Raw genomic sequence first — 243,793 nt, 5'->3', positions numbered from 1 at the left:
TCATTGCATCCTCACATGAGGAAGGGGGAGACGCTCTCTGGGGTCTCTTTTATAAGAGCACTAATCCCATTCACAACCTAATCACCTCTCAAAGGCTTCCCCTCACATCCCTTCACCTTGGGGGGTAGGACTTTAAAATATGAATATGTGGGGGGACACAAACTTTGTCTCTAACCTTGGTGATAAATAACTTTTCCTGGAAATAGATTAGCTGTGCTTGTTTTTACTATAACGGGTCTGCGTTAGGGAAGTCCCCAGGAGACAGACCCCTGTACCTGCTCACCTGTGCCGCAGGAGCAAGCCCTGCGCAGACATGTGTAACGTGCAGGAAGATGTTAATTCACATACGTATAAAGCAGCATGCTTATTAGAGAGCTCCTGACAGTGACTCTCCAGTTTTGTTGTTTGGACAGAAACAGCTCCAAAAGGGGTCTGTGTATGGGGGCGGGTGCTGAATATGTAGCAAGCTTCCCATTGCTAGAACCCCCTTCTCCATCCTCCTGGGACCCCAGGGACCACTTCTGGGAGAGATGTGGACTGTTTTCTCTTAGTGCTCATTAGATGTTTCTGAGCATCTATCTAATTATCATCGCAAAAGGAACATTCTTATCATCTCAGAAGGAAACCCTGGTGCCCATTATCTGCATTGAGTCACCACTTTCTGGTGATTTCTGGCCTTTTCCATCTGCCATCTGGGGTTTTGGGGAGGTGGGGACTGGGAGGAATCAAGACTCCTGAGAGAGCTAGGACTTCTAAGGGAGGAAAGCCAGGGCAGGGGGAAGGGCAGCTGGCAGTCAGGGAACAGAGGTAAATGTGATTGCTAATTTCTAATGAGTCTTTGAGTTGAAACCTTCCAAGAAAATGGGTGCAAGAAGGCCATTCCCCCCCCCAAAAAAAAACACACTCTGTAAAAGCCTGTTATAATAAATATATTCCAGAAATTCTACCACATTGGAATTCACAGTAACCCCTAACATACTCTCTCTTCCTCCAGTTGGCACAAACTGTCAACAGGCGAAGCCACGGGTTCTTTGTGCCCTGAGAGCCATAGCAGCACTGTGTCCCTGGCCCAACGTTCTGCAGCTGTCAGGAGCTTTCGTGAAGGGCATGAGCCCACCTGCTCACTGCCCGCATCTTGAGAGGTGGGCAGGGCAGAGAGTGTGTTGTTCCTATCTTCTAGATAAGACCAAATGCCAGTAGGCTGAGTGCCCTGCACAAGGCTGCTCAGTGAGGGGTGGGGCCAGGACTCAAAGCCACAAATTCCAACTCCCCTCCTGCCAAGGGGGGCAGTGGGAGTGGTGTGAGAGGTTGAGGAGAGGTGGAGCACCAGGGCTGGAATCCCTGCCCTAAGAGTTAGGACAGAGTGGCCCAGGGGTATGGGAATGAACCAGATCGAAAAGGTTTTATGCCTCCATTAGTAATAATTCTGATTCCCACATGGTTACATTGTTAAAGCACTTTCACCCATATCCTTTTTTTCTTAAGTATGGTAAAATATACAAAACATAAATTTTACCATTAACGTCATTAAATACACTCACAGTGTTGTACAGATTATCACCCTTATCTAGTTCCAGAACATTCTCATCATCCCCGAAGGAAACCCTGGTGCCCATTACTGCCTTGAGAGTCAGCATTATATCCTGAGGACCTGGCCAGACCCCAACACATTGCTATATGCAAGATGTGCCTGAACGTAAGACAACCTCAACTTCCCAATAAGGAAGTTTTCTTTTTAAAGCACTAATTTGAATATGTAAATTTTTAGGATAATAGATAATATATTTTCTAGTGATATGTTTTAAATTACATGCTACATAAAATAACACATTAACTTTCCCTGTTTTTGAAACATTCAAATACTTCACTCACGTCTTTGACATCAGCATCCTCCTCATAACTAGAATCATTTTCGAATCGGCCACCTGTGATTTGGTTTATATTATCATCTCCATAGTCTAAAGGGACTTGGCTACTTTTTATAATTCCAGAAGATGTTTATTTATTTTTTAATAACATCTTTTTTGAGATATAATTTACATAGCATAAAATTCACGCATTTAAAGTATACGATTTAGCGAATTTTAGTATATTCATAGAGTTGTGCAACCATCACTGCTATGCATTTTAGAACATTTTCATCACCCCAAAAGAAACCTGCACCATTTACAGTCCCTCTCTTTTCTCCTCATTCCCCAGCCCCAGCAGTCACTAATCTGCTTTTGTCTCCATAGATTTATCTATTCTGGATATTTCATGTGTCATATAATGTACTACTTTGTGTCTGGTGTCTTTCATTTTGCATAATGTGTTCAAGGTTCACCCATGCTGTAGCAGGTGTCAGCACTTTAATCCTTTTCATGACTGCATAGTATTCCACTGTACAGATGTACCATGTTTTGTTAATTAATTCATTAACTGATTGACATTTGGGTGCCTCCACCTTTTGGCTATGTCATAATAGCACTCAGATTCTTCTTTTGGCCATTTTTTTTCCAGTATGTTTATCCTCATTTAACACATGCAACACTAAAGTCAGAAAACTGGGGACTTTGGTCTCATCTTGTGCCCTCCTCTGCCCAGTGGGTCAGGGCTCATCTCAGGGTAGGGTAGCTGGTTGACCCTGCGAAAGAGAAAGATGCTGGTTCCCTAAGCCGAGAAGAGCCCAAGAGCCCTTCCCTCCTGGGAGGCCTGGTCGCTCACCTTTCTCACCTGTGCAGAATGTGAGGCACAAAGGCACATCGGTACTCAGGATGCATGGCCCTAAGTCCCTGTCCTGGGCTTGCTCAGGTTTGGCGGTGAGAGGGAGCTGCCCGGAATCCAGTGGGAACTCTGCCACGTTGGCGACTTGAAGAGCTGCTGGGGACACCGTCCGAGGTTCAACCCACAGCAGAACCCTGGCCTGCTCTCTTTCTGATGTCCCGGGCCAGCCAGACCTCTCCTCTGAAGCCATGGGCCCCTTCCACCCTGCACTCCTACCCATGACAAAGGTTGGCCTGTGGTGGCTCTTTATGATCCCAGCAGGTGAGTGAGCATCATCACTGGAACATCATGTCACACCTGTAAGCTCACATACTGTGGAAGAGACTCCTGCAGATGGACTCATGGCGACTTCCACAGCTGCAGGGGACTTCGAATAGCTCATTACACAGTGAGAAGGGGGCGGGGCGCTCCCAGCTCTGACATTGGCACCTGCATCACCTTGAACCTCGCCTAGCTTCAGTGCTCCTCGTCTGTAAATGCCAATCGTCCTGTGAACCTCCCAGATCTGTTGTGAAGAGCACATGAAATGAGAGTGTGTGACTGGCACCTGGAATGCAGTAAGCACTCGATACATGGCACCTGTCACTATTGATGTGCTTTCTGGCATTTTAGCGCGGTAGTCTCCACCGGCTCAGGCGGCAAAGCCCTAGGCCGTGAAGCTGTTCGCAGAACAGACGTGAGAGGTTCCATCAGACAATTTTGGGTCACTTTGTACTAGCTCCTCAGTTCTAGGCTGAATCTCGTCTCTAGGTCTGACATCTCCCCACTCCTCTGCCTTGGCACCCCTCCCCAACACTTATTTCCATGCCTTCTTTGCAAATAGTCACCAGGCAACTGGCATTTCTTAAGCTTCAACCATGTGCTGGTTGCTTTGTAAGTTCTGATGTATATTATTAAATTTAATTCTCAACAGTATTGTGAGATAGGTTCTGGAGAGCATCTCCACTTTACAGATGAGGAAACTGAGGCTCAGTGAGGTTGAGTGGCTCTGATTTGATGGGAGAGGGAGTTGAGCACCTACCACCGCGGACTTCTGGAGAGACCCTACTCTTCCTTCCTGTCCCACAGTGTCGGCACAGCGAGCTACCCCCACCCAAGCTGAGGATCGCCTCTTCAAACACCTCTTTAGGGGCTACAACCGCTGGGCACGGCCAGTGCCCAACACCTCGGACGTGGTCATCGTGCGCTTCGGGCTGTCCATCGCCCAGCTCATTGATGTGGTATGCCTGTTCCTCCCCACTTTGAGCCCTTGGAATCAGCCACCAGACCACGGGCCCCTTTCCCATGGCCCTCCCTCCCTCCCCAGCTCCAGCCTTCCTCCTTCCATCTCCCACCCTGCCCACCTCAATCAGAGCTTTCCTCCCTCCCAGCCCTGGAGCCCTTCCTAGGAGGACACCAATTTAGCAGTGGGTTTTCTAGATGCTTTGCTTCTACCCCCGGACACAAGCCCAGAGGACCCAGGTGGCCTGAATGATCCTGAGTAAGGGTAAAATGTCAGGAGGGATGTTGCTGAGCTGGGCTCGTTGTGTCCTATAAGAGGTTCTTCTGGTGAGTGGGGGGCCTGAATGAGCTTGTCCCGGGTCACCCTGTCTTCTGGGGCTGGTTCCGTCATTCTGACTGCTCTGATCCTCTCTCCCGCTGCCTACTGGCCAGGATGAGAAGAACCAGATGATGACCACCAACGTCTGGCTGAAGCAGGTGAGGGCCCTCCCCTTGTGAAGGCAGGAGCAGGGGCAACGCCTCTCCTTCTGCATGTCTGCTTCCTCTTTTTCCGGGACCCTTGCCCAGGTTGATGCATTTGTGTAAATGACACAAGACTATTCCTGGGGGGGGGGGAGGCATCATGCATGGGGCCTGTTTACAGGTGCAGCACTGCCCTGCTTTAGTGCAAATAAACAGAAGCTAAATGACCCCTGGACTTAGGGCAGGCCTGGAGTCAGAGGCAGCAGTTCGAGCCCCAGTGCTGCCACTCACTGGCAGTGTACCCTCTGCCTCACTTTCCTCACCTTAACTTGTTGGATTGTCATGAAGATTAGAAAGAATGATCTAAAGGACCCCCAACAAAGTTGACTTCATAAGTGGTAGTGGTTATTATTTTCATTATTATAAGCCCCTGTGAGGCAAAGGACAGGCTTGTGTGTCCATATCAGTCATTTTCTGTTGGGGGTAGTTATTCCCTTTAGGTCCAGAAGGGACATGGAAAACCCTCCTAGAAACAGGGCCATAGAACTTTGGAGTGTTCTCATTGCTGGGATACTTATTTACATATTAAGCACAAAGGCCCTGGTGCTAGCAATGTAGATGTTGTCCTTGACTTCATCGACCTTACAGAGGCATCAGATCAATAAAAATGCACATCCACATGTAATCATTTGTGGTAATGCCATAGAGGAAACTTCAGAGAGTGAATAATACCAACCTGGTTTGGGGGAGAGAACAGATTCACTTGGACCTGCTGGTGTAAACCCAGTTGGGACTCCTAGGGGGCGCCCTGGAGCACAGTTTGAAAGTCACTGGTTGATTCACCTTTCTCAGCTGTACATTATGGCAGATTTTTACCTCTCTGGTCCTCAGTTTCCTTATCTGTTAAATAAAGAAATATCTTCACCTGCTTGGCATTCCCTGCCAGGCTCTCCCATTGAGAGTTCAAAATATTTTGTAAATTGTGATGCATTAAAAAAAATGTTACTACAAACGAAGGAGGTGGCTCTTCAAAGCCGTCCAGCTAGGGAGTGGCAAAATGAGGGCTAGAGGTGGCACTGGAGTGACATTGACTAAGTGTGCCCAGGACTCCGAGTACTGGAGCTGGTGCAAAGCAAAAGGGTTGGCCACGCTAGCCCAGACTCCTAATTCCCAGCTCAGAGCCCTTTCTACTCCATGGGGCTAGAAGAGGATTGCTGAGGTGCTCTTGACTCCAGCCATGGGGGTGTCCTAGGCTGTCTGTGCTTGCCCAGACCCCTCCCCGGGCTGCACCTGGTGACCTGACTCCCCTCCCACGCACAGGAGTGGAGTGACCACAAGCTGCGTTGGAACCCAGCCGAGTTCAGCAATATCACATCCCTCCGAGTCCCTTCGGAGATGATCTGGATCCCTGACATTGTCCTCTATAACAAGTAGGAAGCCGTTGGGGTCCTAGGAGGCCCCCTGGGAGGGGTTTCCAGGTGGGACTTGGGAAGTGCTCCCCCTTGTGTCTCACCTTTGTTGCCCCCTCTCAAGTCTTGCTTTTCTACCACTACCCTAGCCCGACCTTTTCTCTTGATTCCTTTATTTCCTTCATTTTTGTTCTCTTACTCATACACCCCAATCCATTGAGCACCTACTATATATCAGTGCCTGGTGCTGTGCGAGTGGGACACAGATCTGCCAGTTCTATTATGTGAAACACATGATTGGTGCAGGCTGTGAGAGCAGTGCCTGAGGGCTGGAGTTTTGGAGGGCGGCGGTGCTGCTAGAACCGGTAAGCAGTGTCTGGGTACCATCCTCGAAAGGAGCAAGCTCACTTGGTATGAGTATTTTTAAAAATCATATTCCTTACAGCTGCCTTGTATTCTGGACCAAAAAGGACTAGTCTTTGAGCATAATGACTAGAAGCCAATAAAAGGCAGAGGAGTCCAAAGAGACCCCCCAAGGGGAATGGGGGAGAGAAATGTTTTTGTTTATTTGCTTGCTTGTTTGTTTGTTTTTTATTCAGTGAGAGGGGAGGCAGAGAGACAGGCTCTCACATGCACTCAGACTGTGATCCACCCAGCAAGCCCCCTAAGGACGATGCTCAGCAACCGAGTTCTTCTTAGTGCCTGAGGCGGAGGCCATGGAGTCATCCTCAGCACTCAGGGCCAACTCACTCCAGTCGAGCCATGGCTGCAGGAGGAGGAGGAAGAGAGAGAGAGAGAAGCGAGAGGGGGAAGGGTAGAGAAGCAGATGGGCACTTCTTCTGTGTGTCCTGACCAGGAATCAAACCCAGGACATCCACATGCCAGGCTGACACTCTACCACTGAGCCAACCAGCCAGGGCCTGTTTTTTGTTGTTGTTGCTATAGTTTTTTGATAGAAGAAATAAAGATCTGTAATTTTATTTATGGTGTTTGGTAGCAGGTAACCAATAAGGCTTCTGTCAGTGTTACTTGAATATACATGTAATTCTTACAATAGAACAAAAGTCCAAACCAAATTCTTACACTTAAAGAAGTCTTCTTCACGCAGACACTCCACTTCAAGTTTACCGGAAGATCAAAGAAATCGTGCTTTCCTTCCCAAAACAGGGCACATGTTGTCCTCTAGTGGTGATTATTTGTATTAACAAAAACACTTATAAAAATTTTTTTTAAACTTTTGCCCTGATCTGTTACTCTTCTTGCAAAGTTTCAGTTTCCAACCTTTTCTTTAAAAGGTTCCTGCTTTCCCATCTCTACCTGTAACTACCCCACGGGAAAGAACTCTCTTCCTCTGTATTCTTCTGGTTCTCCTTCCTTTAGCATTGACCTTGAGAATTGGAAAGGGAGGGGTAGCTTGGTAAAGAGTAGGGCATGGAACACTGCGTCCCCTCCTGGCGAGGTCAGGGCTCAGGCTCCCAGGAGGCCCTGACTGACAGGTCACTGTTACTCCAGCGGCCCAAGAACCTCGACAGGCTTTTGGACGCCTAGCTCTATGAAGCGGCAGGCCCTGCCCCTCTGACCTAGGCGCACCCTGTGAATCTTGTCCTTCCCCTCCTCTGTTTCTTGTTCTTGAGGATGTTCTGCTGGTACCTTTCCCACCTCATCTCTCTACCAAATCTTACCGTTGGCCAAGGCCTTGCTCAAATGGCAACTTTCATGGTGAGCTTGGTCACTCCAGCCCGAAGCCAGGTGCCCTGGCCTCGAAGTGCATTGAGGAATGATCTCCCTTTTCGAGCAAAGATGTTGGGTCTCTTCTCAGCAAGGTGCTGAGGACCCCAGATGGGAAGGACATGACCCCCAGCTGAGGGCCTCGCCATTTGCTAGGGGGAGAAAATATACTAATAAATAATCACTCTAAAATACTAAATGAATACAAACGAACAAATCAAACTATATATATCCCATGATTATTAATATGTATATTAATATGTATAATCTATAGCAGTGGTTTACAAGCTTCCATCCATGGACCAGTGCCTGTCCACCAAATTTTGTACCAGTCCACAAAAGAGTTAAACACCCTGATGTTGTGCGAAAATTATAGACCCAATGGTTGTAGACTCTATAACTCTTTCACAGACCAGCACAAAATTTATGGCGGATTGGAAACCACTGATCTATAGGACAGTGAAATATATATATAACATATATATATAAAACATCAGAATGTTAATAGTGGCTGTTTTTGACACTCTTAGAAGTTTTTTTATAGTCTTCAAAATTCCTACTTTTGAAATTAAAAAGATAGTGTGCTCTGGTAGCTATAAATGCCTGTGTGCTGGGAAAGTCACATACTGGCTTTTAACCTCCAGCTACTTGGCCAGGCCTGGCTTTGTTATTGGGGTACCCCTGCTGCAGCCTGTTTTGGGCAGATGGGGTGCCAGGCCCTTTAAGTCCTCTCCTCTCCTCTCCCTAGTGCAGATGGGGAGTTTGCAGTGAACCACATGACCAAGGCCCACCTCTTCTCCACGGGCACCGTGCACTGGGTACCCCCGGCCATCTACAAGAGCTCCTGCAGCATCGACGTCACCTTCTTCCCCTTCGACCAGCAGAACTGCAAGATGAAGTTTGGCTCCTGGTCCTATGACAAGGCCAAGATCGACTTGGAGCAGATGGAGCAGACAGTGGACCTGAAGGACTACTGGGAGAGTGGCGAGTGGGCCATCATCAACGCCACAGGCACTTACAACACCAAGAAGTATGACTGCTGCACCGAGATCTACCCTGACGTCACATACTACTTCGTCATCCGGCGCCTGCCCCTGTTCTACACCATCAACCTCATCATCCCCTGCCTGCTCATCTCCTGCCTGACCGTGCTCGTCTTCTACCTGCCCTCCGACTGCGGGGAAAAGATCACCCTGTGCATCTCCGTGCTGCTCTCGCTCACCGTCTTCCTCCTGCTCATCACCGAGATCATCCCCTCCACCTCCCTGGTCATCCCGCTCATCGGCGAATACCTGCTCTTCACCATGATCTTCGTCACCCTGTCCATCGTCATCACGGTCTTCGTCCTCAATGTCCACCACCGCTCCCCCAGCACCCACAATATGCCCCACTGGGTGCGGGTGGCCTTTCTGGGCTCTGTGCCCCGGTGGCTTCTGATGAGACGGCCTCTGCCACCCTTGGAGCTCCACGGCTCCCCAGATCTGAAGCTCAGCCCCTCCTATCACTGGCTGGAGACCAGTGTGGATGCGCAAGAGGGGAAGGAGGAAGAGGAGGAGGAAGACAGATGGGTGTCGTCCCCCTCCATGGGTGTCCTCGACAGCCACGGTGGTCTGCACCAAGGGGCCTCAGGTCCCCAGGGGGAGGCCGAGCTGCAGAAGGGAGGGTTCCTGCTGTCACTTCGCATGCAGAAGGCGCTGGAGGGCGTGCACTATATTGCCGATCACCTGCGATCTGAAGATGCTGACTCTTCGGTGAGTTGGGGCTGGGCTCCTCCCCTCAGTGACTCTATCAGCCTAGCAGGGAATCACCTCGCCCCAGGGTGCTGGCTGGGCTAACACAGCCTCCTTCATAGGAGGAGACCCATCTCCCTCAGTCACGGCCCCTGAGAGTCTGAAACAAATAGTGATGGAGAACGTCTAGCTGGCAACTCTCAAGACATGAATCGGCAGGTGGCAGACCAGCATCAGGAATGCCCCAGCTAAGCACTGCACAGTTCACTCACAAGCCCTGAGAAAGCTTGTTTGTACCAGGTGGGCTTCCCGCCCCGTCCGGCATTAATATGTGTGTGAGCCAGCCACTGCCCAGGATCACGGAATTCTTAACCTAAGGAAGGGTGAAAGGCCAGGAGGCTGTTACTGGGTGGCCCTGTTGAGTAGATAAGAAACATTAATCATTATCTAAACTGGGAGCAGCTGGGAGTTCAGACCCGCTTATGTGGGCTGTGAGCCCAAATTCCACAAAGTAGCCCCCACAACTCCTCCAACCTCCCCTGGGCCACACCTACCCCCACCCCCCACCCCTCCACCTCCTGAGTGAGTGGGTGGGTGAATGTTAGGCAACATGAAGGCTACAAAGTCTTCACCATTTTGTAAATACTGTGTGGTATGTTTAAACGACTGTAAGCCCCTGGGTGGTTCTAGAACCTTCTTGTGTCCCTCCAGCCTCTCTTACTTGGAACTTGAGAGTGCTGGGAAAGGCTCTGGACTGTGTCAAAGGCAGGAGTCACTTTAGGAAAACATTGTTTGAGACTCGAGACTTCCCCATTCTCTATCCACCCACAACCCACTTGAGCTTCTCAAGGTCTCAGTGGGGCCTCCACTGCCCCTGTGCCATTTTTACAGGGGCTGGGCATGGGTGGGGCCCTTCTCCTTTCCCAAGGCCTGACCCCTGTCACTGTGAGCCCCCTTCCACCTGCAGGTGAGGGAGGACTGGAAGTACGTGGCCATGGTCATCGACAGGGTATTCCTCTGGCTGTTCGTCATCGTCTGCGTCCTGGGGACCGTGGGGCTCTTCCTCCCTCCGTTTCTGGCTGGAATGATCTGACTTCGCATCCCTGGCTCTGGCCCAATGATGGCACTGCTGACCATCTCTGCTGCTGCCTCTCGAGTCACCTTTGCGGTCAACACTATGGGACCACAGGTTCTTCTGCATGGAACTCCTACCCTGGCCTAGACATGCAGGACTTCCTGACCCCATCCACTTGGCAATATTGTACTGGGTGCTGAGAATATGCTGAGGAGCAGGAAGAGGAGGCACTTGCTCCGCAGAAGGTCATGATACGGTGGTGACAATGCGAAGCGTATGAGAGTCTCTTGAAGGAGCGCCACAGACACTGAGTGACAGGAGGGTCAGGCCGGGGGAGCAGAGGGGGCTGGGGCCAGGTGACGAGGAACAGAACACAGACCTCAAAGGAGGGGTGTGTGGGGAAAAGGAGAGAGGGCGCCACCGTGGGCAGAAGGGCTATGAGCACCATTTTGGACTCAGGAATGAGCTTGAGGTGGCAGAACAGCCGGGCTGAGCTGGGCTCCAGAGCGGATGCAGCGGCTGGCGGCTGGGAAGGCAGGTTGTGGGTCTGTAAACCAGGTAGAGAAAGAAGTTAAGAGCCTGAGCCCACTGGTCTAACAGTAGGGCAGTAAAGGCTTTCTGGAAGGGGAGGAGGGGGGAGGCAGGCCACAGGAGGAGTGGCACTGCAGGGCAGACCCTCGGGAAGAGGGAGGAGGGGGCATGGCCGGCCACTGGCGAGCCCCAAGACAGGCACTCACCTCTAGCAAACCCTCCTAATGCCCCCCTTCCTTCTGCAAACTGGCTCAGCACCAGCCTGCCCCAAGGGGTTTGGCAGCGTCGAGAGTCTCTGCCTACAGGGACACCCGCGTGCCCTTCGACTCACGCGGACAAACCACGAGGCCGTCCTGGGCCACTCCCAATCCGGCTCAAGCTCGCAGTGTGCTCCTTCCAGGCTGCCACAGGGCAAGTGGTGGTCGGCACACAGGGTCTGGTTCTGAGTGCCTGAGTGCAGTGAGTGAATTGCTTTGGACCCCGAGACTGCTGTGTGAATGGAAACACCACAGGACCCAGGACCACTTCCACTCCCAACCTGCTGTCCCTGTCCTTCCCAAAGCCCCACTATGTGTCTGACCTGCTCTGTACTGCCCTGTGCAGTCTGCTCTCAAACCTTGGGATTTAGCAATCCACAACCCTCAGCTGCAGTGGGAGCCGAGAGGAATCCCAGCTGCAGTCCAGGCCTCACCCCTGCCCTGTCTAGTCCCACTTCCCCAGGATGGGACTCCAGCAGCTAAAAGATGTGGGCACTGGGTTCTTGGGTCAGTGTGGGGTCCCAGACAGGGAGCCAAGCAGGGCGAGCTTCCAGTTTCCTTTGGTCTTTGGGGTCCTCCCCTTCCTCCACTTGCCTCTCCCTGACAGCCCAGCCCCAGCCTCTGCTCCTCAGTTCTCTCCCAAGACCCCCAACTCAGTGGGTCATTCTGGCTTCTATGCACACAGTCCCCAGCCTCCCTCCTGGATCTCCCAGCATGGACCTCCTGGTGCAGCGATATTCCCTTATGTTAGTCCATCTCCCACCATTTTGCATGTGAGTAAAGAGGTTAAATAAAATTAAAATGGAAGCTATTGTTCATTTAACTGCGGGACCCCTTGGAACATCCCCAGGACCACCGAGCTTCCCCTAGAGCCCTGGTCGTTTGGATGCCAGCCAGGAGAGGGCCATCCCACTGACATCCTTCCTGTGGCTGTGTAGGGAGCTGCCCTAAGTCCCCACTGGAAAATGTCCTTTTAGTCAGGTGCAGGGGCAAAGGGTGTAGGGCTCATATCTGACCCCACTGCCTGGGCATCACTGGGCACCCCTGGAGTGAGCCCAAGCATCAGCCCTTGATCTATGCCCAACTGAGCACAGCAAATTCTTCCAGAATTGGGCTTGAGGTCAATGTCTCCCCACTAACAGCAGATCAAATAAACAAAGCAACCAAACCACAAAGCAAATAGTACAATTTTAATTCATCCACAAGTCCAACAGAAAGAATGTAAAGAGAGTTCATCACAAACACAAGAGAGAAGGAGGGAGGAACTGATGAGAAAGGGGGAAAGAAAGAGAGGAGGAGTGAGAAAAGGGGAAAGAAGGAGGAGGGGGAAAAATAAGGAAAGAAGGAGAAAAGTGGGCAAGAGGAAGAAAGCGATTGTGGCCCAAGCACTTGCTTGGCCTGGACTCCCCTCCTCCTCGACATTTGGCGTGTTGACAACACAGCGTCCTGTGCCCAGTCTCCCAATAGCTTGTTGCTGGACTGTGTCCCAGGTCCCCTCTCCATGGGGCACATGGCTGTCAGTCCAGACCAAACTCACATTAAATAAATTTCAATATACACTGTACAAGAAAGCCAGGTCCATCCCTCATCTCCCCAACCATCCACCCTGCAAAAGAAAGCCCCTCTCCCGCCCCTCTGCAGCGGGGGACTTCCATGGACAGAAGAGGAAGAGGAAATAGCTTGGTTCCCAAACGGCCTGCTATGTCCATGCACAAAGCCAACATGGCCACGAGGCTCATCAGTGTGACCCCTCCAACGAGCCAGGCAGGCCCGAGGAGGGAGTAGCAGCTGTGCTCCCTCTGAGCCCTCTTGGTCACCCCCTGGATTCTACAGCCCTGGGTCCCCTCTGTCCAGCTGCAGCCTGAGCAGCACAGTCTGGGGGGTCCGGGTGGGGAGAGAGGTCGTGCAAAGTGGCAAGAGAAGGACTCCCCTCGGCCTTCCCCCTGAGAAGACCCACATGACTGAAGGCAAGGCAGGGCCGGGAACAAGGGAGGCACACAACAGGCAGGGGCAGAAGACACAGGCAGGTGGCGCCCACCCTCCGTCACTCTGCAGGTGGGTGAGCCAGGTTGGCCAGAACCTTGGCCTGGTCCACGGCGTCAAGCAGGTTCTTGGCGTCCACGGCCAGAGTGTGGGAGGCCGTGAGCATCTGCCGCTTGCACTCCTCGCTTAGAGAGGTCACGGCGTTTTGCTGAGCCAGCCGCATCTTATTGATGAGCTCGGCCAGGTCCTTGTTGAGCAGTTTCTGGGTGCCTTCAATCTGTAGGAAGAGTGCACAGGAAAGATCGGGAGCCTAAGCCACCAAGTGTCCAGTTCAGTGTTGGCTGAGGTAGTCAGAAGTTCTCTGGGGGGGCAAGTCAGACCCAAGCCGGGTTGAGTCCAAGATCCTGTACAGGCTGGAGCCAAGTCACCAAGGACAGACATTGTTGACATCCCAGCCCCCAGCCCCCGCTGTGCCAGCCCAGCCTGATCTAACCCACAGGCCTCCCTTTTTCATGACATCTTGTGCTGGCTCAACTTTTGAGTGGGTAGTCGGGGATCAAGTGCATTAATTCATTTGTTAGCTGTCCGCCATCAAATCAAGAGCCTGGGACTGTGGTGCGAGCTGTAGGGTTTTGTTTACTGCCATAGGCCTGGTGCTTAGCACACGTTGAGCACACACTTGGTGCTCAAGTATTGATCAGGTGAAATGAATGATCGGACCACCATGACCAGGGCGAGATGCTCTCCTGTCAGACAGGACAGCCCGACCGGGGGCTCCTCTGTTGGCTGCTGCCGCCACCCAGAAGGAGGCTGGGAACCCCCGTCTCCCGTGCACTGCCCTCTTGAGTAGTCACAGACTGGGGATTTGGGGGGTACCTGTGCCCCGTCACCGATCACAGGGAGATGCCACATCAAACTGCGGCCGGGAGGGGCTCTGGGGCTCTGCAGGGGCTACATCTGGTTTCCAGCCAGACAACCAGCAAATGTGCAGAGGCTTTAGACGAGTTTCCTACCACTGCGGTGACAGACTACCACACATGCAGTGGCTTAAAACACCACAGTTCTACCCTCTTGCGGTTCTGGAGGTCAGAAGTCTGGAATGGGCCCGATGGGGTTAAAGTCAAGGTGACGGCTGGGCTGGGCTCTGCCTGCAGACTCTAGGGAAAGTCTGTCCCTGCTATTTTCAGCTTCTAAAGGTGACTGCCTTCCTTGGCTTGTGGCTCCCTCCAGCCCAATTTGAAATTATTTCAACCTCTGTTTCTCTGAATCTTACAAGAACTCTGCTTCTGCCCGCCACTTATAAGGACCCCTGTGATTACATTGGACCCACTGGGGTAATCCAGTGCAATCTCCCCATCCCAAGATCCTCAATCACATCAGCCAGGATCCTTTTGCCACATAAGGTAACACAGTCACAGTTCTGGGGACTCGCACAAGGACCTCTCTGAGGAGCCGGTATTCTGCCCGACACAGGCACCAGCTCAAGAGACAGCATGAAGACTCCTATTTTAGTTTTCGGTGATTGTTTGTTTCTCACTTCAATAAAGAGCATTAGATTGAATGGTCAACGAAAGAAACCTCAACTTCTAGTTCCATAACACACTCACCTTAACTTTAGAATGGAGGGTAGCTAAAGGGTCCCAGGAGGGGCAAAAGGGAAGGTACATCCTCCTCTGCATATTCTCACACACCTCACGGCCAGTGTCTGAGACCTAACCTGGGAAACTGGCCCTAGGAAGCTAGTCAGCTACTTAGGAGCCAACACAGTCCCCTTGTGATGCCTGCTCAGACATGATGTGTAGGACCACCTGCTGCAGGCTCAGCAGGCAGAAATGAGACCTCCCAGGTGACCCTCACGAGCCTCCTGTGGGAAACACAGCGCGCAGGTGCAGGTGAAGGGGAGCCAGCAACACTGTCTGAGATGAGGCCACTCACCTCTGTCCGTGAAGACAATGGCAAGGAAGGCAGGATACTGTCCACGCTCCCGATGAGCTTCCGCAGGGTCAGGCCCACATTCTGGGAGAGAAAGGGCAGGATGACTGTCCCCTTTTGCTTCCTGAGAAAGCTATGTTTCCCTCGGAAAGAGCGTGCCTGGTCGGTGTCTGCCTTCTGAGGCTCCCCAGGGCTGAATGCCCTTCGCCCACTTTGCTCTCCTGGGCGCCTTCCTAGGAAAGGCAGCTGCTGGGCAGACTGGGAGCTCAGCCCCGCCCCTCTCACTCAGGGCGGGGAGGAGCAGCCACCAGCTCCCCTGTCCCGGTGCCGCTCCCCGCTCACCTTCACCACCACCACGTAGGCCTCGGGGGGCAGCTGGCACAGCTCGTTCTTTAGGTCCAGCACAGCCTTCACAAGCTCCATGACATTGAGGTACACCATGTCGTCCGTCCGATCCAGGTTGGCTGTGGGCTGGATGGACTGGTGGGGAGTGTCTCAAGTCAGAGGAACGCCACCACTCTTTCCCGGGTAGGCACTAGACATGCCAACATGGCCACCAGCCCATTGGAGAAGACTCTCCTCCAAAATAACTCTTCCCTGTCCTGGGGGTGCACCCCTCCCTTCCCTCCCAGGGCAGTGTCTCTCACATGAGAATCTTCCAGGAGCCTTAAAGAATATTAGTGGCTAGTCTGACCAGGAGGTGGCGGAGTAGATAGAGCATCATATTGAGATGCAGAGGACTCAGGTTCAATACCCTGAGGTCACCAGCTTGAGCATGGGATCATCCATCCGGCTTGAGCATGGGCTCACCAGCTTGAGTGTGGGATCATAGACATGATCCCATGCTCACTGGCTTGAGCCCAAAGGTCACTGGTACGAAGCCTAAGGTTGCTGGCTTGAGCCCAAGGTCGCTGGCTTGAGCAAGGGGTCGTTTGCTCTGCTGTAGCCCCATGGTCAAGGCACATATGAAAAAGCAATCAAAGAACAACTAAGATGCCGCAACGAAGAATTGATGCTTCTCGTCTCTCTCCCTTCCTGTCTGTCTGTCCCTATCTGTCCCTCTCTCTGACTCTCTCTGTCATAAAAAAAAAAAGAGAAAATAAAAAAAAAGAATATTAGTGGCTGGTTTCACACCAGACCAGCTGGACCATCACCTGGCCATGGAGGCCAGGCAGTGTTCAAAGCTCCATGGGTGATTCAAATGGACAATCAAGGCTGAGAACCACTGCTCCAGAGTGAGGAACACAGCACTCTCCAGGCTGCCACAGGGACCTGGTGGGTGCTGAAGGCAGAGGGGCACACTCAAGAGAGGGAGGCTCCTTCCTCTTGCTCCTAGGGCAGGACCAATGAGCTTTCCTTCAGGTTGGGGAGGAGGCACGGGAGACAAGAGACCAGTCTTCCCGTTGCTTTTCCATGGATTAGCTGTATGGCCTTAGACTAGGCACTAACCTTCTCTGGGCCTCGGCTCTATCATGAGGAGACTGGACGAGATTATTTCTGAGGGCCTCTAAAATGAGAACTTGAGACTATCAGGTGAAATGAAGTCCATAGTCTTCAGTCTCATGGACCCCTGATTCGAATTCATTACCAGCTTCGGCAGAGCCAACACATACCTGTGCACCCAGCCGCGGCGGCTTCTGCGGTGGGCCCGTGAACTCTGCTGCGAAAGGGGGGAGAGGGAGTGAGAGAAGCTCCCAGCACCCTGGTCCTTCCCTTTGTACTTGCTGATAACCAAGCAAATCCGCGGTACTAGTACCAGGAGACCCGGAGAAATGAAACCTATTTCCAGAAGATGGCAGAGAAAATAACTACCTTGGCCCTCCCAGAGTCAGAAGTGCTGCTGCCCACTGTATAGAAAGAAAAAGCCAAAGTCACAGAACAGATGGATGGAGTGAGGGCAGAGGGTGTTCCAGCCCCTGCAAGCCTGTGCGAGCCCCGAGGAATAGCACACACTCTGGCCTTCACAATCACAAGGAACAAGCTTCACTGTGAAAGCAGCAGGTGCTGCAGAGTCCCCAGCCTGGTGCTGCAGCAGCTACAGGGTAGACTTGTGAGAATTCCCCAGTGGTCTGCTTTGAACATTCAGGGAGTCGAGGAAGTGAAACAGCAGAGGAGCCACACTATTCATACCCCACTTTGATAAGCAAAGACACACTCAGCCCCAGGGAGCTGCTAGAAGAAGGCTCAGCCCCCAGTGGAAGCCACAAGACCTGGTTCCACTCTCACCTCTGTCACCAAAAGACTGTGTGACCCAGGACAGCCCACTTACACTCTCTGTGCCTTAATTTTCATCTGTCAAATAAGGGAGTTAGTTGCTCAGAAGGGTCCTTGGAGCCAGACTGCCTGGGCTCAAATCTGAGCTCTGCTAGTTACCTGCTGTGTGACTTTGGATAATTTACTTAATTTTCCTGTGCCTTGGTTTCATGACCTTTGTAAGATGGGCGTAAAAATAAATTGTCTTATCTCATCGAGTTGCTGTGAGATTAAATAAGTTGACATCAGTAAGCAACTTAGACCTGTGTTTGGCTTGTGTTAAGTTCCCTGTGACTGTTGTCATCATCATAACTGTCACTGTCATCCTACCGCCATAGGCCCCACACATCTAGGATGATGAGGATGAGCCTGTGTACTGCTGGCTCTCCCCCCTCCTTCAGAAGAGGCCTTTGGAGGGACCCTGAGGGTTTGACATACTGCTGGCTCTCCCCCCTCCTTCAGAAGAGGCCTTTGGAGGGACCCTGAGGGTTTGACATACTGCTGGCTCTCCCCCCTCCTTCAGAAGAGGCCTTTGGAGGGACCCTGAGGGTTTGACATACTGCTGGCTCTCCCCCTTCCTTCAGAAGAGGCCTTTGGAGGGACCCTGAGGGTATGGCCACTGGCTTCCTCCATTCCACCCCTCAGGCCGCGAGAAGATGAGCATCAGCGGGAGAGGCCAGTGGAACTACCCTATCTTCCTCCACAGGGAGCCTCCAGCAGAGTGGAGGGGGAAGGAAAAGAGTATCACCACCTCCTCACAATCAATGCAAGAGGGCCATCAAGTGGGAAGAGCACAGAGGACCCTGGGACAGAGATAGAGACCGAGAAAAGGCACCGAGCAGGAAGCGCATGGGGCAACAGACGGAGTGGAAGAGCAGAGGCGAATTCCAAGACCAAACCTCTCTAACACAAGTAAAAACTAGGCAGACATTTCTTATAGCTCCAAGTGCACTCCACTGTGCTCTGCAGTGGGCAATGAGCAAGGACGATGGCTCAACACAGATGCCCAGTGGAAACTCCCACCAGGAGGATGGGCATGAATACTTACTGTAGCCAGCCTCCTTCTCTGGGGTCTGGAAGGAAGGAAAGAGAACACATCACTAATGTGGCTCTGGAGACAACCCACTTCCCCTCTGACCTGTTCCCCACCCCCTCCATGATGCATTTAGATGTTTAGAGTTGATAGGTATGGTGCGGAGGGGTCTCTGGGGAGCTCCTGCACAAAAGCTCAAAAGCTACCTGTTACTTCATTCTTCCTTTCTAAGAATCTGAGGGGAATGGGCAGAAGAAGGAAGTGCTATGGTGTAGAGTGAGAACTCAAGCAAGGGGCCCCTGGCTTGCTCCCACAGAGGAAGCAGAAAGGAAGAGATGTGCGGGCCTAGGGGCTAGAGCTGGGTCCTGCTGTCTGTGAGGACTTCCCAGGCCTTCCCTCTAAGGCAGAGACATCTACTGGTGACTTACCAGTGGGGACTTGTCATTCATGTAAACCATGGGGTCCTGCAGACGAAGAAACCAAGGCAACAGACTTAGAATTCCAGAACTAGAAACCCCAAGAATGAATGGAGAACATTCATTTTGGTCACTTGGGGAGGCAGAGGAGGACACAAAATGGCATGATGGCATGCACATAGCTCCCACGCAAGTACTTTTATCAAACTGCCTGCAGCAGCATGGCTGAGAATGGTGGCCCGTCCTGCCCATGGCTCAGCAGCTGCTCACCAAGGATTTCTCCTCCTGCCTCAGCCACTGGTAATCTTCCACCATCTGCTTTTGCTGCTTGTCCAGGATCTGCCGCATCTTGACCCTCTCAGCCTCCCATAGCTGCTGGGCCTCTTCTCGGCTGCTGGGTTGGATGAAATCCTCTTCCTGGGAGGACAGCAGGGAGAGAGGAGAGGACACAATGAGCCTAGTTCCCAGACACCAAGGAGGAATAGCCCTCTGAAGAGCCTTGTGGCAACCACAAGACTTAGCCTCGCCAGCTGCTTTGGTTCTTGTTGGTTTATTTGTTTGTTTGTTTGTTTTGTAACATTGTTCTTAAATCCACAGCCATATATACAGACAGTTATTATTGGGTCCATCAGCCCCAAGCACATGCCTGTGTTGCAATGGAATGCCAAACCCAGAACACGGTGTTTAACATGCATTGTATTCAAGTGATTACATGATCTGTTAACACAATTTTATTTTCAAATCACTGCCCTAATGTTATTTTCTCAGCTGGTATTTGTCATGGTTGCTGTCACTTAATAAACTTCGAAGTGCCGAGCCAGCCCTCTGGAAAGCAGTGGCCACTTCTCTCCACCTCAGCACCAGGGTGGCAGGTCTGGGATCGAGGAGCCTGGTGCTGCCTGTGGCCCCACAGTGGGCGGGGCCTGAGAGAGGGAGCAGGAGTGTGCACCCACTGATGGTGCCTTTTTATTAAAACATACTCTTTATCAAGATAGTAACTTGGGTTGTTTACCCAAAGTTTAAAAGGAATGCATAAGAGATAAAATGAAGAACAAAATTTAAAGAAACATACATGTATACACATGCAATACATGCTCCCTCTCCTAGCTTATTAATCCCACCCTTGTTTTGATTCATTTTGGTGACTTTGGACCTATTCATAGTTTTAGCTGCTGTTCCCCAAGCAGAAGGTATTGCGTGTTTTCTTATTCTTTGCTTTACTCTCGATCTTCCCCAGGGTTCATTTATACAATTATCTGCTCAATCTCTTCAAATGTTTTGCTTTCTTTTTCTTCTGCTGCACACCTGTACCTGGACTCCTGGACTCGTTTGTGTTGCTGGGATTTTGTTGTGTTTTTTTTGAACTGTGTAAAGGCCAGGATGGCCTTTGCTAGGGGCAGGACCTCCCCATGACATCCAGGCCACCAGGCCCTTCAGATTCTTTTCTTTGAAGTGGCCAGTTTACAAACAAGTTAATTGCATAAAATGCTAAAAATCGTTCTGTCTACTTTAGCAAGCCATAATCTCTGTCAAACCTCAGAAAATATTTTCTCCACTTAAAATCTCTAAAATAGTGGTTTTCGAGCTTTTTACACTTGGGGCCCAGTGAAAATAGGAGAATTATTTTGGGGACCGCCAAGGCAGAAATCACCCTGAGCATAAGCAAATTCAACTAAGATCATTGGGTCTGTAACCTTCATACAACATCAGGGTGGAACTCTTTTGTGGACCCGCACGAAATTTCTGGCGAACTGATCTGTGAGCCAGTAGTTGAAAAACACTGCTCTAAATAAAACATCCCAATACAACACGGATCATTCTATTGGGACATTTCTCCTAGTGCTCATTCCGCTCCAACGACTGCTCTAAATTTTTAACTATTTTTCTTCCCTCGACTTAGGTTTCTTGGTGAAATACTCTTTGTTCATTACTCTCTCTATTCAACAACTACTGAGTAAGAAACTACTGTGTGTCAAGCATAGGGTTCGGTGCTGGGGGGCAGCGATGGTATAGTAAGCAATGCCTCTGTTCTCGTGGGGCTGTGTAAGCAATAGCTAGACCAGATTTCTCAGGCTTAACATTATTTACATTTGGAGCCAGATAATTCTTTACTGGGGGAACATTTCCTGTATGTGGTAGGATGTGTAGCTGCAACTATACCTACTAGCTGCCTACAGCACCTCCCTGGCTGTAACAAAAACAGGCCTCCAGGCATCACCAAATATGGCAAAATCAGCCTCAGTTAAGAGCTACTCAGTTAGATCTTATTAAAAAAAATACATTTTAGAACATAAGAGTATTTTATAATCATAGAGTTAACAAAAATAAATGCAAATTTATTTCACAGGTGACAATGTTCCAAAATGGAAGAATTTTAAGGTTATTTATACCCCAGTCAACACCTGCAAACACAATGGTGCGGCTGCCCAGGCTACTGACAAGTAGTGACAAGCAGGACCCAAGTGTCAGACATTTTGAATATAAAGTTAGGAATCTTCAGGTATAAAAAAAATGTGTGAGGAAGGCTAGATTTAAAAGTGGAAGGAGGAATTACCAGAGTCAAGAAAATATGATGTAATTTTTTAAGTGCTAAAAGAAGATTCCTACCACTCAAATGTCTGTTATGCCCCAGGCCTCATCAGCATCTTACAGAATATTTTAAGGTGCATTTGAAGACTTATTCTTATGTCTTTCAATTTTACAATCAAATTCAAGGAGAAAATAAAATTTTTAAAAATTGAATTTCTTTAGGGCTCACTTGTCTGAAATGTAGCTCAGACATTCTTATCAGGTAATAAATACTTTATTGGTCACTCTTAAAAGGGATCAGGTCTTTGTGGTATTTTAAAATGACTCCGCAAGCTGTGACCAGTCCAGAATTTGTCTACCCACCCCCTCAGCCTTATTTCCACACTTACATGCAACCTTGGGCTTCAAGCCAGATACCTTTGGGATCAAGTCAGCGATCATGGGATTATTTCCATGATCTCATGCTCAAGCCAGCGACCCTGTGTTCAAGCCAGATGAGCCCCCGTGCTCAAGCCGGAGACCTCAGGGTTTTCGAACCTGGGATCTCAGCATCCCAGATTGACTATCTACTGAGCCACCACCTGGGCATGCTCTTCCTGTCCAGATCTTACACATTCTTCCAGGTCCAGCTGACGAAAGGAAGCTGGAAGGAGTTGTTCTCCTCTCTGAACTTTCACTGCACTCTGGCTGTACCTCTGTGTGCCACTCACAGCTTTCTGGCTGGCATTACAACTAGGTGTGCACTTGGCCTGTTTCATCAGGCCAACTGTAAGCTCACTGAAGGTGGAAGCGCCAGGCTCTCCCTTCAGCACCCAGGACAGCTCCAAGCAAAGCAGTCCTGCCAACGGTACGGTTTATTGAATCTTACTATTATTTTAAACCTTGGTTGTGAGATTGCTGCCCTCCTGACTCAGCCATGGCATCCCACGGGTTCTCAGATGAGTCAGTCCGGAAGAAAATTGTTTTTACGGAAAAACCATCTCCTGTTTTTGTTCAATGCTTTCAAATGCTTTGCAGGGAGCCTATTATACCTTTTCAGCCTGCTACCTGGAAGAGGCTTTATCCATGTTTCTGAGGTAAAACATAAAATGGAGTTTATATTTTTAACCTTTTTTGGTTTATTTTAAGAAATGTTCATTATGTTCTTTTAGGCAGACTTTCCTTATGAAAAGTACCTCTAAACCCCTGAAACAAAAGGTCTTTTTTCCTACTGCACAGCCTGTCTTTGTGGAATTGAACAGAGTCCTTACAATGAAGCAGGGATTAGACAAAGGCAATGCCACCCTTCACACATGCAAAATAGCTTCTTTCTAAAAAGGTCACATTGTAAAACAAAACTCACTAAAACTCAATCACGAATAAAGAGTCAAGGGCAGGAGGGTGGAGGAACTGAACGTTGCCTAAATTATAGTGCTTGCTTCAAAATGTTGTTTTATTATTGCTAAGTGTATGCTAAGATATAAATTGTTTAAATTATTAACCGGGAAATTTATTCCACAATACATCTTGATGCCTAGAATGCTAAGCTATATTACTCATTTTAAAACTTCAAAAAATTAAGAATAATGGCACAGATTATATTAACATAAGCACTTTCCTACCTTTTTCTAAATCTATTGGAATAATTAGGCCGATTTTCCAAAACTCTTTACAGTCCTATATACTGATCATGAGATACATGCATGTATACAGAGTCAGAGCTAAAATAATAAGGGCTTTAGTCTCCTTTGTCACATAGTAAGACTCAGATTAGTAAAATATATTAAATGTTCATGAACCACAGGGGCTATTTGTACTGAAGGATAAAATGGGTGGGGACAAGTGACAAGTAGGCAAACAAAGGTGCTATTATTTCTTTTACAAGACTTGATAGTCAGCTGCTAATCCATCTCATCTTGGCAGTCACAACAAAGAGGTGACTGGAAAAGTTGTCTTAGCCCCGTACTAGTCCCCAAGTGCCTTCCCAAACAGCAGTAACCTGTACAAAAGCAGCTGGAACAGAAGCCACAAGGAAGCCTTTTCTTTGACTGAAGAGAGATTAAGTAACAAAAACAAACAGGCAGAAGAGGCAGAGCAAAAACAGATCCTCCAGGCTCATTTATTCTTTGGTACCAACAGGCTTGGTCATCCTCTGCCCACAAGACTCCTCCTGACTACACCCAGGGCTCAAGCAAGGGGTGCGGAATTTGGCATTCTTCGCCACGGCACCAGAGTGTAGACGGGGCGGGTCAGGTCCAGCTGGCGTCCTCAGGACCAGAGCCTGACTAGGTCCCCAGCCTCTGATGTATTCACAAAGGAGGGTCACAGACCCTCTCAGTGGCCTGACTGGTACATGGACGCATAGAAGTTACCTCCTGAGTCTATAGCGGGGGTTTGCAATGTCCCAGGTACCCCCCTCCATCAGCCTTCTCGGTCCGGGCCGCGACCCAGCATGCAGAGCCCTCTTACCCGCATGCTGTGGCGCTTGAAGACATTGTGCCGGTGGAGAGGCGGGGTGTGCAGCGAGTTTACGGGAGATGGGTACTCCATAGGGCTGGTGAGCGTAGGGGAGCTGGCACACAGACCCTCGGGGACCTATTCAGGAGAAGCAAAAAAGCACCAGGCACAGGGACAAGGCAAGAAGGTAGACAATTAGCTGCTACAAACTAAGCACAAACAAACGATACATGAGCACCAGGAGGAGAAACAGAACTTGCTTTTCAGGATCGAATAAAAACAAAATGTAATATGGGCATTTCACTGGCCCTGTTGGAAAGACATGGCAGAGCAAGACACACAGCTCTGGGCAAGGAGTCGGCACTGCCACTGTGACCTCTCATTCATCTGATGGCCCTCCCTTGATGTTCTATGAATGATGGGTCTACTATTACTGACCTATTGAGTATACCAGGGGTCCCCAAACTATGGCCCGCGGGCTGCATGCGGCCCCCAGAGGCCATTTATCTGGCCCCCACCGCACTTCCGGAAGGGGCACCTCTTTCATTGGTGGTCAGTGAGAGCACATTGACCATCTCATTAGCCAAAAGTAGGCCCATAGTTCCCATTGAAATACTGGTCAGTTTGTTGATTTAAATTTACTTGTTCTTTATTTTAAATATTGTATTTGTTCCCGGTTTTTTGTTTTGTTTTGTTTTTTACTTTAAAATAAGATATGCGGTGTGCATAGGGATTTGTTCATAGTTTTTTTTATAGTCCGGCCCTCCAACGGTCTGAAGGACAGTGAACTGACCCCATGTGTAAAAAGTTTGGGGACCCCTGGAGTATACGCTTCCTCCATCAGGACTCTTCAGAAAAGAGTTATAGCTCATAATCATGTTACAAACTGACAGAATTAGCACACAGATGTGTATGTGTGTATTTAACCACCATCTTAAGCATCACAAAAGGTATGTTTCCTTTCAGTGACATTACTTCTATCTTCTGTCTCAAGATATTTTCTTCAAATGAAGAGGATATATGTTCATTTCTGTTGGGCTTGTTTTGGCCCTGGGTAGTGACTCTGAGCTGAGGGACGTAAGAGAAGAAGAAAGAGAGGTCCGGGCTCCCTGTGACTGGGACGCAAGAGAGAGACACAGGACAGAGACACTGTGAAGACCCCCAGTTGGTAATGACAAAGGTGAGAGGGAAGCTCAGACAGAACCCTTCTCTCTCTTCTCAGCCACCTACGTCCAGGGAGCCACTCTTTCGGGGGGGGGGGGGGTGGGGATAAACTGTCTCCAAATGCCTGAGATTCCTTCTCAGAAGGCTCTGCTCAGGGTAGGAGGCCACGGAGATTTTGGACATGAAGAGGTAGCTGTGGGCAGACACACGCAGCAGCGAACACCATGGATAGACGGGCTGGGCTTAAGGCACATCTTAGCTGAGCACAGCCTAGTGAGTTGCATTTTGATTCTTTTGATCTCTGAGTTCAAATTCTTTTCTTGGTACCAAAGTAGGCCGTCTCCTATACCTGAGCAGCTGATTGCTGCTCCTCAAAGGCATGAGAATGGCCCTGAACTTTCCCAGCCCCTGGTTTTGTTTACCTGGAATTGCAGCTTGGGAGCCAGGAGGTTGGTCTGCGGAGGAGGCGGTCTGTACTTGGGTCGGCTGGGCTAGAGAGGGAACACAGGGGTAAGTCAGTTCCCGTCTCTCTCAGGTCAGAGAGAGGGCAGGCTTGTTCGGAATGAAAAAGATGAGGGATGAAGTCATCACTGCATCCCCTTATTGAGTACCCATTACAGGCTGAGGGCTGGGAAGGTACAAAGAGGCCAGCCTCTCTGTCCTCCTCGGGGCCATCACTAATCAGAAGGGTTGCTGGTCCGCATGTGTATCTTCTTTGGATGTGGTAGCACCTCCTAAACAGCAGTCTAGAACCACAGACACCGAGAGGTAGGTCACAGAGGGCTCAGGCACTTACAGAAGACTGAGGAGAGCCCTGACTCAGGGGAGGGGCAAGACACACCAGGCAGGGTGGACACTGACCACAACCCTGGACCAGAAGGGCTTTGTTAAGGACTGAATATTTGTGTCCGCACCAAATCCATATGTTGAAATCCTATCCCCCAGTGTGATGGTATTTGAAGGCTTGACCTCTGGGAGGTAAGGGTTAGATGAGGTCATGAGGGTAGGGCCCCTGTGGTGGGATTAGCATCCTTATAATACTAAGAAGAGACAACAGAGCTGTCACTTTCTCCACACTGTGAAGATACAGTGAGAATATGGCTGCCTGCAAGACAGGAAGAGTCCTCACCAGATACTGGATCGGCCGGAAATTTGATCTTGCACTTCCCAGCCTCCACAAAATGCCTGTTGTTTAAGCTGCCTGGTCCATGGCATTTTGTTATAGCAGCCCGAGCTGACGGCCACAGGCACTGTCCTTCACAACCCACCCACCTAACAGCATGGCGGCAGGGCACCGGCTCCTCAGCCCCGAGATGTCACGGAGGATACGGACATGAAGCTTGGGCCTAAGGGGTCCAGGGACACTCCTCATTCATGAAGACCTAATTTGTCCCTAAGAAACACCAGAAAGAAAAGTGCTGGAGCCTCTGGAGGAGAGTGTGTCCAGGTGACTCCCTGCCCAGCTGCCGCACAGGCACAGGCCTCGCTGCTGTCGCAGAATCTCCCTGCCACGGCACCAGGGGGCAAGGGCGGGGCTCAGGGCTGAAGGGCAGCTGGGTTCAGGGGCTGAGAGAATTGTAGGGGTACACCCTGTCTGTGCTGTGAAGGAGGAGTTATATAGTCAGGCCAGGAGTAGGCCAGACCAGGGCCCAGCTCTGCTGTGACTCAGGGGACCAATGAGACCAGGGCTTGGCTTACCTTGGGTGGGGGTTCCTGGTAGGTTACAGGCTCCAAGATTTTGGGAGGTCGATAGCGAGCATTCCTCTCCTGCTCTATAGTGATGTCCTTCTCCATCTGATAAATGTCACTGCCAAGAGGTCAGGTGAAATAAGGAGAGAGAAACAAGGTCAAAATGCTGCTAGGGACTCCTTTCTGCACTCCACCGAAGCCTGGAGAGGCCTGGAGGATGACCACCTGGTCCCGTTTCCATCTCCTCTGCAGAGGGTGCTGGCAAGATCCCTCTGAGACAGGCTGGAGACGGACCCTGAGGTTGCTTCCATGCTAGGGTTGGGAGCATTACAGGAACAGATCCACAGTGGGAAAAAATCCTTGGAGAGACAGTACCAGCCCAACTGAGCAGTGGTGTGTCTCCAGCCCACCTCCTCATGCCTCCTGCCCTCCTGTGCCTGCTATTGCCACTGACCCTCTATGTAGATTTCTGATGTCCCAGCCAATGTCAGGACCAAGGCCTGGGTTCAACATCTCCCATTTTTCATTAGACATTCCATCAGCACATCCTTGGTGTTTGCTAATGAGAAAGAGCTGTAGATCACTCCCACATTAGCTATGTGAATGCTTCTTGCCTTCCACCTCATCCAGTGGTTTCCAACCTGGAAATCACAGACCCTAGAGGATTCTGGGATAATCACAGGGGTCCATGAATCCATCTCTTTACCTGTGCACCATGCATTTTCTTCTTGGTCTACAAAAAATGTATCATGTATGATTGAAATGAATTTCTAGGCTCAAGATGGAGTCGCTCTGGGGTGCCACACCAACAAACAAAAGCTTAGCTAGCTTTTGTGTCTCTCTAAATCAGTGGTAGTCAACCTAGTCCCTACCGCCTACTAGTGGGCATTCCGGTTTTCATGGTGGGCAGTAGCGGAGCAATCAAAGTATAAATAAAAAGATAGATTTAACTATAGTAAGTTGTTTTATAAAGAATTTATTTTGCCAAACAGCGAAAATCCGACATAAAGTACTTGGTAAGTAATTATTATTATATGCTTTAACTTGCTGTAACTCTGCTTTATAAATTTTATAAAGTAAAGTTACTTCCCTACTTTATAAATCACCATTACTGTGGAACCGGTGGGCGGTTAGAAAATTTTACTACTAACAGAGATACAAAAGTGGGCAGTAGGTATAAAAAGGTTGACTATCCCTGTTCTAAATGTTCTGGCTAAACAGAAATGCAGTCTATTGTATTAGTCAGTCCCTAGATGCTAAGGCAACTTTGAGCTCTATACTTACTCCCCTGTTCTTTATTCATTTGCTGCTTTTCTCTTTCTTACTCCTTATCCTTTATCTTATTAAAGCTTCCTGTTTCCATCCCCACTTTGCAATTCTCTGACTCTTGGGAATAGAGACTGCCTGCTTCATGGAGTGTTAAATAACTTTGTATCAACTATATTGTCTTCTTTAATCATTTTTAACAGCACTACTAAATATATAATAGCTGATACTGTGTTTACAGATTTATATGAATTACATTATGTGTCATAAAAAATTCATCATACAGTTTATTACATTTTGTCAATCAACAGATTCTAAAAGAATTACATGGAGAAATTCTCAACCTTTGATATTAAAAGGACCCCTCTCTTATCCCAAAAGATTGGGAAACACTCATTAAATCCTCTTCTAATTCTAATGGAGGACTGCCAGGCTGCAGCTGCAGGGAGGTATCCTGGGGTCATTGACTTCTGTGCGTATCCTTCAGATCACACCAGAATCGGCTCCGAACTCCACCCATGAGCAGGGGCTGGCCCAATGCCTCTGAGGCCGTGCTTCTCAGCCCAGGAGAGACTCCCTGTCACAGTTCCCCATGGTCCTCAAGCCCCAGAATTGATGAAGACCCCACCACCTCGTCACCCCAGAGCTTTCACTCTCTCAAGTCACATCTTTCAAATACTTTTCTCCTGGAACTCTTTGAGTTCCCCAATCTCCCTCATAAGGGACCAACAGATGAGGCTAGAATTGGAAGTGGCAATGAAGGGATAAACAGGGACAGAGCAGCCTTTTAAGCGGGGGGTCTACAAACAGCCTCATTAAACAGCCTTATCGAAACCCAGTGCCTTGGCCTGGCCTTCCCAGCATCCCACAGGTAGTTTCCAGGGGCTATTTTCTTGCCCTAAAGATATGCCAACATGTTGACTACAAGGTTTAAAGTTGCACTATTCAACATTAACTAAGCACTAGATACCCTAAAGGGGTCAGCCAACACCACTCACAGGCCAAGTTTGGCTACCACCTATAATTTTTTTTTAATTTTATTTATTCATTTTTAGAGAGGAGAGAGAGAGAGAGAGAGAGAGAGAGAGAGAGAGAGAGAGAGAAACAGAGAGAGAGAAGGGGGGAGGAGCTGGAAGCATCAACTCCCATATGTGCCTTGACCAGGCAAGCCCAGGGTTTCGAACCGACGACCTGAGCATTTCCAAGTCGACACTTTAGCCACTGTGCCACCACATACCACCTATAATTTGAATGGCCCCAAACTAAGAATGGTTTTTAAATATTTTAATGATTGAAAAAAATTAAAGAAAAAACTATTTTATGACATGTGACGTTTATATGAAATTCACATTTTAGTGTCCACAAATAAAGTTTTATTGAAACCCAGCTACAGCCATTGGTTATATATTGTCCACAGTTTCTTTAGGCTACAAAGCAGGGCTGAGTAGTTTCAGCAGAGACTGCACAGCCTAAAAACTCCAAAACATTTACTCTCTGGTCCTTTGCAGGAAAAGTCTGCTTTAAAAGATGCAAAAAGAAGTCAGACACCCAAGGAGGAGAATGTCAGGCGGCCCACCAAGGAAACAGGGGACCCTCTAAAACAGGGGTCCTCAAACTACAGCCTGCGGGCCGCATGCGGCCCCGAGGCCATTTATCTGGCTCCCGCTGCACTTCTGGAAGGTGCACCTCTTTCATTGGTGGTCAGCGAGAGGAGCATAGTTCCCATTGAAATACTGGTCAGTTTGTTGATTTAAATTTACTTGTTCTTTATTTTAAATATTGTATTTGTTCCCCTTTTGTTTTTTTACTTTAAAATAAGATATGTGCAGTGTGCATAGGGATTTGTTCATAGTTTTTTTTATAGTCTGGCCCTTCAACGGTCTGAGGGACAGTGAACTGGCCCCCTGTGAAAAAAGTTTGGGGACCACTGCTCTAAAATGTACTCCAACAGCACCTTCACCAGGGACCTCCCAGTGCCCGGGGAATGATGGCTCTTGGGCACTGAGAAGGATCCAACCCTCAGGCCACCAATGTTCCATTCAGAAAGTACTGGTGATCCCTGGGTCACTGTCTTCACAGTCAGAACTGACTCTCTTTCCTGCAGTCAAAGGTTCTGTGCTTCTGCTGGGAGGACCGGATAATTCCACTTGGACACATGGCTCTGTGTAGGTCAGAAGGGAGGTCCCAGTGCAAGTCCCAGCCCCCATTGTCACTGCCCTGGGTGAGTCACCGCTCTGAAGCTGATTCTCTCATTCACGAGGTGAGAACAAGGACACCGTGCATCTTGTTTAGGGATGTACATTATAAAGTGCTGTTACAGAGAAGCCCGGCTCCCTCGGGCCCTGGGCCCGCAACCCCACCCTGCTCCATGCTCACCTGAGGCTGCACACAAGCTCGGTGAAGCGGGGCCGCTCACTGGGGTCGTAGTCCCAGCATCGGGTCATCAGGGTGTAGAGAATGGGCGGGCAGAGGTTGGGCTTGGGCAGCCGGTCGCCCTTCTCGAGCACCCCGATGACATCCTTGTTCTCCAGCCAGAAGAAGGGCTGCTTGCCAAAGCTCAGGATCTCCCACATGCACACAGCTGGGAGCAGGAGGACAGGGTTCAGGAGCTGAGAGGGGAGGGTAAGGAATCGCCCCGGGAGAGGCCAGCCCACCCTCTCCAGGAACAACCATAGTGATCTGCTCTTGGTTCCTGCCAGGAGTTCCCGTGTTCCCTCGCCTCCCCTGAGCATCCCTGAGGTCTTGTCCACCATGGTGGTTGCCAAGGGACCAGTCACCTGCATCTGTAAGTGAACTCAGGTCCCTTTCTCTATGTCCCCTCCACATGCAGCTATTAGTGTTCCATGGGGTGGGGTGGGGCAGTCAAAGGCACGTCATTGGGACCACTGGGGCCTTCTCTCAGGAAGGGGTGAAGCCTCCATCAAAAGCTGGGGTTGGAGGCCCATACCTGCTACCTATGTGATCGCAGGGGAAGCCCCTGACTTGCCTGAGCCTCAGCTTCCTTATCTGAAAACGGGGAATTATAATAATGAGATTTTACTGGCCAGCTGTGGAGAATTGAGAGGGGTAATCTCTGGGTTGTGTGCTCTGTAAGAGGCTATCACCTGGTTTCAGCCTTACCCGTTCTTGAACCTCGTTCTCAGAACAAACCCCAGAATCTGCCTCTGAGGATGCCCTCCCCGGTGTCCTCACACTGGTTCTCGGGGCTGGTTGGTGAGTACACACTCATCTCCCGAGCCTCTTCCAGGGAGATGAACCCGCAGTGCCCGGGCCGGTCCTTAGCCCGTATCACCCCAGCTCACCACTTGGCCTCTTGCTTGTGATACTTTTCAGTGGTCACAACAAACTGAACCCGGCAACCCACCAATGGGGGTCCAGACCCATGCTCTCGGCACTTCCTCTCACCTGGTCGTGGAGGCAAGAATTGAAACCCTCATCCACACCCTCCCAAAATTCAACTCACCAAACATCCAGACGTCGCTGGCCGTGGTGAAGCGGCGGAAGTTAATGGACTCAGGCGACATCCATTTGATGGGTAGACGAGTCACAGAGGCTTTGGGTGGGCATAGAGGTTTACAGGAGATATTTAGGGAAGAAAGATCCAGAATTATTAAAAAATATAGCCTATTTTCTGGAAACCCAAGAATGTACAGTCTTTTTGTTTTCCGGGGCCTTGGCTTCAGCGACCCCCCTGGTGCAAAGCCGAGACCGGCTGGCCCCCTCACCTTTGTAATACTCCTCATCCTCAATGTATCGGGAAAGGCCGAAGTCCCCCAGCTTCACACACTCAGGGGAGGCCACCAGGATGTTTCGGACGGCGATGTCCCTGGAAGAAAAATATGAAGACAAGGGTAAGGTGGTTCAGAAGGCTCCAGACAGACAGATGGACAGACGGACAGATGAACAGGGAGACAAAAGAGAGTGCTGGCCAGGGAGCAGGCCTTCAGAGCAGTCAGGCAGTTTCTAGCGGTCAGCCCTTCCCTGACCCACCGAGCCATCTAGTCGAAACCCAGCTCCGGTGAGAGCCGGGGTGGCCCTCCAATTCCCGCCACACGCCAGGCGCTGTGTCACCTCTTCTCACGTCACCCTGGAGCGTTCACTCCCATCATCCTTTCTCACGTTTCTCCAGCGGGAAGCCTGTTTCAGGTTCCCAGGACCTGTTCCCTATGCTCCCCTGCCCTGCTGCCTGAATTGTCCCAGGACCTGTTCCCTATGCTCCCCTGCCCTGCTGCCTGAATTGTCCCAGGACCTGTTCCCTATGCTCCCCTGATGCCTGAATTGTCCCAGGACCTGTTCCCTATGCTCCCCTGCCCTGATGCCTGAATTGTCCCAGGACCTGTTCCCTATGCTCCCCTGCCCTGATGCCTGAATTGTCCCAGGACCTGTTCCCTATGCTCCCCTCCCCTGATGCCTGAATTGTCCCAGGACCTGTTCCCTATGCTCCCCTGATGCCTGAATTGTCCCAGGACCTGTTCCCTATGCTCCCCTGATGCCTGAATTGTCCCAGGACCTGTTCCCTATGCTCCCCTGATGCCTGAATTGTCCCAGGACCTGTTCCCTATGCTCCCCTGCCCTGATGCCTGAATTGTCCCAGGACCTGTTCCCTATGCTCCCCTCCCCTGATGCCTGAATTGTCCCAGGACTTGTTCCCTATGCTCCCCTGATGCCTGAATTGTCCCAGGACCTGTTCCCTATGCTCCCCTGATGCCTGAATTGTCCCAGGACCTGTTCCCTATGCTCCCCTGCCCTGATGCCTGAATTGTCCCAGGACCTGTTCCCTATGCTCCCCTGCCCTGATGCCTGAATTGTCCCAGGACCTGTTCCCTATGCTCCCCTGCCCTGATGCCTGAATTGTCCCTTCTGCCAGGGATGCTGTCACCCTGCTGCTTCTCTAAGAAAGAACCCCAACAGCTTTCCTGGTCACGATTATTCTCTCCTTGTTCTGCAATCCCACGGGATGGTGCAGGCTTTGTCATGGCTCAGAGCAGCAGCGGCTCGGAGCTAACTTCCTCGGAGTGCTAGGACAGTCAGGATCAGCCTCGTGCTCTATGCACCCAGGTCAGGATACAGAGACCCCCAGAGCCCCCCAGCCCCCTGGGCGCACAGGATGAGAACAGCACAGACAGCTGGAAGGACTCGGCCGGCGGGTTGCTGGCAGGAGAGGAGTCAGCCTAACTCCAGAGCTGGGCTCTCACCTCCCAGGGAGCACTCACTGACTCCGACACCATTTACCTTGTGTTCCCGCATCACTTCTAACCCCAAGCTGATTGGTCTGCTTCCCTCTCCCAGGCAGGCTCCCTCCTTGTCATTTGTCTTTATTGAAAAGATGTCACACAAACAAAGGAAACAAATCTATTATCTCACCATCTTCACCCCATGATTATTTCTGTCTCCCATTTCACCCTCCTGCTGGAAGGAAAGCGCCACAAGAAGGGTTTTTGTCTGTTTTGATTATGACTTTGTCCCAGAGCCTAAGACAGCACTTGGAGGCACAGGGCGAGAGTTTCATCACATCCGGTGAGTGAGTGAGTGAGTGAGTGAGTGAGTGAGTGAAGGTGTCTGTCCCCCAACACTGCTTTGCATAATATCACTCACAAGGCCACAGAGTTTGATAGAAAAATTCACCCATACACCTTAGTGCTTTGAGAGCACCTGTTCTGTTTCCTAGGGGACCGTGTCCCCTGTGATAAACCTCCTTTCAAGGAGGGGGAACAAAGCCAGGAAAAGGGGCTGGCTTCACAGACAGAGGGAGGACTGGACTTGGCAGCCCGGGGTGCTGGGCAGTGCCCGCCACTCTGGCTGGAAGGGCCCACACCCCAGGATCTTCCCAGCATTGCCCTAGCTCAGTCCCGCCTGCCTGGGTCTCATGCCACCAAGTGGTCCAGAGGGAGGAGACGAAGTGGGAAGTAACTTTCTAGAATCCACAGAGAAGCAGGTTGGAAAGCACTGAGTTAAAAATCAGATACTCAGGACTTATATCACCCTGAATAACAATGCTGTGAAGTACATGTTCCTATTTCCATTTATCAGATGAAGAAACAGGTTCATAGAAGGTGACCAGGTTGTCACGTTAAACAGGACTGGGGTTTTGACACTGGGCTGTGTGTCAAAACCAACACCCTGCTGTACTCCAGACTCTCCAGGATCAGATTGCAGGAGGGACATCAGCCTATTTATGTACCTGTGGACACAGTTGATGCTCTCCAGGTAGGCCATGGCCTTACAAATCTGCAGCGAGTACAGGACGAGAGTGAGCACCTTCAGGGAGTTCTTGTTTCGCTCCAGGTAGTGGCCCAGCTGCCGGAAGAGGGAAGGTGTCATCAAGACCCAGGAACGGGCTCAGCGTGAGCCAGGGAATCAGAGAGCCAGGTCTCAGGCAGGGGTGGTGCAGAGAGGAGGGCAAACCCAGGTCCCAACAACTTCCCCTGGCAGTGGTGGGATTCAGCTGGTTCACCCGGGTTCAGCAGATCAATACCTAATATTTTGTTGAGTTTGGCGAACAGGTTGTTAAAATGTCACTTGTAATCAGGGTTCTCTCTAAGATGGGCATCTGAGCAGCCACACAATGTGGAAATCACAAATTTACATTCCTTACTCTTTTTTAACGTTTATCTGCACAACAGCATATTCTAAGCACCTGTAATAAGGTTGATTCCACCCACAGGTGAAAAAGAATTGCAAGTGAAGATACCAATCAAGAAGCAACATTTAGCCCTCGCCAGTTGGCTCAGTGGTAGAGCGTTGGCCTGCCATGCAGGAGTCCTGGGTTCAATTCCCGGCCAGGGCACACAGGAGAAGCGCCCATCTGCTTCTCTACCCCTCCCCCTCTCCTTCCTCTCTGTCTCTCTCTTCCCCTCCCACAGCCAAGGCTCCATTGGAGCAAAGTTGGCCCGGGCGCTGAGGATGGCTCCTTGGCCTCTGCCTCAGGCGCTAGAATGGCTCTGGTTGCAACAGAGCAACGCCCCAGATGGGCAGAGCATTGCCCCTGGTGGGCGTGCCGGGTGGATCCCTGTCAGGCGCATGCGGGAGCCTGTCTGACTGCCTCCCCATTTCCAACTTCAGAAAAATACAAGGAAAAAAAAAAAAGAAGCAACATTTAAGGAAATACCTTAAATAACAGTTTTATTTATTTATTTGTCAGGTATTATTGAATATTTTTAATTAATACTTTAAAACTCTTTCTTATAACATAATCTAGTTTTGTGTACCTCTTTTATTGTTCTTAAGTAGTAAATGCATGAAATAATAAACTGCCTTTTGGTATATCTTTTTTTATACTTAAAACAGTCATTAGGGCAGAGAACCAGTTCTTAAATTATTTGAATCCCACCACTGGTCTCTGGGTTGTTTCAGCTGAATGCAGAAGGCAGGAAGCGGGAGTTAAGGGCCCCTTGGAAACGCATGCCACCCTGCTCCGCTGTGGCCAGCTGTCATCACAGGGTTCCTCTATTGCTACCTCCAGCTCACCTCCCCGTAGGAATACAACTCCATTATGATCCAGGTGGGCTCCTCTTCGATGATGCCTATCAGCTTCACAATGTGCGGGTGGTCCAGATTCCTCATGATCACTGAAATTGGAGGTGAGAGGGGTCGGCCGGAGTGGCTCTAAGGGCCAATGTGAGACACAGGCTTTTCCTTCCCAACTGGGAGAAACGAGGAGGGACACCCCTCCTCCCAGGTGGGTCCCAGCTCTGCTCACACTACTTGAATGAATTTTCAAATTCACCCTTGCTGAATTTCATCCCCTCTCTCGTGCTGGAGTTCTGTGTCACCTCGGGGGGTCTTCTCCATCACATGGGGGATATGTCCCTCCTCAGGGGACACCCACCTGCCTCACTCATGAACTTCTCCTTGTTGTCCAGAGTGCAGTCTTTCTTGCAAGTCTTCACAGCTACATTGATTTTCTCCCCTTTCTGCAATGAGAGTGAGGTCAGGGCCCCTCAGTCCAGCCAGTGCCCAAACGAAAGTGTCCCGTCCGGTGTCACCATCGTCTTCCCATCGGCTTCACTGCCAGCCAAGGGGAGGCAGGCACAGCACTCTTCCCCCCGCCTCCTCGCCTCACCCCCTCTCCTCTCTTCTCTGCCTTTTCTCTCCTCCCTGCTCCTTTTCTTTCCAATCAGGCTGTGTTAGGCCTGCAAAGGACTTTCAAGGTCAGATAACTTGAGTCCTGGCTGTGAGGTGAGGAAAGAGAGGCTGGGGGTCCGGGGACCAGTCCAAGGTTAGAGGCATGAGTGCACCCATGTAAGGCCATCCTCAGACACAGCGTCCGGGGTTCCTTCTCTCTTTATTGTTAGCGTTCCCGTTTTTCCTGCCCTCTCCCTCTGCTCTGCCTTCTCCCCAGGCCTGGTGGAAGCACAGCCACAAACTTTGCCCAGCCCCATGGGGCCTCCACACTACATCTTGCCTCTGACCCGCCCTTCCTTTTCTCAGGACTGCACACTCAGGACATGCTCCCATCAAGTGTCAGTCACCCCTCTCCTGGTGCTGCCTCTGTTTTGATCCTTGGCACCCCTACCCTTCTTGGAAATGACTCTTGTTTCCATCACTCCCTGGGTATTTCATAAATACTGCAAATGCCAGGTGTGTGGAGACCCATACAGCGTGGCTGCCGCCCCCCAGCCCTGGAAGACTCACGCTCCCCCTCACCCTGCAGAAAGTGGAAGGGGACTGTCCGGGAAGAGTTGGAACTCACGTGATTCGTGTAGACACCTTCGTAGACCTCTCCAAAAAAGCCTTCCCCAAGAATACAGTTCAGAACCACATCTTCCCGCGCGATGCCATAATGTGGGCCTTTGAATGCAGAGAGAGAGCCCCAGAGCTCAGCAGCTGGCTGACACCCCAGGAATCTGAGTCCACAGGCTGCCATGCCAAGCTCTGCTCCCCCTGCTCAGATGTAACCAGACCTCCAGCAATACCTCAGTCAAGAACCAGGGGCTAGGCTGGGAAAGGGGCTCTAGAATGTTCTGTTGTCTCAGACCTGGGGAAGAGTCACCACCCTCTTCCCTCTAAAAGCTGGTCCCACACTCCCAGGATTCCCATGACAAGGCAACAGTGTGGGGATAAAAGAACGAGCTCGGCTTTCAAATCAAAGGTGCCTTGCTCAGGTTGTCTCTGTCTGAATCACACAAGGGAGAAGAGAAAGAAAGTCCCCCTGCGGTGTCACATGTGTCCCCGCAATGTCACTTCTCAGTTGGCCCTGGTTGTGGGCAACGTGGTGGGGTCAGGAATCTACCTCCTGGCCTTCGCAGAGTCTCGTCAGGAATCTCGGCATAGATGTCTGATTCTGCAATGACAGGAAAAGAACATCCCATGGGCAAGACGCCCTCCGAGGGCTCCACCAGGAACCAGGTGCATGACTGCCGTGTCAGGCCAGTGGAACCAAGGCTGACATCACTGTCAGGGGAGAAGGAAGGAGCCAGGTGAGAATGGGGCTTTGGGTGCAGATGTTAGAATGGCCATGGAGCCTAGAGCACCTCACTGGAGTCTGCTTGCTACTGCCTGGTTGTGTTATTCAGGACAAGCTGGTTAGTCTTCCTTAATCTCAGTTTCCTGTTCTGTAAAATGAATGCTTCTTGGGAATGTCTTAAAGATCAAATAAAAAAGTACCTGTTATGTATTTATCACTGTTATAGATTGAATGTTTGTGACCCCTCCTCCCCCCAATTCATATGTTGATGCTCTGACCCTGTGTTTGGAGTTAGGCTCTTTGGGGGGTGATCAGGATTAGATGAAATCATGAGGATGGAACCCCCATGAGAAAAATAGTGCCCTTATAAAAAGAGAAAAAGACCAGAATTCTCCATCTGTCCCCCAAGTGAGAACACAGAGAGAAGGCAGCTATCTGCAAACCAGGAGAGCGCTCACCAGGACCTGACTATGCTGGCACCTGGATCTTAGACTTCCAGCCTCTACAAGTGTAAGAAATAAATGTCTTTTGTTTAAGCCACCCAGTCTGTGATGTTTTATTATGGCAATCTGAGCTAAGACAGACACAGTGCCACATACTAACTACTCAAAACATGTTATCTTTTATGACTGATGATAGTTTAGCTGTCATTGAGACATCATAGGGGAAGTTCATTTTTCTGTAATTTTGAGGGAATACTTGACAACCTCACAAGAGCAGGCAGAAGGGAGGCTCTGGGCACAGGAAGTGGACAGCAGACAGATAGGCTTACCTATGCTGCAGCTTTCTGAGAGGTAGGGCCGCTGAGCCTCCAGGTTTCTGTAGGAGAAGATGAGAGGGCAGGAGCCAAGTGAGCTCAAGGAATGGCAATGCTCCCCGGGCAGTCTGGGCCCACCCTCCCATCGTCCCGCCTGGAGGACCAGCTGCACTATGCCACTGCCTGCCTGGAGAACCAGCCTGTCCTGATGATAATAACCTGCTGCCAGGGGCCAGGAGGGAAGGGACAGCAGCAATATCCCTTAGGATTAGATGCCAGGTAGCATTAGAACATAGGAATATCCCTTGCAAGAATTTACTGGGAGAAATTTACTGGCAAAAAAATAATTGCCACTTGTGAAATTCTGGGGTCCCAGCATTCTCCCCTGGGGCCCGGAAACTGTGGGGCTGGAAGCTCCCTGTTTGCTCTGCCTTCTCCTGGGAAGACAGGCTGAGTGCAGGGCCTGACCCCTGCCGTCTGGTTGTACTCACAGCATGGGGATCTGGGGCAGGCTGTTCCGCTTCTCACCATCTGGGAAGAGGGGAAGACGAAAAGGAGTTGGAGCCAAGAACAAAGGGTCCTGGATGGATGGCTGATCTCACTGCTTCCATGAGCCAACACAAGGGAGACCCCTCAGCACCATTCTGCGCTCTCTGACAGTCTGAGTGGGAGCTGGCTGGCTTTTGGCATGAATTTAAATCATCTTTGTAGAAGAAATTATTAGGCTTCTTCCTACCATCATCCACAAGTTTCAGCCCAGACCCCTGCTTCCTGACCCCATTCCAAAGCAGAGACATAGCCAGGCAAGAGGGACCAGCAGGTTCTAGCAATAGACTTGGTGCTCCTGGGCCCACCAACACCTTTCCTCTGGAAGCTGGCTTCCAGGTGCCACTGACCAGTGGGGCCGGGGCCTGTGGCTTAGGACCCGGATGGGACCACAGGGAATGCCCTGCTTGGCTGAGTGAGCACCTGCACACACTATCAAAGCCACTTCATTCACATATTGGTCAATGGCTTGGCTTCCCTGGCTCTGTGGGGATGGGAGGGTGGGAGTGGGGAGGCAGCTTGGCTCAACTGTGCCACCATCTGCCCATTGGACCAGTTTACCTGTAAGTGGAAACGCACCTTTCTTGGGATTAATGATGAGAGAGCCTTTGTGCTCCCCCTGCAGCCGGCAGTAACCATCTATGAGGTCAGCCATGTTTTCGGCCTCTGCCAGAGAGGAGGTTTTGATGGACAAGGACTGCAGAGAAGAGACCAGCCAAGCATGAGACCTCAGGGCCTTGGCTGGAGTCTACCCCACAGGAAAGGAGAAAAAACTGCATATTCCTGCCATCCACCCAACCCCCCACCCTCCCCAGCCAGAATCTAGCTGCACCTCTCCTGGGGCTTGGCTTTCATTCCTCATAGCCACCAGGGGGCGCTCTTGTCATCCTTCCTAATCGACTGACAATCTCTAGGAAGGTCAGTCTCAGCTCTGCCTTATTTTGGTTTCAGAATGCCTTGTACCTAGCAGGAACAAAATATGCACGAGCAGAAACAGAAGTGGAGCAGGGGATAGGTGAATGAAAGGAGAGACAGAAATCTGTTTTCAGTCTGAGGTCTCTCGGAGTCACCCACTCACAACAAACCCTGGGACCTTGAGGTCTTCTTGATTTTCTGAGCCATTGTTCACTTGTTCAAAGTTAAGCCTCTGATTACTATCTTGATTTCTGATCACCCTTACCCCTCCCCCCAAAAAAACCTTCCCCAACTTCTTTCTTGACACTTTTTACAACAGCTTTGCTTCGTGAGATATCTTCCTTATAATGTTTCATCATCCCGGTACTTTGTCTAAGAACTAGGTTTTTGTTTTGTTTTGTTTTGTTTTGTTTTTTGTATTTTTCTGAAGCTGGAAACAGGGAGAGACAGTCAGACAGACTCCCGCATGCGCCCAACCAGGATCCACCCGGCACGCCCACCAGGGGGCGACGCTCTGCCCACCAGGGGGCGATGCTCTGCCCCTCCGGAGTGTCGCTCTGTTGCGACCAGAGCCACTCTAGCGCCTGGGGCAGAGGCCCAGGAGCCATCCCCAGCGCCCGGGCCATCTTTGCTCCAATGGAGCCTCGGCTGCGGGAGGGGAAGAGAGAGAGAGGAAGGAGAAGGGGAGGGGTGGAGAAGCAGATGGGAACTTCTCCTGTGTGCCCTGGCCGGGAATTGAACCCGGGACTTCTACACGCCAGGCCGACGCTCTACCACTGAGCCAAACGGCCAGGGCTAGGTTTGGTTTTTTTTTAACAAGATCTCAGAAGCCAGAGAATCCCTGGCTTCTCACTACCTGCACAAGAACGCCCAACTTGCAGTTGCTCCCCCTTGTTTCAGAGTTTCCAGATTCCCCAAGATACTCACCTGGGGGGCGCCCTCGATGCCCAGCTGCAGTACCGCCTGGCCCTCCTCCAGCAGGAGGCACCTGATGGACTGGATCTGCTTAAACTCGGCCAGGCAGGTGGGCTGTAAGAAAGGATGAGGGTGCTTCAGACCATCCCACCCCCGGATCAGGCCATGGAAACTGGTCAGGACAGGGTGGCATGAGGAAGCAGTGGGAGCTGGGAGTCTCTCAAGGGGATGAAGAAAGAATCAAGGACTATTAACTGGAAGAAACATCTAGTCCAAGCCCCTGACTTTGCAGAAAAGAACATGAATCTGGAGAGAGCCAAGACTTGCCCAAGCTGTTCTGATTCCCAGGGGAGTAATGGCCCCATCTTGCCACTGAAAGAACAACTCTCTTTTCTGAGCCAGAAGAGCAGTAATAGTGTCCTTCCCTCTGCTGTGCACCCTCAAATCATCCCTGCCCCCCAGACTCTGTGCCAGGGATAGTCACAGGAGAATAAAGAGCCATCAGCCCCATGCTGTTATGCCAAACACCCTCTCTACAGCTGTTCATACTAATACCCTCTCTGCAGTCAGCAGCTGGGGCGGGAAGAACAGATGGGGCAGGCCAGGGTAGGAGGCAGCAGACAGGGAAGACAGCGCGGTGTGGGGCCCAGTGGGGCATGCCCCCAGTCTCTTTCTACCTTTGCATCTTGACTTGTCAGCTGGCGGATGCCTTTAGGACCGATGACCAGGTCCACAGTGATGTTCCATCCTTGCTGGAATAAAAGGAAAGAGGGAACTGCTGTCCAAGGCCTGCCTTCCCCATATTTCAGAATCCTGAAAAGAGCCCACTAAGCTAGACCCAGCCTACTGTCTCCTGGGCCCTCCAGTTCCTTATACTCTGAACCCCTGCCATACAGACTATCACCCTCCCCAAACCCTGCCCACGTCTCAGAGTTGGAGCCAAGATTTCAGTTTCCTTCCTGAGGCAAGTAGATTTATGTTAGCTTCAGTTTAGGGTAGGTCAGTAGAAGCCAGCAAAGCCCCTTCCTGGCCCCCCATCATGGCATTCTGGCTCCCTTCCCCAAGAGTCCTGGAATCCATGCGAGGAGCAAATTACAATGAGTTCACAGCGATAAGTCTCCTGGTCGATGCTGGCGAAGCCAGAGAGCGTGTTGAAGAACTTCATGACGCACTCCTCCTCCCGGAGCAAGGCATACTGCTGGAATGTCTGCTGGATCATCTTCCGGAACTGCTTGGGCTGGGGGAGATGGGCAGGGGTGAGTAGGCTTCTCCAAGCTCTGGTTCTTTCCCTTAGGATCTCACCCAGAGTCTGCTTGCTGCTGTCAGACGGTCCTCAGGCCTCTGCCATGAGAGCAGTGGTGTCTCTTACTTAGAGCACACGCCTACTGTCTCAGAGGAGGCTCCCCCTAGCCCTGGAAGGGAGCAGGGAGGAGTGTCCCAGGTGCTCCCAGTGCTCAGGCCACATGGCTCACTGGCCTCTGGTGTGGAATTGGAGCTGGATTTCCTGATCCCCAGTCATGGATGGGGTGCATTTTGTGGTCCCATGTCCAGATAGCCCAAGGTGGCGTGGACACCCTGGCTATATCGCTGGGTATCCCCAGCCCAGTACCTTCAGCTCTAGTCCTGGGGACCATCCAACAGCAGCAAAGGGGGTCTTTCCAGGCCGCTTGCCCATTTACCTTTAAGTTCTCCTGCATTTGCTTTGGGAAAAACAGGTCAAGCCCTACTTCCTTCCTGAAAGAAGAAGAAAAGCATCATTTGACTCCCCTTCTCCCCCAACCCAGGACTTCTGGCCAATTGGGGAGAGATGGGAGGTGGGCCCCACCTGGCTCTGTTCTGGGGGTAAGTGGAGCAGGGGTGAGTACAAAAAGCAGGGCAGCAGGAAGGGGGGGAGCGGCAGGGGCCAGTCTCAGAACTTACTCCAGGAGCTCGAAGTTGGACTTTTTGTCAAGTGCATTGTGGGGCATGTCCTTGAAGAACCGCCTGGAGAGAGAGAAGGCATGGAGAGGCTGATGTCTGGAGAACAAAGCCATCGGAGCCAGGTCACCCAATGGCCATATATTGGCCTAGAAGGCTCCTTCCCCTGCCACATGTGGGAACCACTGAGAGGGAGAAAGTCAGGACAGTAAAAAGAATTGATACTTTGAAAACCATGAAGGAAAGAAAAATCCACAAATCTCATCCTAGAAAAGACTCGAGTCTTGTGCTCTGGGAAGCCCAGCTCTAAGCAGAGGAGGAAGATAGTGGTTCTATCTGTGGCCTCTAAAAACAAATAACCCAAGGAGTCATTTTGAAACACCCACTTCCACCCTCAGAATTTGGGTACCCTTTGCAATTTCTTTTTTCTGCTTTGCTAACTTTGAAATATTATATGTGTGTGTGTGTTGGTGTGTTCATTTAAATAATTATTAAATGTCATACATATGAAAAATTTAAAACTTATGGAACAGAAGGAGAAAAATAAAAATAATTCATAATCCTCTGACCAAGGGTGATATTTATTAATATTCAATATATATTCTTTAAGTCCCATTAAGTGTATGTCTTGATAGATGGAGATTTTTATGTATTATTTATTTATAGCAGGGGTCCCCAAACTACGGCCCGCAGGCTGTATGTGGCCCCCTGAGGCCATTTATCCGGTCCCCGCTGCACTTCTGGAAGGGGCACCTCTTTCACTGGTGGTCAGTGAGAGGAGCACAGGATGCATCTTGTGCTCCTGGAGTACTGTATGTGGTGGCGCAGCAAAGCGCTGCATCACTCACTACAGTACTACTTCCGGTGACGCGGGACGCACGTGTCACGGCTCCGGAAGTGCATCATATCACTTGTTACGGCTAGCAGTGACAAATATGGAACCGGACATTGACCATCTCATTAGCCAAAAGCAGGCCCATAGTTCCCATTGAAATACTGCCAGTTTGTTGATTTAAATTTACTTGTTCTTTATTTTAAATATTGTATTTATTCCTGTTTTGTTTTGTTTTTTTACTTTAAAATAAGATATATGCAGTGTGCATAGGGATTTGTTCATAGTTTTTTTATAATCTGGCCCTCCAATGGTCTGAGGGCCCCCTGTGTAAAAAGTTTGGGGACCCCTGACTTATGGCAATTGTTATTTAAGGAGAAACCAAATAACCAATGTCCTCACTTGTATCTCCTTCCTTCTCTGCCTGAGTCACTATGTCCAGGAATTTCTTCAACTGTTGCAGACATTGTCACACTTTTAATCTTACATTAGAGTGACTCAGCGTTCCTTTAACCCAGCTGTCTTTAGTCTGAGAACAGTTTGTGCTGATACTATAAGCAGAGAAAGAGGTAAGTAACTTATGATTTAAAAGATATGAATTTAAATAATTCACTATAATTAGAAAATAGTAAGATTATATCACCATCTCACTTTTTTTTTTTTCTTAAGTAAGAACAGAGGAGGCAGAGACAGATTTCTACCGGTCAATGCTCTGCCCATCTGGGGCATTGCTTCATTGTTCAGCAACTGAGCTATTTTAGTTCCTGAGGTGAGGCCGTGGAGCCATCCTCAGTGCCCAGGGCCAACTTGCTCCAATGGAGCCATGGCTGAGAGAGAGAAAGAGAGAGATAGAGAGAAAGAAAGGAGAGGGAAGGGTGGAGAAGCAGATGGTCTCTTCTCCTGTGTGCCCTGACCAGGAATCGAACCTGGGACATCCACACACAAGGCCAATGCTCTACCATTGAGCCAACCAGCCAGGGCCCCATCTCACGCTTTATTCTAAATGTTTATTCTAAATGAAGTAAAGGGATAAATGTAATAATAAAATCATTTTCAAACTCTAAGAAAATATTTCCACATCATGGGATTGGGAAGAATATCTAAAGCATGAAATCATAGAAGAAATGCTAGATTAAAACACCTAATTTTATATCCTTACCAATTTTTGTTGTTTTTTTGTTTTGTTTTGTTTTTGTTTTCTTTTTTTTTTCTTTTTCTTTTTTTTTGTATTTTTCTGAAGTTGGAAACGAGGAGGCAGTCAGAGAGACTCCCACATGTGCCCGACCAGGATCTACCCGGCATGCCCACCAAGGGGTAATGCTCTGCCCATCTGGGGTGTTGCTCTGTTGCAACCAGAGCCATTCTAGCGCCTGAGGCAGAGGCCATAGAGCCATCCTCAGCGCCCAGGCCAACTTTGCTCCAATGGAGCCTTGGCTGTGGGAAGGGAAGAGAGAGACAGAGATAAAGGAGAGGGGGAGAGGCAGAGAAGCAGATGGACGCTTCTCCTGTGTGCCCTGGCCAGGAATCAAACCTGGGACTCCTGTATGCCAGGCCGACGCTCTACCACTGAGCCAACTGGCCAGGGCCTCCTTACCAATTTTTAATAAATGGTGCTTGTTTTATTTCTTTTATTCTTTTTTTTATTTAAGTATAGTTGGTATACAATCTTTATACTAGTTATATTAGTTTCAAATGTACAATATAGTCACTTGACATTTTTACATTTTACAATATGATCACCCCACTAATTCTACTAATCATCTGTCACTGTGTAAACTTCTCACAATATTATTAACTCTATTCCCCTTCATATTTTTACCTTCTCCTCCACCCCTTTCCTTCTGATAACCATTCCTTTAGTCTCTATTTCTATGAGTCTGTTTTTGTTTTATTTATTTGTTTTGTTTTTAGATTTCACATATAAGTGAAACCATACTAGTTTGTCTTACTCTTCCTGACTTATTTCACTTAGCATAATATATGCTAGGTCCATTCATGTTGGTGCAATTGGCAACATTTTATTCTTTTTTTATTGCTATGTAATATTTTATTTAAAAATTTTTTTTTTTTTTACATAGAGAGAGAGTCAGAGAGAGGGATAGATAGAGACAGACAGGAACAGAGAGAAATGAGAAGCATCAATCATTAGTTTTTTGTTGCAACACCTTAGTTGTTCATTGATTGCTTTCTCATATGTGCCTTGACCAGGGGGCTACAGCAGACCGAGTAACCCCTTGCTCAAGTCAGCGACCTTGGGTCCAAGCTGGTGAGCCTCACTCAAACCAGATGAGCCTGCGCTCAAGCTGACGACCTCAGGGTCTCGAACCTGAGTCCTCTGCATCCCGGTCCGACGCTCTATCCACCGCACCACCGCCTGGTCAGGCTATTTTACAATTTTTAATAAATGATTTTTTGTTGTTGTTGCATTTTTCAATCACCATTTACATTCAATACTATTCCGCACCAGTTTCAGATACACAGCAGAGTGGCTGAAAAACCATTCATTCTAGTTCACCCCCTCAACACTGCCCCCAGGCACCCACGTGGCCCCAAACTGTGTTATATCAGCATTACTGCCTATACTCTCTTCACTGCAATCTGCATCTGTGGCTATTTGCAACTATCAGTTTGTACTGCTAATCCCTTCATCTTAATACAGGGTGGTTTTGAACAGATTGCCAAGCAAGATAAGTAGAAAAGAGAATGTGTTGGAAAATATCAGACTGGATCTACGTTGTTAACGAAAGTTAGTTCTGGTTAATGAAATTGCAGGTGACTTTAGTCAGTTTTTCTCCTTTTTCTCCATGCTCCAAATATTCCTTCCACATTGAACATATATTAATTACCCCTTTTTCTTGAAAAAAAATATAAGAGAGTGAGGTTATTCAATCCATCATAATGCAAGTTGTCTGGGCTCACTACCTGCTGAGGTGGCTACCTCCATAGTAACACATCTACTTAGTAAAAGGTCCTTTTTTCTTTTTCCTCTTTCTTGGCCCTTGGAGCTATAAATACTAAGTTTAATTCCTTTCTTAGATATCAGGTTTGTTCTTTTTAATTCAGTGAGAGGAGGGGAGGCAGACAGACTCCCACATGCACCCAACCAGGATCCACCTGGCAAACCCACTAGAGGGTGATGCTCTGCCCATCTGGGGTGTTGCTCCGTTGCTCAGCAACCGAGCTCTTTAGTGCCTGAGGCAGAGGCCATGGAGCCATCCTCAGTGCCTGGGGCGAACTCACTCCAACTGAGCCATGGCTGCAGGAGGGGAAGAGAGAGAGAAAAAGAAGCGAGATGGGGAGGAGTGAAGAAGCAGATGGTTGCTTCTCCTGTGTGCCCTGACCAGGAATCTAACCTAGGACATCCACATGTTGGGCCAATGCTCTACCACTGAGCCAACCGGATAGGGCCAGATATCAGATATTTGATAGCAATTATTTTATCCGACCTCTGTTCTCATTATGGTCCCCTCTCTTCTCCCAGCCCCCAACACACCTATACACCAGGTCATCATCCTCAATTACTTCAATTGCCTCCCTCAGATGAGAAAAATTGATGTGAAATACAAATAAGAAAGAATAGAATGGCTCTGTGGTGATAAAGGCACAATGACACAAGAAGTTCTTTCTAGCTGGAACAAACTGAGTTGTTTCAAATGCCAGTAGTTGGAATGAAGAGAGAGCCAAAGATCAAGTCTTTGATATAAAATTTCTCTTCTTGAATCAAAAATGGGTACATGAAAATAAGTATTAAGTAGTAATACTATTTAATGATGGCTCAGAAAATATTGATAAATTATGTTACAATATTGAAATGCATTTCTAGCCTGTACCCCTCTAAGAAAAGATGCAAGATACAAAGTTCACATATTAAATAAAATAGACCTACAATGAAACCAGACAATGAGATAAATGAGCTAAAGAATATGGCAAACCTGTGGTTTGGGGTTTAGTTGTCCTGGAAGCCAGGATATTGGATAGAAGACTTTATTAAGTGCATAATTTACCAAGAAAAAAACATTTACCATAAAAAGGTATTTCATTCTTAAAATAAAAAAGTTTAAAAAATCATTTATTGAAAGAAAACTACTATTCTCAATGTTCATTTTACCAAAAAATAAAAAATGAGAAGCCAATTTTATGTTTGTTTCTCCTGTTGCAATTTAACACCAATCATATAACACTAAAGCACAATTCAAATATGTGCTTGACAGAGGGCCTCACCTTTAGTGGTGCAGGCAGATGACCTCCCAATGAGCTAATTCAGTGGCTCTCAATAGGAGGCAATTGTGCACCTGCCTCCCAAGCCTGAAAACATTTGGCAATGTCTAGAGATCCTTTTGATCGTCACACCTTGTTAGAAGGAGGGGAGGTCTTAACAGCATCTAGTGTGTACAGGCCAGGGATGCTGTAAGTGTGCAGGATGGTCCCTATGACAAAAGACGATACAGCTCAAAATGTCCTTATTGCTGAGGTTGAGAAACCCTGGCAGCTTGATCCAAGGAGAAAGTGTAGGGAACTAGAAGCATGACTCTTCCCCACTCCTTCTATCAGGTATTTGATAGAGCAAGACAGCAGATGCTGGAGGAGTACTCCAGCTGATTAGGGCGAGTCTGACCTATGGAAACCAAACAACAGGCGTGCAGGAAAGACGTTCAGTTATAGAACATAAGAACCCTGTATACACCCATAGGTTTCTTGCAGCATTATTTACACCAGCAACCTAAGTGTTCATCACTAGATGAATGGATAAAGAAGATGTGATGCACATATACAAAAGAATATGAGTCAGTCATAAAAAATACTAAAATCTTGCCATCTGCAACAACATGGATGGACCTAGAGGGTACTATGCTAAATGAAATAAGTCAGACAGAGAAAGACAAATGCCAACGATTTCACTTACACGTGGAATTTAAAAAACAAAATAAATGAACAAGCAGAACAGAAACGACTCATAGATTCAGAGAAGATTTTGGCAGTTGCCAGATGGAGGAAAGGTTGGCAGACTAGGTAAAAAAAGTAGAGGTTTAGAAGTTCAAATAAGTAGTTACAGGCTAGTCACAGAGATGTAAAGTACAGCATAGGTAAAAAGTCAATAATATTGTAATAACTCTGTATGGTGTCAGATGAGTACTAGATTGATTAGAGTGATCACTTCATAAGTTACACAAATGTCTAATCACAGGGTTGTCTAATATAATATTGTATATCAACTATCATTTAAAAACAAACAAACAAACAAACCGAAGAACCCTATCCAGAATTCTCCCCAGGATGGAAAATTATTCCATCCTGCTTCTACTTGAGGTGCTTATGGTTGAGATCCCAAATTTTCAGAGTCAATCACAGCAGCTTTAGAAAGTATTCTAAGCCCGTGTTCCCTGCCCTCCACTTCCATAGGAAACCTCAGCGCACGCCTGCAAAGTGTGGGCTCCAGGCAGCATGGCCATCCACAGTTCCTGCTGGCTTCAATGAGCCGCAAGTGTACTTCTAGGTAACCAACAAATCAGCTTGCTGTCTGCTATTATTTATTCTAACAGAATAAATGTTGGCAAATGGGTACCAGAGAAGAGGAATTTAGATCTTTTAGAGTCACCCATTCATTCAGACATAAACTGTGCCCTCATTATGTGCCAGGTAAAGAGGAGAGCCAACCCCGACTTCAAGGATTTGACAAGATTCGCAATCTAGTGCATGTAAGCCAACCGGTGCCTAGGGTGAGGTAGGTGGGGTGGGTATGGGGAAGGGAAGGTTTCAAGATGGAGAAACCTTTGAACTGGCTTTACAGGAAGAGCCTATTTCCACCATATTGCTTATTATTGACATTTCACAGGTGTCCTCTGAGGTTTTCTGTGAATGCAGAGGGCTAGCAGGCAACACTGGCATAGTGAATTTTCTAAAGCCTTCAGAATAAAGAATGGCTTACCAGGCCCAAAAGGGGAATGACCAGAGTATGCTAGACAGAGGGGATGCATTACTCACTAAGATGGTGGGAGCTGCTTCCGAGTCCCAGACACAGTGGTCCCTTAATGTCATTGGTTTATGATACTGGTTGAATGAATGAATAAGCACCGAGACTAGGGATGGATAAAAAGAGTCTTGAAGACTAGAGTATTTAAATAAGCCTTAATAAAACACAAGTTTGGCTAAATGGTAGGGTAAACAAATTTTGAAATGAACATTGCGGCATTAAAATATATGAAAATAATAGCAGTTCTAGAATGACTTAAGGAGATGGCAAATGGAGAAACATTTAATTAGAGAAAAGATAACTCAGGTAACATACCTAGGTCATCCCAATCTCTTGAAATCCAGCACACTCGCTATATCATTGATTGTCTTTCTCTCATGTACTGAAGATCAGTTATTGTGTTATTTTTGACAAAGGTACCCAATCACTAAAGTGTGCCATGATGAGCTACATCTCAGCTGCTGTCGGTGGACACCCAGTGATCCTCAACCTGCCCCATCTGCCTTCATTGAATGAGAACGTACCTTCCAGGAGTGTTCTCCTGTGCTTGGCTGGTTCTCCCCAGAGGCTAACTGCATCCAAATTGTCTGGGGCAAATCCTAAAGTCCCACCCAACTCTATTACACCAGAATATCCAAGGATGGGTTAGAGTTTTCTAGTTTAATAAGCTTCCAGATGATTATGATTTATAACCAGCTTTTAGAAGGAGACAGATGAGGGGAACAGAAAAAGCAATGGAAGGTAGAATGGTGATGGACAGTGAACCGAATGGTCCTGCTTTGAAGAAGAATGTGCTAGAACACAGGTTTAACCACATTTCCCTCCTTGACTTGACAGCCAAGAATAAGATTTGTTTCTTAGACTGTCATTCCATGTCTTCTACCATCAGCCCAACTTACCTCCCTCAACTCATCTCTCACTATTCTTCAGTCTGTTCTTTTCCTTCCACTGGTCACTGGGCCCAGAATGCATACTCCCCTGTCCCCAAGCCTCTATAATCTACTAATGGAAATATTTCCCCTCCTTCTTGGGGTGGTTCAAATCCCTTCCTTTCTGGTGTCCTAAGGCAGGATTAATGGCTCTTCTATGTATATCTGTTTTGCATATATTTCATGATGCCTCATATTATGGTCAACTGTAGACACACCTGTCACTTCCCAAACACTGTAAATTTGAGGGCCTCTCTGGATGACTCATGCATATTTATTAGTGCCTACAGGAGCTGGAGACATCGCAGTGAACAACACAGATGGAAGCCCTAGCGTTTGAGTATCTCTTAGGATCTCACCTAAGGCTCAGAGAAACATTTACTGAATCACTTGGATGGCAGATAGATGGAAGAAGCAGACATCCTGGAGGCAAGATCCCTGGCAGCTAGTAGAAGGTGGGGCACCAGCCAGAGAGGACTCCTATCCCAGGGTCCAAACAGCAAGCGCCTCAGGACCTGATTCTCTATCGGCCACCACTTGTCCCCTCCCGGCTCTACACATCCACTTTTGCTTCCCACCCTGGAGCAAAGTCAAGCTGGCTAGGAGCCCAGCCCAGGAAAGGACTCAAGGGCACATACCTGAGCTCCAGACAACCCAGCTGCAAGGCCATGCCTTCGCTGACCTTGCTGGCGTAGCGTTGCATGTAGTCACTCCGGAGCTGGTGGAGAGAAAGACCAAGGTTGAGACTCCTGTCCTCATTCTCTGTTCTCCTGAGCAGAGGCCCCAAGAGCTGGTGGGTGCCTTGAACACATTCTTGCCACCCTGAGCTGTCTCTCACATGCCGTGCACAATCATGTAGCAGGAGGTGAAGAGCAGAGGAAGGGGCTCATCTTCGGCTCTGCCTCCCTCCAGAACTTGGGCATGCTGACCAAGCCTCCACAGGCCAAGGCCTTCGAGTTTTTGAAGTGCTTTACACATGTTCCCCCTGGCTCCACGAGGGAGGAGTTCAGATTCCCCTTCCCTGCTTCATATTTTGGAGATAAGAAAACTGGGATTTGGGGAAGGAGTCAGTAATTTATTCAAAGCCTTATTGATAAGTAGTGACAGGTGTCATCCATTAACAAGAAAAGCCTGGCTTGGTCTCCAGCAAGCCCGGAGAGAGGTATAGGAGGGCACTAAGATCAGACAGAATACAGCAATGACAACCCATGTTTACTTGGCATTCTTTCTGGGCCAGGTCCTGTGTTAGCACTTTACATGCACTAGAGTTGGTGTGCTGGAGCAGCTCCAAACATCTCATGAAAGCCAGTTATTATACTTTTTGAAAATTTCCAAGTTGGCTGATATCACATAGGTAGCTTGAAACAGCCCTATTTACACTATGGTAATTGGCAAGTTCTACAAATCAGGTGTTTTATTATTTTTTTTCTTCACAGAGCTGGTTTACCAGAACATTGCTAATGATGTCATTTGGTCTTTATAACAACCCTATAAATTAGGTATTATTTTTATTATCATCTCCATTTTGTCAGAGAGGAAACTGCTTCATGCAGCTAAGTCTCTGGGAAAACCAGGTTAGTAAGTGGCAGAGCTGGACAAGAAACCAGGGCGTCAGGCAGCAGAGCCTGTGTGTCTAAAGCCTCCTCCTTGGACCTGCTTTGCCTGAGACACCAGCCAGGTCTCCTGGGCAACAAATAGTCACCAGGAAAGTCCAAGAGGAACCATGAATATATGGGGCGGAGGTAGCTGGTACTTAACTAGCTGTGAGACAGGCAGAGTTGTACAGCTGACCAGGGTTCCACGGAAGGTCCTCAAGAGGAGTTTCCAGGACTAGGACCTCCAAAGCTTTGTCATTTCATCTCTTAGGAGAGCATGGATAATACTTGGCATTTAATGTAATGGAACCCTGGACACAGGAACTATCTCTCACCTGTTGGTAAAAATAAAGCAGCGTGGTTCTGTCTTCTTTCAGGCTCTCCATGAAGTCCTCTGGCAAGTAGCGGATTTGAAGGTCATATCTGGGACAGGAAATTAAGACCCTCTTGTATGTAAAGGAGTAGGACCAGCCAAGGGCAGGAGCAACCTCATCTACCACATGCAAGGGGCTTCCCATGCGGTTCCTGGCCACCCTTTCAGGACTTTTGGTTGGGTGGAGGACCACAGAAGGGTCTAGAGATAATGGGCAGTGTTAGCGCTGACACCTCTCATTTCTTCTTCGTGGTAACTGCCTTTCTTGGACCAGCCAGGGCCTGGCTCACCTTCCTCCTGGCATTACTTCTTTATAACTGTTACTTCTCTTTCAGAGCACCAACAGCATCCTGTCTGGGGATGCTTCTAGATATCTGCCCTGGATGGGGATGTGCTGTGAGCCCGTGTTAGCCTTGGCAAATACATGCATTGGATGCTGCAGGAAAACTAAGCCTAAAGTGTCACTCATGTTCTAGAATACTTTCAGAAATTGGAAAGTGCTCCAAGGAAGAACTCCCCCCCCCCCAGGGCATTCCCACTCCACACTCATCTCCCCCCACCCTCCCAACCTTGTTAGAGCGCCCAGGGCTCTCTCCTACCTCCACTCGGCTTCCACGTGTAGACACTCGTACTTGTCCTGCGCCTCACCCACTGTCATCTGCGGGTGCAGCCAGTGGATCTCATCCGACTTCATGTGCTTCAGCCTCAGCCCATAGCACTCAGCCAGCTGGATGTTGGGCCCGATCCGCCCGCTCAGCAGGATGGAGGCAATGACCTCCTACAGAGGAGAAGACAGGGACACGACTCAGAGGTGCCTCCTTCTAGGCTCCCACAGTCCTCTTGCAGCTCTGGACATGCACTTCTCTAGGGTGAGCATTCATCTTCATGTTTCATTCATCTATAATTCTCTAGCACTTAGTGCAAGGCCTGGTACACGGTGGGTTCTATCTGATGAATGAACAAACTAGCAGAATGAGGCAGAGGAACTGAGAAGAGAAAGCAGAAGTAGAGGAAAAACTGCAGCAAGGCAAAGAGCAGAGTTCATGCTTCTGCACTTCATTCCAACCAAACCAAGTAACAACTGCTGAGAATCCACCATGTAAAAAGCACCCTCTGAGTGGTTTCCAGTTTAGTCAGTGTTACTCAGGGTCTGCAGTAGGCACTGCTGGGCACTTTGCAAACATTATTTCCTTAAATCCACAAGAAACTAGGCGTTACATTCCCATTTGGCTGATGCAGAAACTAATGGAGGTCACACAGCTCATGGAATTAAGCTGGGATTTTGAACTCTGGTCCACTGGACTCTGAGGATTTCTACTAGATCAAGCTGTTGTGTGGGATGAATGGTGGGGCTAGGCAAGACAGAGGACAGGACTTGCATTAAGGGATGTAGTGGCACAGTCCCCACACAAGAATCATAACCACAGGAAATAAAGTGTTGATAAGAAATTAGGACCCTGACTGGTAGCTTAATGGATAGAGCATCAGCTGGGCATATGGACATCCTGGGTCAGGACATACAAGAGCAGTGATGATCTGCTTCTTTCCCCCTTCCCCTCCCCCTTCTTTCCTCTTCCCCTCCTGCAGCCAGTGGCTTGATTGGTTCAAGCTTGGCCCCAGGCACTGAAGATAGCTCCCTTGGAGCGCATCAGCCTCAGGTGCTAAAAATAGCTCAGTACTGGAGCACTGGCCCCAGATGGGTTCCTGGGTGTATCCCAGTCGGGATGCATGCAGGAGTTTGTTTCACAATCTCTCCTCCTCTCACCTAAAAAAATAAATTAAAAAAGGAAAGAAAGAAAGAAAGAAAGAAAGAAAGAAAGAAAGAAAGAAAGAAAAAATTAGGTGCCCTCCTTATGACTTCTTCCTTGACCAGAAGGCAGCCTGCCTGACATCTTGATGCCAAAGCTTCCTGGCCTAGAGCTAGAGTTGGATTAAGAGGAGGACAGTCAGGCAGCGGCCTGGATCCCATCTACAAGGCTGTGCCTAGTGATGAATCACATTGGTTCCAGTTTAATTCAAGTTTCTCATGCGGTTCCATACATAACTGGTGAATCAAGCACTCCTGGTAGAACAGAGAGGACCCACAGAGGCAAAGTTTAAAACTCTCAGGCACTGACCAATCTCTGCTGAGTATCTTTGTACTGTGCATGCCACCAAGCATCTACAACATGGAGAAAATAATAGCACCTATTTTGAATGGTTTTATGAGGATTCAATGAGATAAAGCTCCTTAGGGACAGAATTTTAACCAGCAATCCAGTGTCGATTCGGGTGTTATTGGAAAAAAAAAAAAAAAAGTCTAGTTTCTTCTTCTTCTTCACCCTTTTTATCTCTTTTTTTTTTTTTTATCCTTCTCTTGGAGGTGGTGGGATGGCCACAGGTCAGAGTAGTGAGGCCGAGGGGGTGGCTGTGGCTGCAAAGCCAGCATCAGATTGGAGGAGGAGGGGGCTGAGCGCAGCTGGTGGGTCACATCCAGGGGGGGCTGAGAAAAAGAGTAAATACATTGAGGATAATGGGACATGGGTTTCTTACTGTTTGAGAAAGTACTCGAAATATAGAGAGGAGAAGGCTAGAGAGAAGCTTTGGTGAGAGATTAGAATTGGAAGTATTGGTGAGAGCTCATGGGGAGAACACACCAGCACTTTGCTCTTTGCTTACTGAAAGAGCCTAGGATCAGTGCTGCCCTGGTTTTCATTTGCATACCAAACACTGAGTCTTCATTTCCAAATATTCTTCTCTACTAAAAGGATCCAGGGCTGGAAGAAATGGCTGATTCCAGGGCAGGGGCAAATAAAATACAAAATGAGTCTGGAATATCTTTTTGTGCTAGGAAAAAAAAAAAAAAGGAAGAGTTTGGAGAACTAAGGTACATGCAGAATGAATGGAAATAGATAATCACCGTTTGGCAACAAACAGCATTGGTTGGTTCGGGCATGACTCATCAATGGATGAGACAGTGACACGTTCTTAGCGTTATCTTCCCTGAGTCTAATCATAGACCCTGGCAGGCACAAATGACCAAGTCATCAACGTTTTAACACCGTCATCAGTAGACTAGGCAGAGTCTTGTCTCTCACCTTGATTGACCAAAAGAATGCAGCACTATTTCTTAGCTATTTCTGCCCAAAGTTCATGGCTGAGTCTAGTCATGACACCTAGGGTGAAGGGTCTTCGCAGAGATCGATAGAATAAAAGGCCTGCACTTTTTCAGATTGGAGGAGACCAAAGAGATAGGACAACCAAAAGCATTGCGTATTTCTAAACCCGAGGGACTAGCTGGAACCTTTAAGTTTGTAGCCAATTAGAAGTATGGGCAGCCTGGGAAGCCCCGAGTTTGAGACTGGGGCCTGAGGAGGGCTGTCTGGGAGGAGGGAAGGACTGTGCCCCAACCTGTTGAGCTTGTGCCAGCTGAAGAGCTGGACTGTGAAGTCCACCGACCCTTCGGGCGCACCTGGGGACCAACAAGGCTGACCATCACAGGTGACGAGAAAGAGCGCTCACTTAGGAGTCACACAAACCCAGGGTCTGACCCCAGTTCTGACACATACTTCTAGCAGGATGGCCTACTCCTTGAGCCACAGGCTCCTTCCTGCTGCCTCCACCCTTGTCATGTGAAGCTGTAGAATGTCTCCTTCATTCAGTGGCAGTCTATGACGCACTCACTCCGCAAAGCATTGCTGGGAACCTCGGTGCACACACAGCCCTCACCTCAAGGAGCTCCTATTCTGTGGTGGGCAGAAGAAAGTAACGTAGATGAGGGGATCCCAGAGCGGGGCTGGCCATCACTTTAAGTGAAGAAGAACAAATTTGAGGTTTGACATGACCTTACTGTGGAGGCTTTGGGTCAGGCTTGCCTCCTTCACCCTTTCCCACTGCTTCCCAAATATTCATACGGCTCCTTGAGCAAATGGTGGGAGCGGCAAGACCAGCCCTCTGCCCACGGCTCATAGATTGTTGCTGATGAGTCAATATTTCCTTCTCTATTAATAAATCGCTTTTTAAAAACAATAGTATAAGATGCCTACCTACTCACTAAATTGCCATATGTAACATGATAAGAAAAAAGAAAAAGCTGTCTTATTTTATCAGCTGTTATTTAAATAAGACCAGGATTCCTTTTTTTTTTTTTTTTGCTACAGAAAACCCTTCACTTCCACTCATCTGATGGTTCCTGAAAAGCAGATTGTCCGTGGCTCACAGCTCTGGCGCTCTATTGCAAACAGTGGGATTTCCATGGCTTTTCTTCCTGCTTGGTTCACACTGATTTATTCTCTTTGAACAATCGCGTGAAGACCCCAAACTGCCTTTGCCTCTCTCTCTCTCCTCCGGTATTTCCTCCTATAGGCCAGACACAAAGAAGGACAGGAAGCCTGTCCCCGGGCCCAGGGTCATTTCTTTCCAAAAAGAAAAAGGTCACCCAAGCAATTAATTACTCAGTTCACTTCTCCTCCATTATTGGTACTCATCAACATTTTTTCCCCATCAGAAATTGATTTTTGTATATAGCATGAGAGATGGTTTAAAATTAATCTGTTTTTACAAGGATGTCTTAACATTAGGGGTCTGTGTGGGGGGGGCTGTTTCTCATCTGCTTTTCTGTTCCTTTGATCTAATAGTTTATCCTTGCACCTCAGCCACATTTTATAACTTCTTTAGTAATTGCTGTAGTCTCACGATTTTCTTAGGTCCACTGTTTGGTTTTTTTCTAATAAATTAACTAATATTTTTGGGTTTTTTATTCGTGAGCTCATAAGCTATATTTTATGTTAGTAGCTGGGTTTTTAGAAACATCATGATAACTGAGACCCCATCACCACCACCTCCCATTAGAATTGGCCCCACTCTTCCTAAGGTCACACCTCTTACTGGGGCAGCCTGCATCCAGTGACTGGCCACTTCAGGGGCATAAAGGCCCTGTCCTTTTATCCCAGTTTGGGAGGGCTCTGCTGGGTCATCCAGCTTCAGAGCTCCCTGAGTTACAACAGCATCAGAGCCCAGCTTCCGCCTCTGCCCATCCTGCATTCCTCACTCCCCCCAGGTGAGTTTCATGAGAGTATTCACAACATGCTTCATGCAGACAAGCCTCCTTCTCGGGGTCTGCCATCTTGGGACCCAGCCTTCAGATTGCTTTCAAGCTCGATGTAACTCACTGTCCTTACTTTTTTTAAATTATTATTCATTTTAGCGAGGAGAAAAGGGCAGGGAGGAGCAGGAAGCATCAACTCCCATAGAGGCCTTGACCAGGCAAGCCCAGGGTTTTGAACCGGCGACCTCAGCATTCCAGGTCAATGCTTTATCCACTGCACCACCACAGGTCAGAACACACTTCTTACATTTTGCTCTATGAAGTAAAAATGCTCCTTTTTAGAAATGATTTAATTTAAATTTTTTAATAAATCAAAGCCTTCATTCCAGAAAATCTTGACTGAATTCTATTTAAAAATGTGTCACATTGAGATTGAGGGCATTTTCAAGCAGGTAGGTTTTTGTTGAAAATCCTCATTGCTCCTTCATTTTCTACACGCTAGGATAAGAGCCAAGCTCTTTAGCATGAGGCACAAAAGGCCCATTGGAATCTTCCTCCATGTGTTCTTTCCAGTCTCCACTCCTACTCCCGTCCACGCTGTGCTGTAAGCTCCAGCCTCCCAGAATGACTCTTGTTCTTCTCCGAGCACAGCATGCTCTTCTTGCCTGGAGGACCCCTAGATCTCCTCTCCCTCCTGTCCTCTTGTACCAGTGAGCTTCCAGTTATTCCTTAAAACCCAATCAGCACTGTGAGGGCCCCTGGGAGGCCCTCCTGGCTCTTCTTGAAGTGTTTGCTTCCTCTTCTGCATTCTCAAAGACCTTTACACACATCTAGTAAGCTTCTATTATGGGTTAAATTGTGTCCCTCCAAAAAAGATATGTTGGAGTCCTGATGGCCAGTACCTTACAATGTGACCTTATTTGGAAATATAGTCTTTACAAACTAACCAAATTACAATGAGGTCACTGGAGTGGTCCCAATCTACTATGACTGGTGTCCTTAGAAAAAGGGGGAAATTGAACACAGAGACATGCACACAGGGATGATGTCATGTGAAGATGTAGGACTGAGTACTGCATCCAAAAGCCAAGGAATGCGGAAGATCGCAAGTTTGCTGGCAGCTAGTAAAAGGTAAGGAAGCATCCTTCTCTAACGGGTTTCAGAGGGCGCATAGCCTTACGGATACCTTGATCTTGGACTTCTGGCCTCCAGAACTGCAAGAGAATGAGTTTCTGTTGTTTTGAGTCATTCCATTTGTGGTACTTCATAGATAACTAATATAGACGTTTACCAATTAGAACTAAGACAATTGTCCATGTTTCCCTTCCTGACCTGTCAAAGCAGGGTCAGAAGCCAAACCTCACATACAATATCGCCCTCAATTCCAAGCCTAGTGCCTGGCACAGAGAAGGTCCTTAACTTTTTGAGGAAATGAATAGTGGCTCCCTCGATAACAAGTTGGGGTTATGAAGGATAATGACCTACCATCAAAAATTTTCACAAGAGTGCCCTAGCCAGTTAGATCAGTTGGTGAGAGCATCATCCTGATATGCCAAGGTTGTGGGTTTGATCCCCAGTCAGGGCACATATAAGAATGAACCAATAAATGTGTGGATAAGTGGAACAAGCAATCAATGTTTCTCTCTCTCCTGCTCCCTCCCAATCAATGTTTCTCTCTCTCCTGCTCCCTCCCTCTATAAAAAATCAATTTAAAAATATATATATTTTAATGTTCATAAGATCAGAACTGTGGTGATTAACACCACCACAAGTTTTGGCATCTGCAGGATCTGGGCACCTAATCTTCATTTCCTCAACTGTAAAATGGGAGAAACGCCTTTTCAGTTATAGGAGTTTGGGTGGGATTAGATCACACATGGTATAAATTTAAAAATGTAGATATTAAATTACAAGCACATGACACTGGCTCCCTTCCACCTTCTAAAAGTGTCTCCATGCGTCACTCAACTCTTGGAACTCTTGTTTGCATTATAATAAATGGGATCTATAGGTTAGGAAATCATACACAAAATATGACAGTGATAGAAGCAGATGCAAACAAATTCGGAATGAAATACATCAAAATGTGAATGGTGTTGCCTTGGGTTTGTGCACTATACACAGGTAGATTTTATTCTCCTGGGTTTCCTGGGTTTGAACCTTTGCACATAACGTAGTAGTTAAGAGAAAGACCTCAGAGTCAGAAACTGTTTGTGTCTGATGTACTTTGCAACTTTTAACTTCTCTGATTGGTCATCTGTAAAATGTAAACATATTCTTCTTCTGTAGTATTCGTTTGGTGATTAAATGAGATGATACAAGTAAGGAGTTCAACATATGGCTTTGTCTAAATTAGTGCTAAAGAAAATGCATTATTATTATTATTATTATTATTGAATGAACATGTATTCATTTTTAATTGAATTTACTGGGGTGACATTGGTTAATAAAACAATATAGGCTTCAGGTGTACAATTCTATATCATCTGTATATTGTATTGTGTGTTCACCATCCCAAGTCAAGTCTCCATTAATTACCATTTGTCCCCCTGTCGGGTAAACAAGTGTGTTTAGGTTTGCTGGTAGTATTTTGCATTGATGTGGGGCAGCGCAGGGCAGCAGATTGCAAATTGCTGTTGTTTGCCGGAGAGTGGGTATTTCTGCCCAGGCTGTTTTGGCTTGGGAGTCTGGGTTGTGACTCCAGAGTGCTGAGGGGCTTGGGAGCTCTGCTGGACTGGCCTGTTGGCTGGGGAGCACTGAGGCTGGGGGTGGAGGTGGCTGTGAGTCTGGAAGAGTCCAGAGAGAGGGAGGGAAGCAGTCTTCCCTGCCTGTTGGCCCATCCACCCTTATGAGACTTTAATAAACAGAACAGCCCACCATTTTCTGGCTCCACAGTGCCTTTACCATCTGCCCAATGGGAACCTGCATGGCCACAATGGCAGCCACTGGCTTTATATCCCTCTCACCCTCTCCTACCTCCTCCATGCCCCTTTCCCTCTGGTAATCACCACACTGTTATTTGTGTCTGTGAGGGCTATTTCTTCCTAAAATGAAATCATTTTATATATTGTTGGATTTGATTTGCTAATATTTTGTTAAGGATTTTTGCATGTACATTCATGCGCACTATTGGTCTGTACTGTATGCCATTGATATATTCATTTTATAATTTAAAAAATCTCTTCAAAAATAAACGTTTAAGTTTAGCTTGGTTTTGCAGATTATGTATAAAAAATTCATAGTGAAATAAGAGTAGCAGATATTATCTTCCAACTCTAGACAAATGCTATAGCTTGTGCCTACATGCTTGGCTCATGTGCTACCAAGTGGGGATCTCACATCCTCTGATAAGCTCAGCTTTTAAGAAGTGAAAAAATTCCTTGTAAAATATACAGCTTTGAAATGAAAATGCTGACTAGACAATAAATGTCACAGGGCCAGAGAGCAAAAGAACAGCCAAAACTCCCTTGGGTCTTGAAAACTAAGTTGTACAGATATTTTGCCTTCCAGAGCCTAGAAGCTCAGCTATGGAAGCAGATCTTCCTGGCATAACCATAAAAATAAATCTAGAATACTATAGTTACTCAAATATTCAAATGTTTATTAAGTTCATAGAACTTACTCTGGAATTTTAGAGCCTTAAGTAAATTTAGAGATCACTTAAATTGACTCTGTTTTTAAACAAAGAAATTGAAACCTAGGCAGATCAGGTGACTTGTTCAAGGATATAGAGGGAATTCTATTTTAAACCAGCTAAAATTCAATTAACCCTCCTACACTTTTATCATTTATGAATGCTAATCTTCCCTCTAGTCAACTTCCTATTTGGTCTTTATATCAAGTGGTCTAGGAGGTTACTGGTCTCATTTGAGTACTCTCTAGGCATCAGTTCATTCATTCATTCTACCAACATCTATGAGCAAGACATGGACCCCACTCTCCAGGAAGCCACATCTGCTTAGAGACTGACATACGCTAGAATAGCAAAAATGGGAACACCATGACACCAGCTCCAAACAACAAAATGCCCATCTACAGACTCTCTCTTCCCTCTATTCCACCCAGCCCTCTTTTGTAGCCTTTCATAGACCCTTTCAGACTCAGTACCCTGTGAGTTCTCAGACTCTGAAACAATGAGCTCATCCCCGGGGCCTCCCACCATCCCCAGACTGCTGATAATCCTTTCCCAGAGAGTGTGAGCTAGCTGATGCCCTGCAGGCAGAAGTGGGCCTTTGAGGCAGTGATGGGTCCCAGCACCTCTGAGACTCTGATTCAGTGAATTTGGGATGGGACTTGGAAACCCAGTATTCTAAACACTCTCTGGCAAGTCAGATCATCTGCCTCATCTGGGAACATCAATGTGGTGTTTACTCCATTAACCCGTCTGCCTTCCCTTAGTCACAGCACCTCTTGGGCATTTGCTGCCACAGACCTAAGATTCCACCCCGCACACACACACCAGGTCGATCAGAAACTCTTTTCCCCTCCACTGGAATCTAAAATTGAGATATGGAATTCTAGCCAGCCTCTGTTGGCTTTATAACTAAAATCCATCCATTCATCCACCATTAAACAGTCACTCATTAATGAATTCCACAGATTGGAGAAACAAAAGTAAAGGCCTCCTCTCGTGGAGCTTATTTTCTGTTGGGGCAGTTGGTTAAACCGGAAACAAATAAGCATAATAATATCTCAGGTTCTGAGAAGTGCTAAGAAGACACACAAAACAGGTCAAGGCACCGGATTGACAGGAGCTGCTATTTTACATGAGGTGGCCAACAAAGTCCTCTCTGATAAGAGACATGTGCCTAGATCCCCCAAGTAAGTAAAGGGGAGAGGGGTGGCATTGTGGGGAAAGAGTCTTCCAGGCAAAGGGACCAGAGAGCACAGCAGCCGCAAGGTAGGCGCCTGGGAGGCCCAGTGCGCCTGGCGCCCGCCCTCGAGCAACCGTGGCGAGGCAGTGGAGCTGGGAAGGAGAGGACGGGAGGGGAAGCTAGGCCAGGCTTGTTTCTGTAAAGGGCCAGGTAGAAAGTATTTCAGGTTTTGTGGGCCATATGGCTTCTGTCACAACTTCCCAGCTCTGCTGCTGTAGCTCGAAAGCAGGTGTAGACAACATGTACACAAGTGAGTACGGCTACGTTCCAGTCAAAGCCTATTTACAGCAATGGGTGGTGGGCCGTATTTGGCCTGCACTGCTTGCTGACCCCAGTTGTAGGCCAGGGCAAGGACTTTGGCTGTTATTTTGAGGGAGACAAGACCATTGGAGAGTTTAAAGTAGAGCAGTGATATGATCTAAGCTCTACCTCAAATATATTTCCTCTAGCTGACCTGTGTTTTGAAAATTCACCATGGCTGCTCCCTGTAGAATGAATCATATGGGGTAAGGGCAGAAGCAGGAGGCGATAGGTAAGAGACATTGATGGCCTGGACCAGGGTAGAGGCAGTGGAGATGGTGAGACGGAAGTGGTCAGAATCCGGCTATATTTTGATGGTAGAGTTGACAGGATTTTCTGATAAATTAAACACAGAGTAGGAGAGAAAATGAATCCCAGAATGACTCTGAGATCCATAGCCTGAGACACAATTAAGTGAGAGAACAGAGCTGCAATAGATGGAGCTAGGGGAGACTGCAAGAGAAGTAGAAGTTTGGGAGAGGATTATGGTTTAAGTCTTCACATGGAAGTCAGACATCTCATGATGATAGCAAGGAGGCAGGAAGATATGTGAGGTGGGGTTGTGGGAGGATATTGGAGCCACCATTACAAATCTGGGCACCACTGGTTAAAAATAGAAGTTCCAGCTACGTGACTAGATGAGATCACCTGAGAAGTGCAAGAGAGCAGCCTATGGCATCACATTAGCCTGACAGCATCACAAAAAACATCATGCCAGGGTACAAGCAGACCACAGACTGCCTGGCAACTGAGAATCCTGGGCAGCAATGGGGAAATGAGAATTTCATCAGCCTGTTCTGTGGTTATTTCCTGACACTTAGCCTTGAGCTTCAGCGTTGGTGTGCATGTGTGTGCAATTGCTCACACTCACCTGCATCTTACATACACAGAGCTATATACAGCTGAATGGGGGTACCAGCGACAGACACATCCTAATTGATGGCTAGAGTTGGCTGAATGGTGGCCCCCAAAAGGTATGTCCATGCCCTAACTGCTAGAACCTGTCATGTGACCTCATTTGACAAAAAGGTCTTTGTAAATATAATTAAGTTAAGGATCTCAAGATGAGATCATTCTGGACTATCTGGGTGACTCCTAACTCTAATGACGTGTCCTTAGGGAGAAGAGAAGGGGATGTGAAGACAGAGGCCGAGACTGGAGTTATGCAGCCACAAGCCAAGGAGGCCTGGAGCCAGCAGCTGCCGGCGGAGGCAAGCAGACAGCACCCCCACCCCGCCACCACCCGCCCCGTGCATTTGGAAGGAGCACAGACTTCCCACCTCTCACTATGGGACTTCCAGCCCCCAGAACTGTGGGAGAATACGTTTCCTTAGTTTCGAGCCACCACTTTTTTGGTAATTTGTTTCAACAACCAGAGGAACCAAGTACAAAAGCTCACATGGTTCCAAGTTCTCAACACACCTAAGAGATAATTTTTGAAGACACTGATTGATGAACAAAACAATAGAAGTTAGCATAACGTATCCCACTCTGAGAGCATTCATTTTGCTGTGATAAAAGCCTCTATCTAACCAAGACATTCAGCAATGCAACTACCAGATTAAAAATAGAAATGTAACTACAGGCACCTGGCTGCTAATTTGTTGATATAATGAATGCAGTCACAGATAAATGGGGGGCGGCCCGGGCTTTGGTGTGCTTGCCTCGAGCCCGCTCTGCGGCCGGCCCTCTGTGGGTAGGTGCGCGCCCGGTGAGCACACACAGGAAATGGGGAGGAGAAAAGAGAAGGCCCTGGTGAATATACTCTTTTTATATCATTGTGAGCGTCTCTGCGGCATCAGTTTGTGGTTTCCTGGCTGAACCCTTGGCTTTCAGGTTTTTAGGGACTGTTCTCACACATGGGGGCTGGCCTGGTCTGGTTCTGCTTGCTCTCTTTAGGGTAACCTTTCTTTTAGAAACAGCAACTTCCCAGGACAGACACTCATGCCTTCCTCCTCTTGCGCCTCCACCTTGTGGTCTTGCACCTCACAGCATCCAAAGGGGGGAAGCAGGGATTGTTCTGGAGACAAAGAACCTGATCGGAGGGACTGTGGTCTGGAGACTGCTCTGCTGACCACACGGAGCGGCTGGCCCTGTGTCTCAGCTCGGGCTGCTGTCACAGAATACCAGAGGCTGGGTGGCCTATAAGACAAACATTTCTTTCTCACAGTTCTAAAGGCTGTGGAGTCCTGGATCAAGGTGCCAGCAGCACTGGTTTTCGGTGAGGGCCCCCTTCCTCGTTTGCAGATGGCTGCCTTCTTGCTGTGCCCTACCGTGGCGGGGAGAGGGCTCTGGTCTTGTCGCCTTCTTACAAGGACACTAATCCCATCATGGGAGCCCTTGTGACCTCATCTAAACTTAATCATCTTCCAAAGGACCCCCTCTTCCTAATACCATCACACCGGGGGCTAGGGCTTCAATGTGTGGATATGATTCCAGACCATAACACCCTGTGTTCGGCTAAGTGATAGGCTTAAACACTAAACTCACAGGGATAATTCTCTGAAGACTATAGGGTAGGATGGGCCACACTATCTGAGATCTACTTCTCTGAACATGCCAGAATGTATTGTGTGACCACTGAATTGACTGGGGAAGTCAGTGAGGGCCAGCGTGTGCAGATCAGGCTGCATCTGGGACTGGACGCTGTCCTCCTTACACATCAGGCAAGCGGCACCCACTGGCCACCCCTAAAGCCTGGGAGCCTTGATCTGAGGGGAGGACACACATCCTGGCAGGGAGGACACAGGATGCCACAGTCTCTGTGCCTCCTGGGGATGTAAATGTGCATTCTGAGTGGGGTGATGCTTTGAGACAAAACAAAAATGGATCTTGAACATGGCTTTTCAGCATAATTGTAGCTGGCCAAGGGAGAGAGTCTTAGATGTGCCCCCCCCCCTGCATGCTGGGAACCACACCATATCACAGACAAGTGCCTGCTTCTCTGCCTAATATCCTCCCTGTGACCCTGACCTGTGGTGGCGCAGTGGATCAAGTGTCGACCTGGAACACTGAGGTTGCAGGTTTGAAACCCTGGGCTTGCCTGGTCAAGAAACATATAGGAGTTGATGCTTCCTGCTCCTCCCCCCCTTCTCTCTCTCTCTCTTCTCTAAAATGAATAAATAAATAAAAATAATTAAAGGAAATAAGATCAGAGCAGAAATAAACGACAGATAGACTAAAAAATATTAAAAATACATATATATCCTCCCTGTGAGACACAGGGTCTGATGGTGGGCAGAGAGGGGCCCATGCAGACAGTGGCTCAGCTGAAATTAGCCGAAGAGAGAAAACATCATGAGCAAGCAAGTCAGTGCGAGGGAGAGAGAGGAGCAAATACAGCACTAAAAGTAGGTGACTGTATAATTTACCCCCAGAATAATGATGCTCTTGACATTGTCAGGGGCACTGTTACTAGTCATCCGGGAATAATGTGTGTGAACTAGGACTGTCAGAGACAAACCAGGAGATATGGTCAGCCTGTCCAACCTACCCAATAAGAAAATGAGTGAAGAGGAGAAAGAGAAAGGAGAAGGGGGAAAGAAGTATGAAAGAGAGGAGAGAATATGAAAGAGAGTCTGAGAGACGCCCTGTGTGGGCACGTCTGGGTGGCTCTTTGCTGCTTGTTTACAAAGTGTTATCTTAACCCCTTTCCCAGACAAGCAAATTAGCATGTTAGAGAAATATATAATGATATAAGCCTCCACTTGCTACAGAGGTTCAGAGCTCCCAAACAAGCACAATTTCCAACGAATATCAAACAAAAGGAAAATGGAAAATCAAGAGCAAGATTTTGCTCAGTTCTCTTCAACGCCTGTTTAATGTCTGGTGGGTCCTAAGCACAAGGGCCAGCCCTTATTCACACAGCTTTTAACAGCACAGACAAAGCTCGCGAGGCTATTATATTCACCTAGAAAGAAGTGGGGAATAAAAAGAAACACACGAATTCAGCAAGAGAGCATGGAGTACCTGTGATTTGGAAATGTGCTACCAATGGACTCGCCAAGGTGATTCTTGATTGCTTCTACTTGATCAGACACAGCTAGATAGGGGTGCTGGAACTTCAGGAGTGTTCTTATGTAAGGACAAGTATTTGGCAAGCTTGAAAGGGCTGGCAGCATTTTGAGCATGGGAAGGTTGGTGAAAGAAGATATGGAGCTAGAAGTAGAAAAATCCCATCAAAGGACAAAGCCCAGCTAGGGAAGGAAAGCGCAAGAGTGAGTCGGGAAGTAGAAGGTGGGAGGGGCTTTTCTGAGTCTCAGGCAGGAAAGCTGGGTCTGGATCTACAAGACTGGATGCAGGGTCCACAAACAGGCCCTGACAGCAAAGCTGTTCCTTGATGTTTGAGGCAGGCTCTTTTGTACTCTATACTCTCACAGAACCTCTTTCTTCCTATCAGAGTACTTGCCTCTACTTGTAAAGGTTCATTCATTAGTGTGAGTCCATGTCAGGCTTGCCCTTGGCCTGCAAGCTCTATGAAAACGGGGTACATCTGTGTTTGGGGTATGATGATATTCCACAGGTCATAACATGCATAGAGCAGATGCATGGGGGCACTCAACAAATATTTGTGGAATGGGTGATGAAATTATGTAGGATTCTTTTATTAATTATCTCACCCACAGCCATGGCTTCAACCACCCCGCAGAGGCTGACAACACTCAAATGTCTATCTCCATCCAGCCCAGTTTTCTCCTCCATAATCGTGTACCAAACAGTCTACTCAACATTTTCACATGAAAATGTTAGAGCATCTCAACTGCCCTCGACAGGTCCAAAACTGAACTTGTGAACCCCACACTCCCCAGTTAGTCTCTCCTCGAGTGTTCTTCATTTTAGGGAGTGGGACCCTGTCCACCAGAATCAGGGCTTCCAGTCTTGACACCTCCTTCTTTGTTCCTGCATCTTCTGTCTATCAGCAAAACCTTCCATTTCCATCTCCTAAAATTCTCAGCATTGCAATTACTTTTCTCCAAACATCATGGTGGTTAAGAGTGCAGGCTCTGGAGGTGGGCTGACTGGGTTTGAAAATAGGCTCCGTTTACTAGCAATTTGCTTAACTCCTCTGGACTTTATTCCCTTATATACAAAATGGAGATAACAACAGTATTGCTTCATAGGGTTTTTTTTTTAAGTCTGTAGGATAATGCATATGCGTGCTTTCAAAAGTGCTAGCTGCTGTCATCACCACTATCACCTTGACCTTCAGCAGCAGTATTGCCATTGTCCTCATTATCATCATCATCATCATCACCATCATCATCACTATCGCCATCATGATCATTATTACCACCATTAGTACCACCATCACCATCACCACCATCCTCCTCAACACCACCATCACCATTACAAGCATCATTATGACCACGCCATCATTACCATCAACACAGTCGTCACCATGACTACAATCCTAGTCTCAGCTACCATCATCCTCTCTCATCTGGATTACTGCAATAGCCAACTAATGCCTCCCCATACCCATTCTTACCTTCTTCCAATCTTTTTTCCACTATGTAACCCAAGAGATCTTTTAAAATTGCAATCTTGTGGAATTTATATGCTTAAACTCTTATCAGTGACTTCCCACAAGAGATGGGGTAAAATACATCGTTAATGTGGTTGACATAGCCAACCTTGGCCATTCTTCAGCTTCAAACCTTCCCTGTGCCTGCTCACTTCAGGACCTTCACATATGCTTTTCCTTCTGCAGGTAACACTGTTCCTCTTGCCCTCTCTTTCCTTCCTGCCATGATAATAACCTCTCTGAAATGTTGCTTATACCCATTGTCTCCACTCTCTAATTGACTGCACAGCGCCTTCTGCTCCATCTCTCCAATGAAACTGTCCAGCAAAAAGTCATTATAGCACCTGGTGCTGAAGCCAATGAACCTATTTTTAGCCTTATCTGACTTGACCTTTCTGGGTGTCTGACACAGTTAACCACTCTTTCCTCAAAGTTTCATCTGCCTTTGTCTCTCGCCTGCCTGGTTTTTGTTTCTTTTTATCTTTCTCTGGATGATTCATCATTTTCCTTCACTTGTTCCCCTTTCACTACCAGCCCCTAAAAGTCAATTTCCCAAGGTTTCCTAATTGGAACTCCTGTTCTCTTGCTCTGCTCCTTCTCTGCAAGTACGTCTATTCATTCCCATGGTATCCATTGTGTAATAACTCCTAAATCCTCATCTCCAGGTCCTTTCTCCTTCCTGAACTCCGGGCCCACGTTCCTCCATGGGGCGCTTCATAAACACAACACGTGTAAAGCTGAAATCTTGAAAGGCCCTTTCTTTCTTTGTTAGCTCACTGAATGAGACCAACACCCATTCAGTCGCCCAAGCAAAAACTTGAATAATCCTGTCTCCTACCTTTCTCTCCACGCCTACGTCTAGTTAATCATCAAATGCTGTTGATTCTGCCTCCTGGGGTGCACTGAGATCTATTGACTTGTCTTTGTTCCCAATGCCACTCCCTTGGTTCAGGCCCTCATATTCCCTGCCCGCACTTGGGCCACAGCTCCCTAATCCATCCCCCTTCCACAAGCCTTTCCTCCCCTCTGCCCTTCGTGCACTGCTGTCAGAGCTCAGGGAAAAGAGATCCCCAAATGCTTTTCCAGAGGTCCAACTTTTAAAGAAGGATTTCTGGGGCAATTAAGAAATGGTTTACTTACAAAAACACTCCCTCTGTGGCCCTTTCTTAGTGATTCACCCGGCATATCAGCATATTTAAAGTTCTGATAAGACTTGTCACAAAGAAATCTATTCAGAACTGTTTAATCACGCATTTCTGAAACTTCTTTAACCATAAAACCCCCGTCTCCAGGACACACATCTTAACATCTTGCAGGATACTATCTGCTGCTTTGGAACACAAATCTGATCATCTTCTCCATTTGGAAATATGACAGATAAGTAGATAAACAATAAAAGAAGACAAGCTGAACATTATTCTATGGGCAATTAGAAACCCTTGCAGGTTCCTGAGCAGGGCAATGACCTAATATCCACACAATCAATAGCTTTCAATGATTGCACTCCTGCGACCTGTAGGTGCTTCTCATCTACCATCTCTAACCCTTACAACGAGGCTACATGTGGGTATGACCCTCTGGTGAGGGGACTGAAGCAAAGTTGGTTAAGTGTTGGGTCTAAGGCTATATAACAAATAAGTAGAAAGCAGTATTTGGCTCAAGATGTTGGTGGCTTTAAGCCATGGCTGTTTGCAATAAACAGGTGATATTTTGCCTGCAGGGTTGGAAACAGGAAAAACCAGAAGGCTTGGGCATGAATTCTTAGAAGGCCCGCACATCTTCCTTTGTTCTCCTTCTCTGTTCTCACACCCCTCCAGATGATACCTCTTAAACTTGGGTCACCTTACCCTTTCTGTAGCCTATTGTATTTTTTCCCCTTACGCACCTAGCAAGACATCAGACAACTCTAGAAAAGCCTCTCCCCTGCTTACGAACTGTGTGTATCTCCCTTATGCTTGAACAAGTCCAAAGTCCTCAACCCAGTATTCCAGGCCCTCCCTACCTGCCTTCAACTAAACCTTTCTAATCTCGACTTTAGACACTTTTCTAAATATAAGCCATGCTCCAGCCTAACCAACCACTCACTGTTCTGCCGCCTCCCTGCCTTTGTCCTTGCCATTCCCTCCTCGCAGAAAGCCCTCTGTTCTCAGAGCTGCCACTTCAAATCTGCCTGCCCTTCAGGTCCCTGTTCACTAACTCCACAGAACACATCCTGATCTGGACCATCTGGACCAGGGGTCCCCAAACTTTTTACACAGGGGTCCAGTTCACTGTCCCTCAGACCGTTGGAGGGCCGGACTATAAAAAAACTATGAACAAATCCCTGTGCACACTGCACATATCTTATTTTAAAGTAAAAAAACAAAACGGGAATAAATACAATATTTAAAATAAAGAACAAGTAAATTTAAATCAGCAAACTGACCAGTATTTCAATGGGAACTATGCTCCTCTCACTGACCACCAATGAAAGAGGTGCCCCTTCCGGAAGTGCGGCGGGGGCGGATAAATGGCCTCAGGGGGCCGCATGCGGCCCATGGGCCATAGTTTGGGGACCCCTGATCTGGACACTCATTGGTTTTCAGCAAAAAGGCAGGGAGGCACCCTCAAACTTGGAGGTCAGGCTAACTTCTGAACGTTACACCAGTAAAACCCACAGTGGATGGCATCAGCTCTCTGTAAAGACGATACACCCAAAGGAAGCCTCAAAAAAAAGTAGAGCATTAAGAAGATGTGAAAACACCTCCTGGAAGAAGGTCCTGAGGGCTCACTCTTAGGACACAATTGCACTTACATACCCTGAACCATGAGATGAGCACATAAGGGACTAATCAAATCAGTTACAGGAAACAGAGGGAGTAACCAAACCGTAATCAACTGTGACAACTGGCCATGGCAGAGACCTAATCAATTACATCCTGCTCTGCTGTGTTGAAGCCTAGCGTGTGCCGCAGCCGACGGAAAGCAGCCAGGCAGACAGAACCGCAGACGGTGCCGCCGGCACCGACCAGAACAGAGGCTCTTTGAGTTTTTTTGAGTTTGGGGGATGCTGACTTTGAGGATAAGGGAAGGACTGGCAGTGAGAGGATTGGAGGTCATTTATCCAGCTTCCTCTGACTTGGTTTTCCCAAAAGTCCCCTGCTTCCTTTGTTCAAATTACCATCCCACCAAACAACCCTTTGAGAACCAATCTGGCCTTCTTTGGCATCATCAGAAAGGAATACTCTGGGCAGTAGGAAGGATTGTCCTCACTGTATCTACCTCATGGGGTCATTGGGAAGACTCAGTGAGATAAGGTAGGTAGAGGAATGGACCCAGGCTGTACACCCAAAATCTTCAATACGTGCAGGCCTTCAAATCAATCAGTCACTGTATTAGAACTGTTTCTGGGACAAGTGTTCATACGTTTGGTTAAGCTGAACTGGCTTCCTGGTGGCCTGATGACAGTGAGCAGCTGGACTTGCAAAACAGATCGCGTGACCCTGAGCCAGTTGAAGTATTGCCCCAGAAAGGGCGTGCCAACCATTCCCCTGTTCTAGGGCATCTCTAGTTCATCACCACCCTCTAAATGTCCCCCACCAGCTCTGGTATCTAAGCACCTAGCACATCTTATACCATTTTTGTTCTATTTTCAATTCCATCACTTGTGTATCTCTCTAATTCCAATTCCATTGGAGTGTAAACTCTTTGCTGCTAGGGGCTCTTACGTTTCTTGCAGAGATTCAAATGTCATATATGTTTAATGAGTTGAAATAAGTTGAATCAAAGACAAAGCAAATGATCTGGGGTTTCATAACAAAAGCTATGAAATCTGTGCCCCGGGCTAGCGAAGTGGGCTGCAGACCCCTTGAGTGAAGGCCTGGCTCTGCAGGCTGAGAACTTTCCCCTGGGTGCCCTCAGCCCAGGGGTGGCTAAGGGGACCCTGCTAGGCTGAAGGAAGACCACTCAGCTTCCCAAGAAGGAAGACAGACAGACAGACAGAGCAGGCACCGCCAGCCACACTCACCCGGATCTCAGTCTGCACAGTGCATTTAACCAGTTTGAAGTTCTTCCCGGGGTTGAAGCTGTTGCTGTAGAAGCAGACCTTGAGGATCCGCACATCTTCCTTTTCCACATCTGCTGGCACCACCACGGGCTCTGGAGGGCCTTCCGGCCCACGCAACGTGCCCACCTTCACTCGGCTCAGGGGCTCGGACACCCCAGACATCCTCTCAGGCAGCAACTAGGACCGGCACATTGCAGTCCTGCAGAGACAGCAGAGGGACATGTGAGACGCAGGCTGGCTCACATGCCTCACCCCCAGGACGGCACCCACCAAGCTGAGACCCACGCAAGCAACGCCTGCTCCCGTTCCCAGAAACCTCCCTTAAAGACGTTTGGGTTTATTGACAGGGGAACTGAAGCACAAAGGCTCAGTTTGCATAAACATCCGGGTATGAGACCCAGACCTCAAACCCCGGCTGTGAGCACTCTCTCCTAGAAGCCCCCTCTCTCCAGGCCGTTTCTCCTCCCACACTGGCTCCCAGGAAAGTGGCCCAAACTCTGTAGATGAAGCTGTGAGAGGAGGCGGCTGCAGCATGGTTCCCAGGCACAGCTGAGCAGAAAAAGCAGAGGGGACAGTGAGAAACAGCAGGAGAGAAGTAGGGCCAAAGGGGAAACTGAGAGGAAGCAGAACTGGAGAATGGGTGACCTGAAGGCACTGGAACAGAGAGGCAGGCAAAGGCCCAGGTTGGGGAGCAGTCTGCTCCCACCCAAAGATGCAGGCCGAACTTTCTGGGCAGAAGGCCTCAGTTCCACAGGAACTCATCACACAGCCATCTTTCTCTGCTGCAGAAGAATTCAAGAGGAATGACACTCCTGCTGCCCAATCTGGGAGGTGTTCTTGGCGGTGCAGTTCTGATGACAGTTTTGTTGACACTCATATGGACTATAAGAATTCTAGGAATCTTTAGGTCACCCTGAATCTCAGCAAAATTGGTCATTTTTTAAAATCTGAATTCATTGGGGTGACACTGGTTAACCAAATTATACAGGTCTCAGATGCACAATTTTACAACACCTCTACTGTACACTGCATTGTGTGTTCACCCCCAAGTCAAGTCTCTGTCCATCCCCATCCCCCCACCCCGCAATCACCACATTGGGGATTTTTTTGTTTTTTTATTATTATTATTATTTTTATTTTACAGGGACAGAGAGAGGGATAGATAGGGACAGACAGACAGGAACGGAGAGAGATGAGAAGTATCAATCATCAGTTTTTCATTGGGACTCCTTAGTTGTTCATTGATTGCTTTCTCACATGTGCCTTGACTGCGGGCCTTCAGCAGACCAAGTAACCCCTTGCTCGAGCCAGCGACCTTGGGTCCAAGCTGGTGAGCTTTTTTTTTTTTTTTGGCTCAAGCCAGATGAGCCCACGCTCAAGCTGGCAACCTCGGGGTCTTGAACCTGGGTCCTTCCGCATCCCAGTCCGATGCTCTATTCACTGCACCACCACTGGTCAGGCACCACATTGTTTTCTGTGTCTATGAGTTGTTTATTTTTTTGTCCTTTTTTGCTCAATCTCTCCACCCCTTCTAGTGAGTCCCCCATCCCTTCCTGACAGCTGTCATTCTGCTCTCTATCCATGAGTCCTTTTGATCCCACAGAACACTGTTGGCTTTACCCCCACCAGTCTAAAGCAGGAATACCTGATGGGAGCAATGGAAGTCCTATCTCCAGTTCAGTGGTGTCAGCCTTAGTTCCACATTAAGATCCCCTGGGAAGGCTTTAAGAAAGCCTAAATCCAGGCCCTATGCTCAGAGATGCCACTTAGTTGGTCTGTGGGAGGCCTGGAATGGGCATTTTTGAGTTTCTAAGGATTTCTCTAACATTCAGCCTGGGTTGAGAACCACTGTTTTAGACTGAGCTTTGCTCTCATTCTGAGACCATACTCACAGAAAGATATCTATCTCCCTTCTAACAAAAGATTTGGGGGGGGGGGACATTTAAGAGGACATTCTGAGACAAGAAATTGGGGACAAAAGGATAGAGTTGGCAATGTTAAAATATATATGCGAAGTCAAATATTTTTAAATGGAAGCAAAGTCTGTGTTCATTTCTTCACACTGTGCTAGGCGGTAGAACGGAAGATGCATGCACACAGTCTATAGCTTCAAAGAGTCATCCCTTTGAAAAAAAAACAAGTATCAGGAGACAGGAAAGAGATGCTATGAGGACAAGGGAAGGAGCAGGGTACGTCCCTTTGTCAGGGAACAGGCTACCATGGGCAGAGCACAAGCCCAAATCCACAGGACAGCCAGAATTTGGGACAAGACCAATGGAGAAAAGAATATCCAGCCTGTTTCATCTAAGAGACTAATAAGAATATTTTAGAAGGATCCATGCATTTTTCAACAAATATCTTCTAAGCATGTCCTGTGTGCCACTGCTCTGCTATGTAATGGGCAGGTGCCTAAATTTCCCAAGACCCTCCATAAGGACTCCAGAGGAAGCAGCTTGAGAGGAAACCCCCTAGAAGAGTGGGGAGTGTGTGACATGGAGAGAAAGACAGCCAAAGGAGGGGTTATTGAATATCATCACTTGAGCAACTGCAGAGTAATTCCATAGAGCTAGCTACACCTCCCAGGAAAGGAGGACCAGGGCATTCACACACCACTTCCTACAGTCATCATTGCCAGCACTTCAGTCAGTTCTGCGCAAGGCAGAGTGGACTCAGGGGCCAGAGTCTCGGCACAAAGGTGCAGATGCTGGCATGTGGAAGTAAGCAGGAGAATACAGAAATGGCCAGGCTATCAGAGGGAGCAATGACAGATCTGCGACAAGCTGTGAAAATGAGGCAAGGGCATCTTGCCCCTGAAGAGCATACACTCCAGTCATAGAGATAAACAGGCACAATATGCACACAGGTTAAGTAAATAACACACCCAAATTCAGGATCTGCTATGTCTACATGACCCCCAGCTTCTGTTTGTATAAACTAATTTTCAGGCGAGGGCTTCATGAGGCAGTTTTGTGAAACAAGTACGTGGGATAGGAAAAAATGGAGTGACATATGGCATCTGTCCCCAGGGACTTGATCCTTCTGATGGAAGTGTGAGTGCTGGCATCCCAAAGGTTACTTGGATACCAGGAGCATAATCAGTGCTATCACACTGGTTGGTGGGAATGTGAACTCAGAGCAGGATGTCTGCAGGTGTACCACGTGGCTCTGGGCAACCACAATGAAGGGGATGGAGGTGCCATTCAGTACGTGTCCCCCTGACCCTGGCAGCATTTTCAACCAAACAGTGCTAGTGCCTATAAGCCAACAGGAGACCCTCCAGGGACTTCCTGAAACACCAGGTAAGAGTGTAAGAGAGAACAGTTGAGTAGAAATAAGATGTCAGTAAAATTCAAGCGATCCGGCTGGTGCACTCTAAGAAACTCCATGTGCACGTAATAGGTGCATCATTTCCTGAAGAGGAGAGTGAAGGCAATAAGCCCTCTCTGAAAGGCAGAGCCCAGGAGCAGAGAGAGAGGAGGGGATTAGAAACCATGGTCTGAGGTCAGATCAAAGTCTTGGGTGGGGAGAAGATAGAAAGGGATTAGCCCGCCAGAGTGCTTTTAAAGCTGTGCAGCTACAGCGAACAGTACAATGAAATGTGGCTCGTTTGAACTTGAGGGGCCAAGAGGATGTAAACACTTAACGAGGATGTGAGGCAACAGGAACACTGTTCATTCTAGTGCAAACTCTGGGAGACAGTTGTGTAGTTTCTTACAAAACTAAACATACTCTGACCATGCACTCCAGCAATCGTGCTTCTTGGTATTTGCCCAAAGAAGTTGAAAACTATGTCCCCATAAAAATTTGCACATGGATGTTTAGAGCAGCTTTATTCATAATAGTTGCAATAATTGCTCAAACTTAGAAGCAGCCAAGATGTCCTTCAGTGGGTGAATCGATAAACTGTGGTACATCCAGACAATGGAATATTACTCCGTGCTTAAATATATGCTCTTTAAGCCATGAAAAGACATGGAAGAACCTTATACATATATTACTAAGTAAAAGAAGCCAAACTGAAAAGGCCAGATATTCTGTGATTCTAACTACCAGTATATGACATTCTGGAAAAGGCAAAACTATGGCTACAATAGAAAGATCAGTGATTGCCAGGGTCTGAGGGAAGGAGGGATGCGAGAGGAAGCACAGGATTTTTAGGGCAATGAAAATACTCCTGTATGATATGATAATGGTGGCTACATGTCATCACGTAATTCTCCAAACTCACAGAATGTACAACACCAAGAGTATAACCCTATTGTAAACTGTGGACTTGGGTGATTATGCTGTTAATGTAGGTAGGTTCCTATTGTAACAAACGTACCAGGTTCCTATTGTAACAAATGTGCCACTCTGGTGGGGACGTCAACAGAGGGGAATCTGTGTAGGTGTGGGGGCAAGGCGTATGTAGGAAATCTCTGTAACTTCCTTTCGATTTTACTGCGTCTCTAGAACTATTTTTTTTTAAGTTTATTAAGAAGATATAATCATGTGAAACCACAGCCCGATAGTTGACCCCCTGCACAGCCTGACTGGGCAGTGCCTAGCCCATCGGGAGTCAGCACCCTCCTCTTGCCCTGGCCAAAAAGAAATACTCGTATTGCGTATCTGACCGAGCACAACCCACCCAGACTGATGTGTTGGCCATAACCAACGTGCCTGAAGGACACTGGTTTCTCATCCTCATCGGTTCAGAAGCCATCAATCACAGTGGTCAACACAGGTCAGGCTGAAATATTTCAACCATGTCGTATCAGTCACCCAGGATCTATCTTGACCTTCAGCCTGAAGTGAGCTACTCAGGTCTGCCCTTAGTTCTGTGCAGCAGCAACCTGGGGCTAATTCTTTCCAAAATAATTATAATTTCCAAAATAATTACAATTATAACAATACAATTTAATTCCAAAATAATTTCAATTATTTCCAAATAATTACAAAATTTTAAAGGAACATAAGTGCTTTGCACAGCAGTCCAAGGGGACTGGCAAGGCTGATGGTGCCCATCTACATATGAGAAAGCACACTCGAGAATGTGTAAGCCATCTGGTCCGGGATTCACACCTCCTGAACAGCAAACTTGGATCCCAAAGCAGATTAGAATCCAAGTTCAAAGTTTTTCTCACTTTCTTATCTGTCTTTGAAGAAAGTATTACCTCTTCATACTGCTGAGGTTGGCACAAATTCTATGCAAGAAGAAACTGATCACCCCAGCACCAAACATCCCCAGTCCATGAAGAATCCTGAAGTCCTCTTGGCTTAGAGAATGTTAATCCTTCCCAAACTAGGACTTTTTTTTTTCCCCTGTGTGTGAGAGACAGAGAGAGTCAGAGAGAGGGACAGATAGGGACAGACAGGAAGGGAGAGAGATGAGATGAGAAACATCAATTCTTCATTGCAGTTCCTTAGTTGTTCATTGATTGATTTCTCATATGTGCCTTGACCAGGGGACTACAGCAGACCCAGTGACCCCTTGCTCAAGCCAGCGACCCTGGGCTCAAGCTGGTGAGCCTTGCTCAAACCAGATGAGCTCGCGCTCAAGCTGGTGACCTCGGGGTCTCAAGCCTGGGTCTTCCATATCCCAGTCCAGTGCTCTATCCACTGCACCACTGCCTGGTCAGGCCCAAGCTAGGACTTAGTCGTGTGATCACAAAACCCTCTTACAACTTGTGAGCCAAAAGCCCTGCCCCTTTCTCTAGTCCAGACCTGGACTCCCAACTTGACAATCCCTGCATCCTCGCCTGCCCCAGACCGTCTGAGCAATGTCAATGAGAGTGTCTTACACCACACTAGCAGAAGCCCTGGCTATGAGCCATCATGGGCTCCACCAACCCCCAGATCTACCTAAGTCAAAGTCAAAGAATAACAAACACAAGGAAATGGGCTCAAATTAAAACAGGAAAAGTTTTGATTGGCTATAAGAACGTCTTGGCCCAGGCCTGCAAAGGGTTCTATGAAAGGCGGTACAATCTCTGAAGTCTTCAGGAAGAAAATAAATGACACTCTTCCTGAATGGCAAGGCACTCACCTGCCTGAAGGAGGAGGGACTGAAGCAGAATTTAAGTCTCTTCAGAGTCTTGGTTTGTCATTGTACCCAGGGCTATATTTTCAGCATAGGAAGATGTCAGGGTCACAGGGGTCAATATCCCCCCAAAAAGTTCAATCTTGCACTTGAAGGCATTGTAGGGAGGTGTTACATCTTCCTGATGTAAGGAAATGTGTGCCAGGAAATGTACATAAGTAACCCCTAATCTCTAGAAAACTGCTGTGGGATTAACATTGCTAATGTTATTAGCCTCAGACCTTAAGAGAGAAGCTAGCAAGGTGACTCTCCAGGTCACACCACTAGCAAGTGGCAGAGATTTAGAGCCACTAAGTCGCCTAACTCTGAAGACCTTCATGAGTAACATCACAAACTGACATGGCACTGCGGCCCTGAGGACACGACTTTTAAACCCGAGTTCGATGAGTCAGAGGTGTGTGCACCTTCTCCCATGACATCATGCCACCTTTTTCACTAATTGTCCCCTTTTCGTGCTCTCTTAAATCTGGGGCATAACCTTCAATCCTCAAGACGATTGCTCAGGACTCTCAGCACCTGCTCTCACATCTGGTTTCCCGAGAGGCCAAGTCTCCATGTCAATTGCCAAAGACCAGAGGTCTTGTGTCATGGCTCTCCGGCCACCGTGCTTTGGAGTAGGTGCCCAGCTTTGCCACTGATTGAGTCTCATTGAACTTAGGCCAGATGGGTCAGAGTTCCCAAAGAGAAGTTGGTAGGTGGATGATGGCCTTTGGTGGTATTTTCCATGTCCATGGCAAAAGGGAAACAATAAGGACACGGCAGAAAATTCATCTAAAGCTCAGTGTAGCCCATTTAAACGGCAGTCTTTTATTCTAACATTATGTCTTTCCACCTTTTAGGGGGATTTCAAATCCTCATTAGCTAATGAAATGATGACAACAGGTTTTTGAAATTGACAGCGAAGCTTGGCCTCTCAGGGAACCGGACATGAGGGCAGACACGGAGCCGGAAGCTAAAATGCATCATCTCCAAAGTTGAAAGTTCTGCCACTTACCAGTTCTACGATCTGGACAAGGTCACCTTGCAAGGCCTCGGTTTCCTCTCCTGAGGTATGATGCTAACATTACCCATCCTATAAAATTTTCTGGAGAATCAGAGATTATTTATGTCAACTCCCTGGCACATGTATATTTTAAATGCCTGTGACTTGGCAGAAGAAAGAATCAAAAACCCAATACTCATCCCCACTTGTAAAAACTTAAGCTGGCCTGGCAGATCCAGGATCTGGTGGTGGCAGCAGCCCCGTCTGTCTCCTGTTTCTGAGGCTGCCTTTCCATCCACCCCTACCCTTTTCCATCCACCTGCCCTCCTAAAAGGACCACCCTGACCTCCTGTCTTTGTTCACACATAGGGCCATAGGCTGCCCTGAGAACATTGCAGAAGCGTGGAAGGAAGCCTCATGGTAACTTTGAAACACCAGCCCTTTGGGTCTCGCAGAAGCCAGAATGTCACAAGACACTTTATTTCCACCGTCTCTGAGTCACTTCCTCTTGCCATTTCCACATCAACAAAATGGGGAACGCATGCCTTTCCTCTGCAAAGGCCTGCTGAGAATTGCCACTTAACTACTTGGCAGCGACCTTGCAGTCTTGGGGAACCAGGCCTGAGTTTCTGGGCACGCTGGGCCCTGCTGGTTCCATGCAGCGCCCTCTACCCAGCTCAAGCCCCTGGGACCAGCGGCCTGCCGGTTCCAGGATCACCCATCCCATCATTTGATTAATCCTTTCCCCTACGTATTAAGCATCCCTCCACACTACCTTGCAGAGGAAAGAACCAGAAGAGTTGTGATTATTCACCAGCTATAATTCAATGTCATTCAAAAAACCTTTCCTGAGACTCTAGCACACTTTCAGCCCTCCACCCCCGTACCACGACCCACTTAGGATCATTCTCATGCCAATACCTGCCAACCTGAGGTCAGCTGACTTGGAGCAGGCTTTCAGGGGGCAGGAGGGGAGAAACTGAGATGTATTACTCGTCCTTCTTTATTAATGAAGCTTCTATTCTCCTCACTGGTTCAAGGATTGTGATCCCTGCCGCTGGGCAGGTATTTCTTACTTTCTCTGTGACCTCTGGCCTCCACCGCTTCTCCAGCCCTTCACAAAGTCGCTCACCTCACTCCTTATTCACCAGTTCCAGAGTGATTTTGGCTGACCTGTTTTTCTCCCTTATTTCTTCTTTCTCCTCCCTCAGACAGTCCCCTTCCCTTTCTTTCTTCCCTTCTCCTTCCCTCTTTCTCTCCTTCCTTCCTTCTTTTCTTGCTTTTATTCTTCCCCCTTCCCCTCTTTCCACCTTCCTCCTTCGCTCTTTTCCTCCTTTCCACCCCTGCCTCCACCTTCTATGTCTGGGGGCAGGGCATGCCAGGCTCTGAACATACAAAGATCAGCAGAAGAGGGAAAGGACTTCCTGTGGTCCAGAGACTCTCAATCCAGTGAAGAGGAAAAGATGAAAACCAAACAGCCAGAGTATGATGTGGGCTGACAGGGGTCTAAGCTCAGTGCCAGGGAAGCACAGAAGAGAACTTGCAGGGGCCCCGGGAACTCAGAAAAGGGTGACACAGCGAGACGGGGAAGCCACATGACCCGATGGAGGGCGGCTGAGGAGAGTGGGAGGGGTTATTGGGAAATGAGACTAGATGGTGGCAACATGCTAAAGAATTTGAACTTTACCCTGTGGAGAAGCAGATTTTCATTTAAAATATATAATTCTGGCCATAGGTAGAAGCACAAGTGTGAGGTAGGAGTTAGCAGGAGCAATCTGAGTGAGGCCGAGGTATTTTCTACAACTGATAATCCAGGAAAATTGTGACTTGATTTTGTAGCATTTGCCAATTTGTCTGGTGTAAATGCTCCCATTATCCCTAATTTCGGGTTGAGCTCCCTGAAACAGACTTGGAGAGAAATAGGTTCCGGCACACCACTGCCTGAACAGTGAGAGAGCCCAGGGGAGGACGGCAATTTCAGAGTCACTTGCCTCAAACTTGCCTCTGATCCTGATGTCACCTGGTCCCCACAGTGGTATTGTCACCCCCGCATTTCAAGACAGCAAGATACAAGGTGCACAAAAGCAAAGATGTTCTCCTCCCTCCAAGGAGCTTCTGTTACTCTATAGTCTCCTAAAATTGCAGATTGTAATTTTTAAAACCATACTTTTTGTCCTTTCTAACCCCAAACTAAATTCATCTCCAATCTCTCCACTTCAAGTCATGGTCTCAACCTTTTCCTTCTCTCCCAGTCTTCAGCTCCAGTGAATTTCATTTCCCTCTCTGTGTGCATTACAGGGTTGGCAGGGAAATCTGGCATTATGAAGAATCAATACTTCAGCTAGGTGTTTGACTGAGTTCTTCCCCAATTTCCTGGGTGGTTAATGGAGGCTAAATGACAAGGAGATGCATGTCTAACTGGTCAAATGGTGTCTCCCCATGGCTGCACACCCATGTCCGTAGTAAGCCGAGGAATGACTGCTGTTTTAATTGGACCTAGTTCACACTTTTTAATTTGGCATTAAGGAGTTTGTGGTCATCAGACTGGAAGCACCAAGTTGAGTACAGGATTAGCAGAGACTGTGACTTTCACTGCAGGCCACAAAGAACTCCCTAAATCTACACAGGTTGACAAGACAGGGCTAGTGCTACAAAATGCAACTTGCAAAATGGGATAAATGTGACAGTCTTCGAGTAGATTATAAAAAGTCTTCCCCAGCCTGGCATGAGGAAGATGTGGCTTAGCAACAACATGAATTTTTAAAAAATGGGCTTAAGCCAACTATGAACTCCCAGTCACTATGATATACCATATTTCCCCATGTATAAGATGCTCCCATTTATAAGACAAACATTAATTTGGGGGCCGGAAAATTTTAAAAAACGTACTACATAAAGTTATTGAACTCAAGTTTTATTCATCATAAAATTCATACAACTCCTCATCACTGTCAAAACTCCCATCCATTAGCTTGTCCTCATCTGTGTCTGATGATGAATCACTGTCTTCATATATTGCCTCATCCTCAGTTCCAACTAAGGCATTTGAAATGCCACAACCACTGTATAAACACACTCAGTTTTTAGACCCAAAATTTTTTGAGAAAGGGTGCGTCTTATACATGGGGGAATATGGTAGCTGCCAGAGAAGTTCACGCAGTGTTGGGGTTACCAGCATATCTTTAAATAAGGACGTTGATTTTCCCAGTAGCTCTCCACAGACGTGACCACATCTACATACTGCCAGTCCAGGACCCCTCGGTTGGAGAGACTAATGAGGGTGAGGACCTTCAGAGCCTTCTGTGACTGAGGACCTCATCATGTAATACAGATCCTAACAACTAAAGGGAGAAAATGTCTTGAGAAGTATCGACGGATTGCTTGTTTCAAATGGTTGTAGGGCTGCCATGCAAAGATGAACCCAACTTCCAACTTCTTAATCCAAGTCAAAGTTAAAAAAAGAAAAGTGTAACAGACAGGAGGGCAGAGGGTCTCTATGTTGGCAGACCACACACTGTGCATCCCTTTCTAGAGTGTTGGCCCCCTTGCTATCTTGCTGGTGTTTTCCAAGGCCGATGCCACTCCCATTTGGAGAATGAGGAGAAGGGCCTAGGGTCACCTTTGTTAAGTGGTAGAGGCTGGACCAGAGCTCAGATTTCCCATCTGAGCCCAACAGAAACAGCCTACAGCCCAAGTCCCGTCAATGAGCCCGCCACTCTGAGCTTTGTGTCCACTTATCAAGATTATTCTTGTGCCAAATAGGATAGCTCAAAGCACTGCTTTCTTGATGTGGGTCCCGGAATTCTGCTCAAACAGAAACTTACACAGAAGCTCATCAGTTTCTAGCCATGCAGCACTAAAAAGAATACTGGCTTTTTGATATACTAATATGTATAATAATGATGGTGACAGAATAACAAATCTTTTACGATACATTTAATAAACAGATAAAAATGACAATAAAAAATAAACAATTCAAGTAGTTGTGTTTTTTTCAACCAAAAAGTACAAACCCACGTCTACCAGTACAGATGTTGTCCCTCATCTATTACCACCCTGACAACAACCAAACCATCCTCTTGAACAAGCTTCTCCACCTGCCAACCCCCAATCTGCTACTCTTTTCAAGTCCAGTAAACACTACAAATTTGCTTTATGTAAACAGATAGCAAAATCATTAAACAAGATGATGCCCCCCATCTGTACCCTGCAGCAATCAGCTTTCATTTTAATGCGAATTGGATGAATCAGCAATTTAGATGCCCCGCCAAGTAAATAGGATGCCACCTGTCTGTGAAAAGTCTTGAGAATATTTAAAATGGATGGAAAAAATCCTCAGCAGTCAATAATGCTAAGGAAAACAACTTTGAGGGACCAGTACAAACTTATTAAACAAGCCAAGATACTGATATTAAAATAATAAAATCCGCCCTGGCAGGTTGGCTCAGCGGTAGAGCATTGGCCTGGCGTGTGGGGGACCCGGGTTCGATTCCCGGCCAGGGCACATAGGAGAAGCGCCCATTTGCTTCTCCACCCCCCCCCCCTTCCTCTCTGTCTCTCTCTTCCCCTCCCGCAGCCAAGGCTCCATTGGAGCAAAGATGGCCCGGGCGCTGGGGATGGCTCCTTGGCCTCTGCCCCAGGCGCTAGAGTGGCTCTGGTCATGGCAGAGTGACGCCCCGGAGGGGCAGAGCATCGCCCCCTGGTGGGAAGAGCGTCGCCCCTGGTGGGCATGCCAGGTGGATCCTGGTCGGGCGCATGCGGGAGTCTGTCTGACTGTCTCTCCCTGTTTCCAGCTTCAGAAAAATACAAAATAAAAATAAAATAATAATAATAATAATAATAAAATCTTACAATGTGAATAGGCTTGAAATGAGCTGGTACAATGGCCAGTCAATTCAGAACTGGTTTTCTGAAGAGCAAGCTGGTTAAATACATAACAACTCGTACGTGTTGACTGTCCCCTACATTTAAGAAATGTCCCCACACACATCTAAAAAGGTGGGCATGGATCATTTGCACAGAGTTGTTCATAGCTATAGTATTTATAATAAATAGCAAGATTAGAACCAAATGCTCAGGAGGCATTTTAAGCAATATCAATAGTGATAAACTCTATGATAACAATATGAATGGTGGTAATATGTGAAAATATTTATATTATATAAAAGTGTTAAATGACAGGGAATGGAGATAACATACTGATTGTAACTATATACATAAAAATGCATTGATATTTAGAATTACATGCAGTTTAAAGATCTTAAGTTCTTTTACTGTTATATTGGTTAAATACATATATTTAAAAAATAAGTGGGCCCTGGCCAGAGGCTCAGTGGATAGAGTGTTGGCCCAGTGTATGGACATCCCGGGTTCAATGACTAGTCAGGGTACAAAGGAGAAGTGACCATCTGCTTCTCCCCCCTCTAACTCCCCCTTCTCTCCCTCTTCTCGTCCCACAGCCAGTGGCTCGATTGGTTCTAGTGTCAGCCCTAGGCGCTGAGGATAGCTCAGCTGGTCTGAGCACTTTAGCCTCGGGTGCTAAAAATAGCTCAGTACTTGAGAATCAGCTCTAGAAGGGGGTTGCTGGGTCGATCTCAGTTGGGGTGCATGCAGGAGTCTGTCTCACTATCTCCCCTCTTTCATTAAAAAAGAAAAGTGGCTTCCACAGGATAGAAGCCAGTCCCCTTTCTGCCATCAACCTCTAGGTTTTCCGCAGATACAGTCTTACTTTCTGGATTCTCCACGTAGCCCAGAGACTAGCCAGTCCTCTCCAAAGAAAGACTAGAAAGCTAATATGATTCTGAAATCTAGATTTCTGGATCCTATCCAAAATCAAGATTAGGTTGAATAGGTAAAATCTGCCAGTAAAACCCTAAGACTACAGAAAGATATCCTCAACTTTAGGCCATCTTCCAAGAAAAGAGAGCAACTGGCAATGCCTCTGGGAAGGAGGGCGGCCTTTGCTCCACTGTGACTCGTTTCCCTCTTCATCTGAGAGACCCTGAGCACATGTTCTCTTTTTTCCTGACCCTCCCCATGCCTGTCAAAGGGCTCACTTCTGAGAGATAACAGCAGTTAACACAGAGCACTTCCCTAGGCCAACCTTAGGCCAGAACTTCACATGCACGATGAACCCATTCGATCTTAATAACAAACCTATAAGATAGGCACTACTATCACCCATCTCATGAATGAGACAACTGAGGCTGAACAAAGAGACTTCCCATAGGTCACATAGCAAGTAGGGAATAGACACATGATTTAAACAAAGTCCATTGGCTCCAAGTGTGATCTTGACTGCTCTGCCCTGCACTAATCTAGAGTCTGGGACTGCCCATGCAAGGAGGTGTTGGTCCCTAGACACCTCAGGGTCATGTCACTTGGGCCCTGGATTCTCATGGAGAGAAGGTTAGACTGCTGGGCCTGAAATATCACCTTTAGCAGCACTTGGTCCCATGGCTTCTTCATGCTATCTATATGCACATGTGTCCACATAGATACTGACAAAGATTCTGTCCTTGACCAAATTTCAATCAGACTTCTTTGAATCCTCTGCCCAACTAGATCCAAACTTCAGCTTCTATCTCTATCCTTGTAGAGTCCAGATTTAGCAAGAATCCTGCTCAATGTGTTTGGCCAGATTCTGCACATTCTATAGCTAAGTACACTTGCTATCTGATCAAACTTCTTGCCCTGACCACACACATATCAGCCTCATCCCTTAGGGAATATTTGATCACTCTGGCCTGCCTTCATCAAGAATCTGGTTAGGTCCATTTAGAAAAGAATTAACCTGCCATTGTAGTAATTTTTCATTCCCTCACCTCACCCTGCTCCTTGGCTATAAATCCCTACTTTCCTTTGTTTTATTTTAATTTTTGCTCCATTGTAATGGTTCCCCAAATAAACTCTATTTTGCTGTTTTTTTTAACAAGTATCAGAATAATTTTACTTTAACAATATATGCATATGTATATGGACATATCTCAAGCCTTAGTTCTACCCTAATGAATGGAGACCTCTGGAGCTGGGGCCCAACCCTCAGTATTTTAAAATAACAACCCAAATACTTGTGATACACACAGCAGGGAGGGTGGAGAACAGCTGAGTTAGCCCTCATCTCACTGTGAGCATTGAGTTTCCAAGAGATTGAAATGTGAAGACTCAGCTGGACCCCAGGCCCCCCACCCCAAGGTGGTGATCAACAAACACGTGGTATAGTGACCTATCTCAGGGAGTTTCGATTTTTAAGTGCAAGACCTTCTTGGGTATCTCCGAGTCTGATTTCTGAGCATCGTGGTGGTTTCTGTTTGAATTTTTTGTTGTTACCCATGCCCATTATGAAGAAATAGAAAGAGAAAAAACAGGTGGTTTCAGTTATTCAGAGCTCAGAAAATCAGAAAGTTTGGGGGAACTCTGGTTGCTTACCACTCTAGCCAAGCTAGTTCCGAGGTAGGAGAACCCTGAGTGTGGTGGCAAAGAAATTTCCCGGCTCATAGTTCTTCTCTCACAATCTGCCCAACCACTACTCAAGCTGTGGTAGGATTTTTTTTTCTTCCCTGGTTAGAAAATCAAAATAAAATACAAAAGGAAAACCCAACCCAAAATTTCCTAAACCTGAAAGTTAGCAAAATTAGTTATTCTTTGAAAAGAGCTATGGAAGAGAAAGGTCTCATGGACCCAAAGTCAGGCATACAGACTCAGAGCCAAGTGGCCAGGCTAGACCAACTGACGCTTAGGGTCCCTGTGAATCACAATTTTGTTAGCAGGTCCCGAGAATGGGAGTTTATGGGCAGAGAGCTCAACAATGTGCCATGAAGAAAATAAAATAAAAAAAGAATAAGAAGGAAGGAAGGAAAAGAAAGAAAGAAAGAAAGAAAGAAAGAGAGAGAGAGAGAGAGAGAGAGAGAAAGAAAGAAGGAGGGAGGGAGGGAGGGAGGGAAAGAAAGGAGAGAGGGAGGGAGGGAAAGAAAGAAGGAAAGAGAGAGAGCGAGACAGAGAGAGAGAGAGAAAGAAAGAAAGAAAGAAAGAAAGAAAGAAAGAAAGAAAGAAAGAAAGAAAGATGTCTCTGCATAATTCTGTCCTTCTCACCCAGCTACAGAACTTCCCTCACAAATTAATTCCTGTTGGTCCTAAAGATAATTGATAGGGAGACTACTTAGGCATTTGCAATTAAAGTCATATAAAAACTCCAATGATTATATGCATGTTTCTTACACAAATACGTTCCCATGGTTACAACTGGATTGTATGCAGGCAAGGAAACACAGAAAATCAGAAAATTCGAACAGCTATGTAGAGAGGTAATTAGGTTTTCCCTTTTTTTTTTGTATTTTTCCGAAGTTGGAAACCGGGATAGACAGTCAGACAGACTCCCGCATGCGCCTGACCGGGATCCACCCGGCACGCCCACCAGGGGGCGATGCTCTGCCCACCAGGGGGCGATGCTCTGCCCCTCCGGGGCATCGCTCTGTTGCGACCAGAGCCACTCTAGCGCCTGGGGCAGAGGCCAAGGAGCCATCTCCAGCGCCCGGGCCATCTTTGCTCCAATGGAGCCTTGGCTGTGGGAAGGGAAGAGAGAGACAGAGAGGAAGGAGAGGGGGAGGGGTGGAGAAGCAGATGGGCGCTTCTCCTGTGTGCCCTGGCCAGGAATCGAACCCAGGACTTCTGCACGCCAGGCCGACGCTCTACCACTGAGCCAACCGGCCAGGGCCTAGGTTTTCCTTTTGATGGCTTTGGTTTCAACGATAAATAACTTCTCAAGAGTCACTTTGATATGTTCGACCCAAGTCTACAAATAACCAGAACCCTGCTACCTATGTCCAGCTCCAAGCACTTCTATTCCTCAGCAGCCAAGTAGGGAAGGGAGGTGGGTGTCAGAGTCCTGGGCTGTAGTTCTATAAAAATCATGAGTCCAGCTCCCCCCGTGTCGGATATAAGTCTGTTTGACATAACAGTCCTTGGCCCCTTTTCCTTTAGTTCTTCTTTCATTGAGGTTTCTGAGGCACACAGGAAGTCTGAAAAAAAGCTAACAGCAACCCACTTCTCCACAGCTTCACCGCAGACAGGCGGGAGGGAGAGAGCACAGCGGAGCCCACGAAGTGCCCTGCGGCAGCTCTGGGAACAAGGCTCTGGCAGGTGAGCCGGGAGGGCCCTACAAAAGTGGGTGAGAGGACAGGGTGGGGGTTTTGTCCACACCCACGTCTTCAACAGCCCCCAGAGGAACCAGTCCTGTGACTTCTCTCCTGTGGACTAAGAATTTTCTGGTTACCTCATGTACACAAACAAAAGCTATATCATTTAAATTCTTTTGAACCACATCCAACTTCAATGCCAGAAAGATACTTAGATAACTTGACCGAGTCACTTCACTTGTCTGGACCTCAGTTTTCTCATCTAAACAATGAGGGGATTCAGTGAGAGGAATGTGTTTCTATCAGGGTCTTGAGCATAAATAGTTCAAACCGTTCAAAGGGGTAGCCTGGTTCCTGGGTGGTTTCATTCTCCACTGTTCAGCTGAAAATGCTTCAAGCTTTGCAGAACCCCCCAAAATACCTTTCAGTGGCCCTAAATTTCAGGTTAAAGCCACTGAGCCAAATTAGATTCTTCCTAAAGTGTTCTCTTAGATTTAAAATTCTGAGAGCTAAAATTCATTAGCTGCAAGGAGAGACCCAGAGTCCTTGAAGGAGAAATGAGGGCTTTGAGGGGGGAAAGTGTGAGGGATGGGAAGTAGTTAGGAAGGAAAGAAAAAGAATGTAGGATATGGTTGAGGGAGGAAATGAAACAATTAAGATTACAAACTCACAGGTGGTGAGCACCAGAGCTGAAGGGACTTATAAATGATCAGTTTTTACCTCCTGCACTTTACAGATGAGAAAACTGAGGTCAGAGCCATCAGAGCGGAAATGTTTGCTGTGGGGAACAGAGCCGGACGTTGATGGCAGACAACCACAGAACTCGAGGACCTGAGTCCTTGTCAGGAGGCCGGTCTCACCCAGAGTAAATCCCCTGGTATGTGCTGGAGTCCAGGCAATCCCTATGGATTAACTATGATGCTAGCCCACTACAGTCAAACAGAGGAGGAGGCCTTTGTCTTCCAGAACCTTCCACACCTGCATCAAACACCTCCCTGGTCTTTACATGCCCCTGCCCACTGTGGCCTGGACTATTGGGAGAAGCTTCTTCCAGCCTGAGCCAATGTGCTCGCCCTCCCAGAAAGTCTACATTTTAATGGCGGTCTAAAGCAGATACACTCTCCGTTACACATGCAGTAACAAGTGACAAGTTCACAAAGCGCTTGCCCTTTCTCCTTCCTCCTCTCTCTGAGGTGGAACTGGCCCCTTTACAGGGGAGGGGACACTGGCTCAGAAAGGCACAGATCATTCCATACCAGGACCACCAGCCACTCATACACATTTTAATGTCAACCTCAAGAAGCCCATAACAATCATTTTGGACGAGCTATGCTGACGCCAGTGATGGCAGACACTTCCAGAGGCCACGCAGCCTGGCAGCCTCCCCGCAGTGGCAAAGTAAGGGTGGTTAAGCCCCCAGGGTCTGCCCACGCCTACCTGGCTGGGGCCTGCCCTGCAGCACCCAGATCTCTGGGTCTAGGCTTAGGTTCTTAGGATTTTAGAGTTGCATATAGATGTTGAAAGTCACTCTCCCACAACCTTGCAGTCACAGCTGTGCCTCCTGTTCGATGCTCAGTCCGAACTCTGGTCCCTGCTCAGCCTTGAACTGAGGTGGCAGCCACATGCCGCTCAGTCCCCATAGCACCAGCTGAGCAGCCTAACCTCCCACTCATGGGTTCTATTCTGGGCTGTAAACATTGCCATCATTTGACTGTTGGGTCCTAATGGAACATGGCTGTGTGCCAGGTGAGGAGAATAAAGAATCCAGAACATAGGCTTCCCTGCTTTCTGCTGTGGCCCACGGCCCTTCTGGGAACAAACAGGTCATATGGACAGAATACTGAACTAGACATGATGGACATGGTGCACTTAGTATATACAGCTGGGCTCACAAAGGTGGGAAGTAGGGCAAAGTGCATAACTGGGGGAGGGAGAGGCCACCATGGGAGAGGCATGCAGAGCAGAGGCAAGAACACAGCCCAGAGACAGGGCTATAGACTTCTTATGTTGAAGCCTTAACCCCTAGGACCTCAGAATGTGACTGTATTTGGAGATGGGGCCTTCAAAGTAGTGGGTAAGGTATGAGGCTGTTAGGGTGGGCCCTAATCCAATCTGACTGGTGTCCTTATGAGAAGAGGAAATTTAAACACAGAGAGATACCAGCTACATGCAGGGAAAAGACTACATGAGGATACAGCAAGAAGGCAGCCATCTGTAAGCAAAGAGGCCTCAGAAGAAATCAACCCTACCAACACCTTGATCTTTGACTTCCAGCCTCCAGGACTGTGAGAATAAATGTCTGCTATTTAAACTCCCAGGTCTGTGCGCTTTGTTACGGTAGTTCAAGTGGACTGACACAGGCAAGAGCTCTAGGTTCTGGCTCCCATCCTTTCCTTATCTAGTAGCTGTGACCTTAAGAAGTTACTTTGGCTCTCTAGTCCCTCCCTGGCTGCCTCTGTGGTGAGATGCCAATGAATTACCCACATGGACCCACCCAGATGACCAGAACACTATAGGACTTAGTGTTGGAGTGGGTCTGAGATTATCCAGTGTGGTGCTTTCCAGTCTGGTGAATACCCCTCCGGGGAAGACTGTTACAAACACAGGTGCCCTACCCTGAGACAGTTGATCAGAACAAGCAGGTGGGGCAAAAGGACAAGAATCTTATTTTTAACAAGAAATATGATATACATCAGGTTGAGAATGACTGGATCTGTTGGCAAGGCTGATGCCAGGGAGGAAAATAAGCTGCCCAACCCAGACACTTGGTGCAGGGCAAAGCTGGGACCTGAGTGAGGTCTTCTCGTCCCAGGCTGCACCCAGATCTAAGACCTGTGTCCTAAGTCTTCCTTGTATGTCTACGGCAGAGTAAGGGGCGTCATGAGAGATGTTCAGGCAGGAACTTACATTTTGATCCTTGGTCTTCCTACTGCCCCAGAAACCCTGGAGGCTGCAGGCAGAGGCACTTCCTAGGTCAGGTAATCCTATTGTGAACTCTCATGGAATAAGACCCCATGGCTTCTACCTCCAGTCCCTTCCAACTGCACCAGTGACCAAGAGATCACTGAGTTCCAGGCCCTGCTCTGCAACTTACCCTGGGCTTTTAACCAAGCTGGTTCACATCTCTGGGCCCAGAGTCCTTTCTATACAGAAGGAGTAAGTCTGGACTGTTGAGTCACTTTAGGCTTGAATGTGCTACCTGATTACAGCACCTTCAGGCCAGAAAAACACGTGGACATATGTTGTCCTGTGCTCTCCTCCTGGTTCATATCGAGAAACTGATCTTGGGCCTCAGGCATGTGTGCAGAATCTTGTAATAACCATGTTTTCTAGTTCCTGTATTTGTGCTTCAGCCTCTGGGGCCTTGCTGACCCTGGACTATTCCTCCCAACGCTAGCCAATTGTTTAGAGGGTGTTTTCATATGCAAACAAACCCCTCCAGAGCCTGTACGGACCACCTCCTTTATCCGCACCCATACTCTAAGCCACCATTCTCCTGCCCAATCACCCTAGGGCCACCAGATGCCCGAGGACAAGTAGGGAAAGGCCTTGTGCCCCAGAACCCATGAAATGTTCCAAACTAACCTATCCTAAGCCTGCCTGTCTTTCCTCACCTGTTCCTTCCCGAGAAAACCACATTAAGGAATCTTGCTCACGGTTCTCCCTTGCTCCCTCTGCCTGCTGACTGACCTGGTGCTCCCTCGTGTGGCCCTGCAGAGCCTCCTGTGCCTCCTGTTTCTAGATACCCGTGAGTATAAACGATTGGTCGTCTCCGAGTCTTTGTGTCTTACCATTCTTGCTTAAAATAAATCCTGGGTCCCCCCCCAAACAGGCAACCCCTTTGGGGATTCACATCCCATCCAGTCTACCTGTACTTTCACTGTCTGTGTGTACCACACATGACAGAAGCTGGCAGCTCCAGAACCAGTCTACTTTTGGTCTAATAATTGAATCCCCTTTCTAGTCCCTGCTGCCTCCTCAGCCATAGGGTCTTACTGCTTTATGCACCAGGCCTTTCTACTTCAAAGGCACTTTCTTTGCTGGAAAAGTCTACATTATGCTTGCCACTGACTGCCTTTGCACAGCAGGAGTCCCTGGTTGGACACCTGCTTGCTGGGGACATTCAGAATTGGTTCGATCCCATTTCAGTATGACATTCCATCAGCTATTTAAAAGCAGCTCTTGTTACCCCAAGAGGCATTTCTTCTCCTGTCTAAACACCCCCAGTTCCTTCATTGTGCCTCATAAGTCAAGAGTCATGTTTTTCATGATTCTGTGGTTCTAGAGGTTTCCATTCCAAGACCCATATTTGAGGGTCCAGCTTGAAAAAGAGGAAAAGACACTCTGACCTGGAAAGAGGCTTGATCTCCATGCAACCACTTATCATATTTCATGAGATTTTGAATGAGAAATCTCTCATTTTTAAATGTTGGTACAAACTTACAGAACATGATAAGCAGGTAGAAGCTACTGGTCCTCCCCAAGCAACTTACCTAAGACCAAGTACCTGGGATGGCTGGGCTGTTTCTTAGTTGGAAGGGACTGAGCTTTTCACCCCACTCAAGGCTCCTCCCATTCAAAGAGCTCTGGAAGATCTATGGTCCTGAGGGCACTTTAGTAGCAGTTTGTCAAAGAAGCTTATGAAGGTACCAGGGACAAAATTGTGAGCGTGTGCTTTTCTTTTTTTAAGTGAGAGGAAGGGAGATAGTGGGCAGTCTACCGCATGTGCCCTAACCGGGATCCACCCAGCAAGCCTCTTCTGGAGCCGATTCTCGAGTACCGAGCTATTTTTAGCACTGAAGGGTGATGCAATCGGATTAACGGAGCTTTCCTCAGCTCCCGGGGCTGATGCTCAAATTAATTGAGCCACTGGCTGAGGGAAGGGAATAGGAAGAGAAGTAGGAGAGAGGTGGGAGGAGAGAAGTGGATGGTTGCTTCTCTTGTGTGCCTTGACTGAGAATTGAACCTGGGATGTCCATACACTGAGCTGATGCTCTACCACTGAGCCAACCAGCCAAGGCCAGATGTGTGCTTTGTACACAACCTCATATTGGCCCCATCTGTTCTTACAAGAAAATAACATACATGCTGTTGTGCTCCCTACTGGGGCCTGATGTTCAGGTCAGAGTGTCTTTTCTCATAAAGCAGAGGAGTAGTAACACATATGAGTGCAGCAAGTCAGGCATGGGTGCTGAAGGCTAAGCCAACAGAACAGCCAGTACTTGGGCTAGGAGCAGTCCCAGTTCTGATACCTGACCTCCATATGACCACTTCTAGTTTTTTATGAGAAGTTAGAAATTTAGATTTTAATGTAAACTCGTTAATTGTTAAGGGTCGGCACAAATTTACAAAGCATAGTATAAACTAACAAAAACAATTCTTTAAATTAGACTGAGCCTAGATTGCATCCTGTCCTGACCTCAACCAGGGCTATCCTTCCCTTCGGGATGGGGTGGTCACTCAGCTCTTCCCCAAAGGATTTCTCAGCTGCAGCACCTTTCAACCATGGTGCCCTGTGCTACTTAATTTTATATATCAACTTGACTGGGCCATGGAGTGTCAAGATATTAGGTCAGAGATTATTCTGATTGTTTCTATAAGGGTGTTTTTGGGTGAGGTTAATATATAAATCTATAAACTGAGTAAAGCAAATTGCCCTTCAGAATGGGGCGGGCCTCATCCAATGAGGTGAAGGCCTAATAGAGCAAAAATGGCTGATCTTCTCTGGAATAAGAAAGAGTTCTTCCTAACTAACGGTCCTTGTTGTGGGACATTGGCTTTTTCCTGTTTTTCAGACTCCAACATGAGTCTCAAGCCTACCAGCCTCTTGTGGGTTTCCAGCTTGCCTGCTGCATGCAGATCTTGGTCATTGCCAACCTCCATAATCATGTGAACCAATTCTTTATAATAAATTTCTTTATAAGGCCTGACCTGTGCTGGCGCCGTGGATAAAGCATCGATCTGGAACTCTGAGGTTGCTGGTTTGAAACCCTGGGCTTGTCTGGTCAAGGCACATATGGGAGTTGTTACTTCCTGTTCCTCCCCCACTTCTCTTTCTCCTCCCCTCCTCAATAAAATGAATAAATTTAAAAATTAAAAATAAATAAATTTCCTTATATGTATGCACATATATATGCATCATATATATGTATCATATATTTAGGATTTATATGCATATATATATATGTCATAAGTATAGATATCCTATTGGTTCTATTTCTTTGAGAAACCTTTACCATATGTTCTCCTTAAAAAGAGAACTATAAATCTGAAGAAGAGGCTAAACATTTTAGAGTGAAAACACCTTTTCTGATTCTCTGCCTGACCATTTATACTACATTTTTAGTGCTGAATCTAATCATAACAATTACAACTTATCAAGCACTTGTGCGCTTCACTTTCTCATTTAATCCAGACAACACCCTGTCTCCTTATCAGAGCGCATGACTATCACAAGGACAGGAGCTGTATAAGTCCTTCCCACCACTGTATGCTCGTGCCTAGACCAGGGCTTAGCTAGGAAGAAATGTTCAATTCATTATGCATTGAATGGACTGCTCTTCAAAACAGATACTGTTAATATCTTCATATTACAGATGAAGAAATAGAATCTCAGAGACACTTAAATAACTAGCCCAAATGGTGGGGCTGAGACACAATCCCAAGTTCACTTGAATTCAAAACCCACGTTCCTGATCCTCTGCCCCCTCCCAGGGTGCATGAAAGAACCAGGCTGTCTCCAGTGCCCACTTTGACACTCACACCTACAATGGGGGTGCTCAGAGTGTAGGTCCCTCACAACTCTGCACCCCTCCGCCTCCCCACAGCAACGGGCTCTGCTACTAGTTTGTCCACTGAGGTTTCTAAAGACTAATTTGAGGGTCTAACCACAGTTTCATCTTTAAGAATAAAACAAAAGCAAGAAAGGAAACCCACTACAGTAGCCTCGGCTTGTCCCCTTTTCTCAGAGCTGTTTCAGCTAACAGAAGAGGCTGGCTGGTTCTATGCCCAGGTTGAGACCAGACCATAGAGCGACTGCAGTGAGGCTGACCATCTTGGTTCTAGGTAGAAACAAAGGTTTTGAGAAAATGTGCACAATTTCTAGAAACCATCACCTCTTTCCTTTCTTCCCGTAACCCCGTGTGGCTGAGGGTGCAGAGCAGCCTGCAGATGCAGGACAGGTGGCAAGCGGGGTCGGGAAGAGCTCACAAAAGGGAAAGCGCGGGAAGCATGGGAAAGGAGCAGGACACGGGGAAGCACAAAGGCATGACGGGAGGGCTCCCAAGAGGCCAGACAGAGGCGGGTAAGAGGCTGTACAAATACGAATGCACTGTCAGACCCACTTCAGGTAGAAGGCACAAGGGATGATGAATGACTTGGTCTTGAATGTGGCCACACACACAAGTCTCTTCATTCTCTCCTTACTGACCAGACCCTCCAACCTCCAAGTAGCCAGGAGTATCCCCAGTTGCCTTGATCCCTCATGAAAGACATTTCAGTTCATAAACACACTGGATAACCCACATGTGCTGTGCCCCAAACAAGTCTGATTTCTCTTCCTGGCCCTATGACGGCAAATTCCATTTTCAATGATTTCAGTACAACACAGCCATTCTGGTGACATAGAAAGGTAAGAGAAAAACTTCACAGTCAGGGTGTCACAGGGCATGGCACACCCCCAGCAGGGATCTCAGCTGCTTTATCTAAGCATAAGGTGCTGGACCAGCTCTTACATTCTTTGACTTCAGTCCTGAATATATGAAATTGAGTTCTTTGCAGGTCGTGGAGCTCCCACGTCTAGTAAAGGCCTGGCCATAACAAGGCCCGTACGTGCCTGGGAGGGGAACCTGTGATTATAAAAGGGTAGAAAGAGAGCTGCAGGGCAGGGAGGGAAGTGGAAGGGGTCTGAGGGCAAGACCTTTGAGAAGGAAGGTTTAAAAACTTGGGAAGAGGGAGGGCGTAAAGAGGAGATGAAATGCCTGTCTTCTTTTATCCCAATATCACAGCTCTGTTTATTCTGAGAAGCAACCAGCTGCAGCTCCAAAATAGATATGTGAGAAACGCCTCTAATGACAGAGAAATCTGCAGGAACCCAGGTTAGGACAGCCCTTTTCAAGGGATGGGAGCCAAGAAGAGCCTGGAAGGGAGACACTTTGGGTGCTCATTCCACTCCCACCCTACTGGCTCCCTCCTCTTGCCTCTAGCCCAAGCCAGCAGTGGTTCTTTCCAGAGTCTGCTGGACACAGAGCTGACTGACTACAGAGCAGAGCAGAGCCCTGCAGTCACTCGCAGGCCCCAGTGAGAGTGACCAGCTCTTCCCTGATAAGGGATCCATGGCCAGGTGTAACAGATGGATGTCTTCACCCTATATCTGAATATTTTTCCCCAAAAGACTTTCTGAGTGCAGAAGAGAGAATGAGACAACCCAGGAGAACCAGGGAGTTTATTAAGCATGCGGTACTAAGAGTTTATGTGTGTGCACATGCAAGCACAAAGAAAAATTGCACAAGATGAAGTTAAATAGGCAAGGAAGACTTTATTCAAGACTATTGCAATAGAAGAGAGAGCTTGAACACATTTTCAGTTATAACAGGGGCAGCTTGGAGTCTATAGCCTGTGGGCAAGGTGGGAGACTCAGTAAATGAACATCACTAAGATGAACTTGGTTAGATATCAAGAGTGAGGGGATTCTTGCTGAACTGAGCTTGTCAGGTCAGGGATGGCAGTCAAGGGGTGAGGCCTAGTTGAGAAGAAGGCTCAGGGGAACCTGAGTAAAATTTGGTGAAGGATAGAGAGTACATATCAGTGAAGCAGAGAGGTCAGTAGTTTGGGGAAAGAGCTATTTTTCTCCTTCATCTTTCTCAGAAACAACCCAAAATTAGCACTGTTAAAGAGAAAACCACAGGCCCAAAATGGTGTCACTTGTGCTAAAAGCCCATGAAACAACTAGATTTAATACCTGATCTAATTGTAGTTTCAACCTCTCCCAGAACATAATTCTTAATCAACGAGTCAGGGACTTTTCTGGTGGACACAAATGAGGTCATCTGTGACAGGAGCCCTCTTCATCGCCCCACAGAAAGAAGAGGCACTCTGCCCAATAAAAACCTGCTCTTTCTCTTCCCTTACAAAAATATGTCTTGGCCCCAAAATAATCTTTAATTTTCTTTTGTTAATAGCTCCCTTGTCCCAACTTTCTTTCTATAAAAATCTTTTGTACAACCCCTCAGAGTGTCCTTCTAGTTGCTGGATGGGATGCTGGCTGATTCATGAATCACTTCATAAAGCCAATTAGATCTTCTAGCTTACTTGGTTAAATTTTGGTCTGGTCTCTCTCCTCTCTCTCTCTGTCTCTCTCTCTCCCTCTCTCTTTCCTCTCTAAAAATGAATAAATAAAATAAAAATAAAAACTAGACTGTGTTATAAGAACTTTAAAATATTAATGAAAAAATATCAAATAATACCTGACAAAAAACACTAAAACTGTTACTTAAGATATTTCCATATTGCTTTTTGATTGGTGTCCTCACTTGCAATTTTTTTCACCGATGGACAAAATGAACATTACTAGGGGCACTTAAAATACGCTGTTGCAGATGAACATTAAAAAAAAAAAAAGAGGGCCCTGGCCGGTTGGCTCAGTGGTAGAGTGTCGGCCTGGCGTGCGGAAGTCCCGGGTTCGATTCCCAGCCAGGGCACACAGGAGAAGCGCCCATCTGCTTCTCCACCCTCCCCCTCTCCTTCCTCTCTGTCTCTCTCTTCCCCTCCCACAGCCAAGGCTCCATTGGAGCAGAGATGGCCCGGGTGCTGGGGATGGCTCTGTGGCCTCTGCCTCAGGCACTGGGGTGGCTCTGGTCGCAGCATAGCGACGCCCAGGATGGGCAGAGCATCGCCTCCTGGTGGGCAGAGCATCGCCCCTGGTGGGCGTGCCGGGTGGATCCCGGTTGGGCGCATGCGGGAGTCTGTCTGGCTGTCTCTCCCCGTTTCCGGCTTCGGAAAAAAAAAAAAAAAAAGAGTAAGGAATGTAAATTTGTGATTTCCACATTGGGCGGCTGGTCAGGCATCCATGTTAGGGAGAACCCTGATTACCAGTGCCATTTTAACAACCGGTTCGCCAAACTCAACAAAAAATTAGGTATCGGTTCCTCCGAACCCGTGCAAACTGGTGCAAACTGGCTGAATCACACCACTGGTCCTCTCCCAGCCTGGGTTCAATGTGCTCAGACATTTCAAAGGAGACTTCCTGCGTCCTGAAACAGGCTGGTCACAAGTAATTGGCATGTTACAAAAGTTACTTTGCACAAGAACCCTGCTCAGGAACTGCCTCCCAAAGAGTGAAAGGTTAGATAATTAGGGGGAAACGCAGGAGGTTAGAAGTCTCTGTCATTCCCACATGCCTGCTTTGATCTTGGCCTAGAATGGACTCTGTAGGATTTTTGGCCGGCCCTGATCTGGCCAGACGACAGACTTCCCAAATGAACTAGGCTGAGGCTAGCCTACCACCATGAGACCCTGAGCACACAAATCTAGAAGCTGGATGTTGCCTGGAGAGACTATGCTGTATGAAACCGACTGCGTTAGCATGAAACCTATGGAGCTGGGAAGGAAGGCAGGTGGAACTGAGTCCAAAGCCATAAGAGAAGTAGACAGCCTCCCCAGAGGGACAGTGACCTGCCCCAGCTGTAACAGAACACCACAAGGCTGTGAATAACAGAAATGTATTTCTCACAGGTCTGGAGTCTGAGAGTCAGAGACTAGGGTGATCACCAGAGATCACCAGCATGGTCAGGGGAGGGCCCTCTTCCAGGTGACGGGGTCCTCAGTGTATCTTAACATGGCGGGAGGGGAGTGGGAGCTCTCTGGGGTCTCCTTTATAACAGCATTGATCCCATTCACAAAGGCTCCACTCTCATGACCTAATCACCTCCCAAAGGCCTCCCTTCCCAACACCATCACCTTGGGGGTTAGGTTTCAGAATACACATTTGTGGGGAAGCACCTTCAGATCAGAGCATCTGATTGATTGAAGGGAGAGATTGAAGGGGTGAGCAATTAACTAAAATGTGACTTGTGTCACCCTAAAACTCAAGTTCCTAGCCACAATTTGCCTCTTTGGATTTCACATTTCCTGTGAGTCACAGGAAGTGGAACATCGGGTGGGTCATTGTCCTATCTGAAATAGAAGCTGAGAAGCTTCACTGGAACTTAACAGGGTAAAGAAGAGATGGGGTTGGGGAGGATGTTGCCAGGGCTGATGGCCAGAGGTCTCATATTTCTGGGGCAGGGTCAATGGGGAACACTAGAAACAATAAGGTATGATCGGTGTTGATTGAAATCCTTTTCATAGGACTGCTAAGTCTACAGTCCTTCCCTGCCTTTTCTCACATCTGAACCCCCAAGGGTCCCTATTTGTGGCCTTTGACAGGAAGGTACATTTTCAACCACTAATGCCATAGTCCCCATCGTGAGGAGCACCTCCAGTCTCTCTAGTTTCTGATGTGTGCCTCTTGCCTTCCAGGTGCAACACAGCTTATGAGTAATAATAACTTTAAAATAATAGACATATACTGGGTATATCTAGAAGTGCCAGAATGTCCCACTTTTCAAAAAGTCTGTGTTATGCCACTCGCCTTTTATGAAAGACCTACATTAGTACCTGTTTTCATTGGCCGAAAGCAATCTCAAGAGGATGTTTCAAAAGGCGAAAATGGCATTCAGAATTTGTTGAGCAGTGAGCCGCTGTGAAGGCTGCATGCACCCGAACACGAGAGAGGCCCTACCACGCTCCACACAGGCTGTGTCTTGGTTTCATCATTCTTGCTCTATGTGTCAGCGCTCTTTTAGGTTTTCTGTGCGATTCAGTATCCTTTGGCCGGTTACTTTGGGCGGTCTGGGAATGTTCAAATTTTTTTCATATAAGTTCATAATTGCTTCTTCGATTTATACCACTTCAGTGTACAAAGGGTGTCATAGGAATGCTCTACTTTTGGATAGCAGGGGAAACCTGTATTAATTTCATTCTCAAGACAAAGCCTAGAGGTTGGTACTATTATTCTTCTGTCGCCTGATATATGGGGAAATTGAGGCAATGAAAGGTTAGAGTAACTCTCCCCATGTCCTGGAGTGAGGAAATGGTAGATGTCTTCTATTTCCTTGACCAGGGCACCACACCACGTCTCAAGGAAACATACACGACTTTGTCCCATTGCAGAGGCAAGCAGCCAGGGCTTTGGCGGGTCCCTGTTCTTGCTGAATTGTTTCTTTTCCCATAGGAAGCATGTGCTGCGTTGTGCCAAGGTGAAGTTAGGTGCATGCACAGCCGCTTTCCCAGTGTCTTCTCCACCCTCCCTCAGCGTGGAGCTGTGATTACAACCAACTCACCAGCATCACTGAGTCCCCACCAAGTCGGCAGACAGAAGAGCGAATACAAAGGAGCGAAGTGTGAGGCAGGAACCTATAACCAAGTTGGGCAGACTGACAAGTCCACAGATTAACTCCATGGCTAAGTGTGGTAAGTGCTACCAGAAAGGCACAAATCAAAGTATACCGGGAGTAACAAGAAAAGGGAAAGGGGTTGATGTCACCTAATTGGGGAGAGCAGCCTGGAGCTGGTCCTTCGAGGATGGATAAGTTTGTAAACAGCAGAATGGGGCATGGAAGGCTGTCAGCAAAACTTAGAATGAATGTCGGCAAGATAGCAGAAAAGTGAAGGTGATTCTGCCCAATAGGCCTGGGTAAGAGAGATAGGCAAGGAAAGATCCTGGGGCAGAGAACTGGTGGCTGATGCGTCAACTTAGGCAAGAAGAATTAGAGTCTTTCCCAGAACGGGGAACAACAATAAGATATGAATAAGGAACGATATCCAGAATCCACAGGAATTGGTAGCCAGTTGGAGGAGGAGCCCAAGTCATCTACCAACTTCTCCAGAATGTGGGTCCATGGTAAGGTTATTCTTCAAGCCAGAAGATGAGAAGGTTCTGTTTGGGACTGCAGCCATCCATGGGTGGGTAGAGAAAATGAGAAAGCCAATCATGCTTGCTTAATAATAGCTCACGACCAATTCTGTTCGGTTCCTGTGGCACTGAACACAATGTCTCCCATCGCCATGTCCCTGTATATCTGCCAAAAAGTGGGCTCCTTTTCGCAATGGAACCACTTCTGGTTCCGTGTCTGTCACAAAGTTTTCCTTTCCGTCCCTTAATAAATGAGCTCTTGCTCTGTATTGGGCACATCTCGCTTATTGTAAATATGTTAGGCTCACTGGTTGGGACCACCGGATTCTCGTAAGCTGAAAATAGTACCTATGCAATTTTCTCTAGTTGCATTTAGCACAGGATCTGGAATATATAAAGCAAGCCATCATTGACCTGGAAGCATATGTTTTGCAGTTATATGGGGACTCCCTCCTTGCATATCCATGGCTGCTCGTTGAGGAGCTAATAGAACAGCTCTATCCCTTACTAGCTGTATCCCAGAAGCAGTTTTAACTATTCTGAGCCTTGGTTTTTTCTCCTCTGTAAAATGGGACAATAATGCAGCTGTTCAGAGCTGCCACAAAAATTCAACTTGAGGCTGTATGTAGGACACATGGACATGCACACAGGCACTTTGCAAAAGGCATTGGGAACAGGAGGGCAGAGTCCGGGTCTAATGTTAGCCCTGCAGTGGCTTGGGTATTTCCTTACTTCCTCATCTGCAGCATGAGGAAGAGTAATCTTGACCCACAGGACTGGGGTGAGTGAGATGACCAGTAAGAATTCACAGAAACATGCAACAGAAATGCTCAGTGACTGTTCCAGCTAGGCACATGCAGACGTTTCTGGGGCTTCTGCCAAGAGCCATCACACAGCCCAACCCAGGCTCAGGCACGGGCCAGACGGGGTGTCTCGATCTTGCTCAGAGAAGGAGGCCTGTGATGGGAAAGGTGTCGGTAGGCTAAGGAAGCATTGTAGAATTGGAAGAAAGGGCAGGACTAGACCCAAATCAGAGACTCACAACTTCTAGTAGAAATTGCCGTCAGAACTCATGCAGTCCAAACTTCAGCCTGGGGCAGGAGTTCCCTCCTACCCACCTATTGCTTAAATTCTTCTAGTGATAAGGAACTCACTACCTCAAATTTTTACCAGCCTGTTCCAGTGCTCAGATTTCTAATGATAAGAAAGCCTTCTTTTATATTCAGCCCAACTATACTTTTCTGTAACTGCCTGGGTCTGCCCTCTGGACAGACACAGAGCAGAACTCTGTTTCACCTCCACCTATCAACTTTCAATATCAGAGAACAGCTCCCCTGCTCCTCCAGGCTTCTCTAGTCTAAACTGCTTCAAGTCATTCAGCCTCACAAAACGTGATCTTCAGACCTTTCACTTCCCTAGAAAGATACTCACAGAAAACTCTTTCCCACTAGTCAAGACGGGGCCCCAGAACAGAAGTACCATGGCCGATGGAATGTACCGACCTTCTCCTAGTGCCTACCCTGATAGGGAGATTTTCCCAGGCCTGGTGGGATATCTGCACTTTTCCCCGTTTTCTACCATGAAGGAAGCAGAAGTGGCTGCTATCTTCGGAAGACCTGACTCTCAGGAGCCGATATCACAAGAATTCCCAGCGACTCTGGCCACCTGGGTACTGTAGGTCTCTCTTGCCACAAAGAAGTGAGACAATATGGCACAGCAGTTCTGACAAAGCCAGCACATACTGAAGGAACCTCTCATCTCCACCCTGTGGTTTTAAATTTCACATGGGAATGGCTCTTGGCCTGCGTGCTGACCCTTCCGTGCCCTGGTCTGATAGAGAAGCTCTAACCAGCTCAGCCAGCGATGGACTTGTGAGCCTGGGGCCCTCCTGCCCCATCACACACTGTTTCACTCCACTAGCCTCCCAAGCAAGGGCCAGGAGGCTACCAAGGGGCTTCTCGCAAAGTTAAAGGGTCTCAAGAATTAGGGGGGGATAGGTGAGGGGAAAGCGGAGCAGTCCTGGGGATGGCAGGGGGGGGGGGCCCGAGGACAGGGGGTAGTGGCAGAAAACAGAATAAAACAGACTCCCAGTCCTCTGCTTCTCCCAAACATCTCTCAGAGAAAAGACAGAAAATCTCCTACAGGTAATAAATTCACCCCAACAATAAATTCTTACTGGGATTTATTATGCGGTGGCCCCAAGAGGCCAACCCTTACATCCTCCTGGCCCCAAATTAGACCAGCCGTGGGGCAGAGGGACACTGAGAGTCTGGGTCTCACCAACCTAAGGAAATGACACATACCTGCCATGCTGAGAGGGAACCCCTAGGTGAGTCACGCCCAGGAAGTAGAAAGGGGGAACAGGTTGTCCCAGAGGAGGGTGGGGAAAGGGGAGGAGGGACAGGCCCCGGACAGGGCGGGCTCCTGGCAGTGCCATAGGCGCTAACTTTTCAACTCGGTTGGCCCTGCCTCCAGGGTTACAAACTGGGTCAGTGAAATGACAGGAGGCTCTGGGCCAGACTTGGATTAGAACAGGCCTGCCAGGGATCCGTCAGCAATCTGTGTCCATAAAAGGAAGTTCCAAATGGAGATCAGGGCTTTCCTTTCCTGCCACTGCGACCTGGGCAGGTAAGTAAGCACCAGGTAAGCACACACTCAGCTCCTCGTGTCATGACACAGAGGTTGCACTTTCTTGGCACAACTGGGCAGAGCTGGCTGCACAGATAGATTTGAGGATGGGAAACATTCCTGAAGGAGCACGTAGGATCATCCAGGTGACCAGACATGGGAGTGGCGAGGTGGGCAGTGAGGCTGCTCTAAAGCCCAGAGAATCTGGTATTGAAGCCCAAGGGCCTGTTGCTCATTGGGAACTCTGGAAGTACAGGGCAGCTGGGATCTCAGCAGCACCCTATCACCCCAGAGGCCATCTTGGATACCAGAGATAGAAGTGTCCCTCCAGCTCCCTTTGCGTAACCTCCTAATTTTACATCGGAGGGACCTGGGTCCCATGCGCCCTGATCCATGGTCCCACCAGGTAGTTAAGAAGGTAGTTGGCTGTGGCTTTCCCAGCCCAGGGCCCTTTCCTTTAAGAAACCAAATCTCCTCCACCCTTTCCTTCCTCGCCCTATTGGCTATTTGAATGACCAAAGCATTTTATTTATAGAATAATCAAGGGCCCCTTTTCCTGGTTGTCAACTGAAAGGAGAAGAAATCCCCTACTCTAGACTCAGAGGGCAAAAGAAATACAGTTCTGGCTTTTCCTCCATCCTGCTAGTCAAAATACACCAGGTGCAACGTTCTGCACACAGGTTTTTCACATCCCCTTTTTTTTAAAGTTTACATCATATAAAGCATTATTTGGGGGTAGTTCGTAGCATTTTAGGGCATCATGCCAGGGGAAATCCTGCCCCTGTGACCCACCCCCACCCCCGTTGAGTTTAACCTCCCGAGGCTCCTGCTACCTGAATGAGGAGAAAGTTAGCACCCAGGTCAGTCAGACCTCACACTGTAAAGGGGAGGGAGAGGAGGACGGAGGGACCGGGACAGCCCTGGCCTTTGCAGTGAAATCCCCCTGAGGCTGTCCTCTGGCCTCTGCGACACCTGGACTTCTCCTTTCCTGACCGCTGGCTGAGTCAGGCCCCACTGAGAGCACCCACTGCCCTAGAACAACGTGCCTCTCCTGAGTAGAACACACCAGAGCTATCAATTTACAGTTACTCCCGAGACAACTTAATTCAAGTCTGTCTCCCTCTCTGAATGTTAAGTTCTGGGACATTTGTTGACTGAAAGAATGGGAGTGAGCTTTTCCCCTGTGTAAGAATGTGACAGTCATTGTGAGAAACTGACCTAATATAGACTAGGTCCATTCCACTCCAAATGTGTAGCAATCCTAGATAAAATGCAACTCCTAAAAATGTTAATCACCCCAAAAGAAAAGGAAATTCTCAAGTATCAGAAATAGAGGGGACTCACATTCAGAGTGGTGAGCACGAACCGAAGCTGTGGAGAGCGCAGGAGCAGAGACTGGGGGTTAATATTCATACAGGTGGCATTATCAGTTTAAGACCTTTGTGAGTCAGGGGCTGAGCACAGGGAACAGCACACTGCTCACCAGGCCACGGAGGTGAAGAAGCTCCACCTCTACCTGCGGTCAGTTAAAAAAAGGATTAACAACAAAGCCTATGCTATTCTATATATGTGTGGTGGAAACTGTCATTAAAATAAAATCCAGAAATGGTGACAACTTATACAGGCAGAGGAAAAAGCAAAGCTTTTTAGGATGTTTTCACAATCAGAAAGACATGGAAACCCCATCCTTCACAGACACACATACACACAGAATTCAAAATTATAAACCACGCAAGCAAACAACTAACATCGGGGAAAGCTCAGCAGATGCAATTTTTAGATTAGAAAATCAAGAACTAGAGTCTACAGAATATTTCAGGGCTATCTAGTGTATAGCTAAAATATATTTAGTTTAATAAAATAAAAATATTTTTGAAATATATTTAATTTAATCAAATGTAAATATATTTAAAATTAATTTAATAAACTATAAATATGTGTTAAATATATTTAAATAGAGGGGAGAAAAAGATATGAAATTCAAAGATAATTCTAAGAGCCATACTGGGAGGGGGTTATTGAAAAGTCGGTAACACTAAAACAGAGATTGACAATAGCCGAGAAGATGGAGGGAGAAAGATTCAAGTCAAAGTGTCACAGAGTCCTTGCACTTTGGGGAGAGGGATGATGATGTTATTGACTAAGGTGAGATTTTCAAGCAATATATTAAAAATGAGCAGAACCATTAAAATAATAGAATTGTAACATGTAAGTTCTAAACCAAGAAGGCAAATAGGAAGAAATAAAAGAAATACAACCAATTTAATGAAAGGCAATATGGTGGAAGAAAGACATGGGTAAAACATGGAAATATAAAATAATATCATGGAAATTTACTAAATATAGTACAAGTCTAATAAATTTCAAAAAGCTTAAATTGCCTGTTAAAGGGCAAAGACTATTAGATTCAATTTTTTTAAAAGTTCAGCTAGATGGAATTTACAAAAAACAAACCTAAAATGTTAAGACATAGAAAAGTTGAAAACAAGGGATATAAATATATAAACCAGACAATTACTAAATGAAAGAAAGTTCATATAGATGCATAAAATAAAAAGCTAGATTTGTTTTTTAAAAAAGCTTAAAATATGATTATAAGGAAGAATGATTTTAACAAGGAAAAATTTGCTAAGAAGATAGAATAATAAACACACCAAGGAATTAAAAATAGAAAGCAAAAATTAACATAAATACAAAAAAGAATTTTTTCCTGCCTGACTTCATTTTGCCTGAGCTCTACAGAACTGTGCAGACTCCTCTGCATTCAACTTAATTGAACCTGCTTTGTCTACAGCCCTGGGCTGCCCTGTGGAATCCAAATTCTATACAGAAGGTGAGCAAAGAGAGAGGACAGTGAGAACTAATGTAAAAAACTGAGGACCTGGCCCTGGCCCTGGCGGGTGGCTCAGTGGATACAGCATCAGCCCAGTATGTGGACTTCCCTGATTTGATTCCAGTCAGGGCACACAGAAAAAACAAGCATCTGCTTCTCTTCCCCTCCCTCTCCCTCTTCTCTCAGTGGTGAGCATCAGCCCCCGGGTGCTGAGGATAGCTCGGTTGGTCTGAGCGCATCAGCCTTAGGCATTAAAAATAGTTCAGTTGATTTGAGCATCAGCCCTAGACAGGGGTTGCCAGGTGGATCCCAGTGAGGGTGCATGCGGGAGTCTGTCTATCTCCCCTCCTCTCACTTAAAAAAAAATGAACACCTGCACATTCTATGACACTGTGCTCAGCACTGATGCACCATTACATGAAACCTCAGAGAAATCCTTGGATTAATAACCCCAATTTACAGAGAAGAAACCAAAATTCAGAGGTATTAAGTGACTTTTCAGAGGTCACAAGGCTGATGGAGAATAAAGCTTAAATTCAGATCATCTGATATAACCTCCACAAGGCCAGGAACCACGGGGGATTACCCTGTAACTTCAATGTGTAAAACTATGCCTAGCACAAATTAGGCACTTGATCAATACTTGTTGCTCTCCACTAAATGCTTGTATTCCTCCCAAAATTCATATGTTAAGTCCTAAGCCCAGGCGATGGTTTTAGAAGGTGGAGTCTTTGGGAGGTGAGTAAGTCCTGAAGGTGGAGCCCTCATGGATGGGCCGGAGAGATCCCTTGCCCCTTCTACCCAGTAAGGACACAATAAAAAGAAAACTGTCTATAAAGTAGAAAGCTGGTCCTCATCAGTTACCGAACCTGCCAGTACCTTGATCTTGGACTTCCCAGACTCCAGAACTGTTGTTTAAGCCATGCAGTCTATGGCATTTCTGCTGTAGTAGCCTGAACAAAGACACCTGCTTGAATAAATGAATGAAACCAGATAAGACCTCAAGCCAGTGCTTTTACCATTATGCCAGAGGACCTATTGCTATCGCTTTCCATTTTAGCTGTCTCTTCACTTCACTCAAATCTCCCCTTCGACTAAGGCTTCTCTTCCCTCTAGTCTGTTTACAGGCCATTCCCAGGGCTTCATCCAGAGTTGCTGAAGGAGAGAGCAGAAAGCCAGACTCTTACAGCATATCCAGGGTGTCTCACAAACATGGCCAATCACCTTACAGGCTGGTGGTTGGGAAATGATGCTCCTGGTAGTTGTTGAGGGAAACAGCGGGGGGGGGGGGGGGCAGTGCATGGGGGAGTTTGGGAGAAATCCTCTGCTGCCAGTTGCTGGCATCACTTCCCTGTCCTCTGTAGCCATGAGCAGACATCGGGAAGTGATAGGGGAACCATGAGGTATTTACACACCAATGGAAATGGACCTGGAACTATTTGAGTGCTGAAAAACTTCTTGGGGACAGAAGCAGTGGCATCAAGCAGAGGAATTTTAGTCTGTGGCTATTTTTTCAAATTTTTATTTTGAAATAATTAGAGACTCACAGGAAGTTGCAAAAATAGCACACAGTCTCATGTACCTTGACCCATCTTCCCTTAATGATGCCATCTTGTAGTGTAATAGCAAAACTAGGGAACTGACATTGGTACAATACTGTGATGAGACAACAGATCTAATTTCATTCTCAATTTTTTACTTGGGGGTGTGTGTGTGTGTGTGTGTGTGTGTGTGTGTTTCTATGTGATCTTCTCCCATGTATATGATTGTGTAACCATAGTAAAAACACCAAAATGTTTTATCACCATGAGGGAACTCCTTTGTGTTACCTTGTTATAGTCACACTTGCTTCCCCATTTCTGCAACTACAGTCATGTGCTAATGATGGACCACACATACAATGGTGATCCCGTAAGATTACAATGAAGCTAAAAAGTTTCTACTGCCTAGGAATGTCATAGCCTTAACAACATCGTAGTGCAGTGCATTACTCATTTGTGCATTTGTGGTGATGCTGGTGTAAACAAACCTATTCCTCTACCAGTCATATAAAAGTATAGCACACACAATTACATACACTACGTAATACTTGGTAATGATAATTCATGACTATATCATAGGTTTCTGTGTTCACTATACTATTTTTTTTGTTATTTCAGAGTGCACACTTTCTACTTATAAAAACAAAAGTTTGCTGTAAAAATGTGTGCTGCGTCACACCTGCAGCCTCAAACGTCTTGTGTTTCTCATGTCTCTTGGTTGCATCATTTTCTCTTGTGATTGATTAAATCTTGTGCTGTTTTGTACAGTAGCATGTTGTACAGGCTTGTAGTCGAGGAGCAACAGGCTACCCCATGTAGCCGAGGTGTGCAGCAGGCTGTACCATCTAGGTTTGTGTAAGTGCACTCTATGATGTTCACACAACAAATATGCCTAACAACACATTTCCCAGAACGTATCCCCATTGTTAAGCGACACATGACTATACTAATTTGTTCTCTATCTCTATAGTTTTGTCCTTTTAAGAATGTTACATAAAAAAAAAAGAATGTTACATAAAGAGAATCATACAGTATGAAACCTTTTGAGATTGACTCGTTTTCATGACGCATAATGCCCTTGAGATCTGTGCAGGTTATTGCATGTATCAATAGTGCATTCTTTTTTATTGCTGAGTAGTGTTTCATGGCATGGCTACCTCAGGCACCCACTAAAGGATATCTAGGTTGTTTGCAGTTTTTCCTCTGTAGCTCTTTAACAAGAGGGCAGCTAGCCCTGCTTTGGGCTGAAGAGCCCTCTGAATTCCTGGTGAGCAGCCAGGATCCACCTCCACCGTCAGGTACTACGAATGCACAGAACGGGGTAATGACTGCACTTTATGAACTCCTCAGTTGCAGTTCATGCCTACTGATCCTTCAAGTTTTAAGTGGAACTGCACCTCTTCTGAGAAGTCTTTGGGTTAATAACCATCTCTCTGGCCAGGTTCCTGCAGCTCCCATAATCCCATGTGTCCTCGGTCTCTGTATCCCAAGCTCAGGTCCCAGCATGTTCAAGAAGGATTTGTTGAATCAGTAGATTGACAGCCATGCTGCCATCATGGTCATTTTCTAACACAGGCCATTCCCACCTGTGATTACAACACATTCTAGAAGCAGCATCTTAAAGGAAGATGATCATCGTTTAGTGGACCATGTTTTCTTACTTGAACAATGTGTGACTGAGAAAAAGATAAGACCACTAGTAGGGTCCTCATATGGTTCCCAAGATTGTGTTATTATAGGTATATTGTCATGAACACCTTAGTAGGTAAGTATATTTCTGTATATTTGATTATTTCATTAGAGAGAGTCCCAGAAGTAGAATAACTGAGTCAGAAGCATGAACTCTTGTAATTTTTAGTACACGTTGCCAAGCTGTTCTCCAGAAAGGCAGCTGTATTAGTTTTACACTGTTGCTGAACCAAATTATCACAAAGTTCATACCTTAAAACAGCACAAATTTGTCTTACAGTTTGGGGGGTCATAAGTCCCAAAATTAAGGTGCCATCAGTGTCATATTCTTCCTAGAGGCTCAAGGGGAGAATCCTTCACTTTGTTTTTTTCAGCTTCTAGAAACTGTACATTCCTTGGCTCCTAGTCTCTCCCTCCATCCTCAAACACAGCAGAGCAGCATCTTCAACTCTCTCTCCAACTTCTGCTTCTGCTGTCACATTTCCTTCTGCCTTCTTATCTCCGATCCTCTTATCTCACTCTTATAAGAACCCTTGTGATAACATTAGGTCTGCCCCAATAATCCAGGATAAATTAAGAACCCATCTCAAGATTCTTAATTTAATCACACCCACAAGTCTCTTTGCCATGTAAATTAACATATTCAGAGAATTTTGGATTAGGATATGGACATATTTGGAGGGCCATTATTATGTACCCACCAGTTTTAAAACATTAAGACTCTCTTTGAACAAGGGCAAAGTACAGTCTGAAGAGATAAGAGGCAGAATCAAAAATAGCCATTTACTTTAAGAACACCATTCACTCAAGATGGGAGGGCAAGTTTGTTTTTCAATTTCAGACATTTGCAGTACAATAAAAAATCAGGGATGATTTTGTGGGAAGACCATCACTAATATTGACATTGTGTTCAAGCCCAGGAAAGAAAGAACAACGTGTAAACATGTGACTTGGTCTGTTAAATCTTATAAGCAAGCCAACATGACCAGAAGTCAAGCTCAGTTATCTCTTTTACGTAATAACTATTGTCAAACAACTTAATAGTATGTAAATGATTTACTGACGTAGAACTCATGACCTTGCCACCTATTCTGCAAAGTTTTATTTAGTCTTTACCTATAGCATAATTATACATTGCCGATTCCCAAGCACTTTAGATGTCACCATTTTCCTTAATTTCTCAAATTTAATGGCCCTCCCAGCAGACACACGTACCTGCTTGCCACAGATCACAAACTGTTACATGACCAAAGCTTGCAAATGTTTTGCAGGCGACCATAATTGTTTTGTCTGCCCACAACATCTCTTCCCCCTTCAGAGAAATTTCACTCACAGTCTTTGTGGAAAAGTATTCCTCCTCCGATGACAACCAGCTAGTTCTAGTGGAGGCTGCCATTATGATAGACCCTCTCTTCTGCCTCCTCCCTGTGGTCTAGACCACAGGAAGTGATGCATTGCTTAAACTGAGACAAACATGGCTCCCACCCTCCTGGCCAGCGGGATTGGTCCAGAATTGGACACATGATCTTAGCAAAACCAATCAGAGTTCTTCTTTGGCATCTTTAAAATTTTATCTTAGGGAAAGAGGCTTTCTCCTGTGGTTGACCAGCTGTGGGTGAGAGGTTGGATGTCACTAGCAGTTATGCCCCTGCCTTTTACCAGAACTGGTCTGAACGAATGAAGCCAACATGCAGAGAGATACAGAGAAGCAGAGGGGCAGGCACTGAGACACTTGGCCAGGTGTAAGCTCTTAGTTGCAGTCATCCCTAAATTCAGCTGCTTCTCAAATCTTTCCTTAGTTTGCCAACAAATGCTCTCTCTAGGGTTTCTGTCAGTACAACCAGAAGAGCACTGGCTATGGCACTAACAGGTGTGGGTGCCTTGTTTTTCTCACTTCATCCTCAAGACTAGACTTGTTCCTGCTGATGCTGTATTTCTCCTGCTCGTGGGAAACGTCTTCCAAACCTACCTTTGGCCAGGTCTCAGTGACTGATAAGGCTAAGTGAGTGGGCGCTCCCGGGCTATTCCTCTTCCAGCAGCTGGACCGTGGGAAATCACACCCGCAAAGCAGCATCCCCTTAGAAAAACCCAACCATAAAAGTGCCACTTGGTCTTGGTCTGATCTGCCATTACAGGGCAGGATGGGGATGTGTTGTGGTGGCCAAAGTATGAGTGTGTGTGTGTGTGTGTGTGTGTGTGTGTGTGTGTGACAGAGAGAGAGAGAGAGAGAGAGAGAAGGGAGGGGGAGGGAGAGAGAGAGTACATGCTTGCATGTGAACAAATGCATTAAAGACTTTGTTCAGAGGTCAACACATACAACTAAACCAAGATGGGCCCTTCCTATTCCATAAGAAGAAAGGAGAAAAGTCCTACAGTAAATGGGCACACAATGAGCACTGCATCCAAGATGTCCTAACAAACAACAGTACCTTTGTAGACAGGGAAGGCCTTCTCCCAAACTATGAGTGATTCACCAGCTTGATGTAGTAACCCTATTGCCTTTGTCTTGGGTATGTGATAGAACACAGCCTCCAAAATTAACAACCCCATTGATGTGTAGTTCATAGCAAATTTGTGCTATAGATCTTCTGAGCCTCTTTCATAGCGGCACAACAAAAAATATTTTTGGCATTGCCTGACCTGTGGTGGCGCAGTGAATAAAGCGTCGACCTGGAAATGCTGAGGCCGCCGGTTCAAAGCCCTGGGCTTGCCTGGTCAAGGCACATATGGAAGTTGATGCTTCCTGCTCCTCCCCCCTTCTCTCTCTCTCTCTCTCTCTCTCTCTCTCTCTCTCTCTGTCTCTCTCTCTCTCTCTTTCTCCTCGCTAAAATGAATAAATAAAAAAATATATATTTTTTGGCATTAAACCCCCTTTACTCCCGAGCCTATATGGGCAGCCCCCTGAGCAAGCAGCTCATTACCTATCTCTTAGAGGTGACTGAGGCCTCAGTGGCCTAGGGGAAAGAGACCCTGGGCTTCTTATTTAATGTGTTTTGTTGTTTTTGTTACAGAAAATACTGGGTTATTTCACTATTCAATTATAGTGCCTCCAAATACATCAAAGCTCCTACCTTGACTTTTCTAGCCAAAACAAGTTCACAAGTGTGGGCTGGCCCAGGTGACCTATCCCCTACACACACTGGATATATAATGCCCTCACTCTAACAAGCATTTACAAGAGAAGAGGCAATTGGGAGGCTTTCCTGTCTTTTGTTTTTGTTGTTCACAGGAACACATTTCGACCTTCACTTGGCCTTCTGGGTATCACGCATATGCTAGCAACCACAGATGTTATAGATGAGTAGGTGGGTGAAAAAAAATACTTTGGCAGTCAAAATAAGTGCACAGCACTTTAAAAAAAAAGTGAGGTGGTGGGATGACACTATCCTTATTAACTGGTGCTTTGAAAGCTGGGAAGGGCCAAGGATCTCAGCTAAGGAGATGAGAGGAAGCACGACCCGTGGCACCCCTGAGCGTGACCCCCGAGTCACACATGATGGACACAGCAGCACTCAGGGGAAGTGGAGCCCGAGCAGCAGACTGAGTCATATCTACTGAGAAGACCACGGAACAAAAGCTGTAGACAGGAGCCAGTGCGGGGGATGGCATTCACAGTGCTCTCACCACCCCATTAGCTGTGTTCCTTCTTCCTAAAGTGATGGGCTACGTGGGATGTGGGCTAAGAAAACCAAACACAGATTCCATTTTCACATTATCTTTCCCCGGGTGGTTTTAACCCCATAGAGCCAGGTGTGCATTGAGAGATTTGCTTACAAGTGATGTTTTATGTTTAACATTTCCCGTAGAATAAGCCTGTTTTATTTAGAAGAAAATGTTTATAAAGTTATCCTGGAAATTGTAAGATGCGGATAATTAAAAGTTAAGTTTTAAATGGTGAAGATTAATGGGCGGCATGATTGCATTCTTATTGTAAAAGATCTTTCAGGAAACCCAGTTCTGTCTCAGATTAACCCCTTTACCCCTCCACCACTTTACCCCTTGAGACAAGCACTGGAATGAAAGTAACAGCTAGACTTGTCACAGGGCCTTAGGCAAGTCACTTTCCTGTTTTCTTATTTTTGTATTTTTACTTGAAAAGTAAAAGAAACAACTTAGTAAATAACAATCATCTACATTTCCGCAATCCCAAATTGACCACTGCTAACACGTTGAGGTCCCTTATCTTATTTGTTAATGAAAGGCTGGGATTGCCAAGCTTCTTTCCAATTTAACATTCTCTGATTCTGTGATAATTGCTCCATGGGTCCTGTCATAATATAGATCATATCTCTTTCCCCACTGTTCCTCCAACCAAATCACTATATTTTTTAAGAGTTAGTGGTACCGGCCCTGGCCGGTTGGCTCAGCGGTGGAGCGTCGGCCTGGCGTGCGGGGGACCCGGGTTCGATTCCTGGCCGGGGCACATAGGAGAGGCGCCCATTTGCTTCTCCACCCCCCCCTCCTTACTCTCTGTCTCTCTCTTCCCCTCCCGCAGCCAAGGCTCCATTGGAGCGGGGATGGCCCGGGCGCTGGGGATGGCTCCTTGGCCTCTGCCCCAGGCACTGGGGTGGCTCTGGTCATGGCGGAGTGACGCCCCGGAGGGGCAGAGCATCGCCCCCTGGTGGACATAGCGTTGCCCCTGGTGGGCGTGCCGGGTGGGTCCCGGTCGGGCGCATGCGGGAGTCTGTCTGACTGTCTCTCCCCGTTTCCAGCTTCGGAAAAGTACAAAAAAAAAAAAAAAAGTTAGTGGTACCGTAGTTAACCATTGACACTTGTATCTGACCTCCTGTAACCTTGTTATAAAGTAGGAGGTCCCAACTTTTTAACAGAAGGCTCTATTCATCTTTCACCTGAAGTCACGGGATGATAAGGTTGGTGGCAGTGAGGTCTCTGAGTGAATTTGCAATCATCTTCTAAGCCAAGCAGAGTTTTGAGAGCTGCTGGCCTCACCCACTTTCCTGTCAGGATCATCTTTGTAGGGAGACTCAATAATTGCCTGGGGGACATCTCACTGAAGAGAATGCAATGTCTCTGGAATGTTCATTCATCCTTGGCCAGACTCTCAATCTTCAAGATTTTGATAACATCCAAATTCTATTTGTTGGTCTTACTTTTATGTAAATTACTATAAGTTACCAATGGTGCATACTTTAATATATCTTGCTTCAAGTATTCTCCATTTGCAAATTCAGCTCTTTTTCAGGCCGCTACTAAACATATAACTGCCAAGAAAATACCCGTGACATCAACTTCACACAGCTACACCAGTGATTGCTTCCCCACTACCTCTATCACACTGTGGGCATGTTTTGACTCATTTGTTTTCCTTATTGAAAGGCCAGAGCTATATACATTCCCAAGGCAGAACTAGAAGAAGTTTCTAGAACCCTTCGGGGGGAGGTTTTTCACTAGGTGATAATCTGCCATCTTGGTGATAGGCAAGGACTGGGGAGTGTCAATATTGGTGTAAATTATTCTCAAAGCCACAAGACAAATATTGTCCGTGAAGAAGGATTCTATTCTGTCCACGGAGGCCTTTGGAGGACAAGTGACCGTCATGCTACAATTTTAGAACTGAAAGGGGCTTGAGACATGTTGGAATCTAAGTCTTTAATTTTACAAGGTGGAGGAAATGGAGCCAGGTTAGTCCAAGAGAACTGTTATCTCTACATTTGTAAAATACCTTGACATGTGTAAAGGATATTAACACACATTATTGTCTCTTTTGAGCTTCATGGCAACTCTGTGCATTAGACAAGCTGGGTGTTCTTAACTGCACTTTACAGGTGAACAAAAGGAACCTCCAGGCTGTTGAGAGCAGGACCTAAGGTCAGAGGTGCTGAGTGGTAGACCTTGAGCTGACCCTCTGTCTCCCAGCCAGCATTCTTGTCATGACCTGGCACTGCCTCTGAGAATACAGCCAGGAGACCAGTTTTGCTGAGGGAGAACAGACACCAAAGGAAGAATAAAGAGGAAGAGATGGAAGAAGAAGGGACTAGAGTTCTCCAACTCTAGTGTTTTGCTGGGTTTCTTTTATTTGTTAGTTTATATAATTGTCATAATAGCCTAGTGAGGCAAATGTTCCAATCCCCTTGGGAAACAAAGACTTAGGGAAGTTAGAAAAACTTGACCTAAATCACATAGTCAAGACCAAAAAAATGTAACTGGAATTAAAATATATGTTTTCAGACTCCAGACTCTCTCACTTTCTCTACTGTCTCATGCTAGACAACACCTGGGAATTTTAAGTCACAACAATCCAGTTTCTGATCAGGACACTAAGAGAGAGCAGCAGGTGGCCTCAGATGCAACCTGTGTGGCATCCGGCTCAGATGCGACCTGTGTGGGGTCTGGCGCAGTGGTCTGAGGCTGGTATATAAGGAATGTAAGGGGCAGAGATGGGAGAGGGACATGGATGCTCTGAAGATCTGGAGGCTGTCCAGCAGCATGGAGAAGCATCTGAAAAACAGAGGAACCAGGGACTGGAAACACAAAGGGCTGCAAGAAGGGGGTGGGGTGGGCCAGTGCCAGAGCATTGTGGAACAACCTCCAAATGTTAAAGCTGGCGGGAAACACGGTGGCTGGGGGGGATGCGGGCTTGGTGCTGGGCTGGGCTGTGAGGGAGGAGAGAGGATTCTGCAAGCTGCCCTTCTGCATCACAAGCATCCTGAGAACAAGTGCAAGCGGAAAGATCCGGCCCTTCAAGAACCACCTACACAACCGCCCCCATAAAGACATTACCCAATGCCAAGTAAAAGCAAAGCATCAACCAATTTGGGCCCCCGGACGATGAGCCAATATCTCTGGAGCATAATGTTGGCCCTTTCTGACAGTTACCTTCCTTTGGTTGCAGAGAGAAGCCAGGGAACTGTTTGTATTGTCTGCTGTGTTCCACGAACAGTACTAGGAGGTGCTATCACACTTCCCTTACTGGTTGCTAAGCAACAGCATTAAGATGATGTACAAGGCTGAAGCTCTAGGAGGTGTGTGTGTTTGTGTGTGTGCGCGCGCGCGCGTATGCACGCTGGGGAGGAACCGCAGAATGGAGTGGAAACAAAAGTGAACTCTGTTGATTTTGCTTCGATTGAGGGATCTTGGCAGGTGAAGTTTAGGAGTGCCCGTCTTGTGGAGGGAACATGGATGGCAATACTCTTGAATTGTGAGGAACCAAATAGGAAACATTTGAGTGTTTACAACATAGAAAGGGGACCAAGTTCTGTGAAAGACTGCCCCCAAGAACTAACTCAGAGTAGACAGATTCTAGGCATCTAGTTTCACTAGTTTTCAACTTCTGGGACATTTCAGATTTATTTCCTCCATATGCTACTCAGCTCTCATTTTATAATTTTATGTATCAAGAGACCATTTTATCTGAATTGGAAGGAAAAGCACCTTTGGTTTGTGAAACTTGAGGTCCTTCTAGCTTTGTGTTGCTAGAGTGGATGCTGTGGAAGCCAGCAGAACAGGCTGGTTCACGAGGAAGGGAATTCTCCGTCTTTGTGGGTCTAAACCAGGTGTCGGCGGGAACCTATGGCTCGCGAGCCAGATGTGGCTCTTTTGATGGCTGCATCTGGCTCGCAGACAAATCTTTAATAAAAAAATAATAATAACGTTGCCCTGGCGGGTTGGCTCAGCAGTAGAGCGTCGGCCTGGCGTGCGGGGGACCCGGGTTCGATTCCCAGCCAGGGCACATAGGAGAAGCACCCATTTGCTTCTCCACCCCCCCCCTCCTTCCTCTCTGTCTCTCTCTTCCCCTCCCGCAGCCAAGGCTCCATTGGAGCAAAGATGGCCCGGGCGCTGGGGATGGCTCCTTGGCCTCTGCCCCAGGCGCTAGAGTGGCTCTGGTCATGGCAGAGCGACACCCCGAAGGGGCAGAGCATCGCCCCCTGGTGGGCAGAGCGTCGCCCCTGGTGGGCGTACCGGGTGGATCCTGGTCGGGCGCATGCAGGAGTCTGTCTGACTGTCTCTCCCCGTTTCCAGCTTCAGAAAAATACAAATAATAATAATAATAATAATAATAACGTTAAAAATATAAAACATTCTCATGTATTACAATCCATTCATTTCCTACCACTCATATTCAGGGTTGTGGGTGGCTGGAGCCAATCACAGCTGTCCTCCGGGACAACACCAAATTTTTACTGAATAATGCATAACGTACACGGGTCACTGTATGGCTCTCATGGAATTACATTTTAAAATATGTGGCGTTGCCTGACTGGGCGGTGGTGCAGTGGATAGAGTGTCGGACTAGGATGCGGAAGACCCAGGTTCGAGACCCCGAGGTCGCCAGCTTGAGCGAGAGCTCATCTGGTTTGAGCAAAAGCTCAGCAGCTTGAGCCCAGGGTCGCTGACTCGAGCAAGGGGTTACTCAATCTGCTGAAGGTCCGCGGTCAAGGCATGTATGGGAGAGCAATCAATGAACAACTAAGGTATTGCAATGTGCAATGAAAAACTAAGCATTGATGCTTCTCATCTCTCTCTGTTCCTGTCTGTCTGTCCCTGTCTATCCCTCTCTCTGACTCTCTCGCTGTCTCTGAAAAAAATAAATAAATAAATATATATATATATATATATATATATATATATATATATATATATATGGCGTTCAGGGCTCTCTCAGCCAAAAAAGGTTCCTGACCCCTGGTCTAAACAGACTAGATGAGTACTTGGCAGAAGAGCTGCTTGGCAAACTGGCCTTGAAAGAGAAGCAGGGAGACCAGGCAAGAGACAGAGGAACAAAGACATCAGAAGTAAAAACGAAGGGTGTGTTCTGAGAAAACAAAGTAAAACTAGCTTAACTGGACAAAGGCATGGTAGAATGTTACAGGCAGAATGTACCTCCTCACATTCTTATGTTGAAGTTCTAACCCCCCCCCCCCAGCACCCTGTGTTTGGAGATAGGAACGTTAATGAGATAAGTAAGGTAAAATCAGGTCATTAAGGTGGACACTAATGCAATATGACTGATGTCCCTATCAAAAGAAAAAATTAGGTCAAAGACATGAACAGAAGGAAGACCATGTACGAGTACAGGGAGAAGACAGACAGTCATCTGCAGGACAAGCGGAGGCCTCAGAAAAATACAAACCTGTGACACCTTAATCTTGGACTTCCAGCCTTCAGAATTGTGAGGAAATAGATGTCTTTGGTTTAAGCACCCCCTCCCCAAGTCGGTGGTAGGTTATGGCAGCCTGAGCTGACTAATACAAGAATAAGAAGTAAGGCTGGGACAGCAGACCAGACACAGACTGCAGAGGAGTCCTGGGACCATGAATGACAAGCCGAGGAATTCAAACGTAAAGGGATTTGTACATGGGTTTTACTTAGTAAGTTTAATTAGCAGACTATTTCCAAACAAAAGGCCCATTTTATTTATCAAGAGACCATTTTATCTGAATTGGAAGGAAAAGCATCTTTGGTTTGTGAAACTTGAGGTCTTTCTAGCTGTGTTGCTAGAGTGGATGCTGTTGACATCCACATTGACAAGGTCTGGGAACCATCAGCTAAGAGGTCTTGTTTCTTGTAAAGTGTTATGTGTACCACTGATCATGACATTTTAAGATGGTGACAAAACCATTTACGCAGAATTGGAGAGCCAGAAAGTCAGGTCATCTGAAAACCATGTAATCTAAGGATGGGGGGTGGGGGGAGACAGCTTGTATGTTAAGTCTGGACCAGGGAATAATGGGGTGGATGGTTCCTCTCTGTGAGGGCTGTCATGTGAGGAGCAGTCATTACTCTAGGCCAGGGGTCCCCAAACTTTTTACACAGGGGGCCAGTTCACTGTTCCTCAGACTGTTGGAGGGCCAGACTATAAAAAAAGAACTATGAACAAATCCCTACACACACTGCACATATCTTATTTTAAAGTAAAAAAACAAAATGGGAACAAATACAATATTTAAAATAAAGAACAAGTAAGTTTAAATCAACAAACTGACCAGTATTTCAATGGGAACTATGCTCCTCTCACTGACCACCAATGAAAGAGGTGCCCCTTCCAGAAGTGCGGCGGGGGCCAGATAAATGGCCTCAGGGGGCCACATGCGGCCCACGGGCTGTAGTTTGGGGACCCCTGTTCTAGGCTATTACAGAGGGTGGGTCTAGCTCCAGCGGTGTTTTAGAGAGGTCAGCTCTGTCAAAGTGACAGCTTCCTAGCAATAAGAGTTTTCTAACAATGATGAGGTCTCTGGAGAGATGTTTTCCACAGGTGCTCAAGAGAAAGAAGACCTTAGACTACATGACTTCGCAGTTTACTCACTCCTTCCCCAAATAATTTGTGTTTGCTGGGGGCACTTCTGGTCCTTTAAGATGCTCCACTTCTCTGTGATCAAAGAAAACTCTCCATCCCTTTCCCCCTTACTCACAGCAACACGGCAAGCAGAAAGCAAGTAGTTCTGTGAGAGCAGAGTAAAAGTAAGGATCCACAGAACCCCTTTCTTGAGCTCTTTCTTCCTTACCTACAAATGGGAAATGGAAATTCCAAGACAGCAAAGTGCCTGCGATAAATAAACACCACAGTCTTGTGTGACCAGACTTGTAGCTGAATGAGGTTCTCCGTAACTTCAGAATCCCAGTGAGTGAATGGATGTTGAAAAGCGATGTGGAGAATTTACTGTATGTCAGACATGGCGTAAGCCACCAGATAGGATTTAAAAGAGTGGATTTAAAAATAGATAACATCGTCTTACAGGGCTCACCGAGAGTCCGAAGGAGGAAGTGCTCGTTGTCACTCAAGGCCATGTGCTGGGAACGCAGTGAGAACAAGACCAGCCACTCTGATGATGGGCAAGAGGTCAGGAAGGCCCCAAAGAGGCGGTGCAGCCAAAAGCTGAGGAGAGTTTCAAAGGGTGAATGAAAGGATGAGGAAGTGGGAGGCAATGAGAGGCTTTGGGTAGAAGAAACAGCTCTTCTGGCAAAGGTGAGACCTTAACAGCGCTTTGGGGAAGAAGGAGTGTGCACGCCTCTGAGATGGTGTGTCAGAAAGGCCAGTCACTTTGTAGCCGGTGGTATGAGCCTCTCCTGCTCCTCAGAGTTCCCGCCACAGCCCAGAGCCCTCACTGTGACCTCCAGGGCGATGAGCGCTGCTCCCCTCACGGCAGCTGCATATCCATTTTTTACCTGACTCACCTTCCTGTGTGTGTCAGCCCTGTCATAAGTTTTGTTTATTTTTCATGCCTGAATCAACTATGTGTAACATAATTTGCCTACTTCTCAAAATTTTTGATCGGTTACAAAGTCCCATTACCAGAATGTCAGATCTGGAGTCTGAAGAAAGCAACCACTTCCCTTCACAAGCAGTAAAAAATCCAGCCTGGCTGTTTAGCTTTACTGGGGAACAGGCTTCCGTTCCCACAGACCCTGTTCTCCAAGCACCTGACACCCTCAGGCAGAGCAGGAGCGCTGTGGCAACTCCCCACCTTCACGCACCACCCAGTCTCACCCAGATGTCAGCATGGGCAGTCCCACCCCGAGGATGTAGTATCTTTGTTTAAACACAAATAAAAGATGATGAGGTTTTTACTCTCTTAGGAGAGGGCAACAGAATTCCACCAGGAAGAAAACTGTGTTTGTTTAAAAATAGGCCATAGGCCTGGGATGGATTGAATAGTTGTATTCCCCCCAAATTCATATGTTGAAATCCTAACTCCCAAAGTGACGGTGCTAGGCAAGGTCTTTGCGAGGTGACTAGGTCATGAAGGTAGATCCCTCGTGATAGGATTTGGATCCTTATAAATGAGACCCCAGAAGACCCCTCATCCCTTCTACCATGTGAGGACAGAGGGAAAAGACTGTTTATGAACCAGGAAGCCAGGTTTATCCCTGCCAGGCAATGAATCTGCCAGGCCATGATCTTGGACTTCCCAAGCCTCCACAACTATGAGAAATCAATGTTGTTTATAAGCTACCCAATTCATGGTATTTTGTTATAGCAGCTCAAATGGACTAAGACAATATTCTGTTAAGTCGCTGCAGTTAGACAAGGCTCTGGTATAAGTTGTCCATTGCTCTATTAAAGGAAAGGAAGGAGGAGGGGAAGGAGAATAAAAAAAGAGACCAATGCTGCTGGACCTGACCCTCTCTGTAACACTCTCCCCCCCTCCCCCCTCCAATTCTTCAGTAAAAGTGTAAAATCAAGTGTCCTGTGTGCTTGGACTTCTTGGGCTAATTGGTGAATGGGCTGAGTTCTATGCTTTGGGGGGATGAGACCAAACAAGATCTGACAACATACAGTGTGTCCGTAAAGTCATGGCGCACTTTTGACCGGTCATAGGAAAGCAACAAAAGATGACTGAAATGTGAAATCTGCACCAATTAAAAGGAAAACCCTCCCAGTTTCTGTAGGATGATGTGGCAGCATGTGCACATGCGCAGATGATGGCGTAACACCGTGTATACAGTAGAGCAGCCCATGGCCATGCCAGTCGAGATGTGGACGGTACAGAGGAAAGTTCAGTGTGTTCTGTGACCAAAGTGCAATGTGAATATCAGCACATTTATAACGAAGTGCCACCACATAGGAATAACATTACTCAGTGGGATAAGCAGTTGAAGGAAACTGGCAGTTTGGTGGAGAAACCCCGTTCTGACAGGCCATCAGTCAGTGACAGGTCTGTAGAGGCTATATGGGATAGCTACCTAAGGAGCCCTAAAAAATCTGTGCGTGAGCCCACATTGAACTGCACTGAATAGGTATGAAACTGGGAGAGTTTTCCTTTTATTTGGTGCAGATTTCACTTTTTTATCGTCTTTTGTTGCTTTCCTGTGACCGGTCAAAAGTGCACCATGACTTTACGAACACACTGTAGAGCAGGGGTCTCAAACTTGCGGCCCCCGGGCCGCATGCGGCCCGCCGAACAATTTTGTGCGGCCCGCAGACTAATCTACGAAGTTCAAAATATTTTGGATAAAATTAAGTAAGCCTATGGGCCTACTTGTATTTTTCATTTCTCTAGCGTCCTAGCTAGATATTAGCTTAGTTAACAGCAGTTGTGATGCGAACTACAGTTTCTGGTCGTTTTGTGACACTGAGTAAACTGCATGTACGATTGTGCTTGTTGTACTGATTTTTTTTTTGTTTTCAACTGCAGTGAGAAAAGTGTTGCGTAACAGTGGCCTTTTGTAGACCTAGTGCAGCCCGCCGAACGGCTGTGATCTTGCTCTGCGGCCCACATGCTGAGTTGAGTTTGAGACCCCTGCTGTAGAGGTAGCCATGGCACAAGGCAGTGAGTCTAGACCTGGCAGAGATCCTGGAGCAAGACCTCAGACAGCAGGAGCTGGGGTGTGTCCACCAAACGAGATAGATGGGGGGGGGGGGGCGGGGGCAGGTGACATTTCAGTTACACACATATTTGTGTACTAACAGTGTGTGCACTATTATTAATAATTGCTAAATGTATTGAGTACTTGTCTGCAATGCACCAATGTTAAGAGCTTTATACACATAAATATACCTTTTTAATCTTTGCACTATCTCTTTAAGAAAAGATCTACAGTTATCACCACCAGGCCTGTAGGAAGGCTGAGGATTGGAGAGGTTAAGAATGTGCTTGAGGCCACATCTCCAGGAAGTAAGGAACCACACCTTACTTAGTCTGAGGGCTTGCTCCTGAGCATTATGAACACTGCCTGCCGATGGGTTGTGAGTTGTTTGCGTGAAGGCGGATGTTCCCGTGCCCCCACTGGGAGGCTGGATCACTCAGTATTTAAAGGAGCAATAATATCAGGCCCAAGCTTGTGCTAGGAGGAGAGGGGAAAGGGAGGGGAGGGGATGGAGTGGGCAGATGGCACACAAAAAGTGAGCTGACAAGCTTGCCATTTTCCTAAAAAGTGAAGGATAAGGTCAAGAACTGAGTCTAGGAACTCTTTTGCCAAACTTAGGTCATGTTTCTATTTTTCTGCCTTCAGCCAGGAGACTCAGAGGAATAGAAAAAAAGGAAAAGAAAAAGCCCAGAAGGCAGGATACGAGGTTCCTGAATGAGGTAGAGGTTGGTGGAACAGATAAGCTATGACCCGTTCAAGGCACATTCTGTGGTCTCCCCCGGGGTGACCTTGTCATTAAATAGTTGTAAGTAGACACTAAAGGGCAATAGTTCCCAGAAAGGTTCCTAGGTCACTTGGGCTTCTGTGATCCAGTGGGTCTTCAGGCTAGGAGACACCATCAGCCTGGGGAAGCTCACTGGTTTCATTTGAGGAATGAGGTAAAACTGCAAGAGCTACAAGACAGTCTTGGGGAAAGAACCATGTTTGGAAGCTATTCGAGTGTTGAAGACTGCAGAATGAGGGCTTGGCTACCTGTCATCTGAGAATTGGAAGGGCAGCTCTGGAAGAAGTGCAGGAAGGAGCCAAAAAGGAGAAGGATCTGTTAGAGAATGAGATTCCCAAGGCGGACGGGATGTCAAAGGCAGTACTTTTTATTTTTCTTTTTATTTCCTGAGGAAAACATTCTTAATACAGCTCTGGGGGTGGTAGTTCCCTGAGAGATACAGATTACTAATCACATTATTTTCAAGGCTGATGAACCCACTGACAGCTCTGGCACCTAGCCCACCATCTCGTGGATGGGATTCAACCAACAACTATGCTTCTCCATCTCCTTGGCCTTTGTGGGTACATTCCAAGAACTAATGGCCAGGAAGGGCCAAAGTAAATAACAGGTCTTGGCATGTTTTGGTCTGTTTCTCAAACCTTCACAGTGATTAAGCAGACACTGAGGGAACACCTCCTACAATAACCACTGAGGGCAGACACAAGCATCATGACTGTCACCTCCAGGGTTTATAGTCTAATCAGGAAAGACAATGTTATTGACTAAATGTTTGTGTCCCTGCAGAATCCAAACATTGAAGCTCTGAGCACTGTGACTATATCTGGAGATGGCGCCTTTATGGAAGTATTTCAGGTTAATGAGGTCCTCAGGGTGGGCCCTGATCTGATCCATGCAGTGTCCTTATAAGAAAAGAAACACAACCAGAGCCTGCGCACTCTCTCACTTTCTCTCTCTCTCTCTCTCTCTCTCTCTCTCTCTCGACTAGCCCCACACGCTGAGGAAAGGCCAGGGGAGGATGCAGCAAGAGGCCACAGTCTGCAAGCCACAGAGACAGCCTCACTGGAAACTGACCATGCTGAGACCCTGATCTCAGGCTTCCAGCATCCAGAACCGCAAGAAAATAAGTCGGCTGTCAAAGCCACGCGCTTTACGGTATTTTGTTACAGCAGCTGTGCTGACTAGAGACGAAGGGCACACATGTAATCAACAATAAAATAAGGCAGGAGGAAAGTCCTGTCAGAGTCAGGAAAAGGGTTGAGGGAGCAGAGAGGATGGTCAGATGAAGCCAGACTGAGGCTCTAGGCGGGGAGGGCATACTGAGCTGGCATTAGGGTTCAGGCTTAGGGGAGTCTGAGAGCTGAGATCTCGGAAGACTGGGAGAGGCAGTCCTGACAGAGGGAAGACCATGGACAAAGGCCAGAAGCAAGGAAAGTCCACCAATCCCTCAGGGGCCTTGGGCACAGGAAAAGTGAGGCTCAGTGACAGAGCCCACAGGGACATGGTAGGTGTTTCAACCAGGGTGGGTATCAAAACCGTGTTTGGAGCATTAGGAATAAAGCAAAGCAAAACCCAAAAAGGAAAAAATGGCTGCCTGGGTCTGACTGCAGACGGGGGTTCTAACACACCCCCCTAAGTAACAGAACCGGCTCTACACCAGCAGTTCTCAAAGCATGGCTCCTGGGACAGCAGAATTCACATCACCTGCCAAACTGTCAGAAACGCAGGTTCTCAGGCCCCATCACAGATGGAATGCAGCAGTACTTCTGGAGCTGGAGCTGGGAACCGCGTTGTCACCAGCCCTCCCAGAGATGCTGATGGCACCGGCCTTCAAGAAGCTCTACTGCAGGCTACACTGGGGTCCAGGCTGCTTCCACGCAGTGTTCTCCAGAGTGTGTTCACCCTGCGATCAGGAAGCTCTCCACCCATGGGTCTCTTCTCTCAGCTGATAACATTTTGTGTATCTTGTTTTCTTTTTTCTTTCTTTTTTTTTTTTGGTATTTTTGTATTTTTCCGAAGTGAGAAGAGGGGGAGAGGCAGACAGACAGACGCCCGCATGCGCCTGACCAAGATCCACCTGGCATGCTCACAGTGGGCAATGCTCAGCCCCTCTGGGGCCATTCTAGTGCCTGAGGTGGAGGCCATGGGGCCATACTCAGCACCCGGGCCAACTTTGTGGCAATGGAGCCTTGGATGCGAAAGGGGAGGAGAAAAATAGAGAGAAAGGAGAGAGGGAAGGGTAGAGAAGCAGATGGGCGCTTCTCCTGTGTGCCCTGGCTGGGAATCGAACCCAGGACTTCCACATGCCGGGCCAATGCTCTACCGCTGAGCCAACCAGCCAGGGCCACCTTGTTTTCTTTTAAATCCCTCTGACACCCCTTGTTTCCATAAGGGTCAGAAACCATCTCTAAATTAGCACTTTTTCCTGAAAGTATTTCCATAAAACCTCCTCGGAGCTGAACAAATGTAGGCTGAGTATAAGATTCCCATCCTGACATTGTCTAGAAAATGACTAGCAGGCAAAGGGGCATGAGACAAGGCCCCCTGCCTTCCACCATTCTGTTTAGCAGGCATGTACTTGCGAAAAATAATTTTATTTTGAGATCACATGTGTGCCTGACATAAACGGCTGGTACAGCCAAGAACTCTGGGACGAGGAGGGGCCCCTCGCCCAGCCCCTCTCTCTCCGCCAGAATCTTCCAGTCCCGAGTATCCTATATGCTCTGTAATTCCAGTGGAATACCCTATTCCTACTGTTGAGGCAAAAATAGACACCAGTCCGCCCCCTCGTTTTCCAGGTAGGTGTCTTCCTCCTGATTCCTGTAGACGAAGTGCTGTCTCACCCTCTGCATGTCCCCACTGGTGGCAGGACAGTTCTTGCTTATCTAGACAAGCCCTGCTCTGTTCTCTCTGCCTCACTACCCCCTGCATGCAGAAGTGCAGAAGAAGAAAGCAGGAAGTGGGTTCTTCCTCTGGGCCAGCGTTATGGGCCAGGGCTTGCCACCACCCTATCTGGTCAGCCAGCAGGGTGGATAGCTGAACATCCCAGCCAACAGCAGAACTCCAGGCCATAGGCATGGCCCTGCTGGCAACCTCTGTCCGAGCCTCCTGTGTGTGTGAGGGTCTCCGATCCAAAGCCTTCTCTGTGATTGGGACAGGAACTGCTCTGAGCTGGATGAGAGCAGTTCCTGTGCCAATACCAGAGTATTTTTTCCAAAACAAAAATCTGACTCTCTACCTTGCTTAAAAACTCTTTTAGTGATATATCATATATAAATGTATATCTGATATATCCTTAGCTTCCTGTTGTTAATGAATAATGTCCAATGCCAACAGACCATGATAAAGGGCGCTACCTCGGTCCTGCTGAATTCAGCCTCCCTGAGCTGTTCACAGCTTCCCAAAGAGGAACACTCTTCTTCTTGCCTTTAAAGATGTTTGCTCTCTACCTGGAAGAGCACCTCCAGCCCTTTCTCTGCCTGGTGCACTCCTATCCAGTCTTCCAGACCCTTCCCAGAATCACCTCGTTTGCAAAGCCTTTTTAGCCTTCCCTTAGTAAAATTGGTAGCTCTGGCCTTCATGCCTCTGGCATTTGACTGCCCTCTTGCAGCACATCTGGTTGTACTGTGACTGCCTGCACTGCTCTGTCACCTTGAGGATGGTGTCTTGTTCACATGTGTATCCCAGAGCCTAGCACAGCACCTGGCCCATAGTAGATGTTAAGTAATGTGGAGCTGGGTCTCTGTTTCCCCACTGCAGAGCCACAGATCTCACATCCTCAGAAAAAGGAGCAGGACTTCAAAGAGGAAGACTATAAGCTCTCTTTCCTCGCAGAGGTTTAAAAACCAAGGGAAACACCCATTTGGGGGAACAGTTTAGACTCAGTTCTTTCATGGCAGAAGGAAAGATAGTTGTTGCTATCACTGGGATCCAATCTAGGAATGGACTAAAATGCTATGGAAGGGACCCGAGCGCTTGCCTGAAATATACCGACAACCACTGGTAAAGGAAGGAATCCAGGTCCTATTTCCTTCACCTGTCCTTGCTCCCTGACCTCAACTCCAACCACACACACTCCAGGGCAAATGCCACAGGGGCCGTCCTTTTGTGGCAGCCATGAAGGTGGTTCTAAAGAGCAGTATCATTTGTCACTTATTCCTCCTCCAGGGTCTGGGCCTTTAAAAGCCACCTCTACCTGTGGGGTAGCTCAGTTGGTTGATTTTCAACCTTTGTTTCTCACGCACTCATAAACAAATTACTAAAGAAAAAGGGGCCCTGACCTCTTCTTCCTTAGTAACTAATTTATTTGTGCCATGAGATGAAAATGGTTGTATTTAGTCAGGGGCACTGATCTTAGTAATTAGTGTGTGTTTGTGCCATGAAAAGAAAAAGGTTGAAAATCACTGGCCGTTAGAGCATTGTTTTACTACACCAAGTTGCAGTTCAATACCCAGTCAGGTCACATACAAGAATCAACCAACGAATGCATAAATAAGTGGAACAACAAATCATTGTTTCTCTCTCTCTCTCTCTCTCTCTCAGCAATAAATTTAAATAAAATAAAAGCCACTTCTACAGCTTTCACCCACGTCTCTGTCGCTTCTTCATATGTCTGGCCACAGCTTCCATTTTTGTCCTTTGCCTGCTATTCTTCCGCTTTTCTTTCCTGGCTCTACCCCAGAATCCAGAGTCCTATCTCCAGCTCACATGTGTCTTCTGAAGAGAAGACCAAAGGAGAAGACTGGACGGGGCAGGCTCTCTCTGTGGAATTTGTGGTGAATCACTAGTGAGTGTGGTTTGTAAGATGGATGTGACTGTCCCACCGCAGAGAAGGGAGAAGGGAAAGGCCGTGCACGAGGCACCAGCGACCCTGTGATCCTCACGCAGGTGGAAGGGCAACAGAGGACTCAGGGCCTGAACGAGGCAAACCCTAAGAGAACCCTGGTGTCATATCACATCCCTGAAGGTCCTGCTCCAGCAACTGTAACCCTAAGTCAAATCCCATAGTCATCCCACTTGGTCTTTGGGTTTTTCAGTCACACCCAGGAGACTGGGCAGACTCAGGTGCTCCCACTTTCCAGGAAGATGATAAAGATATTCCAGACAACAAGAAACTCAGTATCTTGTTTCCAACTTGTACTGCAAACCTGTTTTATAAACAATTTGATATAAGATTCTGTGTAATATAAAATAAAGACCAATGCTGGTTTTTTGGGTTGGAATGTCAGATTGGTCTGGTTGCTTGGTGAACTGGCTTACTAGCTTGCATTTCTTCTTTTATTTATTTATTCATTCCTAAAGTCATTTGTCCCTCTGTCCACCCACTCATCCTTTTTTAAGTAGTATACATCTTTAGATAAGGTAAAGCTTGCCCTCTCTCCAAACTATCTGTCAGAAAAAAAGGAAGTTTATACTCTAGCCCTGACAGAACTTTTCATATTATACAATTCCTTCTCAATTACCCAGTTTTGAGCAAAAATATACTGTTTGAGAAAAATATTAGCCAGACACCATTTCAGTCAATGCAGATATTGGGAACTTACAAATGTCACTAGATAGAATTGTTGGGTTTTTCTTTTTTTTTTTTTTCTTTTTTTTTTTTTTTTTTTTTTTTTTTTTTTTTTTTTCTTTTTTCTGAAGCTGGAAACGGGGAGAGACAGTCAGACAGACTCCCGCATGCGCCCGACCGGGATCCACCCGGCACGCCCACCAGGGGCGACGCTCTGCCCACCAGGGGGCGATGTTCTGCCCATCCTGGGCGTCGCCATGTCGCGACCAGAGCCACTCCAGCGCCTGAGGTAGAGGCCACAGAGCCATCCCCAGCGCCCGGGCCATCTTTGCTCCAATGGAGCCCTGGCTGCGGGAGGGGAGGAGAGAGACAGAGAGGAAAGCGCGGCGGAGGGGTGGAGAAGCAAATGGGCGCTTCTCCTGTGTGCCCTGGCCGGGAATCGAACCCGGGTCCTCCGCACGCTAGGCCGACGCTCTACCGCTGAGCCAACCGGCCAGGGCCGGGTTTTTCTTTTTAAGCATAGCATTATAATATAGATTTAGTAACTTTCCTTGAGGGCATAGCCTCACAATTACAAGTGCCAAATTTTGTTGTAAACAAGCATTTAAAAGATCATTTTTTAAAACGCAATATACTAAGTGATATACGGTGAGTATCTAAAAGAAATACCTTGTAAAGGATTTGATTAGATATTTCTCATAAGAGGACATACAAATGGCCAATAAATACATGCAAAGATGCTTAACATCATTAGTCATGGGGGAAATGCAAGTTAAAACCACAACAAGACACTACTCCATGCCCACTAGAATGGCTATAATCAACATTACAGACAATAACAAAGTGTTGGTGAGCGTGGGGAGAGTCTGGAACCATCACTCACTGCTCATGGGAATGTCAAATGGTGCAGCTGCTGTGGAAAACAGTTCAGCAGCTACTCAAAATGTTCAACATAAAGTTATCACATGACCCAGCAATTACACTCCTAAATCTTTAACTAAGATAAATGAAAACCTATGTCCACACCAAAACTTGTATACAAATGTTCATACGAACATTATCTATAATGGTCAAAAAAGTAGAAACAACTCACATCTTCATCAGTAAATAAATGGATAAACAAAATGTGATATATCCATACAATGAAATATTATTTGGCAATAAAAAAGGAACGAAAGATGGTACATGCTACAACATGAATGAATCTGGAAAATATTACGCTCCCTGGCTAATTGACTCAGTGGTAGAGCACCAGCCCAGCATGCAGATGTCTTGGGTTGGATTTCCAGTTGAGGCACACAGGAGAAGCGACCATCTGCTTCTCCATCTTTCCCTTACCCTTTCTCTCTCTCTTGTTCTTCCTCTTCTGCAGCCATGGCTTGATAAATTAGAGCGTATCAGCCCAGGGTGCTGAGGATGGCACCGGTAAACCTCTGACTCAGGCACTAAAAATAGCTCAATTTCAAGCATGGCCCCAGTTGGGCAAAGCATCAGCCCCAGACAGGGCTTGACAGGTGGACCCCTGACAGGGCACATGCAGGAATCTGTGTCTCTGTCTCCCCTCCTCTCACTTATAAAAGAAGAAAAAAGAACAAGAAATTATTATACTCAGTGAAAGAAGCTAGTCACAAAAGATCACCATGTTGCACAATTCCATTCATATGAAATGGCCAGAGTAGGCAAATCTTATTATTTAAAGTAGATTAGTGGTTGCCAGGGACTGAGGGGAGGAGAGAATAAGGAGTGACTGCGAATGGTACTGGCTGCTTTTGGGGGTGATAAAGATGATCTGCAGTGACACAGTGGTGATGGTTGCACAACTCTGGGAATTCACCAAATTGCACATTTTAAAAAGATGAATTTTATGGTATCTGAATTATACCTCAAAAAAAGCTGTTCTTAAAAAATAAACATTAGTGGAGTGATCACATTGTAAGGTATAAATACGCTGAAACACTGTATTGCACACCTGAAACTAACATGCCCAATATAAGATTGTATGCTAACTACACTTACGTAAAAAAAAGTAAATAAAATATAATAATCACCTTCTGGCCTAATAAGAAATAGCCAACTCTCCTTAGACCAGAGGGAGAATGATATAGGTCAGAATATAGACAGCTGATCCAAAAAGTGGTTCTGTGATAAAGACACAGGTGTCAAAGATGTGAGTAGAGTGAATGTTTTATAAACAGGTAGAGCTGGAAAAAAGCTGAATTTTTTTATTTAATGTATTATTTTAAATAACATGTGATTTAAAACACATGTCACCCAAATGATATATCAAATTATACCTTGAAATATTTACATATTCATTTTTTTTCAAAAGCCCTCCCTATTGGGGGCACACATCCACTGCTCACAAAAATTAGGGGATATTTCAAAATGAATATGAAGCAATAAAAAAAAGAAGCATCTGATTTTTTTTCTGAATTGATTTTTCTGTACTGACTCTCAGTACAGAGAGGGTGTTGACCTTATCAGAGCATCCTAATTGGTCTGAATTAAAAATAGAACTCAAGTTTGAGGTAACTACTATGAAAAGTTTGTAAAAATGATTACAAAATCTTGTGAGTCATTCATTTTATTTAGGGGGCCATCAGTGGCTTGGAGATCAGATGAAGGCCCTGGACTTCCCTCCTACACCACATGCGTCTGCTCAGAGGGGAACAGTGTGCATCTTGTCACAGGGTGAGCACGGACACAACACCCCTGCCCCCCACGCATCCCCACCATGGCCCAGGCTGGATTGCTTCCTCTGAGATCATTCTTTGCTGAACCCACTTGAATTGGGACGATTCTCCAGCCTCTGTCACACAGAAGCAGTGAGGACTTCAAGAACTGAAGACCTGGAAAAGATCCAAGGTGATCTGGGCCTAGGGACCTCTACAAAAGGGGGTCAGGGGTCTGATAGGCACCTGCCTTCCTGGCAGCAACCCTGGGAGGGCCTTCTATAACCTGGTTTATTTTCCGGGCTTTCTCCTAAAATCCATTTTGAAGAAAACTCTACTTGTTAACAAGTCCACCCGCCCTCTCCCTTACTGCATATACAAATGAAAGCCCTGAGGCCTGAGCAGGCCTTCCCAGCTGACTTACCCAAGGGCATGTGGTGGGACAATGACAGAGCTGCCAGCCACCAGACCCAGGGTTCCCCAGGACTCCCTGTCCCAAAGCAGCACCTGTCCCAGCACCCTCTCTGCCCTCATACCTCTCTCTAGAAGTGAACATAGATGGGCAACTAAGTGTTTATCAAACAGGTGTGGGAAGGGTTTTTCTGCACAGAGGTAAACAAAGAGCAAGAAGGCTCAAGGGCACTCTGGGAACAACAGAGGGCCACCCTCTGGAGATAAAGAAGCCAATATGGACTAAGTGTTTTCAGATCTTGGGAATGCAGGACCTAGAGAGCTTCAAGTACAATTACTATGGCAAGCTCTGGGTCTGTGCACAGATCGGTCGAAGTTCAAATTACTAAAACTACTGCCTTGCAAATCTCTCTCTGGTGTTCCTAAAGCAATTTCACCCTCTACAAAGGTGCCCTGCCTTTATTCCTACTCCCTGTGTTTGTTCTGTCATTGGGCCAGGCCTAGATGGGCTCAGTAAACTGGAGGATGAAAGGAAAGGGAAAGGCATGGATCTGATGGGTTAGAGAGCCACAGGAGGTGTTTAGTGAGGGATTATCCAGCTCGTGCTCCAAACGCTGACTCCCTCTCTCTGGGCTCTAAGAAGCCTCCACATTCCAAGAGGCATGACCCCTAGGGAGAATGTGGTCCCTGTGCTGGTGCTGTTGCAACTGGTTACCCAGCACAGGGAATGAAGATCACATCTGGCCCAGGTGAGCCAGGCAGGAGTATGTAGAGAAGGTGGGAAATGGAATTCCTGTTCTTGGAATTTGAAGGAGTCTGGAAGGAGAACCAAGGGAAACGCACCTCCCTGCCCTGAAGGAATTTCACACCCCAAAGCCCAAGCCCAGAGGCTGAAGGAGAGAACACAGATTTATTTCCCAGATCAGAAACTGAGCCACGAGGGAGTCAGATTGGGGGAAGTGAAAGGGGTGGTCATTCCAGACAGAACACAGGACTTGAGCTAAGGTTGATGTGGACCAGTGAGCAGATGAGGAAAGTGTGGGGAAATCAGGTGAGCAAGGTAGACAAACGTGGGATTGTGAAGGGCACCGGGTAGTAAATGTAAGGGACCTGGGTTTGCCTAGAGGCACCGTGGGAACTGGAGATAGAAAGGGGAGAGGCCCTTAGGTAATGTGGGTGATATTAGGTAATAGGCTCAGCCAGAGCAAGGCCAGCCAGGGAAAAGAGAAGAAAAGAATGAGAGGCATGTAGAATCTGTACGACTCATTACTGAAGGGAGAGGATATGAGTGGAGAAAAGCAGAGACGAGGAGAAAAGGAAGATAACACCAAGGTTTTTGACTCAAATACCTAAGAGAATGACAAAAGCATGAACAGAAGGGAGGATGCCAGAAGAAAGAAATGGTTTGGTGTGAGAAAATGATGAGTTTAGTCTCTAACACGTTGCATTTCAGGTGAGTTACTTGAATGGCAATGTCTTACAGACTCTTGCAAGTGGAGGGCTGGAGCAAGGGAGGAAGGTCAGGTTGGAGGTGGAGCCCAAAAGTCCTCTGAACTGGTGAGAGTGGGTAAGGGCAGATCTAAGTCCCTGTTCCTCCCCTGATTCTGGAGGGCGTTGCCATCAGACCTCTAGACAGGTTGACATTTAGTGCATACTGAGCCAAGATGAGGTTGGAGGGAAAGGACTTACCTGCAAATTGAGAGCATGAAAGGACAAGATTAAGGAGAATGGCAAATTACATCTATAACCTAAACAATATGATGCTCCCATAAACCCTAGATCTTTTGCATTTATCTAAAGACCAATTCCAACATAGAGAATGTGGAAGCTCCAAGTGACCAACAGATCCTCTCCAGGACCCCCAAATCATTCAAAAGTATGCAATTTATCCAAACTCTGAAGACCTAAGCTATTTATAATAATCTCCTACCTGCTCCTCTTGAAAACTCTCTTCTCTCTGGTCTGTTTACATACTCCTACTCAAATCTGATCATGGTCCCTTCATCCGAGACACTACTCAACAGCTCCCTGAAGCCTTCAGAGTGAAGTCCAACAACTTCCTACCACCTTCAGAATAATAAGTCCAACTCTTCAGTTGCATGTTCAAGCTTCACCTTACTTTCTGCCCTATACCTTATCTCTATTGCACTTTGATACCCTTGGCTCCACCCAAAATTAGTCATTGGAACTATGCCTTCTCAGTCATCTGCTTTTATTTACACCCTTCTTTGACCACAACTACCATCCCAAGTTTCTATAATCATATCTTACCCATCCTTTTAGAGCTTTTCCAAATGCCACTTCCTCCAGGAAGCGCTCCTAGACTCCCCAGACAGAAGTAATCTCTCTATCTTCTGACCTCATAGCACTTTATTGGTACTTCTTTAATGGCACCATAAGTCCCCATATTGTCTAACAATTATTTATCTGTATGTTTTACCTCCCCTGCCAGACTGTGAACTCGCTGAGGACAGATACATTCCCTAAAATGTGGGGTGAGCATGACTGAGGGGTGAGGGAGGGGGGTTAAGAAGTGAAGAAATAGTAAACAAATGTCCAGAACAAGTCACAAATGAGAAAATTAAGTCTTGAAGGGATTGCATGACTTGGCAATGTGACAGGGGTAGAAAGTAACAGAATCAAGACTCAAACCCCCCTTTTCTCACCAAAAACTCTCTATCTTTACAGGGAGAATGCCTGGCGGTATTTTACAGGGCATTTTCATAAACTATTTCTCTCAATGCCCCTTTGAGAGATGCAGTATGATTTCTGCATTTTCAAATGAGAAATGTGAGGTTTGGAAGAGTGAAGAGACCCACCCAAAGGTGCAGAGCCAGTAAGTGGGAGAATCTGAGCTAGACATGGCTCCTGACTCCAGATCACCTTTCCACTCATGCAGGCTGACAAACTGCCACCTGCCTGGAGCCGGGACTGGGGAATGTAACCAGATGCTGGTAGGAGCCCTTTCAAAGGTGTGAGAGGATCAGGTCATCTGTAACCTGCCCGGAGCAGGAACTGGGGGGTGGAGAAAGCATAAACTTGAGCTAAAGGGAGAGGAGCTAGGCTCTAAGTCCAAATGCTCCAGAGAACAGTGTCAACCTTGAGGGTAGGGAGGGACGAGCTGCTTTAATTGAAAAACCAGAAAAAGATACCGTCCTCCCAGTGGCCAGGACCAGAGGAGGGATCAGCTGGGAAAAGCCAGAAGAGCAAAGTCCAAACTCAGGGGCAGAATTCTTACAGCAGGTCTTCTGAGGAGCCTGGGGTCCCTGTGTGTCACAGCAGGATCCCATCAGCCAAGGGATCAGGTAGAGGACCCACAGAGGAAGAGGAAGAAGGGGGAGCATGAGAAAGGGGGACTGAGGTCCTCGTGCCCTCAGAGCTGTTGCCCTGATTGAAAGGGAGACTAGTCCATGAGACGAGAATGAAAGCCGGTCCCAAGTTCTAAGGCTGCGAGAGATGCATTCCTCTGAGGCCCCCTCTCTAGGGAGTGATGTTGCCAGATTTTGTGTAGGTGGATTTCAGAACATAAAAGGGAAGCAAGGGACTTGGAGAGGAGGAAAATGTTAGTGAACTGCAGCCAGCATAGAAAAGGGGAAGGCTCACCCTTCCATGGGCATCGGCAACCATTGGTCTTCGTTCTGATACTGTTGATCAGCTGCCTTGTAAGAGCAGCAGGAGCCAGAGAGCTGGGAAGGGTCAGAGCTGGGAGACCAGGAAGACCAGAGCCTTGTCCATCCCTGCAGCCCGCCCATAGCATCCCTGAGGGGCCTTGGCATCAAAATCCTGTAATCCCACCTCTCCAACCCTGTGTCTAGGTAAAAGCACATAGGAACATGCTGTCTCCAGTCCGCTCTCTTAATCAAGCTGTCATCGTGAGTAATAATCATACCTTGGGAAACAGCAATGACTCAAAAAGTTGTCCCTTCCCCCACCAACACCTCCTCTCATAGTTCAGAGCTTTGCTGAGAACCCCGGAAAGTGAAGCCACCATTTTCTCCTGCCCAGCAACTCTCTCAACACCTTAAACAACCATTCAGACTCCCATGTCTGATGGGCAGTCAGAGAAGTTTGTGCTGGTTCAAGAGCTAATTAGGCCTGGCTGTTCATCAAACGCAGGAAATGGGGGAGGGGCAAGAAACAAACACTGTTGCCTATGTGATGCGTGTCCACGACAAGCCTGCCCCTAGAAGATGGCCTTTTTCCCAGGAAAAACAAAATTACAGTGCTTTCCCATCAGCTCAGATTGACCCTAAGTATAAAGCATAATGAATGCCTGCTCTGCTGCCTGTTAAAGCACTGAACGTTTTGTGTACAGTCAAGGCTATTATTAAGCTGGTGCACATGGCCATCTAGAATATTAAAATATCGACATAGCTTGTAGTAGGCGTTGGGAAACGTCTGCCACACCAGCCTCCTGACAGCCTGAGTCCGCCCCAGATGCCCCAACCCCAGGGGGTCTTGCTGGTCCCGCTCAGAGCAATGACCAGTGTCAGTTCTCTCATCCTTGCTCATGCTTTGGCAGCAGTTAATATTTTGAATTTGGCTCTTGGTATACTATCCCACTCCATCCTCACGCAAAGCCCTGGTACCATCTCTGTGTTACAGATGAGGAAGATGCGGCTCAGTGACCTGCCCAAGGTCATACAATGAAGGTCCAGAGCTGAAGTTGGAACCTAGGCGACTGACCAGCTGTGGGCACTTGACCACCGGACCACCAACCACATTTGTGTTGCAGAGATGGTCGCCCCACGCCTTGCTCCTCCCCCTTTACTACAGAACTGAAGCAGAGTCTAAGAGAAACTCCTGATCACCAAGCCAACGAGAACTTCTAATTACCATACTTTCAGCCCCATTCAGCCCAGCAGTGTGTATCTGCCACCCGTGTGACCACCACAGAGCACAGCTCATCTGGAGCCTATGCTCCTGGGCAGGGGGAACGCTAGGGGCCGGGAAACCTATGACTTGGGGTCCACCCCAGGTATGCCTCCTCCCTTCCCCCACCCCACCTCCCATCAACTGTTTGTATTCAGACCACCCCCACCCCACCCCCATCAACTGTTTGTATTCAGACCACCCCCACCCCACCCCCCATCAACTGTTTGTATTCAGACCACCCCCACCCCGCCCCCATCAACTGTTTCTATTCAGACCACCCCCACCCCACCCCCCATCAACTGTTTCTATTCAGACCACCCCCACCCCACCCCCCATCAACTGTTTCTATTCAGACCACCCCCACCCCACCCCCCATCAACTGTTTCTATTCAGACCACCCCCACCCCGCCCCCATCAACTGTTTGTATTCAGACCACCCCCACCCCACCCCCCATCAACTGTTTGTATTCAGACCACGTGTACTTATATTCAGGGTGTACTTGTATTCAGGATGGCGGCTGTCATCGCATGGAGGGCTCCGGGCTAAGAGACACACTTTCCCCACGCTCCTCTGAACAATGGGGAAGGGCGTATACTGCACAGGAAGATTAAAGCTGACAGGTAGGAGTTTGTGTTCATGGAAGATGTTTCAGGATGGGACAGTGACACTCAAGTGCTCAATCTCTGAGAATCTTCTGTAAATTGGACACTGCTGAGCCTAGGTCCACCCTGGCTAGAGTTATGGGATAAATAACGTCCCCTGAAAGACCTGCTTGGACCCAGAACTGCACCCACACCAACAGTCACTAGATATAAAATGCTATTGTCATTAATGCCATAATAGGTGCCCCCTCCCCATGCTCCTGCAAGGGTTGTATAGTCAGATTTAGAGAATGCTAGTAAGCCCAATGATATGGGCGTCTCTTCTGCAGGACTTACCATAACCTTGATGGTACAAAAATGAATGACGTATCTCTGAGAGGGCTCATCTCATTTGGGCGTTTCACCAATGCAACACCTGTAACTATCTCATGGCTAGAGCTCTGAACACTGGCAAATGCTACTCTGAAGAGCTGGGCAGGGGGGTGGGGAGTTTTAACCACTGGAAAGAGGGGCCATTTTTAACCCAGCGGTTTCCACAAGGGAAACACACTTTCCATTTCCTCTTTCTCTTACCAAAGTCTTAACTTACCCTGGGTTCCCTTCTGGGAGGCCCCTAATTTGCTCTTACAAAAGCTCCCATTAAGGTCAAAACAAGGTTTACAGGGCACTCTTACTTCATCTACCCCCAAGCTGTTTTTCTAATAAGGTACTCATTATGAAAAGGGGAATGACAGCCAAATTTTAGGGCGCATTTGTCTGTGTCAGACACTGTTCTGGGTGTTTGTGTGGGTTCTGTCTTTCAGTTCATTCACTCACACTTCTCTTCAGTTAATTCTACTTGGAGATCTTCCCTCTCCCCTCAAGCACTGCCCTTCAACGGGAGAGCTGGCTCTCTCCTCCCCATGAAGCAGGTCCCATGGGAAGGGACTAACAAAGCTGACAGTGATTCCGGAGCTCATTACTCTCTCACACACACACCACATATTCTCCCCAGGACCTCTGAATGCACCCAAGCCCACTGTGGATGCTCCTTTGGTGACCTCAAGAAGGCGTTACAGAAACTAGTAACTCACTTTTTCTTTTGTACTCACTAGGCAATCTACATAATATATTATCATGGACAAACATATTCTAACAACCCAGACAAACAGATATTCTTGTCTTTACTTCAGAAACAAGATTCTGGGCTCAGAGAAGCTAAGTGGTTTACATGAGGCTTCACAGCGGGCAAGTGGCCAGGTGGGGATTTGACCCCAGGTTCAATCCAAAGCCTGATTTCTATCTGAGGAACCATCATGCTTCAGCTGTGGAGATGAACAAGCTGAGGAATTTATACTATTTTTTGTTTGTTGTTGGTTTTCAGAAATGACATTGTCAGTCAGTGAAGAAGCCCCAGACTGGAATCCAGGAGGCCTGGTTACAAGGTGAGGCTGTCCTGAGACTGTTCTCCTGGTCCCTGGCCACTACCCACCCCCACTTCCCAACATAGTGGTGCCCTCAGCTCCCTCCCAAGGAAGAGCTGTCCGATCAGTCACCCAGTTCAACTTGAGTTTCACATAAACAATGAATGATGTCTAAGTACATCCCAAATATTGCATGGGTCATACTTACGGTTGAAAAATATTTATTGCTTATCTGAAATTCAAGTCTGTGTGTCCAGCCATTTTATTTGCTAAATCCAGCCACCCACCCTAGTGTGGGAGGCATGCTGGGAAGTCTCACGCCTGGCTCCAGGTCTCAAGTGTTGCTCCAATAGGAGTTGCCATGGCAGCCTGAGCAGGCCATTCTGTAGCTGTCTCCACTTACCTCTCCTGCTTCACCTCGCCCCTGTGCACTGAACACTCTGAGCTACTTTCAGTTTCCATGGATGCGTCATGCTGCTTCTGGCCAACAGTCTTAGCTCTTAGCACTTGCTGTGCTCTGTGCCTGTTCTCCCCCTCTTCTGGCTAATTCTCATTGATCCTTCAGGTCTCTACGTAGGCTTCTGCCAGGAAGCCTTCCTGGGATGCACCTTTGACCACTTCCTCCCACAACCCTCCAGTACTGAGTTAGTCAGTAGCCTGCCCTTTCCCATCTAGGTCCCCAGAGTTGGCGGCACTGCTCTGGGAACGCGTGGCAGGACGCATGCACTGTCATCTCCCCATACCCAGCCTGGTCTCAAGTAAGAAGTCAGTAAATGCTTATCAAATGAATGAATGGATGAATGAATAAATGAATGAATGCAGACTGTCTTACCAGATCTGTCTCTTGAATGTGACTATTTTTTTCCTCCCTTCCATCTTGACTGACTTTTTAATCTCTGCCTCCTCTTCCCCCTCCCCCTCCGGAGGAGTTATGAAAGGCTGGGCTTAGGTCCACAGCAGCATTTTTTGGCTTGAACGCAGGTGAGGAGAAAGCAGCCACACAGCACAGAAGGGTCGCCTCATGTCCCCATGCCATACCAACTGCCCCTATGGGCTCAAGTCCTGCGACAGGTCAGAAGAAAGCTCTTCCTCCTCTGAATTGCAAACCCTCGTGCAAATGCCCCCTGTGTCCAAACCTCTCCTTTCCTTCTCCACTGAGTCTTTGAAAAAAGTCTAATTGGATTGAGCGCCACATTAGGGGTGTGAGAAGATGCCAGTGTCAGATGGCTGAGGTTAGGGCAGGTGGTGGGGCTCGGTGGGCTCAGAACATCACCCATATGTTCCCTGCTCACCCACCCAAGGCTTTGCCCACGCACAGCCTGACAGGAGAAGGCAGTACAGAATTTAACTCTTTAGCAGCATTCAGAAGGTAGTTTCCAAAGAACAAATGTGGCGGCCAGTGTTAACTTTAGTACACACACACACACACACACACCCCAGATCCCTGCCTCTTTCCCCTTGCAGACCCTTCTTGCTTCCAGTCCGGGCTTGATTCAGAAAATGCTCTCTCAGGAGGCAAGAGGGGGGTGCAGGCACGGTGAGTGCGCCTGGGGCCGGCGCAGGGTGGGGGTGTGGAGGGCACTGGGAGCTGCTCAAAGGCAGGATTTGGAAAAGCCCTGCTTGTTGTCTGTTCTGACCTTTAGAGGCAGGTGGCCTCTCCTGCCTTCTCAGCGTCGCCCCAGCCTCCCCTGTCTGAGTACTTGTTAAGAGGACCCAGAGGGAGAAATACCCTTCAGTCTCATATTAACTGCAAACAGAGACTCCCTCTTCCCCTGCGGAAGGCTAGCCAGCTAGCCCAGCCCGCGCTGCACCTGCGGCTCCGCCTGCCTGCCGGTCCGAGGCTGCGTTCCCAAGAACTCGGGTCCCATCCAAGTACCCACGCTCCCCGAAGCACCCCCCTCCATCCCTTCCACCTCGTCCAGACGCCAACTTCTGGCGGTTGATCGGCCCGGGTCGCGGGAGGGGACTCACACGTAGGGAAGCCGACTCCGGCGGCTCTCGGCTGGGCCAGGTGAGTCGGGGCTGCGCAGGTACGGGGCTCGGGGCTCGGGGCTCGCGGCGGCTCCGGAGACCTCCGCTGAGTAAGAGAGCTGACAGGTTTGCGTTTTCCCCTCTCCTCCTCCTAGTTAACCACACCCCTGCTGCTCTCCTCCCCACTTCCTTAAAGGGTGGGGTGTGTTGTCTGTGGTGCTGAGTGTGTGCCTGCTCCAGCCTCTTACCATAAACTCTGAAATAGACGCCTCCTCCATTCCTTGAAGGGCACGTGCTCTCCTGGGGGGCCATCGCCGCCATGCCCCAAACTCAGATGGGGTCTTCTGCTGTTTAGTACCCCCCGGGAGCATTGGCGCACCCAATCCTTACCACTCCGCTCCTTCCTCCTCCTTCCATCCCACCCACAGACCTTTGGAAGCCACATTCAAAAGTTAGTTTCCTCTCCAGCCCTCCTTCAGCCCCCCCACCCTATATTTCAGCGTCAGAGACTACCTGCCTCCCGTACTGTCAGCACCTGTTCCCCTTCCTGTTTCTTCCTGCCCTAAAGCGCCCAACCCCTATTAAGGGCACCAGGAATCAGTGAGTATCACCAGGGGCTTTGCTGAACTCAACACCAGACCAGGTCCCTGCGCTGTGACAGAGCAGGGCAGAGTGTGGCACAAGACAGTCACAGAAGCTAAACAGCCTGTTCCCGCCCACTTGTCTCCACACTGTCCCACTTTGCTGCCCAGATAAAGAGGCTGCCTCACCTCTTTACTCAGGCCAGCAGGACAGTGAGATTCAAGGTGACCACTCAAGGGCACTTAGCAATCCTTTCCTCATCTCACTAGAAAGATTCTAGATTTTCTCCTAAGCAGAAAGAAGTGAACTCAACTTAGCATAAGGTCAAAAAGTTGGCATGTACTCAGCAACCCCACATCCTTAAAGCTTTCCTCCAGGGTCCCTACCCCAAACTTCTTAACTCTGTGTCCCGTAAAGAACTAGGATCTCACCCAGTTCAGGAGGATGCTCCTCACAAGGTTGGCTCTGAGGATGGCAGCCCCTGGAGCCGTGTGGCCACATGTGACAGCCTGGCAGGCACAACCACCCCCATGACACTTCCTGACCTCCGTCCCCAAATTCAGGAGCAGCTGTACCAGGAGAACAGCAGGACATGCCAGTATTCGGTGGGCATGTCTAAATGGCATGCTAAGGGAGCACTCAGCTGACATAATTTTATTTAATTCTCCTCATTTCCCACAAACCATGCCCATAAAACACATCCATGCCCATAAAGCCAGAAAGTCCATGTTTCTCAAAGTATGATCAGTGTAGCTTTTAAAATGCAGGTAGCTGGACACCACTCCAGGTCTACTAAAAATCAAAATCACTGAGTCTAGGGCCCATCTGCCCCAAAAAGAACACTTACGAAGGCCACAAATGCCCCTGTTCACCTATCCATTGTGCTCCCAGCACTCACTTGGAATCATGGAGGTAATGCTGGTGACTGCATTTGCAGAAGCAGCAAGTGGGTGTCCAGGGAGATCTTAGCTAGGACTTGGGGAGGCGCAGCAAGTCCGACAGAGTAAACTGGAGTGAGCAGGGAAACTGTGGGAGGGACAGGTGACTAACTGACCACACTGCAAGGAAATTGTCAGATGGCTTTAGAAAGTGGGTGGCCCGTCAGTATCCTTGTGCTTGGAGTGAGATGATGAAGGTCTAGTGATATGAAGATTAGACACCTGCATGAATTGTTGAGGGTCAGTGTTAGTTAGGGTGGTGACTAGGGGAATTAAGCGCACAACTAAACCAGACTGGTTTAAGAAAAGGTGAGTGTGTGTATGCTGCCCCTTTGTGGCCAAATCTATGAACTACAACCTCACTGGGTCCTGATTTGAAAAAGAAATGTTCAGATATTAAAATTTTTCAGAGGTTGCTGAATTCTTCACTGATTTTTTTAAGCTTCAAACCCTGGCTTCTAGAATCATAGAATCATAGGTTTTATCAAAGAGACTTGGAGAAACTCTAAGAGATAGCCAGCTCTGCCTTACGTTTTGTCCTATGTAGGAGCTCAAGTGACAGCATCACATGTCTGCCTGTTACCTGCCTTAAAAAAAAAAAACTGTCATAAATGCTTTCGAGAGCCTGGGATTCTGAGTACATGCTTTAAAATTTTTCCATTGATGGCTCATGGTGAGTTGGGATAGTGACTTACCCCAGGAGAGAAGCAAAACTATTTCCCTTCCGTCTACTTCAGTCCATGTCTCAAGTAGAGACAGTGCTGCTGTGGAACCCTAGCTGGAAGTGGGAGAAAAGTGTGGCTGGTTCTGAAGGAAGATTTAACTGTAAGGAAAAAAGACTGACTTCTCCAATTAAGTATTCCATTCTTATCCCAGATTCAGGTCTTCAGCTATGCGTGGTATTGCTCCCCAAAAAGATTCCTTTTCAGTCTTCCCCATGAGTATCAACGTAATCCCAGACCCTGAATGTCACCTTTAGCCCTGGCCAGCTAGCTCAGTGGTAGAGCGTTGGCCGGGCATGTGGATGTCCCAGGTTTGATTCCCAGTCAGGGCACACAGGAAAAGCGCCCATCTGCTTTTCTACCCCTCCCCCTCTTGCCTCTCTATCTATCTATTTCTCTCTCTCTTCCCCGCCTGCAGCCATGGCTCAATTACAGCGAGTTGGCCCCAGGCGCTGAGGATGGCTTCCATGGCCTCTGCCTCAGGCGTTAAAAAAGAGCTTGGTTGCTGAGCAACAGAGCAACACCTCAGATGGGTAGAGCATTGCCCCCTAGTGGGCTTGCTGGGTGGATCCTGATTGGGGGCACATGCAGAAGTCTGTCTCTGCCTCCCCTCCTCTTACTGAATAAAAAAAAGAAAAGAAAAAAAATGTCACCTTTGACTATCCCTTATCCTTTATTACCTCATCGCCCTTCAATCTCCAAGTCCTGGAAATCCTTCCCAGCATCTTCTTTCTAGTCCTATTGCCTCTCTGGTCCATAGTCTTGTGAAAAGCATTCTCCTAACCTGTCCTCCTCTCTCACTCGGCAACTCGTTGGAACTGATGCTCAGAAAAGTGGTCTGAGCTGGTGATGAATGTCTGGGCAGGCATCTGAAACCACAGGAGTGGATGAGATGGGCTCAGGCAGGAGTAAAAAGGAGCAGAGACCTTAAAGTTGGGCTCTCACCAGGAGCAAATTTAGTGAAGAGGCCAGAGTCAAATGGAGTGGGTCGATGAGTAAATTGTAGGTGAAGACACGGAGGCAGCCTATGCCAATAAGTTTTGAGAAGCTTTGGCTGAAGGGGGAATTGAGAGATGGGAGGGTGTGGAGGGGGTTGTGGGTTGAAAGAGGGCTGTTCTGTCGTTTGTTTAGCGTGGTGGCCAGTGGAGCAGGTCTCAATGCACCAGGGAGGAGAGAAGACGTAACCTTGAGCAAGCAAATTCATCTCTCTTGAGTTTGTATTTTCTGATCAAGGAGAGTAGAAGCATAAGTATTAGCTGCTCTAACTATTTCACAAGGTACTGTGATGCCCAAATAAAGTGATAGGTATGAAAATGTGGAAAATGCTGTACTTATTATTTTTAGAAGTGATAGGAATTAAATAGGATAGGATTAGTGAGGAGGTACTCTCTCTATATATATATCTGTTGCATAGATAGAATTTGTCGAATGTTCACTGTGTGCCAAGAACTTTCATCTATCCTCTAACTAATCTCACACCAACTGAGGTTGGTGCTACTTCTCTTATTTGTAGAAAAGAAAAGGAGACTTGAAGAAGGTAAATAATTTGTCTGTAGTTGCCCAGGCGATGAAGAGTAGACTTGAATCCAAAGCATCATTGGCAGGGCTGAGATGGTATAATTGGGGGTCTTTCCATTCTGGATAGTGAAATAAAATCATGTAATGTAAATTTACTATTAAAATAAATTTAATTTTAAAAGAATAGTATGGTTAAAAGTGTTCTAAATGCCATAGGCACAGGATTAAATAATTGAAGGAAATCCTTCATCACCGAAGGATCTCTATCTCTAATTTAATCAGGTACCACTAGGTTTACTAAATGGACCACAGTTGAAGCAAAAATAAAGAACTTAAAACCATACCTTTGACTTCAAAAGAATCCTTTCTTCCATCCTTGAAAGCACTCCCAGTTGTCCTCTTCTCTTCCCTTATAATTCCCTTATAAAAATCTCTTCCCTGATTTTTAGTTGGTCATGAGCTGCCCATAATAAATACTACATTTCCCAGTGTCCCTTGCATGTGTAACTATGTAATTAAGTTATAGGCAATGGCTGGGTAGAAGTTACATGTGCAACTTCAGGATTTTGCCTTCAAGGGAATGGGGATGCCCTCCACTACTCCCCTTTCCATTTTCCATTCCACCTGCTGACGAAAACCGGAGCAGCCATCATGATCAGTGGTGCTGAGAACAGCTGAACACCATGAGAGATGAAGCCTGGGTTTCTGTTGCCATCAAGCCACCATGCTAGTCCTGGAAATAGTCTGGACTCTTACATGAGAGAAAAACATCTCAATTATTCAGGTTATTGCATTTTGGGTTTCTCTGTTACCATAGCCCAGACTGCAGCCTAACTAATGTATCACCATTTAGCCATTTAGTTTTCTTTTGGATACAAATTAAAGCAGAACCTCATCTATAAAATGGAAGTAATTTACCTTACGGTGTTGTTGGAAGGACTGGAAATAATACTTATTGTTAGGTTGGCTGGAGGAGGGACGCACAAGGCCTGATGAATTTTATAAGAAGTTTATTTATGTATCTGTGAGCAGACGGGCTAAGACCCTAGTGGCCTAGTGGCATCAGCCAAGAGCTGCAGGCAGGGGGTATCTGATATAGGGACTACTGCAAGCACTTGCTGACGTTGGGGTTGGTGCACCTGGACATGCTCAGATTAGCATATCCTGGTTTGAGGCCTTGGTCACAGACTGTCTCCCTTTCCCAACCCTCAGGCCCCTCCCAAAGGCCTTGTCCCAAGGACACCACCCAGAACCTTCCAGGTGGGGGGAGTTGCTTAAGGGGAGGGGGAGGTCGGGTAAAGGAGATGCTTAATGAGGAAGCTGCCCCAGTGGGAGATTGGGTGAGGGGAGTTTGAGTTTAAAGGGACCTCGAGTGTAAAGGAGCCCTGGACCCAAACCTAACACTTACACATTTCCTTGCTAGTGCTATGGCTACAGCGGACAACAAATGGAATTATATCCTATTGCAATTTTATTGTAAAAAAATGTGTCCCTGAAGTAAAAATAATTATTGTTTTAGAATACTCCATGACCCCCACCCCATGTAGAAGGGAGGGCTGAGACAAGCTGAAAACTGATGTAACCTGAGTGATAAGTATACAGAGGTTAATTACACTGTTCTCGCCAACATTGCCTTAGAAAATGCTCGTAGTGAAAAAGTTACAATAAATAAAATCCACAGAGAGAAAAAAGAATTCCTGGATGCAATCCAAAGTGAATTTTCTTGGAGAAAATAAAACTGTATTAAGTCCTTTGAGAAATTAATTTGGGTACTCAAGAGGGAGAGCAGATGGAGAAGGCAGAAAAAATGTTTTTACTTTTTCACTAGATAAGAAAGTGCAGAGCCACAGTGCCCCTGAAGCCGGGCAGTGTCCCCAGCTCCGGCACTGCTGTCAGGCCTGCGTGGGTCCCAGCTGGCCGCAGAACGGTGGTCTGCGGGATGCTGCCTTGCCCACTCCGAGTCAGCTCCACGAGACTTCTGTGACTATGGCCTTCTTGGCTCTCAGTCCCTTACTCCCACCTGTGCGGGAGCTCGGGTCCTCACTGCCTACAGCTAAGCTCTAAAGCAGGGGTCCCCAAACTTTTTACACAGGTGGCTAGTTCACTGTCCCTCAGTCCGTTGGAGGGCCCAACTATAAAAAAAAAAACTGAATAAATCCCTATGCACCCTGCACATATCTTATTTTAAAGTAAAAAAACAAAACGGGAACAAATACAATATTTAAAATAAAGAACAAGTAAATTTAAATCAACCAACTGACCAGTATTTCAATGGGAACTATGCTCCTATCGCTGACCACCAATGAAAGAGGTGCCCCTTCTGGAAGTGCGGCGGCCGGATAAATGGCCTCAGGGGGCCGCATGTGGCCCGCGGGCCGTAGTTTGGGGACCCCTGCTCTAAAGCAATGGAGTGACTGTATGAATCCTTCTTGCCATTGTTGATCTCCACGATTCTAACCAATGTGGCTCTCTGCTCCCAGCCCAGCGATGCTAGGGAATGAGAGCAGATGGCTACAGGCAGATTCATTGGTAGTAGCCAAGGAATTCATTTAAAAAATAAAAGGCAAAAAAATGCCTAGCAAATGCAAGCACCCTCAAATCACAGGCCCCTGAGGCCACTTACACAACAAAGGCAAAAACTCTCCGTGCTTGGATACCTCCTGAGGGTACCCCTTCATTACTCACAGCAGCACAGTAATTACTGTCTAGTTTGGACACCATGAAGAAAAGTTTAAATTATGTTCTGCATCCTATTTTTCAGAGGGAAAAAAAATTTGCACTATATTCTCAAAAAGTTTCTACTCAAATGTTTGCAATGAAATAATTGGGTGCTGGCCCTGGCCGGTTGGCTCAGCGGTGGAGCGTCGGCCTGGCGTGCGGGGGACCCGGGTTCGATTCCCGGCCAGGGCACATAGGAGAAGCGCCCATTTGCTTCTCCACCCCCCCTCCTTCCTCTCTGTCTCTCTCTTCCCCTCCCGCAGCCAAGGCTCCGTTGGAGCAAAGATGGCCCGGGCGCTGGGGATGGCTCCTTGGCCTCTGCCCCAGGCGCTGGAGTGGCTCTGGTCGTGGCGGAGCGACACCCCCCCCCCCCAGGGGCAGAGCGTCGCCCCCTGGTGGGCAGAGCGTCGCCCACGGCGTGCCGGGTGGATCCCGGTCGGGCGCATGCGGGAGTCTGTCTGACTGTCTCTCCCCGTTTCCAGCTTCAGAAAAATACAAAAAATAATAATAATAATAAAAAAAAAAAGAAAAAAGAAATAATTGGGTGCTTATAGATAAATGTCAGGAACATGGGAAAGCAGCTTAGATTTCACTTTTTCAAGCTGCTAGAGTTTCCTGTCTGTACCTGAGTATTTTATCTAGCTCCTTCACAATGAATCACAGCAGAGTGTAACTTTCATTGAGGACATCAAAGCAAGGGGTCAGATACCCAAGTGCTTCCCGAAGCAAAGACAGGAATGTGAGGAAGGCGGACTGTACACAGAAAAACAGGCACGCCTGCTATAGGAAGCAGCTGCTATTCAGCTCAAAAGTCTACTGCCCTGCAGGAGTGCATATACTTCCTGGAGCAATGTGGCCAGTCTTTCTTTCTTTCTTTTCTCTTTCTTTCTCTCTCTCTCTCTCTCCCTTTCTTTCTCTCTTTCTTTCTCTCTCTCTCTCTCTCCCTTTCTTTCTCTTTCTTTCTCTCTCTCTCTCTTTCTTTCTTTCCTTCCTCCTTTTTAAGAAAAGGCAGATAATGACTACCGAAAAAGGAAACTGAGAAAAGAATTCCACTTGCAGTAGTATAAAAAATGATAAAATACTCAGGAATGAACTTAACCAAGAAGGTGGAAGACTTGTACACTGGAAACTTTAAAACATGGATGAAAGAAATAATAGGATACAAATATATGGAAAGCTATCTTGTGTTCATGAATTAGAAGACAATATTGTTAAGACCCAATGACCTACAAATTTAATGCAACCCCAATAGCATTTCATGCAGGAATAGAAAAAAGCCCATTCTAAAATTCATATGGGATCTCAAGGGGCCCCAATGGTCAAAATAACCTTTGAAAAGAAGAACAAAGTTTGAGGTCTCACACTTCAGGATTTCAAAACTTATTTAAAAACTATGGTAATCAAAACAGTGTGGTACTGGCATAAAGACACATATATCAACCAATGGAATAGAATAAAAAGCCCATAAATAAACCATTAGATATATGATCAAATGATCTTCAAGAAGGGTACCAAGACCATTCATTAGGGAAAGGATATTCTTTTCAATAAATGGTGATGGGAAAAACAGATATCCACATGCAAAAGAATAAAGTTAGACCCTTCCCTAATACCATATATAAAACTTAATTCAAAATGGATCAAAGACCTACATATAAGACCTAAAACTATAAAACTCTTAGAGGTAAATGAGGAAAAACTTTATGACATTTGATTAGGAAATAATGTCTTTAATATAACATCAAAAGCGTAGGCAACAAAAGTAAAATCAGATATATTGAATTATATCAAAATAAATTTCTGTGCATCATAATCAACAAAGTAAAAAGGTCATCTAAAGAATGATAGAAATATTTGCAAATTATATATCTGATAAAGGGCTAATATAGAGAATATATAAAGAACTCATACAATTCAATAACAAAAAATTAACCTAATTAGAAATGGGCAAAGGATTTGAATAGAAATATCTGCAAAATGCTGTCCAAATGGCCAACAAGCATACAAGAAGATGTTCAACATCACTAATCATTAGAGAAATGCAAATCAAAACCACAAGGATATATCTCCTCACACTCATTAGGATGCCTATTACAAAAAGAAATAGGAAGTAACAAGTGGTGACTAGAGTGTAAAGAAACTGGAACCCTGCCCTGGCTGGTTGGCTCAGTGGTAGAGCGTTGGCCTGGTATGCAGGAGTCCCGGGTTCGATTCCCGGCCAGGGCACACAGAAGAAGTGCTCATCTGCTTCTCCACCCCTCCCCCTCTCCTTCCTCTCTGTCTCTCTCTTCCCCTCCCGCAGCCAAGGCTCCATTGGAGCAAAGTTGGCCTGGGCGCTGAGGATGGCTCCATGGCCTCTGCCTCAGGTGCTAGAATGGCTCTGGTTGCAACCAGATGGGCAGAGCATTGCCCCCTGGTGGGCATGCCGGGTGGATCCTGGTCGGGCGCATGCGGGAGTCTGTCTGACTGCCTCCCCGTTTCCAACTTCAGAAAAACACCAAAAAAAAAAAGAAAAAGAAAAAAAAATGAAAATGAAAAAAATGAAGAAACTGGGACCCTTGTACAGTGTGGGTGGGAATGTAGAATGGTGCAACTACTCTGTAAAACAGTATGGCAGGTCCTCAAAACAGTAGGATAGAATTACTAGATGATCCAAAAATTCCACTTCTGGTTAAATACACAAAAGAATTGAAAATAGGGTCTCAAAGAGATAGCTGTATGCCCATGTTCATAGCAGCATTATTCATGATAGGCAAGAGGTGTGAGCAACCCAAGTGTCCATTGACAGATAAGTGGTTAAACAAAATGTGGTGTATACATACAAATGTATATTATTCAGCTGTAAAAAAGGAAGGAAACTAATGCATGCTATGACGTAGATAAAGCTTGAAGATGTTCTGTTAAGTGAAATAAGCCAGTCATTAAAAGGCAAATACTGTAAGATATCACTTATATGAAGTATCTAAAGCAGTTGGATTCTTAGAAACAGGAAATAAGCTGGAGGTTGCTAGGAGATGAGGGAAGGAGGGAGGCAGGATTTGTATAATGTGTACAGAATTTCAGTTTTGCAAAATGACAAGTTCTGGAAATTGACTACACAACAAGGGGAATATATACTGCTCACAAAAATTAAGGGATATTTCAAAATGAATATGAAGCGATAAAAAAGAAGCATTTGGTTTTTTTTTTTATTAACCAAGAACATTAGAAAAGCAAATGACAAGTCAAAGAAAGTTGTCCAATTATGCAAATGAGATGCAAAACCAACTTTTATTTCATTGGTGAAAATGCTCTATACAGTAGAAAAATATTTTAAATGAGAAAAGAAGCAAAGATAGAAATAGAACTTTTTTTTTTTTTTTTTTTTTTACAGAGAGAGAGTCAGAGAGAGGGATAGATAGGGACAGGCAGACAGGAACGGAGAGAGATTAGAAGCATCAGTCATAAGTTTTTCGTTGCGACACCTTAGTTGTTCATTGATTGCTTTCTCATATGTGCCTTGACCGTGGGGCTACAGCAGACCAAGTAACCTCTTACTCAAGCCAGAGAGCTTGGATCCAAGCTGGTGAGCTTTGCTCAAACCAGATGAGCCGCGCTCAAGCTGACGACCTCGGGGTCTCGAACCTGGGTCTTCTGCATCCCAGTCCAAAGCTCTATTTACTGCACCACTGCCTGGTAAGGTGAAATAGGACTTTTTATGTGAAATTTCCCAATTTGCAAATATTAGCAACTGTCCTCAAGCTGTAGTTGCCTACCTAATGGCAATTTCTCCTTTTTGTAATACCAACCCAAGTGTATCTCAGTGACCATCCCTCCTCCATGTTTCGGGTAAATCCCAGTTGGCTCAGGTCAATCTTGATGGTCTTATTCCTTTTGCCAGTGAAGAATTTAGAGGTGGGCATATGACCTAGTTCTCACCAATAAGGTGTGGGGGGGAGCCTTCTGGAGGGTTTCAGAAAAGGTTTCTTGGCTCTGAAAATGAGACATACTATAGTGGCCCTGTTACACTTATGGACATTGGTTCATGTCAGGATAAGATGCCTGAAGCTGTGCAGTAATTTTCCAACCAATAAGCAGACCAGAAGGATGGAAAGAATCTAGGGTCTTAGGCATAACCTTCTTGCCTACAGACTCTCTGTTATATGAGATAATCCATTCCCTTATTGGTTAATCATTTTGAATTGCATTTTAAAAGTTGCAGCTTAGATCATGAATGATACTAGGGGGTAAAAAAAAGTGCAGATCAAATAAGTCTGCCCCAAATCTGACCAGGCTTTTACTACCCTGGGTGTTTCCCTAGTCTCTTGCATTAGCATTATTTTTTATGAAAGTTCTCCCTGCATTATTCAAAGCAACTCAGAGACCTCACCCTCCTATTTCCATGGTTTAGGCTTCAGAGAAGGCCCAATCCATCTCTGCATCCCACAACAAGCATCAGACTACCGTGATTTCCTCAAAGATTTCCTTAGTCACTTTGTTGAACAAATTCAATTACATCTTCAACTCTGGTTGCCTATTTCTAGAAATGGTTCTTGCTACTGCAACTCTGCAGCTGTGGCATTCAGCAGCCTTCCTCCTTATCCCTACAAGACTATCTGACAGTGAAGTTGGCTTCGTTTGAAATTAACATAGCCTCCCTCCCTAGCTTTCTTTGATTCCTATTAGCATGATATATCTTTTTCTCTCTTTTACTTTTGACTTATTTATATGCTTATATTTAAAGGGGGTTCCTTTTATGCAGCATAGTTAGGTCTTGCTTTTTGAAAATCTAATCTAACAATCTTAGCCACTTTGTAGTCAACTGCTTTAAAAATGAAGGGGGGAGGGAGGTATAAAAAAGAAAGAAAAAAATACCACGGACACAAACAACAAAGTGGTGATTGCCGTGGGTGGGTGGGGAAGTGGAGGAGGGTGTAGCAGGGATAAATGGTGACAGATGAAGACTTGACTTGTGGGGGTGGGGAGTGAATACACAATATGCTATACAGAGACGTGTTGTAGAATTGAGCACCTGAAATCTGTATAATTGTTAACCAGTGTCACCCCAACTAAATTCAATTTTTAAAATTTTAATATTTTGTAAAAGGAAATAAAAGCCATTCTTTCTGCACCTAGGAATTTTTTTTACCTAACACATTTAAAAAATAGTTGTTCCATACATAAATCTATGTGGTGATGACAGGGAGTTGGGAATGTGGCAATGCCCAGCAAGGGTGCCTGGGGTATGAGATGGGGCAAATTAGCGACAGTGAGAATTGTCACTAGACTTTTGCTGTAGTTTAGCTGATATGCAGAGAACCTGAACTTCAGGTTCTGAAGAAGGTCCTTTTGATGGAAGCAAGAAACAGAAGTTGGTGACAGATAGGTTATAGTCACGAAGATTTCTCCTTTCCAGTCTCTGGGTAAATCTTAGTCACCCTACTTACTGAAATTATGCAGAGAATAAAAAATGTTCAGAGTGTCTGAGCTCATAAGAACTTGGAGCATTTAGTCCAATCTTTCCTTTTATAGCTGAGAATAAGGAAGTCAGAAAAGTGGCATACTATTCTCAGGTCATGCCCAGAGCCAGTGATGGCCCTTGGAATAGAACCAAGTCATTTCCAGATTTCCAGAAAGACTGAAGAACCCTACTGGTTTAATGTTAACCTTTGGATTCTACTTTCCTTTTTTTTAAGTTACATTTAATTTCTACTCTTCACCCTTGTTTTGACTTGTGGCCCTACTCAAAGTCTGAAGGAAAAAAAACAACAAAACAAAGAAAATCATGTAAAAAACAGAATGAAACAGATAGATTCACTCAGCAACTGGTGAAACTGGAAAAATGAACTTCAGGTGCAGCTGCCTGTTGCCATGAAAACCAATTACACAACACAGAATCTGATGAGAAGGAAAGACTTTTTTTATTCAAATGCCAGCCATCTGAGAAGATGGGGGGAATCCTGTCTTCAAAAGCCCATCTTGCCTGACCTGTGGTGGCGCAGTGGATAAAGCGTCGACCTGGAAATGCTGAGGTCGCCGGTTCGAAACCCTGGGCTTGCCTGGTCAAGGCACATATGGGAGTTGATGCTTCCAGCTCCTCCCCCCTTCTCTCTCTCTCTCTCTCTCTCTCTTTCTCCGCTCTAAAATGAATAAATAGGCCTGACCTGTGGTGGCGCAGTGGATAAAGCATCGACCTGGAAATGCTGAGGTCGCTGGTTCGAAACCCTGGGCTTGCCTGGTCAAGGCACATATGGGAGTTGATGCTTCCAGCTCCTCCCCCCACTTCTCTCTCTCTGTCTCTCCTCTCTCTCCCTCTCCTCTCTAAAAAAAAAAAAAAAAAGCCCATCTTTCTTTTTTGGTGCCGGCAGGGGATTTTATAAGGAGGAGAAATAAGCAAAACTAAAGCAAAGGAATCAAAAGAAGGGGGCTGAGAGTTCTGTACTGAGGAGACTCAGCACAGTTTGTGTAGGTAAGTGGATGAGGGTCCCATGTCTCTCGGAGCTGCTGTATCTGAAGGTTGGAGCCCGTTCCATTGTTACAGGAACTAAAGCTAGCGAGTAACTTGTAAGGTTTTGTTGTTTTGCGTAAAAGTGTCCACAGATTCCTACAGTCAGGCTGTCCTCTTGGCCTTAATTGGCAGTGTGTTGAGAGAGAAAGAAGCAGCAGTGGTTCAAAGCATAGGTCCCACTTATTCTTCTTGCTCGGATGTTAACCCTTGATGTGTATTAGCCAGAGGGAAACAGGCCTTTCAACTGTAATAAGAACTTAGAAGTGAAAGCACAGGATTGATTATATATATTGACTTGTTACAGAATACATAACTGTGCTTACCAAACTAGTAATGTTGAATCATGATTATAAGAGCAATGGACTGGATTTAACATTTTACAGAAATTATTTTATTAGCTTATTTTGTTAGCACATTCTTATTTAGCTCTAGTTTATGTCTAGTCAGACGAATATCAGTAAATCAGTAAGATAGCATATTTATTCCCAGTTACACTGGGACATAAAGATAAGAGAACATAGTGACAGAAAATGAGATTAAGAAAATGCAAGTTTTTCCAGGGAGGTGCCTGGAGTGTAGGGTTATTAGCCCCATCTTGTGGCCTTTTTGGAAATTGCTTCTAACTTTAGCTTTTGAACCAGTGACCATAACTTGAGACTTGACTACCTTTCAGGTGAGTAGACCTATAAAACGAGTCTCAAACTTTGATGTGGCTGAGAATCACCTGGAGAGCACGTGAAAATTCAGATTCCTGGGCCTGCCTACCAGAGAGGCAAACAGATTGAAGTGGGCTCAGGAATCTGTGCTTTTAGAAAGCTCTGCCTGGCAGGAGGACTATGTGTCATGTATAAGAAACACAGCAGGCCCTGGCCAGTTTGCTCAGTGGATAGAGTGTCAGCCCAGGTTATGAACATCTCGGGTTCAATTCTGGTCAAGGCACGTAAGAGAAGCGACCATCTGCTTCTCTCCCACTCTCTCTTCCCCTTCTCTTCCTCTTCCCTTCCTGTAGCCAGTGACTCCAGTATTTTAAGTGTCAGCCCTGGGCCCTGAGGATAGCTTGGTTGGTCCAAGCATCAGCCTCAGGTGCTGAGGACAGCTCAACTGATTTGAGCATGGGCCCCAGACAGGGGTTGCCGGGTGGAGCCCAGTCATGGCACATGCGTGAGTCTATCATCCTCCTCTCACTTAAAAAAAAAGAAAAGAGTCCCTGGCCGGCTGGCTCAGCGGTAGAGCGTCGGCCTGGTGTGCGGGGGAACCAGGTTTGATTCCCGGCCAGGGCACACAGGAGAAGCGCCCATTTGCTTCTCCACCCCTCCCCCTCTCCTTCCTCTCTGTCTCTCTCTTCCCCTCCCGCATTGAGGCTCCGTTGGAGCAAGGATGGCCTGGGCGCTGGGGATGGCTCCTTGGCCTCTGCCCCAGGCGCTAGAGTGGCTCTGGTCACGGCAGAGCGACGCCCCCTGGTGGGCAGAGCGTCGCCCCTGGTGGGCGTGCCGGGTGGATCCCAGTCGGGCGCATGCGGGAGTCTGTCTGACTGTCTCTCCCCTTTTCCAGCTTCAGAAAAGAAAAAAAAAGAAAAGAAATGAGAAGAAAGAGAGAGAGAGAAGGAACGAAGGAAAAGGAAAAGAAAGACTGCAGAATTAGTGATAATTAATCCCCTTGGCATTGTGGGGAAAGGATTATTCTGAGGAAAAGTTTGGAAAGAAACTGTTGAGAACTATAAAGGGTGAGAGATTTTAGCTTACTTGCAAACTAACAAGTTAGCCTGCTAGTTTCATGAATGCTCATAGATGAGATTCCAAGGCCAGAGACAAAGGGTGTTAGTTTATTGCTAACACCCATAGCAGTAGTCAAGAGTATGATCATTAGGGCCAGTTTTTGAGTCTTAACTCCCACAAGCCCATGTGATGAAGACCACAGGAGGTGGCATCACAGGGGGGCTTAAAGACCTGAAGCTGATGGAGCCCGACTATTTCTTAATAGAGAGAGGATCACCAGACCTTCTGAAGAGAGATATTACTTCTGCCTTCCAAGGCTGTTAATCATAGAAAAATCCTTGGAAAGACAGTCCAAAAAACAGTCAATACCTCTGTTGCATACAGACACATGAGAAATGTGGAAATTGTCTTCCAACAGAAACCAAGAATGGAAGTGTGTCAAGGGAAAGGAATCCTACATCCTAAGCTGTCAAGTGGTCAAACTGAGGCAGGAACCGGGAGCTGGAGAGATTCAGGCTTGCTGAGTCCTAGTTCCAAAAGCTAACTTTGCACAAGTCCCTACTCTGTTTTAATGAGGGCCTGCCTAGTAGCATAAATACCTTCCAAACTTATTTCACTTTAATCTGCACATGTTGTGGAGTGAAGAGATATTACAGTACCTTTACGCAAGAGGAAATAGATATTTAAAGATTGTGACCTGCCCACTTATTCAATCAGGGAACAAGAATCAGATCTTCTCTCACCTATTTCCGCCTTACCCCAAGGGTAATAAGACTTGCCAAAATTAAATAAACAACTATGCAAGAGTGGACACAGATCTTTGAATAAGCACTATAAATCCTAAGTGGTGAAAACACTAACCGCGCTGTACCACCCATACTCGACTACAATCCAAAAGGGGGGCTCACGCTTTTCCGACCTCGCGAGCCTGACATTTCGGGGACTGGTTAAAGAAGGGGCTCTTGGACTTCACTTTCCATTACAAATCGAAAGTAGGTTTCCAGTGACAAGGAAGTCCTACTACAGCACCGCTAGGAAATTTATCTCTAGCTAAATCCGGACAGACCGCAGGGTGCTGGCGGGTACAGTGGAACACACCCACTCAACCTAGCTACTCCGGGGTTTTCCACCTGACCGGAAGTGGGGCGGAGCTTCTGAGCATGCACCTCACGATTGGCCGGCGCCGCTGTCGTTCAGCGCTCGGAGGGAAAGGGGCTGGGCTTCGCTTACCCAGGGTCCCGGGAGCCGCGAGGTGGGTGGGAGCGACTGGAGCGCAAGTTGCAGCCAACTCAGCCAGTGGCCGGTGCCATGGAGCCGGCTCCTGAGCTGTACTCTGGGCCTTCCAGCTCCTTCAAGGAGGAGCTACTCTGCGCCGTCTGCTATGACCCCTTCCGGGATGCCGTGACTCTACGTTGCGGCCACAACTTCTGCCGGGAGTGCGTGACCCGCTGCTGGGAGGGAAAGGTGGCGCCCACCTGCCCGGTGTGCAAGGACCCAGCGATCCCCGCCGACCTGCGCACCAACCACACCCTCAACAACCTGGTGGAGAAGCTGCTGCGCGAGGAAGCCGAGGGCGCGCGCTGGGCAGGCCACCGCTCCCCGCGCCTCTGCCTCCTGCACCGGGGCCAGTTCAACCTCTTCTGCCTCGACGACAAGGAGCTACTGTGCTGCTCGTGCCAGGCCGATCCCCGGCACCAGGGACACCGCGTGCAGCCAGTGAAGGACACTGCCCACGACTTTCGGGTAAGCGCGGCTGTGTGAGGGAGGTGGTCCAGCGCGCACATGGTAGCAGCCTGAGTCCGACTGGAACCCAGTAGGCCGACCCCGCCGCTCCCTCCAGTCCAGCCTGCCAAAGCGGAGTGTGCCCTGTCCCGCCCCTGTTCCTGCAGTCAGCTTGCTGGTGTCGCCTCAGGACCCCTACCTGGATGACTCTGGTAACTTACAGAGGCTGGCTTTTTCATCAAAACCAGCCCAGGGGGCCTGAGATGGAAGCAGAGAGAATGTAAACAAGAAGTGTGAGAACTGGGGTTTCAGGTTGTTCTCAGGACAGTCGCACGACTTCTTAGGCTATACACCCTTTCTGCCAGCGGGGTGTGACCCACGCCTCCTTGAGAAGCACAGGTGTGTATAATGCTCAGGAAACCTGGAGCTCAGCACACTCAGGTTAGAGGTTCAGGAACCCAAGGCCTAGCCTTGGATATGGATGGAGCCTTGAGATCCCCCACACTGGTCACCTGCTTCCCCAGCTGGCCACTGTGTTGTGTAGCTGTGGAGAGGCTTCTGGCCCTGGCCCTGACCCTGAACAGCTGACCTATTTTGAATCACTTTCTCAGCATCCCAATGCCTGGAGTGTCAGTGGCTATAAAGTAAGGAGCAACTTACAAGGCAAATTTACCTGGGGAATGTTTTGGTATAGAAAGGAAAAACGATCAGAAAATAAGAATTAGCCATCTCAGAAGTTTTTAAAATTTTTTTTCTTTAACCCACAGTGAGAAATATGTTCTCCATTTTGACCTAGAACACTTATGTATGTAGCAGTTGAAACAAAAGTTCTCTGAAAATGTTGATTGCACTCTGGCATTTTCTATTGTATTTCTGCTTATTGTTTTATTTTAAAATTTGCACAGAGTATGAAACACTAGTTTATTTCATCACCTGTAATACGTGGGTTAGACCCACAGTTTGGAGATTACCAATCTGGTAGGGAGCTGAGCGGAGTGTATTGAAAAGGAGGGTACTGCAAGAACCCCCCCCTGCTTGGTCTACAGACACTGTTTAGTTAGTTTGTTTCAATGCCTTTCTTAAGAAATATCAAAAGTTGGTTAAAGTTTCATATGCTTTTTGTCAAGGCCAAGGGCACCAAGGTAAAACCCCCAGGTCTGGACTAAGCCAGGATTCAATATCAGTGAGCCAGTTACCAGGAACTACATATGGTCTAATGACAACTTTCTGTTTATTCAGCAGATGCCTTGTGTTGCTAGGTCCTGGGGACAAGACAGGACACAAGATAAACAATAATTTGTACCTTCCAGGGGCTTCAAACTCCTGAAGGGATGGGAGGGATGAGGTGTTAGCCAGGTGAAGAGGGTGAGGGAGGGGATTTCAGGCAGGGGAAGCAGCATATGTGTAAGGGTCCAGAAGCAGGAAGTCCTGCCTTTCCTGGCAGCAGGAGCATTTCAGAGTAGTTAGAATGAAGGTGGAGATGCAGAAGGAGCCAAGAGGCCTCGAGTCTTGGCCTTCATCCTAAGGACCGTTGGGAGCAGTCAGAGGGTTTTAAGCAGAGGAATGATGCGTCAGATCAGTAGGCACTCAGGGCAGTGTCTGAACAGGCAGGGAGACTAGTCCTGAAAGATCTGAGGAGAATACAAGGTAAGTATGCTCAGCCTGATACAGAGTGGAGCTCATTCACACTCTTGACAACTGTGTACCAAGGGCCCGTTGCGTTCCAGGGCCTCTTCTGAGTGTTGATGCTGCAATCAGTAAGACAGAGACTGCGCCCCATGGATTCACATGGCTGGGAGGGAAGACAGTAGTAGATAGATAAATTGTAGTTCTGATGATTGGAGTGGGTGGTGGCTGTGGGGGAACAGTATGGGAAGACTGGAGGGGTCTGGCCCTGAGGAGGATTCGACTGTGTGCTATGGGGCCCCCTGAAAGCTTTTAAACAGAGATTTCTGTGATGAGATGTGCACTTTAGAAACGTCACTTTAGCACCCATATGAAAAATTCAGCAAAAATAGTAATCATACTAACCAACACTTTTTGAGCACTTCCTATGTGCCAGGTGTTTCCCTGTCAACAAATTTAATCTTCACGAGAACCCTGTGAGGTTGTATATTAGTTTCCTAATGCTGCTGTAGTAAATTGCTACAAACATGTTTAATACAGCACAGATTTATTACATTGCAAGTCTGGAGGTCAGAAGTCCTAAAATCAAAGTGTTGGTGGGATGACATGCCTTTTGGAGGCCAGGAGAGAATTTATTTCCCTGCCTTGTCCAGCTTTTAGAGGCCCCTTCGTCCATCTTCAAAGCACATCATTCCAACTTCTGATTCTTATCCCATTACCTTTCTGAATAACTCTATTATCTTTGTCTTATAAGGACACTTGTGATTATGTGGGACCTACCAGACAATCCAGGATAATTGCCCCATCTTAAAATCTATAATTAAATCACATCTACACAGTCCTTTCTTCCATATAAGGTAATAAACTCACAGGTTCAGGGATTAGGACATGGACATCTTTGGGAGGACCATTCTTCAGCTTGCTATAGGTAGGAACTGTTCTCATGTTACAGACAGTGACACTGAGTCTCAGACAAGGTCAACCTGTTCCAAGTCACAGAGTAGGTACTGTAGAGTTCACCTGGGCCTTGTTCCACCCTAACTCTGGTCATGGACTTTGAGAGAAGCTTTCTTGGTCCCAGGGTAAAACTTTCCCTGCTGATCGTCTGTTCCAGGAACAGTGAGGGCAGCTGGCTGTGTGGGGGGATACTTAAGGCTTGATTGGATGAAAAGCACTGTCAGTGAGCTGATTGAGTGCCTACTATGTGCCAGGCACAGTATGTCTACTAGAGGAGAGTGAGCAGCCCTGGCCTTTGCCTTCTTGGAGTCCATTAGGCACGACTGAATAATAATAGTCACACTACCAGTTACATGGTTTCAGACTGTGACCTCCCAGGACAGTACAGGATACGATGGGCCATTGTTACAAGGAGGCCTGTTCTTATCTGACAGGCATGGAAGGGGTTTCTGAGGAAGCGATTTCACAGCAACCCAGAGACATGCTGAATGAGGAATGGGGCACCCAGGACAGATCCTGCAGGGCACTGAAGGGCAAATTAAAGATCTGCGATTTTGTCCTTTGTGCCATGGGGCACAAAGGGAAGGACTGATGAGGTTTCAGAATGTGACAAAGTGTTGACACTTTAAAGTGTGTGAGAGACCCTGAGGGGATCTTAGCAAGTCCTCTAGTGCAGTGTTTCTTAAACTTGAGCAATGTACATATTCTTAAAGGAAAAAACATTCCAACAGTGTGCCTTAAATTATTATATTTCTCATGTACAAGCACAAAACTAGCATAAGTTCCTCTTGCTTATACCACATATAGATAATAAAACCAAAAGAAGTTACAGAAGTACAAACAAAACTAAAATCAATACAATTGCAGTACAAATACTAATGACAGGGTTTGATTTTGCTGAAGCTAAAGTGCCATTCCTGGGTGCTGTGAGGGTCTCTGGCAATGCTTGGGAAGCCCCTTTCCACTGTTCCAAGTGATGACTCGATTCACCAGCCAAACTTCTCCTGTTTCCAGAACTGAAACTTTTCTGGGATGTAACTAGCCTTCATTTGGTAGCACACCCTTCACTTGTAAAGTGTATTTCTGTTTTTATTAGGCCAAAACAATGAAAGTGGTGTAGACTAGTGTCAAGGAAGTTGTTAAGGCCCTGGCCGGTTGGCTCAGTGGTAGAGTGTCGGCCTGGCGTGTAAGGGGTCCCAGGTTCGATTCCCAGCCAGGGCACACAGGAGAAGCGCCCATCTGCTTCTCCACCCCTCCCCCTTTCCTTCCTCTCTGTCTCCCTCTTCCCCTCCCGCAGCGAGGCTCCATTGGAGCAAACATGGCCCGGGCGCTGGGGATGACTCCTTGGCCTCTGCCCCAGTCGCTACAGTGGCTCTGGTCGCAACAGAGTGACGCCCCAGAGGGGCAGAGCATCGCCCCCTGGTGGGCAGAGCGTCGCCCCTGGTGGGCGTGCCGGGTGGATCCCGGTCGGGCGCATGCGGGAGTCTGTCTGACTGTCTCTCCCCGTTTCCAGCTTCGGAAAAATACAAAAAAATAAATAAATACATAAAAAATAAAATAAAATGTAATTTCAAAAAAAAAAAAGAAAAGGAAGTTGTTAAGAAGATACAAATGTGGGTACTGAGCTTGTAGGAACCGAAAGTGTGCATCAACGCAGTTTATAAGGTGATTCACAATAGGCTCATCTTAGTATTTTTTAGGTGATCACTGAATGAAAACACTAATTATAAACACTCATGGAAAGCTTGCACATCCCCCAAATACTCAAACCCAGAGCCATCGGGACTGTGAGGAGATGATTACATTTGAGGAACCTTGGAGAAATATAGCGACTCATGCCAGTCACAAGGATTGAAAGTGAAACATCTGGGATTAGAACTCAGGTTTCCTGACTCCCAGTCTAGCCTTCCCTCTGGTTTCCATCTCCAGAGCAAATCCACCCTGAGCCTGCCCAAGTTCCAGGCCTCTGAACTGCCTTGTCAAGACCCCTTCATACTTATCCCGTGGGACTGACCTGATGGCCATCTGCTACCCTCCAGCCTCTTTCTATCCCAATCTTTTCCCCTCCCCCTCCTCCTCACCCTTCCCTCTTCCCCTTCCCCTTCCAGGGGTACCTTCTTAGAATCAGTCTGGCCAAATCTAACCTAGTATTCCAGGAACTTCTTAAGTCTTCCCCCTTCCAATTCTTTCCCTTTGTTTGCTATCCCAGGTCCCCTCAAACCCCCACGGGCTAGGCCCTACCAGACCCAAGGACACTGCAGGACGTTCTTTGCCTACCTGGCAAGGTAGGAGCCCAGGGTCAGGATGGGGCCTTCGTGAACACTGCTCAGGAGGCTTCCAAGTTACAGGGCCCAGCACTAGGTGCGTAGTAGACACCTGCTTCTTAAGGAAGGCTTACACCAGGGGTCTCAAACTCAACTCAGCAGGTGGGCCGCAGAGCAAGATCACAGCCATTCGGCGGGCCGCACTAGGTCTACAAAAGGCAACTGTTACGCAACACTTTTCTCACTGCAGTTGAAAACAAAAAAATCAGTACAACAAGCACAATCGTACATGCAGTTTACTCAGTGTCACAAAACGACCAGAAACTGTAGTTCGCATCACAACTGCTGTTAACTAAGCTAATATCTAGCTAGGACGCTAGAGAAATGAAAAATACAAGTAGGCCCCTAGGCTTACTTAATTTTATCCAAAATATTTTGAACTTCGTGGATTAGTCTGCGGGCCGCACAAAATTGTTCGGCGGGCCGCGAGTTTGAGACCCCTGGCTTACACCATGAAAAAGGATGAGCAGGGACTCTGAGTTGGTGTTGGATAAGAAAAGGGTCTGTTGTCTCAGATGCATTAATGCTACCCATTTAGGATAAGAAGCTTGGAGGGGCTGAGCAAAATGGGTGAAGGAAGCCCAGAGGTACAAACTTCCAGTTATAAAATAATTAGGGCATGTGGGTGTAATGTGCAGCGTGGTTACTATAGTTAATAATACTGTATTAGAAAGTTGCTAAGGGAGTAAATCTTAAAGTTCTCATCACAAGAAAAAAAATATGTAACTATATATGGTGATGGATGTTAACTAGACTTATTTTGAAGATTATCAAGTTATGTTGTATAACTGAAACCAATATAGTTTTATATATTATATCTAAATTAATTTTTAAAAAAGAAAGAAAAGAAGCCTAGAAAATACCAGTACGAGAAGTTGCCTGGTGCACCCTTGTAAGCATTTGCATGGCCTGACTTGTGGGGTCCTCACGGCCATGCTATTAGCTGGGTTGCATTCTCGTCCCAGAGGTGCAGAGAGGTTAAGGAACTTGCTCAAGATCACTCACTACTAAGTGGAGGGGCTGGGATTTGAATCTAGGTAGCCCGGTGTCATGCCAGAGCTCTTAGCTGCTTCATCAGTTTGCCTGAAATCAAATGTTTGAAATAGACAGGGAAAAAGACATGAACTAGAGACGTATGTCAGGAAATCCTTGTGATGGACCAGTAAGCATGAACAGAGGAAACTTCATTCATCGTTGTCATGAGGAAATTTGAGAGACCGTAGAAACTTTCATGCCTTCATCTTGAAGCTAAGGAGCCTGACAACCGCAGAGAGACATTTTCACCAGTGGTTAGTGACAAAAACAAGGGTACAAATCAGTTTTTCTAACTTCCAGTCCAGGAGGTGGGGCAGCATAGTGGAGGGAACATGGGTGTTCTGTGCACTCGTTTATTGGGCGAGTAGTTAGTTGAGCATCTACTTTGTGCTAAGACCTACAGTGAGTAAAACAGTCTCTACCCCTGCAGGGCAAGCCTTCACTCCTTCTGTGAAGGTTTATTTTTTTTTAATATTTATTTTTATTTTATTTATTCATTTTAGAAAGGAGAGAGAGAAACAGAGAGAGAGAGAAACAGAAAGAGAGAAGGGGGAGGAGCAGGAAGCATCAACTCCCATATGTGCCTTGACCAGGCAAGCCCAGGGTTTCGAAACGGCGACCTCAGCATTTCCAGGTCGACGCTTTGTCCACTGCGCCACCACAGGTCAGGCTGTGAAGGTTTATTGAGCACCACTGTGCTGACTGAGAGGATGTGGCTGTTAGGAATCGCCCCCTCCCCCCAAGCCTGTAGCGTTTCCAGCAGAGTGAGGCAATTATCTGAGGTAGTGAATGGGATGGTACAGAGGTACGGGGGAGCTGTGAGAGCCCACAGAGCTATGCCTGAACTCTGCTGGGCAATCAGGCTGGCTTCTCAGAGGAAATGAAATGGCCCAAGCTGAGTTTTCAAGGCCATGTAGTAATAGTTGGGGTAAGCAGGTAGGGATCAGTTAGAAGCGACAGCATATATAGAGCCTCAGAGGACAGAAACTTGGCTTGTTACTGACAGTTCAGACTTTAGACACAGCCCTTGCCCTTTGGTAAGTACTTGCAAGGGTCCTGCAATGATCTTAGGAGGTCATAGTTATTCTTTCTCTTACCACACCCTCTTCCCTTCCTGTTATACCACATAGCACTGTGTTAATGGATATTTTGGGTAAAATAATTTTGTAAAATCCTTAGTTTTAAATATGAAATTGAAATTTGCATCATAAAGAATCAAATTGTAATTTTAAAACTCCATGTAGACTATCTAATCACATTCGTAGTCCTGTAGTGTAAATAAAAACTTCCTGTTTTGTATATGTTTGTAACTAAGTAATCTTGAATGTTAGAATTTGATGCAAAAATCAGAGCTCATTTGCTCTTTGGGGCTTGGGGCCTGGGTGACGTTCCAGATGTGTCATAGGCCACTTAGGTCTGCCCAGGGCAATGGTGACTATATTAGTACAGATGGGGTTCACAGCAGAGCCCTCATAGTGACCTGCAGTCTCTGCTCATTCAGGCACTCCTTGGGCTAGCAGGTAAGTAGGGCCCCGAATGGCAAGTCTAGTTGTGATACAAGTATAGTAAAATTAGAACAAAAGCAAACATGAAAAGTATTGTTTAGATTCATTTGAATTCATACTTTTTAATGTAATGTTTTCTGGGTTAACCACTAAATGTAGAAAAGGGGAAAAAGTGGAATAAAAAATGCATAGAGCCTGACCAGGCGGTGGCACAGTGGATAAAGCGTTGGACTGGGATGCAGAGGTCCCAGGTTCGAGACCCCAAGGTCGCCAGCTTGAGTACGAGCTCATCTGGTTTGAGCAAGGCTCGCTGGCTTGAGCAAGGAGTCATTCACTCTGCTGTAGCCCCCGAGTCAAGGCACATATGAGAAAACAATCAACGAATAACTAAGGTGCTGCAACGAAGAATTGATGCTTCTCATCTCTCTCCCTTCCTGACTATCTGTCCCTATCTGTCCCTCTCTCTGACTCTGTCTCTGTTAAAAAAAAATGCATAGAAAATCCAAAATATAAGACAAAAAAGAACAGAAAAAGAAATATTGAACAAGCAAGACAAATAGCACAGAACAAGAATATAAGTTTAAATGCAAATATATCAGTAATTATGTTCAATATCCAAGTTCAATGACAAAAGTTGTCAGACTGAATAGGAAAACAAGATCCAATTCTGTGCCACTTAAATATGATATGTTAATATATTGAAAAATACATTTGAGCCCTGGCCAGTTGGCTCAGTGATAGAGCATGGGCCCAGCATGTGGATATCCTAGGTTCAATTCCTGGTCAGGGCACACAGGAGAAGCACTGCTTCCCGTCTCCCCCTCTCACTTCTCTCTCTCTCTTTCTCTCTCTCTCTCTTCACCTCCTGCAGCCATGGCTCAGCAGGAGCAAGTTGGCCCTGGGCAGTAAGGATGGCTCCATGACCTCTGCCTCAGGCACTAAGAAGAGCTCTTTAAGAGCTCTTTCCCGGAGCAACAGAGCAATGCCCCAGAAGGGCAGAGCATCACCCCCTGTGGGCTTGCCGGGTGGATCCTGGTCCAGATGCATGTGGGAGTCTGTCTCTGCCTTCCCTTCTCTCACTGATAGAAAGAAAGAAAGAAAGAAAGAAAGAAAGAAAGAAAGAAAGAAAGAAAGAGAGAGAGAGAGAGAGAGAGAGAGAGAGAGAGGGAGGGAGGGAGGGAGGGAGGGAGGGAGGGAGGGAGGGAGGAAGGAAGGAAAGATAGATACATTTGATAAAATTCAATGTCCTTTCAGCATTAAAAAGAAAAACCGCAAGCTAGAAATGGGAGAAAGTTCTTAATCTTGATTAAGGGTATCTAACAAAAAGCGTATAGCAGATACTATACTTAATGGTTAAACATCGAAATTTTACTAAGATCAAGAAAAAGACAGGAATGCACATTATGACCAATTTATTCAATTTTGTACTGGAGAGCATAGCTAATAAAGTGAGTCAGGAATTATAAATAAAAGGGGTAAGGTTTGAAAAGACAGATGTAACACTGGAATAGGGTGTGTAGTATTGTGGTTAGGAAAGTAGCCTTTAGTGTTGGGCAGTCCTGATTACAAATCCCAGTTCTGCTACTGTCTGTAATTTTGACAAGTTACTGAACTCCCCTGGGCCTTATTTTCTCTGCATAATAGGAATACAGTGCCTACCTAGTAGGAATGTAACGTGCACAATAATAACTGCTTGTTAGTACTAATACAATCTGGTTGATCTCACCAGCTGAATTAAACCAGGATTCTCTAAGTGATTGAAAAATTTGGGAAGGATACAGGACTATCCCTGCCTCCTGTCTATCTTCACTGTCCCATAACTCCCTACCTGTCAGGTTTAAGGGAGGAGATTTGGGCTGTGGTGTTTGGGGCCAGCACCACATTGTGTGATGTGAATGGGCAGCTGCTCCTTTTCTGTCATTCATACTCATTTGGCCAATCACAGAATTGTCCTCTTGGATATTATTATATGACTTTGTAACAGAATATCTTCTTCCACAAAATAAAACATTAGGGTAGTATTTCAGTGGCCGTGTGGGACACTCATACTAATGCTATTTTTGCTACTGAGGAGACACACCTTAGAGATGATATACTACAAAAAAAAAACTATTTTAAAAATCTGTTAAATATTTCCATGGCCCTGGCCAGTTGGCTCAATGGTAGAGTGTAGGCCCGGCATGTGGATGTCCCAGGTTTGATACCCGGCCAGAGCACACAGGAGAAGCACCCATTTGCTCTCTACCCCTCCCCCTCTCACTTCTCTCTCTGTCTCTCTCTCTCTTCTCCTCCCCTCCTGCAGCCATGGCTCAATTGGAGTAAGTTGGCCTTGGGCACTGAGGATGGCTTCATGGCCTCTGCCTCAGGTGCCAAAAAAATGGCTCCAGTTGCAACAGAGGGCAGAGCATCGCCCCCTAGTGGGCTTGTCCTGTGGATCCCAGTTGGGGTGCATGTGATAGTCTGTCTCTGCCTCCCCTCCTCTCAGTAAAAAAAAAAAAAAAAAGTCTGTTAAATATCCAGAATGAGTAGAAAAGAAAACAAAACCTGCAGAAAATGAAACCAGTCTTATTTTGTTTTCTGTAGCACAGCAGTTAAAAAAAATGAGTGCGCAGTAGGGCAGATGGGCTAGTGGTTACATGTTGCTGTGTAACAAATTACCAAATTACCCCAAATGACCTAAAACAAAAAGTATCTATTATCTCTTGGTTTCTGTGAGTCAGGAATACTGGCCTGACTTAGCTGAGTGCCTCTGCCTCAGGGTCTCATGATGCTGATGTCAAGATATTGCTGGAGCTGTGGTGTCAACTGAAGGCTCAGCGAGGCCAAGATTCCCATTCAAGCTCACTCAAGTGGTTGTAGGCAGGATCCAGGTCCTCATGGCTGTTGGTTGTAGGCCACCCTCAGTTCCTCGCCCCATGGGCTACTCCCTAGCATATAGTCAAGCAAGATAGGGCTAGAAGGAGTATACACAGACTTTTTGTCACCTCATCTCAGAAGTGACATCCCATGACTTTTGCCATATTGGATTGGTTAGAAGCAATTCACTAGGTTCAGTCCACAGGAGAGGGGATTCCACCAGGGCATGAATACCAGGAGATGGGGATCGTTGGGGCCGTTTTATAGGCTGCCTCCTTCATTCTGTCCTCTGGCCAGATTCTTATCCCTCCCACATGCAGGTACACTCACCGCCCCATAAGATCCCATAGATCCCATAGGTTTCATCTCATTATAGTATCAGCTCGAATTCAAGAATTTCTTCATCCAGATTAGGTCCGGGTGGGATGAGGCTTTTGAGGACAAACCTCTATTATCTGTTGGTGCATCACAAATCACCTCCAAATTTGGCAGCTTGAAACAACAAACTTACCTCATAGGAATGAGGGATCATGGGGGGTCGTCTGAGAGGCTACCTTCCACCATTGTCTGGGTTCATATCCTTATTCTGCCACACACTAGCTGTGTGCCCTGGGGCTATCGCTTCCCCTTCTGTGCTTCAGTTGTTTTCATCTATAAAATGGGGCTAATAATATTACTTGTCTAACACGATAATGTGATGATTAAGTGATATAATTGTAAAGTAATTAGCACAGTCTCTGGCATAGTAAATACTCAATAAATGGTAGTCGTTTATAATTAATGTTATTAGAATTGGTTGGGTTTTTTTTCTGAAGAAAATACTTGAAAAGCTTCCTCAGACTATAGAGAGAAAAAAATAAAGATAGAAAATGTTAGGCCTTGCATATGTGAGAATTCAACCTAAAACTAGTCCCAGTTTTTGTAGGAGATCAGAACAATAGTTAAAGTTTAAGAAACAAAAACTATTAAACAAAAAGGTATCTGAATCTGCTGATTAAAGTATTTCACACAATCCAAGCACAATTAGAATATAGGGATAAGGCTGGGATTTGAGGAGACACAGTAGTTTTAGATAGGGACATAGTAGTTTTAGATCCAGGGGAATAACTGGATGAGCCCTGTAATCAGACCTGTTAGTTAGTGACTACAGGCCAGTCCAGTTTAGAAAGTCACAAAGAGAGCCTGTAAGTACATTGTCTTTACAGTTAAATACACAGCTCAGGATTCATGGCTGAGCTGGACCAGCTTTAGTCCCGAATAGGATGTATCCACTCTATGCTGTACTGTGACCAGCTTGAAAGGGAATAGGACCCCCTCAGCCCTATCTCCCTATCTGTAGCAGGAATGAAACAATGGGGTTGGGTTAGAGGATTTCTGAAGGCCCTTTATGCTGTAAACGTCAGGGTCAAGGTCAGGGTCATACTTCCTGCTGTTCTCTGCAGTGCTTGGACAGATAGGGTTCAGTAATTGTGGTTGAGTTTTTAGACATGGAACTCCAGTTGTAAATGTGTCATTCTCCCCATCTAGCCTCCACCCCTAACCTGCCTCCTGGCCTCCCTCTCATTCCTCCCATCAGGCCAAGTGCAGGAACATGGAGCACGCCCTGAGGGAGAAAGCCAAGGCTTTCTGTGCCAAGTGGCGCTCCTACGAGGCCATCACCAATCACAATCAGGTATGTGAGCACTCAGGCTGTTTGGCAAACTGGGACTGCCTATGGCCATCCGGGGGATAGGTGAGGGTGGTCTGGCCCTGACCATGGCTGTTGACACAGTCAGCCTTCCCCAGCCCTTTGGTCTAGCACCGCCAAGCTCTCAGACACTGATTGAGGCCGTGCTGCCCGGGCCTCTTTAAATACCTGGGCATGGCCATGCCAGCAATTGTGGAAACAGCTTTAAAGGCCACCTGTGCCATCTGCACTATGGGTTCAGACTAATTTAACCATGCACCACACTTCTCCATCTACTTGTGTGTTCAAGCTAGTGAGGGCCTGATGTTCAGTAGTTAGTCATCTTTCCTGGTCACTCTCCATATCCACTCCATCAGCAGTCCTGCCCCCTCTGTCTCCAAAATACGTCACGTCCATTCTACACTCCATATCCACTGCCACCATCCTGATCCAAGTCACCATCTTACCTCACCTGCCCTCCTACCTGGATCCCAGGGTTCCTTCACTCTGGTTCTGCAATCTGCTTGCCACAGAATGGATTGCTCTTTTAGAAAAATGCATTGATCATACCACTGCTCTGCTTCTAACTGGCCAGTGGCTTCTGTAACACACACAATAGAATCCAGACTCCTCGCCATGGCCTCTGAGGCTCTCATCCAACCACTTCCTGCTCCTCAACTTCATCTTCCTCCCAAGCAGGGCTGCGCTCTCTGTTCCAGCCACACTGGGCTGCTTTCTGTCCCTTAAATGAGCTGTCTTCTGGCTGGCTTTTCCTGCCTGCTCTGTTTCTCTTCCTGTGTGATAAGAATCAGCCCAGATTTCGCTCTCCCTTCCACTATACATCATCAGACTTTTTAGCTTGATATTTCAACGGTGCCTTTGCATTTCTTTGATTAGTAAGTTTGTACATCCTTTAAGGAGTATAAGACCCATTTGCATTTCTTCTGTGAATGCTAATTCCCAGTCATTTTTTCCTGGAATATTTATCTTCTTGTGGATTCATAAGAGCACTTTGTATATTAATAATATGTTCTTATATATATTTATATATATGTATGTCATACATTTTTCCTAGTTTGTCATTTCTTTTTCAGTGAATTATTTTCACTTTTTTTGTTTATTTTTACATTTTCAGTTAATGATTTTATCATCATATTGTCAGAGCCATAAGCTTATATTGAATTTTTAATCTGAAGATGTAGATTACTAACCTGCTATTGCTAGAGCAAACACTTTGAGGTGTTTTTCCAACAGTCATCATGAACTATACAATTTGTATATTTCAATAAATATGTCTTTACCTTCATTAGTGGTCTCTTGCCATACAAAACTTCTTATTTTATATGTATTTAGTTATTTCATTCTTTGAGGCTTTTCAGTTTCATATTATAGATAGTAAGAAAGGTCTTTCTCATTGCAAGATGAGAAGTATTTTTCTGCTTTTTCTTAGAGTACATGTGTGGTTTTACTTTTTTAAAGTTTTTTTAGTGATTAGGAGTGTGCATATATATTAATGATTCTGTTTTAAAATAAATACTTCTTACCACTTTTTTGGTAAGCCTCTTGATCAAACAAATTTGAAGTCCTGAGATTGGATAGTTGCTATTTGCAGCAATTCTTTTCTGTGATTTAGGATTTTTTTTTTCTATTTTGTAGCTTATACACAAATACAGAATATTGTATGTTGAGGAATTCACAAGACTACAGTTGTCGTGTATCAGCAGCAATTTCTATATTTAAAAAATTAATCAAAGCAACCTCATTATGCTGTTTGACTTATTTTAAATATAAACTTGTAAAGTTGTGCTAAGAAAGCTGCATCTAAATTTTATCCATTTGGGTTCTACATATGGGTTTGGGGGGGGGATTGTTTTGGGGGTTTTTTTTAGTAGTTTCTTGGCCCTGGCTGGTGGCTCAGTGGATAGAGTGTTTGTTGGCCCAGCATATGGACATCCTGGGTTCGATTCCCAGTCTGGGCACACAAGAGAAGTGACATACCTGCTTCTCACTTCCTCCCTCTCCCCCTTCTCTCCCTCATTGGTTTGGTTGGTCAGCAGCAGCCTTGGGTGCTAAAAATAGTTCGGTTGTTTCAAGCATCAGCCCCAGACAGGGTTTGCCAACTGGATCTCAGTTGGAGCACATGTGGGAATCTATCTCACTATCTTCCTCCTTCATCTCACTTTTAAAAAAAAAGAAAGTAGAGTTTCTTTGCTAAAAATCTGATGGTCTGCCTGACCTGTGGTGGCGCAGTGGATAAAATGTCGACCTGGAAATGCTGAGGTCGCCGGTTCGAAACCCTGAGCTTGCCTGGTCAAGGCACATATGGGAGTTGATGCTTCCAGCTCCTCCCCCCTTCTCTCTCTCCTTTCTCTCTCTCTCTCTTGTCTCTCTCTCTCCTCTCTAAAAATGAATAAAAAATAAATAAAAACAAACAAACAAAAAAACCAAAGTGCTAGACCATACCAAGGGGAAGGGTGGGGTTTAAAAAAAAAAAAAAAAAATCTGATGGTCTGTGGGACTCCTTTCCGTAGGTGAAAACTGTGTGGCTAGAAGAGCGAATCCGGCAGGAGTTTGACAAGCTTCGAGAGTTCTTAAGAGTGGAGGAGCAGGCCATCCTGGATGCCGTGGCCGAGGAGACGAGGCAGAAGCAGCTTCTGGTGGAGGAGAAGATGAAGCAGCTCATGGAAGGCACAAAGACTCTGGATCGTGAGATCAAGCGGCTGCAGATGGAGATGAAGGAGGATGATGTGACTTTTCTCATGGTGAGATGCTCATCCTCTTCACTCAGTGACAGAGACCAGATGTTTAGAAACTAGTGGGGAGCTGGAGACCAGCAGCCCTAGGCAACCCAGTCTTGCTGTGGCTTCCAAATCCTGGTCTGGAAGAGCTTCCTGACCGCATCCTCTGCTTGGGTCAAGAGACTGAAAAGATTTTAATCAGAGCCGGGTTCCTTGAGGAACTGCCAGGCTGTTCTCTGAGAGACTGCACCATTTTACATTCCCACTAGTGATACATGAGGATTGCGGTGTTTCCTCATCCTTGCCAACACTAACCTGTCTTTTGGTCATAGCCATCATAATGGGTGTGAAGTGGTACTTCTTACAGTTTGGATTTGTATGGCTAGTGATGTTGAGCATCTTTTCATGTAGTTGGCCATTACGTGTCTTTTTTGGAGAAATGTACATTCAAGTCCTTTAGCCATTTTAAATATTGGGTTGCTTGTCTTTTTACTGTTGAATTTTAAGATTTTTTATATATATATTGTGGATACTAGACCTTTATCAACTATATGATTTATAAATATTTTCTTCCCTTCTGTGAGTTATTTTTTCACTTTCTTCATGCATCCTCTGAAGCACGATCTTTTTCATTTTGATGAAGTGCTACTTCTGTGTTTTCTTTTGCTGCTTTTGGTGTCATGTCTAAGAAACCATAGCCTAGTCCCTGACCAGGTAGTTCTGTTAGTTAGAGCATCCTCCCAATACGCCAAGGTTGCAGGTTTGATCCCTGCCCAGGGCACATAATAAGAATCAACCAATGAATATATAAGTAAATGGGACAGCACATCAATGTTTCTTTCTCTCTCTCTCTCCTCCCCCCTTCCTCTCTTTTAAAATATCAATGACTAAAAAAATTCTCAAAGAAAAAGTGAGGCCCTGGCCTGTTGGCTCAGGAGTAGAGCATCAGCCCAGCATGTGGATGTCCCAGTTCGATTTCCAATTAGGGCACACAGGAGAAGCGACCTTCTGCTTCTCCCCACCTTCCCCTCCCCCCTTCACTCTCTCTCTCTTCTCCTCCCACAGCCATGGCTCAGTTGGTTTTAGTGCATCAGTCCCAGTCACTGAGGATGGCTCCATGGAGCCTCCGCCTCAAGTGCTAAAAATAGCTGGGTTATGAGTGTGGCCCCAGATGGGAGTTGCCGGGTGAGTTCCTGTTGGGGCGCATATAGGAGTCTGTCTCTCTATCTCTACTCCTCTCACTTGGAAAAGAAGAAAAAAAAAAGTAAATAAATAAATAAATAAATGAGACAGGGCTAATAGTCTGATAGAGGGCACTATCAGGCAAGCAAAGTTTGGGAACAGTGGACAGAAATTTTTTTTATCTTAAAAAAAAAAAAAAGCCATAGCCTAATCCAAGATCATGAGTTTTATAGTTTTATTTCTACATTTAAGTCTTTGACCCATTTTGAGTTCATTTTTATATATGCTACAAGGTGGGAATCCAACTTCATTCCTTTGCATGTGGCTATCCAGTTGTCCCAGAATCATTTGTTGTAGACCATTCTTTTTCTATTGAATGGTCTTGGCACCAATTGTCTGTAAGTGTGAGGGTTTATGTCTAGACCTTCAGTGTCCACTAGTCTACATATCTGTCCTCATGCTAGTACCACACTGACTTGTTTACTGTTCCTTTTAATGAGTTTTATAACAGGGAAGTGTGAACCACCAACTTTGTTCTTTTCCAAGATTGTTTTGGCTATCTGGGTCCCTGGAATTTGTATATGAATTTTAGGATCAGCTTATCGGTTTCTGCAAAGAAGCCAACTGGAATTTTGAAAGAAATTGCATTGAATCTGTAGATCAATTTGTGGGGGGGCGGGGGGGGGGGATATGGTCATCTTACCACTGTTAAGTCTTCTGATCCATGAACATGGGATATATGGCTCCTTTTGAGGTCAGAGACTTATGTTTTCTCTTCGTCTATGTTTGTGTCTGATTTTTTCTCTTTCAGAAACACAAGAGCCGAAAACGCCGGTAAGTTGCCAAGGCTGATGGAGGGGAGGGAGAGAGCAGGTAGAAATACCAGGCCTGCACATCCCACTGGCTTCAGGGCCAGGCAGGTAATAAAGCTGCTGGGTGTAATATAGGGGGAGGGGTGGGGACTAACAAGATGGAGAGAGCCCTCTTTTATGGCATGCCACTGGTGCAGTGTTGTTTTCCTGAGTGTGGGGCACTAGTATCCACTGGTGGGGAGATAAAGCTCAGTTCTGCACGGGCTCATAGTTCTCCGTAGTCATCCCAACATTTAAGCTCATTCCTTGGTCAGGCCCCTTTCTCTGAGAGCCTCGGGACATATACTGGTTTAGGCTGATGGTTGTACACAGGGATGAATAAGGAAGAGCTGTGTCTCATTTAGAGCTGTACAAAACTGGAAGAGAGTGCTTTGGGCAGTGGTGAGTTCCCTGTCACTATAGGTGTTCAGGCGAAGGCCAGTGACATCTTCATACTGTTGGAGTAGAGGACCTTTAAGGTCCCTTTCGACTGAGACATCCTATGAGGAGGTGAAATAAGTGTGATTTCTGCCCACAAGGATGGCAACCGTGTCTGGGAACCTCCTATTTACATTTATCTCAGCTGGGCCTAGTACTGAATCCTGAAGCAGAATGAGCTGCCCAGTTGGCTCCTGGCTCATCTCCCGTCAGAGCCCAGTCTGGGTTTGTTAGGTGGGGGGAATTTAGGCCTGTGACAAGGGAAGAAGTCCAGTTGTTTGTTGAATCTAGCTGACCCAGTTAGGCACGTAACATGTGCGGCCCTGAACCTGCCCACAGGCCCAATTCTCCTTCCCAGCCTCTTCTGCACCATGGAGCCAGAGCCCATACAACCTGGCATGCTCATTGACGTTTGCAAGTACCTGGACTCCCTGCAGTACCGTGTCTGGAGGAAGATGGTCATGTGTGTTAAATCTGGTGAGTGAGGCACAGGCAGGTGATATAGGCAGAGGGGTTACTTCCTGCAAGGCAGAGAGGCAGCTGAACTCACCTTCTCCAGCCTCCCATTTCATCGGACCTAGTCATGCCTTGACTGACTAATCCCTTCTCCAGCCTCATTCAGACAGGACCCCGGCGTCCTGCTTTTCCTCCCCTCCTTACCTCACTGCTCAAACCCCTCCTGGCAGAACTCCTTCCTCTTTGGGTCCTGACACTTGGCCACCTCTTCAGAAAGAGAAACTGACTTCCCTCTCTGTTCAGAACTTTACTGTGTATATAATGAAAGACCTCCTCAGGTCAGGACTGCCTCTCAAGGTGATTCCAGCCCACACGATAGCTATGTCATGTGCTATGAGCTGAACGTTGTGCCCCACCCCAAGATTCATATATGTATTTAAGTCCTAACTTTCAATGTGATGGTGTTTGGAGGCAAGGCTTTTGGGAGGTGATTAGGCTCAAATGAGGTTGTAAGGGCGGAGCCCGATGAGGGGAATTCCTGTCATGAGAAGAGACAGAAGAAAGCTGACTTCTCTCTCCATCTTGTGAGGACACAGCAAGAAAGTGGCCATCTATAAACCAGAAAGATGGCGCTCACCAGACCCTGGCCATGGTGGGTACCCCGATCTCAGACTGCAAGCCTCTAGACTGTGAGAAATAAACTTCTGTCTTTAGGCCCCCGAGTCTATGGTACTTCTATTGTAGCCACCCAAACTGACTGAGACCTCATGATTTTACAGGGAGAACATGTTACATGCTTTTCTAAGACAGCACAGGATTTGTATGAGCATCAGGGTCCCTTCCTGTATTGGCTGTCATAACCAAAGACTGTGAACTGGATGACTTAAAATGACAGAAATTTATTCTCACACTGCCAGAAGCTAGAAGTTCAAAATCAAGATGTCAGTAGGATCATGCACCCTCTGAGCCCTGTAAGGGAATCTCCTCTGTCTTCCTAACTTCTGGTGTTCACAAGCAATTTATGGTAGGCTGTGCACTTTAATCTCCACCTCTATGGTCAGCTGGCTTTCTCCCCTCACTGTGTAGCTTCTTTTTACAAGGACAACAATTGTTGCATTAAGGACTCACTCTATTCCAGTCTAATTACTGTACATCTGAAACAAATAAGGTAACCTTCTGAGGTACTGGTTGGGACTTACATGTATCTTACGGTGGGGCACATTTCGACCCTTAACACTGCTTCTCAGCCCATGGCAGGTGCCTCCCTGCACTGGGGCCAGGTGGGACACCGTTGGGCAATCTGGGGGACTGGGGCATCAGCTGACGTGGCAGAAGGGCAGGATGTGAGGTTCGCTGATTTCACTCTACTTTCCCCCTCTGTTCCCAGTGCCCTTCAGCTTTGATCCGAACACCGCAGCTGGCTGGCTCTCCGTGTCCGATGACCTCACCAGTGTCACCAACCACGGCTACCGAGTGCAGGTGGAGAACCCGGAGCGCTTCTCCTCGGCGCCGTGCCTGCTGGGCTCACGTGCCTTCTCCAAAGGCTCCCATGCCTGGGAGGTGGACCTGGGGGCGCTGCCCAGCTGGCGGGTGGGCGTGGTGCGCATCCACCCGGACTCTGGTGCCAAGGGCCACGCCCTCAGCTGCTATCAGGATACTCGCTCAGGTTTCTGGTATCTGTGCCGCACACAAGGGGTGGAGGGCGACTACTGTGTGACCTCAGAACCGGCCACGTCACCTCTGGTCCCCTCCATCCCACGCCGCCTGCGTGTGGAGCTGGAATGTGAGGAGGGCGAACTGTCTTTCTATGATGCTGAGCGCCATTGCCACCTCTATACCTTCCACGCCCGCTTTGGGGAAGTACGACCCTACTTCTACGTGGGGGGCACACGGGAGGACAAGCCCCCGAAGCCTATGTGCATCTGCCCCCTGCGCATCACCATCAAGGAGGAGCTGGATGGCTGAGGGCGGCCCAGAGCCTGCCAGATGCTGCCCAGGTGCTGTGTTGTGATCCTGCATTCTTTCTCCCTCTTCCTTCAGCCCACATTCACCTGGGCACCTCTACCTCCTGCTTTCTTACCAGGACCTTGCTACTCAGTTTTTGATCCTTCTGCGTGGCTTCAGACCCCAAGCCTCCCTCTCCATTTTTGGTCTTTTCTCCACCCACAGTTGAAAGTCACCCAGGAGATAGTTGCTGGCCAGGCTCTCCCCAGAGTCCTGGCATCTTCAGCATGGGAATTTTCTGAATCCTAATTCCAAGATTTCTGGGGATAATGTTTGCCTCTAGAGTAGACGTGCTTTAAAATTTTTTTAATTTACATTTTATTATTCAGGTGTGGTAAGGCCCTCAGACCAGGAGACAACTGCCATTGAAAAGAGTTTGTTCCTTATAGTTGCCAAGAGGAAGGGCCACGCTGGGGTGGTGGGGGACAACATGTAAATGCACCAGGTCCCCGAGGAGGCAGAGGGAGTGAGGGGAGAGTGTAGGCAGGGACTATTGAGGTTTTTACAGGAAGGAACAGATGAGGCATCTACAGGGTGGACAGATTTAGGATTGGCCCTCGGAGAGGCAGTTCCCCATGGTCAGTGAGTTGCAGATTTCAGAATATAAAGCATACAGAAAGTAATAAAATATAGTTAACACAGGGCCGTGGCCATGGCTTTGGGGCAGGACCAGGGATCGGAGTCCTGCCCCAAAGCCAACTTTAAAACTGCTTCATAGAGCCTTCCTGGGGCACCTGGAGGCTCAAGAGAAGGCTGCCCATTAGATCAACTCTGATTTGTCTCTTTACACTTCCTGGATGATTTCCTCTGAACAGAGGGTCCCCAAGCACTTAAAAAACACAATTTATAAGCCATGGTTTAGATCAGGGGTCCCCAAACTACGGCCCACGGGCCGCATGCGGCCCCCTGAGGCCATTCATCCGGCCCCCGCTGCACTTCCAGAAGGGGCACCTCTTTCATTGGTGGTCAGTGAGAGGAGCATATTGACCATCTCATTAGCCAAAGCAGGCCCATAGTTCTCATTGAAATACTGGTCAGTTTGTTGATTTAAATTTACTTGTTCTTTATTTTAAATATTGTATTTGTTACCATTTTGTTTTTTTACTTTAAAATAAGATATGTGCAGTGTGCATAGGGATTTTTTTATAGTTTTTTTAATAGTCCGGCCCTCCAACAGTCTGAGGGACAGTGAACTGGACCCCTGTGTAAAAAGTTTGGGGACCCCTGGTTTAGATGGTGGGTTTCAAATAATTTAACAACTAGTTCTCTGCCCTAATGACCACTTTAAGTATAAAAAATTGATATGCTGAAAGGTAGTTTATTTCATGCATTTAATACTTAAATAAGACCAATAAAAGAGGTATACAAAACTAGATTATGTTATAAGAAAGTTATAAAATATTAATGAAAAAATATTAAATAATACCTGACAAAAAGTAAATAAAACCTGTTATTTAAGATATTTCCAGTGACAGCTTGTCATTCCCTGCTGGTTTGGCACTTTTTACTTATATGTTTGTTTACTGCGGTAACAAACATGAGGGAATTAAAATGTAGTATTTCATCAAAGGTATGAGTTTTATGAAATGAATATTATAAGCATAGTTCCATCAAATTTTTTTTACCTATGGATGGAATGAACATTACTACAGGCACTTAGAATACACTGTTGCGCAGATGAACGTTAAAAAAGAGTAAGGAATGTAAATTTGCTATTTCCACATTGGGCTGCTGCCGAGGCACCCACCTTAGAGAGAACCCTAATTATAAGTGCCATTTTAACAGGTTCATCGAACTCAACAAAAAATTAGATATCGGTTCTGTCAAACTGGCTAAATCCCACCACTGGTTTAGGTCCATTCCCTCTCTGGGCCTGGTTTTATCATCTGTAAATGAGACCTCAGGACTGGAAGACAATATGCTTTTGTAGTTGCCGTAGAGGAAACTCCTTGGTCACTGTTATAAAAGTATGAGATGGGTCCCTGGTCGGTTGGCTCAAAGGTAGAGCTTCAGCCAGGTATGTGGAAGTCCTGGGTTCGATTCCCGGCCAGGGCACACAGGAGAAGTGCCCATCTGCTTCTCCACCCTTTCCCCTTTCCTTTCTCTCTCTATCTCTCATCCCCTCCCGCAGCCAGGGCTCCACTGGAGCAAAGTTGGCCCAGGTGCTGAGGACGGCTCCATGCATGGCCTCCGCCTCAGGCGCTGGAGAATGGCTCCAATTGCAGAGGAGCAATGCCCCAGAGGGACCGAGCATCACCCCCTGGTGGGCATGCTGGGTGGATCCCCGTCGGGCACATGCGGGAGTCTATCTACAACCTCCCAGTACACACACCCACTTCTTACTTTGGAAAAATATAAAACAAAAAAGTATGAGACGGGAAAGAGAGAGGGTTCCATGCATGGAGGGTGTGCAGGGGGTGAGAGGGAGACACCTGTCTTTGCTGACCTCAGCCTGTTCATTCAGACTCTGCTGCTTTTTGATTTTTTATCCCAATTTTTTATCCCTATACTATGCCTGTCAGGCTTGTACTTCCACCTTCTTTTCCTCACACATGCCTACAGGTAGTTTTTAATGGTCAAATCACCATGTCCTGGGGACAGCATCACAAAAGGAAGTATTTTCCTGTAGTAGTGATGTTCCTTCTCATTGGGAGCGCATGTTCCTGGCTGAGGATTCACGTTCTCTCTCCTACCTCGACCCTTTTCACAGAAAAGGATAGTTTAAAGAGAAATGATGATTCAAAACTGTAATTTGGTTATAAATGTGATGTATACTTTGGTAAGGGCCACGGGAGGGACATGGAAGGAAACTACTGAGTAAAGGCAACCAGATGCGAAGTGTGAGGATGCTGGCAACTCGCAGCAGGCCCTGCTAAAGGCGCTCGGACTGAGAAAGGCTCAAAAGCTCAAGGCACTTTGTACCAAACACATCTGAGGCCAGTGTGCGCTCTCTACAATAAAGTGTTTAGTCCTTCTAATATAATTTTTATGTAATTATCTTGATCAGAAATTATTGTTAGTTATGATAAACTTTTTTATTTCTGCCTTGGATGTTTGAAGATTTTTTTACGGGGTAATTTGGATGGCCTGAACTCCTTTTTATGAAAATAAAAATATTTGACCTAAAATCCACTTCTTTTGACATTTTCCTTTTAACATTCTTATAAGCAAAAGTTCATAGTGTAGCATGTATTCAACTTTATTACTTTTTCTTATTGAATAATATTCTGGTGTAGGCATAGACTATGTTTTATATTAACATTTTATGGTTTTTAGACATTAAGATTGTTCCTACTTTTTTGGCCATTATGCTGCTGTGAACATTTGTGTACAAGGTTTTGTATAGACATGTTTTTATTCTTTTGGATATATAGCTAGGAACAGATTGTCTAGAACACGTGGTGACTCTGTCTAACCTTTTGAGGGACTGCCAGTCTCTCTTCCAATGTGACTGCACCATTTGATATTCTTACCAGCCGCTTGTGAGCGTTTCTGCTGCGCCATATCCTCATAAACATTACCGTGTGTCTTCTAGCCTAGCCATCCCAGTGGGGATGAATTGGTATTTCACTGTAGTTTCAATTTGCATTTTTCTTGATATCTAACTATATTTAGCATCTTTTCATGTGCTTATTTACCACTTGTATATATTTTCAGAATTGACCTCAGATCCTTTACCCATTTTAGTCAGGTTGTTTATATTTTTAATAATTGAGTTGTAAGAGATCTTTATACATTCTAAATACAAGTCACATATCAGATAAAGGATTTACAAAAATTTTCTCGCAGTCTGTGGGTTGTCTTTTCGCTTTCTCAAAGATGTCCTTTGAAACACAAAAGTGTTTAATTTTGATGATATCTGGTTTATTTTTTTTCTTTTGTTGCTTTTGTGCCCCAGAACTCATACCATTGATACTGCCCTTCAACCCGTATATTCCAAGTTTGGGCTTTTGGCTTGGGCAGGGGACAGTTGTCCTGCGGACAGGGAATCTATTCTTTCTCCCTTGAGCCCTCTCCTAGGCTCATCTTCACACTCACCTGTCCCTGTTTCACTTTCCTGCTCATCACTACATTCACGTTGAAGACAGCAGCCCAGCGGGCAGCCTCGCCTCCTCCGGCTTCTCCACCTTCAGTCCGTCCATGCGCTGCTGCCAGATGCATTAGCCTTCAGTCTTCTGTCACACACACGCCCCTGCCAGCCTCGGCTTGTCATGACCCTTTGGACCAATCTGCTGGCATCCTCATACAGCTGGCTGTTTGATTGGGAATGTCATGACATCTATTAATCTGTCTATTCTGGGTACATTGGCCCCACCACTTAGATACTGTCTCTTTTTGTACACACTTTACTCTCCTGAGTTCATGTCCCATTGCACGTGAGAGCACTTCACAATGGCAGCCACTGGAAGCAGGCAGAGGACATCACGTGAGCTTCCTTCATTGACCTCCCTGGATCCCCGTCACTCCCACATTGGCCACCAGTCATTCTGTGGTCAGAATTACTGGTACTGTGCCCATCTCCTTCCTCACTTCCTCCTGCTTGTGAAGGATGAAATTTCAATAGGTGTTAATCAGACCTGTGGAAGTCTCTCATGACCCCATGGTTAGTGAGTGGCAGTGCCAGGATCTTTGGCATGAAGTGATTATGCCATCTCGGAATTTTCCCAGCTCCTCAGAGTGACATTTGAGAGCCCTCCCCTGCAGCTTCTACCTATCTTTGCCACCACTCTGTGCACAGACTCTGCCCAGCCTTCCGAAGCCCCGGGCACATCCTGGAGAGCTGCCTCTTACGGCTGCTGCCTGCAGGGCCCATTGCCCTCCCTAATTTGCCTTCAGTTGTCCTTGACCCAGTGGCTCCTGCTGAGACCTGCCCAGGGCTCCCTTGGCCGCTACTGCACGTTCTCTGTTCTGCTGGAAGGGCGCATGCGTGGCAGAGCCACCTTTGCTGTCCTCTCTGCATGGAGACTTCAGTGCGGGAAGCACGTCATCTTCACCTTTCTCCTGCAAAATTCAGGTAGGCCGCCAGGGCACAACAGGTGGTTAGTGAATGTGTGTGCTGGAGGTTAGGGATGCTGCCCCTGAAGATTTCACAACACTGGCAGCATCTTTGGAAGCGGAATGTGGCCTAGAACCTAAAATCCAGATTACTAATTCCAAATACCAACTATATCATGAGCTGCCTGAACCTTTTGGACCTCTGCGCTCATCTAAAATGAGGATTATGGTTCTACCCTGGTAGCTCAATTGGTTATAGCATTGTCCTAAAACACCAAGGTTGTAGGTTCAGTCCCCTGTCAGGGCACATACGAGAATCAACCAATGAATGCATAAATTAGTAGAACAACAAATCAATGTTTCTTTATCCCTTTCTCTCTAAAATCAATAAACTTAAAAATTGTGTTTTTTTTATAAATAAATTTTTATTTAAATGGGGTGACATTAATAAATCAGGGTACATATATTCAAAGAAAACATTTCCAGGTTATTTTGTCATTTAGTTCTGTTGCATACCCATCACCCAAAGAGAGATCGTCCTCCATCACCCTCTATCCAGTTTTCTTTGTACCCCTCCCCCTCCCCCTCCTTCCTTCCCTCCCCCTACCCCCTGTAACCACCACACTCCTGTCCATGTCTCTTAGTCTCACTTTTATGTCCCACCAATGTATGGATTCCTACAGTTCTTGTTTTTTTCTGATTTGCTTATTTCGCTCTGCATAATGTTATCAAGATTCCACCAATCTGCTGTAAGTGATCCGATGTCATCATTTCTTCTAGCTGACTAGTATACCATGGTGTATATGTGCCCCATCTTCTTTATCCAGCCTTCTATTTTTTTTTACAGTGATTAAAAGCCTTTAAGCAAACTCTTGGCCAATACAGCAAGAATCCATAAAAGAGTAGTATCCTTAACATGTTCACCAAGTCCAAGTTGGCCCCATCACCATGTCAAATCCCTGAAAAATACAACCCAACCACAGTTCAGTCTGTTAGGATCTGTCACAGAGAGCAGGAGTCCAGGAAAAGTCCACATCCAGGAAATGTCCGCATGGCACTGGAATTGTTGTCACCATTCTATACTTTGCAGCTCATGTCCAAGTCCCAGTGACCGCTGCTTCTAGCTGGTATTCAGGTAGACTGGAGAAGCCATTTGCAGCATGCGTGGATATGGAGCTTCTGTTCTCCTCTGCCTGGAGAAATGAGACCAGGTAGCTTTTCCCTGGAGCTCTGCGACTGTGGCATGGTAAACCTTGGGATACACTAAGCTGGGTGGCAAAGGTAGATTTATAATAGAAGTTGGCAAAAGGGGGAAAGAGAGCTCTAAACTAGGAGTAGGTCCCAGCCTGAAATATGAGTGGGGCATTGAGATAGGAAGGATAAAGGAAACACTATATATTAAGAAAAGCAGCAGAACATAGGGCTATCAACACCCACAACAGAGATCTTTGAGGGAAGAATAAAAAACCTGACTATTCAGGCCAAACATAGTTAAGTGGCCCTTGTGCAAATGAGATCAGTTTACCTGCTTCTTGGAACAAATACCCTGGGCTCATCCACCGTGTCGTAGATGGGGCCGACAGCCCTGGGCACCTTCAGCCTTCAGTGGCAAACCCCAGCTTTCTGGGCAAGGTTAGGTCATAGGTGGCTGGAGCAGGGCTGGAAGAGACTGAACCCTCCCTTAGAGGAGTGAGGGGGAAGCCTACCTTCCAGTGTCCCTGTTTCCTCACAGTAGAGGCATGTAAGCCTTGCATGCTTTAGCTCAATGACCTTCCTTTCCACTATTGCAGCAGGACCCAGATGGCATCCTAGGAGACCCCTTTGGGGTGTTGGAGCCTTTAAGGGCATATCCTAAAAGCTGGTAGTTCCCCTGATCTCTATTGGGCTTTTTCTGCCTCTAGGTATCTTAAAAGCCATGCTCAGAAGATCTCACTGAGGGGTTTGAGGATCCCCATCCGCCTATATAAATCTTTTCCATATATCTGGAGCTATTTGGAAAAAGACAAAACAGTGTTATTAGCTGGATCTAATAAAGAAGGTAGTAGTTTGCAGGCGAAAAAGTTTTGGTGTCTCCTGTTCATCAGCCTTCAAAAGAAATGTTAAAAAAAATTTTTTTTTTAAGTACAAAGCATGATATGGTAGACCTGTAGGAGTTCCAGGATATGACTACCCCCTTTTAAATTTTTTTTAAATTGACCTTAAAATGTTTGCTGAGTACACTTTAATAATACCTTAACTTTAAAGATTGTAAGCATGACAAAATACAGTAAATGCTTTTGCTCCATATGCAGGAGCATTTTCAGTTAAGCCAGTTTAGGAAATCCAATAATAGAACAATGCATACAGACCATGAGCTATAGCATGCTTAGCAGCCTCTCCTGTTCTGACAGAGGTTACTATAGATCCGGAATATGAAGCCACTGTAATGTGGACATATGACTGTTTGCCAAATGAAGGTATATGAGTAACACCCATCTGCCAAAGTTGTCCTGGTAGGGGTCCTTGAGGGTTAACTCCAAATGAGGAGGCAGTATAGGACCCCTTGGACAGGATTTCCCAATCTGCCGTGCTGCTTCCCGAGAAAGTTGAAACTGTTTACACTGAGCTGCAGCGTTCTGGTGACGAATAGTATGAGACTGACTTGCTCAGTCTGTCATGGTTGCTCCATATAATTTTCTTTTGGGTAGCTTGATCAACAAGGGCATTCCTAGGCCCAGGCCGGTTGGCTCAGCGGCAGAGCATCTGCCTGGCATGCAGGATTCCTGGGCCAGAGCACACAGGAGAAGCGCCCATCTACCTCTCCACCCCTCCCCCTCTCCACCTCTCTCCTCCCCTCTAAAAATTGTTTTAATAAAAATAAATACAGGCCCTGGCCAGTTGGCTCAGTGGTAGAGCGTCGGCCTGGCGTGCGGGGGTCCCGGGTTTGATTCCCGGCCAGGGCACACAGGAGAAGCGCCCATCTGCTTCTCCACCCCTCCCTCTCTCCTTCCTCTCTGTCTCTCTCTTCCCCTCCCGCAGCCAAGGCTCCATTGGAGCAAAGATGGCCCAGGCACTGGGGATGGCTCCTTGGCTTCTGCCCCAGGCGCTAGAGTGGCTCTGGTCGAGGCAGAACGACACCCCGGAGGGACAGAACGTCGCCCCCTGGTGGGCGTGCCGGGTGGATCCTGGTCGGGCGCATGCCAGAGTCTGTCTGTCTCTCCCCGTTTCCAGCTTCAGAAAAATGCAAAATAAATAAATAAATAAATAAATAAATAAATAAATAAATAAATAAATAAATATAAATAAAATGAAGATTAAGATTTCTTCCTCAGAAATGATCCCTGTCACCCTGTTAAATATAATTGTCTAAATAAAAATAATTTAAAAAGAAAAATAAACTATCAAACTTAAAAAGAAAGATTTCTTCCTCTGGCTGTTGTGGGGATTAAATGAGGTCATTTTGGGTGTAAATGCCATGTGTTATATCCTAAACATAGTGTAGAATTAATACATATTGGCTAATTCTTCAGAAAGTGGGAGGTTCTGAATGTTGATGTTATGATTCACATCAATGAAGAATCCCAAAGGAAATTGAGAAATGTAAGTTACCTGTATTGGGAGTGCCCAGATTTCTTGAGATTTTTTTAACAAGGATGTGTACATAAATTTTATGTTTATGAGAAATTTAAGTAACATAGGGAAAAGGTTAGGTTATAATAACGGAGAAAAATGGGATCCAGAATTATACATATAGACATGCAACACATGCAAAAAAACAGGTGGGATCTTCTAATTTTTGTATATTGTCTGATTAGATAATCCATTTACATGGCTGTAAATTCCAAAGGTATGGAAAGTACTAGAAGAGTCTCCCACTTTTTTCCACTCAGTTTCCCTCCTTGTGGGCAATTATATTACCATTAAAATAAATTCCTTCCAGAATAGTCTATGCACAGCAACATTCTGTTTATGAATATATCTGGTTCTCCCAGCACACTATAATTTTAGGGCAGATACCCTAGATGTGTATCTCTCTAAACAACCCAACAAAAGGAGAAAAATAAAGGATATTATTAAAATAATTTCCTCCCCTTGAGGGGGAGGTTTGTCATGGGTGTTTCCATGCAGTCATTTCAGCTGGTGGCTTTAGTTTTTTGTTCTTGTTTAAATATTTCACCCTAGGGAGGGTCTTAAAACACAGGAGAAAACTAAGTGGAATTTAGTTACTCCTGACATTAGAAGATAAACCTTAAATATGAGGCCTCAACATACATTTTAAAAATCTCAGTCCTCACAAAGGTGTCTAGTGACCTAAACACAGCATAGTGGTTAAGAGGTTCGGATATGGGATTGGACAAGCTGTGTTTGAACTCTGACTCAACTGCTGTGTGATCTTGGGAGAGTTCCTTAACCTTTCAGTGCTTTAGTCTCATTATATGAAAGATGGAGATAATATGATATTTTAGGATTAATGGTGATAACTCACCTCATAAAGTGGTTAGGAAATTAAATTAGCAAATGTGTGAACACTTAGAATAGGGTCTGGTACATACTTGGCAGTTGAAAATCTACTATTGTGTTACCTGGCCCTGCTACTAAATAGCTGTGAGACTTCAGATAAACTTCTGTAAGCAGGGAAACTAGGATACACGTAATTTTGTTAAGGTCTTTTCCAATTCTAACATATTATGATCTACAATTTTCATCACTAGCCAAAGCCTAGTTTCTTGCACGCAGCAGGGACTGCTGATGATGAATATTCAAGAACCAGGGTGTGGTACCAGTAGCTTTGCCTCAAATTTTGAGTCTGGAGAAAAAGATGAAAGAGTCATGTCTGAAGTATAGAAAAGGTTATTCTATAGAGAAGCAGATCTTTAAAAATTGTTCCTAAAGCTAAAGCAAGTAAGCAGTCATGCGCAATGAAATTGTATTACCACATTCCAGTGACGGCTCACGTGCTTGTATGTGCCAGACTAAAAATGATGTCAAATACTGACTCACATCCACCATGAATATGATCTCAGCAGCAGCAGAGCTTTTTGGATTGGGCAAAATTATGACTGTGGTAGGGTTTGTAGCATCTCCCTTCAAGCTTTCAAAACAAAATGCAGCTTCCTACACTGGCCTGTGCCACTCATTCCTTTCCTCAGCACTGCCTGGAGGACCAAGCAGGAGATTAATTCAATGATACTTAAAGGCCAATGCCCCCGGGCAGAGGGAAGCTCCCTGCTCTGAATGCTCTTTGTCCTTGTTAGTGGGCGTCACTTGGGTGGGTTTCCTTTGCTGGAGAACAAGCTGAAGAAGATGAGAGATTTTGGTTTCTATGGATACTGGGCTAGCTGGGATTTGCATAATATATTTCAGAGAACAGACAGTCTGGGAACAATGTGGACCCAAGAGGAACATAAAGGCACATGGAAACGAGTTGCAGGGCTGTGTAGTCAAGCTCCGCTTCAGTCCTCATCCAGGAACACGAGTCTGGGATCCCCCATTCTCTGGAGAGGTGGTAACATGGAGCCTTGAGGATCAAGGGAGATGGTGCATGAACAGCGCCTTCCACAGGGCAGGGCACACGGGGGCTCAACAAGTGCTCAGGCTCTTGCCTCCCCCTTTATGTCACCTATAGGCTAAAGGGGTCCTTGAATAACTAACTATACAAGCCTGTGAAATTCCCTTGTTTACTTACTGTTGGGCAGATAAAATATATTATGCTCACTTTGTTAAAGATGGCGCTGCCCACATGGAAGCCCATCGCCCAGGTGATATTAATGTGTGTTGGGGGGCGGGCTGTGGGCAGGCAGGATCCTTGTAGCCTGGACCTTGGTTCTAGGACTAAGCCTTTCCCACCCTTTTTGATGTGGGGTGGTGCAATCCCATCATGCCTCAGATAAGTGACTTTGTATTAGAGACTTTCTTATTTTGTATATTGGATTAAAGGTTTTGATTTCTGCACTATAAAGTGGGGCAGACCGGGAGCTTGCTCTCTCGGTTCCTGAGATTAGTATTAGAGGAGAGAGCAAAGAGGAGAGCAGAAAAAGGCCATGTGGAGGAGGCCAGGAGAAGCAGCCAAGATGGTGGAGTGCTGAGTGAGAAGCCAGTTTGTGCAGTTTGTGCAGGGAGAAGGAAGGAGATGGGGAACAGAGGTGAATAAGTTTGGTGAGCTACAAACCTTTGATTCTAGGAAACTCGGATAAGTCAGTAGCTTTGTGAGTGCTGAATGAGTGGGTTTTAGAGCCCAGTGTGTGTTTTTACTTGCCCGCCGGGTGCAAGCTAGGATTAAAGCTAATGACCCACCAGTTCGTGACTCCATTGTTTCATTACCATCTGTCCAAATCCAATGTGAACCTGCATGGGCCAGGCGGCTGTGATGGTGGCCATAGCAACTGGCCATACACTTACAAAGCATTCTACGTGTGCCCTCTCATTTTAATATGATTTTTTAAAATTCATTTTAGAAAGGAGAGAGAGAGAGAAGGGGGAAGGAGCAGGAAGCATCAACTCCCATATGTGCCTTGACCAGGCAAGCCCAGGGTTTCGAACCAGCGACCTCAGCATTTCCAGGTCGATGCTTTATCCACTGCGCCACCACAGGTCAGGCCTGCCCTCTCATTTTAGTCTCCTCTACCACCTACCACCGTGTGAGATAGGTTAGTGGCAGGAGACAAATCCAAGGTCACATGAGTAATCGATAGCAGAGCCAGATCTCAATCCCAGGTCTGGAGTAACCATCCCCAAATCCCAAAACATATAAGGTTTGCAGCAGTACATGTGGCCTAATTGTAGCAGTTCAACTTATGAGGGCCTGAACTGAGGGAGGTGGGGCGCGGATAAAAAAGAAAAATGGACACTAGAAATACTGGAGGTAAGGTGGCCAGGAAGCAACATGGAGGAACGGACCAGGAGAAGGAAGTCAGGAGTCTTGTGGCGACCAGGTTTCTGGCTCGCATGGGGCATTAGTCACTGAGACATGGACTAGAAGAAGCAGGTGAGTTTAGTGTTGTATGGGGGGATGTTGTGGTGGGAGACAAGACCATTAGACACAGCTCTGTAGCCCAGGATCTAGACGGGAGGTAGAGTCAGGAGTCATTGGCAGGTTTGTCTTGTTGAAGCTACTGGAGCCTATGCTCTCACAGGGAGGTTGTATAGAATAAAAGAAGGAGGCAGGACAGAGTCCTGGGGAGCGCTGACACATTTAGAGGTGGGAAGAGAACTGGGTCAAAAACACTAGGAGTGCTTAGAGAAGCAGATGCACAACCAGGGGACAGTGGTGTGGCAGAAGCAAACAGCAAAACCAAACAAAAAACAAACAAAAAAAACTTGTTGAAGTTAGAAGGGAGTGAGCAACAGTATCAAAAGACGCAGAAAGTCTGGTAAAATGAGAATGGAAAATAATTCACCTACTACAGTTCAATAGCAACCTCTGACACAGCTTCTCCCAATATCAGTGAAGACAAGTAAAGGTGAAAACTCACATCCACAAGCAGCGATGGGTGACCAACCTGTTGGCAGCAATTAGGGGCCTGTCCCTTAATTATAAAGCCAGGGAAGCTTCTCTCTCTCTCTTCTCTCTCTCTCTCTCTCTCTCTCTCTCCCCTTCTTGCAGTCATGGCTTGATTGAGCAAGTTGACCCCAGGTGCTGAGGATGGCTGCATGGCCTCACCTTAGGCGCTAAAATAGCTCAGTTGCCAAGAAAAAGAGCAGTGGACCCAGTTGGGCAGAGCATCAGCCCCAGACTGGGCTTGCCGAGTGGATCCCAGTCAAGCACATGCAGGAGACTGTCTGCCTCCCTGCTTCTCATTTGATTAAAAATAAATAAATAAATAGATAATTTTTAAAAGTGCATATTGCATTCCAGACAAATTCATGGCAAATATACTGCTCACAAAAATTAGGGAATATTTTATCGCTTCATATTCATTTTGAAATATCCCCTAAATTTTGTGAGCAGTATACTTTGAATTACAGTATGTAAAAGAAATTCTACTGACATCCAGGACTCCAAAGGAAAACAAGACAATGAATACCTAGTTATGTACAAAGAACCATCAGTGTGGGGTAGCAAAAGACAAATAATGGAGAAATATTGTAGAAACTTCAGTAAATTCTTCTGAATTGAGAATTTTATAACCAGAAAAATGTATGAATGTAAAAAAAATGACATTTTCAAAAATGTAAAGATTCAGAAAATATACCACCTATAAACTCTACTTCAAAATAATTTTATTGAAGATATATTGTGTTGCAAATGGCAAAAATTATTTTTGGAAGAGATAAAATGAAATGTTAAATGTAATTTAATAATAATAATTAGATTAAATAACTCCCAGTTATATTAACCAAACCCAGAAAATTTGGAGGCAAGGGAAGTAAAGTTTCATAAATTTCTTATGTTAAGAAAAGGGGTGGAGCCTGACCTGTGGTGGCACAGTGGATAAAAGCATCAACCTGGAATACTGAGGTCACTGGTTCAAAATCCTGGGCTTGCCCAGTCAAGGCACATATGGGAGTTGAAGCTTCCTGCTCCTCCCCTCCTCTCTCTCTCTCTCTCTCTCTCTCTTTCTCTCCCCCCTAAAATGAATAAATAAATAAAAATAAAAATAAAAAAAAGAATCCCTTTAAAAAAAAAAAGAAAGAAAAGGGGTGGAGCCTGAGCAGGAGGTGGCCCAGTGGATAGAGCATTGGACTGGGATGTGGAGGACCCAGGTTCGAGACCTCAAGGTCGCCAGCTTGAGCATGGGCTCATCTGGTTTGAGCAAGGCTCAACAGCTTGAGCCCAAGGTCGCTGGCTCGAGCAAGGGGTCACTCGGTCTGCTGTAGCCCCCAGTCAAGGCACGTATGAGAAGTCAATCATTGAACAACTCAGGAGCCACAAAGAATTGATGTTTCTCATCTCTCTCCCTTCCTGTCTGTCTGTCCCTGTCTGTCCCTCTCTCTGACTCTCTCTGTCTCTGCCACAAAAAAAGAAAAGGGGTGGAAAGGAATCAAACTTTTAAAAATATATTATTTCGCCTGACCAGGTGGTGGCACAGTGGATAGCATATCAGACTGGGATGCAGAGGGCTCATCTGGTTTGAGCAAGGCTCACCAGCTTGAGCCCAAGGTTGCTAGCTTGAGCAAGGAGTCACTTGGTCTGCTGTAGCACCCCTCTCTCCCCTGTCAAGGCACAGATGAGAAAGCAATCAATGAACAACTAAGGTGCCGCAATGAAGAATTGATGCTTCTCATCTCTCGCCCTTCCTGTCTCTCTGTCCCTATCTCTGTCTCTCTGTCTTTGTCACAAAAAATAAAAATATATTATTTCATTCTGTATTTTTGATACTGAGACAAGAATATATTCAAATGTTGCTAAAACACTAGGAACTCTTAAAACAACATATATGTCTTCTAAAACATGAAAAAAATAGAAAAGGAAAAGAGAGTGCATGCAGCAAAAATGAAAACAAAGGAAAATAGAAGCCATAAAATTGAATGTAATAGTTGCTATGACAACAACTATATTCTTATTCAAATTAACATTTGCAAATAAGATTTTAAAAACTGTAATCAACTCCTTATAAAAAAAACACATCTCAGACAAAACAAGAAAATGAATCACAGTAGCAGACAGTCTGGTCTCTTAACAACACACATCCAAACAAAAAACAAGACTGGCAACAATTTTGCACAGAAATTCAAAAGAAAGGACAAAATGAGATTTAAAGGAATATTTCATACTGACAAAAGCATCAAAATACATAAGGCAAGTTGTTGGCTGCACACACAAGTTTCCTACTGTAATTATTGCCCACAAACCCAAGAGAATCAAGTGAAAACAGAACAAATAGAACAAATAAGGGATTTGATAAAGTAAATCCAAATGACATGTTTATAAAAATGAGCACTTTTATGTGCCAGCAATACCCAGCTAGAAAGTATTACAAAAATAAGACTCCATTCACAAAAGCAACCAAAGTATAAAACTACCTCGGATTAAATTTTAAAACAGAACTATAAAACTTTGTTCAATTTCTTTTGAAAATTGACAGACTAAGCAGTCACTAGTCAGAATTCTTAGCTGTTTGGTTTTGGAATTAGACAAAGTGATTTTAATTTCATTTGTAATAATAACAAGGAGTGTTAAACCAAATATTTTCTTGGGGGAAATTATCATATCCCTCAAATTGCATTTTGAGGAAATATTCAGATATTGGGACAATTTATGTACAATTTATGTTCATCGCAAAATTATTTAGAATAGGGCATAGTTGGAAATAATTTAAATATACCAGAGAAGAGCTTGACCAGTGGTGGTGCAGTGATAGAGTGTACGTCTGGGACACTGAGGACCCACAGTTGAAACTCCGAGGTCGTCAGTTTGAGCACCTTGTCACCGGTTTGAGTGTGGGATCATAGACATGACCCCACATGTCACATGACCCCACAAGTCTATGGTCATTGGCTTGAGCCCAAAGGTCTCTGAATTGACTGGAGCCCCCAAGTCAAGGTACATAATAGAAGCAATCAATGAACAACTAAAGTCACAACTATGAATTAATGTTTCTCATCTCTCTCTCTCTTCCTGTTTGTGTGTCTCTCCCTCTCTCTCCCATTCATGCGCTAAATACACACACGTACACAGGTATATACACAAACTGTGTATATAATATATATAGTAAATACATAAAGTATTCCATATACTGAAATACTGCGAAGCCACAATAAACGAATGAATGAATATGTAAAGACAGGAGGAAATAGTTACTTGACAAAAGCCAAGTATAATGGGAGCAATTGCAATTTTGTAAATCTCCTGTATTTTGGAAACAAATACCCAATATTGTTAACCATGACTATTTTTGGATGAGGTATTTACACCTGACTTTTTGTTTTTTCCTCCTCATCCCCACCCAGCTCCTCCTCCTCCTTTGTTTTCTACCAGAAAAAACATTGCATTTAACACGGTAACATTAAGAAAAAGAGAGGGCCTGACCAGGCGGTGGCACAGTGGATAGAGTGTCGACTGGGATGCCGAACACCCAGGTTTGAGACCCGAGGTCGCCAGCTTGAGTGCGGGCTCATCTGGTTTGAGCAAAAAGCTCACCAGCTTGGACCCCAAGGTCGCTGACTCCAGCAAGGGGTTACTCGGTCTGCTGAAGGCCTGCGGTCAAGGCACATATGAGAAAGCAATCAATGAACAACTAAGGTGTCACAATGCGCAACGAAAAACTGATGATTGATGCTTCTCATCTCTCCGTTCCTGTCTGTCTGTCCCTGTCTATCCCTCTCTCTGACTCTCTCTCTGTCTCTATTAAAAAAAGAAAAAGAGAGGGTTAGATGTGGCTATTAGGTGGTTTCTGGTGCCCTTGAGGTAGGGCTGATTTTGAGAACAGCAAGGTTAGGAAGGGGGAGTCTGAACCGAGACATGGGGGAGAGATGTAACCGCTGGGCTGGGTCCCCACAGAGAGGATGGGTGACGACGTAGGGACACACAAAATTTGCATTGACTCATTGTGAATCCTTGAATTTTACAGCAGGACGCTAGTGGCAAGGGTGTCCAGAAAGCAACTGGTCATGCTCTGGCACGAAGGGACTGGGAAAGGGAACCAGAGCCCGCAAGGGTCAGAGTCTGCTTGGAGAAGACCCCAGGGTGGCGCGTGTCTGGAGAACAAGCACAGCCGACGAAGTCAGGATGTGCAGGGCGTGGCCGCGAATTTCAGCAGGCCACTTCTGGGGCAGAGGCGTCTACGGAGCTACTCCAGATGCCGCGTGGAGTCATCCGGGTCTTGAGGAAACGTCCTAAGTAGAGAAGCTACCATTGGCTCCTGCTACTGGCATGATGTCACCATCATCCAATCTGAAGCCAGTTGCTCCTCCCAAGTTGAGTTAATAGGAGTGAATTAACTCTTCCTAAACCTTAGGAGCCAGTAAAATCAGTCCTCTTCATCTTTCTTTGACTCTTACTTTCCCAGGGTAGAGAAGTGAGGAGGTTGCGATGGAATTAAGCTGAATAAAAAACACATAGTGCCAACTATTTTAAGTATAGCTATAGATATAATTTTTTATGATATAAAAGTAAAGCATGTTCATTTGGAAAATTGTAAAAAACAATCGCACAGAATCCTACTACCCAAAGTTAATACTATTGAACTTTTCGATGCAGTTTCTCTCTGTATTTTTTAACTAAAAAGTGTGAGCTCTGAACAGAAATTACTCACTATATTTTTTTGAATACTTTATAACTTCATGGAAAATTATAACATTTCTTACATGTAGTCCCTATACATTTCTTGCTTATTTATTTATCTTTTTTTAATTCTCTTTTTTAATTTATTTTAATTTCTTGTGTTTACATAGATTCAAGTGTCCCACCAAATACATCCTCCCCACCCCCATGTTCCCCTCAACATCCTCTTTACCACCTCCCCCAACGCCCTCCCCTCTTCCCTCCAGGATTTGCTTTTCTGCTCTCTATAACGCTGTGTTATGTATATATAATTTCACCAATCTCCCTTCTCTGATCTCATCCTCTCATCCCTTTTCCATCTGTCCGCTTTCCCTCTGGTCCCTTTTGATCCCGCCTCTGTCTCACTCCGTTCCTCAGTTCACTGATAGATATGTAAATTCCAAACTTCCCTCTTGATGTTCCGCTTATCTGTCAGACCTCCCCTTACTGGACTATCGCCCCTGACACAAAGGAATTCCCAAAAGCTGAGAAGCCACCCCAAGGAGGGGCTCCAGATCAGGACTTTTGCCTCAGTATCCCCTCAGGCTCTCCCAAACACTATATAACTCACCCCTAGTCTGTAACCAGCACTCTTCTCCCCGGAGAAGTGACTGGCTGGCAGGGTTCCTTTCTTCCTTTCAATAAAGCCTGTGACTCTGGTCTTTCGGACTCCCATGGATTCCAACATTCACAATCCAATTGTTCATTGGATTCTTCAAATGAGTGAGGTTATATAATATTTTTCTTTCTCTGCCTGGCTTATTTCACTTAACATAATAGTTTCCAGGTCCATCTATGTTGTTGCAAAAGGTAAGATTTCCTTCTTCCTCACAGCCTTGTAATATTCCATTGTGTATATGTACCACAGCTTTTTCTTTTCTTTTCTTTTCTTTTTTGTATTTTTCTGAAGCTGGAAACAGGGAGAGAGTCAGACAGACTCCCGCATGCGCTCCACCGGGATCCACCCGGCACACCCACCAGGGGGCGACGCTCTGCCCACCAGGGGGCGATGCTTTAAGGGGGCGATGCTTTGTCCCTCTGGGGCGTCGCTCTGTTGTGACCAGAGCCACTCTAGCGCCTGGGGCAGAGGCCAAGGAGCCATCCCCAGCGCCCGGGCCATCTTTGCTCCAATGGAGCCTTGGCTGCGGGAGGGGAAAAGAGAGACAGAGAGGAAGGAGAGAGGGAGGGGTGGAGAAGCAGATGGACGCTTCTCCTGTGTGCCCTGGCCGGGAATCGAACCTGGGACTCCTGCACGCCAGGCCGACGCTCTACCACTGAGCCAACCGGCCAGGGCCTTTTCTTTTTTTTTTTTTACCACAGCTTTTTAATCCACTCGTCCACTGACAGATACTTGGGCTGTTTCCAGATCTTGGCTATTGTAAACAATGCTGCCATAAACATGGGAGTGCATTTCTTTTGAATCAGTGATTTGGTGTTTTAGGATATATTTCTAAAAGTGGGATGGCTGGGTGAAAAGGCAATTTCGTTTTTAATTTTTTGAGGAATCTTCATACTGTTTTCCACAGTGGCTGCACCAGTCTGCATTCCCACCAGCAGTGCAGGAGAGTTCCCTTTTCTCCACATCCTAGCTGCACTTATTACGTGTTGTTTTGTTAATTAGCGCCATTCTGACTGGTGTGGGGTGATATCTCATTGTGGTTTTAATTTGCATTTCTCTAATGATTAGTGATGTTGAACATTTTTCATCTGCCTATTGGCCATCTGTATGTCCTCTTTGGAGAAGTGTTTAGTCATTTCTTTTGCCCATTTTTTTATTGGATTGTTTATCTTCCTGGTGTTCAGTTTTACAAATTCTTTATAAATTTTAGTTATTAACCCCTTATCAGACTTATTCTCGAATATGTTTTCCCATTCTGTGGTATATCTTTTTATTTTGTTCATATTGTCTTTAGCTGTGCAAAAGCTTTTTCATTTGATATAGTCCCATTTGTTCATCCTGTCCTTTATTTCACTTTCCCATGGAGGTAAATCAGCAAATATATTGCTGTGAGAGATGTCAGAGAACTTACTGCCTATGTTTTCTTCTAAGATGCTTATGGTTTCCTGACTTACAGTTAAGTTTTTTATACATTTTGATTTTATTTTTGTGTAAGTTGGTGGTCTAGTTTCATTTTTTTGCAGGTAGCTGTCCAATTTTCCCAACACCATTTGTTGAAGAGGCTGTCTTTACTCCAATGTATGCTCTTATGTCCTTTCTCAAATATCAGTTGTCCATAAAAGTGTGGGTTTATTTCTGGGTTCTAAGTTCTGTTCCATTGATCTATATGCCTGTTTTTTTATGCCAGTACCAGGCTGTTTTGAGTACAATGGCCTTGTAGTATAATTTGATATCTGGAAGTGTGATACCTTCCACTTTATTTTTCCTTTTCAAGGTTGCTAAGGGCTATTCGTGTTCTCTTTTAGTTCCATATAAATTTTTGGAATATGTGTTCTATATCTTTGAAGTAAGTCATTGGTATTTTAATTGGTATTGCATTGAATTTATAAATTGCTTTGGGTAATATAGACATTTTAATGATGTTTATTCTTCCTAACCATGAGCACAGTATATGCTTCCACTTGTTTGTATCTTCCCTGATTTCTTTTATCAATGTTTTATAATTTTCCGAGTACAAGTCTTTAATCTCCCTGGTTAAATTTATTTCTAGGTACTTTATTTTTTTGGTTGCAATGGTGAAGGGGATTGCTTCCTTAATTTCTCTTTCTGACAGTTCATTGCTAGTGTATAAAAATGCCTCTGATTTCTGAGTATTAATTTTATATCCTGCCACCTTGCTGAATTCATTTATCAGGTCCAGTAGTTTTTTGACTGACACTTTAGGGTTTTCTATATACAATATCATATCATCTGCAGATAATGATAGTTTTACTTCTTCTTTTCCAATTTGGTTGCCTTTTATTTCTTTTTCTTGTCTGATTGCTGTTGCTAGGACTTCCAGAACTATGTTGAATATGAGTGGTGAAAGGGGGCACCCCTGCCTTGTTCCTGATCTTAAGGGGATTGCTTTTCATTTTTGCCCATTGAGCATGATGTTGGCTGTGGGTTTGTCATAGATGGCCTTTATCATGTTGAGGTATGTTCCCTGTATTCTCACTTTGCTGAGAGTTTTGATCATGAATGGGTACTGGATTTTATCAAATGCTTTTTCTGCATCTATTGAAATTATCATGTGGTTTTTCTCCTTCCTTTTGTTTATGTGATGAATCACATTGATTGATTTGCAAATATTGTACCAGCCTTGACTCCCAAGAATAAATCCCACTTGATCATGGTGTATGATTTTTTTCATATATTGTTGTATCCGGTTTGCTAATATTTTGTTGAGGATTTTAGCATCTAAATTCATCAGAGATATTGGCCTATAATTTTCTTTCTTTGTGTTGTCTTTGCCTGGTTTTGGAATCAGAATTATGCTTGCCTCATAAAAGGAGCTTGGAAGTTTTCCCTGTTCCTGAATTTTTTGAAATAGCTTGAGAAGGATAAGAGTTAGTTCTTCTTTGAATATCTGGTAGAATTCGCTTGTGAAGCCATCAGGCCCAAGACTTTTCTTTTTTGGGAGTTTTTTGATTACTGTTTCAATCTCATTTGTTTTAATTGGTCTGTTTAGGTTTTCTGATTCTTCCAGATTAATTTTTGGAAGATTATATGTTTCAAGGAATTTGTCCATTTCATCTAGGTTGTCTAGTTTTTTGGCGTACAGTTCTTCATAGTATTTTCTTACAATATTTTGTATTTCTGTTGTGTCAGTAGTTATTTCTCCACTCTCATTTCTAATTTTATTTATTTGAGTCCTCTCTCTTTTTTTCTTGGTTAAAGGTTCATCGATCTTTTTTACCTTTTTAAAGATCCAGCTTCGGGTTTCCTTTTTTTTTTTTTTCTCACAGAGACAGAGAGAGAGTCAGAGAGAGGGATAGACAGGAACAGACAGACAGGAACGGAGAAATGAGAAGCATCAATCATTCATTTTTTGTTGCAACACCTTAGTTGTTTATTGATTGCTTTCTCATATATGCCTTGGCCGTGGGCTTTCAGCAGACCAAATAACCCCTTGCTCGAGCCAGCGACCTTGGGTTCAAGCTGGTGAGCTTTTGCTCTAACCATATGAGCCCGCACTCAAGCTGGCGACCTCGGGGTCTCGAACCTGGGTCCTTCGCATCCCAGTCCAACACTCTATCCACTGCCCCACCGCCTGGTCAGGCCCAGCTTCTGGTTTCATTGATCTTCTGTATTGTTTCTTTAGCCTCTATGTCATTTATTTCTGCTCTGATCTTTATTATATTCTTCCTTCTACTACCTCTGGGCTTTACTTGCTGTTCTTTTTCTAGTTCTTTTAGATGCAGGGTCAAGTTGTTTATTTGAACTTTTTCTAGCTTCTTGAGGTATGTCCCACGTCACCAGAAGTAGTACTGTACATGAGCGACGCCATGCTTTGCGGATGCATCCTGTGCTCCTCTCACTGACCACCAATGAAAGAGGTGCCCCTTCTTGAAGTGTGGTGGGGGCTGGATAAATGGACTCAGGGGGCCGCATGTGGCCCACGGGCCATAGTTTGGGGACCCCTGACCTAAACTTTCACCCTATGCTTCCTAGAATCCATTTCCCTGTGGGTTTCCCTTTAAAATGCTAGATTCATGCTGGGTGTGTGTGTGTGTGTGTGTGTGTGTGTGTGTGTGTGTGAGAGAGAGAGAGAGAGAGAGAGAGAGAGAGAGATAGGAAGGGAGAGAGATGAGAAGCATCAATTCTTCGTTTCAGCACCTTAGTTGGTTGTTCATTGATTGCTTTCTCATATGTGCCTTGACTGGGGGGCTACAGCAGACCAAGTGACCCCTTGCTCAAGCCAGCGATCTTGGGCTCAAGCTGGTGAGCTTTTGCTCAAACCAGATGAGCCCGAGCTCAAGCAGGCTACCTTGGGGTCTCGAACCTGGGTCCTCCAGGTCCCAGTCCGGTGCTCTCTCCACTGCGCCACTGCCTGGTCAGGTTCCTATTAGCTGTTCTGAATCATTATCTCTGTCGTGTGCTTTGGGGAACACTGGGGTGAGAATGCTTCTCTCCTGAGTCAGAGATGAACAAGAACTGGCCAAACAGGCGGTGGGAGGTCAGCGCAGCCACGAGGAAGGACAGTGCGTTCAAAGACGGGTGGCTGGAAATGGTGTGGCTTCTTTGAGGAGCCAACCGTATTTTGTTGCAGCTCCCAAAGGAGTTCAGGGTGTAGAGTGGGTCTGTGTGTGTGTGGCAGGCGGTGGAGCACAAGAGAGGAAAGTGTTGCCATGCAGAACCTCCAGGACACACAGAGAGGCTTGGACATTGTCCTGCAGGTGCTGGGGGAGCCACTGAAGTTTTTAAAGACGCATAAGGTATGATCAGGAGCGGGTTCCCTCTCCTTTATCCTCCCAGCTCCCAGCCCAGTGAGTATTCTCTGTATGAGGAAAGGATGTCAATGTTGGCCTGACTTGCACAGCTATGATGCTCATTACTTAAACTGCAGTCACTTGTGGGCCGTGCAGGACCTGCCTAGTGGCGTCCCTGGTAGCTGAAGGCATCATTAGAGTCCTCGGAGCCTCAGTGACCAAGATGATGTCACGCTCAGTGTGATCTGAGTCGTCTCCCCCCAGGAACAGCACTCACTGTGTCCGCTCCCTGTGAGCCTCTCCCCGGGCAGAGATCATACAGAAATCAAGGCCAGAGATGGTTTGTGTTGTTTTCTGAACGTCAAACACGGTGTTGAAAGTGGCTTCCATTTTCTCCATTTCTAGATCAGCTCTGTTAGGGAAATGCTGAAGCGACACAGCGGCCCCTTGGAATGCCCCCCCCCCATTCCTGTGTAGCCCTCCTCAGAGTCTTAAATTACGATGGGTTGAGCTCTAATAGCTCACTTGGGGGATAGGTGTTCAAAACTTGAAACCCAACCCATAAAGAGGTAAAAGTGCTTCTATTGCCTCAGAATGAATCCATTTGCTGCCTCTGTCCCCCAAAATTCTCCTCTTCGTTTCCCTCTTCTTGGGTGTTTCCAGGATATTCTGGGCTCACAGCCCACTAGGTTAACCCTTAATACCTGCACATATATTTCTGTTGAAATGCACCACCCAGTGCAAGGAAGAAAGGGAGCAGACAGAGGTAGTGTCCCTTTTTTCTTCTCACTGGACTCCAAAGTCACAATGATGCCCAGGAAGGGGCCTTGGATACGGCCCAGCTCAACCCTCTCATCCTACAGGCTGAGCGTTTGAATCCTCGCTTCCTTTCTCCATCAAGAGAACACCCAGAGCCCCCTGCATGAAGTTCATAACCAAATTCTTGTGCAGAGTGAGATTTGCAAGGCCAGTTCATCCCGTCATTTACTTGTGCACGGTTTTTTCATGCCTTCCTTAGGTCCACAGTTTCTGAGACTCAGCCAGGTGCTGAAATCCTTGCGGAAGGAAGATAACAAGCTAAGTCCTTGGCCTCAAGAAACAGTCCAGGGAGAGATGGCTCCGTTTAGTGTCAGCATTCTGACTGAGGCCAAAGAGGGGTGAGTAGGAAGGGAAGGCTTTCTCTCCTCTCTCTAAAATCAATCAATTTAAAAAATATATTTTTTTAAGTGTAAGCAGGAAATCATGGAATTTGCAAGAATTTTCATCCAAGAACAATTGATTGCCTCTCATAGGTCTTGTTTGTTTAACTGCATGGTGATTTTCCTGTTGTATAGTTCACTGAATATACCACTCAGTAAACCCAGTGCCTTACAAAGCTGATCTCGGCCTGACATGCCTTTCCCACCCCCAGTAAAACCCTGTTCTTGCATCCAAATGAAAGCCAACCATCGGCTCCTTCCCAGAGGTTCCTGAACCTCTCTCCACCTGCTTTCCTTATGGAGAAAGAGGGATGCACCGGCTTGATTCTAGGAGGACAGTACCCACCAATGTCCCAGCTTTGGGGGAAGATGCTACTCTTTTATCATCTTTCTGCTATTCCCACACAGTAGGGTTATTTTTTTAATGAACTTTATTGAGATATAATTTATCAACAATAAAATAAACTCATGTCAGGTTCAGTGAACTTTGACAAATGTATAAGCCCATGCCATCACTGACACAATCAATATCTGGAACATTAACATTTCCATCAGCCCAGAGTTCCCTACACACACACACACACACACACACACACACACACCTGCCCAGCCTCAGGCAGCCCCTGACCTGTTTCCTGTCACTGCAGGTGAGATCTGACTTTCCCAGAGCTTCATGCGAATGGAATCATGCACGACAGTCCAAGTTTAATTATGAAACATTTCTCTAGATAAGAAGTTAGGTTGTTTTTCTAGGAAATAAGAAAATCCATTTAAAATGTGAGTTGTTTCCTCTAACAAGCAAACCAATGTTCATTCTCTCTGGAAAGTAAACATACTATAAGTAATCTTTTTTTACTATATATTCCAATTATTTCAAAATCTCTGCCTCCTCCCTCATCACCCCTCTTTCATTTATGTTTCCATTTTACTCTGCTGTCTTATTTATTTTGCTAGAATTTGAAAATGCTGTTGACATTATGCTTATGGCTATTTCTAATTTCCTTGTATTGGGGAATACAAGTTGATTTTTCACAGGCAAATACATTTTCAAGATTTCTTGGCTTGAATTTAGCCTATTGATTCATCTAAAAGGGTTGTGAAGCCATTGAGCAGAATAAGGCAGGTCCTAACCTATGTGGTCAATGAGAGTCACCCTGGCTCTTTGTCATGGTGGCGGGATTGCATGTGTTTCTTCCTATTCTGCTCTTCTTTTAAACCTACCTTTACAGCCTTCCAACTCTCTGCCACCCCTTACACCGAAACTGCAAGGGAGAGTGAGTTGGCTCTTTTTCCACTGTTCTCCCGGCATTGCTGAGTAGGGCAAGGAGGGAACAAGCCAGGATGACCCAGAAGTGATCCCAGTTCCCTGGTTCCAACATTGTCCTAACACACAGCAGCGTGTGGCAGACAGATCAGTGGCAGGCTAGCCATGACCTTGGCTGAGACCGTATCTCCCGTCCCCCAGCCCTTCTGACACCCTATGTTTAAAGCATCATTTGTGAGCTCCTCTTCTAGGGCTTTCAGCCCCTGGGAATTTCGCCCTGGAGAAGACAGTTGGAGGCCAAGATATGAATAAGGCAAGTCCTCTTCCTGTCCCCAGCTTCTCTCTTGTCTAACCCATTCGATCATTCTGCTGTTAGCAATTAAGTTTTTTTTAAATTTTTATTTATTGATTTTTAGAGAGAGAGGAGAGAGAGAGAGAGAGAAGGGGGGAGGAGCAGGAAGCATCAACTCTCATATGTGCCTTAACCAGGCAAGCCCAAGGTTTCGAATGGGCTACCTCAGTGTTCCAGGTCGACACTTTATCCCACTGTGACACCACAGGTCAGGCCAGCAATTAAGTTTTGTTCAAAGGCAATGAGCCCAACATTGCTGTTTTCTTACTAGTCACTAACCCTGATGGAGTACCCGCATGGGATGTCTGCTCAGCACTCCACAGTATCCACTTGGAGAACTGTACCCCCTACTCCATGCGGATTTGTATTGCGCAACCCACCCCCAGCCCAAATCCTTGCCATCAGGACACACACGCCCAGCTGAGGTTGCACCAGCTGGGTTCTCTTGCCTGACATTTGAAATTGGGATTGAAAGAGTGTTAGTATGTCTCTTTGTCACCCAAGGGAGAGCTAGAGGGAGAACTTCCCAGATTCTGTTGATTTCCAGCTCCCAGTTTCAACCCAACTGTCCTTTTATGTTGGTCTCTGTGTGATCTCCCTGTAAACTTGAACAGACTTCCTGGTTTTGCTTTAGGTAATTTGGAGTAGTTTCTTGCTAATTTACAGCCAACCAGAAGACTCTGAATAATATGCAAGCTGGGCAGGCAATGAAGCAGCACACAACCACATCACTGGCTCAGTTCAGGGCTTGAGAACAAGGATCCCATCTTTCATTCAGGGTGGTGGGGGTGAGGGAGGAATGTTTGTGGAACACAGACTGAGGCAGCTGGTGAAATGAATATCAGTTGTTTTGGGACTTGGACAATTTTTGTTCTGAAGCTGAGGCTTTAGGGGCTTGAAAGGCCACCTTGAAGAATGTTCAACTGTGCTGGCTCCTCCCTGGGACTTGAGTAAGGTGCACAGAGACATGAACCAGTCTGAGGCGGCCTGGCTTAAAGTGGGTAAGGGAAAACAGGTCAGTTACGCAACCTGCTCCTAGCAGTTCTTTATGCTTATGGTATGGGAGCTGAGAATGCTGCAAGTTCATTTTCGAAATTCACCATAGGATTTACTGAGCTGCAACACCTAACACTGTGCAGCCACCTACATTGAGAACAAATGTGGTACACCAGTTATGAAACAGTGAGGCCTTCGCCATTGGAATGGGGACAGCTGGGACACACGAGGGCACTGGAAAACCCCGACCCTTTCACACTTTTGCCAAGTCCATCTGCTGCTGACCTCTACATCCTAAGGTGAAACCCATTAAGCAGAGAACACGGGCAGATGTCCTAAGAAACAGAAGCCCATTAGACAGAGCCTGCCTCTGGCTGCCCAGCTTAGCAACTGTCTAGAAAAGGCTTCCAGCAAATCGAGTCTCCCTAAATTAAATTGAAGGCTGCTAATTAAGGTTTTACAGGCATTATACTGCCAGGAAAACCTCAAGCCTGGCATACAGGGTCTTTAACATGACACAAATCTGCACTAGGGGCTCCTCAGTCCCTCAGCGGGCCCAGGTCCAAGCCCAGAGGCTGCTAACTCCACTTAGAAGGTGTCAAACAGCCCACCGCCAGTTCCTCTCCAACCTCCTCCCAGCAGCCCAGGAGGAGCCCAGACAAGGACCATGGCCCTGGGAGCAGATCCTGGAGTGGGTTCTGGCTAACCAAGTACCTCCTCCTGCAGGAGTCATCATGCAGTTGCCACAAGCTTCATCAGATACCCAGTGACCAGCACGTGGCTGCTGTCTTGGAGGTCTCTCCAATCTTAATTTTATGGGAGCTTTGTACATATTGTCCAGGCTCTTTCCTCATGTTCTTTATCAGATGGGATATAGGAGGCAGATTTTGTTATTTCTCCATAGACTGGACCAGCTGGAGACTGCCTTGGAGGAGAAAGGGACATGCCCAGGCCTCAGTGGGGGTTGGAGGGTGGGAAGGTGTTTGTGTTGGCAGACACTTCTGTGCTGTGTGACCCCACAGCCATGGGACAAGGTATGAGCTCCTAGCCCACACAGGACTGGTTGATTTTGTTTTCTTGGGAATTTTGAATTGAATCAAAGAGAGAGCTAATGGATTTCACTGTGTGTCTCAATTACAAAGGATTCCAGCACTGCCAGATGACAACGGGGTTCTTCTCAGCTGGGAGGCAGCCATGTGCATGAGACAGCAGAGATAGTGGTCTACAGTGGAGATGGTGGTCTACATGAGATGGTGGTCCACCAGCAGAGATGGTAATGTACAAAGAGAGAGGAAGGAAGCAGCTTTGCAAGGAGGCTGGGGTAGGTTGGGTTGCTGACTCATGATTGCTTTACTGGTTCCTGCTTCTTGGGAGGAGGGGTTGCACTCTTTGCTTTGGGTTCCATGAAATATCCCTGATACTCCATCTGCCTTAAAAAAAGAAGTTTGGCCCTAGACAGTGCCTCAGTAGATAGAGCGTCAGCCCAGTGTATGGATGTCCCAGGTTTGATTCCCAGTCAGGACACACAGGAGAAATGACCATCTGCTTATTCCTCCCTTCCTTTCCCCCTTCTCTCCCTCTTCCCCTCCTACAGCCAGTGGCTTGATTGGTCTGAGCATGACCCCAGGTGCTGAGGATAGCTCCATTGGAGCGCATCAGCCTTAGGCACTAAAAATAGCTTGGTACTCAAGCATCAGCCCCAGATGGGGTTGCCAGATGGATCCTGGTCAGGGCACCTGAAGGAGTCTGCCTCACTATCTCCCCTTTTCTCACCTAAAAACATTTTTAAAAACAAACAAAAAAACTTAATTTTGAAATAATTATAGATCCAGAGGAAATTGAAAAGATAGTACAAAGGGGTGCCATGTACTCTTCACTGTTTCCTTCCTACATGTTTACAGCTTCCATAACTCTAGTATAATATCAAACCAAAAAATTAACATTAATATTAATACAATGTATGCCATAAAGATCTTACTACTATTCCTATATAGTCACCCCTCCCCTCACCATTCCTAATCTCTGGCAATTTCTAATCTGTTTTTTACCTCTCTAATTTTGACATTTTGAGAATATTCTACAGGTGAAATCACAGTCTGTGACCTTTTGAGAATGGCTGTTTTAACTTTCTATAATTCCCTTGAGATCCATCTAAGTTGTGATGTATATATCAACAGTCATTCACTGTTATTTCATGGTATGGATGTACCACACTTTGTCTAACCGTTCACTTATCCAGGGGCCTTGGATTGTTTCCAGTTTGGGGCTATCATAAACAAAGCTGCCATGAGCATTTGTGTATAGGTTTCTGTGCAAATATGTTTTTATTTCTCTGGGAATAACAACCAGGACTGCAATTGCTGCATTCCATCGGAAGTGTACATTTTTGGTTCTTTAAGAAACTGACAAGTCGGCCCTGGCCATTTGGCTTAGTGGTAGATCATTGGCCCAGCGTGTGGAAGTCCTGGGTTTGATTCCAGGCCAGGGCACACAGGAGAAGCGCCCATCTGCTTCTCCACCCTTCCCCCTCTCCTTCCTCTCTGTCTCTCTCTTCCCCTCCAGCAGCCAAGGCTCCACTGGAGCAAAGTTGGCCCAGGCACTGAGGATGGCTGCATGGCCTCTGCCTCAGGCACTAGAATGGCTCTGGCCACAATAGAGCGGGGCCCCAGATGGGCAGAGTATCGCCCTCGGTGGGCATGCCGGGTAGATCCCAGTCAGACGCATGCAGGAGTCTGTCTGACTGCCTCCTTGCTTCTAACTTCGGAAAAAGAAAAAAGAAAAAAAAAAGAAAGAAAGAAACTAACAGGTCATTTTCAGGAGTGGCTGTACCATTTTGTATTTATACCTTCTGTGTATGACAGTTCCAATTTCTCTGTATCTTTGTCAGCATTTGATAGTCTTTTTTTATTTTACCTGTACTAAGAGGTATATAGTGATATTTCATTATCATCTTAAATTGCAACTTTTTATTGCTAGCAAATTGAACATTTTTTATGTGTATATTTTTTATCTGTATACCCTCACTGATTAAATGTCCCCCTTTCATCTTTGCTTATTTTCTAATTAGGGTGTATGTGTGTTTACTGTCAAGTGTTGATATAAATTATCTCATAGGTATTCTACTTTTGTCTTTAATCACACTCAGAATAGCCTGACCTGTGGTGGCGCAGTGGATAAAGCATCTACCTGGAACTCTGAAATCACTGGTTCAAAACCCTGAGCTTGCCTGGGCAAGGCATATATGAGAGTTGATGCTTCCTGATCCTTCCCCTCCTTCTCTCTCTCTCTCTCTCTCTCTCTCTCTCCAGAAATGAATAAAGTCTTAAAAATTTTTTTGAAGAAAAATGGTACTCAGAATAGTAGCTAAGAGCACATGCTTTGCATCAGGCTTGTAAGTGACTTAGAGGGTTTAGCTCGCTTTTTATATGTTGTTTTTATTTTTTATTTTATTTATATTTTTTAGCAAGAGAGACAGAGAGAGGGACAGATAAAGACAGACAGGACAAGAAGGGAGAGAGATGAGAAGCATCAATTTTTTGTTGTGGCTCCTTAGTTGTTCATTGATTGCTTTGTCATATGTGCCTTGACAAGGGGGCTGCAGCTGAGCCAGCGACCCCTTTGCTCAAGTCAGCGACCTTGGGCTCAAGCCAGTGACCATGGGTTCATGTCTATAATCCCATGCACAAGCCAGCAACCCCGCACTCAAGCTAGTGAGCCCATGCTCAAGCCAGATAAGCCCGCACTCAAGCTGGCAACCTCAGGGTTTTGAATCTGGGTTCTCTACATCCCAGGCCGATGTTCTATCCACTGTGCCACTGCCCAGTCAGGCTATATGTTGTTTTATAAACATCATATCTTATTGTTCTAATCATTAACTGCCATTACAATTTAGTTTATAAATAATTTGCATAAACAAATAGCAGCAAGCCAACATTGCTTAAATTCTAATTGACTGTGTTTTTGTTTCTGTTGACTGAAAAATATCTACGCCACTGATGTCACAAGAGTGCACGAGTCACAACAGCTGCTCTTCATGTGAAATAACAGCTTTTATAATTTAAAAAAAATTGCATTTTGCACACATTTTTATTTACTTTAGGTAAATACCTGACAACATTCAGTTCAACACATTCTACAAAAAAAAGACCCTCAATCTTTGGTCTCCTCTTAAAATAAAGGCAAAAAATAAATGCCCTTTTACACTTTATAGTTTTAAATAAGTATATCAGTGTGAATGAAGCAGATGCACATCCAATGTTCAGATATTCTGTGTGAGGCTAGGACATATTTCCTGAGGTTTGAAAGACAGCAGAGGTTTGTGAGGGTCCCCAAGGTGACTGCGCAGCTGGGCCTACAGCAGAACTACTTCTGCAATGGGCAGGGCCACTTTGGGAAATGGGCACTGTCTCCTGTGACCCAGGGCTGTAGGTATGAGTTATTGTGAGTCGAGTCAATGCCTGGCTTTTGGGATAATCAACATCTGGTGATTGTGTTAGCTACAGCGTCTTTTCACACTGGGAAATGGACAGGAGGAGGCAGAGTTCCATTCCCACACATTAGAAAGCCATGTTTCCACCCCGGGCAGAGGTAAATGATGGCATCTTCGAAGTGCAGCCAGGCAGCATGTGGGGAATCAGGGAATGGCCGCACCTGCCCCACGCCAGTGTCACTGCCACAGTGCAACCTGTGAGCTGTAAAAGGTGGTGTCAACAGAGCAAAGTCACAGATCTGTGCATCATGGGCCCCACATCTCTTTGACTAATTTCTAGCCACTGGATTTAGATGGGTTGATCACAGTCAGCAGGCCCAACACATAGTAAACTCAGCAGGTCTACGGACAACCCAGGCTCGCCTACCTGCCTCGGCGAACCTCACGGAAGCTTTGGATATTGAGGTGTGAGGAGCATGTGGCCATCTGTCTTTCCTTAATCTGTTCTCTGATTTCCACCTCACCCCTCTGAACCTCCCAGCTTTGACCTTGCTGATTTCTCTCCTGGTTTCAGTCTCTTCTCATCCTTTAGCCATTGGACTTGATGCCTGGCACATTTTCTTATCAAAGCCATGTTTCTTTTTTTGTTCTATTGTAATGTAGAAACACCATACCCTGACCAAAGGACAAGTGTTGCAAGATTTACAGATGAGTAAATGAAGAGTTCTGTAAAGGCCATAAATGTTCCCTGATGTCTAGATTCCAAAAAGCCCTCAGGATGCTGCCTTAACAACCTCTGTAAAAGGCCAAGATAACCGAGCACATTCTTTTGCTTTTTATAAAATGCTTTGCTGATTACTCTCTCCCTAAATTGTTCCAACGATAACAGAAACCTGTTTTGCTTCTGTAAACCTGCTTTGGCTGGGTGCTCACTCCCACCCCTCTCTTCTTTTTGCCTTTAAAAGCAAACCCCTGAGTTTTTTCGGGGCCACATGATTTGGTAACTATAGCCCCGTGCAGTCACCGGCATTTAAATAAAAGACTCTTTAATTTGGCTACTTAATTGTGTGGTAAAATGTTTGTTTCCTCACTGTCCAGATATAACACCATCATCATATTGCTTTATACTTCCTCATGGAAGCCCTGGGACACTCCCATCCAGGGAGGCCCAGGGACTGTGGCTTTACCTCCTCCCCCTTTTCCCAATAGTATTTCTCCTCCTTCACAAAAGTTCCAACCCAGCCTCAAAGCTACTCAAGAGTCAGGCTGTTTGCAATGAACTGTTTCTCTCTGCCTCTGGGGTGGCAGGTAAAACCCTTTCTCCACAGGGGTGTTATAAGATTTGCTAATTATACATTACCAGAGAAGAGGGAAAAGGGAATTATTGTTTAGTGGGTACATAGTTTTAGTTTGGGAAGATGAAAAGTTCTGGATGGTGGTGATGGTAACTCAATAATGTGGGCCTGACCCGTGTTGGCACAGTGGATAAAGTGTCGACCTGGAACTCAGAGGTCACCAGTTTGAAACCCTGGGCTTGTTTGGTCAAGGCACATATGGGAGGTGATGCTTTCTGCTCCTACCCCCCTCCTCTCTCTAAAATGAATAAGTAAAATCTAAAACATAAAAAACTCAACATTGTGGAAAAAATTTCTATCTATTATATATATGCATCTCCCATCATAACTTAGTACTCAGATGGTAGCTACCTAATTCTAGAAATGGGGCAGCTATCCCCACTAACCTTTTTTTTTTTTTTTTTTTTTTATGAGTTTTTTGCACAAGTGCTTCTTAAAGCAATTCTTTTTTTTTTTTAATTTTATTTATTCATTTTTTTTTTTAGAGATGAGAGAGAGAGACAGAGAGAGAGAGAGAGAGAGAGAGAGAGAAGGGGGGAGGAGCTGGAAGCATCAACTCCCATATGTGCCTTGACCAAGCAAGCCCAGGGTTTCGAACCGGCGACCTCAGCATTTCCAGGTCGACGCTTTATCCACTGCGCCACCACAGGTCAGGCCCCCACTAACCTTTGCCTCTACCCCAGTCTCTGCTCTCAGGTCATAAGGTCCCATCCTGTCTGTTCCCCCTGCCCTGTCCCAGCCCCACCTTTCTGTCAATCAGTTAGGGGGACACAAACAGAGTGCTCTCCTCCCCTAGTAGCACAGGATCGTTCATTGGCTGCTATCACCATGGCAACTCACTGTCTCCTCTCCCATCCCCTCACTTTCCAGAGCCGAAGATTTGTGGAGTTCCAGAGTTCTCAGGGCTGGGAGGGTGAGGAAAGAGAGGTGGGGGAGGGGAGAGAGGCTCCCCTGACTGCAAAGGCAGCCGTGGTTCAGGTTTGCCTTGATTCTGCTTCCAGCCTGGTTTGCATGTTGAGAAACCATTCTGATATCCTTAGGCACACCTGATCCCCTCTGAAATGAGCCAGCTCAGGGCCCCAAGGACCTGGGTCAGTGGCATGTGGCAGGCATGATAAGCGTGTTGCTCAAACAGGAAAATAGTTCACAGCTGCTAGCTATACAGCGCTGTTGGGGGTGGGGGGTGCTGCTAGGGCATGACACGAGAGCCCCAGGGGGTGAGCTCTAAAGCTTCCAAAGGCTATGGGGTAATTTGTTATTCTAGCCACCCTGGGTGTGGTTGGTCAGAGAGGGCAGCCCAACAGGTGCTCTTCCAGCCTGATTGCTGTAAAGTGTGTGTGTGTGTGGGGGGGGGGGGGGTTGGAGATAATGTCTACACAGGACCCCCCTGGAAAGCTACACAGGATATGACATTGAAACCCCAACCAGTGGGTCTAAGCTGTTGGGAGGCAGCCTAGGGTCAGTGCCAGGGCCTGAGAACCTCCTGCTTCCCCACTCGTCTACAAAGTGACCACATGACACATCTTATGCATGCATGGACTGCACATTGGTTCACTTGTTGTTTAAAAACATAATTTAAAAGCATGGGCTAGGGCCCTGGCCGGTTGGCTCAGCGGTGGAGCGTCGGCCTAGCGTGCGGAGGACCCGGGTTCGATTCCCGGCCAGGGCACACGGGAGAAGCGCCCATTTGCTTCTCCACCCCTCCGCCACGCTTTCCTCTCTGTCTCTCTCTTCCCCTCCCGCAGCCAGGGCTCCATTGGAGCAAAGATGGCCCGGGCGCTGGGGATGGCTCTGTGGCCTCTGCCTCAGGCGCTAGAGTGGCTCTGGTCACAACATGGCGACGCCCAGGATGAGCAGAGCATCGCCCCCTGGTGGGCAGAGCGTCGCCCCATGGTGGGCATGCCGGGTGGATCCCGGTCGGGCGCATGCGGGAGTCTGTCTGACTGTCTCTCCCTGTTTCCAGCTTAAGAAAAATGAAAAATAAAAAATAAATAAAATAAAATAAATAAAAGCATGGGCTAGCCTGAGCAGGCAGTGGCATAGTAGATAGAGGCCTGGTATGCTGAGGACCCAGGTTCAAAACCCCAAGGTCACCAGCTTTAGTACAGCTCATCTGGCTGAGCACGGGCTCACCAGTTTGAGCACAGGGTCACTGGCTTGAGCTTGGGATCATAGACATGACCTTATGGTTGCTGGCTTGAACCCAAAGTCACTAGCTTGAGCAAGGGGCCACTGGCTCGGCTGGAACGTCCCCAGTCAAGGCACATATGAGAAAGCAATCAATGAACATCTAAAGTGCTGCAACAAGTTGATGCTTCTCCTCTCTCTCCCTTCCAGTCTGTCTGTCTCTCTCACTAAAAAAAAAGAAAGCCTGGGCTGAATTCAAGGTAACCTTTTGTCGTTGTGGGTATTCTCAGTCAGCAGGGGTGTGGTGGTGGAGGGTGAGGGTTTATGAAAGTGAATGTGGTTGAACAACCCCCCCCTTGAAAAGGATGAGGCCATGAAATTCTGACACATGCTGCAACGTGGATGAGCCTTGAGGACATGACGCGAAGTGAGATAAGCCAACACAAAAGGGCGAATATTGTATGATTCCACTTACATGAGGTAATACATGAGGTAATGGATTAGCAAGAACAAGTATACTCAATGAATCAGAAGGAGATTAGAGTCCATGGCCACAAGGCCCAGTTGGTTGGAGTGTTGTCCTGAGGTGCAGAGGTTGCCGGTTTGATCCCCAGTCAGGGCACAGACAAGAACAGATCCACGTTCCTCCCTTCTTCCTCCTCCTCCTCCTCCTCCTCCTCCTCCTCCTCTCACTAAAATCAATAAATACAATTTTTTTTAAAAGAAGTAGATTAGAGGTTGGGGGCATATGGGAAGGGCAAATGAGGAGTTGGTGTCCAATGGGGACAGAGCATCAGTTTGGGAAGATAGAGCTCTGGAGGCAGACGATGCTGCTGGTGGCACAGCAGCCTGAATGTGCTGAATGCCACTGAACTGCACACTTACAAATGGTTAAAATAATGAAGTTTATGTCATGTGTATTTTACTACAATAAAAAATGTATCTCTCCCCAAGAAAAGGGGGTGAGGCGAAGCTGGGCGGCGGAGCAGTGTGCACCTGCCGAGGGGAGCGGGATGGAGGGCACACCCGGGAGTTCTGACAGAGAGAAGCGTTCTGGAGAAGGGGGCTCACCCACAGGCTGTCTCCCCCTCGCTGCTCCCCCTGCTGCCTCCTGCTGCCTGGCTGAGGGTTAGCAGGTTGCAGAGGTTACACCAGGGGTTCCTGCCCCCATTCCCTGACGGAACTAAAGAAACCACGTTGGATGACCCATTGCTTCCTCTCAGGGTTCCGCCTCATTTAAGAACCCCTCCCCATGGTAGTGAGGACCCTCAGCTTCAGCTCTGATCAGGAGACCCCTCTGGAAGCTCTCATGGGCTGGCAGGATATTGAGGACCCTCCAGCTCTGGTCAAGTAGCCACAGCACAGGCGGTGAGTGGGTGGAAGGAAGCCCTGCTTTCCTAGGGCCCCTGTGCCGCACCTTTCCTGCCCCCAGGGGCTGGGGTACCTGCAGTCCTCCCTTGCCTTCTGAGTCACTGTTCAAACCCACCAGCCCTTCTGACAGAGCTGGAAATGCACCAACCCCTCTGGGAAACTATTTTTAGGATTTATCTGTGCTTTCTGATTTCTCCTCTAGATTCCATATTCTCCCACCCTCAGATCTAAAAGAGCTAAAAATTCTGGAAATCATTCATCATTCCCCCTCTCCAGGTGCTCTGGCTCCCTGGGCGGCTCAGCTTGCAGGCTGTGCCTTCACCCCCACCTTCCCACACCGCTGCCTCTTTCTCTCTCCATCCCTACCCTCAGCCTCCGGTTCCCCGCTCTACAGGCAGCGGGAAAGCAGGCAGGCTATTTGTGTGACATCATCTTCCACTCCCCGGTCTGCTAAGAGTTACTCACTCAGGCAATCCCTACTTTGCCAGAGGAGACTGTCCAATTGCCAAGCAACCACTGTTGGCCAATCACAGAGCTTGGAGGTGATGTCATGGCAAGAGCTGATGTGGAGAGAAGCCTAGGGTACCACTAATTGAGGGAGTGAAGAAGGGAACAGCTTGCCTCTAACTGGACTGCAGGTAAGTAGAAATGAAATGCAAATTATTTGAGGCTTTTCAGATAAAAGATAAAGAAAACCAGCAGCTTCAAAGAGGAGAAACAGCGAAGGGTTTGGCGCCTATTGTGTTGCTTTTTGGTTTAACTCAATCAATTAAACTTTGTCAAATCTCGGTAAATTGGGAGAGGAGGGGAAAATGGCCTTGACAGAGGGCTGCAGGCACGCCTTCTATTCCTGTGCTCAGGAGAGAGGATGAGCGGAAACTGCCTGGGTCAGATGTCCACAGTGAGTTTTTCTTCTGCATAAAAATATTTTGTTGCTGAGAAGGAAGGTGTTGCTCAGAGTCTGGCTTCCCTGGAGCTGGCTCTGACCCCCAGACCCCTTTTGAGCTAGAAGCAGCCCTGTGTTTTACATTTCCTTCCTCAGCCCCAGCTTTTCCCTTTGTATCATCCATTTCTTTTTCCTCTATCTGCACTGAGTTACTTTTTTCTCTTGGTTCTAAGGATGCAATGAGATCACCACTTCTTTCTTGCCCCGCCCTGCCCTGAAGTCAACCTGATCCTACCAACACCAGGCAGGGTGGCCGGCTGTAAAGCTGCAAACTGAGGGGACCCACAACGGCCACGCCCTGTTCCCTGCTTGTGGCCATTCCGGCTCCTCCTCACTCCGCCTGCCACCCTCCCCTGGAGTATAGGCACTGTCCTCTTCTCAGGCAGGACCCAGAGGGTTGACATCCACCGGCCAGCTATCCCCACATGGTGGTGCTGTCTTTGTTTTATTCCTGCCAAGAAGAGATAGTCAGGTGTGGAGGAGTCTCATTGTCCTGAAAAAGGGCAGGTCTCCAGGACCCCTTGAGAAGGTTCAGATATACTCAGGCAGCCCATGTCTGAACACCAGGGCAGGGATACCCCATGTTTCAAGACCATAAAAATAGGAGGGATGGCCAGCAGTGGCCTGCTTGAGTCCTGCAGGGAGGTTGGGAGGTGGAGAGGGAAGGAGAGGAATTGTCTCTACTGAGGCTGAGGGCCCCTAGAGGGGGAGGAAACCCCTCCCACAGGTAGGGAGTCAGGGTGCTGGGAGAATGAGATCATCGGTCAGATGAGGAAATAATCAGAGTACAGGAGCAAGCACCGAGGAGGCCGGGGCACAAGGTCTGCCCAGCGGAGCTCGAGTCTCTCAGAGACCCTGCTCTGTCCTCCAGCTGAGCCAACCGTCCCTTGCCTCAGCTCGCCCCAAGCCCCCACCTTGCTGTCCCAGAACTATGCCTTTACTCCTCCTTGAAGCCCACTTACCATCACCAGCACCTGAACACCTATCAGAGGGCCCCAGCCCTTCTGGGACAGGTTTGGAGTAGGTGAGGATCTTTAATGGCTAAATGAATCCATCATAGAGTATTGTAGAGAGCGAGTTCCCCAACCCAAAAAGCATTCAAACAGAAATTGTATTACCACCCAGCAGGGTGGGTATAGAGGAGATTTCTGCATTGTGTTGGAGACTAGTCTGGGTTACTGTTTTGCAAACTGTAGATTGAGACCAATTAGTGGATTGTGAAATCAGTTCATGGATTTTAACTGTCTTTTTTAAATAAAATGGGCTAAAATAGTGTGAAAGAGTCAGAACATACCCCATATAGTAGAATAAATAATGTTTCCTGTACCACTTTCAGTTACATATTTTAGTTATGTATATATTTATAAATATAAGTATATTCATGTTTATATTTCAGTCATGTATACATTTATGTTTGCCTGTGTATGTGAATGGACCAGTGACTATATGTGTATATATCAATAGCATGATATATACAACTGGATTATGATATAAAAATGTAGTTTTTTATTATGGATCTCAAGAAAAAGGTTAGAGAAACATTGGGCTGAGAGACCTCAAACTCCTTTTTCTAACTATAAGACTGTAAGCCTGTGGATAAATAATTCTTACTAGATTAGACTATAAACTTCCTTTTAATTTTTTTAATTGTGGTAAAATTCACATAATATGAAATTTACCATTTTAATCATTTTCCAGTGTACCATTCAGTGGCACTAAGTGAATTCACATTGTTGTTCAACCATCACCACCATCTATCTTCAGAACCTTTTCAACTATTTTTATGTGTGACAGAGACAGAGAATCAGAGAGAGGGACAGATAGGAACAGACAGACAGGAAAGGAGAGCGATGAAAAGTATCAATTCTTCTTTGTGGCTCCTTTGTCTCCTTAGTTGTTCATTGATTGCTTTCTCATATGTGCCTTGACCCAGGGGCTACAGCAGAGCGAGTGACCCCTTGCTCAAGCCAGCAACCTGGGGCTCAAGCCAGCAATCCCGCGTTCAAGCTGGTGAGCCTACGCTCAAACCGGAGACCCCGGGGTTTCAAATCTGGTTCCTCCACATCTCAGTCCAATGCTCTATCCACTGTGCCACCCCCTGGCCAGGCTCAATTTTTCAAACTGAAACTTTGTCCCCATTAAACAATAACTGCCTGCTCCCCTCCCCCCAGTCCATGGCAACCATCATTCTATATTCTGTCATATAAGTGGGATCACACAGTATTTGTCTTTTTTGTGACTGGCTTATTTCACTTAACATAATGTCCTCAAGCTCCACCCATGTTGTAGACTGAACGTCTTGTAAGGAGAACTGTCTTATTCATACGTGTCCTTATTACCAGGTACAAAATAAGTGCCCAGAGGTACAACTGAACCCAAGTATTGTTTTAAATGGAAAAAAAAAATTATGTCTCTTTAGGGAGATACTTTGTTCTAAGGATCCATCAAAGATAGAGAAGTCTTGTGTCCTGAGCAGACTATTAAGCAGACACTCTATTTGCAGTGGGGTAATGGGAGTGTATTGAAGTTTTGTTTAATATCTAGATTTTATTTGGCTCCATAAAAGAAATCCAAGAGCCAAGTGAGGTTGGCTGCCTTCTCTCATCCAGCCAGGCCATTGGAACCACATTCAACCTATGAAACAAAAATGGGGCTGCTGACGAGACTTACATAGAGCAACAAAGACTGATGAAGCAAGATCCAGAGAGAAAGGCAGTGGAGCAGAAACAAGGGACATGGGGAAAAGAAGGAAGGAGAGAGAGGGAGAAAGAAAAAGAAAGAGAGAGGAGAGAGAGAGAGAGTCTATATTAACCGAGCCACAGAGAAAGAAAAAAAAAAACAGGAAAATTCAGATCTTTCATGTTCTTGATTTTAAGTAATTTAATATTTAAAAATAAAAATCCTAACCAAAGAAAGGCTTATTTTTTTTCTGAACCCTTAAGATGTTCTCCCTAGACCTCCTTGATATTTTTATATTATTTTCTACTTACCTGGAGATTCCCACTTGGAGGCATAGAATTCCCAGAGATTTTGAAGTCACGAGTAGTTAGAAATGAGACTTTTTTGCAGGAGGATAGAAATCTTTAGGAAATTTTTTAAATATGCAAAATGTGATTTTTATAATGCCCTGTAATTTTTATAATGTAATTTTTAAAATAACCAAAGTCTGTCCCTCTCCCTCTACCTCTCCTTCTCTTTCTCTCTCCCTCTCTCTCAGCCCAGAAAATAAACATCCATCAAGTCTAATTTAACGTGCTTATAAAATTAAAATTTGCTATATTTAGAGATGAGATAGTCTGGAAAAGGTTACTTTTTCTGTTTTTCTTCGGGGAGGAATAAAGACCAAAAAACAATCTTCCCTGCCATTTTAAAAAGCATTTTTGCAAGGTTTTGCATTTTTAGTCCCACTAAATAGACAGAAAGACAGATGTAGGTATATTAACCCCCATGCCCACATACCCATCTCCATGTTTCCCACCACGGCTTACTGGCCTTTCCCATAGGGAAAAACAATGACCTGACAGCTGTGTGTCCACCCCTGCCGTCAGCTGGCGGTGGGAGCAAGAGGACAGAACAGATCAGAAGGGGCAGGAGCCTGGGCGGTTGACCTAATTTATGACAGGGCACAAGCAACCCAGGAGTTCAAAGTACAAACCAGGGAACGTGAATCCAGAAAAAAGATCTGAGCAGCTGAGCTCAGACTCTAGGGTAAAAGATCCAGTGGGGAGGGGGAGGGGCAGAGTGCAGAATTCCAGTGGATCATGTGGGTGTCAGTGCCCAGGGATCCAGACCAGGTAGGGAGCAAGGTTTAAATCGAGAACAGTAGTTCTTGTCTACTGTTTCACTTTCCATGGTTTCAGTAACCCTTGGTCAATAGTAGTCTGAAAATATTATATGAAATCCCATAAGTAAGCAATTCTTAAGTTTTAACTTGCATGGTGTTCTGAGTAGCGTGATGAACTCTCACTCTGTCCCATTCTGGCCCACCTGGGATGAGGATCATCTCTTTGTCCAGAGTTTCCAGCTGTATTCGCTCCACACCCATTAATCACTTAGTAGCCATCCCAGTTATTAGATAGGCTGTCGTGGTACCTCAGTGCTTGTGTTCAAGTAACCCTTATTTTACTTAATAATGGCCCCAAAGGGCAAGGGTAGTGATGCTGGCAGTGCAGATATGTTAAAAGTAGCTATAAAGAGCTTCCTTTAAGTGAAAAGGTATGAATGTATAGGAGAAAACATAGGACATATAGTGTTCAGTGCTATCTGCAGTTTCAGGCATTAACTGGGGTCTTAGAGCTTATCCCCGTGGTTAAGAGAGGACCCGTGCACATGAAACAGGTTGAAAGGCTCTGTCTGCTGATGGCACAAACACACTAGACCGCTGATACTGCCTCGGGTCTGTCTTCTGCACCTGCCGCCAAACCAGATATGTAAGGACCCAACAAGTATTCCATGAGTCCTTCCTAGAAAAAAAAAATTACTCCACAAGTAGCCTCACTAATTTCTTCTAGCAAATTTGTTTTTTTTATCAAATCAGAGAATTCTACTACAAAAAGAATATTGATAATGGTCATGAAGAAAGAAAACACTAGAGTTTAGTCATTGTCTGATTGTAATCAAAATGCTTATAAAGCTGAATGCAACTGTGAAATATCTTGAGGCAAGGAAATACACCTGTTAAATTCATTATTGTATTCCTTCCTACTACCTCACATAGTGCAGAGAGTAGATTCTCAATATATAAAGCAATAACAGTAATTCATAACTGAAAATCCAGATCATTCTGACAAAACCATCTCATACAAAAGAAACCACTAGATACTGTTTTATGCTCAATGTAGTGAAACATAGATATAAATATTAAGATAAAAACAAGATGTAAAACTCATAAAGCATTGGAGAAGAATGAAAGACCAAAGAAAACAAGAGTATTATTGTGAAAGATAAGAGTCTCCCTGTAGCATAGCTAAATGCAGGCTTGAATGCTGGCTCTGGTATGGCTACTTAGTGATCCTGGGAAGAGCACAGGTTTTCCTGGGCCCTCCGTCTCCTCATCTGGAAAAGGGTGGGAAATGAAAATGCTAAACGCCCTGGCCGGATAGCTCGATTGGTTAGAGCTTCATCCTAAAGCACAGTGGTTGCCAGTTCAATTACTCACTGGCACTGGTCAGGGCACAGACAGGAACGAATAAACAGATGTTCCTGTCTCTCTCTCTCCCCACACACACACACTTCCTCTTTTTCTCAAATCAATAAATTTAAAAAAAATTGTTTTAATACTGGTAATCTCCATGGCTCCTCCCATCTAGGTCAGAGAGCTTAACATTCTGAAAATGTTTACAAGTTCTATTGCCTATGCTCTGCACAGAAATGATTTAATTTATTACATTCGATAGGTCATGTGTGCACATTTTAACAGGGGCTTTCTGAGGCAAAGCCAGATATGAAGGAGAGCTTCATGGCGAGAATGTTAAGCACATATGCCACCCACAGCGGAGAGGCAGATTCGGGGCAAATGAGCCTTCGTATATCCTTCAGCCACACACCGGAGGCAATCATCTGCCTTGCTTTCATTTATGCTTGGCCTTGGATTTGAGGAAGTAGCATGGGACTTTACTGGAAACAGCATGGCCTTTGATATAAGAAGACTTGGATTTGAATCCCATCTTCATTATTTTTTACTGACTTCTAGGCAAACCAAGTCACTTACCTGAACTGACCATGTGTAGAATGGGTATAATAGTATCTATTTCACAGGATTTGGGGAGAATGAAGTGGTGAAATATACATTCTCAGATCACAGATAATAGATGTAAGAAAAAAACTACAAGAAAATGCCATTAGCAGAAAGTAGCAAGATGACAGTTCTTTTCTTTGTCACATAGATGTTCTAAAATATTATGTTAATAAATTTGTAATTAAACATTACATATAAAATGCATATGTGCATACATGTGCATTTGAAAGTGCCTGGTAAACTGTAAAATGCTACAAAATACTCCTAATGTTGTGACTAGAATAAGATTACACAGGCTTGTTCCAGAAGCTGATTCCTCCAAGTGCTTTGAACCCAGGACCTCGCAAAGTACCTGCGTCACAAAGCCTTGCACACCATCCAGTGACACTGAATGAAAGTCTGTGCCCCTGAGCTTTACTTTTAACATGTTGGTTCTTCAAAATAAAAATAGCCCAGAAAGTGTCACCTCTGTGGATTATTTGGGGCTGTCTGTTATCCAGACTTCACTTTCCTTTTCTGGCTTGCCTCCCAACATAAACATAAATCTCAGAGCTCTGTGCTTGCCAACAGGTGACACCTCATTTTTTCCTAGAAGCACAACTAAAGCTGCATTTCTAAGGCCATTAGGTACTACTGGCTGACAGTGACTCCAGACCACGGCGCCCACCATCTCTTCCTCTTGAAGCTAGCCAGAGGGGCGTGCTTAGACAAACACCAGTCCCTCAAAGCCAATTATCACACGCTGTTCTTCTTGGCTCCAATTCCCTCTGGTGTCTCACTAGCCCTCCTTGGCCTGTGCTTTGACACCCACTCCTCTCCCTTTATAACATGTTCCACATCATGGCCGGAGAATTGCCCAAGGCCCACAGAGCATCTGTGAAACTTTCAAAGGCTCCAAATTCCCACCCAGGGGACCTGTTTCACTTTTCATCATCAAAAACCCCTCTAGTTATTTTAAGACCTAGCCAAGGGCTTGGCACAGAATTAAATATTCAATAATAATTATGGAAAGAATGATATAAGATGTGGCTTCCAATCAGAGCCTCCGACCAGCATGAAATAACCAGTGTTACTGTACAGAGAGGATATGAGTCCATGATCTGATAGGTAGCTTATGCAGCTTATTCCAGGTGAATACATAACTTCAACAGGACGTTTGTGGGGTTTTTTGCGAGAGAGCGGGGGGGGGGGGCAGACAGACAGGAAGGGAGAGAACTGAGAAGCATTAATTCTTCATTGTGGCACCTTAGTTGTTCATTGATTGCTTTTTCATCTGTGCCTTGACCAGGGGGCTATAGCAGAGTGAGTGGCCGCTTGGTCCAGCCAGTGACTTTGGGCTCAAGCCAACGGCCTCAAGGTTTTGAACCTGGGTCCTCTGCATCCCAGGCTGACGCTCTATCTACTGCACCACAACCTGGTCAGGCTCAACAGAACTTTTAAAAGACTGATAATTGGCCTGGACCTAAGAGTCATCTTCCTGTACTGCCATGGTCAGAGGGCCTGAGCCAGAACTCATTGTTTCTATGCCTTGATTCTGTGCTGAGTTCCCCTATGATCTCTGAACACTCTTGCCAGGAACTACTTTATTCAAACTACTTAGATTTACATAAGCTTCTTATCTCTCAAAAATAGTCTACATGGCAATGGACATACCCTGATGGCATTCTCCAGGCATTTCTCACAGGGACAAATAAAATGCTTGCTCACTCTGGCTGTGTGGGCACTCGGGGGCACCGTAGGTCAGGTGTGCACCCAATAAATGGCCACTTGGCATCTGAGAACTGGTTACTCTTCTCTGTCAGCTCCTGATCACTGACTATATAACAGACAGCCTGAGAGTGTGGGTCACCGCTTCTGGTCATGTAAGTAAGTCCATCTGCTGTCGTGTCCATTATGCATCTCCATCTTTTTACTGCTGCTCTGGTGGCCCCCTGCGGGCTGTTCACTCACATCCTGGCCTGTGGGAGAGAGAAGGGGTCAGTATGAAGGGAGGCTACTGATGCTGGAACCCAGAAATTTGGACTCCGATCCTATCTCTGCCACCACCTCAGTGTGATCGCAGTACCTCTGGCCCCCGGGAAGGAGGGTATTGTCATTTCAGAGAGGACAATTGTTGATTGTGTGTGAAAATTGCATGCCATACAAGATACTTCAACTACCTGGCTCCTGCCCACTAAAGTCCCCCAAGTACTACCCCCAGTCTAGTGACCATCAAAACGCCTCACATATTTCCTGGGAGTGAGGCTGCCTCCAGTGGCAAACCACTGGCCAGTGATGGTCAGGTCTCTCCATCTCTGACCTTCTAATGTTCTAGGGGGAAACTGGGGAACCCATGAGATCCCTCTTCAGTCAACAGCCTGTTTCTAGACCTTCACCACCAGCCACTCTCACCCCTGATCAAAACTCACTCATTCTGTGTCTCATCTCCTGATGGCCTCAAATCTCTGCCTGGTGGGACAATCACTAATCAGTTGTGCCAATTATGCTAGCAGTTCAGTTCATTAGGAAGCAAATGTGTGATTATTTGTATTTCCACATACAGGCTCTTAGATGTTGGAGCTGGGGGAAATGTATGGATCAGTGCAGGAAAATGGTGCTGGGTGGGCTGCCAACAGTGCAGGGTTTAACTTGTTCTAGGCAGGTCCTCAACATTTACCTCCTAGTCTCAGTTTCTAGCCTTCCCTTCCTCACCTTTCCCTCAAGAGCATGCTGCCAATTGAATCTTTTTGCACTAGGAGTATAACCTAGTGCAAAGACAAAGCCAGGCTTCAGAATGAAAATCCCAGCTCTAACCCTTGCTCCCTGTAGGACATGGTGCAATTAACTTGACTCTGCTGAGCTCCTATCCCTTCATTAGAAAAAAACCTCAAAGAATAAACTGAGATAATGTCTGTGGTTTTCTGGGTACAAATCTAGCATCACCATTTTCTCTCTCCTTATTCAAAAGGTGTCAGTGGCTTCCTACAGAATAGAAGATAAAGAACAAACTTTTGCCCTGGCCTGGAGGTCTCTGATCTTTCTCTTCCTATTCTAGCAATCAGTCCCAATGTACCCTAAATGCAGCCCAATGGGCCACCTCTGACCTCCGGTAAACTCAATCACACAGCCATCACATGATCAAGTCCCAAAGCCATTGCAAGATTAGAGGTATTGCAGAAACTAAATGCATAATAACCCATCACACTCTCATTTTTAGCATCTGAAGCTTGAGTCACTCTCAACACCTGCTATGCTGAATCATAACTGACAGTCCAGGGGCAGGGTTGCCTGGAGTGGCCCCGCCTCTTTTCAAAAGTGCTTGACTGCCTGACCAGGCAGTGGCACAGTGGCTAGAGTGTCAGCCTGGGACTCTGAGGACCCAGGTTCAAAACCCCAAGGTCACCAGCTTGAGCACGGGCTCACCAGCTTGAGCGCGGGGTCTCTGGCTTGAGTGTGGGATCATAGACATGACCCCATGGTCACTGGCTTAAGGTCAAAGGTTACTGACTTGAGTGAGGAGTCACTGGCTCTACTGGAACCCCCTAGTCAGGGCATGTATGGGAAAGCAATTAATGAACAACTGGAGTGGCGCAACTAGGAGTTGATGCTTCTATTTCTCTCCCTTCCTATCTGTCTGTCCCTATCTGTCTCTCTCTCTCTCTCCTTCACTTAAAAAAAAAGTGCTTGGGGATAAACACTGGGCAGAAGGCCACTGTCCTGAGCTCTAGCTCTGTTTCTGTAGTTGCCAAGTGAGCTATTGTGACACATCAGCCTTCAGTTGAAGGCCCCTTTGATCTTTGCTACTATTGAATGTGGTCCATTTGCTGGTCTTCCTTAGGCTACCCAAGGCCTGATAGTGGCTTCTGCCTTAACAGAAAACACACAAGGAGTCCATGGGAAGCCTAGAGGTTTGCCTCAGCGTGGGGTTTTGTCTTATGATGCTCTGATGTCTGATGTCCTCCCTAGAATTTCCCACTGATGGGCCTGACCTCATGGACTCATGCTTATTCTGGCCTCCATTATCTCTTAATCTTCATCCTAGCTCCTGCATTTCCTGGCAATCTGTTCTCTGACCTTGGGCAATAACACCCTAACTGCTCCCTTTTTGACAGTCCCAGGACAGACCTGGTGACCCCACTCCATCGCTGGTATTACAGGCATGACAACATGACCCAAACAACCAAGCCAGTTAACAGATCCCACAGCACTGTGAGAAGCTTTTAGCTCATTTGTAGGCCTTGGGGTTGACTGAACATGCCCAGGAGCATGGCCTGGTGGCATGCATCTTAGCTGGTGCCCAGGAGCATCTTAGCTGGTGTCTAAGATGGGAGAACAGAGGCTTGGAGCCTCTTCAGAGCTGTTCTGAAGGGCCTCCAGGCTGTAGCTGACCTCATTAGAACCCCCAAGTGGTGTGCCTTCAATCTGAGTCCAACCCATATGACAACCTGAGTTCTCAGAGACAGGCTGAATGCTGAGAGGCAGTGTGTCCAGCCCCACCCAACACTGATGCCACAGGTTAATTAGGGGTAAAGTCGGGCTCCCTGCTGTGGCTACCACCAGCCAATGGCTTAGGGCGCCTTTGCATTGCTGAACCCTTCAGAAGAGTCAAGCCCTACTCACTGCCCCCTTATGTTCTTTCTCAGAATGTTCCAAGGGCAGCAACATTTGGGGCTTGAGTGCAACAAAAATGACATGACTATCGGTACAAAAGCTCATAAGGACCCCATGTACCCACAGGTGCATGTACCGGGTTTATCTTGAGGAAAATATCAGACCTTGTAGAAACACTGGTAGATGAGATAAGGTCAAGGAATCGTGGGTTTGAGCCCTGGCTGGCACTCACTGAATGTATCAGTTTCCTGTGGCTGTTGGAACAAATTACCGCAAACCTAGTAGCTTAAAACAACAGAAATTCATTCTCTTACAGTTCTAGTGTCCAGAAGTCCAAAATTGAGGTGTCAGCAGTACCATACTCCCCCCAAAGACTCTGGTGGCTTCAGGCATTCCTTGGCTTATGGCAGCATCACACCAGTCTCTGCCTCCATCTTCACATGCCCTTCTTCTCTGTGTGTCTCTGCTTTGTATGTCTCTTATAAGAACACTTATCATTAGATTTAGGTGCTACCCAGATAATATAGAATGCTCTCATTTTGAGATCTTTAACTTAGTTAAATCTATAAAGACCCTTTCCAAATAAAGTTACACTTACAAGTTGCAGGGGTTAGGACTTGGATATACCTTACTGGAGGACACTGTTCAACCCAACACACTGAGTGATCTTAAAAACTTCACAGCCTTTCTGAGCCTCAGATCCCACATGTACAAGAAAGAGATGGCATTTCCTAAGCCACAGGGTTATTATGAAAATTAAAGTGAATGCATTTGTCACATAATAGATGGTCTACAAATACACATTTTTAGTTATGCCAAGTGCAACCCTGTGAAACTGAGTGCTCTCAGTTACAAACCCCTTGGCCATGAGTACCTCTGTCCATCTTGAGGTTCATCTGTGCCTTGCCCTGCTCTTTCTTCTCTAACTCTCTGATCTATGTCTCTACCTGGTTCTTCCTTCTCTGCCTCTCTGACCTGTGTTCTCTACCTGGTTCTTCCTTCTCTTAAACTCTGAGCAGCGCAGTATCATCCATAGAAATGTAGAAAACACTTATTACATATTTTAATTAAATCATATCTTCAGGCCAGACTGACTTTTCCTGAGTCCCCAGCGCCATTGAAGAATGAGAAGTTAACATCTAGTCCCTCCACTGCCCACAAGGAAGAGATGACAAGTCAGAGGACCTGGATCTTAGAACCAGCTCTACCTCCAGCTAGCTGTGTGACCTTAGCCAAAAGTCTTAACTTCTCTGAGCCCCAGATTCTTTATCTGAAAGTGAAGTTGATGATGTCCTTCTTGTCAGCCTAGCCCAACCTTGTGCAAAGATCAACTGGGATATGTGGGTGACAGAAACTGTAACTTGTAAAGTGCTTCATAAGTGTCTTAATTATCATTGTCACCTCATGATAAGGGACAGGGTTCCTGACTCCAGGTATCTGCTCCTATAGAAAATCCCAGCTCAGCTCCCCTTTTTTCCCCAGGGCATCATTCTCTGTCTCCCCTTCACCCATTTGAGCCCCCAGTTCTGATTGCCCAGGGTAAAGTCAGGCTGCTCACTCACTCCACCAGTGGCCTTTACAGTCAGCCAGGATGTGAGCAGAGATTGTGTAGAATGGAGGCTCATGTCCAGGGATGTCGCATCCAGGCACTCAGGCCCCCCTCCCTGCTCAGGGATTCACTGGTACCGTCAGGGTCAGCTTGACTTCGAGGAGAGAGGCCCATTATGCTGCACGGCCGGGGGTGGGGAGGACTGGCGGGACCTCTGACTCCAAAGCATGAGGAGAAGATGCGGGAATAGAGCACTTTGAGGCCGGCTGACTTGGCTTCAAATCTCCATTCTTTTACTCTCTAGCCACATCAACCCTCTGAATCTCCATTTTCTCATCTGCAAATAGGCATGACGGCCCTTGCAGGGCTGATGAAAAACAGAGGTAACGCCTCAAGCAGGCATGTGGCATCTGCTACCCACCCTCATGAAAAACGCCAGGCATGGAAACTAGCATTTATTAAGCACCTCGTGTTTGCTGGATGTTTTCCTTAGGCTTTTCTCATCTAATTTGTACAACTCTGTACAGAATAAAGATTGGAAAGCAAGTTTAAATATGTGAAGTGACCAGTGACCACTAGTCAGAGAAATGAAGTCTGAGTTTGACTCCACGCTGGTTGAGCCCCAAACAAGAACTGAGCCCACTGCTCCTACGGGCTCCCCTGTCTGTCCCAGCCAGTACAAACCTTGGTCCCCATTAAGGAAGGAAAGGGGTTCTAGGTCAGTCTGAGTCCTTTGTCTTGTGAGGATGCTAGCAGGTAAGCTGTTGGCTCAGCCCACCCTCTGCTGGCACGGTGACCACTGAGGACGGCTGCATCAGTTAGGGTTCTCCAGCGAAACAGAACCAATAGGACATATATAGATCCATAGAAAGAGATTTGTTATGAATGGTTGGCTCATGCAATTACGGAGGCTGAGAAGGCCCACAATCTGCCATCTATAAGCTGGAGGCCCGAGAGAGCTGGTGGTGTGATTCAGTCCAGTCAAAGGTCTGAGACCCAGGAGCTCCTGTGTCTGACGGCAGGAGAATACGGGGTTCCCACTTCAAGCAGAGAGAGCGGATTCGCCCTTTTTCCACCCTTTTGTCTGCCTTATGTAGGATTGTTGTGTGCTGCTAACACCAGAGGTCCCCGCGTGGCTCCCCAGGCCTCACACAGAGTGTGGAGTCATGTCTCTGTGCTCCAGAACAATCCCGCCCATGGACTGCCATCTCCGCACTAACTACATTTTGAAGACGTCATTCCTTAATAATGTTTGTTCTTCTGTAGTCTGGAGTTGTCTTAAGAGGGGTCAAGGAGTGCGTAGGACAGTGATTCCTGGGAGAGGGAGTGAGAGGGCACCTGGAGAGGTATTTACCTGGAGAGGTATTTTGACATCTTCTGTCTAATTCCCTCTCATTCATATCAGAACAGATCATTGGGAAGCTCTGGGTGGATATAAGGAGAAATTGATAACAGTTACTCTGTGAACATCTCCCAGGTAATTGTGACTTGGGGTTTGTCTCACCCTCACCCTTGCTTGGCTGCGCAGGGAGAAAGACGGACACCTCTTAATCCATACAGTTTTGGGAGACCCATATCTGCATACTCAGGGGGCTTGAGACTGGGAAACCAATTACAAAACCATCATGGGTGCCTGGAAACTGAACCTAACTGGGCTGATGTGGAAGCGGCTGGTGTTTAGGAAAGGAAGAGTGGGTACGGAGACGGCCTGGAGTAGGGAGCAGACCAGGCACCGCCTGCGATTCCCTCCCTGCTTAAATAAATACCTGCCTGTGCAAATAACCTGTCAGCAGTAAAATACAAAACCTCTCTCTTTTTTTAGATTTGTAAGAGCATCCTGAGCTGGTGACAGACGTACTCTGTGACTTTCGGGAGGATCCAGCTCTCACTCTCCGAAAACATGACCCTTGCTGGTAGGTACCAAACTGTTGATGTGACGGGCACTGCAGCACAGGGCGTTTCTGCGCATGCACAGATGTACTTACCTGTGCGCAGAAGGTAAAGGAATTACCCCCAGGGTTACAAGAGGTTATCTCCAGGTGGTGGGTGGGAGCACAGCTGAGCTCTGCCTCCTTTTGCTCTTCTGTGTGTGTGCTTTAAAAAGTTTTTACAATGCACATGGGTTATTTTTTGCAGCCAATTATGTTTTCAGTTTTTAAGAGGAAATGAGGAGGAGAGTGCCCTGGCACTGCTCTGGGCATTAGCTGAGAGCTGAGAGAGCCAGAGCATGCCTGGGCTTAAGATAAGTCACATTGGTCCCAAGAAGGTGCAGGGGCCAGGGTATGCCAGACCAGGGTGGGGCTGGGCTCTGATTTGTAACCTTCCAATTTTCAAACCCTCCTCAGACACAGAAAGACTAGACAGTGGTAGGGGCACCACTCTAGCTCTCAGGGACACCAGCCCTTCTAGCTGTGACCACCGCACAGGGAAGACCAGGGAAGGCTCACAGCCTGTCCTCGCCACCCAGTGAGGGGCAGGAGCAGAGGGATGGAGGTAGGCTTCTTTAGCTACTTCTTTACCTGCAGTGTTTCCAGGAAAGCACTGCTTGGGGCAAAAGAAATGGAGAGTCCTGGGCAAGTATGGGGAGATAGGGAGCTCGGCCCAGGGTGCTTGGCTGTGTGGGGCAAAGACACCAGTGCTCAGGGCAGCACCTGGCAGCATTTTGCATTGGGCGCTAGGAGGGGAGATGAGGGACCAAGGAGAAGATGGGATCATCTGAGTGCTCTGGAAAGCTCAGGTTCTGGTAGGTGGACAGAATTGGATCTGATCACACACAAGAATCCTAAGCAGGGCTGATTGGGGCAAAGGGGGATGGATTCCCGAGCCATGGGGTGGGTCTGGTGCCTCTGCAGAGCCCGGGGATGCCCGGCTGCTTGGGCATCCAGACCCACCCGGATGCTGACCTTCAGACTAGGAGAGGGTGTCCATCTTCACCTACTGGTGTTTCCACAGCCTACAAAGAGAAGATGAAGGAGCTCCCGCTGGTGTCATTGTTTTGCTCCTGTTTCCTGGCTGATCCCCTAAATAAGTCATCCTATAATTATGAAGGTAAGTGAGGGCCTCAGGAGGAAAAGCCACGGGTGCAGAGCTTCTGTGGCTTGTGTCCATGAGAACAGCACCCCACCTAGTTTTCTGAACTTCTCCTCTCTACATCACCTTTCCCCCCAGAGCCAATAAAATCACCACAGTGGATTCTGAGGGTCTGAGCACCATGTGAAGGCAGAATGGGCCTGGGCCCGGGAGAGTAGACAGCAGCTGAAGGTCTGAGTCAGACCCTGTGCAGGGCGCTCCTGATCTTAGCTTTCGTTCATTCCCTTAACAAATGCAAAGGGGAAGCAGAGATTGTGCCCCTGGGGGACACCTAGACTAGAAGAGGAGGCAAGACCAGTGTAAATCATTAGAATCTGTGGTCACCAAGTGTCCTCTGGGAAAGGTAGAGAGTCCAGAGGTGGGAGAGGACTTTCCCCCCGTAGCCACCCAGGGAGGCTCTGTGATAACCATGCTGACGGGTCCCAGGACATCATGTCCTAGGATGCTGGCAGGCGCACATCCTGATTGGGTCACCTCTTAATTTCCTGGGGCTTAAAAGGAAGGGATGGGTCTGGTCTGGAAATGAGAGGTGAGGGTGTTTTGGTTACCTGAGATTGTTTTTTTCTGTTGTTTAGGCTGGTGTGGGAGACAGTGTAGGAGGAAAGATCAAAGCCAGCGGAAAGACAGTGCTGACTGGAGAGAAAGAAGAGAGCAGGGTAGGAGGGAGAGGGGGGAGAGGTGGCAACAGGCTGAAACATCAGATTATCAGATTGGTAGCAGGACGAAGAGTAGAGGAGCAGATGGGTGGTGGGAGGTGGGTAAGTACACCACTGTTGGCCACCATAGATGACAATTTGAGCAAGAGCTCAACTATGGGAGGAGCCTTATGGCAGAAGCAAAAGCAGTCTTTACCGCCATTATAAGAAACCACATATTCTGGGACCTTAAACTTGGAGCCCAAGACCTCACTGTAACTCCAACCTCCAGCCCTATCAGAACCCATTGACCTTAGGTACTGCACTGAGGACAGACCAAGCACATTGGTCACTGGTTTGTCTTGGGCACCCAGGTCTCCTCCATATGTGTGCATGCATGTCTCCTTTCTGGGTGCCCTTGCGGTCTTCAAGGGGTGAGCAGCCTGTTCCTCTCCCTGCAGCAGACACGGTAGACCTGAACTGGTGTGTAATTTCTGACATGGAAGTCATCGAGCTGAACAAATGCACTTCAGGCCAGTCCTTTGAAGTCATCCTGAAGCCGCCCTCCTTTGATGGGGTACCCGAGTTCAATGCCTCCTTACCCAGGCGGAGAGACCCGTCGCTGGAAGAGATACAGAAGAAACTAGAAGCAGCTGAAGAGCGACGGAAGGTCAGTGCTGTTCTTTCTTCCTTCCATCTCCACAGGAGGGAAAAGGAGATGAAGAAGACAGGTGGTGGCTTGGAGTTGGAGTCAGGTCACTACCAACCTACAAATGTTTAGGCAGCACTTCCTACATGCAGGGCAGAGAATGAGGTATCATTGGCAGGAACAAAGAAGGAAAAGTCCCTGGTCTCTAAGAGCTTACAGTTTGGTTAGAGGGATATGGCACTGCATTACATACAGCCCTCCAAGAGGTAGCCTTATATACACAGCGACAAGAGTAAAACATTGACAAACACTAGGGAGTTAGGAAAAAAACAGACAAGTAAACAAAAGACACCTTAATTGGGGGAGGGGAGGAAGGTCATAGTGTGGTATACTTTCACCCCCTGATGTGCCTGCTGTGTTTTCTCTTGATTCTTTTTTTTTTTTTTTTTTTTTTTTTCTGAAGCTGGAAACGGGGAGAGACAGTCAGACAGACTCCCGCATGCGCCCGACCGGGATCAACCCGGCACGCCCACCAGGGGGCGATGCTCTGCCCCTCCGGGGCGTCACTCTGCCGTGACCAGAGCCACTCCAGCGCCTGGGGCAGAGGCCAAGGAGCCATCCCCAGCGCCTGGGCCATCTTTGCTCCAATGGAGCCTTGGCTGCGGAAGGGGAAGAGAGAGACAGGGAGGAAGGAGGGGGGCGGGGTGGAGAAGCAAATGGGCGCTTCTCCTATGTGCCCTGGCCGGGAATCGAACCCAGGTCCCCCGCACGCCAGGCCGACGCTCTACCGCTGAGCCAACCGGCCAGGGCCGTTTTCTATTGATTCTTATGGCTCAACTCTGATGTTATTTTTATGTAAGTTTTTCTTCATCCTTCAAGCAGAAAACAATCGTCTCCTCCCTTGAATTCCTATAGCACATCTTCTCTACCCTTCAGGCATATGTTTCACGCTAATCTGGGTTTGAGTTATTTATGTATCTCTACTAGATTTTTTCCCCCAAGTTGCTAGAATAGTGCCTGGTATATAGTGTATGGTTATTTAGTATTTGTGAATGAGTGAATGAATGAATGAATGCCATGAGGAAAAGAGAACCGAGGGTATGGTGAGAGAATCCAGAAAGTATCTTGCTTTCTGCTAATGGACCAGGGACCAGACTCAGGGAAGCATGTGTTCTGGGTGTGGAGCTTTTAAGTCATGACAGTAAAAATATCCCCAGCATGCTCACCTTCAAAGGTCTCTCTCTCCCTTTGTGGGTCCCTAGTACCAGGAAGCTGAGCTCCTGAAGCACCTGGCGGAGAAACGGGAACACGAGCGGGAAGTGATCCAAAAAGCCATCGAAGAAAACAACAACTTCATTAAGATGGCTAAAGAAAAGCTGGCCCAGAAAATGGAATCCAATAAGGAGAACCGGGAGGCCCACCTTGCCGCCATGTTGGAACGGCTGCAAGAAAAGGTAAGTGGTCTCCAATCAGAGAAGAGACTCCTGGGATACTCTCTTTCTTTCATGGCACGTAGCATGGACCTCTATATCATTTCAGGAAGCAAGCAGCCTCGGGCAGAAACAGGTATATTTCTGTTAGGCTGGGTCCTTAATGAGTTCCAAGGGATGGTTTGGGAAGTCATACGCAAGAAACACAAAATGGGCTTTGGAATTCCGTGGGGGACATGCTGCACAGCTAGACAGTTGAAATTTCTCATTGTCTCAGGGATATTAGACCTCTTATCATCTAAAGAGTGCAGGCCTAATGCAAGGGAGGAGGGGTAAACAAGCAGCTGTACACTCCTGGCTTCATCCTTGAATGGACCAATTCAACTCAATGAAAGGTGCTGACTTGAGCTCTTGGCTCTAGGCCAAGGGCATGATGGCCTGTGCTGCTCATTAAGCAGGAAACATGATTCTTTCCAACTCTCTTGATATGGACCAAGGGAGTCATGGGTCTTTCCAATATGCTGCCTTTTGTCAATAAACCAAATGGTGTCACCTAAATACGAGAAACGTGAGGGGCTGGGGTTGGTCTCACGTGTCAGCAGAATACAGCCCATTCTGCTGAGAACACGCTGGCCTCATTTCCTGAGTCTCACGGCTGCCCCAGTTTCTCCTGCAGCTCCTGGGAGAGCTCCAGCTCTGTGTTTTATTTCCAGGAGCCGCCTGCTGCGCGGTGACTCCCGGAACCCGATCGGTGGCCTCGTCCCATGGTGAGCAGCGTGGTCCCCGCTCCTTTCTGTCCATCACCTAGAGCCTCAGGCCTTCACATCAGCTACCAGAAAGAATTAATTTCTGCACAGGGGATCTTGAATGTTGCATATGTCCTGCAGCTGGCCAGCAGGTGGCAGCCCCTCCTCTCTTAAACTCCATCTTTCTGATGGCGTATAGCAAGGCCTCCGCCAAGTACCAGATAGGAGTAAAGTGATCTTGTCTCATTTCAGCCCTCCTCAGTTATTGAGGGATGGCAAGGAGCAAACTCCTGCAGGATAAAGAATCTAGGATAAGGATACGAGGGCATGGGCTCTCAGGCCAACTCCAGAAGAAGTGATTGAGGCTAGAGTATTATATGATATTTAAAAGACTGTCCAACACTTTTATTTCATCAGACCCCTGTTCTCACAACCGGTCCATGAGGTGAGCAGGGCAAATGTTATCTTTATCTTGCCAATGAGGAAACCATGTCAGAGAAAGTTAAGTGACTTCCCAGTGTCACACAGCCATTAAACAGTGGTGCTGGGCCTAGAACTCAGCTCTTTGGCTGCACGTCCAGGTGGCTCCTTCAATACTTGTTTCAGGGAGACCAGTCGCCAGTTGTCCTGCTGGCCTTTTGTCAGAGAGGAGGCCATCAGAGCCAAGAAAAAGGAGTCCAGAAACCTAGGGCTCTGCCCAGTGGGTTCAGCTGAGCATGGAGGTAGATGCTGAGATTGGAAAGACTCAGGCTCTGAGGTAATAGCTTTGGAGGCCGGGTACGACTCAAAGCAGCAAGGTGTCGGAACAGACATTCAGCTGGGCCTCACTCCTCTGGGATCTTGACCTCTATTCATCCTTGCCCACCAGGGAAGGCAGGAGATCGGTGTGTAGTTTCTGCCCTGGCTCAGCCAAGGACACCTTCAACAATGCCTTTGTATTTGTGTGGGTCATCAACCACCTGCGCCAGACTCACCTGGTGTCAAGTTTAACACTACAGATACATGGTTTCTACCCTAGACCTACTCATGCTGGCTTTCTAGGAACGGGGTCTGAGGGCCTGCAGTTTAACAAGCTTCCTGGGTCGCACTGATACACGTAGCAAGGTTGAGATCCACTGCCTCAGATGCACCGCTCCCCATCCTTTCCCCGGGACCATGGAAAATTCTAGGGCCCCTCCAGGGACAGATTTAGTAGTTTAAGGTATGTTCTGGGAACCTCAACTGCCTCCATTTGCCTGCTCCAGGCTGATTCTCAATATCTGGATGTGATGGTATCGAGAGGGGTGGCAGGGTCCATGAATGAACACCAGCTATGTGCAAAGCACCATAGGGGAAATTGGGAGATACAGAAGAGAGCAAGGCATGCTCCCTGCCCACAAGGAAGTCACCTAAGAGCAGCCTTGGATCTTTGCACAATGAATGAGTTATAATGATAAACTCTAGGGGTAAACAGTAAAAATCGCAGAATTCTAGAATTGAACGAGCTTCCCACACATGCCTCTCTCTTTAAAGACCGGAGAACTGAGGCCTGATCAGCAAAGTAAGTTGGTCAAGGTCACATAGCTAATGGGCCTTTGAAGTCAGCTCCCATCTTTTGTTGATTGTGCTGTGAAACAAAAGAGGGTTCTCTTAATACATTTATATGACAGCTCACTTTTTGGATTTGGATAGTATTTCCAAAAATTTCTCAGTCTATTTATACTTAAAGAGCCCCCATCTTCCACCAATTGGGCTAGACAAGTCTCATAAGGAGACAGACAGGAAATAAAAGTGGCAGTCAAGTTGCATGGGCATAGGGGACACCGTCAAGGGGGCACATCTGTTCTGCCTGTTCCTCTACCGGCTACCTTGAGTGGCTGCTTATCTTAAGTCAAGTAGCATACTCAGTGCCAACCCCAGGATGGCCAGGTGAGGGAGGGGGAGGTGGGTGGGCACTGGGGTCACCGTGAGGTGGGTCCCCTAGAAGGTTGGCCCCAGTCAGTGAGCTCCCTGGTGTTACACCAACAGGCTCACTCACCTGCTTTCTGCCAGTCTCACCTGTCACGTTCTGTCCCTTCTCAGGACTCCCTGACACCCTGCTCTTCACTTCCAGCGGTGGCCATTCTCTGGGTTCGCTTGTCCCTCCCTCTATACCCCGGGTGTGACCTGCCCCTTTTCCTCCCTTCCTTCCCAGGACAAGCACGCGGAAGAGGTGCGGAAAAATAAGGAGCTGAAGGAAGAGGCCTCCAGGTAAAGTCCAGAGGCCAAAGAAGTTTCCAGAACAGCCGACAGCTCCAGCAGCTCCGCGGTTCCAAGGCAGCCTCGCCGCCGCCGGCTGCCCTCGCAGCACTGGGGTTTGGGGGGAGGGGGGCCAGGGGTGTTCCCTCTGCTTTCGGTGTTTGTACATGTAAAGAATTGACCAATGAAGCCATCCTATTTGTTTCTGGGGAACAATGATGGGGTGGGAGAGGGGAGAGGAGAGAGAGAGAGAAAGAGAGATGGAGGAGGACTCATGGGCATTGCAACCCTGCCCACTGCAGACTCAGGTCAAGCTCTCAGTTTATCTTGACCATGAGCGTCCAGGCACCATGTTGAGGGAAGCTAAAGACAGAGCAGAAGCCTGACTGAAGGGCCGAGTCCTGGGTGGGGAAGTAGCTGCAGGCTGTGGCCAGAGAAGCCCAGCCAGGGGGTGGGGCCCAGAGGTGTTGCGTCAGCCCTGCAGCAGGTGGGATGAGGTCTGAGTGTGTGTGTGTTAACCATCATCTTTTGATCATCATGACCAATGAAACATTTATTCCAAGTCTCCAGTTCTTTATTTCCTGAATTGGTTCATTGACTGATAGAATGTTCTTAAATTTGGCTCCCACCACCAGGTGCCCCTTTTGTTCCTTAGTTTGACCATCAGTGCATCTGAGATGGTGGGTTGGGTTGAAACATGCCAGCCTTTGGCATAACTGAAAAGTTTGTTGCTTCTTGTACCTCCCCCCTCCTTCTCCTCCTCTTCTTGTCCTCCTTTTTGTGAGCTGTCCCTTATTGGATTCGGTGCACTGAATTGAGGAGAAAAGAAATCCAATCTTCCTTTCTATGGATTGACTTTCTAATATGGCCCCCAAGATGCGTAGTAAGAAGCAAGTGCTCCCCAATTTGGGGATGTGGGATTCTAAGTGGTCATAAGAAGTGCGTGAGGAACTAAACTGTTAGTGGAACGCAGAAGGGGTCCTTGCAGACCCAGCAGTCAGCCATCCAGAACAGCAGCCATGGCTGGAGAAGGAGTCCCCTCCTCCTTGCAAAAAAAAGTGGGAGGGAGCCTGTGTGGACAGGGTCCTGGGGCATCACCCCACCTTTCCCCGCACACTGTCTAGTTTTGTACAGTTTGTAAATAAACTCTTTGGTATTGGTTCCCACCACCAGCAGCGGTACTACAACTTAGCTTCATTCTAGGAAGGATAACAGGAGGGATCAAAGATGATGCTGAAAACGATGATGATGATGGCAGCTAACGCTTACTAGATGCCTAGTGATGGTCTGGAAACATATATATCACTTAAGCTTCACAAAAACCCTACCAGGTAGATACTGTTATTCTCCCATTTTGAAGACATGGAAACTGAGGTATAGAAAGGCTAAGTGACTTGCCCAGGACCACACAGGTAATAAGTAAGAGAACAAGGACTTCAATTCTGGCACCGTGTTCCCAGAGTGTGAGTTCTTCGTCACTGCACTGTGCTGGGTCTTGACACTTCCAAACTAGGATCTGAGCCCTAAGACAGTGTTTCTCAAACTATGATTGTGACTCATTGCATTATGGAATCAACTTAGTGGGAGCCACCCAACTTTACTTTTTTAAACATGGAATAGAGTAGAAAACAAAATATCAAAGTGATCACAGGCAATGATGAAAGTATTATTTAAGGAAATTGTTTCAGTTTTATATTTGTATATGTATGGTCTGGGTCATAGCATAAAATGTATTTCTTACTGGGGGTAACAATCAAAATCCTTTAGAAGTCAGTGCCCTAGACAGAAGGTGGAGACTAGCCCTGGGGGCTTCAGGAAGCCACAGTGCTTGAGAAAGTGAGAAGCTGCAGTCATGCTGTTAAGAGCAGTCTGCTTCTGAGTAAAAAGAGACACTAATGCCCTCAAGGGTCTAGTCGCACCAATTAACCCCATCAGAGTCTCCATCCTCCCAGTGGAATACCCAAGGCCAGGAGGAAGGTCCTCTCCCCTCCCACCATCCTTGTTCACCAAACTCTTGAACTTACCTTTCATTCTCTGATAAACCGTATTGATCCAAACCTCCATCCTTAGCACCTTAGCATTTGCTTGGATTTCTCTCCCATGTCTGGTTGAATTCATTCCTATGCATTCTTTCAAACTCAGCTCAGATATTAAGTTCCCTGACTCTACCAATACTTTTGTACTTCTTATATGCATTGGTTACCACATAATTATTTGTTTGTTTATCTCTCTTATCTATCTATTAGACTTGAAGTTCCTCACAAACAGGAACCAGTTGTGTCTCAGGCTGTGGCTGCTCCAGAATTTCTGTATAGGATAGAATTAGAGGCAGCAATCTGATTGAAAGAACATCCAAAGGTTATGCCTGACCAAGCAGTGGTGCAGTGGATAGAGCATCAACCTGGGATACTGAGGACCTGGGTTCAAAACCCTGAGGTCACCGCTTGAACATGGGGTCGCCAGCTTGAGCACAGTGCTGCCAGCTTGAGCATGGGATCATAGATATGATCCCATGGTTGCTGGCTTGGGCCCAAACGTCTTCGGCTTGAAGCCCAAGGTCGCTGGCTTGAGCCCAAGGTCGCTGGATTGAGCAAGGAGTCACTGGCTTGGCTAGAACCCCCTGGTCAAGGCACATATGAGAAAGCAATCAATGAACAACTAAGATGCTGCAGCTATGAGTTGATGCTTCTCATCCCCTTTTCTGTCTGTCTCTATCGCTTGCTAAAAAAAATAAAAAATTAAAAAAATTCAGGGTCCTTGCCTTGAAGCTTGATTTGCATACTATTTACTGACACTGTATATGGACCCAGAAAGCACTATCAATTGTACATGTCAAAAAATGGAGATGGCTGATCCAGATAATGCCAGAGACCAAAAACCACCTTCAAGACACCCCTGGGTCCTACTAATCCCCAATGCCTGCTACTGAAAAGTGAAAACTCCAATTATGTGCTCAGCATGGGGTTAGTCTCCAAAAAGTAGAAAGCAGCTCCTACATTGAAAGGGTTTACACACCAGTTGGGAAGCACATGAAATGAAATGAAATGAAATGAAATGACAATGGCAATGGTTCTTTATTTATTTATTTATTTATTTATTTATTTATTTTTATAGGGACAGAGAGAGAGTCAGAGAGAGGGATAGATAGGGACAGACAGACAAGAACGGAGAGAGATGAGAAGCATCAATCATCAGTTTTTCATTGGGACTCCTTAGTTGTTCATTGATTGTTTTCTCATATGTGCCTTGACCGTGGGCCTTCAGCAGACCGAGTAACCCCTTGCTCGAGCCAGCGACCTTGGGTCCAAGCTGGTGAGCTTTTTTTGGCTCAAGCCAGATGAGCCCACGCTCAAGCTGGCAACCTCGGGGTCTCGAACCTGGGTCCTTCCACATCCCAGTCTGACGCTCTATTCACTGCGCCACCACCTGGTCAGGCGGCAATGGTTCTTAAATTTTCCATTTCTATCTAAATCTTTCTGAGAATTGTTAAAATGTACACTTCTTTCCTTTGGATATTTTTTTTTAAGTGAGAGAGAGAGAGAAGGACAGACAGACAGAAAAGAAGACAGATGAGAAGCATCAACTCATAGTTGAGGCATCTTAGTTGTTCATTGATTGCTTTCTCATATGTGCCTTGACCAGGGGGCTCCAGCCAACTCAGTGACCCCTTGCTCACACCAGAAACCTTGAACTCAAGCCAGTGAACTTGGGCTTTAAGCCAGTGAAACTTTGGGCTCAAGCCAGAGACCATGAGGTCACATCTATGATCCCATGCTCAAGCCGGTGATCCCATGCTCTAGCTGGTGAGCCCACGCTCAAGCCAGTGAGTGACCTTTGGGATTTCAAGCCTGAATCCTCACAGTCCCAGGTCAACGCTCTACCCACTGAGCCACCACCTGGTCAGGCTTCTTTGAGTATTTGTAAATGAAAATAATTGACCAGACTTACTGAAATATTATCTTTTGAGGATGTTGCTTGCATTGCACTTTTTAACAAGCTGTTCTCCAGGGTTTTAGACACCAATTGTGACTATAGCTTGAGGAGTTCTGTATAATTAAGAACTAACCATCAGCCCTGGCCGGTTGGCTCAGCGGTAGAGCGTCGGCCTGGCGTGTGGGGGACCCAGGTTCGATTCCCGGCCAGGGCACATGGGAGAAGCGCCCATTTGCTTCTCCACCCCCCCCCTTCCTCTCTGTCTCTCTCTTCCCCTCCCGCAGCCAAGGCTCCATTGGAGCAAAGATGGCCCGGGCGCTGGGGATGGCTCCTTGGCCTCTGCCCCAGGCGCTAGAATGGCTCTGGTCGCGGCAGAGCGATGCACCGGAGGGGCAGAGTATCGCCCCCTGGTGGGCAGAGCGTCGCCCCTGGTGGGCGTGCCGGGTGGATCCTGGTCGGGCGCATGCGGGAGTCTGTCTGACTGTCTCTCCCCGTTTCCAGCTTCAGAAAAATACAAAAAAAAAAAAAAAAAAAAAAAAGAACTAACCATCAGCAGTATCTCCAAGGGCTTTCACTCTTTTTTTTAATGTTTATTTTATTGATTTTAGAGAGTGGAAGGGAGAGAGCAAGAGAGAGAGACAAGAATATCAATCTGTTCCTGTATGTGCCCTGACCAGGGATTGAACCGGCAACCTCGGTGTTTTGGGATGATGCTCTACCAGGCGTCCCAAAACTACGGCCCGTGGGCCGCATGCAGCCCCCTGAGGTGATTTATCCGGCCCCTTGCCACACTTCTGGAAGGGGCACCTCTTTCATTGGTGGTCAGTGAGAGGAACACTGTATGTGGCGGCCCTCCAACAGTCTGAGGGACAGTGAACTGGCCCCCTGTAAAAAGTTTGAGGACCCCTGCATTAACTGAGCTATTTAGCCAGGATGGGGCTTTCACTCTTATCTACCATTAGGCTCCCCTCGGTAGAAAAGTTTGGGAACTCCTGAGGTAGTAGTTAAAAACATATGCAAACTTTTAGAATTGTGCAACTTATACTTATGAAGACCCCATCTACTATTAATTACCTCTGTGATTCTTGGTGAGTAAGCCTTTTGAAATCTTAATCATTTATCTGTAAAATGAATAACTATTCAATAGCAAAACTATTTAGCACAGTGCCTGGCACATAGCTAATGTGCAATAAACAGTAGCTGGTGATATTCTACCCTTGCTCTCTGTAATGACTCTGAAGTCTGTTTCTTCTTCCTTATGATATTATCATATCTTCCTCCTGATACTGATATCATGGCCAACATTACTTTAAGTAAAATTTCCATGTAGCTCCAATAATTACTTGGATGAGGTGTTTACAAATTCTCAAATTTGTTTCATTCTGTTATAAATGCTTTTTAGGCCTGACCTGTGGTGGTGCAGTGGATAAAGCGTCGACCTGGAAATGCTGAGGTCGCCGGTTCGAAACCCTGGGCTTGCCTGGTCAAGGCACATATGGGAGTTGATGCTTCCAGCTCCTTCTTCCCTCCTTCTCTCTCTCTGTTTCTCTCTCTTCCTCTCTCTCTCTCCTTTCTAAAAATGAATAAATAAAATTAAAAAAATAATAAATGCTTTTTAGTTTACCTATATTTCTCTTAAAATGTGATGCTCACTCTCATGTACTGCTTTTGTAAATCCAAATTAGCTTGGTAATTTTAGCAAACCATTTGGCAGTATATAACATGATTCTTAAAATGTCCATACCAGTCTCTGGCCAGTGACTCAGTGGATAGAGTGTCAGCCTGACTTATGGACATCCAGTGTTTGATTTCTGGTCAGAGCACACAGAAAAAAGCAACCATCTGCTTCCCCCCCCCCCCCCCCCGCTTTCTCTTCCCCTTCTGTCTCTCTTCCCCTTCCATAGCCAGTGGCTCAATTGGTTCAAGTGTGGCCCCAGGCATTGAGGATAGCTCCTTGGAGCATGTCAGTCTAAGGAGCTAAAAATACCTTGGTTGATTCTAGCATCAGCCCCAGACAGAGGTTGCTGGGTGGATCCCAGTCGGGGCACATGCAGGAGTCTGTCTCCCTATCTCCCCTCCTCTCACTTATGAGTTGTTTTTATTAGGCAATAATGGGGCTCTGTGTCTAATAACCCAAGCTGGGCAGTGCAATCCTGTCAAAAATAGACATAGACACTCTCAGAGACAGTGACTGCAATTATATACTAACACGTGATTGAGTTAAATTTAAGTCTTAGCTATAATGCAGATGAAAATATATGCTTGAATTAGAGTAATTAATGCTAAATGTATTGCACATTAATTTGCCTTGAGTATAACTTCAAATTATCATAAGTCATGGCAGTTGTAGGGAGTCTGTTTCATGAGTACATATTCTGTGTGCATAATGAAACTTTATTTATTATTATTATTATTATTATTATTTTTGACAGAGAGAGGGACAGACAGACAGGAAGGGAGAGAGATGAGAAGCATCAGTTCTTCGTTGCAGCACCTTAGTTGTTTATTGACTGCTTTCTCATAGGTGCCTTGACTGAGGGCTACAGCAGAGCGAGTGACCCTTTGCTCAAGCCAGCAACCTTTGGGCTCAAGTCAGCGCAGTGACCATGGGGTCATGTCTATGATCCAATGCTTAAGCCAGCAACCCCACACTCAAGCTGTTGAGCCCACACTCAAGCCAGTAACCTTGGGGTTTCGAACCTGGGTGCTCTGCAACCAGCCTGACACTCTATCCACTGCACCACTGCCTGGTCAGGCTGCATAATGCAACTTTAGATACACTCTTCGCTTCCAACCCTCTCCTATTGCTAGGTGTTGTGAGTTTACTAATTCTTGGCCAGGAAATGGAAATATTCAATAGTACATATGGTTTCCAGGAAGTGGTTTTAACTGGGGGAAGGTGCCCTTTTTCTTCCCTTTCCTATCTCTTGCTGGATTGACTGTGGCTGTGATGGATGGAGCTGTAGCAACCAATATGATTCCTAAAGTGAAGATAAGTTTTGTCTGCACCTCAAAAAAGCAAGGGACTATGAAGTGTCAGACAGTGCTCTGCATCTTGAATGCCTAGAATTTCAGGAGAATTTAAGGAAAACCAAAAAATTTTCAGCCTTTCTTGCCAATGTTGGGAAAGCTTTTAGTACTATGGTTTAAAATTAAATTAATGTGTAAATAGGGGGGGAAGCTCAGTGGGTGAGGCTGTGGATCAGAGAAAACAGGGACTCTGAGATCATGCAACAAAAGCAGAAGCAGCTAATGAGAAGCAGCTAATGAGAACAGACAGGGGGAAAATGATGATGGACTATTTGGAAAACCTGAGTGCTACCGCCAACTAAGTGTATTATAAGCAATGATCAAGATTTCGTAGAGTGAACAGTCATTACATATAACATAGCCTTATAAAAACTATCTTAAACTTAAAAAAAAGAAGTATGAAATGGGGCATAACAGGGTGGCAGGAGTCTGGCTCCTTCACACTATGGACACCAAACCTACCTCAGATACATGAAAGAGAAGTAAATCCTGTGTTTGAGAATTTTTTTCTGTCACAATCAAATCTAATCACAATAGATTTAATTTCTGTTTTCGACAGTAAAATATATATAAAATTTTTATCCTACTCCTATCCTGAGATTATAATAATGCACCAGAAGCACTGGAATAATGGATATAAGCAGAAGGACTATGAAACTTGTTTTCTGTGCGAGATGAATCATACTCACCAACTAAAATGAAGGGTGATAAGTTCCATTGTTGTTGTCTGCTGGGGGTAAGGAAGAGAGAGTCATTAGCCCAGGCTGAGTGAGAGTGACATTTAAAGTGAATCCTCAGCATAAGGAGTCTATTTCCAGGTATGGGCAGGGATGTGGGGAGAGGGAATAATAAGGGTCAAATGGTAAAGACAGTGGTGTGTACAACTTCTAAGCAGTGGTCTCTGGAAGGCCAGGGTGTTTAAGGAACAGAATGTTGTCCAGAGTGACCAGAGCACCATATGCAATGGGGTTGGCAGAAGATAATTCTAGAATGATCGGGCCATTGGCAAGGGCTTTGAGGATCAAACAAGGAATTTGGACTCAATCTACAGGTGATTACAAGCCATCAAATAATCTGCAAAGAAGTCTATTCATAGCCTACCAGACAATGATCACACAGTTCCATATTCAGAGCATTACTCGGTGACCAACAAAGTAGTGAAGGGACTTCTAACAGAAATACAATGCCATTACAATTTTTTTCCAAGGGACTCAAACAGTATTGGGGGCAAAAGGTGAGAGTTGAGGAAAGGAGAGAGGGAAGGTAGGGAAGGACACAGAGAGAGTGGAACAGACAGAGACAAACAGGATGTGTATGTGTGCATGTTTAATAGATACTGCAGCTGGTAAAAAAGGGAGAGGAGAAAGCCTGACGACTCGTATCAGAAAAAGATTTCAAAGGAATGAAAGAAAGAATCAAGATGAATTTTGAAAAGTTTAAGACCTTGGAACATTTACTGCCTTGGAAAAGAGAAAACTGTCTCTAAATTTATTTGTAATGTGATTTTCACACATTCTTCCTTGGTCTGTTTTTGTGGCTACTCTGAAGGTTAATGATATTAGGTGTTAAATATATTTTTGATTGAGTTTCTAGAAATATACTGCTTACAAAAATTAGGAGATATTTCAAAATGAATATAAAGCAATGAAATATCCCCTAACTTTTTTTTTTCTTTTTTGTATTTCTCTGAAGTTAGAAACGGGGAGGCAGTCAGACAGACTCCCGCATGCACCCGACCGGGATCCACCCGGCACGCCCACCAGGGGGCGATGCTCTGCCCATCTGGGGCGACGCTCTGCTGCAACCAGAGCCATTCTAGCGCCTGAGGCAGAGGCCACGGAGCCATCCTCAGCACCTGGGCAATCGCTGCTCCAATGGAGCCTTGCTGCGGGAGGGGAAGAGAGACAGAGAGAAAGGAGAGGGGAAGGATGGAGAAGCAGATGGGCGCTTCTCCTGTGTGCCCTGGCTGGGAATCGAACCCGGAACTCTGCACGCCAGGCCGATGCTCTACCACTGAGCCAACTGGCCAGGGCCATATCCCTTAACTTTTGTGAGCAGTATTAATTTCAGTCTTTTTTCTTTATAAATACCCATGGGAAATTTTATAACCTTAATATTGTATTTCAGGATAAGAAAACAGACGTGGCCTGACCAGGTGGTGGCATAGTAGATAGAATGTCAGCCTGGGATGCTAAAAACTCAGATTTGAAACCCAGAGATCACCAGCTTCAGTGTGGGATCATAGATATGACCCCAACGTCACTGGCTTGAAACCCAACGTCACCGGCTTGAGCCCAAGGTCACTGTCTTAAACAAGGGGTCACCGGCTTAGCTGGAGCCCCCTAGTCAAAGCACATATGAGAAAGCAATCAATGAACAACTAAAAGTGCCACAACTACCAGTTGATGCTTCTCATCTCTCTACCTTC

General features: G+C 46.5%; 4 protein-coding genes and 1 non-coding gene across 13 annotated transcripts; 3 read left to right on the top strand and 2 right to left on the bottom strand.

Moving 5' to 3' along the window:
• The first annotated feature begins 2,951 nt into the window (after positions 1 to 2,951).
• Positions 2,952 to 10,406, top strand: CHRNA2 (cholinergic receptor nicotinic alpha 2 subunit). Its single transcript, XM_066253407.1, has 6 exons — positions 2,952 to 3,024; positions 3,832 to 3,983; positions 4,417 to 4,461; positions 5,767 to 5,876; positions 8,332 to 9,334; positions 10,281 to 10,406. Exons 1-6 carry the CDS (start codon positions 2,952 to 2,954, stop codon positions 10,404 to 10,406), a joined length of 1,509 nt encoding a protein of 502 aa, XP_066109504.1.
• Positions 10,407 to 12,351: 1,945 nt separating this feature from the next.
• On the bottom strand, positions 12,352 to 141,298 carry PTK2B (protein tyrosine kinase 2 beta). Of its 6 annotated transcripts, none has more exons than XM_066278563.1 (31): positions 141,135 to 141,298; positions 71,764 to 72,001; positions 52,633 to 52,811; positions 51,996 to 52,083; positions 50,704 to 50,783; positions 42,337 to 42,399; positions 42,096 to 42,150; positions 41,513 to 41,653; positions 41,094 to 41,168; positions 40,429 to 40,530; positions 39,166 to 39,283; positions 38,532 to 38,571; positions 38,056 to 38,102; positions 37,110 to 37,160; positions 36,570 to 36,667; positions 35,706 to 35,790; positions 35,345 to 35,445; positions 34,059 to 34,174; positions 31,603 to 31,703; positions 31,341 to 31,430; positions 30,254 to 30,458; positions 26,621 to 26,729; positions 25,345 to 25,413; positions 23,771 to 23,896; positions 19,064 to 19,210; positions 18,806 to 18,841; positions 18,393 to 18,417; positions 16,705 to 16,751; positions 15,434 to 15,571; positions 15,095 to 15,175; positions 12,352 to 13,436 (listed from the first exon to the last, which is right to left on the bottom strand). In XM_066278563.1, exons 2-31 carry the CDS (start codon positions 71,962 to 71,964, stop codon positions 13,221 to 13,223), a joined length of 3,030 nt encoding a protein of 1,009 aa, XP_066134660.1. In that variant the 5' UTR covers positions 71,965 to 72,001; positions 141,135 to 141,298; the 3' UTR covers positions 12,352 to 13,220. The 6 variants fall into 6 exon arrangements, with proteins under 6 accessions (XP_066134660.1, XP_066134665.1, XP_066134663.1 ...); XM_066278568.1 differs by having other exon boundaries at positions 16,705 to 16,748; XM_066278566.1 differs by lacking the exon at positions 141,135 to 141,298 and adding an exon at positions 110,974 to 110,994.
• Positions 44,071 to 44,146, bottom strand: TRNAT-UGU (transfer RNA threonine (anticodon UGU)). Its single transcript has one exon. It is a non-coding gene; the product is annotated as a tRNA-Thr (tRNA).
• Positions 141,299 to 157,029: 15,731 nt separating the features above from the next.
• Positions 157,030 to 179,874, top strand: TRIM35 (tripartite motif containing 35). The gene is made up of 6 exons (XM_066278562.1): positions 157,030 to 157,557; positions 169,416 to 169,511; positions 172,037 to 172,267; positions 174,237 to 174,259; positions 175,073 to 175,191; positions 176,558 to 179,874. The coding sequence occupies exons 1-6, from the start codon at positions 157,123 to 157,125 to the stop codon at positions 177,133 to 177,135; spliced, it is 1,482 nt and encodes a 493-aa protein (XP_066134659.1). The 5' UTR covers positions 157,030 to 157,122; the 3' UTR covers positions 177,136 to 179,874.
• Positions 179,875 to 213,395: 33,521 nt separating this feature from the next.
• Positions 213,396 to 234,967, top strand: STMN4 (stathmin 4). Of its 4 annotated transcripts, XM_066278559.1 has the most exons (8): positions 213,396 to 213,451; positions 227,458 to 227,548; positions 228,588 to 228,683; positions 229,301 to 229,381; positions 229,822 to 230,030; positions 231,272 to 231,463; positions 232,153 to 232,206; positions 234,359 to 234,967. In XM_066278559.1, the coding sequence occupies exons 2-7, from the start codon at positions 227,536 to 227,538 to the stop codon at positions 232,171 to 232,173; spliced, it is 612 nt and encodes a 203-aa protein (XP_066134656.1). In that variant the 5' UTR covers positions 213,396 to 213,451; positions 227,458 to 227,535; the 3' UTR covers positions 232,174 to 232,206; positions 234,359 to 234,967. The 4 variants fall into 4 exon arrangements, with proteins under 4 accessions (XP_066134656.1, XP_066134658.1, XP_066134655.1 ...); XM_066278561.1 differs by lacking the exon at positions 229,301 to 229,381; XM_066278558.1 differs by lacking the exon at positions 232,153 to 232,206.
• Positions 234,968 to 243,793: the final 8,826 nt, after the last annotated feature.

Source organism: Saccopteryx bilineata, chromosome 1 (genome assembly GCF_036850765.1).
Source record: "Saccopteryx bilineata isolate mSacBil1 chromosome 1, mSacBil1_pri_phased_curated, whole genome shotgun sequence".
Classification (NCBI taxonomy): domain Eukaryota; kingdom Metazoa; phylum Chordata; class Mammalia; order Chiroptera; family Emballonuridae; genus Saccopteryx; species Saccopteryx bilineata.
Note: the sequence above shows the minus strand (reverse complement) of the source record. Positions and strands in the feature narration are given on the sequence as shown.

Coding starts and splice junctions, on each gene's coding strand:
- TRIM35 (XM_066278562.1), top strand. CDS start 157,123: ATGGAGCCGGCTCCTGAGCTGTACTCTGGGCCTTCCAGCTCCTTCAAG. Junction 169,512..172,036: donor CCATCACCAATCACAATCAG/GTATGTGAGCAC, acceptor TCCTTTCCGTAG/GTGAAAACTGTGTGGCTAGA. Junction 175,192..176,557: donor GGTCATGTGTGTTAAATCTG/GTGAGTGAGGCA, acceptor CTCTGTTCCCAG/TGCCCTTCAGCTTTGATCCG.
- CHRNA2 (XM_066253407.1), top strand. CDS start 2,952: ATGGGCCCCTTCCACCCTGCACTCCTACCCATGACAAAGGTTGGCCTG. Junction 3,984..4,416: donor TCGCCCAGCTCATTGATGTG/GTATGCCTGTTC, acceptor CCTACTGGCCAG/GATGAGAAGAACCAGATGAT. Junction 9,335..10,280: donor CTGAAGATGCTGACTCTTCG/GTGAGTTGGGGC, acceptor TTCCACCTGCAG/GTGAGGGAGGACTGGAAGTA.
- PTK2B (XM_066278563.1), bottom strand. CDS start 71,964: ATGTCTGGGGTGTCCGAGCCCCTGAGCCGAGTGAAGGTGGGCACGTTG. Junction 36,668..37,109: donor GACTCTGCGAAGGCCAGGAG/GTAGATTCCTGA, acceptor CTGCATTCAAAG/GCCCACATTATGGCATCGCG. Junction 35,791..36,569: donor AAGGTGTCTACACGAATCAC/GTGAGTTCCAAC, acceptor CTCTCATTGCAG/AAAGGGGAGAAAATCAATGT.
- STMN4 (XM_066278558.1), top strand. Junction 228,684..229,300: donor GTCATCCTATAATTATGAAG/GTAAGTGAGGGC, acceptor TCTGTTGTTTAG/GCTGGTGTGGGAGACAGTGT. Junction 229,382..229,821: donor GAGAGAAAGAAGAGAGCAGG/GTAGGAGGGAGA, acceptor CTCTCCCTGCAG/CAGACACGGTAGACCTGAAC.